The sequence below is a fragment of the Manis javanica genome, chromosome 5 (assembly GCF_040802235.1).
Source record: "Manis javanica isolate MJ-LG chromosome 5, MJ_LKY, whole genome shotgun sequence".
NCBI classification, from domain to species: domain Eukaryota; kingdom Metazoa; phylum Chordata; class Mammalia; order Pholidota; family Manidae; genus Manis; species Manis javanica.
The window spans coordinates 167,652,346-167,940,703 of record NC_133160.1 but is presented as its reverse complement, the minus strand read 5'-3'; the positions used below and the strand labels follow the sequence as shown (position 1 = coordinate 167,940,703).

Here is a 288,358-nt window from a genome sequence, read left to right as displayed (position 1 = left end):
CCGCCTGACCTGCTCCCTCCCAGGCGACAGGAAGTTCCCCGCCGCCATAGTCACCACCGTGGTCTCCGCGTTGGGCATGAAGATCTAACCCCAGGTGATAACGGAAACGCAGAGCTCCGTTTAAACGTGGAGTTGCCCCTCCCCCGGCTTGGGCCGCCCGCACGGGCCCCTGCGCAGGGAAGGAGGCTCCTCATCCTCTCCTTCTCTCTCACTGACTCCCCGGCCTGCTGCGCCTCTTCACCCGACGGGAGCTGAAGTGCAGAGAGGGAAGGAGCGGGCGGGGAGATTTCCAGGGAGCTGCCGTCTTCTCACAGCTTCCTCTGGGGAGAGGCAGGCTCTGGGTCCAGCAGCAGGGGACACAGAGCCAGCCCTCCGGCTGATCCTTCGGGTGCCCCTTCACCAGGTCTGGGGTATTTGAAAGGTAACACTCCCTAGTCCCCAGCCCTCGAAGCCAGCAGCTCTCTCCAGTTTCTACTCTCTTGACCCTCTTAATGTCCTCACCTTGGGTTAAGGGTCCAGGAGTCACGCCACCATTGCTGAATATTTCTTTTGGAGATAATGTACCATGAGGGGCTCTTTCACAGATTCTACTGCATATGATAAACTGTCTTGGCACCTCAGATGTGACAGAGGGTCATGGGTGCCTACCACAGTGCTCAGCACAAACAAAAAATATTTTTGAATGAATGAATGAGAAATATAAATGTCCTTTCAGCCTAACATTTTCTTTCTGTCAATTAATTCATTGGTATTGACACAGCATGCTTTCATTTGTGATTTGGGTTAGGAGAGACAAGGCACTATAATACCATATAGCTGGGCCACGGGAGGACTAGGGATAGATAAGAGAGGAAGGGGGAACAGTGTGTGAAGGAAGAGGGAACAGCGTGAACTTAGGTTCAGAGTATTAGTGAATAAATGAATGAAACCAAAATAAGAGGAACATAATAATGACCAAAAGAGCCCCCTTTACAGTTAAATACATATTGAACCATTATCTTGGGCCAGGCCTTGTTCTAAATTCTTCACAAATGAGAAATTGAGGCAGACAGTTAAAATAACTGGTCCAAAATATTGCAAATAACCTGCATACCCATCAACAGGGGACTGAGGACAAATTGTAGTGTAGCTCACAATGGCAACTGAGGATGGGACAACCATAACCAGAAGGTGGAAATTCATGAGCTGGTATCTCAACCGTCCCCAGGATGGAGAGTTCAGTGGGAAAAGCAAGTTGAGAGCAGCAGGGGAAGGGGAGAAAGCACAGGTGCACATATGCTTGTGTGCGCATAATGCATCTCAGGAAGGATATACAGAAAACTGGTAATGGGGGTGCCTGTTGGGAAAGAACAGGAGGCTGGGAGGGAGGTGCCAAGAAAGTTCTCACTGCATGTTTGTTTAGACTTTTGGGATTTTAGTTCATTGGCTGTATTACCTACTTCCACTGAAATTTTTAGGTGAAAGAGGAATAAAATTGTAAAAGTCCTTCCCCTGTCTCTGGGGGTGAGGAGCAGAGCTGGGCGTCAGGCACAGGTGGGCAGGCCCTTCAGCCTTCCATTCCCATTCATTTCTGAAGCAATCAAGGCTGGTAGAGCCTGGCTGGGAAGGAGGGTGTCAGCTGCCTTGACAGATCCTAAAGAGACTGTCAGGTCACCACCCTCATTTGTCACTTAGTCATCTGACCTGACTGCACAGATACCTCTGGAGAGCATGCCGGAGAGATGGTCACAACAGGAGGGTGGCTACCCCTCCTGCTGCAGCAGCGAGCTGCCAAAGAATGCCCCCTGCTCTTCCCAAAGCCGCAGTACTGGTAACGCACTTGTGCCTCCTCCTTGGAGGGCTCCTGGGATCAACCTCACTTCCCCGAGGAGAACACTGGGTTCCAGCAGCTGAAGGAACTTGCTCCGGGGCACACAGCTGTTCAAGGGCCAGAGTTGGGGCCATGACCTGCTGTGGGATGACTTGTATCCCCCCAAATTCATATCCCAATGCCCAGGCCCTTCAGAGACGTTCCCCTAACCTCCCACGCCCCTGCTGTACACTTCCACAGCATCATGTACCTGCCCAGTACATCCTCAGCAGTCAGGATAGGCCAGGCTCTGCTGCAGTAACAAGCCCAAATGCCAGTAGTTGATCAAACATGGATTTCTCTCTCGTGCGGCATGTGCACTGAGGAATGGCAGAAGGGTGGGGGTAGGGCTAATTCACCACGGCCACTCTGGGACCCAGGCCCACAGGAAGCAGCATCTCGACAGCACTCCCGCATTCGCCAAAGCAGAGGGAAGGGAATGTGGTGGAGGGGTGCTGGTTTTTAAAGCTGTCTTGCATCACTGAGACACATGATTCCCGTGCTTGCATTTCATTGGCCAAAGCAAATCATGGCCATGTCAAACTTCAAAGGGGACAGGAAATGCAGTCCTGCCCTGTGTCTGATGGGACAGGGGACAGACTCTAGAGAATATGACTAGCAACCGCCACAGGGGCATGTACCTCAGCTGGGAATTTACATGATTTCTGGAACTGAGTTGGCAGCTGGCTCTCTCGCAAACCACAGATCCTGGGAAGAAGGTCCTGTATGGTTGTGCTCATGATTGCATCCCAGATGCCTTGCACATAGTAGGTACTCAATAAAGATTTACTGAGTACATTATTGAAAAGTGACTGTTCCAAAGACACCCTGTGATACAATCTGGTTTTGAACCCACATCTATTGAACATATATAATTTATATACCATTACACTGATGTTTGAATTGTATTAACTATAGCTTGAATTTAATGCCCTCTTTTGAATTGTTAAATTTTGTTTGTTTTTGATTTTGAAAGGGTTAAGGTAGGAATAATGTGATTAATTCATGTCTCAGTGGGAATTCATTCAGAGTTTTTTTTGTTTCTCTCAAAACCTGGCTGAGCTTTACCTTAGAAACTGTATCTGGGGCCCAGGATACAGGTGGACTTGGCTTTAATGACTTGAGAATGAAGAACAGTGGGGAGGCAGGACTTATCCAGGAACCTTTCCCGCCTGGTAACATTTTGAGACAAGATGACAATCTTTGACCATTTCCCAGTTTTGCCCACACTGGACTCTGGCTGTACGAAATGACACAACTCCAATCGGACGACACCGATTCCTTCCTTAGAAGGTGCAGCTCTAAGAAACAAAGACGTGGGACTGCAAGATCCCACGCAACATGAGTGCACAAATAAGACAAGGAATCCGCACAGGTATAACTTTCCCTGTGCTTAACTGTGGTCAGAAGTGATTTTGCCAAGAGTAAAAATGCCTGGGTACCAAACCCCTGTACTCTGGTTACCTGCACGCAACCCTGGGATCCTCAGGGTCCTGTGCAATGGGGTACCAAAGCGCCCTCTTGTGTAGAACCTGAGAATTACAGAAAATCCTGACCAAACACACCCCTTAGTCTCACAAAGGAAATTCTGTTTTGCAAAATGTTTCTTAACACCTTTTCTTTGATTGTCAACCACAAGTATATCAAACTCAGGGTGGGAGTGTGGAAAGAGTGAGAAACATTGCTATAAAGTGAGCTATGGGGGTGAGACTAGAAGCTACTCTGATATTTTCAGTAATTGCAAACTTTCCTCAGTGCCAGCTCGAGTTGCACAGTGGAAGAGAAAGGCTCTCCGGCTTTTAAGGAAAAAGGTAGACAGACTTGGAAAGTAGTCCCAAGGAGGGGCAGGGCTGGGGGTGGGAGTGTTAATTCGGCACAGACATTTTTGCTTGGAGAATCTAAAGAATTCAGAAGAGAATGTTTTCCCTGAGGAATAAGCGTAATTTAAAGTGATCTGTGATTTCGTCTCACATCTTGGTTTCAAAAGCCTGACTGAGTGGAGCAGTCAGGTAGGACATTTAAATTTTAGCCTGGGGATTTTCTGCCCTATGAAGATAAATTTCTGCAGACTTTACTACTTACGGCTCAGAAGCACGAATATTACAGCAAGGGGTTTTTAACCTCAAAGGCAAGGCACCCCTGGCACTTTTACTGGCTTCATTCCTGTGGCCCATTAGAATGTAAATACGCCCCCAGGAAGCCGCGCATACCCCCAAGCCAGAGGGAGCCCCTCTCCTGCCAAAATGGTCTGTCAATGAGGTTCCAGCTCAAAATGCCCAGGAAATTCTGATCAAGTCAGTGCTCCTTCCCAAGGGGAGGGAGCCCAGACACTCGGAAAGACCTAAGATGGCAGAGAGGATCCTGGCCCTGAAGAATCCGTAACTACCAGTTAAACTTATGTAAGAATTTAAGAACAGGAAAAGACAGAGAAGCGGAAATTTAAATAAAGAAAGAATCGGACATAGGAGAGTGAAATCGAGGAAATGAAGAGACCACTGTGAACTTACGACCACAATACCTAAGTGTGTTCCCCAAATTGCCTTTCTTCCGCATGAGGCCACCGTTCAGGATGTCCCATATGTGAGGGCAGCTGTGACATGGGGCCCCTGTGGAAGGCTCAAAACTTATCTCTGGGAAAGAAGTTTGCTTCCCTGTATGAAAGGTGGTTGTGAGAATCCTTGGAAGGGTTGGCTGAAGGCCTTTCTGGAAAGTTCTGGAAATGTTCTGTTGAGGCAGTTTGTCCCCAATGGGATCAGGGAAGATAGAGGGTTTGAGAAGGTAAGCATTGTCCTGTCCCGATTCTCCTCTTCTTTTCTCCAAATGCCATTTGAAAAGAGAAAATTCATATCAACTGCATTTTAAAAGCCTGACTACAGAGGGTACTTAGAAAGGGAGCAATAGGAGGTGGTTAATAGCGTTTCTAAGATAAATACGTCCTGTTTCCAATCTCCCTGGTGCTGGAGGCTCGGTGGGCCTGCTGCTCAAGGCCCCAAGACCCTGTCTTGGGATGGGAGGTGGCGCGTAAGTGTCCCCCCCACCCCCCACAGCTGCACACCCAGGGGCTGTGCACACACACAGGCAGTATTCCCCGGGCTGAATCCTTTCCTGCAAGGTGGTATTTTTGGCTTGGTCCTGAGCTAAATCTTATGAAAGGGCTTCTCTCTTCTGTGCCCATTGGACTGACGCTGAAATTTGCCTCAAAGTAAACAACCGGAGAAGTGGTGGCACTCTGGGAGGGTGACAGGGACACCCCCAAAGTGTGGGGGGATCCAGGCCCCTGCCTCGGAATGAATGCTCGAAGGCAGATGAAAATCCAGCTGATGGAAAACCGGTCTTTGAAATCGCCTGCTTTTTCAAATATAAACATCAACTCTATGACAGTAATTCTTTTTGTTTCTTTTTTGATTTTAGCTGAAAAACTACTTTAAAAAAATCTAATTTGTTAAGCCAACTTGGGGGCCTACGGTGACCACTGACCCCATTTTAGATACCAATTAGGCCTAATTCTAAAATGCTTTCTTTTCTTGTTGCTTTTTTCATCTATTTGAGAGAACCCCTCTTCCTGTGTCTTAGAGTGATTTCTAGGGAGTTGATAGAGATGTAAACACTATGAAATTTTTCTTCATAGAAATGCCCCTATACAATATGCCTCATTTACATTTACATTAAAACACACGAGACACAACCCGTCCCCCTCCAGCCCCCCAGATCTCCCTTACGTGCTCCAGGACAAAGTGGGAACACAACACGATGTAAAATTAGCTTTAAATCGTTGGAAATACCTCCTAATTTTCTTAGCTCCAGGCCCAAGATGCTATCTGCGAGGGGAGCTATTTCAGAGCTTAGGAACACCTCTTCTGCAAAACCTCCTAAAAACCATCCCAGGATCACAGGTAGCTGCCTCACCGGCCCACCAGCTTGTAAAGAACCAAAGGAGGCTGCACCTCTGTGAAACTGAAACTCCACATTAACAGTTGTATTTTCATTACAGGGTGAAAACAGGCAGTGAGAAAAGGGAGGGAGTTTAATCTCCACTGTAAAGATTCGATGTAGAAATTTCACAAAGACTGGAGGCCAAAGGCAGGGAGCTGGGGAATGACTTAGAGACTAAGTCAGATGTTACCTTTCAGGTATTTACCACAGTCAAGTTAGTTCACACATACATCACCTCACATGGCCTGTGTGTTTGTGGGGGGGAAGGCTGAGAACACTTAAGATCTACTCTCCTGCCAAGTTTCAAATATACTGTATAGTAATGTTAACTGTAGTCACCATCCTGTACATCAGAGCTCCAGAAATTATTCAGAACTGGAAGTTTGTACCTTTTGACCAGCATCTCTCCATTTTCCACACCCCCAACCCTTCCCTGGCAACCACCATTTTAGTCTCTGCTTCTGTGAGTTAGACCTTTTTTTCTGAGAGTCCACCTAAAAGTTATCCCATACGGTATTTGTCTTTCTCTGTCTGACCTCACTTAGCATCGTGCCCTCCAGTTTCATCCATATTGTTGTAAATGGCAGAAGCTCCTTTTTTATGACTGAACAATAATTCATTTCTATGTATGTACATAATCACATTTTCATCCATTCATCCATCAGGGACATTTGGGTTGTTTCTATATCTTGGCTACTCTAAGTAACGCTGCAGTGAATGTGAGAGTGCAGATAACTGATTCTCATTGATTTCAGTTTTTTCAGATATTAAGTAGAAGTGGGATTGCTGAATCACATTGAGGCAGGTTAGAATAGGGAACACAGGGACTCAGGGTTCAAATTAGAAGGTAAGGGATAACAGGATGATTAAAAAGCACAAAGTAACAGGACGCTCAGGGTGCAGAACAACAGAATTGCTTGCAGACAGAAATATGACAAAAGTAAAAGTCTTCTTTCTGGTCTGCATACCAAGTCAGTTTTCCTTTTAAGAGGAAGCATTTTCTCTTTCCCTCACCAGGCATGTGCTACTCAGCCTATTAGGCAAATTACCCCCGGCTGCATTCATGAATATTCACCCTGTAGTTAGACCCTGTTTAAAAACCCAAACCTCGCCACCCTAGGGCTGCTCACCTCCGCCCAGACTCCCTCCTAGAATGCGTCCTTTCGCTTTAATGAACTCCTGTTTCTTTCTTGTACCTGCTCAACCTGCTTCTAAATTCTTTCTCACCCAGAATTAGGAGCCGTCTCCAGGGCTGAGGTCTCACCTAGCAGGCAGGGGGACCTCCCCAGATTGGATTTCCCAACAATATGGTAGGGTTTTTTTTTGAGGTGACTCCACACTGTTTTCTGTAGTGGCTGCACCAGTTTACATCCCCATCAACAGTGCACGGAAATCCTGACATGTGCCACAGCAGGAGTGAACCTTGAAGACCCTGTGCCACGTGAATTAAGCCAGACAAAAGGACAAACACTATGATTCCACTTACAGGAGGTATCTAGCGCAGTCAGAGTCCTAGGGACAGAAAGTAGAAAGGTGATTGCCAGGATTTCGGGAGGAGGGAGTGGGAGTCACTGTTCAATGGACACAGAGGTTCAGAAGATAATAAAGTTCTAGGTGGTGGCAATGGTTGCACAACAAAGTGAATGCACTTAATTACAGTAGTAACTTCTTTGTTACATGTATTTTACCAATATTAGAAAATAAAAATAAAAAGATTTGTGGCCTCTGACCCCCTGTATAACTACTTAGAGCAATCGATCCTTAGGAAATACATCACAATGCAGGCAAAAACTTATGCACAGCTAATCACCCAATTGCTTGCTGTCAACAACCTAAATGTAAAACAAAATCAAGGACTAATTAAGAAATGATAGAATAACCACATACTAATTATTATGTATCCATTAAAAATGAGATTTACAAAATCATTTTAAAGAAATGGATAACGTGGGATCACTCATATTGTAAAAACAACGTAAAACTGTATATTAATGATCTCATACAGATAAAAATAGCTGGATATACTGTTATAAAGAAATAAGTCAAAATAGCACCTCTAAGTCGTGGGATGATGGGTAGGAGCTTTTTGGCTTTTTATGTTTTCACGTTCTATCCAAATTCCCTGCAGTATGCATGTGTTCCTTTGATGATGGTAGGTAGGGGTAGGTAACTGGGCGGGAGCAAGAAGTACTGGGAATCTGCTGTCTCCTTCAGCAAGTCATTGCCAAATGTATTTGGTGGCGAGGGAACTTGTTCTAAATTGGCATTAGGATTGTAGAGGCAGAGAAATACATTAGCAGCAACCAGAAAGGAGGCCTCCAAAAGTCCACATGGTGAGTGGGAGCTCGCAAGTGTTCGGTAAGATGGGCTTGGGCATGAAGAAAGGGTGGGCGTGGTGGGCACAGGGCTCCTGGCAGGTGCTGTGCAAGCTCTTAGGCAGTCTTGAGAGCAGGGTTACCCCTACTGATTCCTTTACGTGGCCAACAGGCCAGGCTGGGTATTTGAGGAGAGCCAAGGAAAACGCTCAGAGGGGAGGTGGAGCCGACTAAGAGCTTTTCTGGACTGAAAATGCCGTTGGCATAACCAGCAGCACCTTTTACGCTGTTAGAGGTTAAGATGGAGGGCAGTTCCAGGAGTTTTTAAAATGCGAGGACCAGACAAACGTTCTGGCCCTGAAAGCTGCCTGTGAGCTTAGTAATATCACACGTTATTTCAGCAAATATTTATTGAGTGCCTACGACGTTGGCACTGTTCTAAGCTCTGCAGACATACTATGAACAAAACAGACACACCCCTGCTCTCGTGGAGGCTACGTTCTTCTAATGGGAACAAACAACAACAAACGTGGCCAAAGGGAATAGTTCATTCCCTGTATGCCGGGCGCCGTCCCCACGTTGGCAATAAGGAAACTCGGATGTCTGTCTGCTCCTGCTCCAGCTCCACGACGCCTCTCCACCTGCCAGGAAGGCCCTTCCTGGAGTCAAAGAGCAGCGTGCAAATGATAAAGAGCCCAGGCTGCTTCTGGTGTCCAGACAGCCCACTCTGTCTCGAGAGTGTACTTTTTGCTTTAACCCAATAAATTCCTTGCTGCTTTTTCTGGGAAGAAAGAGAAAGAGAAAGGCAGGGAGGAACGGAAGAAAGAATGAAGGAAGGGAGGGAGGGATGGACGGGGGAAGGAAGAGCTGAATATTTGGGATATTGCCCCAGCCTAATCCTGTGCAGGCACACAGGACACTTGTCCTGAATAAATCAGTGTCTTGAATGGTAAATGCACGAATGAATGCATCAGTCAATCAAAGTAGACGGATGAGAGTTCTAGAAGGAAAACTGCCAGGAAAGAGGGGCTTGCCAGTATGCAGACCTACTGTGTGCCGGGCACTCCTTTCCATGTGAGATCCCACCCCCTATCCCTGAAAACTGAGTCATGGTGAAAGGTTACCTGCTTTGCTCACTGTCCCACATCCCTACATAGGGAGCTAGGGCCAATATCCAGGTACCTCTGCCCCTTTAGCTCCCATTCTGGTGTCCCTGTGACACTTCTGAGCTGCTAAATTCTCTAAAACACCCCCACGTAACTGAAGCCTGGAGACTCCCCCAGGAATCCAGACATGTTTGCAGCCAGGGTGGTTAACGGTGGTGCCTCAGACTGGCCTTTTGTGCATCTTTATCTGACAAGACAGAGGTGCCTTCTAATTGGATTTGTTTATGAATGCTCTACCCAGGCCTACAAATTGCTGTCAATAAATTTGGGGCCTGACACAGTGCTGGGGGCTGAGTAGGTTTAAATACATAAACACGACCTCAGGTCCACTGAAGGGGGCTGGAAGGTAACGGGGTCCCCAGCAGACTACCCCCATCCCCCTGCCACTCCCTACCCCCACCTCAAGGTGCCTCCCCCACACCTCCTGGTCCAGTTGACAGCAGGTATTTATGCTCAAGGACCTGGAGTTGCTGGCTGTTCGGCTTCTAATGACCCTAATGGCTAGTGAGCCAATACCGCTTGGAGGAGACCATAAATTCAGCCTGGAATTCGCAGGATAAACATCTTCAGGATTTATTCCCATAGCCGCTACCATGAGCATGGGTTTCAGAGTTATCAGAAGGCCCAGAGGAAATGGTTCTGCACATTGTTCCTGGAGCCAGTGTGCTGGGCGCAGCCCGCACGCCCTGCTCAAAGCCCCCCAGACGGAAAGGCTCCCTCCAGAGAGCAGATGAAACCCCGCCCTGGGAGGGCAGACGCTCCAGAGGGCTGGATGCTGAAGGCCCCCATGCGCTCTCCCGGCCACGCTGTCCCTGGCAAGCTGTGACTTTGCCAGCTTCCGCTTTGGGGCTTAGCTCCAGCCACCACTCAGCGCCCGGCAAGAGACGTGGGGCTCAGAAGCTAGAGATGAGCTTAGCAGCCAGGGGGATACAGCCCAGGTTTCCTCCCCTCTCTGAGTCAAAGGTCCTCAGTTGTAAGATGGCAGTTCGATGATGGGAAATCAGCCCCTCTTGTCTGGTGCTTGGATTAATCTGCCCAGGGCGCCATCACAAAATACCAGACTGGGGGCTCAAGCAACAGGCACTAATTTTCTCACAGTGTGAAGGCTGGAAAGTCCAAGATCAAGGTGTGGGCAGGGCTGGCTGCTCCTGAGGCCTCTCTCCTCGGCTCGCAGATGCTGACTGCGCCCCGTGTCCTCACATGGGCTCCCCTCTGTGGGTGTCTGTGTGCAAATCTCTTACAAGGACCCCGGTCAGATTGGATCAGGGCCCACCCTAATAACCTCATTTTACCTTAATCACCTCTTGAAAAGCCCTGTCTCCAAATACAGCCACATTCAGGGTCCTGGGGATTGGAGGTCCATATGGACTTGGGGACACCCTTCAGCCCTGAACAAGTTCACTGCCTGGACTCGTCTGCTGTCTCTGGGGCCTCCCGCTCACCTTCCTGAGCAGCTGCACCCACCAGATGCTCTAAAAGACACATTTCCCAGGAAAAGAAAAGAGACCTTGTGTTGCCGAACACCTGCTGGGTGTCAGGCGCTGCTCCTCCATGCTTGTGTGCGTGCCTTTGGGTGGAGCCCAGGGTGCTAAGGGATAGTTTTTCCCATGTGTTCTGTTTCCCACTGGAAGTGGAGAGTGGAAACTCCATCCTGGGGTGGGGGCTTGGTTTCTGTGGGTCTTTGAGCTCCTGGAATCTGGAAAGATGGACTTTGTATAAACTCACTTATTCATCCTAGGTATACAAACTGATTTTCTGCTATGGCCAGGTATTGTTTTGGGCAAACAATATATAAAAACCTCTGTCCTGGTGGAGATCACACTCTGGTGGAGGGAGATAGACAATCAATAGACATAAGCAGTGAATTATACAATATGTCAGGGGGAGCGGGTGCTCTGAGGAAAATAGAGTGGGTGAAGGAGGTTGGCACTGCCTTCCAAGGGGCAGGGGGAGGCATCCTTCAACGTAGGGCAGATGACAGCTGAGCAAGGACTTGAAGGAGGGGAGGAAGTTAGCCATGCAGATACTCATAGGAAGAGTATTCCTGGCACAGGGAACAGCCAGGGCAAAGACCCTGTGGCCAGGGCATGCCTGGTGTGATCCAGGCAACCGCAAGGCCAGTGTGGTTGGATGGAGTCAGCAGAGGGGAGTCATAGGAGAAGGGGTCAGGGAGGTAACCCTCTGTCAGCCCATCAGGTCCAGCTCTGCAGGCCTTTGTCTCTTCCCTCAGAGGGGGTGGGGTGGGGAGGATAACAGGACTGTGTCATCCCCCTGCTGCTCTCTGCTATGGCCTCCAGAGCCTGAGAAGGACAGCGTTCCCCTCAAAGACACGCTCCCCAAACCCTGCCCTACCGCCAGCACCTCCTGCCAGCCCATCCCCTGCACGCAGAGAAGGGGTCTCCGCACAAGGGCCCAGCAGGACTGGAGGGCAGCCCTCCCCACAGGCTGTTGCCACACCCCTAGCAGGAACCAGCACACAGCCCACCAGATTTTGACTTTTAGAAGAAAGTGGGTCCTTGGTGGGAGGAAAAGCTCCCAGGAACTGGCAGACTTTCTGTGTCTGGACTTTAGTCCCTGGACAAACATGCTCCCGGCACAGCGCTTCAGACAAAACCACAGACCCCGCTGTGTGGCTCACAGCAGCACTTGAGCGAGTGGCCGTTACGGCTGAATCGTGCTCCTCCACCCCGCCAAATTCATATGTTGAAGTCTTAACTTTCAGCATCGAACATGACTATATTTGAAGAGAGGCTGTTTAAAAAGGTTTTAAGGCTAAATGAGGTCCTGGGGATGGATGGGCCCTTAGCCAGCATGACTAGGATTTTGTTACAGCTGCCCTCACGCACCCATACAGGGGCTAATTTTTTTTTTTTACATTTCTTTTTTCTTATTAAAGTATCACTGATAGTCAGTCTTATGTTGATTTCAAGTACACAACACAGTGGTTCAACATTTTCCTGTATTGTCAAGTCCAGTGCAGTCACCACCCATCAGTAAGATGTTACAGAATCATTAACTGTATTCTCTGGGCTGTATTACTATCCCCGTCACCAACCTGTATTGTGATTGTGAATTATCATGCACAGGGGCTCATTTTTAAAAATGAGGTGGTTGCTAGTAGAAATCCAGATTTCCATTTTCTTTTTAAAAATTGGAAGCTGCGGCCTCCCCAGGTTCACAGTCCCTCCTGGCTGAAGCTGGTAGCAGCTGTCCACTTAGGACAGGCCATCACCCCCACCTGGCAGCACTCAGTCACCCTTATTTTTGGTCCTTGTCAATACATGCGTCTGCAACCCTTTAATACAAGACTGCTGATCCCGGCGGCAACCTTTGGGACAGAGATTTTATTAAACATTGAGGCCCAGGGCTGTTCGTGCAGTAAGATATGAGGCTTAATGCCACTATTTCCTGCCTATCCAAGAGCATTATCATTGATAACAATTCCTCTTATCATTGCTATTAACTGACACTTGCTATATGCCCACCTGGGTTAAGTACTTTGTACAGGTTATTTCATCTCAATATCAAAACAATCCAATGAAGGCTTAATATTATCCCTATTTTACAGATGACAAAACTGAGGCCCAGGCCCAGTAAGTGACTTTGCTGGAGTCACACTGCTAGGAAGTGGCAAACAGTCACTCAAGGCCATGTTTGACTTTCCCACCATGATCCCAATTGCAAAGAAGAGGTGCCTTCAATGCAAGGAAGTGGCCCAGGGTGGGCAAAGGAGTCCTGAGGCAGAAGTCAGGACCCCGACTTCAGGGAGGCCCCGCCTCTGAGTTCATGTAGATGCCTGCTAGGCTGGCCATCCTGCGTGGCCTTGGGGCTTCCCTTTACATGTTAATTGGTAGGATCAGACACCACCAGGTGTTTCCAAAAGGAAATTCATTTCCAAAGAGAAAAGCTTACTAAGGAAGAAGATGTTGTTCCTAGAAACAAGCAAACTGCACCAACAGGAAAAACTAACATTAAAAAAACATCAGGGAATGTTCAGGTCCTTGACGTTGGGCGTCCATCCGCTGCACAGGCGAGGCTCCTGCCTTCCTTCAGATCTCACCAACTAGCCTTTATGCTTGCAAATACCTGCAGACTCTGGCTGAAGAGGTGGGACAGGGCAGAAAGTCAGAGCCTGGGTACGGCCCAGGGTGCCCTCTTTGAGCCTCAGCTTCCTTGTCTGCAAAAGGGAGCTAGCGACTCAAGCCTCACACTGTTCTGAGAAGATCCCCCGATTCTGCAATCTCTGAGGCCCATTTGAGGTGAGATGCTGGGCTCCCTCAGAGAGCCAGAGGGTGGGGCCACTGGATAGACTGGACGGCAGTCAAATGTCCCCATGGGTGACCAGGTGCAAGACCCAGGACCTACTGCTGGTGGAGGGGCAGGGTTCCCAGGAGGAATCCAGAGGGCCTTCCACCCCTAAGAGAGAGGGTCACTTTGTGGCTTGGCAGGACCAGCTGTCCCATGCTCATCCTAACCCGGCATAAGCTGTACCCCAGCTGCTTCCTGAAGCCCCTTGAACCTGCCACTGCAAGTCACACCTCTTCCCCTCCCCCATGACAATAATGATGAGAACCGCTGGTCTTCATTGTACACTTGTCAGCCTGAACCCCATTTTACAGATCAGGACACTGAGGCAAGAGTAAGTGACATGCCCAAGGTCACCCAGCTGGCTGGGGACAGGGCCAGGATTTGAGCCCATTCTGCCTCTAGTGCCTGCACTCCTGGGGCAATGGCTCTGGAGCTGTCTTCTGCCTCGTCTGCCTGTCAGCTCAAGTTCGAGCCACCTCTTCTCAGAAGTCTCTCTTGGCTGCCTCTAACCATAGCAAAATTTGAATCCACCCTTTTTGTGCCATTTTTGTAGCCCCCATCTGTGGGGGTACCTGATTGCTAACCACCTGCCAGCAAGGTCCAAGATGACTGTTACCCCCATTTAATTGTGGGGACCTGATGCTCAGAACATTGAAGTAACTTGAGCAAGGCCGCGGTGCTAATCAATGCTGAGGCAGGATTTGAACTCAGGTCCACCTGACTCCAAACCCTCAGTTTTCTACTGTTACGCTGCCTGCCTCTCAAATGTATCAGCTGTCTTGTCACACTGAATGCAGTGCAGCCATCGCAGAGCTGCCTCTGGGACAGGGACAGGACACATGCCTGACACCTCCCTGCAGCCAGCAGCCAGCTGCCAGCTTACGGATCTGGGGCCAGATGCCAATGGCAAGGGTGCTAACTGGGAAGATGCTGAGTGACATTCATATGGCTAGTCCCGCTTCATTTATTCACTCATTCATTCATTCCATCAACATATGTTTTTTGAGCACCTGCAATAAGCCAGGCGTGGTTGTAGGCACCAGGACAACAGCAAAGAACAAAGTGGAAACGTTTCTGCCCCTGTGAAGCTTGTACTCTACTGGGCAGAGTCTGACAACCAAAAATGAGGTGGCCACGTTGGCTGGATGGAGGCGAGTTCTGTGCAGGGCAAGAGCCACAGGGGCACGCTCACTGTGTCCTATCAGGGGGCTGGGAAGGCCTTCTGCTCGGGGTGGTCAAGGAAAGTGAGAAATAGGGGATGGGAATGCGGGGCCAAGAGCACAAGTCCTGGAGACTGAGTGAAGGAAGCTGGTCAGGACGGCGCGGATGCCGGCTCCTGCAGGCTGGAGGAGGCGCAGAGCCGGCCCCCAGCCACGGTCATCTGTGTGAGGACAGGGAATGCCGCAGGGATCAAGTCTGAAAATGCAGAGCCAAGACCACGTGAGGCAGGCTTTGCCCCCCAGGGACATTTGGGGTCCTTGGGGGACTGGCTGGAGCACCTTCTGAGGCTCAGGTGTGGGACAGCATACCTGGTGCCCCCACCTGTCTGACCCCGGGACTTTCGGGGGAGGGAAAGCATACCCACGATAAACATTCCTTGGAAAGCATGTTGGAACCATGGAAAAGCCATTGTCCGCAGCAGCTGCTTTCCTGCTAGAAGGAAGGCGTGGCCTCAAACCTTTGAGATGAGGTCTTGGGAAAACAGACCCAGTGGGCAGTACGTGCGCCTCCCTGCTTTCCTGAGCCCCTGCCCTTGGAGGTGAAAAGCAGCCCGTGTGACCCTGGGCAAGTGCCTCACCGCCCCAAGGCTTAACCTGACAGCACTTCCTCCACTGAGTTTTGTGAGGATTAAGTGACTCAGCTAGTGGGAAATGGTCTGGTAAACCCTAAGTGCTGAACAAATATGAGTCACAGTCATGCCCCTTAACAATGGCTTAAGATATTAACTTTCCCCAAACGTATTTGCATGTCAACTGGGGCCTTGTGGAAAAGCAAAACCTAGCCAAAACAGTGTCTTGAAGGATAAAATACTGACCCCCAAAGGCAATAATAATGGTGAATAATAAAAACATCAAAAACAACAGAAGTAACCCTTCCTTTACCACTCCATCTCTGCCTGGACTGTGTACAAATATTATCTCTATCAGCAGTGACCTTGTGGGGTGGGCATTAGCATCTTCATTTTATAGATGGGGAAACCAAGCATCAGAGAGGTTAAGGAACCAGCCCAAAGACACACAGCAGGCAAAGATGCCACTGGGGGGATATTTAGTCATTTATTTAGGAAGTATCTGCTTACTGCTTTCTCTGTCCTGTTCTCTGAGGTTTCGAGGGGACTGAGCCCACTGCTGTAGTGAAGTAGAGTCCGTGACTGTAGGGACGCAGAAGGTGTTGAGGGAGCAGGCTTAAGCCCATAGGAAAGGAAAGCTCCCTGGAGGAGGCAGCACCTACCCTGGGCTTTGAAAGTGGGTGATTCGGAAGGAGAGGTGGAAGGGCATTCTAGAGCAAGGGAATGGCTTGCCGGCCAGGGGGAAGTGGCAGCCTGGGTGCCCCGACACATGCCATCCTCTGCCCTCAAGCAAACCCGTGGCTGGTGCTGGGCAGTGAGGGGGTCCCCATGGAAAACTGGGCTTACCTCTCCCGGTCCTGCTTTGACTGTGGATGGAAAAACGAGCGCTGGACGCGGGGGCCCCCTCCCCCGAGCAATGAGACCTCAGGAAAAATAGTTCTGAGCCTCACTCTCCCCGAGAGGGCATTGGTTTCGGACAGTGATTTTCAAAGTGTGGTGGTCCCCATGGCATCAGCTTCAGCGTCACCTGGGAGCTCATCAGAAACACAAATCCCAGGTCTCCCCTGTGGAATCAGAAACTCTGAGGGTGGGCGGGGCCCAGCAACCTTCGACAAAGCCCAGGGGATCTGCGCTGGCCTGGCCAGGGAGCAGGCAGTGAGGAATGCAGAGCCCCGGGCCCAGCCTACTGAATGAATCCCAGCCCGCGCTGCACCGGCGCCCCAGGGGGTCGCGTGCTCATTAACATTTGAAAAGCGCAATCGCAGGGCCCGAGGACACCCGGATTCGGAGTGACACCACCTCGCAGCTGTGAAACGCCATCAGGCGCTCTTGGGAAAATCACCCAACCTTTTATTTCTCTTTCTGCGAACACTCCAGGCCGGAGGGAAGCCCGTGGGGCTCAATTAGGGCTGTGAGTTCTTTTGATCCTTTCCCACATCCCGATAAGAACGCGGGGCCAAGGGGCGAGGGGCGCAGGCCTCTCGCAATAAGGGGACAGTGCTCCCCACCGGGAGGCAGGAAACAGAACCGCACTCCTCTGGCAGCGCCGCCAAGGAATGCCCCCTCCCGGAGCCTCTGGAATCGGGAAGAAATTCCGTGCGAATTCCACGGCCATCCCAAGCCAGCGCGAAAAACGCAAGAGCGGCCGGCTGCGGCGCGCCCGGCTCAGAATCGAGTTCAAAACAATTACCAGCCAACATGTGTTTCCTATGAACGGTGCAAGTGTTAAAACGGATTTAATTTTCTTTTGTAAATAGAGAGGCCCATCCAGCCCGGCCGGGCTATCTCCCTGGGAGAGATGAAAGCGCTTCCTCCGCCAGCAGCCGCTGCCCGCCGCGGCGTGGGGGGCGGCGATCTGGACCCCATGCGTCCCTCTCCTGCAGTGCAAAGTCATCTTTCCCATGTGGGACCGCTTGGACCCCGTGGGGTCTTTTCTCGAAGCCTTATTTTTAGTTATCTAAAATGGTACTCCTTTTCTTTCCTATTTTTCTCTTATACGTATTAGTGATTCATAAACAGTAAAATTAGTCTGCTAGGAGCTCGTGGAGGCATTCATCCTGCTGGCGCCTGCTTTCCTGGGTTAGTAGTTGAAATAAATCATGGCTGTCACAATGGAATTCAGGCCTAAAAATCACCTGTAGGAATCCCGACCCCCCTCGTACTCACCCTCCCAGGCTCCCAGAGCATCGGGATCAAAGCTATCTTCCCCACTCCAGCCGAGGGGTAAAGGACTAAGTCAGGAGGAGGAGGCGCGGGAGGAGAACCCCAGAAGTTATATCAAACCAGGAAATTAATGTCTCTGCTCTATTGTTGAAGCTGGAAGCACAGAAGTATGAGGCCAATTTATGATATTAGTGTTTCTAAAGCGAAATATGATTAACCACTTCATTATGTAAAGTTATGTTTCCACTTAACCTCCTTGCGCTGGCATCCAGAACTCCTTTTTCTTTTTTTTTTAACTGCAAATTTAATAAATTCCAACATGCCCAAACTTCCTGACTTCCACTGTCCACCGCTGGTATCTTTGGAAACTTCAATGGTGGGAGATAACTCGCACAGTCTGCTGTGCCTACCTCCGCCGCCCATGCCATAATCCAGGATCAGGCAAATAAGCTTTCATCTTCCCAGCACTTAAGTTAATTACATGGAGGCCGGTGGAGGCCCCCGAGCCGGTTCTGCGCGCAGCCCTCCCGAAGCCAAACATCATAGGATCCAGATGCAAAACCCTTGGCAGCTTAAGCCCAACAAATTTCCTTTGTCAAGAAATGCAAACAGCCAAACATTGCAGTGCAGGGCTACTTCAGGGAGTTGGCCTCCTTCTGTGGTGCTAGGTCTACAGGGCAGAGGCCAGAAGCACAGACTAGAAACCATTAAAAAGCGAGAGTGGTCAGGGCCTCGCTGGTTCCCAGGCATATGATGGGTTGCTCTGTTTAATCTGGGATGGAAATGGCTCGTTATCTCCTTTAATCCAACTGGAGGTGTTGTGCTGACCTGGGAGTTCATCCCAGGGGTGGCAATGCCTGGGAACGCACGGGTCGCTCCCGTCCTGCCGACTCCCCACTGAAGACTTTCTTCCATGGCTGACTTCTGCACCCATCTTCTTTCTCCGGCTCCTTCCAATCAGTCTCAGTCTAAAGAGTCCCCTTTCTTGGACTTCTCCTGTCCCTGGTTCTCTGTCCCTACTGGGCACCATACATCCCGTCCTTCACCAATGGGATCTTTATTGTCAGGCAACCTTCCCCCCTGGCTTCCTGTCCCATGTTCCAACAGAGCAACATCTGTGGCTCTCTATCCCTGCTCCTCTGCAGGAGGCTTGGACTGGGTGAGTGGATCTGTCGGTTCTGGGGGTCGGCCAGAGGAAGCCCACTGGGCGGCACAAGTAAGACGTCCACCAACACTAGCTCTTAAGCCACAAGGTGGTATTTTGATGTTGGTGTGTGCAAAGCTCAGGTGGAGAGCAGAGGGTAAGCCTGATTAGCTTCCTGCTGCGGGGTTCATTGTGTTCCCCCAAAGATATGCTCAAATTCTTACCCTAGTACCTGTGAATGTGACCTTATTTATTACTTGGGAATGGGGTCTTTGCAGACAAAATCGAGGTGAGTGAGAGCATGCTGCATGAGGGTGGGCTCTAGCTGAGTGACCCACATCCTTGGGTGAAGAGAGAAATTTAGACACAGAGACATGCAGAGAAGCCCAGGTGAAGATGGAGGTGGGAATGGGAGTGATGCAGCCTGGCTTGCCTGAGGGTTTCAGCCCCAGGGAAGTTCGCTGCGGAGTCAGTGAGACCAAGAAATGACAATGGAAAGTTCTCGGGATAAAAGGGTTTATACCCAGCTTTATTCTCCCAGTGGCAGGTCAAACATTAGAATCACACCTGCATCCAGCAATCTGCAGACCCCTAACCCACCTCCTCTCTGCCTCCTCCCAGAGTGCGGGGCGGAGCTCTTTATACAGTGACTGAGTCACTAATAGCTCATTGCCCACGGGTGTGGGAGCAGTAGCCCAGCAGCAGGCCAACTACATCATCAAGCAGGTTAGGGTCAGGTGAGGATCCTGGCCATGGGAACTTCCATTCTCCCCCACACAGCCACAAGGCAGGAGCTCCAAGGGTTGTCAGAAGCCCCCCAGAGCTGGAAGAGGTAGGAAGGATCCTCCCCTGGAGCCTACAGAGGGAACACAGCCCTGCTGACACCTTGATTGCAGACTTCCAGCCCCCAGAACTGTAGAGAATGGATGTCTGCTGTTTTAAGCCCCTTATTTGTGATCCTTTGCTACAACAGCCCCAGGAAATGATACCTCCTGAAACCTCAGCACTGACCACCTGTCTGTTTCCCGCTGGCCTCTGAGCACCATGAGGGGGTGTGGCATGGCATCTTCTGGCTGTGCCTGTTCTTGCTGGCACCCTGCAGGGCCTCTGGTGGGAGCAGTGAAGCCTGCAGATGCTCAGTTTGAAGGACAGGCCACAGCTATGGCCATGGCCACCCTGCTGCCTTTCAGATGTCCCTGCCACCCACCCGGGTCCCATTCTCTGTGCCTGGGCTGCAGCTCCCTGAACAGGGTCTGGTTCTGCCCCACCAGCCTCCAGCTCTTTGTCCAGACTCTTCCCCCTCCCCGCACCCTGGCCCTATTCAGGCCGGGCCAACTATCAGCTTTCAAGAGCCCCCTCAAGGTTCCCTTCTTCACAGCTCCCAGAGAGCTTTCAAGACCCCTTTCCAGCCTGGCTGGGGCCGCTCCATGTGTCCCCACAGACCCTCACATAGAGCCTGTCACACTACTGCCATTGTCCATGTGTAGGACTCCCTAACAACCCCACCTGAACACACCCATCACAAGCCACCCACTGCCGTGCACACAGCTCTGCAGGCCATGAAGCTCAGGATGCATGTTGAATGAATAAACAACTAATAAATAAATGGGTGGATCCCAGTGTCCCCCTCAAACAGATACTCCCCTCAAAGATCACAGCCCTACATAGGGACCAAAACAGGAAGGAAAACCCAGCAAAGTAGGCTGACCCTAAAAGCGCAATGATACATGAGAAGAACCCTCTGAGTTCCCTAAGAGGGTCCCTTTAGGCCAGACCTGAGCCCTGCTATTTGAGCCCATGCTTTTCACGTGTACACAGAGGAAAAGCATATTCTGTCTAGTCAGAGACTGTTTCCTCCCTCTGCGGGTTTCCCACCCCACCACACCATCCTGTGTTCTGACTGTTCACCTTCTCCTGAGGCAATATCATTGCTGGCGGGGAACAGAGATATAATTAATTCCCTGAAGTCAATTAGTTTGGGAGGATCGGGAGACCCACTGCAGAGCGCAGTGACATTGATGCCAGGAGCAGAGCTCCAGGTGCAGGTCAGCGTTTCATTTACTGAACCATATCTCCAAGCCCTGAACCTAGGAAGAACCTTTCTAGAAAGTTTAGAGGGACAACCGAGTATTCCGCCCATGACCGTAACCCACCAGGAGAGCCAGAGCAGGTGTGGTCCTTCTGTGTAAGTCTCACTTTCGTACTGAGCTTCTTGCCGAGCCTCAGACATGCTGCTTTCTGCTGTTTCCTCTGCCTGAAATGCTGTCTCCTGCCCACCTTGGCCCTCCCCCTCCTCCTACAGGTCTCAGCTTAAATGTCACCCCCTTGGGGAGGTCTGTGATCCCATGCCAGCTCAGGCCCTTCCACAGGGTCCCTAGAACCCAGCACAGTACCTGGCACAGGGGTTCTCAGTATCTGGAAAAGGGAAGGGCTGTCTCCCCAGCACCCCCATGTTAGTGAAGGGCATAAACCAAGGGCACCCAACAATTTGGGTTTAGCAGCTCCAACAGAGATCCCACTTAAAATGGGTACTCACTTCTCTGTTATCAGGGTTCTAAGCTCCCGCTAACTTCTTACTCTGCCTGAACAAGAAACTTCTGCCTCCTGGTCCAAGATCATACCTTTAGCACTTGCCCTCACACCCACACTCCAGCCAGTGAGCAGAAAGGGAACAGAGGAAGGTAGGCTCCTGCCCTTAAGGGCATGCCCGGGAAGTCGTACACATCACTTCTGCTGGTGTCTCATTGGGCATAACTTGAGACCTGGCTGCAAGAGATTCAGGGAAATTAGTCATTGTCTGGACTATCGTTTGCCCAGCTAGAAACTCAATTACTATAGAAGAAGGTCAGAATGGATACTAGGAGACAGTGGGCCAATTTTGCCTGCCCCTAGAATCATCCTGAGTAATTCTCACTCTCCTCTCCTCCACATTTCTCCAGCCTATCGCCACATCCTTGCCCTTTGACTTTTAAATCCCAAATGTATTTTGCTCTGCGCACACGTACCGACTACTGTGGCCTCAGATCAGGCCACCTTCATCCCTCAACAGGAACGCCGGTGGTCTCCTCCCCTCTCCAGTCCTGCCACCCTCACCGTGGTCACACCTGTCTCCCCAATCTATCCTCCACATCTGAGTGTCTGTCTGGTACAACCCCGCAGGGGCAATCTAGAAATATCTCTCAAAAATGCAAATTCGTAATGCATTTGACCCAGCAATTCTGTATCTTGGAATTTATCCTACCACTGTCTTAGTCCCCTTGGACCACTGTAACAAAATACCTGAACTGGGTGGCTTCTATACAACAAATACCACTCCCCGTCCTACAGGCTGGAAGTTCAAGATCAGGGGGCCAGCATGATCAGGCTCTGGGGAAGGGCCTCTTCTGGGCTGCAGACACAACTGCTCACGGTGTCCTCACTTGGAAGAAGGGAGCTAGGCAGCTCTGTGGGGTCTCTCTTAGAAGGCACTAAGCCCAGTCCTGAGGGCTCCACCTCATGAGCTAATCACTGAATTCCATCACATTAGGGAGTTACGATTTCAACTTCTAAATTTGGGTGTGGGGGGGCCAATTAAGGCCGTGGCAACCATATTGCTTGTGAATTTATCTCCCTATGTTGCTGTGTGCCAGCCAAATGCTGTTCCACTTTACGCACAATGTTACTCAGTGTAGTGCTGATTATAAAGAGATTGATGAAAGCAACCCATGACCACCAACATGGGATTGTGAATAAATCATGTACTCCCATACACTGACACCCCACTCTGCTACTTAAAAAAAGTGGGGTGGAAGCACATGAAAGGATCTTCAAGATACAGTGTTAGAAAGATTAATGCCAGAGGGTTGGGGGCAGGAGAGAATGGGGGTGAGTACTAATGAATATGGGGTTTCTTTTTGGGGTAATGGCAGTCTTTTACAATTAGATCATGGTGTTGGTTATACAATATACTAAAAAACCCAGGGAACTGCATGCTCACAGAGGGCGAATTTTTCACTCTTAAATGAAAAGAGCCACGTGCTGACCAGTGCCAGAGTATTTAGTGTGAAGAAGGAAAATAACTCTTTATTCATGGTTGTTTTCATACATTCCAACTCTGAAAGCCTAACCAAAATCCCATTTGAGACATGAATAGGGGGTGGGGCCAAGACTTTGGACTTAGACTTTGGAGTTGATGCAGAAACAGGTCAAAGCTTTGGGGCCATCAGGTGGAATGAGTGTCACTTGCATGAGAGAAGGGCACGGATTTGGGGGGGCCGGGGTGGAATGAATGCTGCAGACCGAATGTGTCTCTCCACCGGCAGAGCCTGAAGCAGCCCGGCCCCCAGGGTGATGGTGTTAGGGGGTGGGGCCTTTGGGGGGGATCATCTCAGAGGGTAGGGCCCTCACGAATGGGATCATTCCTCAGAGGCTCCAATAACCCCTGCCCCAGTGAGAAGTCCTGTGTCTGTACCCAAGAGAGGGCCCTCACCATGCTGGCACCTGATCTGGGACTTCCAGCCTCCAGAACTGTGAGCAATACATGTCTGTTGTTTATAAGCTGCCCAGTGAATGGCATTCTGTTATAGCGGCCCTCGTGGCCTCGGATAAGGAGTGGATGCATGAAGGTACAGGGGTCCTGGGGTGTGGGGTGCGAGGGGCTGCTCAGTTAGTGAAAAGCCAGCACTGCGCATTTATCATATGTGCCCCCTTCACTGTGTATTTCATAAAAGGTTTTCTAAAAATAATACAGCCCTGCATGCATGATGTGCTTACAGTCACCAAAGCATAAGCTGGACAGGAGAAGGCCAGGTGGGGAAGGGAAAATGCATCTTACTGGGTTGGAAGCCATGGGTGCAGCGCTTTCTTTTCAATGTCCTTTAACGTCTCTGATTTCCCCTTCCCTTCTCCGGTATTTAAGAAGGAGGCTGGCTGGAAGCATGGGGGACCATGAGGAACCAGCCACTTCGTTTCCCTCAGCGAGACGGGCAAAGGGGGCAGATGTGCGCCGGGCACGTGAAGGTCGGCGGTCCCTGTGTGTAAGCTACCGCTTCTTGTCCACAGCCTTGGACGATGTCGTTAGGCCCACTTCACAGGGGAGCCGGCAGGTTCCGACCCAGGGCTGCGGCTCCCCCGTCAGTGTGTGCTCTGCTCACCGAGATCTGGCTCATTTCAACCAACTCAGCCCAGCTCATGTTCCTCCATTCTGCGGAAAGTCTGAAGAGAAGAGGATGGGCCCTCTGGGGGTCACACAGCCCACTCATCGGCCAACACCCACTCAGAGGACACAGAGCCAGGACCCTTCATTTGTTCCTCACCCAATAGCAGATGCTTTTTGGGCTTGTATTCTAGCTGGGGCTGCAAGATTAGATCGTGCAGACAGGGTTCTGCCCTTGGAAGGCTGCCATTCTAGAGGAGAGGGGTGAAGCGTGCCCCCGTGAGCAAGCAGAGCCTGAAGCAGGTGAGACGGGGGGAGCGCTCTGACAGACATGGAGCAGGACTGGGGGCGGTGGGGCAGGGCTGCGTCCATGTCGGGTGGCCGGGGCAGACTCCTCTACAGCCAGGCCTTGGGGCGGGGCACCACTTCAGGGAGCAGCATGGGGCTCCGGGAGTGCCCATCCCGGGCAGGTGGAAGAGCACAAGAGAAGACCCTGAGGCGAGGGTGGGTCTGGCATGTTTGAGGGGGAAGCCAAGGTGGCCAGAGCAGAGTGTTGGAGATGGGCTGCAGGGAGGCACACTGGGTTCTGGAGGCCGGAAGTGCAGACTCACAGGTCAGCAGGTGCACTCCCTGTGAAGGCGCATAGGCAGGACCCACCCAGGCCTCTCCCTTAGCTTCGGGTGGCTTCCCACAGTTCCCGGCATGCTTTGGCCTGTGGCTGCTTCCTTCCAATCTCTCTCCCGCCCACATGTGGCCTTTGTCCCCTTCTTTTCTACAGATACTTTTCACTGGCTTTGGGGCCCACCTGCATTAATTACCCAAGCTGATCTCATCATGAAAGCCTTAATTACTGCCGCACAGGCCCTTTTTTTACAAATACGGCCACATTCACAGGTTCTGGATGGTTCTATCTTTTGGGGACCACCACTCAACACACTACTTGGGGCCAGGGTGGCCACAGGGAAATCAGCGAAGGGGCCACGCTGTCATTCAGGGAGCAGTGATAGTGGCCTGGCCCGGACAGGGGACGCAGAGTGCGGCGGGCTTCAGAGGAGTCAGGAGGCAGAGCTCCAAGGACCTAAAGAGTGACAGCTGCGGGCAGTGGGGAGGAGGGAGAAGTGAGGGGTGACTGTCGGGTTCTGGCTTCAACAGCTGAGTGCATCATGAGAAAAAATCATTTCATCCAATTCCACAGCACAAAACTTACCCTCCTCCCCAGATCCAATTACCTCTGTTCCAGAAAGGAGCAAGCCCCGTCTCTTCAAAGCCCGCTATGTTTCCCCACAGACATTTTTTAAGGCTGCAGAGCTCCAGGAAACACAAGAAGACCTTCATGTGATTGCAAAGTAATTGCTTTCCAACTATAAAAGTAATTAAGAAAGGGCACCAATTTCCCTAAGTGTAATGTAATTAAATCCACTGGCTTGGAAAATCATTTGTGATAAACTAACACAGCGAAGGATCAGACCCTGAGGAATTAGGAAAACATCTGAAGTGAGGGACAGAGTGTTCCTGGGCCTTTCCCTAGAGGGGTGGCCGCAGTAGGCTCAGAGCAGGACTGGCAAGGAGGCGCGGGTGGAGGATGGGGAAAGCCAGCTGCCCGGCTGGCGGGGCCCTGCTAAGGCAGAGCCAGGGGCATTACCAGAGGAGGGTTGGGCTGAGGGTGGGAGCCAGGGACCTGGTGGGGTGGGGTAGATGCATCACCCCAGGAGGTCCAAGCAGCGCCAACTTTGGTCACAAAGGTGCTGAGGAAGCAGGATGGAAGTCGGGCCCAAGGTAAGAAGCTGGGTCACCAACATGCATGATGTGCTTACAGTCACCAAAGCATAAGCTGGACAGGAGAAGGCCAGGTAGGGAAGGGAAAATGCATCTTACTGGGTTGGAAGCCATGGGTGCAGCGCTTTCTTTTCAATGTCCTTTAACGTCTCTGATTTCCCTGGTGAAACCAGGGTTGGGTTGAGCCAAGGAATTCCAGACAGGTTAGGCTGAGCGGCTCAAGACTAAGACTTTGGCCGAATGGCAGGAGTTAAAGGTCTCTTCTTACATGGTTCTTGCTGCAGGTACAGTCTGATGGCTTAAGAGAGCCAGGAGGGGGCCAAATAGATTCCGAGGACACACTGAAATCAGCACTCCTTTTTGGCAGAGTGTGGTAGAGACATTCGAAAGAAATTCAAGTCAGGTACACAGCCCTGGTTCCAATCCTGACTCCCCTATGTTGTTATCCTGAGCAGTTTGCTAGGCACTCTGAGACTGTTTCCTCTCCCATAAGAGGATAATCGTGCCTACCAAGTGCATTGAGGAAAGGACATCTGCAATGTGCCTTAGAAACTGTCAGGGCCCACACAGATGTCCCCTGGATTACCAGAAAGGGCCGTCCCTCCCCCTCCCTGCAACCTTCCTCAGCTGGGACTTCCTCTTCTGCACCAGATCGGCCCCCCAGGGGCCCTAACTCTCTGGCCCTCAGTTTCCTCAAATACAAGAAGAAAAAATTAAAGTTCCTCCTTCACTTGTGAGGCTCTAAAAAGCTAAGGCATGCAAAACGGTTAAGACAGAGGCTGGCACGGAGGCCTGCGGGCCTGCACCAGTGTTAGCCTGTGATTGGGATGCTAGCAATTTAGAGAATAACCAGCAGAAAGAAGAAACAAACATCACCCCTGAACACTCCCATCTAGCAGTCGCTATCGCTGACAGTTGGAAAGTAACCTTTTCGGCTTTTTAAAAGTTCACAAACTTCTTTTTTTCCCTTTATTTTCAGGAACTGATCGTATTGTGCAGAGTGTTTTGGGGACTTATTTTTGTCACATAATTATATGTCATGAGTAACTCTTTATGTGTCTTATATCACACTTTCTTGCACATCATTATTTGAAGGGCTACCAAATTATCCGTGGTACTAGCACACCATGTGCCATCAGTTTGCTATTCCGTGGACCACTGGAAAAGCTGGTCTGCATACATCCTTTGTGACCAAGTCCCAGCCCCCAAATCTGGCCCAGGCTCACTGGGCTCCTGTTCTTCCTACAGATCTCCACGAAAGTAAAATCCGTTCGGAGCACATCACTCATTCACTCAAAGACCGTCGGTGGCTCCCCAGTGCTTAACAATTGAAAGTGGATCTTCTCTCCCTGGCATGCAAAGCTCTTCACAATATGTTGTCCCAGCTCTGCTTAGCTCCTAATCTCCCTGTCATACTCCACACACCACCTCAAGGACCCTCCCCACTCCGGCTGTTCCCAGTACCTCTAAGGAACTGCTTCCTCATCCCCACAGGTCCTACCCATCTGCCAAAACCCCACCCAAGCTGATTCACTTCCGCCAAGCCTCATCAGCTACCCATTGTATCGCTCTGGGTCAGAGTCAGCTGGGGGGAAACAAGACTCAATGTAACAGTGACCTAAACAAGAGCAGCTCACTTTCTCGTGCCTAAAAGGTGACCTGAGGCAGACGACCCGGGCACTAGAGTGTAGCTCTGCGGCCCTCTGCGGTCGTCTTGCTCACAGGCTGCTTCTGCCATTCCTCTGCCACTCCTGGGGTGCACTCATCCTCATGGCCTGAACAGTTGCTAGAGCTCCAGACGTCGTGTCCACAATCCTGCCAAAAAGTTTTCATAGGAGATGGGAAGGGAAGTACATGCTCTCTCTTTTGGGAGGCTTTCTCGAAGTGCCATACAAGACTTCTCTTTGCATCCCTGTAGCCAGAACTTGTTCACCTAGACTCAAACGAGGCTGGTGAATGAGGCAATGTGTCCGCCATGAAGAAAGGAGGGAGACTGAACACGGAGACAGCCTGGCCTCCCACAGCGGACGGGACGGCTCCTGGCCCCTGGCTCACAGGGCATCTCATGAGCGTCTCCCAGGACACCAAGCTCTGACTCCAGGAGGCCGCAGGGTATGACGAAAGACGCAGGCTTTGGGATCAAACAGACCTGGGTTTAGGGCCCGGCTAGTCACTTTCTAGCTGGATGATTTAGGAAAGTCACTTAAACCTTCTCAATCTCTGTGTCTTTAAGAAAAAAAGTAGGTGTGAGAAGGTGGTAGAATAGTCTTGTGTATAAAGCACCCAGGAAAGTGGCCTCTAGGAGCCTGCTAAATAATTATTGGCCGTTCTTCACCTCTCATGTTCCTTGTCATCTATCTGCATCCACATATTCTATCCTCCACAAACCTGGGGAGGGTTTCAAGCCCAGGCAATGGTAAGGCTATTATTGCTTTTTGTTGCATTCAACTGAATCCAGTTGGCCTGTCCTTTCTCCTGGGTTTGCTCTGACCCTGCCTTGGTGAGGGAACTCACAGCCATTGGGCTACTGGGCATGAAACTAACTCAGCAGGTTTGGGGTGGGGCCTGGAAACCTACATTTTTCATCTCCCCAGGGTTGAGAATCACTGGCCCAGAAATAAAGTCCCTTCCACCTTTGACTCTATAAGCTCTTAACACAGTGCCAAGCATGCAGCAGGTGCTCAATAAACGTTAGCTCTTATTACCATGGTCGTTGAATTTGCTGCAGCTACTCTTACTGAGCAGCAACCCTGAAACAGAGCAGCGTAAACCACCATTTCACTATACTCACGGTTCTGGGGGTCAAGAATCTGGGTAGGTTTGTCTCTCTTCCCCACATCTGGCTCTTAGCTAGGAGACTTGAATGGATGGGGGCTCGGGGGCTGGCATCTGTCAATGCTGCCTGTCACCAGAGTTGGTCAGGACACATGTGGCTCTCCCTGTGGGCTGGATTGGGCTTCCTGACAGCATGGTGGCTGGATCCCAAGGGACAGTGACCTCAGAGAGCAAGGCAGATGCACATGGCATTTCAGTATCTAATGAGTCTAGCTAGCCTGGAAAGTCACATAGTGTCACTTCCACCATAGTCAGAAGCCTGGCCGGGTTCAAAGGGGACACAGACCCTGCCATTCAGTGGGAGGAGTGTTAAAGTCACATTATCTGAAGGACATGTGGAATGGGAGATGCTGTTGCAGCCAAGTTTACCTAATACTATCTGCCACAACATTACAAGTGGCCCCAGCTCACTCCGTGGTGGGGTGCAGATTTTCTGCTCCGTCCTGCGTCCCACGGCTGAGTTAGAGCCAGCCCTCCTACAGACACTTCTGCAGCCCCACAAGGCATTCGGTCAGGGCCAGGCACGAGGGGCAGGACCAGCGATGTGGCCAGGCTGTCTCTTTTTAAGGGGTCACGGGCCTTTTAAACCTCGCTTCCCGGATGGCCATCCTCCGAACTTACCCACGGCGGTCTGAGCCTCTTTGAGAGCCCTTTTCGATTTTTCCCCAGTGAAATATTTGATTGGTGATCTGGCTGGAAAGACCCACAGGAGAGACTTGCAATATCTCCCTTCCCAAACTTCCCAGTCCTCAAGGAAAGGCCATGTTTGGTTTGAAAACAGACTGGTTTTATCACCAACCAGAGCCCTGGATGAAATCTTTCCCCCTAAAGCTGAGTAAACAGCTCTGGGCTACACTCACACCCTGCTCTCAGCTCTTGAAACCCACTGGGTTTATCTGGGTCCTGCCTTCCCCACTGGGCCTGCCACACACCCTCCTCCGCGAGGCATCCCGGAGCCCCAGAAGGGCCCGTGGGCTGGGAGCCGTTGCTCCATCTCCTTATAGGAGCAAGAGGAGGCTGGACTCATGTCTCCTCCTACTGTGGGCCTCAGTCCCCTCCTCTGCACAGTGTGGGTGGCCTCGCTGGCACCTGCAGACGGCGCCAGGGTAGAATGGAGCTGTTGTAACAGAAGGTGTGGCACAGTAGGTGCTCAGGGAGTCCTGGCCTGATCTGAAGGGAATATGGCAGAGGGAGGTCCAGAGTCAGGCTTGGTTCAAAAGCCATGTTGCCACCATTACTGCTTAGTGCTGGGGAGCCACAGGCAAGGTCATTAACTTCTCTGAGGCTCAGCTTTTCAGCTTGTAACCTTGTGATGGTAAAATGGCTACAAAGGTTAATACAGTGCTTGCACTGTGGCTGATGCAGAGCCACTTAGTAATAATAACAAATGGACACCATTTACTATCAATTCGATATATTTCTAGGCAAGAAAAAGTCTTACAATTCATTTATTTCCAACATTTCACATATATACGATGAAGCGCCTCAATGTGTCTGTAGATAGAATTCTATAAATTTTTTTAGTTCATTTGTTTTTTAACTAAAATTTCAAGATCATTGTAAATTCACATGCAGTTGTAAAAAAATAACATAGAGATGCCTTCTACACTTCTGCGCCATGACATTGTACAAAACTGTAATATTGCAACCAGGATACTGACATTGATAGAATCCACCAATCCTACTCAGATTTTCCAGTTTTATTTTGTACTCATGTGGGGGGTGTTTGTGTGTATGTTAAGTTCTGTACAATTTTATCACCTGTGTAGATTTGCGTATCCACCTCAGTCAAAATAATACCACAAAACCCCTTGTATGGAAATGCTATTATTTTAAAGCTAGAAATGCCTCTTGTTTGATGTTCTGAGTCAACATAGCGTGTGGATTCTGAGGGGCCAGTGATCTACCACCTGGTTCAAATTCATAGCTCGGTGACCTTGGGCAGGGCCTCATTAGTCCCAATTTCCTGATCTGTAAAATGGAAAAACAGCAGCTCCCAGAATTCAGTGAAGCATTCCATAAATGCACGCTGTTAGGAGAGCTTCCAGAAGTTGGTGGGGCAGAAGCTGAGGCCCCAGAGGCAAAGACGCCTGCCCAAGATTGCATACGACGCTGGAGGCACAGCCCGGCCGGGAGCCCAGGTGGACAGACTACAGCAATATTCTTTGATGGACCCTCATTGAGACAGCAAGCCTGCATTGCCCCTAGATACACCAGATCCTTTCTGTGGCTCACCACGTGGGCAGGCAGTGTACCCTGTGGTCAAGAGTCCAGGCTCTGGAGGCCGCCTGCTTGGGTAAGTATCCCAGCTGTTGGCATCTGACTGCGACAAGTGGCCAAAGTTCTCCCGTGCCTCAGTTGCCCCATCTGCAAAGTGGGAACGGCCTGTGGGCTGTGGTAAGGATCCAGTGATGTAATCCATGTAAAGCGGTCAACATACTTAGAGCCAGGAAGTGTGTGGTGGTTGTTCTTGTTAAGCTGGTTGCTATTACTTGTTAGTGGCATCATCTTAAACCAATTTTTGAAATTACAATTATTGTAGGGGACCCTCTGGGCTAGGATGATAAGGGGAGGGAACATGGGGAGTCACAGAACTGTGTCAGCAGATTGTGGAATGGTACCATGGAACCCGGGTACATTCTCTTAGAGCCCAAATAAACACTCAAAACACAAGAAGGCCCAACCAGCCGATCCTCACGTGCTCTGGGAAAATGCAGCCTCCCGGCTCTCCCAGCAGAATGTCCTGTTTGCAGCTGGATTAACTCTTGAACACCTCAAACTTCTGATCTGTACTTGGAGGCTGCTGTTAAAACGTCATTTCCCAACAAGCACAGGTTACAGTCTTTTCTCTCTCTCTCTCTCTCTGTTTTTTTTTTTTCTTTCCCCCAAGATCAAAGAAGGCATTTGGGCCTTTAAGATAACATTCATTTGGAGAGAGATGGTAATATATAAGATTAATGAAAATTAACATAATCCCTCTGAATAGAAGAGGGCTTTTGTTCAATCGTTTGTCCTGCTGTTAATTATAGTTAGGTGGTGATAAATGCTTTAAATCAAGCGATGCCATGAAAACCATTTAAATGATTTTCACCTAATTAGGTCCCCTGCCTTGTTCTGGGGTCCGTCTGGGCTGGCCCCCACCTTTGGATATGTAAAGTACCAGAGGGATCCAGGACCCCTGCGCTCCAGAAGGAATCTTTCCTGCCATCCACCCGCTCTGACCCACCCTGGTGGGCCCATGGTTGCAATTTATTTTTTCTGAGTGGCTTTGCAGATCTGAGATCAAAAGGAAATTTATCAGTTTCTGTCTGGCTTCAGCCTATTCCAGACCGCCTTTATGACCAGACCATATCGGCCTTAAAGTTGAGAAGGTCCCGGCAGAGAGGGGGAAGAGAGGAGGCCCCGGAGAACTGTCACTGTCAGATCAGGGAGTGGAAATAGCTGCGTGGCACCCAGCCGGCCTAGGAGGGGGCGGCAGTGGCAGGACAGGAGTGCAGGTCTGTGCAACCCAAAGCCCCAGAAGTCACAGATTCGTAAAGGCCCCCCCACTCTGCTACCCCTGCTGAAGTCGAATTATCATCTGTGCCTCTTAAAGAAACTGGTGAAAGGCAAATGGGAAGCTCTGCAGAGGAAGGGGTGGGTGGGTATGGAAAGGGATAGTGAAACCTGCCAGAGAACCAGGATCTTTAACTGCAGGCATGCCTGCACGGAGGACTCTTGCCCCCATAGTACAAATTTGGACTCAAATGACCTCCTCCTCCTGGGAGCCTCCCGGATTGAAATCCAACTCATTCTCACTTGGGGGGATTGTGTATGTTCAGTCGCCACCCCCCGTTCTTGCCAGGAAATACAGATATTAGAAGATAATTCATTTGGAGGCAAATCACCTTGGCCCGGGCCTGGCCCTCAGCAGCCAAGTGGCACCCGGTAAGCCACTCAAACTTTCTGAGCTTTCTCAGCTTGCTTTCCTTGTTGGCAGGTCTGTGAGATGCTGTGATAAGCTGCTGCACCCTAGCATGCTGACACGATGCGAATCTCTGATCCCTGGATGGACCCCAGTCGGGACCCCGGATGTCCACCACACCTGTACCTTTCTGTTTCCAGTAAGTCAAAAAACCCCAAAGACTACCACTCCTGCTGGATTTGAACCTCTTGTTCCCTGATCCCCGGAAGCCAGGAGATATAAACAGGAATATGAAACAAAAATTCCTTCAATGGGCACCTCTTCTAGCTTAAAAAAAAAAAAGCCAGTTCACATCTGAAGTCGGAATCGTGGTCAGAGCTTTCTGCTTCCTCTCATCCTGAACAATTCTCCCATTTACAGCGTAGAGGGCCTTTCAAGCCCCTGAAGTCGCAATTACGTGGACATTTTGGGAATATGTCTGTTAATGATTTGTGATGCTAATGACTTATTTTGAATTAACTACTGTTTTAAAGGGCAGTTTGGTCTCCCAATAAGGGGCAGACCCCGAATGCCACAGCCTCTGCCTTTGTGCTAAATGAAATTTTTAGAGGTTCCAGATGATGCCTGGCACTGGACAGAGTAGCCAGCCAAAGAGGTCAACTCGCTGGGACAGGTTCCCTGGGTGAGCCCCTGTGTCACTGCAGCAGGAAGTGGGGCCCTCCAGAGCCAGGCATTTCAGAAATGCTTTTGAGACAACAGGGCGAGCTGGCCTCAGGGGACTTTCTGCAGGAGCCAGATGGAGAGTGGGTCCCAAAGTCCAGGTCGCATCACCCCTGCTCCTCCAAAACCTCTCTCTGCACCCCCACACACTCCCTGCTGCAAAGGGGAGCTCATGACATGCCCAAAAGGCCCTTCATCATTCTCCTCACCTCTCCCCTTTCTTTTATTGTGGTAAAATATACATAACCCAAAATGTATCGCTTTATTATTAAGCGGCATTAAGTACATTCACACTGTTATGCAGCCAGTGCCACCATCCATCTCCAGAACTCTTCATCTTGGGCTAACCTGAAGCTCTGTGCCCATTAAATAACAGCTCTCCAAGCCGCCGTGCCCAGCCCCAGCCCCAGCCCCCACCACTCTACTTTCTGTCTCTATGAAAGAAACAACTCTCGGGACCGCACGTAAGTGGAATCATACAGTGTCTGTCCTGTCGTGACTGGCTAAATTCACTCAGCACAGTGTCTTCAAGGTTCATCTGCACTGTAGCAGGTGCCAAGGCATCTTTCCTTTTTTAAGGCTGAATAATATTCCATTGTGTACATGGACCATGCTCTGTTTATCCATTCATCCAGCCACAGACACCTGGGCAGCTCCCACCTTTTCACTGTTCTGAATAATGCTGCCATGAACATGGGTGTATAGATACCTGTTCAAGTCCCTGCTTTCAATTCTTTGGCATATACCCAGAAATGGAACTGCTGGGGCATAGAGTAATTCTGTTTTTAACTTTCTGAGGAACTACCAGACTCCTCTCTATAACAGCTGTGCCATTTTACATTCCTACCAGCAGTGCACAGGGTCCAGCTTCTCCACATTCTCCATGACACCTGTCATTTGACTTTTTCATAACATCCATCCTGGCAGGTGTGAGATGCTATCTCATTGTGGTTTTGATTTGCGTTTCCCTGATCACGGATGTTGAGCATCTTTCACGTGCTTATGACCATTCATTTACCTTTTCACTCTATTGGTAGATTTCAATTTTTATGTAGTTCAATTTATCTGTTTTTTCTTTTGTTGCCTATACTTGTTAACCATTCTTGCCTTTAAGTCTTTACCTGTTCCCTCCACCTACAGTGTTTTTCCTTCATCTCTTTGCTGGGATAATTCCTATTAACTGTCAAGTCTCAATTTAAATGCCATCTCCTCTAGGAAGACTTCTCTGAGACTCCCAGACTGGGATAGGTGAGGTGTCCTTCCTCTTGTGTCCTAGAGATGAGGGCCTTCCTTCGATCACAGTACCTATCCAATTATTTTATAATTGTCTGCTGACATATGTGTCCCTCCACCAACACACACATATGCCACTGGACTTCAAGTTCCTTCAAGGCAAGGGATTATATTTTCTAGGTCAGAACCCAGGTGCACTGCTCACCATATGGAAGGCTCCTAGTCGATATTTGTTGATGGAAATAAGCTAATTTCGTGGTGCCAAATATTTTTCATTACAAAAACCCTTTATATAAAGAATTTCACAAACCCTCACCTGATACAAATTATATTTCCGTATTTATGTTAATTGAGACTATCCATGACAAAAACTGAGGTTTTATAAGCATGTTTCTTCTTAGCCTCAATAGTCTCAACAGTCATTCCAGCTATGCCGTTGCTAGTTTTCCACGGAAAGTCTAAGATACAGTCTCCTCCCCCGCTTCTGGGATTCATGCCCACAGATCGGGAACAACCACCTCTGTTGTTACTGGGAAAATTAAGTGTCTAAAGGGAAAAGAGAACTGCCTCAGTGAGTCCCATATTAATATGCTTGATAACTACAAAATCTTGCTCTGTTCTTACCAAAATCCGTCTACCTTTGTTCAACTCTGGTCCAGAAACAGAATTTAGGAAATACGCTGGCTGAGCCATAAACAAGGCCGTGGGTCCACTACCCATGTTTCCTTTCCAGACACATCCTGGTCCACATTTCCCTCTTCCCTTGCAGCTGGAATGGAGACCACAGGACTGAGTGATGGGCAGAGGGAACATAGGCTGCTCTTAGCCCTGGGCCTTAAAAAGCATCCTGGGTGGAACCTCCTACACTGTTGGTGGGAATGTAAATTGGTGCACCCACTGTGGAAAGCAGTATGGAGGTTCCTCAAAAAACTAAAAACAGAAATACCATTTGACCCAGTAATTCCATTCCTAGGAATTTACCCAAAGAAAACAAAATCCCTGATTTGAAAAGATATACACACCACTATGTTCATTGCTGCACTGTTTACAGTAGCCAAGATATGGAAGCAACCTAAGTGTCCACCATAGATGAATGGATAAAGAAGATCCATATACACAGTGGAATATTATTCAGACATAAAAAGAAAATAAATCTTACCATTTGCAACAACATGGATGGATCTGGAGGGTATAATGCTCAGTGGAATAAGCCAGGAGGAAAAAGACAAATACCATCTGATTTCACTTATTTGTGGAATATAAAAACAAAGCAAAACAGAAGGAACAAAACAGCAGTAGACTCATAGACACTGAGAAGCGATTAGTGGTTACCAAGGGGGAGTGAGGCACATAAAGGGGCAATCCCAATGTAAGCTGGTCACAGGGACGGTAGTAGAGCACGGAGAATATAAGAAAGAACATCTTTCTATGTTGATAGATAGTAACCGCACTAGAGGGCATGAGAATTTAATAATAAGGGTAACTGCTGAGCCACTGTGTTGTACATTTGAAACCAGTATAAAATTGTCTATCAATGATACTTTAATTTAAAAAAAGAACATCCTGGGTGATTCCCTACCTTCTCCTCTTTCATAGGTGACGTTGGCAGCCACGGGCTTAAGATAACGATGCCCCGAGACGGAAGAAGCCTCAATCCCCAGTCACCAGTGGCAGGGGAGTGCTGGAGCGTGACACCGACTAGCAGTACCCTGTCACCTCAAGCCCCTGAGATTTCCACTTACTCTGTCCCCTCAGCACTACCCAGCCTCTCCTGAGATGTGGCTGCTCTGCAAATGAGGACTGTCTGGCTAGGAAGGTGTCTCGTGTGCTGCAGGTTTCAGACTCCCAGCCCAGTGCTCTTTGCAGCACTCGGCCCCTCTCACCTTCATCCAATTTATTTAATGGATCACAGAGATGAGTGACATCTTGCCTGTCCCCAGGTGCTTTACAGTCTAATGGGAAAGGCTAACAAGCAAAGCAAAGGTTCAGGCAGGGCACACAGGTGAGCCGGACGTCAGCATCACAGCCACAAGGGTCACAAAGCGGGGGGTTTGCAGGACCCATTCCTGCATAAATCATGGTGACAAACCAGGAGAAAAAGCTAAAACAAAAAAACGTGGGTTCTGGAGTTGGACAAGTCTGGGTTTAGTAGTTCCTTTCTCGGCACCCGAACAAGTCCCTTCAACTGCCTGGGCCTCAGTTTCCTCCATCATAGAGCAAGAAACCGGTAACTTCCAAAAATAGTAAATAATAACTCCATGGGGTGGACGAGTTGAATGAAATGTGGAGCACCCACACGGTGGGCACAGAGCAAACAGTGACGCCTCTGCCACTATTATTAGAAAGCCTTGTAAGTTCTGAAGTTCTGTCTGTGGTTGTCTTAGTCCCTTTGAGCTGCTATAACAACAAACTGTATCTGGGTAGCTTATAAACAATAAACATTTATTTCTCACAGTTCCAGAGGCAGGGAAGTCCAAGATCAAGGCTCTGGCAGACTCACTGTCTGGTGAGGAACCACTTCCTGGTTCACTGAAGGCTGCCTTCCTCTGTGTCCTCACACGGTGGAAGGGGGCTCTCTACCTCATACCCACTGTACCTATTTCTGTCACATTTATCACCAGCTCACACATTATATGTTGTGGTGGGCTGGGTTTCCTTTCTGCTTCCCCGTCCTCCTGTTGCAGTATAAGCACCTTTCAGACAGAGCTTTCTGGTCTGTTATATTTGCTGCTATTTCTCTAATATCTAGAGCAGTGCCTAACATGTGGTAGACATGCAGTAAATATTTTTTGAGTGAACCAATGGATAAAAATGGAATCGACTCTCACCAATAGACCATTGGAGAAAGACGTGTCATCAGGTAGATTCTGAGTTGCTTTCCCTGGGAGGCAATGAGACAGAAAGGCTTTGAGCTGACGGAGATCTAGCCTGTGTCTGAAAAAGAACCCGGGCACAAGGACTCCAGGGGGGCACAGGGATTCAAGGGCAGGAATCCAGCCCAACACCCAGCACTTCCAAATGCTGAGGCAGGAAGTGAAATTCAAATAAGATGCAATCATGAGGCAGATGTAGCCGACCGCGTCTGCAAGGCCAAGATCCCCTAGCCCAGACTCCAGCCACCTTCTGTTGAGCCATTCGGGGCGAATATCCCTGACCTATTCATGCAGAACAAATCTGTCTCCTAAACAAACACCAATCAGCAAAAACAGCCCAAATTTAAATACGCTGACCTGGACATAAACTTAAATAAGCTCTTGTGTTCAGCCGTGGAGGGAAGGCTCTCTGCACTCTGTTTCTTTCCAGGGGCAGGAGTGGAGGAGGCCTAGGAAGGTCCTGCCTTGCCAGATGCTCTTCCAAGACCTCTGTCCACAGCCAGAACTTCCAGCTGAGGGACCTGGTGTGCTCACCACTCAGGAAGCCCGGACCTCCCCCCTGGGGAGCAGCCCAGACTGAACCAGAGTGTGTATGCCTGCTTCAGCCCTTCTCCCTCTCAGGTACCTCCAGGACAGGTCCTGAGTGCGGGCCTTGGGGAAAGTGCTCCCGGGGGAGTTGGGGCCAGGTGGGGGTATGGTGGGGTGTGAGGAGAAGGCAGGCTCAGGAATGAGGAGTCAGGGACTGGGGGTGCCTTCAGGAACCCATGGCACCCCATGCAGGCCTCTCAATATAATGACAGCAACAGCGACCACTCTGTATGTGTCACCATTGCATACATTTTCTTACTTAATCCTGGTACTGTAGATTCTGTTATTACTTCCACTTTTCATGTATATGAGGAAACTGAGGCTAAAGCAACTTGTACAAGGCACTAGATCCAGTAAGTGGCTGCAAGGAGGTTCTGACCCAGGCCATCTACCTCGACAGCTTGTCTGTCAACCATCCGTGGGATGCTGCCTGCTGGCACAGCTCCAGCTCCAGGTGGCACGGACCTACCGGGATTCCCAGGGAATGGCACTTTCAGTGTTAAGCCTGGCTGTCCCAGGTGAGCTGAGATGGCAGCTCGTTGTGACAGGCTGAGTAACGGCCCTTGCGCCCACCGTAACCATGTCCGTGTTCTAATCCCCAGAACTTAGGCATGGCAAAAGGGACTTTGCAGATGTGGTTAAAGGTCTTGAGATGGGGAAATTATATCCTGGTTGTCTGGTGGGCCCAGTGTGCTCACAAGAGTCCTTGTAATTGAGAAGCAAGGTTAGTCAGAAAAAGGAGATATACCAACAGAGGCGGAGGTTGGAGTGATGCCGTGGCTGGCTTTGAAGGGGGAAGGACCAGGAGCCCAGGAACACGGGTCCTTCTGGAAGCTGGAAAAGGCCAGGAATGGACCCTCCCCTTGAGCCTCCAGGAGGAACCAGCCCTGCCATCATTTTAACCCAGGGACACCCACACAGGACTCTTGACCGCATAAGATAAATTCGTGCCTCGATACAACAGCAGTAGGAAACTAAGACAGCCATCCTAGCTGCCTCCAGGCACTGACCTCGCCGCTCTACTGTGTTTTCTTTTCCGAGGAGAAGGAACAAATGTTTGTGCAGCACGTATGGCGTCAGGCCCTGAAAGAGCCCTCATTCCCTCTCTCATGCATTGTCTCGTGAGTCCCTCTGGACAACAGGCAGGGAACGTGTTACTATTGTGGATCTCTGTTTACGGATGAAGAAACTAGGCAAAACCAATGAAGCGGGTTGCAAAGCAACACATCTCTGAATTGGACGGGCTGCCCAGTTCCCTACACCGGCCTGGCCCCAGGCCAAGCTCCAGAATTTCACCCCGAGCCCCACCCTAGAATTTGGGGTCCTGCTATTTATGGACCAGTCCTATTCATTCATTCATTCATTCATTCAGCCATCCACCCATCCATTCATTCATTCAGCAACATTGAGGAGCAACTTCCTGGTGCCAGAACAGCTCCAGACACTGAGGATTCAGAGATGAGTGTGACACAGACTTTGCCCACACGAAGCTCACAGTCTAAGAGGCCGTCATGCGGAAAATGCACGCCAGGGGATTTGCAAGATGAGGCACGGGGGTGTAAGCAAATGCATAGGGATTTCTACTTCTCTGATTTATTCTTCTCTAATATATTCTCCAGCAGGAGTTGGGAAATGGAGCTATGCTATGTCTGAGACGTGGATTGATACTGTGTCTGGTGATTCCATGTGAGTGCCCGCCAGGAAGAGGGCCAGCTCACGCATCAGGGTGTGGGGGTTCACAGTGGTGCCTCTCCTCCACTAGCCTGTTCAGTGTGATTATCTGCACCCTCTAAGATGCATTTGCAACTCCGTATTATCTCACTAGTTAAGCAAACGCTCACCTGGACACACAGCTGAACAAAATTCCTGCCAAGGAACCACAGATTAAAGATAGTACTAAACGTGCAGGCCCTGAGAAAGCAAGGAAACAGCAGACTTGACACTTCTCTTCCAAGTACGAGCTCTCTGTCATCTCTAGGTAAGAACCCCGACATTTGGTCAGAGGCAACAGGAGAGAGACAGAAGTCATGAAGAAAATGAGCTAAATATGGGTTCACACCTGCTGTCGTTAAAACAAACTTCCCTTAGTGATAACATAGAGTGTCTGGAGGTATTAGCTACAGATTACATGAAGTAAGATAGCTTTTCTAAAAAGTACCCAAGAAAGTATTAATAATTTTTGGTTCAGTACTATCAATGAATAAAATAAAAATATATTTTTAAAAAACTTTGTTTAATCATCCATTTTGAAATTTCTATTTTTACATATGGTTTATGGCATTCATAATATATTTTTGATTGTTATACATTATAATTTATAAATATATATAGAGTGTGCATGCTATATGATTAGGAGTGCTTTTTGTATGGGTTAAATAATTTAAAAAAAGATACAACCGTGACAGAGGGTGAAAGACAGGTCACCAGGAAGTTGATGAAATGTTACAGGTGCCAGTTTAGCAACCCCACTGCCTACTGTGTTTGCTTCTTTACTAAGAGAAGCCTGATTTTTCTTTCTAGGAGTCAAGGTGCCTGCTGCATTTCCCAGGCTCCTTTGCAGTCAGACGTCACCACTGGACACACCTCTAGCCAGTGGCAGGCGTTCTGTTACCTATCACAGTGTGAAAAACCAGCCCCCAGACCCAGTGACTTAGCACAGTCACCGCGATCTGTTTCCTATATGACTGAATGCAGGCAGGTCTCTTCTCTGCTCCACAGCGGTGTCAGCAGGGGCATATGTGGCTGGCAAGTCGGTGCTGGCTGTGGACTAGAATCTGCAAGCCGGGGACTTCGGTTCCCTTCCGTGTGGGCTTCCTCACAGCGTGGTGGCTGGGTTCAAAGAGAGGATTCCAAGAATGGAAATGGAAGCTGCCACTTCCTCAAAGCCTCCACCCGGAACCTAGCTCAGCACCATTTCTGCTGTGCCCCGTTGCTCAGGCAGACACCGAGACTTCTCACATGCCAGGCAAGAAGACAGACCCTGCTCCTCAATAGGAGGCGTGGCAGAGGATTCCTGGCCATCCTTACCTTACACGTCCACACAGCTCGCTCGGGATTCCTAGGAAAGCTTCACATCCTTCTCTACTGTCGCTTCTTTCTTCCTGCTTTTCCTGGAGCTCAAATGGGAGACTCAGGGTGGAAGGCCCATGCTGTAACCGGGAAGGAAGCGTGTTAATAATGGCCACGCACTAGAGGTGGCAGAGCAGAAAGGCCGAGGGAGTCAGGGCCCCCGGGAGCTCCGCCGAGCTGCTGCGTCAGCCAGGACTGCCCATTTCTGGATTCCTTGTGATGTGAAAACCCAAACTGCTCCTGGGTTAAGCCCTGCTAGTGACACATCTGTCACAGACAGCCAGACGCAGTCCCTAACTCAGGGCTCAGAGCTCAAAGTGCACAGAGGTGCACAGGAGAGTGACGTGTGTGCCGAGTACTGGGGGGTGAGGACCGTGGCAGGGGCTTTGCCACAGCAAAGGCACAGGGAGGCACTCTCTAGTCTCCCTGTGTGGCCTCCACCTGCTGGGACCCCTCGCTCCTCGGCCCCCTGAGACGGAGAGCCTGCACTCTGGCCCACAAAAGGAACCATCTCTTTCTCCCACTCGGCGCCCCTCCACCAGTGCCGCTCCCCAGCCCCGCTTCTCACCTGTGGCCGCTTGAGTGGAATATGCACCAGATAAGGAGCCACTAGGGAAAGGGACAGAACAGGAACTAGGTACCTTCTAGGTATCCGACCCCAGGCTCTGTGCTTCTTGGTTGTTATCATCTTAATATTAACTCTCTCTATCACCCTGAGATAAGGACACATGTCCCCACTGCAGGGGGAACTGAGGCTCAGAGAGGTCAGCTACACAATGAAGGTTACAAAGCTAGTAAGGGAGGTAGCTTGGAAGTCATGCCTGCCTAGTCGCATCAAAGTTGTGTGTTCAGTCTAGGGCCTCAATCTGCATTCAGAAGTCTTGAAGTCATCTCTCCCCGCCCAGACACCCACCCACTATGTGGCTTAAATAATTCATTTCTCCTCCTTGAACGTCAGTCTACCCACCCCTAAAATAAGAGGGTCCTGAGGGCTGAATAGGAGTTCTAAAGGAGGCTTCTATTTCTAATATCCTTTGATCTTATGCAACTTCGGAAAACATCAAGGTTTATAAAAACAAAACATCATCAAGCAAGCTTGTAATAAAATTCCTAAGCAATATGTAGGTGGAAAAGGGCTGTAAATCCACAGGATGTCAATTCCAAGTTGAATGCAATTTACGAGAATATGGTTCAAATATCACAAGGTCAAAATAATTTTGAGCTTTCCAGTATTTACAAACATGCCCCACTTCATAAACCTTTCCAATCCATGCTGCACAATATATACAGGACTATTTTGAAATGACTCTATTTAATTTGATGTGGCTTTAAGTGAGGTCTGTTAGAAATGTGCTACTAATTTTGGACTTTGTGTTTAGGGGAAAATGCGATTGAAGCTTAATCCAATTTTCTAACACCCGAAAACAGCTACAAGGAAATAGACAGGCATGAAGGAACAATGGCGGGGTCTGCCTCAGAAAAGGCTTCACTGGCCACTAACTTGCTCTGCGGGAATGCCCCCGACCAATAAAATGTTAGCCCTCTAGGCATGCAGGAAAGTCAGGCTGGGAAGATAGTTCATATGCAGCGGGGAAAGCCCGTTGAACGCGCACAGCTGCACCTTGAGAAACTTTCTGTAGGATATTTCTTCTCTAACGAGCTCACGGGGGTTTTTCAATATATAGTCACCTGGTCTCAGACATAGATGACCGATGATAACAACATTGTTGAGTAGCTCTCAATGCAAATACTTTGGGTCACTAACTAACTGCTGTTCCCCATTTCCTCTAAATGGGCCAAGGCCCTGCCCCAACACTCCTCTAAAAACATCCAAGTAGGTGTGAGAGACACACAGTGGTCTCATTCTCCTCATTATTGATTAATTAAGAGGTAAGTATGTGCGGCACTGTTTTCCAGGAAAGGTTAGAGCTGTCTGTATCCCATCCCATGTGCCCTTCTGACTTCATGACGTCGACATTCCTCTCATTGACAGGCAGCCGTCTAGGTTCCATCCCTTTGAATTCGGATGGAGTTATGTCTATGGCAGAAGAATCCTACATGACTTCTGAGGCTAGGTCATGAAAGGTAATACAGTTTCCACCTGGTTCTCTTGAGATGCTTGTTCTTGGAGCACAACCTCCATATTGTGAGGAAGCCCTAGTCATCCACATGTGGAGAACCGAGGTCCTGGGCCCACAGCACAACTGAGATGCCAGCCAAGAGCCAGCACCCGCTTGCCAGCCGTGTGAATGAGCCACCTTCAAACTGGTTCCTGTAGCTCCCTGCAGAGCAGCCCCAGCTTGTACATGCACACGGTCAAGTTGTCCTTGCCAAGCCCTTCCCAATGTGCAGATTTGTAAGCAAAATAAAAGATTGTTGTAGTTATTAGGTACTTAATTTTGAGATGATCTTTTATGCAGCTGCAGGTACCCGGAACAATGTGTGCTCTGTTCTGGCAAACAAAACAAAAGAGGAAAACTGATAGAGGTCATCTGGGAAAGATTTCTTTACTCTTCAAGAAATACACAGGGAAGAACTGTCCTTTCTCTGCCTCTGGACATGGGTATGTGAGGATCTGATGTCTGGAGCTGCAGCAGGCATCTTGCAACTGTGAGGGGAGCTACTGAAATCTTGAGAACAGATGGCAAAGAGAAGACGAGAGAACCCAGTCTGTGTTGCCATTGTTGATCCCCGGGACAGCCGTATCTCCAGACTTTGTTTCACATGGCATGATAAGTTAATTATTGATTAAACCAGTTGAGATGGGGCGTTCTTTTACTTGTAGCCAAATATACCCTGATTCATACAGTACATATTTTACATCATTCTATTCATCTATGACAACAAAACCGAAAGATAAGCATCAATGCCATCTACTTTTGGCTGCAGAAACATGCTTAGTGAAGTTAAGTAACTTCCCCAAGGTCATTTACCAAAACGGGGGTGAACAGAATTCGTACCTAGGTTTGTCTGGCTCCATAGTCCCTGCCTCCACACTCCCCCATATCTCTGTCACTGTCTAGTGGAACAAGTGTTGACCTGGGAGTTAGGGTTCCAGGGTCAAATTCAACATCTTCACTAATTTTTCCAAAGGACTTTGAGAAACCGCCTCACCTCTCTGAGCTCCTGTTCCCTCATCTGTAAGATTTACAGGGCTATGGAGAAGATCAAGGGTGACTGTAACATGAACAATACTTGGATATATGACACAGATATCTTTTTCATCCCTTCTACCTTACTGTCAATCTTGATCCCTGTTAGCCATTCTCATTTAGGGCCCCTGGGAAGAGGGGGACAAGAATGCCACCTTGGAATGAACAGGGCTTGACCTAGGGAAGTCCTTACCAGACAGAAAGAAGAAGAAAATAAAATCCGTCTGGCTTTCTAAGAGGAAGGAGAAGGAGGTAGGACACAGAAATGACCTTGAGGCAGAAATGTCCAAATGATTACAGAGGAACTGGAGAGCTTCAGGCCCATGACCTGCTTGCCCAGGCAGAGCCAGAGGAGGCCGCACGCCTCCAGGGGAGGCTGCACATGGCATGCGGTGGGGCGTCTGACATGGGGGTCAAGGGCAATAGGGAGGCAGACGGGGGAAATGTCTGGGTACAGGATGCTAAGGAAGCGTGGCTCTTTCTCCATGATCAACAGAGCACACAGAGGTTCCCAAATGCCCTGGCAAGGGGACAAGAGGATGAGGACACCAGCAGAGGCCCAAGTCAGAAGGAAGAAGCCGCAGAATGCAGGGAATTTGTGTCAGAGGCAGACAGCCAAGACCATTTGCTCTGAGTGTCTGGAAGGTGCTCCAGAAGGCCAGCTGGGCGCAGCCCCTCATTCGATCCCACCCAGGAGCCCAGGGACCAGAGCAGACCACAGTGGGTACGCCACCCCAGGGCTGGGAAGGTCGGGGTTCAGCCCAAAGACCTGCCCATGTGGGTCACAGAAGCCTCCCCTGGCCCTTGCGGATGCCAGGAGAGAAGGAGAGGCTGTAAAAGTCCGAGCACTTACCTGAAGGAGACTCTGTCCCCACTAAGAACACTTGGAATGGTGGGAGAGACTGAGATACCATGACTCTCAAACTGCAGGTCCCTCTCCCTTTTCCACTCCTACCTAGAAGCACAGGTTAGGTCAGCCTTAGAAAATACAGAAGCTATGTTTTCTTTACCTCTGTGAGGGGCGGGGTATACATCTGCCATCCCACGCTACTGGATGTTACTATTTTTTTTATCTCACTGTCTCTGTTCTATTAAAAAGTCCTTTCCCTAAAAGGGTGCCTCCTGTGAAAATCTATTTTCAAATGGAGGAGAAGCTTACAAACTGAATGTTCTCCAAGGCCAGCGGAGACTCATGGGTATTTTAAGCAGGGAAATGGCAGAATAGAGTGTGGCTTAGGAAAATCTGGAGGCGACAAGGGGATGGGACAAAACTGAGGCCCAGAGCCTAGGACGTGAAATGGTCCAGAAGAAAGATGGCAAGGATTCAGGACCAGGCATCATTGAGCCTTGCAGAAAACAGTGAAGGCAGGCAAGATTCAAGACATATTCAAACAGCAAGTCTTTCCTCTGTCACTTAGCACCTGCCCTTGGGCAGGAACCATATATATACTCTCTGAACCTCAGTCTCTTCTTCTGTCAAAAGGGGATAGTAATATCTATCCAGCAGAGACGTTAGGAGCATTAAATGAGATCACAGCTAAGGCACACAGCATGATATTTCTACTGCTACAACTGCTATTTCCCCCTCCTATGTAAACACTCAGTTGCAAACAGTGGTAGAGATGTCTAAGAGAGGCACACCTGTCTGTACTACCGTTAGGAAAACAAATAAAAAATTAACTTTGAAGTGGCAAGCTGAGATCTGCAAAGCAAAAAAGAATTTCATTACAAGTTTATAAAGACACTGCACAAGGGTCCTTTGCCAAACACATCCAGACGTCATGAGAACAACATGCCTCTGAGGGATTAGTGACACCCATCATCACTGAACTACAGCATTCTCTTCTTCCACTCACCATGAGGATTCAGGCAGGTGCCTAACATCTCAGGGCCTTGGCTTCCCCTCCTGGAAGGGGAATAAACATCCCTGACATGGGGTCCTGTGAAGCTGATAACGCAGCATGGGGAAGAGGAGAGATCCCAGGTGTGTGATCGCCTTATGACCTTGGCAGATAATCATCTGAAGCCTCAGTTTCCTCATCTGTGAAGTGGCTGCAATTCTCCCTGTCCCACACAAAGTTCATTCCTTCTTCCAGGTCTCAAGAATGGAGCTGGACTCTGCAGGGTGTCAGGCTTAGCACTAGGTACTAGGAGTGCCCCAGAGCACAGCAGACATGGCAGCTGCTGTCATGGTACTTAAAGACTCTGCCCAAGGTCACCCATGAGAACAGCGCAGCCTCCTCAGTACAGAGTCTAGTTAGCACCACGAACAAGCTGAGTGACCTTCAGCAGCTCTCAGAAGCTTTCCATGACTCAATTTCTCATCTATACAATGCGGATGATACTAGTTCATCCGACTGTTCTAAGAACTCACTGCAGTAAAATGCAGAAGGCTCTTTGAGCAGTTATCTATGTGTCCTGTCTCTCAGTCTTATTTTTTAGTGGCACGGTCTATACAAACTGGTTCCAGTCTCCTTCCCAATCTCATTTGCTAATATTTCCCTACCATGGACAGTCAGGCAAAATCTAACTACACGGAGCTCTTCCCAGTCACTCTGCCAACACGTTGACTTCAGACTTTAAGCCACCAGAAACTATGAGGGAATAAATGTGTGCGGTTTAAGCCCCCAGGCCATGGTGCTATGTTATGGCAGCCCTAGCAGACCGATACAAACACACACGTAGAATTTTTTAAATTATTTTTGATGCCATTGCATCATTCACATTACAGGCCAACTTGGAAGTTTTCGTTTGTTGGTTTTTGTTTTTGATTAACACTGCATCAAGGACAGCACTCCAGATGCTTAGAAATTTAAATTTTAAAAGCTTAGTGTTTCCAAAAGATATGTACCATGAACTTATTCAACCTTTCTAATCCTGAAGGACTTTTAGATTGCCTCCAGGTCTTTGCCACCACAAACATGTGACAGTAAACATCCTGTTCCTGTGGCTTTACACTCTAGGGCTTTTGTTTCTTCAGGATAGATTCCCAGAAGTGGGATTGCAGGATCAAAGGGAATGTATGTTTCTAGATGCTAATAAATACTTAGAGATTGTATTCCCAAGAGGCTCTGGCAATTCACAAGGACCTAAATGTTAACTCCTGGTCCAGCGAAACAAAATACAGTATCAGAAAAGGCGTCCCTTCCCTTTGGTATTCACCGAAGTCAGCCCCGGGTCAGGAGAGGAGCCCTCTTCCCTGGAGGCTTTGCAGGTGGCATGGAAGCAACCAGACGGGTCTGAGCCTTGGCTGACTGCCCATGGGCATGTCCGTCAACCTTGCAGAGCCTAGCTCCTCAGCCACAAAAGGACCCAAACCCAGCCCAACTCACTTTGCACGCATCTGACTGGAGCAGACCCCGAAGGGCCATGTCACATGTTGGGACAATCATCCCATCCCCTGAGCTGCTCTGGAGGGCTGTGGAGAGGTACCCTCGGCACGCATCAGGCCACCTGGCTGTGTGTGGGCCGGGCCCCATCTGTGCTTCCTCGCCCCTGGCCCGGTGTGCCCTGCCCTTCCCCCAGGCTGAGGCCCTTCCCAGGTCCCATTCGCCTTTCCCTTCTCCCTCTCCCTTCCCACCCACACCTCACTGCATCCTTCCCAAGCCTGGTCTGTCATACTGGGCGTCGGTCTCTATTTATAAACAAAACTGCTCTCCCCCACGTACAAAATTGGAGATTCTGCCTCTTCAGTTCAGTAAAATAATCACAATAATGGCTAATAGGTGTTGAATGCTAGCCAGGTGCCAAGCACCATGCTAAGCACTTGAGTTTGACGTGTATTTTTCATGTACTCTTCATAATAACAATTAATATCCCATTTTACAGGGCTCAGCAACTGGCTTGGGCTCCTTACCTTCTTCCAGCCTCGGTTAATCTCCGGTGAATTTCGCAAGACCCAGGTTGCACCACGTCCCTGGAGAAGAACCAGGACTCACCTTGGTCCACAGGAGGAAGCCCAAAGTTGCAGGCAACTAGGGGTCCACTCTGTCCATCCCAGGCAGTTCTTCTCTGTCCCACAAGTTCCAAACAGAATCGGTTTGCTGTGGGTTCAGCCACATCAGGAGCAGACACAGAGTTAAGTCAGTGCCTGCCCCCCAGGGAGTCCAGCCAGAGGGCAAACAGCGAACCACATGTGGTTGGCAAGCCAGGAACAGTCAGGGAATATTTCCGAGGAAGTGAGGTTTAAGAGACGAGGTAGCAGGCATGCTGTTCCTGGAAGAAGGTACGGAAAGAGCAAAGGCCCGGAGATCTTCAGGAGAGGCCCTCGTCTGAGTGGGAGCCTGGGACCTGGGAGAATTGCTGAGCCCCAAAGTTCTGAGAACTGTGCTCTGATTCCTTGTCCCAGACACCTTCCTCTCTTGGAGTCCAGAATTAGAATTACGGTCACGGTGGCGTCTGACATCTATCCAGACCAATTCGTTATCATTAGGAAATGAATCTCTAATGAATTTCTGCCACCATTAAGTCTGATTTACAGTAATGGTAATTACCCTTGGAAGCATATGCTGTAGCCTTTTAATTAATAATCCCTGCTTATCAGCAAACCTAATGATCATGGGACAAAAATGGAAGAAAGCCTCCCAACTCCAGGCCTGGCTTCCCCATTGTACCTTTGGGGAAAGGAGAAGGGTCAGGTCCCTGTAAAGCGTCCAGGCACCATGTTGCCCGCCTGTGAGGGCATGAGCATCCCAACCCTCTGGCTGAAATGCCAGAGCCATCCAGACAGTTGTGCTCAGATCCCAAGGCCAGCAGGTCTCCAGTCGGGGTCCTGCCTAGACTTCAGTAAATCTGAACACTGACCTCTGCTTGAAACACTGCAGTGGTGCACATGTGCACCCAGGACAGCACGCCAGCTCTCTGCACACCTACTCACCCTCAAACCTCCCCCAGTCCTTCCTCCTACACAGCTGGCACCCCTGCCCACCTTTTTCCTCTTCTCCCAGATACCTCACATACTCCTGTGCAACCTATGCCTCTTTTTGAAATGGCCATCCCTCCTTCCTTCTGTGGCCCTGCACACATCTACAGCCCTTCTCCCATGCCTCTGTGACAACCTAAGCAGTTTGAACCAAAAGGATCCATCTGTGTATCTGGGGAGGCAGGGGACAGGTCAGCAAGTAACTTGAACCTGACATGAGAAGGAACCACTATCAATACATGTAAGGCACAGAGAGGACAGATGGGGAGAGCCAAGCAGAGCCCCTAAGAGGAGGGGATGCCTGAGCTGGGTATTGAAGAGTGAATTTTATGATATTAATGTTATTCCCACCATTTTTTAAGGATTCATCAGGTGCTGGACTCTTTCCTTACAGTATCTCACATAAATGTCACATTGATGCTGAAAGGTCAGTATCATTACCCCCATTTTACAGATGAGAAGATCAAGGTCCAGAGACATTAATTCAGCCTGAGGTCATGCAGAGCCTATGAGTAGCAGAGCGGGATCCACCTCCTGAGTGTCTGTCCCAGGTGCACACCTGCAACAGTACCATGTTTAAAGGGGTATAATGGTGTCCTTCAGTCCGAAGCAGGACAGTGTGACACTGCCTTCATCTCACTGTGGCTCACACATGCACAGATCACATCAGCAGGCTAACTAGGGCCCACTACTGAGCCAGAAGCAACCAGTGGGTGTGCATCTCCACCCATCCCAGGGGCTGTTAGATTCAACATCTTGGCACACTTTGTGTTAGTTTGCCCAGACTGTCATAAGAAAGTTTAACCATCACAGACTGGGGGTCTTAAATGTCAGACCTTTATTTGTCACAGTTCTGGAGGCTAGAAGGCTGACATCAGGGTCCCAGCAGGGTTCGGTTTTTGGTGAAGACCCTTTTCCTGGCTTGCAGACAGCCTCCTTCTCTCTGGGTCCTCACATGGCAGAGAGAGGAAGCAAGCTGTCTGGTGCCCCTTCCAATTAGGGCACTAATCCCATCATGGGGGCCCCACCCTCACAACCTCATCCACACCTAATTACCTCCGCAGAGCTCCATTTTAAATAGCATCACAGTAGGGGTTACAGCTCCAACACATGATTTTGAGGGGGATACAATTCCGTCCTCAACACACCTGAAGCCTGGGAATGGTGTGCCTGGGAAAACCCCATTAATTGAAAAATGATGGATCCAGATAATGGAGCCATTTGCTGGTTCGACTCCTGGCTCAACCCTTTCCAGGGTCAAGATAGTTAGGATGGTCCTTGTGCCTGAGAGTTTTCCTATCTGAAAGTAGAACATCAATAGTACCTACTTGGTAGTCCAGGAAGATGAAATGAAGTGACACATGTGAAAGTGTTTGGTGCATAAGAAGCATCCAGAAGTGCTGGTTGTTCCTGTTATTACATCAGCAGGAATACCTGCTCTCAGCAAAAAGCTGGTAAGACTCAAACCTTTGGGGCTAAAAGATGAAATGGCTACACATTATATCTTCATGAGAGAGAAAAACAGCAGGTTGAATGGAATTTTGAGACACTATCTGATATTTTTTTCCCTTTATATTCCCTTTTTCTCCCCAATTCCAAAATGGACAGCCAGGTGACATGTCTGAAGACTAATAGGCACATTTGGGTGCCATTCTTCCCCTTACTGCCCTGATTCCAGCCTTCCTGCACGTGCTGGACCATCTCCAAGTTCCTCAAGGCAGCGTGCACACTGCTTCTCAAGCTGACCCCTGCCTGCCCACTTCTCTGGATTCATCCCTCATGTTCTCCAGCTCATGGTGGGGCTCTGGCAACACCCGACTCGGCACATACTCTTGTCTGTACTCCCTGTGCTGCTTCTAGGCTTGGGGGCTCTCTCCCTCACCCCCTTCCTCCTCCATCGGGCCCTGCTCCAATCCCTTGGAAGGACGCCCTTTCAACATGCCTTCTCTGGCCCTCAGACTGTGTGTGGAGGTGCCCTCCTGCGGGCCTTCGCAGCCCCTATGCCAGCCCCAGAGCGCTGAGCTCACACCACTGTGCTGGAACTCTCCGATGAGGTTGCCCAGGACAGTAAGGGGAACATGACTCAGGAACCCAACTGCCTGATGTGACCCCGACTTTCTTGTTGTTGGCTGCATGATGGGGGCCAAATTACTGGGACTTCTCTGCGCCTCTGGTGTCCCATCTGTAAACAGGCAACCATTTATAGGACTGTATGGGGATATAAGGCACTTAGAACAATGTCCAACATGTGCCAGGTCAAGCGCTCATTATTATTTATGAAACTGACCCCCCACTAATGTCTCTATAACCCACTGCCCAGCACAGTGATTGAGACTTAGTAAGCACTCAATAAATATTTGTAGAGCTGAATTATCCCCCAAAATGGAAACACAGCTTGGCTCCCAAAGAAGGCAATCACTCATATTACATATTAGGCGATTTTTCCAGAGTGCATCGTGCCAAATACTGTACATTCTTGATTATGGGGTGGGGGCAGTGATATTCATTAAAGGGTAGCTCAGTTTCATTAGAAATCTTTACTTTTTGGAATTTTATAACTCGGCCACAAAAATTCACTCCAGGCAAAACATTAACTTTCGTCTGGAAGTAAATGGGTTTATTTTATAAATTTTTATGCATTTTCCACACATAAACAAATGGCCAGATAAACCATTCTTTAATGGAAGGACTGCAAGAGGAAAACTTGATATTCTGGGATATAAGACACAAAGACTCCAAAAGACTGGGGTGGGGGTGGGGGGAAGGGAGGTTTGCCTGGCCAGGACACACACCTCGCTGGGCATTTAGGGACAGGCTTTTCTCTGAGTCTTTTCAAAGGTCCTGTGCATCTTGATCACCCCCACTGGGAGGGCTGCAGCAGGCCAGAGGCTGTCCCAAGTGTCTTATGTGTATTAGCTAGTTCCCCAAATTGCTCTTCTCTTGAAGGATGGGTCTACTGGGCTGAATAAGCATCTCCCAAGGCTTATGTCCACGCGGAACCTCAGATAATGACCTTTTTTGGAAATAGGGCTGTGGTAGATGCGATCAAGGTAAAATGAGGCCGTTTTAGATTGGGGTAGGCCCTAAATCCAGAGACTGGTGTCTTATAAGAGAAAGGAGAGGGAGATTTGGACGCTGGGACACACAAGAGGGCAGAAGGCCACGTGATGAACTGAGGCAGAAATCAGAGTGACACAAAGCCAAGGAACACCAAGGACTCCGACACCGCCCGGAGCTGAAAGAGTCAGAGGGTTCTTTCCCGCAGAGGAGCCTTCAGAGGGAGCGCAGCCCTGGCGACCCCTTGATTTTGGACTTTTATTGTCCAGCCTGTGAGACAATAAATGTCTGTTGTTTTAAGACTCCAGGTAGATGGTAATTTCAGCCCCAGGACACTAATACAATGGGGAACCTCAGGCAAATGGAGGTAGGTAACTCACCTGGTTTGCTCACAGACTAGGTAGAGCCCATATTTAAATACAGGCAGTGGGCTTCAGGGTCAGAGGCATGCCCACCTCCTCCTGGCCCATCAGTAGATTTAACATAAGCAAACATTTGAGCTGCTCAACAGTAAATAACAGCTTTCTGATGCCTTCTTCTGTTAGTACTTTCCCAAGTTCCCCCAGTAAACAAGCACCCCCTCCACCAAAAAAAAAAATACTTTTAGTTTCAGGGCTTTTAATTCATAATCCAGGGTTCTGTCTAGTCTCCTAAAAACTACGTCTCTTTCGTTTCTACAATTCCATTATGGGGTCTGATTAGAGTAACATAGATTCTCACATATTTAATATCTAGGAAGGAAAGTCACAAGAAAAAGCAATTTAATACAGATTGGTACAAGCTGCACCTCTACCCTTCACTCTCAGCTAGGTAAGTGAAAAAGCAGCTTCAAGGTGGAATGTATAGCACACATCATTCTCAGAAAACATAAACACAAACATACAGACAAATAAGCAGCAGAGCGTGTGCATCCCACAGGGGGCACGAATGGGGACGCATTGACACAATGTAATCAGGGTAAGCTATGAAGAATTAAGGGTTATTTTTGCCACTTTATACTTTCACTTACTGTCTGAATTGTTTTGAATGAATATGTACTTATTTTGTAACTAGAAAAAAAAATAACAGAACTATATCCAGGGAGGGAAGGGAAGCCTGCTTACCCCTGTGTACTGTGTGTGACTTTTCCTTCTGCAGGTTGGGTGCCAGAACCCCCCCAGGGCTGAGGGTTTCACCCAGCAGCGCCCCAGTGGAAGACAAGCTTCCCTCAGAGCTCCAGCGGCCCAGACGGGATCAGATTTCAACCCCCCTCTGGCTCCTGCGGCCATCTCGCGCCAGCAGGCCTTTCCTATCTAAAATGCAAATAAGTCCCCAAAGTTAATCGGAACCTCCTGCCCTGGATAAGCAACCGGGAAGTGAACAAATAAAAAAGGGCCTACAAGAATCCAGCGGGGACTGAGCATTTACAGTTAGGGGCACAGACCTGTGGGAGGGGATTCTTGCCAAACTGCCTGAGTGTTCCAGAAAGAGAAACAGGGCTAGGCAATTGCCTTTGAGAGACAGAAAGGCCCAGAAAGTGGGTGCTTATTCAAGACAGAGGCTGTGTTGGTTTCCTGTGGCTGCCATGACAAATTACCACAGACCTGGGGGCTCAAAACAGCAGGCATTTACTCTCTCACAGTTCAGGAGTCCAGAAGAGGAAAACCGAGGTGTCCTCAGAGCACTGCTCCTTCCAGAAACCCCAGGGGAGGCATCTTCCTGCCTCCTGCAGCCGCTGGCGGCTCCTGGCCTTCTGGGCTTGGGGCTGAATGGCTCCTATCTCTGCCTGTATCTTGCATGGCCATCTTCTCCCTATATATCCCTGTGTCCTCTTCTTAAAAGGACTGTCACGGGATTTAGGGCCTGCCCTAATCCAGAACGACTCTGTCGTAACTTAATTACCTCTGCCAAGATTTTATTTACAAATAAGGTCACATTCTTAGGTTCTGGGAGGACATGAATTTGTTGAGTACACGATTCAAATCAGTCCACAGACATGCCCAAGCTTCTGGGACCGTGGCTATTCTCAGCGAGCAGCGAGGTTGTCCATCCTGAGTCCCACGCCCTAATGGTATCTGGCATATGCCACAACCGCCTCTCTGAGCAACTGTCACCCCCTCAGCAGTAGATAGCCATTTATTGGGCACAGCCAGAGGACAGCCCCGTGGTGTGAAGGTTAGACATCTCCATACTCATTCACTCATGGTGATGGGTGATGCTATGTGTCAACTTGACTGGGCCCCGGGGTCCAGATATCTGTGTTTGCAAGAGTGTTTCCCCATGAGATTCACACTCAGATCAGTAGTCTGAGGAAAGACGCTCGCCCTGCCCAATGTGGGTGGGCCTCATCCAGGCCACTGAGGGCCTGAACAGAATCAAAGGCTGGTAAGAAAGAATTCTCTCTGCCTGTCCTCAGGCGGGGCCATTGGTCCCCTCCTGCCTTTGGACTTGGACTCAGGAACTCACACCATCAGCTCTCCTGCCTCTCGAGCCTTCAGATGCAGACGGGACCTACCCCACTGGCTCTCCTGGTCTGGACCCCTCAGCCCCCACAGTTGTGAGCCAGGCCATGTCGGTTGTATTTCTCTGGAGAACCGTGACTAGTACATGCCACCAGGAGGGAGACAGCCACAGACCATCGTCAGAGAACAAAGGCAAAAATAGAATTTAAAAGAAAAAGAGGAGGCAGAGAAAAGAACTATAGAAAATCTGGACACAGTGATTCTTATTTCCATATTTTGGAGGTAAATTGATCAGTTGCCTTCTAACCAAGAAGTCCAGCCCAGCAACCTGGGCCTAAGTAGACAGACTAAGTGTCCATAGAAAACCATGTTAGCCATGTTGGATTCTCCCGAAAACCTTGGAAGCTTGGCTATGAAGCACACAGGGCCTCCTGTTCTTGCACCTCCACCTCCGCTGGGCAAGAGAACAGCATTCCTCTGACACACGTTTCTCAGCCGCTGTTCCATGATGGCCCAGGAGCCTGGGTGCCATGGCAGGCAGCGCAGCTCCGGCCTCAGGCACCTACCTTCTCATGTCCTGATGACTAGCACATCAGTCGCCAGAGAACTTCAGTCTTGTCCCAAGTCAGGCAGTGTTAGGCGGCAAAGGAGACCTCAGCTGTCATCCCTGACATTCTCCTTGCCTTCCCCACTTCCTGTGAGGTGCATGGCAGAAATGGCCTGGCTCTTGGCCCTAGTCTGAGAGAAGCAGCCCTAGACGGAGTCCTGCATGCACAGGTGACCAACTCGTCCCAGCTGGGAATTCCTGGTTTTAGCACTGAAGGCCTGGTGCCTCAGGAGAGCTGTCAGTCCAAGCAGGCAGGATGCCAGTTACAGAAGGAACGGTTGAATCAGGACTGGGGAGGATGAGAAGACGAACTCCATTCAGGCCCAGCCATGGTCTCAAGTGGCCCCCACAGGCTGCTTCTGGAGCTGGGGCTGTCCTTGCAGGCTGACCTGCAGGGCCTGGACACCCTTGCCTTGATCAGTCATATGTGAGCCTCCCTGGGAAGGGCTGTGACCTTAGGTGAGGTGGCCCTCTTCTCTGAAGGGGTTGACTGTGTGCTGACATCTGCTGGGCAACAGGCCTTCGTGGGGAAAGGGGTCTGGGCACACTGCATCCACGCTGCTCTCACAGGCTGTGGCTTGTGGGCAGGTTATCCAACCTCTCTGAGCCCAGTTTCTTCAAATGAGCAAGATTTTGCCCATCTCAAAAGGATGTGGGGAGGAGAAATCTGAAAGACATAACAGAAGTGACTTTAGCATAATAAAGCCTCACCAGTGGGGTCACATCTGCCCGGCTTTAGGACCTGAAAGGAAGGTGCCAATGAGCCTGCTGGTGCCACCTCTCAAAGCGACGGTAATAATGCGATGATGGTAATAGCTGATCATCATGGGGCCCTCAGGTTCCATACCTGGCACTATTCTAAGCGTTTTATACATAGTAGCTCATTTAATCCTCAGAACGACCCTGGGAAGCAAATCTGTTATTATCTCCATTTCACAGAGAAGGAAACTGAGGTACAGAGACACTCAAAAATTGTTGACATCTGCCAGAGTAAGAGGGAAAGGGGTGCCACTTCCACTGAGGGTTTCTCTTCCTTTCAAGTGATAGAATTTAGGCTAGAGCACCTTTGACTTAGAAGAATGAAAGTCAGGCAGCATCCAGAATATAGAAAGAGCAACTCAATAACAAAAAGATAAACTTGGAGAGACATTTCTCCAAGGAAGATATACAAGTGGCTAATAAAAATATGCATGTCATTAGTCATCAAGGAAATGCAAATCAAAACCGCAGTGAGATACCACTTCATACCCGCTAAGATGGCTTAGATTTTCTTAAAATGCCAAATGGCAAGTGCATTCCTACAGAAAAATTGGAACTCTCACGTACTGCTGAAGGGAATGAGAAATGGGACAGCTGCTGTGTAAAACAGTTTGGCAATTCCTCAAAAGTTAAATATTGAATCACTATAGACCCAGCAATTCCACTCCTAGGTATATACCCAAAAGAGCTGAAAACAGGTATTCAAACAAAAACTTATACATGCATATTTACAGCAGGAATATTCACAAGAGCCAAACAATGGAAACAACCCAAGTTTCTTCGAACAAACAAATATATAAATGAAATGTGCTCTGTCCATACACTGGAATATTAGTCAAAAAGGAATAAAGCACTTGTACACTGTAAAATACGGATGACTCGGGAACTCATAATGCTGGGTGAAGCCAGACACAAAAGGTCACATATTGTGTGATTCTTTTTATATGAAATGTCCAGAATAGGTAAATCCATAGAGATAGCAAACAGACTGGCTGTTTTCAGGCACAGGAAGAGGGGCAATGGAGAAGGACTGCCTAATGGGTATGGGGTTTTCTTTGGGGGTGATGAAATATTTTGCAACTAGGTAGAGGCTGTAGTTGCACAATGCTGTGAATGTGCTGCCTACCACAGAACTATACATTTTTAAATTGCTAATTTTGTGTTAAGTGAATTTTACCTTAATTAAAAAATGGCCACAGATGCAACTTGAGCTCTGATTCCCAGCACCCCCACAGGGTTGGGAAACCAGGAGTTAAACTATGAGGGAGCTAAACCAAAGCCTCTTGGCCAGGGCCCATGCACAGGTGTCCAGGCTGTGCACTGCATGACAGGGATGACTCAGGACACTGAAATGTACCCTACAGTCTGTCCCCAAGCCACAAGGTCTGGGGTAAAGCTGCCTTGGCTCAGAACAGTCTCCCTTTGCTGATTCAAGGCGAAGTACCCTCTGACCTGTAGTAGCCCCTTATAGCCACCCAACCTTCCCCAGCTGCACCTCACCAGCAGCCCATTGGAAAGAGGCCACATAACCTCCAGCAGTGAACAGCCTGTGTCCTGGGCCCTTTAACCTCTTCCACCTCCCAGTCTCCCATATCTCCAACAGCTGTTCCACGCCTCCCCTCCCACCCAAGCCTCCCTCTGCCCTTTGGATCTGACAAATGGCCTTGCCCTCTTTAGTGAGGTCCTCGGCTTCCCTCCTGTCTCACCCTGTGCACCTGCCCCTCAGCCTTCACGAGGCCCCTGCCCCCGGCAGGGTGGGGGGCACCACATCCCGACCTCACTCAGCTCTCTGCATGTTCCCACTGCAGCACAGGCACATGGCTGCTCTAGTGCAACTCTCAGGCCATCCCAGCAAAGGCAGGGTGGTTCGAGTTTGTGGTTTAAAAGCAGGTTGGGGCCTGGTCTCAATGCAAACTCTCTGATTGAGAGGCTTGGCCCCTGAGAGAAGTATACAATATAATAAGGGCCCCCAAAGGCAAGTCCAAGCTATGTCAGGCCCAGAAGTCCCATGGACTACTATGATATGAAGCTGGTTTTCTAAACCCTTTTGAAACCATAAAACTGGAAATGGTGATGGAAATAGAACCCAAGATGGAAGCACCCATCTTCCAAGGCCCTCTCGACAGGCCAGTGATGGAGACCTAGCTGCACCCTTTACTGCACCCCGTCTCAGCATGAAGCAGGCAGAGCGGTAGTTGCCCTCTTTCCCTAGCACCCTAGTTAGGGTTTCCATCTGCAGAGGGGGGAATGAGACAGGGACTATGGGCTTAGACAGAGTGGGGTGAGGACCTCCAGAAAAAACAAAACAAGAGAATCCATTGTGGGATTTGCTCTGGCCTGCTGGGGGGCCAGTTTATTTTTGTGACTTTACCCAGGTGCTGCTTTCCTTCCTCAGGCCCTAGTCAAGTGATTTGCCACCTGGGCAATGTAGCAAGCAAGCCCAAAACAATGTAGTAAAAGGATTCCATCTTGAAAATAAGATTGCATTTTGAAGCCCAGTTAGTTAAACAGATAATAACTCAGCCCACTTTGGGAGCAGGGCAGGCAGCCTTGGGTGATATGCTCCCAGAGCAGGAGGCTGCTACCCTGGGAGGAAATTGGAGCAGTGAATTTCTTGTAAATGGCCCAGAAGACTGATGGGAGGCTTGGTGTTTCTTCAAGGATAAATGTTTTGGGACCACTTGGCAGGTGTGCATCCCTAGCCCTTTGTCTCTCAATCGCCTATGAAACCCCTAGACAACGCACCACCCTGGGGCTCTCTTGTCCCCTCCTGGCATGAACCAGGAGCTCTATCCTCTCACTTTATCTCTAAATAAAACCTCTGCTTTGCTCTCCTAAAAGAAAAAATAAAAAAAGTGGGCTGGGGACCCAGAGGAGCCTGCACAGTTAGAGACAAATGAGCAACACTGAGGTGGCTTTTCCATTTTGCATGATGAGTTCCTCGGTCAGAGCACGATTTGACGGTGGTCTCCTCCCCCACAGGCCCTCACGGCTTACGACATGGTTGTCATTTGCCGCTGCTGGACCTGCGACTCCCGAACACCAGGGGCGTACACACATGATCAGTGAGGGGTCTTCTACTGCCAAGGTGTATGCGTCACTTCAATTTCTTGAGTGCCTACTTTGTGCCATTCATTTGTCAAACATTTATTGAACAGCTGTCTTGGTGCTGGGGATGGTGGGAGGGTAAAGGTTACTGCAGGGTCTTCTAATTCCCTGGGCAGAGGTGAGCACAGAGAGATACAGGATTTTGCAGCCTAGCATGATAGACCCCTAAAGAGTTCCTGATTAATTAGGTAAATAGCTCCATTGGACTTCTGAGTTAAGCTACCCAAGCCAGTGCTTGAATTCCAAACACACCAACTTTAGGGTAACAGCTTTGTTGCGATACACTGAACAAACCACACAGTTCACCACTTTAAAGTGTACAATCCCGTGGTTTTTAGTGTATTCAGTGAATATCACCACTGTCGGTTTTTATCATAAAAACTTAGGACATTTGTATCATCCCTAAGAAGGAGCCTGTATATTTTTAGCTAATCACCTTTAATCTCCCAACCCCATTCCCCCAGCCCTAGGTGACCACTAATCTACTTTCCATATTTAAAGATTTACCTATTCTAAAAAGTCCATATTAATGGAATCGTACAACATGTGATCCTTTGTTATTTGCGTCTTTCACTCAGCATGATGTTTTCAGGGCGCATCCATGTTGTAGCATGCATGTACAGTACTCACTCTTTTTAGGGTTGCATAGCAGTCCCTTGTATAGATATACCACACTTGTTTGTCCCTCCATCAGTTGGTGGGTATTTGATATGTTTCCACCTTTTGCTATTGTGTATAATTCTGCTATGAATGTCCATGTACAAGTCTGTGTATAAACACACATTTTTTGGTACATACCTCAGACTGGCCTTGTTGGGTCCTATGGTAATTCTACTGTTAACTTTTTGAGCTTCTAGACTGTTTTCCAAAGTGGCTCCATATTTTTCATTCCCAGCAGCAATGTATGAGCATTCCAGTTTCTCCACATCGTTCCCAACCCTTGTTAAAATCTTTCTTTTTGGTTCTAGCCACCCTTGTGGGTGGAAAACGGTGCACCATTTGAAACTACCTTCTACTGAGTGCTTAGAAAGCACTAGTCACCATGACAAGAATTTTCCATGCACCACATGGTTTTTTCCTTTTATCAGTTCTGTGAAGCAAGTACTTTTCTCCTCTTTTACTGGGAATACTGAGGCTTGGAGAGTGAACTACCTTTCCATAATCACTCAGCTCAAGCTATTCCAATCACTGTAGCCAATCTGCAGCCAAGTTGCCAGCTGTAAGATGGGTATCATAAAGAACAACAGCCACTCCAGTGTGATGTGACAGTGGGATCCAATAAGCACAAGCACCTAGGAAGCATTCACTCCCTCACATGTGCATTCACAAGCATTTCTCGAGCATCTGTGAAGAGGCAGGCACTGTGCTGGGCACTGTGATAAACTGGCACTGTATCCCTCGAAGTGCAGTCTGCACACCAGTAGTACTGGCATCGTCTGAGTGCTTGTTAGACATGCATCCAGACCTGGAACAGAACTGTGTTTTTACCAAATCCCCAGGCAACTCATTTGCACAGCTAAGTTTGCGGAGCGCTGCATGAGAGCAGCGGTTCTCAACACAGGTAGCCCATTAAAATCACTTGAGAAACTTTTAAAACTAGAGATGCCAGTCCCTCATCCCCCACACCCAGCTCTCAGATTCTGATTCAATTGATTGCAAACCACTCTTCCCACCGCAGGAATCCACCTGTGCGGCCAGGGTCAGGAGCTGTGCACTCCTACTGGCCATGCGAGGCTCCAGCTCTCCCAGAGCTGTCTGTCCAGTGGCCGGTCAGCTTTGAACTTGGAAAAGAGGGAATTAGAAGGCAGTCTTTTGTTTCAAGGATGTTGGGATGCCATATTAGGCTATGTTCTGCAGAGGGACCTGTAAGGGTAAGCATTCACCCCTATATGGGCCACAACTCATCCAGGTTCCTGAAGAAAAAGCATGTTTCTCCATCAAAACCTGTGACTTGAGTAGGAATGCCTGAAGAAGGGAAGAAGACATCCTTTCTCTTTGGTCTAAAGTCTAGGAGAGTAGAGGGTGCCCACGAGAGCTACATGCTGGTACACAGTCCGTTAAGCATACATATGCCTTAACCCAGGAGCCCTCACCAGGCTGAGACTCCGGAGAAATTCTCACTCAGAACTAAAGGGACAAGGGATTCTCTGAAGCATCATTTGAGGTGGGATTGGAGGTGATCTGAGTATCCATCCATCACTGAGAGAATGAGTGAGCAATAGGTTACAGAAATCCATCTTGGAGTACATGGGTACTAAATGACCCAAATGAGATACAGAGCCAAATCTTTAGTCCAGTAACATTGATGAAAACTCAAAATCCATGAACAGACAGAAAACAACACTACATAACTTCCAAATATGTATAAAAGTACAAGGATACCCATTGTGATGGACTGGACGTTTGTGGACCTCCAAAATTCATAGGTTGAAGCCATAACTTCCAGTGTGATAGTATTTGGAAGGTGATTTGGGAGGTGATTAAGATTAGACAAGGTCATGAGGGTGGGGATTAGTGTCCTCATAAGAGGATAAAGAGACACCAAAGCTCTGTCTCTCTCTGCCCTGTGAGGGCGCAGCAAGAAGGCAGCCATCTACGAGCCAGGAATAGGGTCCTCACAAGAAACCGAAACTGCTGGCACATTGATCTTGGACTTCCCAACCTCCAGAACCGTGAGAAATGATTGTCTGTTGTTTAAGGCACCCGGTCTATGACATTTTTAAATAGTGGCCCAAGCAGACTAAGACATCCACCAGGCATTTTTAAATGATTGCCTTTGGTGCTCATGGTGGAGGGGTGTAAAGGAGAACATGCAAGTGTGAGATGGAGATAAAAAGAGAATAAATAAATAACACAAGAAAGTAGCCTCACATAGAACAATGATGAAAGTGTACCATGAATCAAAAGTAGGATTGATTACATTCTCCACTCCTGAGGATTAAAGATAAAACTGGAACAGGAGCGGTAAGTTGGGGCTTGATCTGTGGCTGTGGGAGAAGCCAAAAAGGAAAGGTCCCTAAAAGCCTTTCTTCATAGGGATCCGCATGGGTCAGGAGAGTGCCACAAATCCTGGAGAACAAGTTGGCATTCATGGTGGCCAGCTTCCATGACGGCCACAGTGATCCACGCCTCCCAGTATCCAAGCCCCAGGGAGTCCTCTCTGATACTGAATACGGCCTGGCCTTTGGTGACCAATAGAATATTACGGAAATGGAAATGCATGCCTCCTGAGGTGATGTAGAAGGCATTCCAGCTCCTGCAATGACCACTCACTCTAGGGAAAGCCAGCTGCCATGCCACGAGGATGCACAAAAAGCCCTGTGCAGAGGCCCCACTGGCAGAAGAGCTGAGACCTCCAACCAATAGCCAGAAAGAACTTGCCAGCCATGCGAGTGAGCCACCTTGGGGCTAGATCCTACAGCCTCACCTGAGCCTTCAGATGAAGCAGCCCCCGCTGGTATGTGAATGCGACCACCAGCGTGCACCATGAGAAATCTCAAGTGAGGACCGTCCATTGGAGTGTCCTGAATGCCTGACCATGGAAACCCTGAGTACAATAAATGCTTGTTTCTGCCATTACATCTTGATGTAATATGTTACACAGCAATACATAACTCATACAGCTCTGTCAGTTCAGCCCTGTTAAGCCGAGGGGCTTAATTTCCTTGGTCTCATTATGTTTATTCCCCTTATATTTTTCCTTTGTATACATCCATGTATTAAGAAAGCTTTTTCTCATCCCAATTGGGCTTTAGGAAAACCAAAGAGAAGGGATATGTTCATTCTCAGGCCAGAGGCTTACAGGAAAACAGGCCCTCCTGAGATGCCCCAGAGGAGGGGGTAATAAGAATTCTGGAGAAAACAAAACTCAGACAAGGACCATCTGGCCAGCTGCCCCATCCCACCAGGAAATTCTCAGTGCTAACCCAGGAGGCTCTAGGTTTATTTCACTAAGGGAGGTACCATTGCCTTCCTGGTAGCTTTAGGTTTAGAGTAACAGTAGAAACCACAGACGGGATCAACTAACTCCAGGAAGACAGCGGTTCCAGGGAGCAGCAGCGGAGCCGAGCCCAGGGAAACAGCAGCAGTCAAGGAATTGCCTTTGGAAGGGGAGCCAAAGAAGGGGACACGGGAGGCCAGGAGGTGGGAGCAGAGCCAGGGCTCCAAAGAGCTCAGAGTCAAAGGGAGGAGAGTTTAAAGGGGGAACATCGTGTGACGAGCCGACAGGAGAAAAGGAACTTAATTACTTAAAGAAAATGAAAGTGTGGAGAAGAAGACAAGCCCTGAAGGGGTCCACAAGGATGAGTAGACCCTTTGCTGGCCCAATAGCTATGATCCTAGCCCATCATCCTTCTCAGCTCCTCTTCCGGACCCATGCTCCCCAGACGGTAGCCACAACCCGTCCCACAAACACCTATTACCTTACAAGAAGGCAGGCATTTCCCCATTTCTGGTTCTCGTTTGGACAAGGCTCATCTCTAGAAATTGTTGAATACATGGTTTTAGCAGAAAGACAGGTTCTGTATGCAGCCCGCATTTTCCCAATTGATGTTTCCTTTTGTTGCTGTGTGCTCTGTCTCTTTGTGAACACGGAGATCTCACTGCGTGTCCCCAAAAGAGGGGTGGCACAGCAATGGGACCGAAATGTCCCGGAGGAAATGCACAGTCGTCTTCAGTGAGTAGAGGACAATGGCGAGGTGTCTTCTTACATAATTGAGGAGACAATGTCTTTTATACTCAGTCTGGTTCACTTTTCACACTAAATTAATCTTAATAAGCATCTGCTTTGAGTAAAGGAAGTTTTGTGATAATTCAACCGTGACCTCTGTAAAAGTCCAAATGATTTCACTTTAGTCCCTCAGCCCCGAGTGTTCTATTGAATTGGTCGTCTTTATTTCATGATCATCAGCATGTTAACATGAGCTGATTAATCCCATCAACCTAACTACACAGATCGGACGCAGCCCAGGGCTCTGACATCATTAGCTTTGGGATGCGAGCGCACAGGATTGCAGACTAGAGCCAGTCAGCTGGTCCCACAGGCCATTTGATCCAGTCTCCTTGTTTCTGAGAATTAAAAGCAGATTCTCCCTCCGGCTTATTCTCCGGCTCCAAGACCCAGGTAAAATGTCTCCGCATGGACATCACTGGGAACACACATTACAGGGGCCCACTGAGCCTGCATGCCCTGTGTGAGCGCTTGTGGCCAGGCCACCGGACGCTCAGTCAGGACTTAAGACCCACCACCCAGGGGCCGTAATGACCAGCAGGACCTCTGTGAGCATCTCTTCATCTTCCTCAGTTATTTCTGAGCACGCTTCCTTGTGGACCGGATCATACATTTTCTCCAGAGCGGGAGCCCCTAACTAGCAACCTGCACATTTGTGCCCCTGCCAGCCTGCCCCTCTGTTAGCTTCTGCATCCCAGTGGTCTTTTAGGAAACTTTTCTTCCCATGTGTGTGTGATAAAAGTCAGTTTAGGAAAACTGCCTTCTCTTAAGCCCAGTGGCTCTCCAAGTGTGATTCTGGGACAAGCAGAATCAACCTCACCTCAGAATTCGCAAGAGATGCCAGTCTCAGGCCTCTCCCCAAACCTGAGGAATGACAAAGTGTTGGACGAGAACCTCGCAAGCAGGGGCTCCGTGAGCCCTGGTGGCTGTTCTGAGGGATGCCATTTTCAGAGGGGGCACGGGAGCCAAATGACTCAGCCAGACCCAAAGCCCATGGTTTACAGTAGGGTTGCCCTCGGTGCCGTTCTATCTGTGGGGTTTGATGAGCCCCATGCACAGAGGACAGTGTATCCACCATTACAGTGTCAGACAGAACTGCCCTGCAGGCCCTCTGTGCTCCACCTGGTCTTCCCTCCATTTGTGTTGGTTAAAGCCCCTCGTTTGTGGCCATTCGTTAGGCAGCACAGGACCCTCATGCACCACCTCCTCCCCACCTGGACGTCACTGCCAAACAGAGGGATGCAACCCAGCACAGTGCGGGCACCAGCCGCTCCCTCCGCGCTGGCAGGAAGCTCCCTCCAGTTGCTCCTTTGCTGGGCCCCCAACGGGCACCCTGACTCTGTCCTTCCAGAACCCGCTCTCGGCTTTTCAGTGGCTTCCCGGAGGGTGCCCTTCTGCCGAGGCAAGCCGGAGCTGGGGCCCACTGCTCTGCGCCACAGCGCCCTGATGCCCGTCCTCCCCAAGGGCAGGTGTGAAGAGCTATAGGGGTGATGCTGGCCCTCACGCTGAATTCAGAGCCTAAAGGGTTAAGATAAAACGATTTTGGTGGAATTCCAGGATAGAGTTTAGAACAGTACCCCCACAAAGCCGACAACTTTCCGATGGGGAGGAGCCCATCTCTAACGGGTGGGTAACTGAGGAAGCTTCCTGAACCTTCGGGTCTGGGGCTGAGAACGCACCAAGCCCCATCTAAGAATGTTATTTACTTCATCCTCTCAGAAACCCTCTAAAGTGGACGTGAGCATGGTTCCCTTTACAGACAATGGAGCTAAGGCACAGAGAGGTTGGGGGACTTGCCACAGGCACACAGCTCTCTTACCCATGGAGCTGCACAGGCTGCCATGCCGTCAGAGGGCTGGTGGTGTTTCCGGCTGGGTCGCTTGTGGCTGGGCACCTTTGTGAGCCCGCTTTCTCTCCCATAAAGTGGGGGTCACACTACCCACATGACAGGGTGGGAGTGGCGAGGAAATGCTGTTGTACAAGGAAAAGACCCCCAACCAATGGTTATCCCTCCATAAGGACAAACCAAGTGGATGAGAAAACCACAGCCCCAAGGAGACAAATGACATGCCAACGCCAGCTGGCTGGCGGGCAGCAAGGTCAGAAACATTCTCAGCCCAGCCCGGAAGGTTCAGGAAGCTTTTACAGCAACTTTAACCGCCAGTTAGAGGTCGGCACCTCCCCACGGAATGTTGTTAACTCGGCGGCAGTATTGTTTTAAACTCTATTCTGGAAACTGAAACACTTTTTTCAAAAGCATTTTAGGGAACATTTCACTTTCATTTATTATTTTAAATTATAACTTGGATATGAAGACATGAGCTAATCTGTCCTTCCTTTCTTTTGGGATCTGAGGCTGGAAAACTCGTGTGAGATGCAGAGATGCCATCCAGTTTTTCCAAGTTTCCCGTGCACACACACTCTCACACCCGTCTCGCAAAAATGAGGTTGGGATTCGGGGTAGGAAAATCAGAAGGCCAAGCAAATCAGGCCTCCCCAGTGTGATCCCATCTCCCAGCCTCAGCCCCACTACTGGGCAGCCTTTCAGAACGCTGTGGGCCCACTGTGCACACATGGCTTAGATTTCTCTTTCTCAGCCTGGCGCAGAGATTTAAACACAAATATCCTGTGAGAGGAAATGAATCCATGCCGACTCCCCGACTCAGAGATTGCTCCCTTTTCTCTGATTTTAGCAGGGAATGAAGGAGGGAAAGAGGCCTGCCTGGATGTTGGGCAGGGGGCAATGAGTTTGGAGGCAGGAGACCGGGCCTCTAGCCACACGCGTCCTGTGTGATGGTGAACAAATCACTTCCCCTCTCTGGGCTTCGGTTTTTACATTAGGGAAAGAACTGTGCGTTGTACGAGAACAGATTCTAGTTGGAACGTTTACACTTACTGGGCTCCATACGATAATGGCTGAGCAGTTCCTGTGAGAGGCCCGGAAGCCACAGACATGAGGAGACACATCCTGCGGAGGAGAGGCTCATCACTGGAAGTCGGGGGTCCCACCTTCAGTCTCAGTTTTGTCACAAGCCTTAATTTGGGATAACCCCGCCGTTCGGGCTGAAGGGTCTCTCTCAGCTTCAGATGTTGCAGTTCTGACTCCTAGAGCCTCAGAATGTGATTGTATTTGGAGATGGGCCGTTAAGGAGATAATGAAGGCTAATTGGAGTAACTGGACTCACAAGAGGGAGACTCTGATCCGATAGGACTGGCATCCTGACAGGACGAGGAGGCACCAGAGAACCTGCTCCCACTCCGCACACACGCGTGAGGCACAGAGGGAAAGCGGCCGTCTGCAGCCGGCAAGAGAGGCCTCACCAGAAACCGCCTTCCATGGCATCTTGATTTCAGATTTCCAGGCTTCCAGACTGTGAGAAAATAAATGCCTGTTGTTTAAGCCCCTTGGTGCACGGTATTTTGTTCTGGCAGCCCTGGCAGACTAATAGAGCTTCCCGTCTCGGGCTGCCTCGGTTCCTCAGATGAGGTCGCTGGGTCTGCCTGTGTGTCTCTAGGACCCCTTAGGAAACTTTAGAAAGCACATATGCCGGTAGACACCACCTTTGCGTGCAATTTCAGGAGCCTCCCCTATGCGCTAAAGAACATACGGTTTGAAACAAAAGTAACAATGTATTTGGGGAACTAAAATATATGTGGAACTAAACACCATGACAATGTAGCCCAAAAGGCAGAAGGCGATAAATGGGCTTCGAGTGTTTTTAGGCCTTTGCCTTATCTAGGAAATGGCAACTCCCAAATACAGTGTAATAAGTCAGAGGCAAGTGTTCTTTTCCTGGGGCAATCAGCACAGGAATGACAACCAGAATGTATGACTGACAATTAGCAGAGCAGGAAGAACAGAATACGTTTCAAAAAGTTTCTATTACAGATGACTGGTTAGCCAGACACGGCTAAGATTCCTCAAGGGAGGAACAACCTAAGACAGGCACAGTCGCAGGGGGGCCATCAGGTGAGGAATTGGGGATCAACAGAGGTGAGGCTTAGAACCTCACCCCCCCTGTTTTGAGAGAAATCTTCTGCATCCGTGGATGTTTTATTGCCCTTGTCTAGCTTGGATTAGCACATAGTCTACAGGCACACAGCTGATCATCTACAATTGCTCTCTTACAACACTAAACTATGTTTTCTACCTTTATCTTGCATCTACCTACCACCTCAGCAGTTTATTAAAAATAAAAATAATAATAATAATAAAGGGAGAAATGTGGGATCCACATATAAATCAAGTATAAAAATCAAACAAATATTCATATTTGATCTGATTGTTTATAGTTCATAATGCATGATCAGAACCGAAAGTTTCTGTGATGACTGCCCTTGCACTGTTCACCATGTAAGAATTTATTCACTATGTAAGAATTCGTTCACCATGTAAGAACTTGTTCGTTATGCTTCAGAAGATTGGAGACTGACGAGATGTAGGCTTGAGATGGATTAATGATTGTGCATTGAACATTGACCCCCCTATACAGAATTTTATTGTTGTTAACAACCATTTGATCAATAAATATGAGAGATGCCCTCTCAAAAAAAAAAAAAAAGTTTCTATTACTCCAAAACTTGTCGGATGTCTAAAAAGGCGAAACTCAATTACCTTAATTATAAGAAGTCTGAAAACCTGAAATTAGAAGAATAGGAAAAACAGATGTGACTATATATTAACATATAGTTCATAACAATATAATCATTACTATTATATTGACTTGACATTCGGTGTAAAGTATTAACAATTTACTATATTGTCTTTACATAGAGTTTAAAAGACAATATATTCCTTAAGGCAAAATTTATTACCAGAGACATCTCACGGCATGAAAAAACCAGTTTAATAAACATAGTATCAAAATTTGTCATTGCCTGTTTTAAGGTTTCTTTTCTCTTAGTAGTTGGGTTTCAGAGTGTTCTGCTAATTCAGAGTCAAATGTGGCTACAATCAAGGTGCCCTGGCCCTGGTGTGTTTAGGATTAAGTTATTGATACCTTTTTTTTTGAATTGTTGGGATATTCCAATAATGAGCCCTTAGTGCTTTATACATGAATAATAGTTTAATCTGGAAAGGACTGGATGAAAGTTTTAATGTAAGGGCACAATAGATATGGTAAGGGCAATGTAAATTTAGGCAGGTGATGGCAGGGCAATCTTAAAATAAATTAATGACATCTACACCCCAATGGCCAGCCCATTAGCCCACTGGGGACACAGCATCAAATCGCTGCCACAGCTCTAAGCTAGCATTTGGCACTCTTGAACAGCACTCTAATGAACAACCTAAAGAAAGCTGACTTAAAATTAGCTGTAGATTCATCCTCCCATAGTTTCAGCTGGCAAAGGGCATGATTTGAGAGAAAGGAGACTTTAACAGGGGTCAATAATTCAGTCACTAGTTAAGAAGCTCTACACAAAAGTAGTTTCAGTGTAATCTCTGATTTCTGCTTCACTATAATTAATATTCCTTGTTTTAATGGAGGTTATATATTGAGGTGTATAACATATTAGCTTCAGTTGTACACATAATGATATAATATATGTATGTATTGTGAAATGATCACCACATTAAGTCTAGTCGACATCTGTCAGCATACATAGTTACAAAATATTTTTTCTTGCAATGAGAACGTGAAAGATTTAGTGTCTTAGCTACTTTCAAATATACAATACAGTATTATTAACTACAGACATCATACTGTATATACATCCCCAGGACTTATTTATTTTAATCTTTTGATTGCCCTTCATATATTTTGCCACCCCCCCACCCCCACCCCACTGCCTCTGGCAGCCACCAATCTGTTCTCTGTACCTATGGTTTGGTTTGTTTTTCTTTTAAGATCCCACATATAAGTGACATCATAGTTTTCTCTATTGGACTTACTTCACTCAGCAAAATGCCCTCAAGGTCATCCCATATTGTCACAAATGGCAGGATTTCATTCTTTATGGCTGAATTTTATTTCACTGTATATGTGTGTGGATATATATATATATATATATATATACCACTTCTTTATCCATCCATTCATGGATGGACACTTAGGTTGTTTCCATGTCTTGGCTATTGTAAATAATGCTGCAGTGAACATGTGAGTGAATGTATATTTTCAAGTTTAAAGAAAAATAAGTGTTTTTGTTTTATTTGCATAAGTACTAAGAAGTGGGATTTCTAGATCTCTTGGTAGTTCTAGTTTCAGTTTTCTGAGGAACCTCCATGCCGTTTTCCATAGTAGCTGCACCAATTTGCATTCCCACCAGCAGTGCAGAAGGGTTCTCTTTCTCCACACCCTTGCCAACAACTGTCATTTAAAAAATTATAAATTTGCACATAGCTAACGCCATAGCCTCAAAATAATACAAAAAAAAAAACTGAGAGATTTTAGCACCTCTCTCAGTTACTGGAAGAAAATGCAGACAAAAATTCAGCAAAGCTATAGAAGACTTGAACAACGTGATGAACAAATAAGAGTCAACGAATATATAAAGCACTGTAACTAACAACTTCTGGGTATTTAGTCTTTTCAAAAGCATGTGGAATGTTTATAGAAATAAACCACACATTGTGCAATAAAGCCTCAACAAATTTGAAAGGATTATCATCATACATACATATTCTCTGATTACAATGAAATTAAGCTAGACATCAATAAAGCATAACTAGGAAATCCCTAAATGTTTGGAAATTTTAAGATATTTTGAGTTAAATAATAATGAAAACAAATGACTTGTTAAAACCCTGTAGGATGCAGCTACCGCCCTGTGTGGTGATGCTTGGTTCTGGCTCGTGCGCAGTGGTTATATCCACACAACGGAACACAGCACAGCAGGAAGCAAGACCTGCTCTACACAGTTACCTAGATGAGTTCCACAGCCATGGTGGTGAGTGAAGGAAGCCGGATCCAAAGGAGAACACACTGTATGTTTTCATTTATGTACAATTTTAAAACCAAAAAAACTCATCTATGGTGACAAATGTCCAAAGAGTGGTTCCCTTTTGTGGGGGATAATGACTGGAAACAGGTACAAGGGACACTTGCGAGCATCAGTCATGCTCTGTTAGCTCAATCAGAGCCATGGTTCCCAGGGGTTAGTCATTGTCTTGTAAAAATTCCTAGAGCCGTGCACTTAAGCTGTACGAAAATTGCTGGATTTGTGTATTACTTTCACCGAGTTTGCACACATGCACACACACACAAAATGGAAACTTGGTTCCAAGGAAGGTAGGGTTTAAAAAGACAGATCTGGAGTCAGAAAGACTGAGTTTGAATCCTGGCTCAGCCATTTACAACCTGTGTCCTTAGACTACATAGCCTCTCTCTACTCAGTTTCCTCATCTGTAACACGGGAGTAATTTTGGTAACCTAAACCCAAGGTTGTTTTGAGGACTCATGAGTTGATCCATGCAAAGTATTTACAAAAGTATTTGAGTAAGATCTCAAAAATGTTGCTATCTTTTTTGTTGGTGTTATTACCTTTGCAACCAATTTGGAGGGTCATACAAAGTTGGGATTAAATGCAAGGACCGTACATTCTTGGGCATTTGTACCAGAAAACATGAAAACTTCCATTCACACACAAGCCTCTGCACACAAATGTTCATAGCACTTTATTCATAATGGACAGAATCTGGAAACCAGAACATCCTTCAGGGGATGGATGAATAGCTCAACAAACTGTGGTACCTCCATACCATGTAATCCCATTCAGCAGTGAAAAGGAATGAACCACTGTTACACTCAACAATTTGGGTGAATCTCAAGGGAATTAAGCTGAGTGAAAAAAAGCCAACCCCCAAAGCATATAAATGTAAGCTTCCATTTATAGAATGTTCTTGAAATGACAAAATTACAGTGATGGAGATCAGATTTAGTGTTTGCAGGGTTTAGGGATGAGGTGAGAGGAGAACAGGCGCGATTATATAGGGCGACATGGGGGTCCTTGCGTTGACGGTGACGGAGCTGTTCTTCATCTTGACTGCGGTGCTAAAGGCGCAGACCTACAAATATGCTAATAGTGTACTGATATGTATATGTATGTGCATATGCCACACACACAGGTACAAGTAAAACTGAGGAAGTTTGAGTAAGATTGGTGGATTGTATCAATACCAAAATTCTCATAGTGATATTACACAACAGCTGGGGTAAAAAGATCATGAGCTCTCTCTCTGTATTCTTTCTTATAAGTGCACATGAATCTCTGATGTCAGCCAAGATTTGATGTCCTGACTGCATCACTGACCAGCGGGGTGACTTTGGGCAGATAGACTCCCTAAAGCCTCAGTTTCCCCATCCACTAAATGGAGATAGCCATAGTTCCTACTGCCTGCGGTTGTGGTATGGATGGAGTCACTGAACATAGTGTCCCAATAATACAAATCTTCAACGAATGCCACCTTGAGGAATATTATCATTGTTACAAATGAGAAGTGTGGGTCTAACAGATGAAGTGGTTTGCCCAGTTGCCCCGAAATGAACCAGGATTCCAGTCTCTGAAGCTGGGTTCTATTTGGTCAGAGGGGAGAGGATCAAAGTGGGAAATCTGGGGGTGGATACACTGGTTTTCTCCCTCTGACATTGTGTCGTGTGTGTTGGGGGAGGGGAGAATTAGGGACTGGGAGGAGGTGCATCAGGAGACAAAGGAAGAAGGGGTCAGAGAGCAGGCACCGAAAAATTGCTAGGAAAATCAAAGGGCCGCTGGGAAACAATAGTTTAGGAGGCTATTGTGCCCTTGCTCAAATCCTCTGGCTACGACTGAATGGACTCCCCAGCCATGTCCTCCTCTCCCACCAGGGTGCATGCTGGGGTCAGCTGGGTTCAAGGATGTGACAGCTGCTCTGGACAGCAAAAAGCATGGCACAAGTGTTTGTCGATGATGATGGTGACGATGACAATTTTTGTAACTGTTGGTTGAGAGGAGCCCTGGGGATCAGCCGCTCCCACCGGCTCAGATCTGGGCAGCTCATCTGACGCTCTCCTAGGCCTGCTGCCAGGGCTCGAGGTCCGGCCCTTCTGAGTAAGAAGTGAGCTCAGAAGCCCCCTAGGTCTTTGCTACTCCAAGTTGGTCTGAAGACTGTCAGGAGCAACAGCTGCACCTGGGAACTCGTTAGATATGCAGCCTCTCTGGCGTAGATCTCCCGAATCAGACTGCCTGTTAACAGTACCCCTGGATGGTACGCTTCCGAAGCACTGCTCTGGCCCAACCCTCTGACTTTCTGCCAAGGAAACAAAGGCACAGAGAGGATGAGGGGCTGCACCGAGTCACAAAGCAGTTGGGCAGCAGAGCTGGAACCAGAACTTGGGCACTAGGGCTCCCACGCAGCTGCCCTCAGCCAGGGCCTTGGTTACAACGGGCAGAGGTGGAATGGGGATGAGCTCCTAAGGAGGAGAGCTCGCCGTCTTCTCTCCTGAGGGGTGTCCTGGTGGGAGAACAATGCCCCTCGCTGACCTCATTCAGCTTGTGGTTTGGGTACAGGTAAGAAGAAACTCCATCCAGCTTACAGACATAAAAAATCGTTCCTCTCCCAGGGAAGGCTGCACAAATACACCACAGCAGCTGGGTTGTTTTCAAGATGACTGCTTCCTCTCAGACCTCCTTGTGCCTCAGTTTCCTCATCTGGAAAAGGCACTCTTCTTTGGCAGCCATGCACTGAGCACCTGCTATGCACCAGGCCTGGGGCCAGGCCCTCGGTAAACAGTCACACATGCCTACAGCCTGGTGGTCGTACATGTCACACAACACAAGAAGGCCATGCAGTGTCTGCTAAGGATTTGAGGATAAGAGGGGGGTAGGGGGCCTACACCCAGAAAAAAATGCAGAGAATCACTAGCCACCACTGTTGGAAACCATTTGCCAAAACCAACCTTGGAGTCTTCCTTTCTCATAATGGTCACTCAGATGAAACCAAGCGGCTTTTTCCATGAGCCCATATCAGTTGGAGAACAGTAGCGCTGACAGGGACACCAGATTAGAAGTCTCCTGGTCCATCTTCATTTTCCACAAGGGGAAACTGAGACCCAGAGAGAGCCAGAGACCTCCGTGGGGACACGCAGCTTTAGTTGTAGCACCAGGACTCTCCACCCCTTCTCTGGTACACTTGCTGTCTCAGATCTTCTCCCCGTTCCATATAAAGTCACAGTTCAACGGATATTGACAAGGGTCCTCCCTCTACCAGGTGTAGGAGGATGAGCAACATGGTTACAGTCAGACCTTGCTCTGGGGAAGCTCACAGCTTAGCAGGGGCTTAGCCAAAGGAGGTTCTCCTGACTTAAATCCACAGCACTAGCAGGACGGGAGGATGGAAGGCAGCCCGCCAGTGTGGGGCCCAAGCTGTGGTAGATGGAGCTGCCCTAAGGGCTGGGTACCCTAGGCCAAGTGCTGGGACTCACAGGCTGCTAGGAGGCCTTTCCAAAAAAAATGTTGGAGACTCTGGAAAAGTAATTTTTGGCTCCACCGTGAGAAAAGCAAACTGCAAAGTCAAAACTAATAAATATTTAATTAAATATCTACAGAAGGTAGCACCATGTCAACATCATTAAATTGCTAAATTAACGATTCCTAAGAATTTCATTGCATGTGAAAATGATTTAGATTTTCTCACTTTGCAAGAATTTCCCAGTATGCCAAATCAGTTCTAAGAAATAGCAGCCATTGAAAATAAGGACCTTTTAGCCAAGTAAAAGCAAAATTAAAGTTATTAAAAAAAATTTTGTCATAAAAAAGGCTATATGTTGCTCTTCTTAAGAGTTTGTTCCAGAGGTACCCAAGGTCCGACAAGTTAACCTTGGTACCTTAACTCGGTCAGAGCTGGTGTCAGGCTAGCCTGCCAGAAATCTTTGGACAAGTCATTTAGCAACTTCAGCATCAGGTCTTCCCCATCTCAACTATTAAGGGGAGTCTGTAACCCCAACCGCGGAAGCTGTTGAGATCCAAAAGCCTCAAGTGCCAGGCATAGAGAGGAGTATCAGCTGTGGACATTAGAAAGCACCTCATTCTGCTGGGACGCAAATTAAGAGGGTGCAAAAAACCTCAATATCCAAGATAAATAATACTTTAATGCTGTATATTTTAAAAGCAAAAGAAATGCCAAAAAAAAAAAGGTAAATGAGTAAAATATAAAAGCGTGATCTGTTGGGGTCTCTGGAGCTGGCCAACCTGGCAGCACCGCTCCCCTCTCTGATCTGGTGCCGCAGGCCTCGGTTTTTGTACGGGCAGAACAGCGCTAGGCACCCCACCCGCCTGGTACTCGTGGGCACGGAGGTGGGTTAAGAGAAGCTGAAGGATTCAGAGGAGCGCCTCGCACTCGGCCGGTCTGAGGCTCTGCTGCTGCCTGCAAAGGAAGCACGCTGTGCTCCCTGGGAACGTCGCACCGCGGGGAACCCAAGGTCACGCTGCCCCAAACAAGCTTCCGCAGGGCCGGGGCGCGGCACGGGCGCGCTCGTGCTGCAGCGGGGCCGGCGAGGCTCTCCGCGGTCCGCAGGCCGAGGTCGGCCGCCCCGCCGCGCTCCCGGCTCCGCCTTTGTCCGGCTCCGCGCCGCCCCGCGGCCCCGTGCGCTTTGTGCGCTCCGCGGTGTCTGGGGCGGCGCGGACCCTTGATCCCGCGGCCCAGCGAGCTCATTAGGTGCGGCCGCACTTCAAAGCGGGCGCGACCGCGCAGCGCGGGCCGAGCGCACGGCCCAGACGGCCCGAGAGGGCGCGCCAAACGCCCCCGCCCGCCGCGGCCGGACACCGGGGGGCGCGGGCGCCGGCCCGCGGCTGGTACCGCCCCTGGGCCTGGGGACGCCTTCCCCAGGGGGGCCACGGGTGAAACGCTTTCTGGCTGCTTCAGCCCCGCCGAACGCGTAGTTGTCTTCACTTTCTTCTTTTCGGAAATAAAATAGCTTCCACCCCTTTGGCTATTTCTGGGACAAAAGGAGCCATTGAGGTTGACCTGGACGATTACAAGATGGGAGTAAATCACTGCCCCGTTTGTGGGGGCCTGGCTGTCGGGGGCGCGCACAGGTTCAGGGGTGTGTGTGTGTGTGTGTGTGTGTGTGTGTGTGTGTGTGGTGTGTGTGGTGTCGGGGGCGCGCACAGGTTCAGGGGTGTGTGTGTGTGTGTGTGTGTGTGTGAGTGTGTGGTGTGTGTGGTGTGTGTGTGTGTGTGGTGTGTGTGTGTGTGTGTGTTAGGTATTGTGGAGTGGGGGAGGGGTTGCGTCGGGCATGTGGTGTTCTTAAATGGAGATGGTGGAAGGGAAAGACATGGGGCCCAAGCCTGCACTTTTCCGACCGCACTGACCTTCTCCAGCCTCCTTGACCTTTCACATCAGCGCACCTGCTACTCCCTTTCCTTAGAATGCTCTTCCTTCCATTTTCTACCCAATGAGCTTCTACTCTCCCTAGATGCTCAACTCTCCGGACCTCTCCTAACGTCCTCAGCCCTTTTCTTGCTTTAGCCCAGGAGCTCTGGAGCCAGACTTGCGTGCTTTCAATCCTGGCTGGACCACAGACCTCGCCCCTGAGCAAGGCAGAAGGAGGCTTGGTAGTGGCCAGGCAGTGTCTTGGACCAGGTTTCCCTGAGGCTAACCTTGAGATGAGGGTTAGTGGGCTATGGATTCATCAAGAAAGCACTCCCAGGGTAAGGAAGTGGGAAGCTGGACAGGGCCAGGAAGAGGGCAGGCGAGGACAGTCTCAGCCTGACCCTGCAGGGAGCTCCTCTGAGTCTGTCCTGCCTGGAGGCAGAAAGGTGAGCTCTCCGCTCCTACCAGGCTTTGGCCACTGGGCAGAGAGGAGAGGCAGGACTGGTGAGGACATACACTTCCAGCAACTGTCATGGCTGTCCTGCTGAAGTGGTTCCAGCAGTCCTGGGTGTCCCCTGAAGAAGGCTGCAGGTCTTTAGGAGCTGAGCGCACAGAAGCTGGGGCATGGGCATTCAGACCCAGCAAAGGGCATTCGAGGTGTCTGGTGGTGTCTGGATGACTCCGGGCCAAGCACGGAGAACAGCAGCGCATAAAGGCTATGCCATGGCATGGCCTGACTGCTCTTGTTCTTTTTGTGTGTCTGCCTCACCAAGGAAACGACTAGCTCTTTATTCCTCTAGCACCCACACATAGTAGGTGCCCAATAAAGACTGTTGATTGTCAGATAAATGATGCTAGGCAGTAGTGAGGACGGCCGGAGGGCAGTCTGTGCTTCGGCGTTCAGTTCTGGAGTAAACTGCCTGGGTGAGACTCTTGTTCTACTGAGTGACCTTGGGACAGTTTTGTGACTTCTTTGAGCCTCAGTTTCCTTGTATGGAAAGAAGATAATACAATAGTACAGGCCCACAGTCTTCTGTTCAAACCCCTTAGGGTAGATGTGTTTCAGAATTCTCAATTTTTCTGAGTTCAGAAAGATAACACACACACATGTACCTCTTACTATGTAAACCCAGCACCCTGTAGTCAGCCAAGTACTATAAGGTTTCTGCAAAGAATCACGTGACTAGTTACATTAAGTAGGACAAACGAGTGACCATAAAAAGCCTCACATTAGTTCTGCTCAGATTTAATAAATAAATTTAAACAAATTTAGGCCAGGTTACTTATTGCAGATGATGGTTTGTTGTTGATAACATAGTTATGGCTATGTTGTCAGTTTGATTTAATATCTTTATCATTATTGCTATTTGCATCATCATTATCATTGGAAAGAAAAACTAGCAGGGACTTGAGTACCATATTCCACAGTCTTAACCCCATCAGTCTTATAAATTCCAATAATGTTCACTGACCATCTACCATGCATCAGGTCCTGTTATCAGCACCACAGATGATAACTTCTTGGTTATTTATTGAGATTACCCCCCTAGACTGTAAGCTCTTTGAGGGCGAGAACCATATCTTGTTTTTCATTTTGCATCCTTAGTACTTAGCACAGAGCCTTACAATGGCAGGAGCTCAATAAACATCTGATAAATAAAGAAATGAATGAATGACATCTCAGGGAGTTTGAGCTCCCAACCTAGCAGGGGAGGCAGATCATATATTAAATAATTAAAAATAAATAGCTAAGTGTGAAAATAGTAGCAGAGAGAAAAATGATCAAATAAACTTGAGGTCAAGTTTAACAGTCAAAGAAAATTTCACAGAGTGAAATTCAGGGATTAATTGAACCCTGGGAAAGCATTCCAAGGAGAAGGGATGGCATGTGCAAAAGCAAAGAGGTGTGAAAGAACCAGGCAAGTTCTGGGAACGGGGTCCTTTAGGCTCCAACATCAAATACAACTCTAGGAAAGCAAATGATAATGTAATGATTTCTGGGGAGACCAAAAAAATGGGTGGTTTTCATTTACTGCTCAAATTTTACTGTAGCCTTTGAGAAAGGCAGAGCTGCAGACTGAAAATAGCTGCCACCTTCCAAAGGGAGGGGCCTGGCTACCCCTGGACAAGTCTGAGACATGCCTCTCCTTTTCAGCTGATCAGTGTGCCACACACTGTTCCAGGTGGTACAGGTATGGAGAATGTTGGTCTACCCCATCCCAAAGCCTTGCAGCCATGTAGGGATACCAGACCATTCATCACCAAGGCAATGTGGTGCTACCAATGACAGACATGAACCTCAGGGGTGGGACAGTCCCTGCACCCTGTGGACCTCAGCAGAAAGAACACTGCACTCAAGTCCTAGCTCCTACTTGGACAGGCACCCCACCTCTAAGCATCTGTTTCCTTCAGCATTTATCCACTCACAATAATTACTGAGCATCTCCTCCAGGCTGGCCTTTATTTCTAGGCACTGGGGACATACAGTAATGAATGAAACATAGATCCTTGCCCTTGTGAACCTGAGTTCTAGTGAAAGAAGAAAATAAACATCATAAATAAAGAATATAATGTGCAAAAAGCAATACATTTAGGATAGCTATTATAAAAAAGAAAGAAAGAAACAGAAAATAACAAGTGTTGGTGAAACTATATGGAATATTTGGAACATTTATATGCAGGTGGTAGGAATGTAAAATGGTGCAGCCACTGTGGAAGACAGTCTGGCAGTTCCTCAAAAAGTTAAACAGAATTGACATATGATCCAGCGATTTTGTTTCTGGGTGTATACCCTAAAGAATTCAAGTGTGTACTGAAACAGACATTGCATACATGTTCATGGCAGCATTATTCACAATAGCCAAAAGATGTAAGTAAACCAAATATCTGTAAACATGAATGGATAAACAAAGTGTGGTATATGCATATGATAGAATATTATTCAGCCTTAAAAAGAAAGGAAGGAAATTCTGACATATACTACAACATCTATGAAACTTGACAGCATAAAGCTAAGAGAAATAAGTCAGTCAAAAGAGGACAAAACTGTGCTTCCACTTGTATGAGGTCCCTAGAATAGTTGAGTTCACAGAGACAGGAAGTAGAATGGTGATTGCCAAGGGTTGGGGCAAGGGCTGGGGGATATTTGGTGTTTAATGGGCACAGTATCCATTTTGCAAGATGAAGAGAAAGATGGTGGCAATGGCTGCAGAACAATGTGAATGTACTTGATGCCGCTGAACTTAAACCTAAACATATCTAAAATGGTAAATTTTATGTTATATATACTTTACCAGAATTTTTTTAAGCAATGCATGCTATAGGGAAGAAAAAGAGTACAATAAGTTGAATCCGGGAGTTGGGTAGTGAAGGTGAGTGTGCAATTATAAACAATGTGGTCAGGGGAGGTCTTTTTGGAAAGGTGGCATTTGAGGAGTTCAGGGTCTCTCAGGAAATGTCCTGCCTCAGTACCCCTGTTGTGGTCAAACATGGCTGGAGAGCAGGGTGGTCTGGGCATAATGAAGTAATGAACTTCAGAACACAGCTGTTGGGTCATTGTCACTTACCCTCCTGTACTTAAAGATCTGTGAGGCCCATTCTCAAGGCTGCTACACGTTCCTTAAAATCCAGTAAGGGGTGGCCCAGTGTGGGGTATGGGAACCTGAGGAGGGTGCCACGTAGGAGGGCTTCCCAGTGTGCATGCTGGAGCTCTGGCTGAACAAGGAAAGCCAGAGGGCAGCTCAGCACGGAGTGTCAGATCCATTCTGACCCCGTAGAGCTGTCGGAGTCTGAGCAGGGTGAGGAAGGGGTCCATGGAGGGTGTCAGACCCTTGGTGGAGTAAGAAAATCATCCTTGTAGGGATGGAGTAGCCATAATGGAGAGGGAGGATTATTTACATGTATAGGGATTGATCAGATAAGTAATACATTAAAGATAAAGGGAGACAAACTTCTCCCTATTGGAGAATCAAGTTACAAATATGGAAAGAGAGGAATCTGGGAAATCTCTGTGGGTTGGATAGTAATTGGAGTTGTTGATGGGAACTCATGGTTTCCAATAACTTCATATATATAGAAATAAGTATACAGTAAAATATTGTGTGTATATAAGTGTTTGCACCAAGGTATGTATATACACATATACATTCCTTAGTTGTGTCTACTAAGAGAGCTTCAGAGCAATGATATTCCAAGAGCACTAAACACACATAGCACCCAGATTTTGGCTTCTACATGCCATTTTCAACAAAAAGGCACCAGGGACCCTAAGAGAAAGGGGTGAGCCCAGGGCTGAGGAGGGGATGAGCCAGAAACACCTAGCAACCCAGAAATTAAGTGCTCATAGAATGACGGGGACATGTCAGAAGAACAGAGAAGCCGTATTTGGCTATATCTAGAATAATTCAAACATAAATAAATCGTGATAGCAATGAATTATAGCACATAGAATGAAATAGGAAACCAGGAGTCCGTATGCTATACAAACTGAATAAATCAAAAGTTTGATGAGGAACAAAATATTTACATAAAATATTTATCAATGACAAAAATCATTGTACTTTTTACTTCTTGACATTTTAATACAGGTGCCCTGGCTTGTTTGTTTCCTCCCTAGAATGTAACCTTTCTGTGGACAGACACCCTGTTTTATTGTTCCTTCTTCCCCAGGGCCAAGAAAGGTCCTGGCATGGTGCCCTGGGCAGTGGGGAACACTAGGTGAACTCCCTACATGGTGTTGGTCATAGTTAATACTCAGTAAGTGGAAAGATTTTTAAAAGAATCACTGACCCAGTTATGAAAATGTTTGCCCATGTCCAGGAACTAGAGGTTCCTAGAGCTGAAGGATTAGGAAAGAAAGAACACACCGCGTCTGCCTGAAGCTGGCGAGGCAAGGCGCTGATGATTGAGGCTGGACTCCAAGCACCCCCTGTCTGCATGTGGTCCTGGTCCCCTTGGTGTTTTGTACCTAGGAGACTCCCAGGTCCTGAGAACTGAGTTTCTCCTGCTGGCTCCAGCTCAGCCTTTGCTTCAGATGCCCTTCTCATCTGAACGGACTTTTCTCACCTGGCCAGAGCGGCCGATCCCGTTGGAGTATGCTCCAGTCCACAGGCGGCTGGCCCACTGCTGAGAAACACAAAGCAATCTTGAAATACAACTTTTCCAGTTTTGATGTTGCTCATTTGTCAATGTATACTGCAAGCAAGATTCCACCTGCTCCAATCCAATCCCTTCTTTGGCATCTAATTACCTTTAGAAAATGAACGTCAATATCAACAAGATGCTTTTTCCCAGCCCCAGAGCAAAGGAAACGCTTGACATCCTTTTAGCCCTTAAGGATGGATAGGGTGAGGAGCGCATAAAATAAGTACCCAGCACACTTCTTTATAATCTTTGTGTCTGGGGAGGAAACATAGCTCTCTTTTGCCAGGTTGGGACAAGTTATTGTTAATTTGTCCAACAAATATTTATTGGGCACTTTCTCCATGGCAGGCAGAACTCTGGATACTTGGGGCATCCGTGGGCACAACAGGCATGGATCCTGACATTGATATCTTTGCACAGGTGGTGCACTGGGTACACCTTTCTTCTCAGACTTCAAGATTCAGTTCAAACCCACCTCATCTGGAAAGGTTTCCCATGTGCCCAGGGATAGTTAATTATTGCTTTCTTTGTGCTGTCATAACACTTTGCTCATATCTGATGTATAGTATTTTGTTACCTTCTTTTTCTAAATAGACTTTATTTGGGGGGCAGTTTTAAGTTTGCAGTAAAATCAAAAAGAAAGTGCAGAGTTCCCATATGCCCCCTCAGTCCCCTCCCACTTTCCCCTATTATTAGCATCTTACATTAATGTGGTGCTATTGGTCAAACGACAAGTCGATGTAGATACATTATTATTCACTAAAGTCCATAATTTACCTTAGGGTTCACTCTTGCTGTTGTACATTCTGTGGGTTTGGACAGATGTACAATGACATGTGTGTGCCGTTATACCACTATCGTACCGAGCAGTTTCACTGCCCTGAAAATCCCCTGTGCTCCACCTAGTCATCCTTCCCTCCCACATCCGGCAACCAGTGACCATTTTACTGTCCCCATAGTTTTGCCTTTTCCAGAATGTCATATGATTGGAATCACAGTCTGTGGCTTTTTCAATTGGCTTTTCACTTAGTAACTGTGCGTTTAAAGTTCCTCCCTGTTTTTCACATCTTTAGTAGCTCACTCTTTTTAGCACTGAATGATATTCCATTGTCTGGATGTCCCACAGTTTATTTATCCATTCACATACTGAAGGACATCTTGGTTACTTCCAACTTTTAGCCATTATGAATAAAGCTGCTATAAACATCCACGTACAGGTTTTTGTGTGGACATGAGTTTTCAACTCCTTTGAATAAATGCCAAGCATGATGGCTGGATTATAAAGTAAAAGTATGTTTATTTTGTAAGAACTCACCCGACAGTCTTCCTAAATGGCTGTACCATTTTGCATCCCCACCAGCAATGAACAAGAGTTCCATTTTACTCCTTTTTATTTTATCTCTTAATTTCTGTGTTTCCCACCACCATGCACCCCTCAGACTGGGAACTACCTGAGCCCATTGGCCATGCCCTATTTATCACTGTGCCTTTAGTACTTGCCCCTGGAATGTTCCTTGAATTAATTCTTTGTTGAACTTAAATGTTTTAATTACAAGGGCAATCCCTAAAAATACTAGCACATAGCTCTGCATGCTACTTCGGCAGTGGGGAGGGAACTTAAAGATGCGCAATGTTGTAATCCATGGGAGACCCAATCTTCCATATTCTGTTGATATTTATTATCTACAGCATGTTAAGATCAAGTTTAAGCAGTGTTCAGAACTAGAGTCTGATCATAGCTTTCAAGTAATTTATCCTTTATGGGTTTTTTTTTTATTTGATAACTTTAGGTCTTTATTATTTTGCTAATAAGCTATTCAATAATCGACCACCGTGACAGTGATAATCACACAAATCACCTCTCACCTGGATACCACAACAGTTTTGTAGCATGTTGCAGTGCAAGGGAACCTTTTGAAATCCAAGTCTGCTCCTGTTATACTCCCACACTGGCTGAAACCCCACCAGTGTCCTTCCACTGCGCCAGAATAAAGCCCAAACCAGTGTCAGATGAGGCCCTCCCGTGGTCTGACTTTTTCAAGTCTCTGAGGATGACGCTCAGCTTGTTCCAACCTCAGGACCTTTGTAAATGTTGCTCCCACCCACTCTCACCTCCGGGCATGTAGGAATACAGAGATGAGCAGGAGAAACCCCCAGTCCTCCAGGAGCTCGTCCGGTCTAGTGGGGAAGATAGACAACTGAAGAGATAAGGATAAAAAAGATGAATAAGCCTTAGCAGAAGATGTGCTGAGGACCATGGGTGTTGGAGGACAACTCCTAACCCAGCTTTGAAGGGGGGAGGTGTGATAGATTAGATCCTTGTGCAGCAAATATTCACTTTTCCTTTACTTTCTGTGGGAGGAATAATCTTCCTTGTCAAACTTGGCCTTGGGACTTGCTCTGGCCAGTGGCATGTGAGCAGTCACAAGGCAAGTGGAAGCTTTCATTGTGCTGTTGCAGTCTGGTCTCATGCTCTCCCGGCCCTCCATGAGGAGGACATTCCCCTAGGAAGCTGCTGCTCCCTCAACGGGGGCCCTGCACTGAACCACGTAAGCAGACCTGAGCCACAGCCGGGGCCAGAGCCACCTCAGCTGACCTGCAGGCCTGTGCGTAGGGAATAAGTGTTCATTTATATGCAAGGGTTTGTATTAGTTATGGTTCTCCAGAAAAACAGAATAAATAAGATATATGCAGATACATATATAAAAAGATTCATTATAGGAACTGGCTCACATAATTATGGAGGTTGACAATCTCACCGTTTACCATCTGCAAGCTGGAGAACCAGGAAGACCAATGGAGCAATTCAGTGTGAGTCCAAACGAAGGCCTGACCACCTGGGAGCTGCTAGCATAGGCCCCAAAGTTCAAAGGCCTGAGAATCAGGAGCTCTGGTGTCCAAGGGGCAGGAAAAGATGGATGTCTTCGCTCAAAAAGAGAGTGGAAATCCAATGTTCCTTTGCCTTTTTGTTCTATTCAGGCCTTCAATGAACAGGATGCTGTCTACCCACACTGTGGAAGGCAGACCTTTACTCAGTCAGCTGAACCCAGTGGTAACTTCTGCCAGAGATGCCCTCACAGACACTCCCACAAATCGTGTTTCCGCAGCTCTCTAGGCATTCCTTAGCCTGGTTAGAGTGCCGCATAAAACTAACCGCCACGAGGTTGTTTGTTACACGGCATGATCAGCAAAAGTGACTAGACCAGGAACCTTCCTGGGGAATGACGATGGTAGGGTGTTCCAGTCGAAGAGGGAGGCAGTGGGACGAGGAGGTTGTGAGGAAACCTCATTGAGTGCAGGAAACTGCAAGGATGTTGAACAATATTCGTAACTGGCATAGGCCACACACTAATTCACCACAAATGAAAATATATGGACGGAAAGGCAGACTCGAGCTGGTCATGATCACAGAGGTATCACTGTTAGTTCCAACCCACTCTACGTCTTCCTGGCAAGGCCCCACTGCTGGCATGCCCGCCATGGGGATCCTGTCCCTTGGCTTTTGCAGCTGGGGAGTAGCCACGTGATCCAATCCTAGCCCTTAAGACCTGTACACACATCTTCTCCTGAGTTTCTGGGAAAGCTTTTTCTTTCCTGACAAAAGAGGTCAGATGAGGTTAATACAGTGTTTCCCCCATCCCCAGCCTTGGACAAGGACGTGATTGCTGGAAGTAAAGCAGCTCCTTTGTATCCAAGAAGAAATGGCCACAAAACTTCAGAAACATTGGCCCCAACATTTTGAGCTACTAAATCAATGCCTGTGACTACCTTCCACTAGACATCTTACTATGTGAGGAAAATAACCGCTCTCTGTTTTAGCTACTGTAGGAAGGGTTTGTGTTAGGCATTGGGTTCTGTATTCATTAGCTTTCCTAACTTATACAATAGCTGTAAGCTCTGTAAGCCTGACATGTTAAGCATATTATAACCACTATGCCAGTTAATCTTTGTAGTAATCCTGTGAGAAAGTGGTATTATTGCCACATTAGAACTGTTTCCAAGGGCCGGATCTGCCAAAGCTCTGCTACTCCAGGTCTCCCCAGACTCCTCAGTATAAACCCCAGTCTATTTGCACTCACCCCAACATGGTAAGTTGAAGTTTTACTCCACCTGGGTATGGTCTGAGCAAGAAATCACCATGAGAAACAGACCCTTTCCCATAACAAGGGGAAAAGTTGTGAATTGAGGCTGGAGAAAGATCTGAAGATCTTGGGGTTCTGGGGTCTCCCCAACATTTCTGAGCTGGACAACTAGGATGAACAGAATGCATGTTGAGGATTTTCTGAGCATTTCTAGATCCTGGTGGGTAGCCAGCTTCCTTCTCTAGAAGCTCTAACAGAGGAGAGGGTGGGTGGAGCACGGAATGATCTCTTTGTCAGTTAGCTGGATGGTGCAATTTGAAACAAACCCCCTCACACTCCTGATACCACTGGCTGCTCTTTGGTTTTCATTTGTGTTAAGGAGCAAACACCTGGTGTGGTTAGGAGGGTGAACACCATCTATCATACCCTCCCTAGTGCGGGTTACCTGGCTTTCATTTTCTTGGTAATACCTAGGCAAAAGTTCTCAAAGAACAAAAGTTTTATTAGGGGATGTTGAGAAAATGTTGCAGAATGAATACATTTGTATATGAATGAGCTGCATTCATGGGGGAATATTCAGAAACCTATGGGTGGGCTCCTCAGAGCTGTAACAAGGCGTATACACGCGAACACACACACACACACACACACACACACACACACTTTAACAGGAGACGCAAGGCTTTTGAGGTGTTCTTAGGTAACAGAAACAAGATTCAAGAGTTCAAGGAGCTAAAGCAAAGGGACTAATGTAGTAAGACTGAGTTTAATAAGGGCAGGTGTTGAATGTTGAACATTTGTCCAAAAGTGCCCCACACAGGGATGCCGTGGGGGAGGCACCACTTAATGGCAGCGCATGCAACAGCCACGCACCAGTGGCCACCAGCTCCCATGAGCCAGGAGTGGAACCTGACTGCCAAAGACATTAATGGGCAACTTTAACACAAGCCCAGTTTCCAGAACAGGAGACCTGAGAGGTGCAGGATTCAGACCACACCTGAATTCTGAGTCTCAGTTCTGAGAACAAACATGGGCAAATGGTAACCGAAGGAAAACCCCCCATGATAAGAGGGACAGGGGCAAGGCAGGGCAGAAGAGATGGCCACAAAGAAGCAAGAAGGCTGGGAGCAGCAATGCCTATTCACCTTCGTATGCCCAGTGCCAGGTCCAGAACCAGGGACACGCCTGAGGCTTTGGACATACTTGCTGAAGGAACAAATCAGAGCATCCCTAGATAGAAAGATGACGGTTCCCCATCCATGGGAGTATTTATGTACAAAATAGCCACTTGCTGGAGTTTTTCTAGGCAAGATCCAAATATCTAATGAGGGTTTGGGAATAGATGCTAAGTTCCAAGTCCGGAGAATTTTATTCCATAAGTCTGGATATTAAAGCCAACATGCCTGCCTCTCAGACATTTAGTTCTCTTTTGTGGGTGTTTCCAGAACAGAAGGGAGGGAGGAGGAAAGAAGAAAGGAAAAGGCCAGTGCCGGGGACGCCAGTTCCCTGGAGCTGTCTCCCCGCCGCCCCTGTGCACCGTGTCATTCCCTGCGGCACATGTTCACTGTCTCTGGGTGTAGCAGCCTCTCTTCCCTGAGGCCCGGGTCCAGCTTGAGGCTTTTTGTACCAGCTTGTCCCTGACACTAACACTGTACTTGTTGAACAGTATCTGCTAATAAACCCTCATCTAATGAACAAACAAATGAATGAATCCTGCATTCCTTAGGTTTTTCTTTTAGGGATGTGTTTTCAACACTGCCACATATTTCATCTACTATTCTTAGGTACAGTTTGTGTATATTACTCCACTGGAGGAAAAAGAAGGCAGACAGGGGATGGGGGACAGACATTCTCGAGAGGTTAAAAACTGCCCTTTGTGGGTTTCAGAAATGTCTGGGATATTATGCCTGGAGCTGAAACATCAGGTTGCATTTACTTTTTCTTCTCTATAAACAGCTATAGGTTTACAAAAAACAAACGACAAACAGCAAACCCCCTTGTTACTGTTTTAGTGATGAAATCATATGAGCTTGTGTCTCTGCAGGCCTGGGTTTTGGTACTCTTTCTTTCACTGGCCTTGGTTGGCCTCCAAGGTTTAGAAAAATTACACATTGATTTTGTACCTTCTGTACGGGTTTTTAATGAGCACAAGGCCCCTAAATACTTGAAGAAATTTCAATGAGGGCAGGGCTCTCCTCTTTCCTAGTGTAGTGCCGGCCTCTACAGCAGGGTCTGACACAGAGCAGATGTACCGTAAATACTCAGAGAATGAGTAAAGTGCTTGCTGTCCACTGCAAGGACAGATATCACATAGTCAGTGTGTTAATAAGCCTCCTGGCCCATCTACCATTACAGCAATGGTTAAGTATGATTCTGATCTTGCAGAACAAGAAATAAGATAAAGGAACTGGTCAACAGTGGTAACTGAGTGAGTCAGAATTCAAAACCAGCAGTGTCCGACTACAAAGCCTGTGCTTTCTCTGAGTCACCAGTGGTTCAGGGACAGTGGCCTTTGGAATGAGTGAAGCTCATCTTGGGTCTCACCTGCCACCTGTCCGATCCCTTCTTCCCCTAGTTGTTCTTGGGTCCAGATCTCTGGCTACCTTTTCCCAATGCTTTTGAAGACAAGATAGGATATAATATTAAATGGGCGAATAGAGAGTTAGCTAAATGGTAGATGCATGAGGGACTGTGAAACCAATGGGTAGAGAGCTAGTTGCATACGGACGTAGGCTCCTTCTCCTGTCTGTCCCCACAGGATCAGCCTGACAGTTTCAATCTGGCAACACATCCTAACAAAACAGATTGGCCTGGAACTCTTCCCTGCCAATTCTGCCCCCACGGCCTGCCCCACCCAGGGTGATAGATGCCCGGAGGCCTTGAAAGTGGAACATACTTTGCACTACAGCTCTGCCCAGTCCTCATTAATTCAGGAAGATGATACTTTGGCCAGAGGAAAGATCAACTGTGTGCAAAAACTCCTTAATTATGGGTTTCCTTGGGCTGTCTGCTCCCTTAATAAATTTGCAAACCACTTTATGTAAATGATATTCTTTGAAGGGGGTTATTGCATTTTCCTGCTCTGTGAGCTGGAGCAGAGATGGGGCAGAGGTGAATGCAGAGGACTATTTTAGCTACATTTGCCTTGTCACTATAAACCGAATTCCTCCCAGGGTTGCTTAATATACATGTGAGCTCTGGGGATGCTGATGGGGCAGTAAGCCAGACGTTTGATGGGCGGGCAACAGAAAATGGAGAGGCAGAACTCTTGGCACTGGCAGTGACTCCAAGGGCAGGAAGCGAAAACTAAGCCTGGAGACGCCTGGGGTGGAACTGGATGGCCTATGAAAGAGGACGTGTGGGTGAGAGCCGGTGGAATGGAGAAAAGGAGAGGATGTTGCTCCAGCAGGCAAGGCAGAGCTGAACTGGTAGCCCAGTGGGAAGGGCTAGCCAGGCCAGGAGCCTGAGTTCCTGCAGCTCCTCTACGTTGCCAGATATTTCCAGCATGACTGCTCTCTCTGTGGAGGCATTTCAGAGACTGGAGCTGGGCTGCCTGGGTTCCACTCCTGCTCCGCTACTTCCTAGCTGTGTGACCTTAGGCAAACGTAAACCATTCTGTACCTTGATTTTTCCTATCTATAAAATAGAAATGATAAAATTACCTACTTCGTAGGATTGTGTGAGTTGTTGTCAATGAAGCACGTAAAACAGTGCTTGTAAGTAAGCTAGTACGAGCTACGTAAAGATTTGCTGTCATCGTCCTCATCTTCTATTCACGGCAACTAGTCCCCCAAGCCAGAAATTTCAGTTTATCTACTTGTGGGGAATGGATGTTCCACTCCACTCCCACCCTCCATTTCCTGGAACTCACACTCTCAAAGGCTAAGACTAAAAAGGGATCACAACCCCAATGGAGGAGGAGGGAGACGTCAGGCGGTAGTAGCAGAGCTTCCCCTTGAAGTGTGAATGGCAGGTCTGACTGTCACTTCCACAGTCCATCCTGTGGGGCAGAGTGTACCTCCCTGTGGTCCCCACATGAGCAGCAGAAGTGAAGAATAATGACAACTCAAGCAAGGGTGGCACCCCAGGGGACCTTCAGGGCTTCAGTAGATCAAGTTGTCAGAGAGGGAAGGACAGAAAGCAGGGCTGATGGGAGGAGGTTTCTGTGGACCAGAAGGGTGGCCACGGGCATAGAGGGCTCAGGTCCCGCTCAGGCCCCAGGCCTGGGATCATGTCCAGTAAGGCAGCTGCCTCTACCTTCCCGCACTTTGTCAGCCCTGTGTGGGTAAGAACTAAGTGAAGCAGCACTTGCACATTTTTCTGGACTCCATGTGGTATTTTCCAGATAAAAGTATGTCTGTTCAGTCATGGACACCATGATTCCTTCCTTCTACAACACGGGAGAGAGCCCTGGACTGGGTGATCACCACAGGGTCCTGTGGGTCCACCGGGAGGCATTCAACAAGTGAAAATCTTTGGTGACAATTAAGGATTTCATAAATTAAATTAATGGTTATATAATAAATTAGGTATTTCCAACAAACCACTTTGGGGTGTATAGGGGCATATTTAGTAACTGCTGAATGATTGACATACAGATTCTTTGCTAAAAACTTCTTTCAAGTTATAGCCACTCAAGTTGAAACCTATTTTAAAACACAGACCTAACCCATCACAGGCTACCTTGACGGGGGGAGGGGTCGGACTTTTCATGTTCAAGTTTGAACTTAAAGCTGTAATTTGCCTGCCTTTTTAATGAACAATTATTAAAACCAGTGGCCGGCTTACAGCCTTCCTAAATTATCAAGGAGAAACTTGGCTTTCCTGGGAGGTTTGGGAAGAACTCCATCAGTGTGGCCAAGTCTTGGTTATTGATGACTTCTGGAATCCTGCTGTGCTGGCCCGCCTTATGCCTACAAAGCAAAGGAAGGTGAGGACAAGTAATAATGGAGACCTAAAAATATATCAACAAGAGTAAATGTGTTGTGAGGAAATTCCAAGCTTTATTAAATGCACTTTTGGTGAAAGAAGCTCTACAGAGAATTTCTTAATAAATTTCGAAGAGAGGAGGTGCTTGATTGCTGGAATAGCCTACATAAGCAATTGTGGTATTTGTGGAATGTCTTACTGCAGATTGTCAGAGGTAATCATTCCTCTAATATCACAGTTGTTTCTTCTGATACACCCAGGTCCACAACAATGATCTGGGGCTGGCTGAGACTCATGTCCCTGTGTTAGAGATTCCGTTAGTGCCATGGGCATCCCAGTGAGGGAAGAGCTTAGGGTGTAGCCATCACTACAAGCAGCCAATGCTTCCCACATGTCCATGGCTAGAAGAGACACTTTCCTGACATTAAACACCGTGGTTACTCATTCCAGAGTCCACAACACCCACCTCCAGGAAATTCTTCTTCATGTTTAGCCTAAATCCCTCATGCTTCAGTGTAAGCTCATTTCCTCTCATTCTGTCCAAAGCAGAAATAGGGAACAGCTGCTCTCCATACACTTGAGGACCTTTTTTTCATCCATCCTCTAACTAAGCCTTCTTTTCTCCAGAATAAATACTCCAACCCTCAAAACATTCTCTGAGACCGACCCAAACCACGGTGGCCAATTACCTGCTAAGTGCTTCCTTTAATGCCAACACTGAGCCAAGGTACAGTCTCGGCTTTCATTCTTGAATAGCACACACTCCCTGGGCGAAGTAGAATCCCAAAAGTAGACCCAGGCTCCTCCCAATAATTGAAAGAAGGCTCCTCACCACCTACCGCTATCCCAGAATCCTCAACACCCTCAAGGCCACAATGGCTACATGTTTATTACCAGTCCTGCGCCAGATGCCATGTTACACATCTTATACAGATCATCTCATTTAACATAACAACTGCATTGGACAGATATTTCTATCTTTAATTCATAGATGAAGAAATATCCTCTGAAGATCTCATTACTAATAAGTGACTTGGATTTGAACCTGGGATTTGAACCCAAGCCTTGGCCACAGTGCCAGGCTAAGAGCCAGTTCCTGCTCTGTAGAGTCCCATCAAGACAGGAATGACTGAAAGGGCCAGAAAGGACCACAAGAACACCTTTTTTGCAACTCTGCTTGAGGACTGACACCCCTTTCTAATTCATGGTGATCTTTTCCTGTCCCTGGAGAGTGGCCAGTGGTACATAAAACTTTAAAAAATTTTATTCTTCAGAGATATCATTTAAATACAACAAACTCCATTATTGCACTTAGTATGTTTAATTGAAATTATCTATGTACACACTTGTCTGCCCCATTAATCTCCCACCTGTTCCAAAGTGAGGACTCTAGCCTTGTTTTTATATTTTCAGCATCTAGCACAGTGCCACTTATCAAGTAAGCACTCAGAATGTGTCTGGAATAAACGGACTGGATCGATGAATGCAGGCATAGCGCACAGACAAAACACACACGAATCCACACTTACTACCCAAATTCAAAAGCACTTACAGATACATATGATCCCTTTCTCTAAATGCCCATCTCCTACTGCCATCCCTACCCTCACTGCAGACCTGGTTTGTGGGCATTAAACAGTTGGGAGATAAAGAATCTCATCTTATTTGTCCTACTAACTCAATGTGTGATCTTGGATAAGTCACTTGTTTTCTCATCTGAAATATAAGGGGAATTGGACTTGAGTTTTGAGGCCCTTGAAGTCCTAGATTTCCATAATTCTGTGGCTATCAACCTACCTGAACCAGAGTTATCTAAATAATCACAAAAAAATGCCACTTCATGCTAGAGAAACACAGTCATAATAACCTAAGCAAAACCAAATGCCCTTCAATATCCTGTTGTGAGCTATAAAATGTCCCCTAAAATCACATTTTCCCCTTGAAACAGGATGTAGGAAAAATATTTTCCTATTAAATCCTTTTAAAGTGCAAGGGAAAGCATTTATTCTGTGATTTGCTGTCCAACTTAATAAAAGTAGAGGATTCAGCCATCTTAATTACAGAAGATACCGTCAGAAAAGCAAATGCAGTAGAAATTCAGGTTGGACACCGAGATGCCCTGCCAACAAAACGATGCACACATTTTTCTGGAAGGAGTTTCCAAGTGTGTATTGAGCAGTTTATTTCTGCCATTATGTCGGGGAAACCAGTAAATGAGTTTTTATGAGGTGATTTATGAAACTCCTGTGGTGGATGAAGTGAGTGCTGGGAAGAAGCGGCACCAACTTCCAAACCTGAGGGGCTTTCGGGAGACAGAGGTCTTGAACGCCGATAACTGCTGAGTACTGCTGCAAATCGAGTCCTCTGAGATGGGTTAAGCAAAGTGGGGTACAAAGGGCCAGAGATTTGGGGGAATATGGCCTTGTGTTTTGAATATCTGAAAGCCTCCTGCTAGAGTGAATTCATTAAGGGCAGTGCCTCTGTTTTCCTTATTTCTGTAGACTCTTGGAGAATTACAAGAAGCCTAGAAACACTGAGAAATGGAGGACAGGATCTCTCTATTCATGTGGGAAAACACAGGGGGCATCTGCTCAGCTTATCATCATCCCACCTTTCTGTGGGGCTACCCCCTGGGGAGGCAGAATAACAGCTCAGCAAAGGTGTCTAATCCTAATCCCTGGAATACGTGAATATGTCATATTACACGGCAAGGGGGATGGAGGTTGCAAATGGAATTAAGGTTGGTTATCAGCTGGCTTTCCGTTAGGGATATTACCCCGAGCTACTCGGGGAGCCCAGGGTGATCAGAAAGGTCTTTAAAGGTGGGGGGGGGAGAAGAGTCGGTGTCAGAGCGATAGACTGTAAGACAGACTGAACCCGTATTACTGTCTCTGAAGACGGAAGAAGTAGCTGCAAGCCAGGGAATGAGGGCAGCTTCTAGAAGCTGGACAACGCAAAGAAATGGATTCTGCTCTAGAACATTCAGGCAGGAATACAGCCCTGTCCGACACCTTAGCCCAGATTTTAGCCCAGGGAGACCCACTTTGGAATTTTGACCTCTAGAACTGTGAGACAGCAAACTTGTGTCGTTTTTAGGCACTAAGTTTGTGGTAATTCATTACAGCAGCCACAGTAAAGTAAAATGCTCCCAAAGCCTCCAGCCAAGAGAGTGTATCCTGACAGCCATGCTTGAGCAGTATGACTCTGGGTGCTGAGCTGTAAGTGATTGGCCAAGGGTAAATGTCTGTCCCGAGCTGGGCCAGTTTTTATCTGCATGCTCAGAATGTGGGCTTGGGAGTGACAACCCTGTAATTAGAAGCATAACACATAAGCTCAGGAGGAAGGTCCCATGTTTGACCATGTGAACTGAGAAGCAGAGAAAGCTGGTTTGCAGAGATAATTATATGCAGGAAGAGAGAGGCAGAGAAAGATAGAGAGGGATCTGGTAGCATTCTAGTTTCTAGCTCCTCTCTGCACTGAAGTACAAGTCTGCAGAACGAACTGTGTCAGGGGTCTGTGTATGCCTCCCACTGACATTTGCAAAAGACTCAATGTTCTCAGCTCAGAAAATTGGATAAATCAGCTCTAACCAATTATATAATGCATATAGGTGGCTGTTCCCTAACAACCAGATGACTAACCCTGGCATGGGAAGATGTAAAGGGTATTTAGTGAGAAATCCCTACTCCTAGAATCAGGAGCCATTAATAGGTGTTCCTTCATTTTTTTTCAGATGAGGCTCAGAGAGGTGAAGTAAGTTGCCCAAAGTCACACAGCTAGGGAGTAGGGAATTCAAATTCGAGTTTTTCAGTTTCCAAATCTTATGAATTTTTGTTTGTTCTTTTGGTTTTCCTGTTACTCGTCTTCTGCTAATTGCTTCCTGGACCTCTATTTTTAACTAGAAAGAGTTCAGAAATCTGATAAATGTCCCTTAAGTACTCTACAAAAATGTCTTGGTCATTAAAACACTCACAGCTACCCACTGCCCAGAAAGGACAACAATGAATGTGTGATATACTTAAGGCTGGTGCAGGCTTTATAGTGTCCAGAGGCTATAGGTCAGATATGAAAGAATTCCAAAGCAGTAACTTCCCATTCTCTCTTCTGAAGCCTTTACTCACTGGTGTCCACGTCTGTGCGGCTCCTGGGGAGTGCACACTGGCAGACACTGGATGCTCAGGGTCCTTGGGCCTCTATCGCTGCCTGATACGCAAGCTTGCAACTCCCACCCCAGACTGTGACTCTGAGCTTCAATAATCTTTGGGGAGCTGAGGACCATCTAGTACAGAGTAAAGGGGTGCAAATAGGGATGTCCTAACTGACAACTGAGGGTGGTCTTAACTCAGAGAGATTGCTGCCTTCAAAGTCAGACTCTTGGGTTGTGCAGAACCATGTGTACATCTCATTCTACCCTCTTGCCTGCAGGGCTCAGTACTCACAGCGATTTGTTTGTAGCAGGAGATCAGTCTCCTGGTGGTGGAGGGGTTCGGAAGGCAGTGGGAGTTCCCAAAACAATTGCTGATGGTGGGAAAGACCACAGACTGAGAACCAGTTAATCCTTGTATCTCACCACATACACACACACTTGCACACACACAAGCACATGCTCATGGGCACAGAGACATACTTATGTGCGCTCGCGTGCACGCACACACACACACACACACACACACACTTTGTCTTTTTATATGAAAATCAAGAAAAGGACCTGTTGTCAGATAATTTTCCGAATAAGGCAAGCTCCTTGTAGCAATCATCTGAGCTTTGACTGGTGGACGTACAAACCACAGACAATGCCCTACTATCTTTGCTCTTTGCAACCCTAGCTCTTGAAATGTTGTCACACTGACCGGAAGTGACAAAGGAGAGTCTTTGACAGCCTGAAATCTGCTTTATCCCTGTGCAGATGTCAAGTGGCCCCTTTTCTCTTGCCATAGGCTCCTCCTTTGGGAGTGACTTGCTTCCAAACTACTGCGTTCGGGTGGAATCTGGTCGTTCATTGACCTCCACAGCTGATTTGGCTGATTCCCCAAGTCACGTGCCTTCCCAGACTGAGGAGGACCATTGGGCACGGACGTTCTAGGTGCTCTGAGCTGCTGCTGGGTCTGGTAGACCCTCTGCACAAGCTCCCTCTCGCTTTCTGCATTTAATGGCTCCTTAACAGAGATGTTGGAAACAAAAGAGCTGAGTGTGTCTACCTTTTCGGAGTCATATGTTGAGAATGAAACATATACCCCAAATCAATGGCCCCGTGGCAATTTAGTGAGAGGAGCCATTTTGGGGTCCTTTTTGGCCAACTTGAGCTCACTCTGGCCTCCAGCCTTCCATGTGGGACGGGAGGCTCTGCAACTGTTATCCTCCAAGGATGGACGATGGTAGGAGATGAAAGAAGAGACACTAACACAATGCAGGCAGTTGCAAGACTTGATTAGAATCCAAAAAGATACAGATAAAGATGTAGATTCAAGGCAGCTGCCAGTGGTTTGCCTGGCGGGAACGTCTAAACAGTGACTGAGGACCAGGAGGATCAGACCAAAGGAGAAGGGCCCAGAAAACGGGTGGGTGATGAAGGAAGGCCGACAGGAGAAAGCAGTCATGCTGGGTATTAGTTCCCTGTGGCTGCAGTAACAAATTACCATAAACTTTGTGGCTTGGAATTTATTTCTTACACTTCTAGAGGCAGAAGTCCAAAATCAAGGTGGTGACAGGGCTGTGGCTCCTTCAGAAGCTCTAGGGGCAAATCCTTCCTGGCTTCCTCCAGCTTCAGAGGGCTGCCAACGTTCCTGGGCTCAGGACCATATCCAAGCTCTGCCTCTGTCTTCACATGGCCTTCTCTTTTCTGTGTGTCTCTTACAAAGCCACTTACCATCAGATTTACGGCCAATCTAGATAACTGAGGATAATTTCCTCACCTCAAGAACCGTAACTTAATTACACATACAGAGATCCTTTTTCTGAATTATGTAACATTCAGGGGTTCTGGGAATCAGGATGCGCACCTACCTTTGGGGGCCAACATTTAGTTCATTACAAGATGGAAGAACTTAGAAAGGAGGATGAAACAGGCCAGTTGGGCAGAACAAGGGGCTCAGAACAGCCTCGAGTCACGTAAGAATGAAGAATATGGCCAGCCCTCTTTTACATGCTTTTGTGGGTGGGTGGACGGATAACAGCACATGGGAGGGCTGGGCCATGACAGTGTCCTTTGTTTGTCTCTTGCCTTCGCCCCGCTTTTCTGCACATCTGTTACAAAGCTAAGCTCTTGGGAGAGGTTCTGCGAGACATCTTCTTTATTTTTTTCATAAAGTTTCATTTGATTGTGGTAAGAACATGTAACGTGAGACCTACCCTCTTAATATATACAGTACAGCATTGTTGAGTACAGACATGATGTTATACAGCAAATCTATACAAATTATTCATCTTGCATAACTGAAACTTCATACCCATTTGTCTTGCCAATGGGTTTCTGCCCCGGGCAAGTTCACTATGGATTCGATGTGACCAAAGAAATGACAACAGAGTATTCTTGAGGTGAAAGGGTTATACCCAACTTTATTCCCATGGTGCCAGGTCAATCACTAGAATCCCATCCACTCAGAGCGAGTCTGTGTACAGCAAACTGGTCTCTGCCTCTGGGCCTCTCTACCCGCACAGCCGTCTCAGTCTCTGTCCTTGGCGCTGTCACCACTACAGCCTCTGCTTTGCTCTCCTGCAGCCTTGCAGCCATGCCACCGTTTTGTGTGGAGCACTGGGCAGAGCTCTTTATATAGAGTCAATAACAATGTATTGCCCACATGTGTAGTGAGCTAGCTGACGAGAGCCAGGTGAGAATCCTGGCCACAGAAACCTTCACTTTATGCACACCATTAACTAGCAATTCCCCATTCTCCTGCCTTCTAGCCCCCAGCAACTGCTATGCTCCTCTCTCCTTTTATAAGTTTGATCATTTTAGATATTTCATGTAGGTGTGGTCATGCAGTATTTTTTCTTCTGTAAATGGCTTAATTCACTCAGCACAATGTCTTCAAGGTTCATCCATGATGTTGCATATGGCGGGTTTTCCTCCCTTTTTTTTTCTTTTGGAGAGCAAAGTACAGGCTTTTACTTAGAAATAAAATGAGAGAATAGAGCTCCTGGCTCATGCCAGGAGGGGACAAGAGAGCCCCCTCCTTTTTTTAAGGCGGCTTCCATGTCGGGGCTATTGTAAATATTGCAGCTATGAAAGTGAAAGTGCAGATCTCTTTTTGAAATTCTGATTTCAATTCTTTTTGGATCGATATCCAGAAGTAGGGTTGCTGGATCATGTGGTAATTCTATTTTTAATTTTTTGAGGAACCTCCGTACCGTTTCCTTTAGTGGTTGCACCAATCTATATCCCACACCTAGAATCATGGTCCTTTCTAGAGCCCCTGAGGAAAAAAAAATTCTTTCAATGAATTTCTTTAAGTCTACTTGCAAATGTGGAAATGTATGTTCTCCAAGCCTTCTCTTGCGGTGTGGATTCTACCAGGGTGTGGCCAGTCCTCCATGGTTTCAGTCACTGTAACCTTCCTAACCAGGTCTTTTCCACTGGTTAAATCTAGGTGTAATTTAGCAGTTCCTTTCTCTCTGTCCTTTACTTACTGAGAGATAACACTATTATGATGGAGAGTGAAAAATGCATCCAACAGTCTTGTTTGGGCAGATACCTGGATATGGGATGTATCATCCAGGATGGGTAATCATAACAACTGCAAATCTCCATGGACAACAAGGGCAGAGGTTTCCTTGTCGCTGCCAGCATGCATCCTTGGTTGGCTGTGCTCCATGCCATCTTTCAGGGACACAGGCTGATGAAACACTGGAATATTCTGGGTTGTCAGAGCAGAGGGAAAAGAGAGCACAGTGAACGGCCTGACATCTCTTAAATTTGCAACACATGTCACTTCTCATGGCTAAAGAGAATCACCTGGAAAAGTTGGTTATCAACAGGTCAGGGAAATATCATCCTCCCCTAGGAAGGGGCCATGCAGATAAGTGAACAATGAAGACTTCCACAGACCATCTCCAGCTACCAAATTATTGTGGCAAGTCCATGATTCTACAGACCCAGAAAACTCTGGTTTTCCCATACTGTGGTGCAAGGATTCACACTTCAGGTATTGGGTACCCTCCATACAGCAAATGCCTTACTTTGCAGGTAGAGGGGCTATAAAACCAACCTCCCTAAAGGTGGCAACAGCGACATCTCAGTGGCTAACAGAAGTCTACTATTTCTCACTCATGGTGCATGTTTGTCAGGGTTGAGCATCTGAATGTGCAGTGCGTCTCTTTTTGATGGAGGCTGTAATTAATGACTCCTATAAGAATCCACAAATAATTGTGTCTACATCTGTCTTCATTGTGCACAAGGTGCTGTTATAGGGAGCTGTATTCAGGGATTTCAATATGCCTTGCTGTTTTTCAAGAGAAGACTGCCTTGCCTATTGAGACATTATTTATGAAACCTAATTTATATACTATATCAAACTGGGAAGTTTGTGGTATAGTCCCACGACATTCTGTTCTTCCTTTTAATCCACATCTTCTCTCGGTTTATGGAGTTTCAGATAGTTATTAGTCGCTTGTCAAGTGAAGTCACCTTGCTCGTTGAGGTTAAAAGAGCCAAATAAAAATAAAAGTGAAATCTCATAACCCACAGTCAGTGGGAAGTCCAGCAGCCTCAAAGAGCTCTGTGACTGTCCTCGGAATTTCACGCGTTCATGGTCACTGTGGTTTTAGAACCTGATGGTCTGAGCTCACTTGGGTCTCATCTCCACAATTTTCTTCTTCGCTCTTGCAGATACAAACTTAGAACTTTGTCCCTGTTTCTTTATACACAGAAAACCAAATTCCACGCTACTCACTCAGGCATTGCTCATGGAAGGTTTGGTGCAGCTCAGCTGCTTCCCACTCAAACACCCATCCCCCACAACTACTTTCTCTTTCCTGGCTTCCCCCCCCCTTCTGGTTTCTCCCCTCTTTTCCCTAATTTAATCCCCTTCACTTTATTATACAGAACGATTTAACTCTCTTTCCTTCTACTCTGCCTCAGGCCTACCTTTGCATAGCCAAAGATTCATTAATATCTCCATAAAACAAAGGGCCATTTGTGCAAGACAGAATCACTGGCAGAGATTTTGTAATTTCTTTCTTATTTTCTCTCTTAACTCGGTGGGCAGAAGAAAGCTGTATGGAAATTTTGTTTTCCTCATACAGGAAGGCTGGAGTCATTACAGGTGGGTTTTAGATAACATTTTCTCTCCTTCTTCAGGTACATATGAACTTTCTTGACATCTATTTCTGTTAAACTTGTTTTTTGAACACAAACTTTTTGTCTCAGAATTCCTTTACACTCTTAAAAAAATTATTGAGAGCCCTAAATAACTTTGGTTTGTGTGGGTTTTATCTATCAGTATTTACCATATTAGAAATTAAAACAAAAATTTTAATGTTCATTTTAAAACAAAAATAAATCCACTACATATTAAGATAAATGGCACGTTTGTTTAAAAATACATTTCCAACAGAAAAAAATTAGTGAGAATGGCATTATTTTACATGTTTGAAAATCCCTTCAAAGTCTGGTTTACTAGAAGACAGCTGTTCTGCATTTAGTGTTTTGCAATATTATGGGTCACAGAGTCCCTGGAAAACTCAACTGTAAACAACTCAAGAGTGAAAAGGCAATTACATCCTCGTATTATGAAAAGTATTTTATCTTGCAGACCAGGCTGACAACCAGTTTCAATACATATTCTAGTTGGACATCCTCTATAAAAAGAGAAGCGATGAAATCAATGTGATCCTGAATTAAATCTGAACCTTGAACCAAAATGTAGAAAGAACTCATTGGCTAACTTGCATCAACTTCAGTAACTATGACTTGTTATGCGGAGGGGTGAGAAGGCGGGGTAATCTAATGATCAGGTGAATGGGCCGAGGTCGTTTGTGGACTTGTCTAGATGACCTTTGTGCAGACATCAGCCTTGGGGACTTTGCCCCTCTTACTTTTCATTTGAGGCAGAGTGGATGTAAACCCACCTAGAAAGGTTACCATCTTCCACCTCCCCCTTTCTGCCTCTCACATCTTACCAACTGCATACTCTAACCGACTTAGGGTATATTTAAAAACTATACATTAAGGATGAACAGAAACTGGTAACAGCCTTCTGTCCTTGAATCCATCTGATAAATTCCTAGTCATCTTTCAAATCTGCCTTAATAGAGTGATACTTTCTCTGTAGAACACTTTCCGCCATAAACAGTAACAAGAATGATAACATTGGTGTAACCATTAACATTGGTAACTTTATTGGTCACAAGGAGCCAAGCAACGCCAAAACAACTTCCAAGTGCTCTCTCAGTTGTCACAGTAACACTTCCAGGAAGGTGCCGGCGTAATTTTAGCAGCAGATGGCTTAAGGCTGAAAAAGGAGAGCCCCTGGCCTCTGTGCTTTTGCACACCTGCTTTGCCCTAGCAATTACCGCACCCGGATGGCTACCGGCCACGTGCTTCGGTCCGCACCAGCTGAGTCCTTGAGGTCAAAGGTCAGGCTGGTCGCTTCCCAGGCCCGCGCCACCCGCTCTGAGGGGCCCACTCAACGCGAGAACCGCGAGAAGGGAGCGAGCTTTAGGGTTTCCCAATCCTCTGGCTCCCAGGGACTCAGGGCTCCGGGACCTCTCCGCGCGGCCAAGCCCGCCGAGGTTCACTGGGAGGAGAAAGGGGCGCGGTGTGCGCGCGGCCGGGTGCGAGGCGCCGCGAGAAACCGCCTCGCGAGCGGGCAGAGGTTGGAACCTTCTCTTGCCTCGGTAGCCTAGCGGAGGGCGGAACCTTTCTTCTCGTGTAGCAGTTGGCGGGCGGACGCGTGCGGTACCGGAACGGTCCTCCAGCCGCTGGGCATGCGCCGCGGTCGCGGGCTGCTGACGTGGGCCGGCTCGGTGGGAGGCCGTGGTTGCGGGTCGCTATGGCGGTGGATATCACGCTGCTGTTCAGGGCCAGCGTCAAGACAGTGAAGACGCGCAACAAAGCTCTGGGAGTGGCAGTGGGCAGCGGGGTTGATGGCAGCCGCGACGAACTGTTCCGCCGGAGCCCCCGGCCCAAAGGCGACTTCTCCAGCCGGGCGCGCGAAGTGGTGAGCTGGTTGCTATGGAAACAGCGGGCTAGAGACGGGGGCGGACCTGCAACGTGGACCCTAGACCCGAAACCAGACCCTGTCCCGTGTATGAAGGAATAGCTTGGGGGAAATGGTCTGAATGGGGGGCAGGAGAGTTGGTCCCAGAGAGCCAGCAGCTGTCTTGGGAAAGGAACAGCTTTATTTCGATGAATTGGGACGTATATTGGGGAACTTGGAAATTTCTGCCGTAAAGTTCATGGCTGCTTTGTAAGTCGCCGTCACTGCAGACTTGGACACCGGGAAACTTCCCTACAGTTATTTGCTTTTCTGTCGCAGCACTGACCGCAGTGTTTTTTTGTCTCTTCTGTTTACTTATCTCGCCCCCTCCCCCTTGCGTAGAGATCAGTGATCTTACTCGGCCGACCTCTCCCTTCGGTAGGTTAGGGCTCAGGCTAAGCATCAGCACGTATTGAGATTTGTTTAGGATAATCTTTCACAAACACTCTGTTATACTCATCTGAACTACTTTCTGTTCCCTGAATACAGCCAGCTTTCCTTCAGGAGAGCAGGACCTTGTCCATAAGGGCAGGAACTGTATTGGTTTCACTTCAGAATCCCCAAAGCCCTACTCCTATCGTTGCTTAGTAAACGTTGAATAAATGAAATGAACAAATGGTTGTCTATCTTTCCCAGGACACAGGAAGCTCTGTAGGGGAGAGATAATGTTTGCCTTGTTCGGTTTTGTGTCATCGGCACCAGGGGTGGATCTAATTTTGTGGCGCTTGAAGCTTATACAGTTTTGTCTGTCTTCTTTAAGAAATAAAAAAATAAAAACACAAAATCTCAAAAGAAGGTTCAGAGCTTTGGAAGGTGCAAGTGAGAGGCCTTGAAGCTTAAAATTCATTAATTTTGTAGTGAATCTACTTCTGTTTGGCATGCAGCCCAGTGCCTGGTACTTTGCAGACACTCATTTTTTAGTGAATATATGCGTGTGTGTAAATTAATGAATGGCAGTTTGCAGAGGATAATCAAGCATCAGGAGGAGGCTTGGAGCAGATGAATACGTTTAGTCCATCAATAATCGTTTATTAAGCACCTACCTTCTGACCAGCACTGTGTTAGAATAATGCAACTTAAAAGTAGTGGGGGAGACAACAGTAACAGAACAAGTGCCTTACAGCCTCTTAGATGTTGTGTAGGACACAAAGGAGAATGTTTTTCCTGAGAACATTCTTCCTGAGAGCCAAGAGAGGCTTTATAGAGGCAACAATGCTTGCAGCAAATCTTGAAAGAGTAGTAGTTGGTTCCAGCGCAAACAGGGTGGAGAAGGGCACCTGAGCCTACAAGAAGAATATGCACAAAGGTGTGGAGACAGGTAACTTTTATGGTCACTTTACTTCAGTTTATAGATACTGAGTGCATGTCTACCCATTAAATTATAAATTAATTGGACAGTAGTGATGTTTCTGATATTTCTTGAGGAACGTAATTATATTACCTCAAGTACTGCAGATCGTGATGAATAGGCTCCTTTGTAATATTAATAAAGTTGGTTTGATAAGCATTTGAGTGTGACTGGAGGAAAATTGGACTGGAGTGGCAGGCAAGGGAAGATCTTGGAGGCTCCGTGTATTCCTGTGCAGAGTTTGAGCTTTGCTCTGTAGGCAGTTAGATGTTATGTTGTGGAGAGAGCACTAGAGAAGGAGCCAGGAGACCAGGTCATTGTCTTAACCCTGCAACTCTTAGCCATGTGATGTTATTAAGCAAGTTTTATGGCCTTAGTTTATTACTGATACGTGGTTCCTTCCTCCCCCTCCCCCTCAAATAGCAGAAGGCTTTTAAAAAAACTACATTAATACCCTGTATAGCAAAGGTTAAAGGAAGAGTTTCTTAGGTGGAAATGAGAGGAAGGGAAACTAGGACATTCTCCTTCTCCTCCCCAGTCTGGCCTGGAGGTTTCTTCTGTGCAATTGTAGTAGGAAGATCATAGTTTTGGTTTGGGGAGGGCCCTTCCTAACTCTGAAATCACTGATTTACTAGTACTGGGCTAATTAGGGTCCTACTCAGGAATAAAGGATGTGGTAGTGGTAGAGACAAGAAGCATAATTGGGATGGCAAGCGTTGTGGACAGCCTGTGATCACTTAGACCTCAGGCGTCTCCTCAAATGGTGAGAATGTGGTTTAGACCTTTGAGTTAATGGGTCTCCGGGACAATAACAGGACCTGGGGTGTTGAGTTCCCTGTCACTGATAAGTAAACAGAGTTGTTTGAGGAGAACTTTGTGCATTTGTCAGAGGATGAAACTGCATGTCATGGGAAGTTCCAGTTCTGATATTTAATGATGTGAGTAGGTTAGGCTTGGATAGTCTATTAAGTAGGGACATCAGCTGTGTCGTTCAGGGCCACTGCTCCTCCTGACATAGGGAAAGCATATATTCTTTTGAGGAATTTTTATTTTATGTTGCAGTTGCTTCGTGTATTATATCCTCTTCTTGCAGCCATTTCTCTCTTTCGTGAAACATTTAACTTGTGTAAGATCTAGTGAGAGGTGTCCTGTGCTCTTTCCACAGTCAAATGTGTCAAAAGTCTGGCTGTTAATTTTGTTTGGTGTGGATTCCTTATATATCCTAATTTGGTCAATACTAGGAGCACATATTCTGGTTGGAGTTTAGCCTGGTTGTCAGATCTACGGATACGTAACAAATTATAGGAGAGCCTTCCGTTGAACACCTTCCTGGAAGCATTTGCTGTGCATTTTACCTAGTTCTTCCTGTTCCTAATTTTGGACAAAACATATTTCTGATGCGTATTTCCATCTCACCGAATTGTTGTAGACGTTATGAAGTTTAATAAAACTGTGTTGAAACTAGGTATTTTATTTTCCCCATAGGCTGGTTTCTTCTATATCATTCCTTTAAGTATTTAACTTTTTATGCTCAATTTTTCTGAGTTTATATACACTCAGGGCATGTCTACCTGTTAAATTATAAACAAATTAGATACTAATGACAATTCAGATTTTGGGGAGGAATGTATGATATTTGAAAAACTCCAAACAATGATGAATATGCCACTTTGCAGTGGGAGTTTGATTAGTTAACTCATTTAGACTGTGGAACTAATGGGAACCTTGAAAGTGGAAAGAGAACTGGAACTTGAATTTGGAAGACTTGGATTAATCTGCGTTTTGCTACTTAGGAGTGGGTGACTTGGGCAAGCCCTCTTATCTTATTCTCATTTAACATTTCCATAAAATGGGCATGGTAATACTCTACTTAACTCATAAGCAAACTGTGATCTTATAAGACTATATATATCATAATGAACCATACTGATAATTATTGTTCCTCTTCATCCCTGCCCCCATCCCATGTCTAAAGGCCATTTAGACATATTTTCATCAGTGGCTCCAAGCAATATTACCTAAACCACTTAGCTTTCTTGTACTTTCATTTCTTGCTTGCAAAGGGGAACCAAGTAAGTGTGTAAAGGAATCAGTGAAAATCCTGTGCAGGTACTAATAGCATCGATAGTGGAGACAACAGCATTCTTCTGTCAAGGTGAAACTCTGTCAGCGATGGCAATTGTGTGGCAGGTATGCAGCTGTTCCTTCCCTTCCTCCCTGTGACCAGGGAGCTCAGTGCTAATTTCCTGTGTAACTCAGAATCCTTTGTAGCATTGTACCTCAGGCAGCCAGTTTTTGGGTCCAACAGTCAAGTTGAAATCTGCTTGATGTCCTATCCAGTGCGTCTTAAAAACAGAATCTGTGTGCCCAGAGCACATAGACTTTTTTCTTTAAGTACTTCAAAGGATCTTGAATGTTTGCTGTTTAGGCTTCTTATTTTCAGTTGGGAAAACTAATACTCTGGAAAATGAAATGACTTGCCTAGAGTGATAATTTCTAAGGTTGTAAGACAGAGCCAGAGGTAGAAACCAGGTTCTTTGACCCAGTTTAATGCTATTTATTTCCCCCACTACATCCTTCTACTTTAAATTTCCACTTCAGAATTTTAAATTTTAAACCAAAAATTCTTTGGCTTTAAATGGCAGTGAGTTTCTTCTTGGTTAGTACTGTATTCATAACTGGATACTGAATGGGATTTAGAGCAGAAAGACCTGAATTTGAATGCCTCTTACTTATTGTATGAACTTGGGTAAGCTATTTAACCTCAGTTTCCTCACTTCTAAAATAGAGTGAGTAATATAGTAAACCAAATTTTAAAATATATCAAAAGGATCATTCATCATGACCTAGTAGGATTTATTCAAGGCATGCAAGTATGTTCAGTATCCACAAATCAATCAATGTGATAGTCCTCATTAACAAAAGAAAGGATAAAAACCATATCTTAATAGATGCTGAAAAAGCATGTGACAAAATTCAATATCCATTCATGCTAAAAACTCTCAACAAAGTGGGTACAAAGGAAACATACCTCAGTATAATAAAGGCCATATATGACAAACCCACAGCTAACATCATGCTCTGTAGTGAAAAGCTGAAGGCTTTTCCTCTAATATCAGGAACGTGGCAAGGATGCCCACTCTCACCACTTTTACTCAATACAGCACTGGAAATACTAGACACAGCAATCAGACAAGAAAAAGAAATAAAAAACATCCAAATTGGTAAGGAAGAAGTAAAACTATTTGCATTTGACATGATACTATATATAGAAAACCCTAAAGACTACATCAAAAAACTATTAGAACTAATAAATGAATTCAGTAAAGTTGCAGGACACAAAATCAGTATGTAGAAATCTGTTGCATTTCTATATACTAAAATTAACTAGCAGAAAGAGAAGTCAGGAAAACAATTCCTTTTACAACTTCATCAAAAAAAAATATGTAGGAATAAATCTAGCCAAAAAGATGAAAACCTATACTCTGAAAATTATAAGACATTGATGAAATAGTAGAAGATACATATAAATGGAAATATACCCCATGCTAATAGATAGGAAGAGTTAATATCATCAGAATGGCCTTACTGCCCAAAGCAGTATACAGATTCAGTGCAATCCCTGTGAAAATACCAATGGTATTTTTCACTGAACTAGAACAAGTAATCCTAAAATTTATATGGAACCACAAAAGACCCTGAATAGCCAAATCAATCTTGGGAAAGAAGATCAAAACTGGGGGTATCATACTTCCTGTATTACAAAGCTACCATGAATAAACAGTATGGTACTGGCACAAGAATAGATACATGGATCAATGGAACAAAATAGCCCAGAAATAAACCCATGCCTGTATGGTCAATTAATATATGACAGTGGAGGCAAGAATATACAATGGGGAAAAGACAGTCTCTTTGATAAATGGTGTCAGGAAAACTGGAAAGCTAAATGTAAAAGAATGAAACTGGATCATTGTCTTATACAGAAAATAAACTAAAAAGGGATTAAAGACATAAGTGTAAGGTATGAAACCACAAAAATCTTAGAAGAAAACATAGGTAGGAATCTCTTGAACAGCGAGTTATTTTTCTGGATACATCTCCCCTGGCAAGGGAACCAAAAGCAAAGATAAACAAGTGGCACTACATCAAACCAAAAAGCTTCTACACAGCAAAGGAAATCATCAACAAAATAAAAAGGCATCCTACTGTATTGGAGAATATGTCTGCAAGTGATACATCTGATAAGGGGCTAATATCCGTAATATATAACTCACACAACTCAACACCCAAAAACCAAATAAAGAATGGACAAAGAACCTGTATAGACACTTGCCAGAGAAGACACACAGATGGCCAACAGGCACATGAGAAGATGCTCACCATCACTGACCATCAGGGACGTGCAAATCAAAACCACAATGAGATGCCACCTCACACCAGTCAGAATGAATTCTAGCCAAAAGACAAGAAATAACAAGTGTTGGTGAGGATGTGGAAACCCTCCTACATTGTTGGTGGGAATGTAAATTGGTCCAGCCACTGTGGAAAGCAGTATGGAGGTTCCTCAAAAATAGGAATACCATACAACCCAGAAATTCCACTTCTAGGAATTTACCTGAAGAAAACAAAATTAATGGTTCCAAAAGGTATATGCACCCCTATGTTTATTGTTGCAGTATTTACAATAGCCAAGATATGAAAGCAACATAAGTGCCCATCAAAACTGTTACACCACATGAAGGGGGATAAATCATATTCCTGGCAGAGGGCAACAGCAGGGGGACTGGGGTGCAGAGGCAAGGCCAGGGTGCTGGAGCCGTTTCTGGAGGAGGCCTGGGTGAGTGGCAGGGAGAGGCTGTGCAGGATTGGGTTAGAGCAGGTGGTTGGCCAGATGTGGCCTGCTGCCTGGTTTTGTAAATGAGGCTTTATTGAAATGCAATCACATTCATTTGTTTACATCCAGGCTATGGATGCTTTTGTACTGTAGTGGCAGAGCTGTATACTGCAAAGGCCTGCAAGGCCTAAGATATTAAATATGAAATTCACTTTACAGAGAACATTTTCCAGCCCTTGGATGGGAGCATTGTTGACAGTGCTAAAGAGTTTGGACTTGATGCTCTGAGCTACACAGGCAGAGGCATGAAAGGATCATATTTGTGTTTTAAAATAATCAGCTATATTGAAGATGGGTTTGGAGTGTAACAAGACTGACACAGAAGAGCTGGTTAGGAGGCTTTTGCAGTAATTCAGATGACAGCTGATGAGCTAGTGACAGTAGGATTGGGTAGGAGCAAGTAGATGAAAAACAATTAGGAGTAGACTGAACGAACTTCAGTGCGGCGGGGGAGAGGTGGAATGATTCCCGTCTTTCTGGTTGGAAAGTTAATCATACAAATATCACAATTATGTTCTTTTCAAAGTTAGGACAGAATGTGTTACTCATGCCTTCTTTCTGAGTTCTGAATAGTAGAGAAGAAGGGAGCCAAGGAGGCCTGTGGAATTGGAGTTTTATTAGGGTGGCAAGTAGTGGATGGCTTCCCAGTGGTAAGCTCGCAAACCTGGATTGGGGAGCATAGCTGGAACCTAGTGGGATCCTCGAACTTTGTGGTATTTAGGTCTTAGAGGCAACTAAGGCTACGGAATAGATATTAGTACCCTATTAGTACAAAATAGATATTAGGCCCAGCTAACTGCATGGAGATTGAGATCTGCCTCACAAATCCAGCAAACACCAGGTTGGGCCTTATTTTGGTGAGAAATACACAGCAGGTCAACCTCACCAGACTGCAGATGGGCATAGAGACTCAGTGGGACTCATTTAGACACAAGACCTTATGCAGTTAGGGTCTCAGTTGTGCTTCCTGTACGCTTGAAGAAACTCATCATGGTAGTGACTGTATCACATAGAGAAGCATGGTCTTCAGGGATAGTTGATTTCCTCCTTTATTCCAAGGAAAGTCTAGAATGGGTCAAAGAGTTCACCCTTTAGTTTCTAGTTGGCAGGTCACCCAACAGTTCAGTGTACCACCTACTAGGATGGGGCTGCTGAACTGGGTCCCCTTAGGGGTGACATTTTTAATGAATTATTCTTGTGCAGGGTCTGGCTTTGTCTTGCAGGCTTCAGAACCAGATTTTCCAACATTGAGGTAGAACCACCCATCAAGACAGATATAACTAAGCTCACATCAACTTGTTTAAAGTCAGTTTGTTCATTTACTTTGAGTGTTGTAACTAATATTCCCCAAGAGGATACAGATTTTGTAAAATCACTCATTTTTAGGCTTCTGCTATAGGTCAGTTAAGGACTTTCATCTCTCTCTTTTTGGGAGGATAGAAATATAACATTATTAAGTGATTTTGCAATATTGCTGATATTATGAATGTTATAAGTCTAGAAATCATACAAACTTGATGTTTGAGTTTTCTTGCTACGTGGAAACCAACATGGGCTCCCTCTGGTGGGCGAAGTATCAGTGAAATCTACAATGGTTAATTATGGCTTGTATTGTGAAAAACTTACTGAGTTTAAAACATATTTGGCTTACAATTGACTTAAAAAGAGTCCCCTTCAGGACCTCTCTAAAAGAAAGTGAATAAACCAGAGGAATGAAAGCATGATGTATTGAGTGAAGTCATATAACTCAGATATGAAAATTTTGCAGCACACTTGTAATTTAAACTCAGTAGTACTTTCTTCTTCCTGACTTTCAGGTTCTCAAAATCTGTAAATAATAGAGTTTGCCATCTCCTATGTGTAGTATTCATTAAAATAGTCACTAAAAAGTAATACTCATTTAAAAGAATAAAGAAGAAAGTGAAGTTCAACTGGATTTTGAATTCAGACTTTCTTATTGCATACAAGAAAATCACCCACAAATGTTGCATTCATATCTTCGCTCTGTTTGTCATTCTAAAAAATAATAAATGATAATGGTAACTACCACTTGTTGAGCACCTACTCCACCTGGCACTATGCTAAAAGCTTTATAATTTAGTTGACTATCCTTCCAAGTTAAGTTCCTTTATTCATGAAGAAACTGAGGTTCAGAAGGTCAAATGACCTGCCCAGGATGATGTAGCAGTGATGAGTGAGCGCTCGTTGAAGGATTGCCTGCTGCTTCTCTAGGCTCTTGAATGCACAGCTGTGCATGTGTCCTGGGACTTTGGAGTTACCCTCCCCTTGCATTCCACAGGTCAGATCTCTGACGATTTTCTCCTTGGTGTGTTGTCATATCACCTTCTGTCTTTACGGGCATGTTTTGGTACATAAATCATACATACTTGAAAGTGCCTGACTTTTAGGGGAAATAAAGCTGCCTCCATGCCAAATGTTCTTTTTTTTTTTTTTTTTTTCATAAACAATTATTAGTGACCATACATTTCTGATAGGTAGTGTTGAGGTATGCTTTTGGGGAAAAGGGAAAAAGGTTTGTGGTTTTAATAAAATCATTGAGAAGAAAGGAGACTCAATTTATACATTTTAGATATTTTATAATTCCCTCCCTATCTGGGACACTAGTTTGTTAGTTTATTTGTTCATTCAACAGCCAGTCCCGTGGAGAAGTCCAGAGCTGAGATGACTTTTCAGAATTGTCCAGGTGGGGCAAGGGGTCAAGCCTTTAAAGCCACTGCAGTGGACATCTCTCAGATGTGGGCTTTTTCCAGGGAAGCTCCGGAATGTTGGGTGAGGCTGTTTCCTAATGCTGAGGGCAAGTCCTTGAGGAAGACTCCGCTGTGAGCCATCAGTTGGGAGTCCTCCTGAAAGCTGGGGGCTTGAGGGCCTCCATCCTGAAGGCGCAGTTCTGCCGCTACCTTTTAGGGTTGTAAGGATCGAGTGAGATACTCTCTGTAAAGCTGCTAGCATTGTATCTGGCTGGTACATTATAGGTACTCATTAAATGGCAACTACCTTATTGCCAGCTTCTATTGACTATCTGCCTATGAGGCAGGAGCACGTTTAGATTGCTCTTTGGGCTGGGAAGGTGAGTGAGACTTTCATCTGGCCGTCAGTATGCTTGCAGTCTAGAAGGGGCCATTCATTCATTCAGTAAATATTCATTGATTATATACTATAGGTTGTGCACTGTTCTTTGCCCTGGGGATAGAGAATAGATAAGACAGACAAAATCTCTGTTTTCATGGAGCTTGTATTCTAGTGAGAAACATACAGTAAACAGATACATAAAAATAAGTGATAAGTAAACTCCTAAATAGAAGGCATGCTCAGAAGTAATTATAGAAATCTTCAAAAGAGGAATTGTGATAACTCAGAGGGCAGAGAGATTACTTCTGGGTGAGGTTGAGGGGAGACTTCATGGAGGAGGTGACATTAAGGTGGCCTCAGATTTCCCACATGTGGGAATGAAGAGCAGAGTAGCAGGGCAGGAGCCCATGACAAAGGTTTCCCATGTGGGACAGCCCAGGATGGGAAGGCGGTGTTTCCCTGGGAGGAGTGTGAGGCACGGGTAACAGGGATGTGTTGGGTGTGGCCCTGGGCCCTTGAGGGTTCACTCTGCTCTTGCCCCAGGAGGCTGATTTTTAGGGAGTGCGCGTTTGGGTTTCCTTGTCCTCTGACTTGTGGTTGGGCTCAGGCAGTGGGAGGGTCCAGAGAAAGATTGGAGGGCTGGAAAAAAGAGGGGTTGATTTAGGAACTGGGTACAGGCTTTGTATCCGCAGTCCTGACTCAGGTCAGCTGTCTGCCCCACCAGCCTTAGAATTTTTTTCCCGTGTGTGTCAAATATCCTCTGGGGTAGGATGGGTTAGCCAGTAGGCTGGTACCAGCCAGTAACAGACAGGGTTACATTGCAGCCCTACTTGGGTGATCCTGAAAGACTGTGACAAAGAGAATTCCTCCCATGGGCAGAGCTTTGGTCAGTTCATCTCTGCCTTTTTATTTAAGGCAGTTTTTATAAGAAATACTGTACTTTTCTCTCCCTTTCTACCTCCACATTGCAATAGGGCAAATCAAGAATTTTAGGCTCATACAAATTTTCTCGTAATGATGTGGCACTTCATACTTTTCTTCCAAATACGACCTGAAAGGTTAGAGTTAGTAAGTGGCTCCTGTAGCATTTTGACTATACATCTGAGCTGGAGTAGAATCTGTAACCCATTATCAGCCTCTGAATCTGGCCACTGCCTTGTCCTTCTGTTTTTGTTTCAGTCGGAATGTGTGTTTTTATTCTGTCAATGGACAGTTTACATACCTAACGTACCCACTGTTTAAAGGGAATTACATAATGATAATCGATGTGAAAGGGACTAGTTAAATACTTCAGCTTCGAGGGATTCCATTAAAGTAATAAGGAAATTACCTTTAATTTTAAATGGTAGATTTTTTAATGATATTGCTATTAAGCATGTATTACAGACATTCAACCCATTTTTGCAAATCAATTCCCAAAGCACAATTCATCTTTATACAGGTGGAAGAGAAATAATCTTGAAAAATATGTAGTTTGATGTCATCTTAACAGTGGAGGAAAGCTTACTTTTCCAAAGAATAGAATGTGATGGTTGATTGGAAACTTTTGGAGTTACAGGCTTTTAGCTCTACCTCTTGAAATAAGAAAATATGTATAAATGGGTCCTCCGATGAAGATGTGGTGGGTACTTATAGCCCTAATTGGCTCCAGACATAGAGCCTGTGATTTGTAAGCAAGCAGTGACAAAAGGGAGTTATATCAAAATTAAATTAAGGGTAGGAAGGAAAAAAAAGAAATATCAAGGAGAGATGGGGAGTTTTCTGAAAGTTTCTAAATACCTATCTGTGGATAAGTGGAAAATCTGTGACTGTATCTCAGTTATGTCAAAGGATGAAATCTGGAAACATTTCAGTCCTAAAAAAGGCCCCTCTTTTTAAAAATCGTTTTTATGTTCCTTACTTGGTACAGTTCAGTTAGTACAGGCATATTTGCTTCTATACTTTTCCATGACTCAACTGGCAGTAAAAATCAGTATCTCCCGTGATACACACAAGGTGATATTTTGGGAGGACTGGTTTTTCTGTTTCTGTTTTGCCCTTTTGTAGGTCTTCCAGCTTGTGTGAATACAGTTCTAGGAGTTAGAGCCCCCCAGACGCTTAGCCACACAGGCACTATTTTTGCAGCGTCTCAGTCAGTTTCCCTATTCCTGGCCTCTCCCCTCCAGCTAATTCTCACTCCCAAGAGGACAGGGACTGCGTTCCAGTCACATCATAGCACAGAGCACAGTGCAGAATCCAACAGGTCTTTGTGAAATGAATTAAATGAATAAATGCCTTGCATGTGCCCTCTTTCTCCTCCATCGCACTGCCCCATGTGAGTTCAGACCCTCCCTATCTTGAGCCTGAGCTGATGGAACCGCACTGCCCCCCAGTCTCCCTTGCGCTGTCACTGTGCTCCTTTGCTCAGAGGCATTCCATGCTGCTCATTCCCTGTGCGACAGTTTCTCAGTTACTTGGCTGATGTTCAAGGACTTAATAAAGTAGCACTACCCACTTCTCCATTTTTCCATCCTGTACTTCCCGGGATCAGCCTGCCAGCTTTAACTGAGCTGCCCTGTTTATATACAGCCTCCTCTGTTTCTTGCTTCCTTGTCTGGCTCCTGGTCTCTCCCTTGCCTAGACGGCCTGCTTCTCCTTCACATGCTCAGATTCTCCCCGTCTTGAAAGGCGCATTCTATCCTGTGCTGTCTCCTCCTGAGTCTGAAGCATTTGCTCCTGTACTCATTAAGTTAGGAACCCCAGGGGGCTGTGATAAGCCACGCATTATTGTTTTGTGTTGTTATTTAATGCTTGCATAAGTGGCCTGACTTTCCAAGTACCATTGTGGTGTTTCCCAAACTATCTTGTGTATTTCTGGGCATCAGGGATAGCAGGACTGTGTTTCCCTCAGTGGCTCTTCTAGTGGGGCTGCAGCCTTTAGGCAGGACACGAGTCACCATACCTTAATCAGTTTGTCTTCCCAGTGCCTAGCACCACACCAGGCCTGTAGTAGGGATTCAGTATGTGTGATGTGAATACATGGACGGAAGGCATTCTCAAATATTTGTTTACTAGTTTGACCCCAACCTGAAATAATCAACACGCATGGTTTTCCATCTGTTAAAAGCCACAAAAATCCCATTTTTCATTTAGGTTTTTCTGGTCATTAGCAGTTCCCCCTCAAGCAGTTCTTCCTTTTCTTGCTCCAGCTTCATACTGAAGCATAAATCGGTTTCCTCTCATTCTTTTCCCTGTGAAATTGGAGAACAGCTGTTTAGTCACCTCCTTATAAATAACCCTTCAACAAGTTAAATTGCCTCTAGGACTTGCTTTCTCCAGATTAAATTATCCCAAAGCCCTTCCTTTTTCCTCATAAAGGCCTTTTCAAAAAGAAGCCTTTGCTGTGTTTTTTTAATTTCTTTTGCTAGCTCTTTATAAAACTTTATTATTTGATAAATATACCACAGGATACTTACCACAAGCCCAGGCTTGACTTACTGTGTCTGGAATGGGGGGCATCTCAGATCTTCTACTCATGTCTGAGGCACTGGTGCCTTCCCCTCTGCCTGTCAGACTTGACTTGCTGGCCACTCACACCCTCTCCTTGTTCTCCTTCCTCTGTGCATTTCTTCAAATATGTGACTTGATTTTCTTCCCACAAACATGAACTTGCTGTATCAGGAGTCTTACGGCTACAAGTTACAGAGCCCAGTGCAAACTAGCTTCAATGATCATGGGAATCTACTGATTTATATCACTGAGAAGTCTAGTGGTATGACTTAGCCTCCAGCATGCCGGACTCCGTAGACAAACAGTGTCACCAAAAGCCTGGGTTTCCTCGCGCCCTTTGCTCGGCTTTTCATGGTGTTCGCGCCCTCCTTTGGTGGCCCCACGCGCTTGCTTCATGGTAGCTTCCAAGTTGCAGCACTTGCAGACCTTACTTGCCCGCACTGCCGCATCCAGGGGAAGAGGGGGGCTTTTTCTAGGCCGCACCCACTGGCATCTTGGAATCGAGTCATATGCCTATCCTTAAACCTGCTCCGTGAGTCCAGGGGGCGAGGATATACTGCTCAGCCCCGTCTGCTTGGGACCCAGCTCTGCAGCTGGGGCAGTGTCTCTTCCACCCAGTACGCATCGCTGAGAACAGGGGAAGAGTGGCTTCCAAAGGAAATATGATGGGCTATTTCCAGGAGGAGGAGAACAGTGGATGTGGGTGGCCCACCAAAAATGTACTTTGCACTCAGAATTGTGCCCCTTTACTCTGCCTTAGAGTGTGAATATTGCTTTGAACTGAGCGTGTCTCAATGTGTCATTCACTTACTCATGCACTAATTATTGAGCATCAAGTATATGCCAGGCATGCAACTAGGTATTGGGTGTACAAACATGAGACAATCCCTGATTTGAAGAAATTCATACTCTAGTGAAAAGAGACTATGGGCAAACATTTAAGTATGTTGTAATAAGTGCTGTTATCAAAGTATATGTGGACAGAGGTAGAAGTGAAAAAGTCTTCACTCGGGAGGGACCAAAGGGGAGGGCTTCACAGGAAAGGTGAGTTTTCAGCTGAGCTTTGAAGGGTGAAATGTATTTCCCTAGAAGGGGAAGGGAAGGACATTATCCCAAGGACCATGGTCAACCGTAAGGGGACGGACATGATCAGATACAGACTTTGGAAAGATGCTGCTGGCCGTTGACAGATTCAGCGAAGGTGAGAAGGGCCAGCAGCAAGGAGGGAGCCTGGCTGAGCTGTCACAGTGATCAAGTCTAGTCAAGACACAGTGAAGGCCTATATCTAGCTGGTGACCACTGGGACAGAGGACAGATTCAAGATTTACCTGACAGGATTTGGGACTTGTTAGATGTAGGAGATGACAATAGTTTCAGATGACTGAGGTTTCGATTGTAGGGCACTGGGTGAGTGGTCAAGACGAGTTCAGTTTTGTAGTATTTGAGGTGACTCCTGAACCCCCAAGGGCACAGGGTTTTCAGGCAATTATGAATACAGAAATGGACCTCAGGAAAGATTTCTGAGCAGCGATGTAGATGGGGCGACATTGGAGTGTGGGTGGAAATTGTAGCCTTGAGGAGGAGTGAGGTTGCCCAAGGGGAATTTCATGTGAGAAGGGGGCCTCAGTCATTCCTGGGAATGGCAACTTTGGAGAAGATAAAGGGTCAGGAAAGGGAGCTGTGGAGAAGTTAAACGTATGGGTCCCTCCAAATAATAGACCTTATCTCACCTTGATAAAGGCCATGTCACCTGGGATGGTTTGTGACATGGGGGTTAAGAATATGGACTCTGGGCTCTGCTACCTCCAGGCAGGTGGTGACTTGTGAGCAAATTACTTAACCTCATTTCCTGATCTATATTATGGGAATAAAGTAGTACTTAATTTTGGAGGATTAAATGCGTAAAGCACTTTGAAGATGTTTGGCACATAGGAAGTGCTATAAAGTATTCGATAAACAAACATGGAAACCGGAAAACACATGTGCGCGTCCTGCATCTGCTGCTTTCTCTTTCTGAGCTCATGTACTACTGGCCAGCTGACCTGAGATTTAAACTTAGTTTATTTGGACTTGAGTAACTTACTCTCCTGAAAACTGGTGGTTCCAAGGCACAGTGCAAGCATCTTTACTTCTTGAAAGGTTTCCAGATTACGTATTAGATTTTTTTTTTTCTACTGGCTGTTAACTTTACCTCTGACAGTGGTGTAGCTTTGTTTCTTCCATACCTCACATATTTTTAAATTGTTCCTAATACTTGATAACATATAGCTTTCCCTTATTTTATTTTTTTTTTTAATTCCCTCCTCAGAATCATTCCTAAATTCTGGAATGCTCTGTTAGTTGCTCCCCCGATTTTCAGTCAGTTTCTGGCACATCACTTTTAGTCAGGCTACTCTTCCGATCCATCTGTAGGAACTGGCAGTATGTCCAGCTCCTCTCCGGGGTGGTCAGGAATGTGACTTGCTGTCTTTTATTCTTCCTCTTCCATTTTCCCAAGTCAGTGTCTTGAACCACTGGTTAGCTGTGTGTGCCCACAATAACCTGAGCAGGCATAAAGCTCAAATCTGATTTAAAGGGGCATCGTACAGAGTCTGGTGCTCCATTAAAGTTGTTCAGACTCTCGGTTAAAATGAGAACAGTATTCCGGGTGCGCGTCTTGCTGAATCTCTAACGCTCGTTGAACCAGACATCGTGTGTGTTCATTTTTAAATAATGGGGTGGGTCACTTTGTTATTTATTACGAACACAAACACCGATGCTAACAAGTGGCATGTGAAAGGAAAGCAGGCAATAGTGATGAAAACCATTTAATGATTAGTGAGGAAACAAATATTGTTTAATGAAAATAAAAACCATGTCTAACGGGCCTAATGCTGACTTTTGGGAGTATAACCATGTTGCGGTCTGGTGTGTACCCTCTGTCCTGTGCGGTAGATACTGTTTGAAATTGCTTGGGAACTGGAGCTTGCAATTGTGAGCCTGGAATGTCCTGCAGATAATTAAGTTGTGGTCAGGCTTTGGAAAAATAAAAAGTTCTCGAACTATGATTTTATAAACATGCTACAATAACATTTCTTTATATTTAACAGTTTCTTATAGAAAACTGATACTCTCATGAGGCATTGATTAAAGGTAAAACATCAAGAAAGAAAAAATATTAAATTAAAACTTCACTTAGGATGTTGACAGTTGGCTTGTAATATTAAACAGATGTGTATGTTCCTGGGGATATTCTTCTCTCTGAACTGAATTGCTAAGTTATACTTTTTTCTTAATGACAACTACAAATTTTTGATCAGTTAATAATTTTAAATGCCCTTTCTACAATCTTCTGTATTCTAACTTCATCTGTAGTTTGAGCCCTCTCAATGATATAATGATTGGTGAAATTTTTGCTGCCTCATCTTAAGTCTTTCATTTTCTTACTTTCTTCTCTCCCCCACCCCCTAAAGCTTAACTGGGCTCTTCTGATTTCATGATGCATTCTTGGAGATTGATTCCTTGAAATAATTTTAGGATCATTGGTTGGAATTCTACCTTTTCAGATTCATGTCTGTACTTTACTTCCACATAAGTTTCACATTGGTATTTGAGTGCACAAGTTGACCTACATAGTGGTATTGTGTTTGTGTGGTCAATTGTAAAGGCTTCATGATCCATCTGTGTGGCCAGCCACGCAGATCGGCCTGTACCCCCATGCTGTAGGGCCGAAGTACGTCAGTGTGGGGACCTAAAGGAAACCAGGCTGTGGAGTGAAAGGAGATTCAGTAAATCTTTTTGTTTAAGGACTTTGCCATATTAGGCAAATCACATCGAGTCCAGTAAGGGTAGTGAGGAGAGGTGGGAGGCTAGGGCAGAGGGGTGGATTGGGTAGTGGGTAGGCTTGGTAAACAGAGGAGTCAGGGTGAATTCTCTAGGATGAGGGGAATGTGTTTTACATCTTTAAAGATTCTTCATGGCTATTTGCAAGACTAGGTAAATTTGTTGTGTTTGGGCTGATAAAATTCTATAAATTCTGAAGATCATTTTAATTGTCAGTCTTTGACATGTAGACATCTTAACATTTTCTGAAAGATGTGTTTTCCTAGGCAGGACTGTGATTAACCTGGAAGAACAGTTTAGTTGGTTGGGGTAGATTTATTTATCTTGGAGCTGTGTGTTGTTTGTACAGTCTTCTTTTTGGAATCAGTGTTTTTTCTCTGCAGATTCCATTTGGGAAGCTCTGATTTGGGGCCCAAGTATATGGGGGGCATTTCCAGTAAACTCAAAGGCTTGCTAGACTGTCTGAATACATGTAACAACATATTTTATCATGTGGAACTTTACTTAAGCTTAAGAATAATGAATTCCTTTTTAATAGTACATTATTTAAATAGTGCGGTTCTTTATATCTAATAGTATAAATAGTTTTTAAGTGTCCTATTAAAATTTATCCTATTAAAATTACATAGAAGCAAAAATAATTTTTTCATTTAAAAAGTACAATTTATATGAAAGGATTTGACATGTATACATTTCTGGTGAACAAACAAAGTTTTTGCTAGCTCTTTTATTCTTATCATTTTGTATTTTGTGTGTGAGGAGGGAGAGCAAATTTCTTGTGTACGATGTCTTAGCAGAGTTAATCAAATCACTGCCATATTCTCCTAGAAATTTGAAATGCTAATTAATGGTACACTTTTGGAAAGAGTTTGGTACTTTGAGCTATGTGCAAAAATACTGTATAAATTTAGCATAATTTGTTACTTTAGAAAGAACCATTCATTTTCATGTAAAATGTATCTGTGAAGGTTACTGTCAGTTCCCTACATGCAGGGCTTCATATCATTTCATTCTAATTCTCTTCCACTGTCTTGCTATAAAGGAGTGTTGTGAATATTTTAAATAGTTCTCTCTAACTAGAATTAATAATAACCGATTTAAGTAGAAAATGCTGTTCCATTTTACCATCATTACTGCATCATAATATAGCTCTGTAAATGATATTCTTTCATAGATATTTTGGCTGGGCTCACCGATCCTAATTTCAGTATTATGCCTGATTTAGCAATAAGCTGCTGTGATCAGCTCCAGTGAATTGTATTAGGCAGGCTTTATTTTCCGTAGTAGTGTGGTACTGCAGTTTTCTCCCACCCTCAAGTCAGAGAAGCATGGTTTAGTGTTTTCAGTTTTAATGTTTAATAATTCTACCTTGGGAAAAAGGAAAGTGGGAAGCTTTTCAGAGTGGATGATGATTAAAGAATTTGCCGTTGAACTGCTTACAGTGTTTGGATCTTCTCAGCAGTTTTACAGATAATGAATTTGGTTCTTTCAGGGAGAAGGGAGTACATTGTCCCTGTTTGCAGCGTGTTCTCTGTATTAACTATCAGTTACTGATTGGGAAGGGAAGAAAGATACGTATTGGTCCCTAGTGGTCTGACATGGTAAATGCATCTCCTGAAAATCTCATTTGATTAGAAATAAAAATGTTAATAATTTTAAGTAGGTTGCCTTGGCTTATTTAAAGTATTATTTGAGGTACAACTGAAGTTCTTTATCTTCTTGATCTCTTACTGAAAATAAATGAACTATCAAAACTTAGGTACTAGTTATTTAGCACCTGTATTTCAAGCCACTTAGGAAATCGAGGAAAATTCTGTACATGCTTGTTTAAGTGCTAAGCAGATTGAGAAAAATCTGTCAGAAGTTTTCTCTTTCTCATCTCTTTGTTAGCTTTAGCATGCTTGACTTTCATGAAAATAATGTGTTTGTTACTGTGGTCACACCGTGATTTAGCTTTGGCTTATGTATGATATTTTATTGTCCCTGTCCTGGAAAATTATAGCAGTTTTTATGAGGAGTGGTTTGTGGGTTCACACAGCCCACTTGGAGTGCCATTTACTATAATTCTCTTCTAAAAGGACCATAAAAAATCATGTAAATTATTTAAAAAGGGAAAGGTCTTTTTTGAGAAAGGCTAAGAAAAAATCTTTCCGGGCTTTGTTTCCTAGAGTCAGTTTCACGATTTTAAGCTTGCAATGTATTTAAAGCATTAATTAAAAAAATAAATAAAGTGCACTTGTATGTGAGGAATGATAGTTGTGAGCTAGAGCTAGGCTAAAACCAGGTGTTGATGCAAACCATGTATCAAATTCATTATATTATAATCTTTGAAAGTAGGCTTTCTGTGACTTTGGAAATGAAATTAAGGAAACAAGGAAGAGGGGAAGAGAGGAAAGACTGAATTAACTTACAGCATTTATATCTTTAAAAAAAACCTTTATATTCTCTTAAGTGGTTGTTTGTTCATAATTGACTTTGAGGCACAATTTTTGGTAATCACTCTTGTGAAACTCACATTTAAATTCACAAATAGATTTACCCAAAGAAACTTCCCTTCTTGGCAAGTTTTACCATTTCTGTTGGCTTGTTGCCCTCAGTTTATATACACCCTTATGAGGAAAGGATAAAACAAGCACTGTAACTAGGCTAAAGTTCTGTCATGGCTTTTTGTACGGATGCCTTATTCTGATATTATCTTGATTTTGTTATAAGTTCTATGGAAAGCATGGACAGAAACTGTTAATTTTCTACAGCATTTACATGGTACTCTGAGCTTCTTGTCACTTAAATGCAGATATATCTTATGTTTAGCAAATTGTTGCAAGAAAGTCCATGTATATGTATACATGAAATATAAAACAGAGACAGTTGTTCATTTTGCATGAAGATATACCAAATATATAATAGTTTAATTTTAAAAGCTAGTTCCTTGTACATGTGAGATTATTATATTTGTAACAATATTTTATAGGAACACTTACAAGGGAATCATGATGACTGTGTTCATGGAAACAGCAATGTAAACATTTATCTATGTGTAATTTTCTCTTTTCAAATTAGCATGTTTTTAAAAATACAATATTATCTGTGTGGTTTAGGAACACCTTGGTTCTGTGACAGGAGGAGGTTATGAGTAGAGCGTATTTATGCATCTTGTAGAGTGTCAGTAAATTTGCTAAATTTTCTTGAACATGGCAGTAAATCTTTGTCTAAGTATAAATATTCCTACTTACATGCATACCTTCATGAAAAATATCAGCTTAGGTTTAATGTCAGCTTACATGACTGTAAATTCTGCCTTTCCTAATGTGTTCAAACACACAAAATCAACTTCCTAAGACATACAAAAACTTTCTGGAATTACTCCTTATTCTACACTGTCTTCTTAAATTTTTCTGGTATTGGGGTGTTTGTGTTCTATCAGGATCACAGAGCAGCTAACCGAAGTGAATTTGGGGAATAGAAAATGATGCAATAATTGGAAAGGAGATTTAAAAAAAAGTGGAGTCTCAAGTCTTGCTGTGACGTTATGATAAGTGGGAATGAGATGAAGAATGTATGATGAGCTTGGCTACTGCTGGTACAGAAAATCCCGTGGAATTCTGCAGCTCTTTTCCAGGGATTGTGTGATAGACTTGGGGGCTTATACCAAGTCTTTAGCCTGAGAATCAAACCCAGTTTCTGTGGTTAAATATTCTAAGCAAAAAATATTTTTGTGTGGCATTTTAACCAAACATGTTGAGTTTGCCACATCTCTTCATAATTAAAAGTTTAGGTCTAGCTCCACTGATTAAATTTTTTAAATATGAGATGTTTGGAAATAAAGTAGTCACTACATGGAAGGGACCAAATTCCGAATTCTTCAAGTTAGATATTCTACTATGAATTTAGAATACATTGCTATATGCTGACAGCATTATTATTTTAAGTGATACAGAATGCTATGTCTAGCATTTTCTTTTTTCGATTAGGACATAGTTTTTCTTTTTTGTGTTAGCATAGACAGTATGCTTCCTATTAATTTATAGTTATTAAATAAAAATGCATAGGATTTGAATCAAGTTTGTGTTACCATGCTTTATAAATTATTCAGTTGCAAGAAATCTAAACTTACTTTGCTAACAACTTTCATCCAAAATGTTGATGTTTCCTTGTTTTTCTTTTTCAGTAGAATTGGTTAAAAGATATTTTTCATGAACTTTAGATGTTGCTAAATCATTTGTTATTAAATAGCTAAGTTTTTTTTCTTAGGTGAAAATCTTTGTCAATATGACCAATTCCTATCGGAAATGGGGCACAAATTTTTCATTTTTTTCCCTCAAAATTACAACTTCAGAAAATATCTAAGAGATGTAGCAATTAACCTACATGCACATTTATAATACTAGAAAATGGGCAGCTAGTTACATTCAAAGACAGGATCTGATAGGCCCAAATTGCTTAAAACATCACAGTTATTGAAGATATACCCCAGGGAATTTGAGAAACCATTTAACAGATGAAAGTACATTTTGAAAAGTCTGACCTTACAGGCAATCATAAAATGAATCAAAACAGTGCTTTTTTCCCCCTGAAATGTACAGAGCCCATCTGTGTCTAATCCAGTAATTATAGACTGTGTTCAATTACCTTTTCAAACTTGGAGCAGACTGGAGACTAGGCAGTGAACAAACGTAAGGTTTTGTCTAGACCTCAATTGACCACAGTCTAAAACTTGAATTTATATCTAATTTTATTTTTTGTTTGGTTTGATAGTTCTTAAAGGATTCATTTTGGCTACTTGGTGTTTTACCTTCTTAGATTTGAGATTCTGCCTTTTCTCATCACCAAAGCTTTCGTATCAGTGATAGTTTGGGCTCTAATCCAATGTTTGTTTTCTGAACACTTACTTTTGTCAGCAAATCAATAATTTGCACTGAGGAGAAGACTGCATGGGGGTGGAGGAGGGGATTATACCCTGAGTAGTATTTTTTCTAAGTAGCTTTTAAGATGTTGCTCCTGAATAACTCTTTTTTTATGTGCTAGAAAAAAGTAATTAATTTTCTTCTGAAACTTAGGAAACTATAGATAAGGTAATTTTCAGTTGCTTTGTACACTTAATGTTTATAAAAATACGTGTAGACTACTCAAACAAGTCTGTCTTTTATCAAGTATGTCTCACAGTTTTTTTTTCTTTACACATTTTTATGGCATTTGCTCAATAGGCTGGCATCCATTGTAAGACACAGAGTATAGTATTCAAAATCCACTTCAAACCATTTCTCTTCATAAGTCCATTTATGATTTGATGAATCTTTGAGAATTACCATGAACTGGCATGAAAAAAATAAAATATATTTAAAAATATATATTAATTTTATCTAGCAACCTTGGCAATTCAAGTTTTTCTTGAAACACGAAGCAAACAGAAGACCACAGGTTTTAGAATGCGTATGCAATAGTCAGAGCGCCCTCCCCATCCCCCAGCATTTAGTATTCAAGTCATTCACATTCCAATTAGCATTGGAAACAAATGTTTTGAGGTATTTATTGGATGTAATCATAGCCTATTAGACCATGAATTTTTATACTAACTGTACCACTATTCTTACTATGCTGTATTTATTATTTTTTTAGAGTTGTGTTCATTTTAGGTCTCATCATCCTTGGGAAGTTTTAAGGATTCTTCATGGGGGAGAGATGTTTTATTTGGTTGCATGAATATACTTTCCAGAGAATAACATGGACAAAATGAAAGTTAAAGAAGATCACAGATACCTTATGCTTAAAAGTTTCCGTGAGACATTTGCTCAGGAACACTAGGACAATATGATATCTCTGCCTCATTCCTGAACCCTTGCTTCTTAGGATCTTAACAGAGAAGGTGAAAGATTAATCTTCCTAAGAAACTGAGAGATTCATTGGGTTCTCTGTCTTTCATTCCCTCATCAAATCCACTTAAGATTCTTTTTCCACCCAGTGTCAGTGGCCAGCACTTCCTCCTAGTCCCTGCTTTCTTTACCTAAGGTGTGACACGACCCCTAGGCTACCTCCTTCGTGGCACTGCGCTGGTTTGGGTTTTTATATGTGTTTATAAGCCTGTTTATGCCGCTCCCACTGGACTGTGAGCTCCTTCATACCAAAGGCTGGATGTGTGTTATGTTCTCCAGTTGTATTCCAGCATCAAACACAACGCCTGGCACGTGGTGGGAACTTGCTCCCTGTTGCCTGATGGAAGGCACTGTCTGCCGTACTTTCGTCCCATTCTCCCTGGCTCACCATAACCATATTCTTTTCCCAGATCATCCAAGCCCCTCCTGACCCAGTGCTAGTCTTTCTCTCCCTTTCCTCTTGTGCCCTTTCATCGTACAGCTCTTACTGCCCTCACCAAATGACTCTAGCCGTGGTGGTACCATGCCCTGAGTACCCTCCACCATTTCCCTTTCAGCCAGCCAGTTACTCTTCTTTTTAAAAAAATGGCCCTCTTCTTGGAAACCTTACTGCTCCAAGCTGCACCTTCTTTCTTATGTATTTGTACGTGCTCAGTATTCACACTTAATTGAACATAGCCTTGGAGAAGTTATGCTTTTTTCACAGTTGAGGACATTGTTTTCTGATCTGTTGATATAGATCAGTATAGTCTTCTGGGCTGTGTTGCTTGGGGTTTCACAGGAGATCTGAGTATATGAGTAATAGCTAGTATTTCTTTAAAGTGTTCCAGTTTGTCACCTTCACTTGGTTCTCACACTCCTTTCAGAAAGGTCTCCCTGTTGGGGAGAGAAGAGGGGGAGACATGAGCTTTCGAGAACCTCAGTTGACTTGACTGAGTCATAATCCTCAAAGGGCAGAATTCAGATCAGCCTTTTGTCACTAAACCCCGTGTTCTTTCTGGTACAGCAAGATTCTTTGTGAATATTTTCTAAGTTTATTTTTATATACATTCTGGATGCATAGCAAATTGTATTGGTTTGTTCTTTGGTTGAAACAGGGCAGCCTGTGGCTGTGGCTGTTATAAGCTTATTGAACTATCCTGCAACTGTTGACTGTCAGTTTTCCTCACTTTTGCTTCTGAGGTACACTGTCCATCTTCTGTTCAATTTTCATCCTAAAGCAAGCACATGGTCATGATGGAAATGCAAAAAGCATTTGTTGAATGAGTATAATGAGTCAAGTGAAAGAAATGAAAGAAATGTAATCAAAGTATAAATTCTGGTATAGATAATATATTAATTTTATTTTCAGAGCGCTCTCCTAAAACACTGCAAAAATAGTTGGGAGGAAAGTAATGCCTGCCTTTGATGAGTGCATAATCTAAAAGAAAACAATGGGCTACCATGAAGGTAATGCGGCGAGCATGGTAGGTTAGAACAGAGATGCTGCAGTCCAGTCTGCCCAGGTTTCAAGCCCCTATCTTTGGCACTTTCCAGCTGTGCAACCAGGCATGTTACTTTACCTCTGTGTGTATTAGTTTCTCATCTGTGAAATGGCAATTATAACAGTACCTGCCTCATAGGGTTGTTAATATATAGACTTACTATCTGGCTCTTAGTAAATGCTCAATAAATACTAATGCTTATTAACATGGACCACATAAGGTCACCGAGCCATAAAGATAGGCATCCATAAATAAAGATAAATGTTCTTGACTTTGTATAACAACAACAGTAAAAGTAACAGAAAACACTAAGAAGTTGCTGAGGTCATTTGGGTGGCTAAAGCTGAGTGAGGTCAGCGTGAGGATGCTTAGTGGAGGAGGTGAGTCCTGAACACTGAGACTGGGAGAAGAGCAACGGTGCCTTCACGCAGGAGTGCATCCACCCAAAGAAAACTCATCCCTTTCCTGCATACTCTGCCTCGTGGATGTGTATGAATCCCACAGGTCAGGTGTAGAGGAAAAAGGTGCTAAGAAGAGCTCCTTTAGTCAGGAGCTAGGATTTTCTTGGGTGCACCTTCAGACAGTAAAGGATAGAAATTGGAATATCATGGATCCCAAGGAAGAGAGGATTTGGTTAAGTAACTGGTTAAGTATCATGCAACAGAGAAAAGACCAGGAGGTTTGACCAGATTAATTGCTTATCATGTAGAGAGAATAGCTTCAGTGAAGAGTTGAAAGGCCAGGTCCTAAGCAATTAAGATGAAATAAATGGATGTATTAAAAGTGGGGACAAAGTGGATCATCCATTCAGGGTTCTTAATATTGAAAGGTAGGAGTGAAGGATCCTTAAAAGTTAATAGAAATCACATCTAAATAACACTTCAGCTCTCTCTTTTTTGTCATCACCAAATTGTGCTGAAAGAACATTTTTATTTCTCACCCTAAATATTCAAAAATGAGAACAAGAAATAGAATGAATTTTATTCATGAAGTCAGCTTTCCATTGAAGCTGTGTACTCTCTGTTGCTGGGTTTGACAAATTGCTCAACTTCTGATAATGTTCATGTAACTGTTCTCCGCCTCTGCAGTGAGAAGATTGAGAAACACTTCTCTGATGGTGTATGTACAAGTTTTCCTGACTCATAGAGAAGCCTTGCAGAAATAGGCCCTCAGTAAACAGTTATTGAACACTTTCAGGATATTGCTTGATACAGTGAAGTCATGATGTACATACAGTTCCTGGCCTCATGGGTTTTGAAGTCTGAGGACTGATCACTGTCTTCTTTAGGCTGCATTCTCCCTTTTGGAAGAAGGGGAAATCTTGGCAGTTCTTCCTTCATTATTGACTCTTACCTATTTATATGGTTTTCTCTCAGGTCCTCAATGTCTTTGTCACATCCCTGTCTGCACATTGAAATGAAAAGAAATCATGGCATTTATAAAATCAGTGATTGGATATCAATCTTTTATAAGAAAAGGTAGAGGTTATGGTTGTGTGATCCAAGCCAGGCAGTGTTATTGCTGCATGAGGAGACATCCCAGACCTCCTGCTTTGTGGTGAAGATGTGCATACAGGGGTACTTTTCCCCCATCAGATTAAGAATCTCATTGGTTATCTCTTTTTGTGGGGTGTCTGAAAAAATACAGGAGTGTGATTTTTACTAACCTTGGAATTTTAGAGATTTTTAAGGTGCCACGTTTAAGTAATCCACTGATGAACTTTGAAAATATTACTAACTCTATGTATTCCTCATTGAGGAAGATAGTCCCTAAAACTATAACTAGAACACAGTAAGATCCCAGAACCGAGCAGGGGGCTGTGACCATTACATTGACTCCCAGGAAGCTGACTGGGATGGCTGTGCAGGTCGAAACCCCCGTACTTTCCTTTACTGCCTCGAACCTTTTTCTCTGCCCCTCTTTTGTTTCTGATTGGCTCTTGGCCTGGTAAGAGGTGTGCTTCTACTGGGGTAAGGTGGCTGAGCCTACTTCTTTGGAGATTACAGATGATTGGGAAATCCCTTCAGAGCTCAGGCTTGCCTAAGGCAAAATTGAGATTTGAGATCCACTCTGGGTCCCACCATTTTTCTGATCTCCACTCTCAAGGTATAGGTTCCTCCTTAATTAATATAGAACACAATTTCTGGGATTTGCTAATGAGAGAACCAAGGAAGGATTTCCTGTCTCCTCTCTCCCCTTAGTCTTTGGAAAATCTTAACATTTTTTTTAACTTAGATTATTTCCTTTGTTAAATTCTGAATTGAATGCATTCATGTCTTTTTGATGTGTATATTATCACATTCCTGGATTTTATTCTTGAACCCAGTTGGAAAGTTTTAAGGCAAACATTTGGTTTTCTGTTATCCCACAAATTGGGCAATGGTTGTTCAATTATAATCTTCCCTTGACTTAGGCGGAGTCACATGTTAAAAGTCTATTTTGTTAGTAGCCCACGAAGCATACCAGTTGTCAGTCCTTTGTTCTGTTTGACTGCGGGCAGTAATATTACAGTAATAGTAATATTCCTAAATTCATGGGTTACTTAAATGTGTCATTTAGAAGTTCTCTTTGAAATACATCAGTGACAAACAGCCAGGCATAGAATAGGTATTATCTACTTGGCTTGCCCACTGATCCAAAAATTAGTAATGGTCTCCTGGTAGACTCAGATTCTCCCCAGAGACCTGACTCACAAACATGTCTCAAACATAGAAAAGCAAGTCCAGTTCAGTATTATGAAGACCTCTCAATGTCCTACTAGTTGCTGTGTGTTATTCTTACTCAGTATTAAATGGTTGTGGTAGATGGCTAGTACTTTTTGTCCCCAAACCAACCTTCTTTCAACAATAGCCCCTTCCTCCGTTTAGGAACTGACCCCATCTCTGACTTCAAATGCTCTCAACAGGAGCTGCTATGTTCCCAGGTAACATCTTCCACCCTCCAGGTCACAGACCAGGGGGCGGTACCAGACTCAAATCAAGCCTATCAGAATCCCTCCCTAGGATTTTTTAAAAATTGGAATTAGGGAAAAGAGTCAATCTTTGTTCAGAGGCCTGGATTTTAAACATATCCGAGGAGCTGTTAGTGGCCATGTCCCCAGTGCTGAGCTGCAACAAAAGAATTAAAGCTAAAATGCAGAGTAAAAAGGGATGAGAACTCAAAGGAGTTCTCTTTAAATATCTGCTTTCGGTTGTTCCCAGGGCCCAGCAGCATCTCTGCCTTCCCCATGTTTGATCATAAAGCCGTTGGTTCTCCACTGGGGGCAGCTTTGCCTCCCGGGGCTGTTGGCAATATCCGGAGACGTTCTTGGTTGTCAGAGCTAGGGGGCTGCTCCTGGCATCTAGAGGGCAGAGGCCGAGGCGTGGCCACACATCCTGCATTATACAGGACAGCTCCCCCAGAGCAAGGAGCACCTGGCTCAAAATGTCAGTGCAGCCTAAGTTAATAAATGCTGAATTTTGACCCTTCTTTCGATTATGTTGGATAAACCTTAGTCTCCATTTAGTACCTCTCCCCTCTCCCCATTTAGTGAAAGCTAAATGGAATGAGTTTCTGTTCAAGAGAACCTTAACTAACCTAGGAGTATACAGGAACTAATTGTGAGTGTTGTTTGGTTACTGGTAACACATTTCAGTCCCATATTTAAGATACCTCAGTACATAGCCAACCTAACAAGCAGACATCCCATCACCCAGGTTTAGAAGGACCAGTAATTCACCTACCACACAGGTTTGAATGGATATTTGTAGGCTCTCTTGAATACCTAAACAACATATATTCCAAACTTTAAATTTTTAAAGCAAAGCCCATTCATAAATTGTCATTAGGATTGCATCAAAAGTATGCTGTCCTACCTAAGATTTCTTTTGAGATCTACATACAACTCATATATCAGTGAGGAAATATATCCCTTTTTAGGAATAACTGATGAAAATCAAATGTTCAACTATGTGGAACAACATATAACCCTGTGTTATAATGGCTTTGATCGAGCGACTCTGGTAAAAGGAACTCCCAGTATCTACATTAACATGGCTGGGCAAGCAAAATTCTTCTTTGAAACTATCAGAAAGCATGGTACCTCTGATTCATCTCCCAACTCATACTCACTGATTTCTCGATGAACAAATTGATAAAAAGAATGTTAGTGATGAATGTTAGTTAGATGAGGATCTGAAACACCGAGCATGATCCTGCAGTTAATCACATAGATTAAGAATCAGATTTAATATTACCCATATTTTACACTAAATCTTTTTGCTTTTTCACTTTCTTTGTCTGATTATTTAAAAACACCCACGACTGGGGATTATCTCTGTTTCTTCACCCCTGCTTCTGCATTGGTCTGGTTACCTGGGCTTCAACTGCAGGGTATCTGGGAGGCTAAGTTTCATATCCCCCACTCCCAACCCTTGGACAGTTGACACACAGGCACTCATTTGTTCAAAGAATGATGGATGGTGATCTTATCCAGTCCCACAGCTCTATTATCTGAGTTCCAGTACTTCTCTTTCAAACTCTATACATCTGACTACCCACCTGACCTCCCCGCCTGGCGGTCGGGTAGGCGCTGGGCCTCCTTGCCTTTCCTCACACGTGCTAAGTCTGCTCCCATTTTAGGGCCTTCATCCTCCTTCGCTCTGCTTGGAATGCTCGCCTCCAGACATCTGGCTGGCTGACTCCTCCCCCCTCCTTCAAACATGCCCTTACATCCTCTTCTCAATGAGGCCATGCTGGACACCTTATTTAAAATTATGATTACTTCCCCACACTCCACCTTACATGTTTCCCTTCCCTAACTCTTCTTTTTTCCAATAACAACCCCCCCATCTAACATAATTAGCAGACTTATTACAGTATATTTTTTAGACCATATTATTTATTTAATCTGTCTAGATTATAAGGAGAGCCATGACCATTCAAACTGGGATTTTTTGACTCCCAAGTTCAATTCCGTTTTGTTACAGATGCTCCTTCTTGCTGACTGCTGAATGATCCTGACATGTTGAGATCCGCTACCCCTGGTCTTCTGAAGTTTTGGGCTCAGTCTTTGCTTCAAAGTAATAAACTCCATATATGTAATCTACATAATTAAAGTGATGTTTCTTTGTGTTTTTGACTGCAATACAAAAAAAACCTAGATTCTCATCACATTTGGAATCTATATTTGGCATGATCTAAAGTAAAATACAGGCTACATAGCAGAAATAGGAGGCAAGAAGGGGCCGTCCGAAGAGATAGGATGTTTTCTTCCAGAGCAGCTTAAATAGGTAATATGGACAGGCTCACATGACAGACTATTAAGACCATGAACAGACAAAAACCAAAAGCAGCAGTGGTTTGGGCTGTGTGCCCCAAGCTGAAAGTCCTAGAAGCGGACACTTTTCACTTATGCGTTTCTATGGCCCGTGCTCTAATGGGAGTGTCAGCTGGGATCCATTTATTTAATGATGATTCCTAATTCCTCTAAGCAGTTATGGGAGGCCTGCTAGTGTTTAAATGAAAAAAAAAAACACCCTATATTTGGATTCAAAATACCTTATATGTCTGTGTTAAGATGGCCAACACCATTTGTTTTGAGATCAGCTATCTAGCACAGTGGCTGATAGGTGATAAGCATGCAGTAAGTACAGAATGCTTATTTTCCAGGCTGGAGCATAACGTGCTAGGAGAGAGTCAGTGTGTGCCTTTTTAGGTAGGTTCTTTTTTTCTTAATTGTAATTTCACTTTAAAATTAATATACAGTAAAATTGATGTTTCTACTGTATAGGTCTATGAATTTTCACATATATAATATAAAATGAACGTAAATTATGATAATATATAATAAAATATTGACACACATTATATATACTATTGTATGTTATATATCATATATGATATGTATGTATTTTTTCTCTTTTGGTATAGCCATTTTATAGTTAGAATACAGAACAGCTTCATCACCCCCAGGTGTCCGTCCTGTTATCCCTTTGTAGCCACACTTTATCCCCCTGCTCTGTCTTCTGACTGATCAGCAGGCTTTTTTTTTCCTGAGAGATAATAAATATATAAAAAATAAACCTGATTAGGTCACTTCCCTGATTAAAGTATTTTCTTCCAGTTCTTCAGAAAAAGAATCTCTAATACAGATTGTAAAGCATGACCCAGCTTGGTTCCGTGAATACGTCATGCTCTTCTCTGCCTCATACCCTATTTTGAAAAAACTAGGCAACCTCTCATACATATGTATACTTACATTTATATTTATACATGTATGTCAAGCTGATATCTGTAATTTTTCATCTTAAGTATAAATAGTTACAAAGGATATAATTTTCAGTGTACTATAAATCCTGACATTTTAAAGTGAAACTTTTTATCACACTTTTAAATGTATCCCATGGAATCTAAACACTATATTTGATACATTGATTGTTTTGAAAAAAAATCCCTGAGGACACGTTTTTATGGTCATAAATTTTACAACCTTTTTATCCTTGAACTCATATTTCCATTTCACTTCCCCCACATATTATCTATCTCCACTTAACGCTTGAAAATCTTTTCTTGATTGTTCTATTGTATGTCTGTGCAACAAATATAGGTATGCAAGTTGAAATTTAATTTTAAAATAATTTCCAGTGGTGATTTCTTTGTTCAGTTATTGCATCGACTTGTTCTGTGTTGAGTTACCTGTGCAGTTATTATTAGTGTAAATGGATTAAGGCAAAAAATACATTATTTTATTGAAAAAGTCTTTTAAGGCAATGGATTTTTTTTCCTAACTAGGTCATGTACAGATGGACAAATACCACTTTTTTCTAGAATGTGACAGTGTTCAATATTAACTTCATTCTTAGTTTTCATTCCTTATGCTCTAAGAGGTAAGAAACCTCGTTTATGTAAAGAAGTGGACAAGAACGGAAGTTTTGTGATAGTATTGCCATTCCACTCATTTCTTTGAACTTCCTCTGAGTTACATGTCATCAAAACTTCAAAATGACATAGTTAACAACTCAGATCCTCCATTAATTTTGTTGAGTGAAAAGATTGGGAACTGCCTGAGCTTGGGAAAGGGTTTGTCGTCCTGTTGTTACAGTCATTCCTCAGCTTGCTCAGGGTTCTGAGCGTCTGTCTCTCTGTTAGATGTTTTTAGGTCCAGGACAGCCCACCATGGTGGGATTCAGGTTTGGTGAGAACTATGTGTTTTGTTCATGAAGTGGAGAGGGTTTGTGAGGGGCATGTGGACAAGAAGAACCAGTAGGGTACAGGTCACAGCCGATTCTCAGGCACATCCACTTCAGGAAAGAATATAGTAGAGGCAAGTTGAGGGTCTAGAAGTCGATTTCCTTAAAATTATGTGTCCTAGGGTCATGGCAGCAGCCTGTCCCCTGCCTCCAGGCTGCCTAGCTCCACCACATGGACGTGAGCAAAGTGAGGGCACAGCTGTGTTTGTCAGCCACAGTTTCCTCAACTCATGGCATCTAGTGAGAACTCACTGAATATTTTTTCACTGATCCAGGGAAAAACTTTTAATGTAAAATTTTACTCTGAATCTATTAACCTTTTCAGTTCCTTTGAAAAGATGTAAAAGGGAAAATATTTTTATTTCTGAATAGTACTGTCTGCTATGGAGTTAATTTTTAATTTTCAAGAATAAAAATGTTCTTTCACAAGTCAAGTTTTGATTCAGTAGCTGTCTTGCTAACTTAATAAAAATGCCACTTTACCTAAATTGTTTTTTTCTCTTTTTTCCCACTTACATTGTTTTAGGTAACTTTTCTATTTTTTAAGTAACAAGATTCTGCTCGAATTCTCTGCTAAATAATGTTTTAGGTATTTTTGGTATTTTTTATCCTAATGTAATTTTCACAAGATTTTAAAAAATAGAGTTGCTATTTGATTTATTTTTGCCTACAGTGGCTTTGAACTATCTGGCAAATACTTTGAGGGCTATTATACCTATAGGGTAATAGAGGTCTATGTGCATGTTTCGGATAAATATGTTACATTGCTGTTCAGAAATTCGAACTGCAGATTGGCAGCTTTAGCTTGCTGGTAATGTGCAGATTCTTACTGCTTAGTAGTATCCTGGAGGTTTCTGTTTTCTGCAGAAAATCTAATACAGATTTTCGATTGCCTCTTAAAATGCTACACTTCTCCAGGAAACCTTATCTTCGATATTGCATCTGGTTTTCTGTGAAGTCATAATTTTGAATCAGAACTTCCAGCTGTTGCATCTAGTTTTATGGAGCCTGAATTGAGAATTAAGAAGTAGGTTATGTATTTAAATACCAGAAGTGAATGTTATCTTTCCTCTTATAGAACAGTATGGCAATTGTATTTAAGAATTTCTAATTTGTAGAATTATTGTTCATAATTTGCTCCAAGAGAAACAAGATTGAATAACAACTGAAAAGCTTAAAGTGAATAGGTTACATTTTATTCTTCTGTCAGTGTCCTGTGACCCTACACACATGATGTCTGCATAATGACAGATAAGAATCATAAAATGTTAGAACTCCAAAGAGCCTTAAAGATCATTTAGTTCAACTCTCCTCATTTTCCAGATGAGGAAACTGAAGTCTTATTTTGCCCTGTATATAGAAATTGATGGCTAACTTGAGGCAGAGGAATTGGATTGAATGGCGTTAGGATAATCGTGTTGTTTACTGTTTTAAAATGCAGTCACTCTGAACAGGTAGACAAAGGAAGGGGAGTGCTGGCAGGACTGCTGGTGGATTGCTGCCATGTGCCTGGGACAGGGTTGTCCTGTGAGGCAAACAGGTCCTTTCCTGTCTGAGAAACAGTTGGGCAACACATGTTAAGATTTTTAAATGTTTCTAGCTTTTTACCTTGCAATTCTTTTAAGAATTTATCTTAAGGACTTACAAAATCAGAACTGTATACTAAAGGTTTAGTATACAAAAGTAGTCTTCTGTGGCTCAGTCAAAAGATGTTCATCACAGCATAGTTTATCCTTGTGAAAAATAAGAAGAAACAACCTAGATGTTCAACAATAGAGAAAAAAAATCATATTATGGTAAATTTAAACAAATGTTATGTAGTCATTAAAGTAATGTTTTAGGAGAGTTTTTAAGTACATGGAGAAGTGCTCATTATGGTGTCAATTAAAATAAATAGGATATAGAATTGTACATATAATATGGTTTCAATTATATAAAGGACATGTGTGCATAAAATGGATAATAATACATGAAAGCAGCAAGTTATTTATAGGTGAAGATATGGATTGGTTTTATTTTCTTCTTTATATTTTACATATTTCCTAAACTCTCCATGAAGAGCAGAAAATAAGGTTATAAAAAAGAAATTTTAAATGTAGTTGAAGAGGCAAATTTTTTGTAATATCAAGTGACGGAGAGCCTCTTTAATACCCCATTGAGGATAAGATCATAAATAGAAGCATATTCTGATGTTTGTGCTCCAGTAAGTCACACACAGCTGCCCACCTTCACCCCCATGTTGCAGATCCTAATGGTGGAGACAGTGACCCATCTGGACTGTGGGCAGTGGAGTGAAATCCTTGAGTAATTACTATTTTAGTAAGCAGTCATTTTATTTGGAAAAAAACTAATTTGAAAAGCCATTTCCCCCTATTGAACGAACATTCCTTTATTCTTTCATTTAGCGAACATTTTGAATGCCTTCTAGTTAGCTCTGGCTTGCAGGTAATGTTCTGCTACTAGTGATTCTTTGGCCGGTGATTGTTGCAATTTTCATAAATCTGCTTGCCAAAGTATTCTGTTTTATAGCTGACTTGATGCAGTTTCTGTTCTCACCTGGTTCAGGTTTAATAATTAAATTGGGTTATTAAATAATGAATATTTGTGTAGACACCAGTCACAGGAATACCTAAACCTGAAAATATAACTTTAATCAGTGCAGGGCTTGGTGGGATACACATTGCCGTGGCTTTACAGTACGTGGTCAGGCAGCTGTGCAAAATTCAATGCTGTTTTTCTAAAAGGTAAGCTTTGCCAGAGCATGGTATGGTTTTCTTTGCTTTCAAAATTCTTTGAAAATCTGTGAATATTTTGAAGTCCTCAATTCCACTTTATAATTTCAAATTAATAGCTTCTTACTACTATAATTTCATACATTTTATACTACCCCCTAGGAAAAAAAAGTATTTACTTACTTCAAATTTCTTATATTGATTTCAGTTGGTTTCATTCCACATTACAATTATAGCTTTCCATTCCACAAGGTATGACTTAAGAGTTGTGTTTCAAATTTGAAATGGGCTGTGCATTAATAAAGCTACTGTTTTTAATTTAAAAGAAAAGATCTTTCAAGGAAAGTTTGTTAGGCGCCAGGATAAATTTTTTGAAATGTTTATTTTATGTGAATTCATGATAGCCTCAAATTGTTGTCCCCTTGCTAAAAAGTGACACCGTTTTTGTTCATTTGCCTGTTGGCCTCCCTGTGTGTTTTGTGTCATATGTTATAACCAAAAATTCTAGCACTGGAATATGCTGTCTAGATGTGCTTTCTGTCTTCTTGCAAAAATAATCCTAAGCCTCATGAAACAGATGATACCTGTCTTATTCTTAAAGGCTTGCAGAGAGGAAAATTCCTGTCTTCCCAGTGTTCAGCATTTCATTCTCCACATCATCTCCTTTTTTTCCGATATGAAACCTAGATCTTTTTTTAAAACTTTAACTGCTTTGCTATTTGCCTAATGTTTTGGACTACTAACTTATGCCTTCAAGTATACAAACTAATTGTTCTTACTGTACTTTCTGAATGTCCTGACTGCCTATGTTACATGAGGTGATTGTTTTATCCTGACAATAGTGTCATGTCCCAGTGAGTTGGTATCACAGAACTGTTTTCCTTGGAGAGATTATGAAGTCTTTGATTTTGGTTTGGACCAATGATATAAATAGTCCAAACACCTGTAGTTATTTTTATTTAGCAATTCAATAAATATATGGAGACTGGGCCTGTGTGCCAGTCATTGTGCTGAGCATTGACAATACAAGAAAAAATGGGTGAGATTAAATGTTTCAAAGTACACAAGTCTAGTATGGAGACCTTGCTGATATATTGGCAGTAATATTACCATTATTTGGTATTTATTATCAGTATTTGGCTTATTAGCCAGTATTATTTTGCAAAGAAATAGAAGGGTCACTTCAAATCAACTTGCTTTTTTTTTTTTAACTGAGGGTGGTTCCCTCCAGAGACAAATGATTCTAAAAAGAAAAAAATACTTCCAAATCTAGGGAAGACATATATAAATGAGTTGTAAATTTATGGTGACAAACAGTATGCACTGAAGTTCCATAAAACAAGAATTAAGTTTGGTCTTCCCCATTAATATTGTTAATAAAGTCTTTCATGACTTCTTTTAGTAAGTAGAAAACATGTTTGTCCACTTCAAATAATTTGGTAATCATGCTTCTCTTTGAGGCATACCATGTAGCTTCAGATGTAAACACCGAATATGCTGTCTCTGGCTATAGCATATTGTGTCTATATTCTTGTGTCTTAGAAGATAATCTTAGTTGAACTCAGTGGGCAGAATAGAAATTTTGTTTTAGACATAGTAGATGTGTCTCAGGGTTACATGACAAAGTGATTCTGAGGACCAGTGAACACATGTTTTAATTGGCAGATCTTATAATTCTAGCCTGATAGGAGTATAGACAGTAGTTAAGAGCAAATATTCTGGAACCAGCTTAACTGGGTTTTAATCCAGTTATGCTACCTATTTGCTGAGTGACATTAGGCATAGTATTTAACCTTCCTGTGCCTCAGTTTCCTTATGTGTACCACAGGATTAATAATACTATTTATCTCAGAAGTTTTTAATGAGGATTAAGTGAGTTAATATTTGTAGCACAGGGTGAAACTGCCTGGTGCATAGTGTTATGTGAGTGCTAGTGTTATGAGTGATTAGATGTTATCTGTTGATGTTTTAGGTATTAATCACAGAATAATAAAGCAGTAATTTATAGTTTCAGGGCCCAGTCAGTCAATGGTGATTAAGTTAAATGGTAACTTAGTTTTTTCTAGTTTTTCTCAGTTTTTTCCCCCTAGTTTTTCTCTACTATGGTACATTATAGACATCTTAGAAATTGGAAGTCTGTACTCTTTATTGGCATATTGTCCAGTTATCCTGGGAATTCAGCCTGAGCCTCTGAGAGCTAAATCAGAGGTCCCACCATCCTAAGCCCACACCAGTGAGGCCGTCTTGTATAGTACTGGGGTACTGATGGGGGCAGTCCTGTCATCTTAATGGCTTCCTTGGTTCCGTGGAACCCGAGTGGGAGCCTCAGTGGTCATCTTCTCACGCGGCTGTGATCTTCCACTCCCACAGCCAATCTGGGCCCTAGATCTGGGATGGCAAGCTCAACCACAGTCCTCAGAAATTGCACTGGTTGAAACACTGGTTTTATGGAATTCATTTCTGTGTAAAAGATGAAGAAGGCACTCCTCCCATTGGCTAGGCTCTCTGTTAAGTCCTCTCAGACACAGTCTAATTTGTCTTGGCTATGAAGGAATCTTCTCCCTACAGTCATTACTGCTTCCCACCCCTTCATCTAGCCCTTTCAAGCATCTGTTCTTTGTGTACCCTAAGTGTTTAAGGCTTACAGAGCTTGAGTCTCCTGCATGACACCATGGTTTAATGTGGCTGGCGGTAGGGTTTTTCTCCCCCGTAAACCCATGGCACAATAGTTGTTCAGATGGAAAGGGTTAAAGATAAAATGCCAGTCTTTCTACCCACAGTTGTGGAGGCAGTATGATGTGAGGCTGAAAATGACACCCCAAAGCTACTGATTTTAAATAGCACATTATCCCAGGCCTCAGTGCTTCGTCCCTAGGACAAAGGCTTGGGCTAGCTGGGGTGGTGGTGTGGAAGTGAGCTATGGATCGGAGGCAGGGGGCTTCAGTGGCAGGGGCAGCAGTGAGGAAGCCCAAGGCTGATGGGGTGAGCAGAAGGGGCTGGATTTCGGAGCCATGCAAGATGGAGAATATGTAGGACTGGTTGACAGGCTGGTTGGAGTAGTTGAGTAGGAGGCAGTGATCAACTGTGGAGCCTCATCCTGAGAAGACAATGCTGTTCTCGTGCGTGACTCATAGCTCACAGTAGCTTACACAGGAACTGCAGCCACAGGATCTCCCTGGGCTGTGTGCTGAGATGGGAAATCAGCAGGGCGCGAGAGGCTGAAGCCTGTTTGGACATGGTTTCGTTTTGCTCCCTTGGCCTCTGTTTTCCTGACTTCACTACTGGAGTTGCTGTTGAAATCACTTTTCATCTCACTTAATGGCAGCCTTGGGCAGTCCCTCTGATTCAGTTTCTCCATTTTTAAATTGAAGCTGTGACATAATTTGCTTTACCTTTCTCTTGGGAATGTAAGGAGTAAATGAAAAAATAGAAATCTTATTTTTGAAAGTATATATAACAAAAGATCTTGATGAAGGTACACTCACTTAAAGAATGTAATTCAGCTAGAGGATAAATAGAATTCACATAATCTGATAATTATAGATGTTCCATTTACTGTCCCAGTGTTTCAGACGTGAACACTTTTTAGAGCTCATAGTGTATATGTTGACAGCACCACTGTGTTGTCTTTACTTTGAACTCTCATATCCATTTTAACTCACTCTATTTCTTTGTACTAGTGTACTGTGATATCCTCCTTAAAAAAAAAAAAAAAACACCAAACCCGAATTTGTTTCAGTTTAATCAACAACTTCTTGTACCTAATAATGGATTTTATTATATTTTTCCTGTTTAAAAATTCAGATACAGGGGTGGGGAGAGCTGGACCTGGTCAGGCATAAGGTTACCGTTTGTTTTTTATATTTAAGCGTGTATTTAAATAAGAAAGAGAAAGAAGGAAGGAAAGCTGTCATATTCCGTCACCACTGTCTGTAAGAGAGCATTTAAACACTGTTGGCCTACAGAAATTCCTTCACTGGGCATTCAAGGCCTTCCAGCGTTAGGGAGTACTTGTTATACACCAGCCACTTTTTCTGAGCCCTTTGCAGAAAATAACCCATTTTAGCCTCACATGCCCTGTGAGGTGTGTACTGTTGTTTCCCCGTTTTACAAGTGAGGAAACTGAGGCAAAGAAAGACTGAGTAATTTAGGAACAACGACACAACTAGTGTCAGAGCCTGTATGAGATCCAGGCAGTGTGCCTCTGAAGTCCACTTTCCTGTGTCCCCGCCATCCGTGGTTCTCAGAGCTGCTTGTATGTTAGCATCATCTGGGGAGCTTATGGAGAGGTCCAGGGGAGAGGGAAATAGATTTTTCCCCAGTCTACTGGACACCAATCAAATCTTCCCTTTTCTCCTGTTACCAAGGTCCAAGGTCACTCTCTCCCTATTTTCCTAGTCCACCATGCCCTTTCCTTCCCCTGATTTTATGACGTATGCAGGGGTTTTAAAGGCCTTTCACAGTTAAGGGCAGCAGCTGTATGGCTTAGCCCTGTAAGGTAGAGCCCGTGCAGATAGGTACATGCTTCCTACCTGTGTATATCCAGCCCAGCACCCAGCACAGTGCTTACAGATGCGTGGCGCCTGTTATTTTCTCGGGGTAGGTTCAGCGTATTGCTGAACCTTTGCCTCAGAGGAGATCCCATGATACATGGGAAGAGTATGGATAGTTAACTGGACTGATCTAATTTTACCAGCTCTAGCGTATCTGAACCTCAGTTTCTTACTCGTAAAGTGGAAATAGTGATGATATTAGAGGGTCGTTAGGAAAAATACATGAGATAGGTAAAAATACAGAGCATGCTCTATCATGTGTATAGTAATCAGAAATAAATGTTAAACCTTTTCCCTTGTAAATTAAACACAGTTGCCCGTAAAACTTGGATATGTTCCCTGAAGTTATACTATTCAGTTTTCAGTCAAATGCAAAAAGTCATGGCATTTCCGGAGCTCAAATAGACAGACCCCAGAGGCCAGGGGCTGCAATCCCGTAATTTCATAAGGAAGGAAGCAAGGTGACTTGGCCAAGAGCACACTAAGCTCAGACGTGGTCTTTGTGTGGAATGCTCATTCTATGATGGGGCACAAATAGGTGGTTAGTAAACGCATTCTAACTGCTTGATGGTTACTGCCTTCTGCTTCACAGCATTACGTACCACCGCCGTCTTCTCTAGTGCGTGTTATGTAACCCTTTGCATGACTTGGCAGGCTGGGAATATCTGAACCCAGTGTAAGGCTTTGCCTGTTCAATAAAATCTTGACAGAGGCTGCCGTGGGATAGAGGGTTAAAGAGGTACAGAAAAAGAGACTGTGTTTGTTGGTTTTTCTTGCATGAGAGGCAGAAGAGCTAAAAACATGCAGTAAGTGGGTGAAAGCCCATGAATCTCTCTTTCCAGTTCTGGTGTTTTCCTTGAAAATGGGGTTCTTGTATCTTCCAGAAGTTCTTGCATATGTAAGGTTAAAAGCAGAGGAGAAATAAAGGTATTCCAACTACACTTCTAATAGAACATTGATAATTTTGTTTTCACTGAACATACTATAAGAGCTTCAAAATGGCATTATGCTTTGAGATTACTTTTAAACTAAACATTATTTTCTGTTGATGCTTTAGAATAGTTTTAGATTCCTACCATTGTTGGTTACTGTAACTTGAATTAAAAATGAAAAACAATTCATTGACACATTTAATTTGGAGACTAATTGCTAGGGAAGTGTGCAGCCTGCAATGAAGATAGTAAAATGTATCCTTTTTTAATATGTGAATCAGAATTCTTGATTCCTGTGTGTTCCGCCCCCCTCCCCTCACCCCCACCACCCCTGCGAAAACAAATTCTTTTCCTATAGAGGAATAGTTCTTAGAACTACCGAGGCGAAAACACTGTGTTGTCAAATATAGTGGACTATCTATTTTTATCATTTACATTTCCTCTTTTTCTATCCCACTTTGCAACTTCGTTCATATACCAAGATGTCTTGATTCTCTTAAATGCTTGGGAAATTTTACCTTTGTAGGACTGTGCAGTTAGCTATGGGCAGTGTAGTGAAGAAATGCCTGTGTCCTTTCCAAAAAGTTGAGGTTGCTTAGAGAAGATGATAAAAGTTTAGCGTTGTTAGCTGCATCTAAACTCATGTGGAGAAACACCTATTTCAGCCCTCTTCCAAGACTTCAGTTGTCTGAAAGTAGAAACATTTGTAGTTTGAACTTGGTGTTTACCATATACTGTATGAGCTCTTAACAAATATTTAATCCTTTTTTTTTTTGCCATGATCGTCAGTGTCTTTGTTTCCTGATACTATACTAAGTTCTTAACCTTTCTTGTTTTTAAGTCATTTTCCAGAAAAGTCCAAATGGGCAAGTTTTTAAAAACCCAGTGGACCCAACAGAATGTGGCTTAACTTAAAATTATTCATCATGCACCAAAAAAGCTGAAACAGTAAAACTTAAATTTCATGAAAGTTAATCAAATTTGGTAGTACACAGATGTCATCAAAACCTGAATTTCATAAGCCTCGAAGACTTTGACGTTCTAAAACTGTTCGAGGAGTTTGTTTTTACCATCCCACAAATGCACACATTGTTGCAGACCCCTCAGGAAGAGAGCGGACAGAGGGGCACTGCAGACTCCCTCGGGCGTCTCCAGCGGGTTTCTAAATCTGAAATAAACTTCTCAGTCATATGGTGATAAGCAGAATTTGGAATATGTCTCTCTTTTAGTTCATGTGAAATAGAAAGTGATTAGTCATCACAGGAATGAAATATGAGTTATGATGTGTTGATGGATCTTCATATCAAGGCAGGATGAATGATATTTACAGTTTCCTAATGAAAACAAAATGAGTTCTGCTGGGAGTGATTCTCCCAATTGTTGAATTCTTTGCTCTTTCTTTCTCTGCTCACACTTCGATAATCTACAAGTACTGTTTGGATACTGTGTTTCACTTTCTTTTCTTGCTAAAAGTTTTCAGTGATATATTCCCTGAGCAAATCCTTCCCAACCAAGTTTAATTTTCTATGGACACAAATTCAAGTCAATTAAACAAATGTTTGATTAATTTATCACACAGAGTGCTACCTTGAGTTAAAACAATTCCACTTTGTGGAGAGGTCTTTTTGTTCAAAAGAGAGTCCTTCTTTCTAAGAGTGGAGCTCTGATTTTAATTAAATAAAGAACATTTTATGCAATTTTTTTCTGAAGCTTGAGATTAATTTCTATGGTTACTAGGGATATAAATCTCTAGATTGCTTTAAAACAAAGATTTTTGTTCAGAGAGGGTTGACAGCTCTCTTTAAGAGAAGCTATTACTTAATTTCACTTTCCTAAGTTTAAACGCATAAAAATATTTGTAATGATACCCCAAAGGCATCATAAAAATGTAAAATAATTATACTCTAAAATATCTAAAATTACAGGAAATAGACCTCATTTTAAAAAATGAACTGGGATTCATAGCTGGGGAACTGGGGTGTGACATACTTCAAAACCAGAATCTCTTGTTAGGAGCCTTTTTTTGTAATGGTAAAAAAAATCTTTTCGGTTGCCAATCAGACAAACTTAAAAATATGTTCATTCTGTTAGTAAATATTTCTTTATAGTTTCATTACCTTTAACATGTGTTACTGTATTATGTGTAGAGATGTTAGCTCCCCTTTGAGAGACAAATTTCTGTCTCTAGGATTAAATGGCATCTGCTTGACTTACAGATTAACTGTATCACAGTTAGTCTTTAGATTGCTTTTAACGATTATTTTAGAAAGCACATAGCCTAGTTTTCTAAGCAGCTTGAATACGGGCAGCATAAAGAGTTGCCAGTGTTTTACTTACCCAAAGTATACTTCCTTTTCAGTAGATAATGTTAACTGGTAAATTGTTCCCAGGTTAAAAGGTTTGTCAAGTTTTAATAAATGTAGTGCAAAATCTGTAGTAGAGACGCTTAAAGGAAAAAAACCCAACTTTTTAGGTAAATGAACTGATACCTTCTTTCCTACTTTAGTAATGTAGTATATGTTCTATGCCACTTTCATTTACCAAAGATTTAAGTGGGCTTTATATAGTAAAACTTCCTTATTTTATTAGGAAAAGTGAAATTAGGTTTTTAAAATATTAAGACAAGTTTTGAAAGAAATGGCATTTTGTATGTAATTATGAGTGCTGTTGAGACTAGATATGCTTGTAGTTTAAAACATGCCCAATCCAGGAATGCTTTGCATTAAATGAATTTATATTTTGGGAGCAAAATGGAGAGAAAGAAAACACTTTCCCTCCTTTTTTTTTAAGAGACAAGAAAATTAAGTTGGATGCCCATACTGAAAGTGCTATAAGCTGACTGGGCAACAAAAGTAAACACTGATTATTACCAATGTACATGGGGACTGATTTACTTTTATCTTTCAAAGGGAACATTTCCCACAGTTTCTGTGGGTTTTTATATAAGTTGGGAAAACCTTGGAAGTTTGTGTGAAAGTATAAATAAGTTTGGGAAAGTCATGATTAGAGTTTGATAATAAACATGCAAAAGCAGATTCGGAAAGTCTATTAAAGTCAGATGTAACATTTAATAATGTTTTCTCCAAAAATTCATTTTCAGAGAGAATGTTGGTTTATTTGGATCTGGAACAAAGACTTCAGCTATAATTGAAAAAAAGGGTTAAATATGAATTCTTCAACATGGACAAACTTTTGTCTTTTTAGAAAATAATTTAGTGATTGTTATAGGAATCCCTGAAATGCCCCTTTATGGGCACAGAAATTACATATGTATTTATAGATTCCATTTAAAAAACAAAATACATGCTTAGTTGCCAGGAAAGCTTAAACTGTGTTTTACAAAATAAGCATTAAATATTAGCATATAAGGAAATTCTTTATTTTTAAGAAGGAAAAAATTTTAGTTGTTTAAATTATTTAAATATACCACAATGTAGAGTATAAATAAAAATAAAATTTGAAAATCTTAAATTCAGTTGAATTCTTATTATGATATTAACCTCGCAATTGCAAATTGGCATTTTATTTTTAGTTGCTTATACTCCAATTCTTGGAGAAATTTGTCCATTTTTTACTGTCCATTTAGTAATGATACTAAAGTTCAGAAAGGTATCACTTTGCCAGTTGTTTATTACATACAGGCACTTTTGAAGTAGTAGTCATGGCAACATTTGACCCGTTACTTACTATTACAGTATAGAATTTTTGAAGGATTTCTCTTGTAAAGTTTTACTTCACTTTCTTGGATACAGTTCTGTATGTATCCTTTAAAAGTATGTGTGTATATGTTTGGTGGGGGGCAGTTAATGTTAATATTTTGGTGACAATTTTATTGCTTACAAATTGACACATGATTTTAATTGAAATTCATTGCTCTGATAAGAATGGAAATTTTTATATGCATGATATTTCAAATGCTTTACCTAACAATCTCAAAAACTATTAAAAAGTTTTTAAATGTATATACTAGTTTTGCTTTTAAACCTTTCAAACTGAGTTCTGAATACAAAATTCAAATATAGGAATTAAACATTTTCCTGTCTAAATAAATTAGTAAATCTTAAAATTAAAAGTAGGAAGAACAAATACCATTTGATTCTCAAAATCAAGATCTGTATGCTACAGCTCATTGTCTAACCATTATTTTTCTAGCTCTTTTTATACATGTTTTTCTCTAGTAAATATTTTAGAAACTAATTATTTTATGCTATTCTGAGCACTTAAGAATTTTTATCAGGCTAGTCCTTGTTTTATAAAACTTAGCAGTTAGCAGTTTGCTGCAGTTTTTTTAAATCCTAGAAACCACTGAATTTTCTTTTCTTTCTATTTTTTTCAAGCAAAGAGGATGTTAGAATGTTTTATCTGAAATATTTTTTTTGTTTGTTTGTTTGTGTGTACAGAAGTACTTTAAGTTTCATGCCTTATTTACTCCAAAGAAGACCATAACAAGGGAAAGGAATCTCTATTTTTTGGAGGACAGGGAATAATGAAACAAGGTCTGTGCTTTTGTTAGGAGCTTGAGCATTTGTATTATTGGGTGAAGCCGGCATGCTCTGCATTTTATTCCCATTCACTCAGTCGAAAGATGAATTTGGAGGCAAGGCTATGTATCTTGTTACCAAGTCCTTTATCTCAGAGCCTCGTGATAAAATGCACATTGATTCCTTTGCTTTTGTTTTTACTAAGAGAGAGAAAAAAATTTAATAGAGCAAAGCACTTACACTTTTGGGGTTTATTATCAAGCAGTGTTTTCTGCTTGAATGTAAGTGATGGGCACCTGTCAAAGCGGTATGGAAGTTGAATGCACGTTCTTTCCTTGTACCGTCCACAGTTGATTTCGCTCTTCTCTTTGCTGATGTGAAGCAGAAACTGGACAAGGTAACAGTTTTGATGATGAGATTAGAGGTAGCCAGGCTGACTGTCTCCTGGCTTTTAGAGAACCGTACAAGCTCAGGGCCACCCCCTCCCCTTGTTTAGATATTACTTGCTCTTTTGAGTTTCAGATTACAGGAGCAATTGATCTGCATGACCTGTCTTAAGAACTTTAACTTTGCAGTGGAAACTTAAACCAAATGTATATCCTCAAGAGACAGACAAATCATCTTAAAGCAGGCTGTTGTCATTTTGATGTACTGTACTGTTTGCTGAGGAACAGTGTGGTAGAGAGCAACACCTAGTGGATGGGAACTATACTTGCGGGGATGGGAAGACGACTTAGAGAACGAATCTATTTTGATGTAACTCTTGCCCTTGACTTGCAAATGAGTGAGGTTTTGTGTTCTTGCAGTCACAGTTTCTACCCAGGGCGAGAACCCCAGGAGAATGAGGTCGAGAGCACTTGTGATATGTCAAGTTTATCTCTGGTTTTCCCTCTTTTGTAGGTGTAGGTATCAGTCCTTTTGTAGGTGTAGGTTATCAGTCCTTGCCATCTTCACAAACATTTTCTCCTTACAGTTGATACTGTAATTAAAATTTAAGGATTATTTTTTTAAATGTCCATAGGGCAGCATTCAGTTTCGGGGATTTCGTGTTTTTGAATGTCTGTGTTTAACCTTAGTAATAAGAGACTCCCCAGTTTGTTGCCAGGAACTGTACCTATTGCTAATCTGCTCACCTGAGAGAGGAGGAACTGCTGCTGCTGACCAGCTGTGCACCGTGAGTTGCTGGCAGCTTATTATAGACAGTTTCTGCCTTTGGTGTATACTAAAATGTTTGCAACAACGATGTGGAAAAATTCCATATGAAAAAAAAAACTTTAATCATAACCACCAGTTTTTGCTGTGGCTGTTTCCTAATGTTGATTTTAGAATGACATATTCTTGATAAAATGTATCACTTACTCAACAGACATTTGTTGAACTAGGAAACTTGCCAGGCTTTGGGAATCCACAGTGAGCATGACACAGTTCTTTTTGCACATATAATTTTTAAAAGTCTTTTAATTCTTCACCACAAAAGGGAGTGAACATATTCCTGGGATGTGGAATGTATTACGGTGGAGTATAAATTTATTTGCTTAGTATTTTCTGCCATGATTGGAAGAATTTAGAAGACATTTAGCAAATGCTTTTGGAGGAGCTGATAAATACAATTTATGGCTTTGTTTTAATGAGTTCGGTGTGTGGGAAGTTGTAGAAGGCTGCATGATAACTTGTCCTCTGATTTGGTTCTTCAGCTCAAGTTTTTTCCTGGAAGAGCCCAAGTTTGGAGATAAAAAGTGAAGACTTTAAGAGCCCAGGCTCTAGAGTCTATTTTGGAGTAGCATCCTTGGCTTTTTGGTTCACTAACTATATCACCTAGGTAAGTTACTTAACGGCTCTGTACCTCCGTTTCCCTATTTGTTATGAGAACTAAATGAGATAATCTATGCCACGGGCTTAGTGCAGTGCCTGGCACTTAGTAAACACTATTTATGCTGCTGCAGACAGCGATGACAGTGACAAGCTAGGATTCCCTCCCTTCTCTCCCCTTTTCTGTGTGTTGTAAGGCAGACATGTGAGTGGATCACAGTGCTCGCAGACTCTCCCTCACACCTGCAGGCCCCAGGACGCCTGCTGCCCCCAGCGTCCCGCAGCGTGACTGGTTAGTGTTACAGCACAGACAGGTCCTGCAGACCGAGGACCCGAGCTGTCTTCAGTGCTGCCGAGCAAGTGCTTCCTTACACACATGAAGGTTACCTAATGGTTGTGCCCTCCTGTGCTTGTGTGTTTGTTTGTTGAACCATACTTTGTGATCAGAGGTTCTTAACCTGAGCTCCAGTGAGCCAAGAGCACTTGAAGCTCAAAATGGTAGACAAAATTTTGTACCCTTGGGAATGTTGATTTTTATTAAGGGAAGAGATCATAGACACAGCTTTTATCAGTGTCAAAGGTGTCTGTGCCCCAATACAAGGTCGAGAACTGTAATTTAGATGTCCATGGTTCTTTCTGGAAGGCTACTCTTAGAAGTTAAAAATATAACCTCCTCCTAGAAAATGAATACAAATTTGAATTTTATACTGTTTATTTCATTAAGGTACATGTATTTTAAGGATAGAATTGAGATTTTTAATTTGAGGAACTCAAATTGAAATGGAATGTTTCTTCCCTTTACCCTTCTCATCAAAGTTCTGAATAATAATAAGAGCCAGGAGAAGTTAGGAGTACAGGCCCTGGAGGAGACGCTTGAGCCAGTTACTGAGCCCCTGCCGTCTGAGATATGCCGTCTATGATACAGCTGTGTGAGAGTTAAATGAGGTCTTCTGGATAAGCTTTGAGAGCCTTTCTTGGCGTTAAGTACTACGGAGGTGTTTGCTGTTATCACGGCTGTTGCTTATTTATCCAACTACATCTGTAATTTGCAGAAATTAGTTGCCTGTTTCAAATTGCCTTGTTTGTCTGTTTTACATCCATGTTGTTGTAGTGAACAATTGTATTTCTGATTGCTTATGCTCAGACTTTCCAAGGTTCCATAGCTGAATTGTCCTGAGTCAGAAAACATTATTAAATGATGATCCTAAATGCATAGATCCTTAGAATCATGCTTGAAACTTTGGGAAGCATAAAAGAAGTAAAAAGAAACCAGCCAGGTGTGGTTATAAGGAACTTTCAAGTTAATTGAACACCAACAAGTTACCTTGGTTTTTCTGACTCTGAAGGACCTTCTCATCTAACCTTTGTAGTGTGCAGATGAGGGAGGAATCAAGGCCCAGAGCAGTGACTGTGAGGTCCTTAAACTGGCTCGGGGTCCCAGTGTGCCTCGCCAGAAGCAGGGTCCCCCGCTGCCTGGAGCTGACCACCACCACAGCTTTCCCTCAGGAACACTTTGTGTTTTCCCAAAGAGCAGAATGGATAGGGGCTGCCTGCGGAGTGCGGTGCAGTCGGTGGCTCCAGAAAAAGTGTGTGTGAGCACGATTCTGTTCTTTGGAGGAGAATACCAGCGCTGAGAAAAAGGAGGGCATCTCATGCGAAGCAAAGGTATGTGGAAGAGCACTGGGGTGCAGTGGGTAGGCCTCCCCTGGAGGTGCATCCACAGAAACTGGAGGTCAGCTGGGTGCTTGGCGGGAAAGAGACGCCCCTTTCAGCGTGCCTGTTGTCCACTCTGCCCAGTGTGCCGCAGGCTGTGGGTGAGCTGGGGCTGGGACTGGCTGTGCCCCACACTGGTTTTGTTCCCTTGGGACCTCTTCTGTGAAGAGGATCATACCTCACTGCCTGTGATTCTGGCATCTAAGAAAAAGTACTTTTGCTCTCTTCATGCCTCCTGAACCCAAGAGCCACTTCCTCTGACACTCAGCTGATGAAAGAGCAATCTGCTCTGGCTCCGGGGAGGCTTTGAGCCATTTTGAACTTATGGCAGGAGTGGATGCTGGAATCCAGTGGCCTTCGTAAGTGTCATGTGGATTATGTGTGGTTTTCACCTTAGGCAGTACAGTTAGGCTTGACCTGAAGTGCGTGCGGCTTTGCTGCGGAGGCGCGAGAGTCAGCAAGACAGCAGTTTAGCTCTTTTTAGGAGCTGCCTGTGCCAGGTGAGCTGTCCCTTGGCTGCCTTTGTGAAAGGCTTTTCCAGATGCCCCACCATCATGGATTTGGGCTTGGATGGAGTTGTCTCCACCACTCCATGCTGCTCTTTGCTCTGTGCCCTTACCTGCCTTTGCACCTGACTTTGGTTCATGTTGGGGGGCCACCCATTACCATTGAGGAGACTCTGCAGCCAGACTCTCTGGGACCACGTTTTGTTATGTCACTGACTCACAGTGTTTAACCTCTCTCTGGGCCTCAATTTCCTTCTCTTTCATAGGGGTAATACCAGTACCTCCCTCAGAGGGCTGTGGGGAGGGTTAAGTAAGTTAATACATACATATAAAGTTCCTAGAAGAGTCCTGGTGTATAGTAAGCACTCAATAAATGTCAGCTACTATTATTTCCACCACCTGTCCCCCAATTATGCTGGATTTGTGCCAATTCAGGCTGCTTTTCTTCCTCTGACTACAGTTTTTCTCTTTGCTCCTCAGTGTTGTGTTTTGTGAATGACCTTGTAGGTCATAGTCCAGGTCTCCACACCTGTCCTTCTATCCACTGCCCCATGGCAGTCCACAGTCCACACTGACCTTGCCTCAAGAGTGAGACCCAAACAGTGGAAACCATAGAATGATTGAGTACCAGCTTTGTGCCAGATACAGTGTCTGACTTTTTACAGGCATCACTTTCATGGGACAACTTGTAGTCTCTTCCAATGTTACTGTCTCATGTTTAGACATCAGAGGTTAAGGCAGGAGGACGTCTTGCACAAGGCCATGTCACTGGTGACAGAGCTGGGATATGTATGACTCTGTGGTCCATGCCTGAATTACCAAGACTGGGAGAAATGCCACACACATGCATGCTCTGCACACACTGTCCACACAGTCCACACCCACTGTCTGCACACAGCCTCCAGGGCAGGTAGGGTTTGATTGGATCTGAAAAGACATGTGATGCCCTGTCAGGTCCTTGGGTTAGAACTTCCTGTGCTGTTGCCTTTCCTCCCGTCCTCTCATCTGTTTTATTATCTCCTTTCTTAATGTGCCCGGCTCATGCTGGGGCTTACGTACTTGTCAAGGTAACAAACAAAAGAGGTTTCCACACACACTGAAGAGAAAGTACTGATGATTAACTGGCATAGGTTCCAGAAGCACGAGCCATGCCCTCCCCCAGCCTCCCCGTGCACTTTTGGATGGGGTTACTAGGTAGGCAGGTGAGAAGATCTGATTTCGGAAGGCAGTTAGCAAAGTCTCCCCTGGTATTTTTGTGGAGGAAAACTTTTTTAAATGGACTGAATATTTGGACTATTTGGGCATCTGTGACTGGTTGAGCTGGTTGTCTCCAAGGAGGGGTTTTTGACTAGATGCTTCTTTTTCAGCCCTGTTTTCATCCTATTTTTTTTTAATTGATGATTTTTAGTTGCAATGTCTTTAGTGGCAGAATGATCAGAGTGGCAAATGACAAGAAGCCAGGGGAAAGCTATAAATACAGGGAAGCCGGAGCTTAGCAGCAGCAGTCAAAAAAACTAAATTTTAGTTGATGTTAAGTCAACTTGAGTGACGTAAAAGTGAGCATGCTCTTAGGTGGCATTAGTAGAAGCCTAGAAGCTAGAACAAGGAAGGCGACGGTTCTGCTTTCGTCTGCATTTCCTGCTGACACGCAGGGTATTGAGTCCGTTTTGAGAACAACATTTGATGGTTGAGGCCCAAAAACTGTAGCATTCAGAGGACAGCGAAGAATACTTGAGGGAACTGAGAATGTATGGCTTAGAAAAGACAGGAGACTCGGGTGGGGAGAACACAGCAGAGTGTTCTGAACCCAGTTCAGGGTGAACAAGAACTTTGTACTGTTTGAAGTAGAGCGGATGACCTGCAAGGGGCAGCAGGTGTCCTCCCTACCATGCAGACGCAGCAGGGAAGTGGCCTCTGGGACCTTGATAGCCTTGAGAATCCTGGAGGGCAGATATTGACTTGCTTTCTCCCCTTTCTCATCCAGCATGTGCTGGGCAGACAGCAAGGTGGATGTTGCTTTGGAAATGGGGATGTGCTGGCGATGCCAAATAAAGGCAGTGTGGGGAGCTAGAAGAACGGGATTCAGTGTGTAATTAGATTAAGGGTGATCTTGCAGACAATGAGGTGAAGAGAAAGTTGGGGCTGGACGGAGTGAGGAGGAGAAAGTTGAAAACAGGAGAGGCCTTTGCTTCTTTCTGAGGTCAGAGGTCTTAGACCTGTTTTAAATTGAAAGTTGCACTGAGCTTCATGGGTCATTAAGCACTGTATGGTACTGTTCAACTTTTGAAATAAGTCCTAAGTCTTTTCATTATGTCATTAACACTAAGAATCTTAAGATTTTTTTAATTTCTAGATTTCTTTAAAAAGGGTAGGGGCTTGATGTTAGAAAGGAGCAATACTTTTCAGGTTGCTATTCAAAAATTATACCACCAAATTCCCCCCACCTGGTGTTAATTGTCCTTGTCCCGTCTGTTTAACCGTCTTACTGTCTGCTCATCAAGACTGTGAAGCCAGCATTGGAGAGTGGAACTAGAAACGTCAGCCTCTCTCTTTCATGCACACATTTTCCTCTCTCTTTCTAAAAACATACGTTGCATTGTGAACACTGCCGTCCAGGAAGGTTGCCATTGGTCCATCACAAAAACCCAGGGCAGGTTATGTAGCTGCTGATTGCAGTTTTCCTTAGCTGAATGCAGCCTTATGTCTTTCTTCTAGTGAGGTTTCCAGACTGACAGAATAGAGCACTTTATATATTCAGCTAGCAGTCATGTTCTTTAATGCATATAACATATATACTTCCAACTGCTGTGTGTATGACATTCAACTGTTCGTACATTCAAAGCACTTACGGCGCGGCTCACGGAGGGCTTTGTGCAGAGAAAGTGGTGACATGAACCCAGAGAGCCTGTTTTAGTACCTGCTTGTGCCCAGCACACGGAGGAGAAATTTGGCCCATGAGAAAGAAGACATTCAGGTAGAGAGAACAGCAGGTGCCGAAATGCAGAGGCAGAGACGAGGAGGCCTGAGCGGACAGGTTCTGCGGGTCTGGAATATGGGCGCGGGCAGCGCGAAGGAGACGCTGCTCGGGGCTGCCGGTTCCTTTGGCAGGCCTTTAACGGGTTGAATGGACAGTGGACAGGCTTGGCTGACCAACTTAATTTGTGGGGCGAAAGGCAACGAAGAGTCTAAAATGACCGTGAGGTCGTCTTACTTGGGGAGTCAGGAGAGAGCGCCCCTGTGTCTTTGGGGGCATAGGGACAGGAGGGTGGAGTGCGAGTGGTCGGATGACTAACACTTTGGTGCGTGTTGCTTTTGAGCCGCCAGTGGGACACGCGTAGACAGTTGGGGGCACACTTCTGGAATACAGGAGGGAGGAGGGGCCGGGTGGATATTTTCTGCAGAGAATATATAAACTATGGATGGGAATGAGTGGGTTTAGTGAAGAGTTGTGGAGGACTGGACTTCAGTAAGTTTCAGAGGTTAGCAGAGGCAGAGGAGGCAATGAGTGGAGGTGAAAAAGAGCTGTCTGGGGGTTAAGAAGAGAACAGAATTGCGGGTGTGGGGTGTCCTGGAAGCCAGGGAAGGATAGTGCTACAGGAGGGACCCAGGGAAAGCATCCGGGTGTGTGAGGACCGGACAAGACTGGCCAGAGCTCCCACTACAGCCAGCAGCACTCCAGTGCCCTGCATCATCGAAGGGTGGCATTGTGCCATAGAATTAGAAATTAGGGGGGGAGTGCCATGGTCGGGGTGGGGGCCAGCCCCTGGTGCTTGCTTCCTAAACAGCTGCTGAAAGGAAGGGAAGCAGGAAAGGAATAGTTTGTGTTTGGGACCCCTCAGTGGGCTCGCTGCTGTGACCCAGCGCTCCACTGGATTGTCAGCGGCATTGCTAGGCTCTTCTGTGGAGGGCCAGTGGGCAGCTTCTCATGCACAGGGAATGGACTCAGGCAACCCCCACTGCCTCAGGGTCGATGTGCTCCAGAGGTGCCAGGGTTCTGAACTTTTAGCTGCAGTTGCTATTAACGCATTTTTCAATTATGACTGAGAGGAGTGGACGCAGAATTTAGTTCTTGGGCCTCCAAATTAAACTTGGGAACATGATCCTGGTGAAAAACCCTTTTAGCTTATCAGTACTTGGCAAACGTTTATACAGCAGGGGTTGTTCTGGCTGTGCCTTTGGCTGCCTGCTAAACTGAACAGCAAGCTGTGTCCACTGATTGAATGAAAAAAATAATGATTTTGTGTTACCGGGAACTCTTTACAATATGCCAGAGGGACCTACTGGAGTCTCTTTAATCTTGAACAATAGTTGTTTCTTGCAGAGGCAAATTATGCAAATCGGTACTTAGTGTTTCATAATCAATCAGGTCTTTGTTGGAAGTGTTGTGGGTGCCAGCCGAACAGAATTCCTATCATCCTGGGGGGGGTGGGGAGCGGCTTGCAAGTCCAACCTCTGCTGTGATCAGCAAAGGACACTTGTGACTGCTTTGAACTCTCACCACAGTTAAAATGCCATCATTCTTTGAGAAGAATCCCACCGTTTTGTACCAGGGTTTTTGTTTTACAGTTTATCTTGCTTTAGGTAATTGACAAAACACCCGCGAAAGAGCAACTAGCAGGGCTGTTCTGTGGGTGACACATAAAAACAAAGCTGGGCCTGTTGCCTGGGATGGCAGATGGCAGCCATGCTCTGGAGCTCTCTTTGGGTCAAACCTGCCCAGAATGCAGTATTTTAAAACGCTGGACTCACGCAAGTGCACATGTATATTTTAAAACAATGTCATCTCAGCCTCAGCCTGTTCAGAACAATTAACCTTTAATAATCCTTTCATTCTAGATCAAAAACAGAACCAGAGAATTTTTTAAAGCCCTTGGGATACAATTGGGATGTTTTTGAGAGAGTTCCTGTTACTACTCCAGCTTAATACTTGTATTGCCATCTAGTGGGTGGTGTGAAGTATGGAGCATACCATGTTTAGAGTTTCACCCTCCTATTAATTATTGAAAGGGATACAAAATTAGGTTCGGAGCATTAAATCATTATTGGGGGACCTCGATGGGCTAGAACAAGATGGTAACATCTCTAGAGATGTACTTGCAAGAGGGTCTCTAAGCGGCCTGAAGATGGCAGAAAAGACATAGGAGGTGTATCACCAGAGCATTCTGCTGGGCAGGAGGAAGGCAGAGGGCTGGGTGGGGAGGTGGGGAGGGCCTTGAACCCGGAGCAGTCTACTGGAGGGCCTCGGGCTTGAGGAATGGGCCTTGCAGGTAATGAGGAATCAGTGTACACTTTTAGTCGGAGAAGCATGTGAGAAGATGTTCCTTTTTGTTTAAAAATATGTTTTGTCTAACTGCAAAGATTATATGTACTAATTGTAGAAATCTTTTAAAATACGTAGGTTATAAAGAAGAAAACCAAGTCTCCAAATCTTACCACCCAGACAACCGTCAGTATTTCGACGAGCAGTCTTCTGTCCTTTCTGTGTATGTGTACAGCCTCAGGTGTGTTTCACGTACTTTACGTAAACGGGTCACACAGTACATGTTCTGGGCCGTCTTGGGTTTTTCCCCCCACTCAGCCATGTGCTTGTGGGATAACCATCCAAGTCGGTGTCCCTGAGGTTAAGTCCATGCCAGCAGCTCAGATTCACCTGTACAGCCTCACAGGCTCTCACAGGCGCACACGTTTCTGTTTGGTGTCTCCTAGTAAACCTTTCTGTGTAATGACAGGTAATGTGAGATCCTTTTTCCTTGTCAACTGCATCTAATATAAGGACCACACTGGTACTGTTTTATAGTCAATTTTCTTTTTTGGTAGGGTGGAGAATTTCAATATCTTGATCATTTTGAAAATTAGCCGTATTAAAATATAGCCACTTAAAAGTGAACATGATTCATCTTCAGAGAAAGAAAGAGACAGGTCCGATGAATACCTGTGGTCTTACAATGCAGTTTAAATAGCGTATGTGGTTAAGTATCACATCCAAAGAAGCCAGAGCCTGGCCAGTCCTGGAGCGAGGCTGCGAGCTGAGTGCCCTCCAGCCGTGCCTTTAACCTGGACCAGTCATTTCAGCACTCGGTACTTTGGATCTCAAATGTTCCGTCCGCTTTTCCTCAGAGGCCTGCCGTTCTCAGCTGGGACAGCAGGGTCATCTTCATGGTAGACTTGTAGGGACTGATAGCACACAGGACTTGGTTTGAATCACAGTCTCCCATTTATTTTGAACTATTTATGCAGAACGTGTGTCTTTGCATCTATAAAATGGGATTATAATAGAACCTGTCCCAGAGGATTGGTAGAAATAATAATGAGTACACAGCACTTAGATTGGTACTTGCCGCATAGTATGCACTCAATAAAAATTGGCCATTACTTTGTGCTACTATGATTTAAAAAAATAATTTTTACCACCCTCCCTTTGTAGTGATGCCTAGGGAGATTAAGCAACTTGCTCAAAATTTCAGTTGGCAAAGGTTGAGAGTTCAGGGAGCTAAAAAAGAACGCCCCTTTCTTCTCAGCCCGATTTTGGAACCTCCTGAAAGAGAAATAAAGCAGTTAGAACATGAAAAAGCACATGGAGAACCAGGCTTTAGATCTGTAGCCAAACATGGGTGGAGCAGAGGCCAGAATATACCTTCTCTGCTGGCGGGCTGATCTGAAAAGAGGAGAGGGAAAGACAGAGCCAAGATGCTCATTCCCTTCTCCAGATTTTAAGCCAATTCAGTTGTTCCTCTTCCCTCTGAGAAGAGTGAGTGGGACGTTGAGAGAGGACAGGAATGTTGGTCCAGCAGAAGCCCCTCTACACGAAGCCCAAGGACTGGGAGTCACGGTCCCCTTCAGCAGTGAGTGGAGAAGCAGGAGTTAGACGCCCGCAGTCTCGGCTGGCTCCCTGGATTCCTACCATCTCTCTCTTGTCTGCCCTGCTCCACCCAGACCCACAGAGTCGGCTTCTCTGCCCAGGCCCATCCCAGGCCGAGAGTGGATGCAGGTGAGCACAAATGGGGGGAAGAAAACCAGTCCTAGAAGTTGCCTTCATTACTCGTTTCAAACATGTTTTGAGGTGGTTTGGTGATTGATTCTCAGCATGAATGGGTCCCCATGATTCTACCAGTCTTCCGACCATCCTGTTTGCTTGCTCATACTTGTGGGCCTTCCTCTCGATATCCCTATGGTTTTGCCAATTCCACGCCTCTCGTGTTACAAAACGGGAGGCAGGCGCAGCAGCCAGCCTCATAGGAGATGACTTGAGCCAGTGAAAACGTTCTTTTTAGACAGACATGTATCCTTACTAAGTGACTTTAAAAATTAGCGTTATATGTGCAAACATCCAAGAAACTTTTCTTGCAGATCCTTCTGTATTCACTGTAGTTAAAAACATTTTTAAAATCAAATATACCAATACTCTCACATGAAACCCAGCTTATATTACTGCAATATAATGAGTCATAAGAAATACATATTTGGTCATTCATAAGAGCAAATATATATTTCCCAGGTATATTTGGACATCATGCACAGGGTCTTAAAGGTAAAACAGGTGTTTTGTCATGTTAATGAGAGACCTTTGGACCCCCCCCACCTAAGGGCAGGGGCTGGAGGCTGAATCTGCCAATGGCCAATAATTCAGTCAGTCATGACTATGCAATGAAGTCCTCACAAAACCCCTGAGAAGAGCTTTTCTCCCTCTGCTCTACCTACTCTCCATAGTTGGATCCTGCTTCTTAGTCAGAGAGAGCTGCTGTGCTTGGGGAGCCAGAACGCCCCTGCGTGCCACCAACTCAGGTCCAAGCTCCGCAAGGATAGAAGCTCCTTTATTTGAAGCCTTGCCCTGTGCCTCTCTGCATGTGGCTTTTAATTTGTATCCTTTACGGTATCCTTTATTACACTAGTAACCCTAAGTGTTTTCCTGAGCTCTGTGAGCCGCTCTAGCAAATTACTCGAACCTAAGTGGGAGGTCGTGGGAACCTCCAATCTGTAGCCAGTAGATCAGAAGCTCAGGGAACTGCCTGGGGCTTGGGACTGGCATCTGGAGTCGGGGGTGGAGGGCAGTCCTGTAGGACGGAGCCCTTAGCCTGGGAATCTGGTGCTGTCTCCAGGCAGATAGCATCAGAATCGAGTTGTGTTCTCGGAAACCCTGCTCATGTTTGAGAATTGCTTGGTGTTAGTATGTGCGGGAAGACCCCCTCCCACATACTTACACACATTGGAATTGGGTCCGAGAACCCGAATGGAGTAATATACTACTATTACTGCTGTGTATAATATTGTTACTGTTATATGTATATGTAGGTAAAAAAGACACCATAGCATTTGTTGTTAGACAAGTGGGAATCACAGTTACTGTGAAGAAAAAAACATCAGACTTAATTAAGCTAAATATTAATAGTTTTATTAGTCTTCTGGCAGTATAAATAGATTAAATAGACTTTGCCTTTGAGTCATATAGGCTTGCGATCAATCTCAGTTCTGCCAACTTAAAGGCCTTGTGACCTGGTGTGGGCCTCAGTTTCCATGTTTATTAAATGGGCCTAGGGGCAGTGTCTGAGTCATCCTATTGTTATGTGGGGAGGAAGTGACACACAGGTCCAGCCAGCCATTTAGGCATTGCCTGGCACACATGGCTGGTGCCCAGTAAGGGCAGTTGCTATTGTGTAAAATCAAGGATGCAGCACATTGTTGAACACAGGATACAGGAAAACAACAGCTTACCCACCTTGTAAAAACTATATGGAAAACTACAGTGGTGACCTGCCAAGAATCTGTGCTGAAATTTGGGGGTTCAGGACTCAAGTCTGATACTTAGAATGCAGGGTTCCATCCAGGCTCCCCCCAGTGTCCCTGAGCAAGTTACTCAGCCTCTCTCTGGCAGTGTGCTCATCTTTCTCATCTGTAAAACAGGAGTGTAAAACAGAGGCAGCTGGAAGAATTAGGCGAGCCGATGCCTGCGGGGCTCTTGGAGGACTGCCTGGCACACAGTAAACGCCCAATGACAGTTTCTCTGCTTTTTACTGTTTAAAAGTGGCATTGATCCTGTTAAATGGAACTTTAAGCAAAGATTGCAAGTACTTAAAAATAAAGTAGCTCAAGACTGTGGGTGGGATTTAGTTGTTGGTTCAAGTGTGGATTTTTTACTAGTTTGGCAGCAGAAAATCAGTACCTCAAAGAAGTGACTAAAAATGTTAAGAAAGTGCTAAAAGGGAGATTTTTTAAGAAGAACATTTTATTGCTAAAATAGAGTGGCATAAGGAGCCCTTATGTTCACACATACCCGGCTTCAACTCTGATCAGCTTGTGACTGATCCTGTTTCACCTGACACTCCCTTGCCCCCATATTATTTTGAAGCAAATCCCAGGCATCGCTTCATTTTCTTTGTAAATTTTTCAGTATATCTCTCTAAAAGAAAGGGATTTTTAAAAACCAATCATGGTACATAATACTATTAGCACACCTAAAAAAACCATTGTAACTCCTTAATATCATTACATATTAAGTGGGAGAATTTTTTAAAGCAGTGAAATAACAGTTCACAGCAAGCATGAAGATGACTGTACTTATAGTGAACTTAGAACACACCCACATATTCCTTAGTCTAACAGTACTGAGGGAGCCCATGCTAGTTCAGTGTACCGAGGGGTTCTCGTTCCAGCTCTGTTGGTAGGCTTTGGTTTCTTTCCACCAAGAAAAATACCTATGTGCAGAGGATTGCTATCAGAATTAAATGAAATAACCCACTTAAAATGACGGGTACAGAGAAGAAAATGAATATTCCTTTCTTCCTTTTCTCATTTAGCTTCAGTTCCGTTATTTAACACTACAGTTTATGTTAGACTTGAAGGGCTCTCCTGTCCTTTGTCTATAGCCATCCTACGGGGCAGTGGGGCAGTGCAGCCATAGCTCACTGGCCTAAGAGCTCCTCCACGCTGGGCCATCAATCAGATGGAAGGTTATGGACTTGGTGAGAACACACCATCTCTTGTGAACTCATGTTAGGTTGCATGTTCTCCTTGGATCTTGCATGCTGATGCTGCATCTCTGATTGTACCTCACTGCCTTCCTAGGAGAGTAATTTGCCCAGATAGCCAGTATGTCCCTCTTCTTCTGTCCACAGTTACCTAGGTGCAGCCTTGTGATATCTTTGATGCTTTATGATCCAGCTTATGCATCAGGAGGCATCAGATCGCGAGGCCTTTCTCTGTTGGCTTCCGACCCCCTTCCCCTTTCTCACATTTAGGCACTACTGGAGAAATGAGTAGGACAAAGATCCCGGCCTCAAGGAGCTTGATTGAAGTCTAGTAGGGGTCACAGATAAACACTTCTAATGTAATGTGGAAAGTGCTGACGGTATCTGTAAAACACTAAGAACAGTGTTAGGGAAGGCTTCATGGAGGAGGTGACATTTAAGTGGACCTGGAAGGATGAGCATGGGGTTGGAATAAAGAAGGTTGTTCTAGGTAGAGGAAGAGCAGTCTCAAGGGCACAGAGCTGTGAAAATGGTGTGTCCCTCATCTGCCCAAGCCTGTGATGTGCTCCACAACATGGTTCAGCCTCCAAAGTTTTTCCCATCTTTAGTCCTTGCATCCTGTCACCCATCTGGTTCCACAGAGACTCTTTCAGTGACCCCTTCCTTCCTCCCAGGACCCTCTCCCTTCTCTGACTCTCCATGTCACTCAGTGATATCAAAACTGTAAGAACATGACACTAGAGCTAGCTAAAGATGGGGGTGGAGAGTGACAAGGGAGTGGGCAGCTGGATCTAACCCATGGAGTAGATTCCTTTGGACCTTTTAAAACTTAAAAAAAAGCTGTTACAGATATAAAAGCTCTGAGCAGGTATATTATGGATAGATTGTGTCCCTCCAAATGGCATATGTTGAAACCCAAATTCCCACTGGGGTGGTATTTGGAGATGGGGCCTTTGGAGGAGAATAGGTCATGAGGGTGGAGCCATCGTGAATGGGACTAGTGCCTTTATAAGAAGAGACACCAGAGCAAGGCTCTCACTTCCACGTGTGAGGATTCAGCAAGAGCACAACTGTCTACAAAGCAGGAACGGGACCCTGGCCGGACCCCGAATCTGCTGTACCTTGGTCCAGGGCTTGACAGCCTCCAGAGCTGTGAGAAATACAAGTGTTTGTTATTTGGGCCTCTCAGTTTATGGTGTTGATAAATACCATAACAAATTACCACAAGCTTAGTGGCTTAAAACAACAAACATTTATTATCTCATAGTTTTGTGGGTCTGAAGTCCAAATTGGGACCCCCTAGGTTAAAATCAAGGGGTCGGCAGGGCTGTGTTCTTTTCTGGGGAGGCCCTAAGGAGGACTGCATTTCTGGTTTATGGAGGCTGCCCCCATTCCTTGGCTCCCTTCCTCCATCCACACAGCCAGCAGCGTTGGATGGAGTCCTCCCATTGCGACATGCTCGCTCTCTCCTCAGCCTCCTCCTCCCATCTAAGGACCCTGGTGACTACATAGGGCCCATCTACCTGGGTAATCCAGGGTCATCTCCCTGTTTGAAGGTCAGCTGACGAACAACCTTCATTCCGTCTGCTACATTAATTCCTCTTTGCAATGTCACATATCCACAGGTTCCAGGGATTAGGACTTGGACATCTTTTAGGGGAGGAGGGTTGCATATTCTGCCTACAACAGGTATAGTCCTTTAGGGATTACTTGGTACCCACTATGTATTCAACCTTTAGTAAAAGTGTTTAAGATTCTGCTCTGTTCCAGGAACTGTACCTGACAGCCTCTGGGGAAAGAGAGAGGCCCCCCCTTACCTCTAGGAGCCTGCAGTCCTGCGAAGGGAAATCCACCTATAACTAGACATTGTGGCCATCATGCAGGGATCATGTGTGACATTATGTCGGTGCATGGGGTCTGGCTGTGCCTGGCAGTACAGAGTGGGTGTAGGGAGGAACACGGCATCTTGAAAGATGGGGAGAAGTTTGCGATGGAGAGAAGTGCACAGGGCATTCAAGAAAAGGGAGGACCATTGGGTGTGAAGCCTGGGACTTAGAGCCTGGAGGCTGAGGCAGAGTTTGACGGGGTCTGAGATCACATGGGACTTTCGGCGCTGATGGTGCCTGGCCTTGAGTGTTTATGTGATTCTGGACTCGCCCCCATTGGTTAGGCCCTGAGGTTACTATACATTGGCTGACCTGTAGCAAATCAGCGGGCAGAGCTGCTTCCTTTGGCTGGAGTGTATTTTGAAACCAGAATTCACCGCAGCCAAATGTACTTCATCTGTCCCCCTGCCTTGCTTCACCAATTTATTTTTTATTTATTTATTTTTTTAAAAAATGAAGACAGTTTAATGTAGAGCAAAAAACACTTCAATGAATCAAAAGTACATGTGATGGTCATGGGTTGTCAGTGATTTGTGAACTAAGAGCAGCAACAAAATTTTTTTTTTCCATTTGTGCAGTTGTATACTTGTGTCAGACCCTGGAATGTGACAATACTGCTAAAACAAAGGTGAAAACAGATGAAAGTACTACAAACTAGGACTGCAATAGAGATGCCAGACACAGATTTGTTAACTAATGTCCATTTTTGAGAGGCCTTTTTCCTGAAGAGTGATATTATATTTCTAATAAAATTTTTTCCTTTACATTTTTTTTTTTGAGAGGGCATATCATATTTATTGATCAAGTGGTTGTTAACAACAAAATTCTGTATAGGGGGGTCAATGCTCAATGCACAGTCATTAATCCATCTCAAGCCTAGTTCTCGTCAGTCTCCAATCTTCTGAAGCATAACGAACAAGTTCTTACATGGTGAACAAGTTCTTACATAGTGTCCAATAAGTTCTTACATGGTGAACAGTACAAGGGCAGTCATCACAGAAACTTTCGGTTCTGATCACGCATTATGAACTATAAACAATCAGGTCAAGTATGAATATTCGTTTGATTTTTATACTTGATTTATATGTGGATCCCACATTTCTCCCTTTATTATTATTATTTTTTTTATTTTTAATAAACTGCTGAAGTGGTAGGTAGATGCAAGATAAAGGTAGAAAACATAGTTTAATGTTATAAGAGAGCAATTGTAGATGATCAGGTGTGTGCCTGTAGACTATGTGCTAATCCGAGCTAGACAAGGGCAATAAAACATCCATGGATGCAGAAGCTTTCTCTCAACACAGGGGGGGGGGAGGTTCTAAGCTTCACCACTGTTGTTCCCCAATTTCTCACCTGATGGCCCCCCTGCGACTGTGCCTGTCTTAGGTTGTTCCTCCCTTGAGGAATCTTACCCGTCTCTGGCTAACCAGTCATCTTCCGGGGCCATACAGGGAAATGTAAAGTTAAGTGAGAGAGAAGCCATATTGTTTGAAAAGGTTAGCTGTTTACTTCTTTGCAGATTTATGCCCTGTGGCTTCTATGCCCAGCACTTGTCTCGAGGTATCTTTACCACCTGGAGGAATTATGATACTTGGTAAATTCAATATGAGGCACGAATTCTATTTAAGGGTTGTAATTAGGAAGGAAGAAGAAAAGCTATAGACGTAGCATATGGAAGAAAACATGGGAGGATTGATTATTTCTTTGACATATCTTCTTGTAGAGTACCTTAAGCATGTATAGGTTTTAAACTACTAACTAACTTGTGCACACATATTAACATAATAGGAATACGGTGACATAAACAAAGCAAATCTATAATTACCAGCCATCTCCAGTGAAGCCAAGAAAACGATTTAGGCACCCTAGGCATTTGTGAAAATTAGTCTATGATATGATGGATATTGTCCAACTGTACTTGAACAGTCTGAGAGAAATCAGACAAATTAAAGCAACCCATTTCTGGGATCTGTTCACATCCCATATGTTCTTTTAACCATAGATAGTCTATAGTTGTAGGATTTTGGAGCACTACAACTTGCACCCCTCCCAACTCCTGGTTGAGTTCCAACAGTACAGATCCGGTCAAATTCGTTGTCTCACTGTATGCACATGCCAGCCTAGACATCTCCCTCCTCATTCCTATGGCAAGTCCAGGAGACGGTGGGGTGGACGCAGCCACAACCGCAGCATCACCCGGATCCCTGTGGAGGCTTTTTGATGGTCATCCCCCGGCAAGAGTCCTCCAGAGAGTGCTGATGCCGGAAGCTCCTCCTCATATCGTATCTTAGTTCATTTTTTGGGTAGCCAAGCTAGGCCTTGATCTTCTGCATAGAAACAAACAGACCCTTTGCTCACACTTTGACATGCCCTCTATACCACTGTGTAAAACTCACTGGAGGTCAGCACACAGGAGCTGCTTTTTTTTTTTTTTTTTTTTTATTAAGAGAAAGGAATAATATCAGAAAAGAGTACCTCCATAGCTGATCATCTGACACCCTTTAAGTTATCAACATTAAGGATATTTAAAGCATGTGTTAATCTTTGATTTACCAATTGTTTTATCCTATCAAGGAGTAATCCCTCTTTTCTTTCTTTCTTTCTTTCTTTTTTTTTTTAATCTTTAATCTACACTTACATGAAGAATACTATGTTTACTATGCTCTCCCATATATCAGGTTCCCCCTAAAAATCACCTTACGGTCACTGTCCATCAGCATAGCAAAATGTAGAATCACTACTTGTCCTCTCTGTGTTGTAGAGCCCTCCCTCCCCTTTCTCCCTCCCCCCCCCATGCATGCTAATCTTAATACCCCCCTTCTTCTCCCCCCTTACCCCCCCTGCCCACCCATCCTCCCCCATTCCTTTCCCTTTGGTACCTGTTAGTCCATTTTTGGGTTCTGTAATTCTGCTGCTGTTTTGTTCCTTCAGTTTTTCCTTTGTTCTTATACTCCTCAGATGAGTGAAATCATTTGGTATTTCTCTTTCTCCACTTGGCTTATTTCACTGAGCATAATACTCTCCAGCTCCATCCATGTTGCTGCAGATGGTAGGATTTTTCCTCTTCTTATGGCTGAGTAGTATTCCATTGTGTATATGTACCACATCTTCTTTATCCATTCATCTACCGATGGACATTTAGGTTGCTTCCAATTCTTGGCTATTGTAAATAGTGCTGTGATAAACATAGGGGTGCATTTGTCTTTCTCAAACTTGATTGCTGCGTTCTTAGGGTAAATTCCTAGGAGTGGAATTCCTGGGTCAAATGGTAAGTCTGTTTTGAGCATTTTGATGAACCTCCATACTGCTTTCCACAATGGTTGAACTAATTTACATTCCCAACAGCGGTGTAGGAGGGTTCCCCTTTCTCCACAGCCTCGCCAACATTTGTTGTTGTTTGTCTTTTGGATGGCAGCTATCCTTACTGGTGTGAGGTGATGCCTCATTGTAGTTTTAATTTGCATTTCTCTGATAATTAGCGTTGTGGAGCATCTTTTCATGTGTCTGTTGGCCATCTGTATTTCTTTTTTAGAGAACTGTTCAGTTCATCTGCCCATTTTTTAATTGGGTTATTTGTTTTTTGTTTGTTGAGGCGTGTGAGCTCTTTATATATTCTGGATGTCAAGCCTTTATAGGATCTGTCATTTTCAAATATATTCTCCCATACTGTAGGGTTCCTTTTAGTTCTATTGATGGTGTCTTTTGCTGTACAGAAGCTTTTCAGCTTAATGTAGTCCCACTTGCTCATTTTTGCTGTTGTTTTCCTTGCCCGGGGAGATATGTTCAAGAAGAGGCCACTCATGTTTATGTCTAAGAGGTTTTTGCCTATGTTTTTTTCCAAGAGTTTAATGGTTTCATGACTTACATTCAGGTCTTTGATCCATTTTGAGTTTACCTTTGTATATGGGGTTAGACAAAGGTCGTTTCATTCTCCTACATGTAGCTGTCCAGTTTTGCCAGCACCATCTGTTGAAGAGACTGTCATTTTGCCATTGTATGTCCATGGCTCCTTTATCAAATGTTAATTGACCATATATGTTTGGGTTAATTTCTGGAGTCTCTAATCTGTTCCACTGGTCTGTGGCTCTGTTCTTGTCTTGATTACTATGGCTTTGTAGTAGAGCTTGAAGTTGGGGAGTGAGATCCCCCCTACTTTATTCTTCTTTCTCAGGACTGCTTTGGCTATTCGGGGTCTTTGGTGTTTCCATATGAATTTTTGAATTATTTGTTCCAATTCATTGAAGAATGTTGCTGGTAATTTGATAGGGATTGCATCAAATCTGTATATTGCTTTGGGCAGGATGGCCATTTTGACGATATTAATTCTTCCTAGCTATGAGCAGGGGATGGGTTTCCATTTGTTAGTGTCCCCTTTAATTTCTCTTAAGAGTGATTTGTAGTTTTCAGAGTATAAGTCTTTCACTTCTTTGGTTAGGTTTATTCCTAGGTATTTTATTCTTTTTGATGCAATGGTGAATGGAATTGTTTTCCTGATTTCTCTTTCTATTGATTCATTGTTAGTGTATAGGAAAGCTACAGATTTCTGTGTGTTAATTTTGTATCCTGCAACTTTGCTGTATTCCGATATCAGTTCTAGTAGTTTTGGAGTGGAGTCTTTAGGGTTTTTTATGTACAGTATCATATCATCTGCAAATAGTGACAGTTTAACTTCTTCTTTACCAATCTGGATTCCTTGTATTTCTTTGTTTTGTCTGATTGCCATGGCTAGGACCTCCAGTACTATGTTAAATAACAGTGGGGAGAGTGGGCATCCCTGTCTGGTTCCCGATCTCAGAGGAAATGCTTTCAGCTTCTCGCTGTTCAGTATAATGCTGGCTGTGGGTTTATCATATACGGCCTTTATTATGTTGAGGTACTTGCCCTCTATTCCCATTTTGCTGAGAGTTTTTATCATGAATGGATGTTGAATTTTGTCAAATGCTTTTTCAGCATCTATGGAGATGATCATGTGGTTTTTGTCTTTCTTTTTGTTGATGTGGTGGATGATGTTGATGGATTTTCGAATGTTGTACCATCCTTGCATCCCTGGGATGAATCCCACTTGGTCATGGTGTACGTACGACCTTTTTTTTGATGTGTTTTTGAATTCGGTTTGCTAATATTTTGTTGAGTATTTTTGCATCTACATTCATCAGGGATATTGGTCTGTAATTTTCTTTTTTGGTGGGGTCTTTGCCTGGTTTTGGTATTAGAGTGATGTTGGCTTCATAGAACGAGTTTGGGAGTATTCCCTCCTCTTCTATTTTTTGGAGCACTTTAAGGAGAATGGGTATTATGTCTTCTCTGTGTGTCTGATAAAATTCCGAGGTAAATCCGTCCGGCCCCGGGGTTTTGTTCTTGGATAGTTTTTTGATTACCGTTTCAATTTCTTTGCTCGTAATTGGTTTGTTTAACTTTTGTGTTTCTTCCTTGGTCAGTCTTGGGAGGTTGTATTTTTCTAGAAAGTTGTCCATTTCTTCTAGGTTTTCCAGCTTGTTGGCATATAGGTTTTCATAGTAGTCTTTAATAATTATTTGTATTTCTGTGGGGTCTGTCGTGATTTTTCCATTCTCATTTCTGATTATGTTGATTTGTGTTGATTCTCTTTTTCTCTTAATAAGTTGGGCTAGAGGCTTATCTATTTTGTTTATTTTCTCAAAGAACCAGCTCTTGGTTTCGTTGATTTTTGCTATTGTTTTATTCTTCTCAATTTTGTTTATTTCTTCTCTGATCTTTATTATGTCCCTCCTTCTGCTGACTTTAGGCCTCATTTGTTCTTCTTTTTCCAGTTTCGATAGTTGTGATGTTAGACTATTCATTTGGGATTGTTCTTCCTTCTTCAGGTGTGCCTGGATCGCTATATACTTTCCTCTTAAGACTGCTTTCGCTGCATCCCACAGAAGTTGGGGCTTTGTGTTGTTGTTGTCATTTGTTTCTATATATTCCTTGATCTCTATTTTGATTTGTTCATTGATCCATTGATTATTTAGAAGCATGTTGTTAAGCCTCCGTGTGTTTGTGAGCCTTTTTGTTTTCTTTGTAGAATTTATTTCTAGTTTTATACCTTTGTGGTCTGAAAAATTGGTTGGTAGAATTTCAGTATTTTGGAATTTACTGAGGCTCTTTTCGTGAGCTAGTATGTGGTCTATTCTGGAGAATGTTCCATGTGCACTTGAGAAGAATGTATAGCCTGTTGCTTTTGGATGTAGAGTTCTATAGATGTCTGTTAGGTCCATCTGTTCTAGTGTGTTGTTCAATGCCTGTGTGTCCCTACTTATTTTCTGCCCGGTGGATCTATCCTTTGGGGTGAGTGGTGTGTTGAAGTCTTCTACAATGAATGCATTGCATTCTATTTCCCTCTTTAGTTCTGTTAGTATTTGCTTCACATATGCTGGTGCTCCTGTATTGGGTGCATATATATTTAGAATGGATATATCCTCTTGTTGGACTGAGCCCTTTATCATTATGTAGTGTCCTTCTTTATTTCTTGTTACTTTCTTTGTTTTGAAGTCTATTTTGTCTGATATTAGTACTGCAACCCCTGCTTTCTTCTCACTGTTGTTTGCCTGAAATACGTTTTTCCATCCTTTGACTTTTAGTCTGTGCTTGTCTTTGGGTTTGAGGTGAGTCTCTTGTAAGCAGCATATCGATGGGTCTTGCTTTTGTATCCATTCTATTACTCTGTGTCTTTTGATTGGTGCATTAAGTCCATTTACATTTCAGGTGACTATTGAGAGATATGTACTTATTGCCATTGCAGGCTTTAGATTCGTGGTTACCAAAGGTTCAAGGTTAGCTTCTTTAGTATCTTACTGCCTAACTTAGCTCGCTTATTGAGCTGTTATATACACTGTCTAGAGATTCTTTTCTTCTCTCCCTTCTTATTCCTCCTCCTCCATTCTTCATATGTTGTGTGTTTTGTTCTGTGCTCTTTTTAGGAGTGCTCCCATCTAGAGCAGTCCCTGTAGGATGCCCTGTAGAGGTGGTTTGTGGGAAGCAAATTCCCTCAGCTTTTGCATGTCTGGGAATTGTTTAATCCTGCCATCATATTTAAATGATAGTCGTGCTGGATACAGTATCCTTGGTTCAAGGCCCTTCTGTTTCATTGCATTAAGTATATCATGCCATTCTCTTCTGGCCTGTAGGGTTTCTGTCGAGAAGTCTGATGATAGCCTGATGGGTTTTCCTTTATAGTTGACCTTTTTCTCTCTAGCTGCCTTTAAAATTCTTTCCTTGTCCTTGATCCTTGCCATTTTAATTATTATGTGTCTTGGTGTTGTCCTCCTTGGATCCTTTCTGTTGGGGGTTCTGTGTATTTCTGTGGTCTGTTTGATTATTTCCTCCCCCAGTTTGGGGAAGTTTTCAGCAATTATTTCTTCAAAGAGACTTTCTGTCCCTTTTCCTCTTTCTTCTTCTGGTACCCCTATAATACGAATATTATTCCTTTTGGATTGGTCACATAGTTCTCTTAGTGTTGTTTCGTTCCTGGAGATCCTTTTATCTCTCTCTATGTCAGCTTCTATACGTTCCTGTTCTCTGGCTTCTATTCCTTCAATGGCCTCTTGCATCTTATCCATTCTGCTTATAAATCCTTCCAGGGATTGTTTCACTTCTGTGATCTCCTTCCTGACATCTGTGATCTCCCTCCAGACTTCATCCCATTGCTCTTGCATTTTTCTCTGCATCTCATCCCATTGCTCTTGCATTTTTCTCTGCATCTCTGTCAGCATGTTCATGATTTTTATTTTGATTCTTTTTCAGGAGGACTGGTTAGGTCTGTCTCCTTCTCAGGTGTTGTCTCTGTGATCTTTGCCTGTAGTTTTGCCTTTTCATGGTGATATAGTTTGCAGACCTGGTACGAGTGACGGCTGGAAGAGCTTCCCTTCTTGTTGGTTTGTGGCCTTCCTCTCCTGGGAGAATAGCGACCTCTAGTGGCTTGTGCTTGGCAGCTGCGTGCAGACAGGGCCTCTGCTACCTGCCTGGTTGCTATGGAGTTTATCTCCGCTGTAGCTGTGGAGGTGGCCTGGCTGGGGCTGCTTGTCCAAAATGGTGGAGCCCCGTTGGAGGGGGAGTGGCCAGGAGGCTATTTATCTCCGTAAGGGGCCTCTGTGCTCCCTGTTGCCCAGGGGGTTAGAGTGCCCAGAGATCCCCAGATTCCCTGTCTCTGGGCTAAGTGTCCTGTCCTGCCCCTTTAAGACTTCCAAAAAGCACTCTCCAAACCAAAGCAACAGCAGCAACAACGAAAGAGGAAAAAAAAAAAAAAAAAGGAAAAAACACGTGGTTTTCTTTGTCCTCAGGCACTGGTCTCAGGCACCCGCTCACTGGTCTTGCTGCCCTGTTTCCCAAGTATTGGGGTCCCTGTCCCTTTAAGGCTTCCAAAAAGCACTCGCCAAAAAAAAAAGGGAAAAACGCGCGATATTCTTTGTCCTCAGGCTCCGGTCTCAGGCACCCGCTCACCGGTCTTGCTGCCCTGTTTCCCTAGTATTGGGGTCCCTGTCCCTTTAAGACTTCCAAAAAGCACTCACCAAAAAAGGAAAAAAAAACCGCTCCGGTTTCTTTCCACCCACCGGGAGCCGGGGGGAGGGGCGCTCGGGTCCCGCTGGGCCGGGGCTTGTATCTTACCCCCTTCACAAGGCGCTGGGTTCTCACAGGTGTGGATGTGGTCTGGATGTTGTCCTGTGTCCTCTCGTCTCTATTTTAGGAAGAGTTGTCTTTATTATATTTTCATAATTCTATGTGGTTTTGGAAGGAGAGTTCCACTGCTCTACTCACGCCGCCGTCCTGGCTCCGCCCCACCAATTTATTTTTATCTGGCTCTCTTAGACAGGTGTTGGGTAAGGGGATGGAAATCGTGGGAAATCTTAGAAGAGGACAGTAGCTTGATGAAATCTTATATGTAATGCAATAAACATCTTGTTTGCGCATCTCAAACTTCTCCCCCAACAGTCTTAAAAGTCAGATTTTATGATGCAGCTGAAGTGGGAAATAGGCATCAGATGGCGAGGAAGGCAGCTGTGGTATACTGGAAAACAATTCAAATTTGAACTTGAACGTGTCCTGAGGTTGACCCTGAACTCTGCTGTACATTAAGTGTGTTATGCTGGACAAGTCACTTAGCTTCTGTGAGTCTCATTTTCCCAAACTGGTCAAAGAGAGCTGTGATATCAGGGCCCATGACAGGGCTGTTGGGCAGAGAACAAAGGTCATGTGGGTGAAAATGCCTCATGGGCCCTGAGAGATCGGACATTCTCAGCCGCTGTTTGTACCTGGTAAATAAACTATTAATGTGCCCATATGTGTTTTTTCCTTTGATTCCTGCTCTTACAGTGCCTGAGGGTACTTTCCTGAACCCTATTTATTATTAGTCTAGACTCTGGGAAATTTAACTGAACCCCTGCTGACCTATCTCCAGACAAATGCTGAATGTTTCCTTTGTGATAAGTAGCATTTTTGTATTTAGACATGTATTCATTCCACAAGTACCTGCTGGCCACCACCTTCTGTACTCATGCTGTGCTCAGAAAAGTGTGGGAAGCTGTGCAGCCCTCTCCTTGCACGGCTCATAATCCCACTGACAGAGAAGCGTACGTGTAAAAGTCAGGCCAGAGGACATGGCCGTGTGTAACTCAGTGCCCAGCAGTGGTTCACAGATGTACTTTTAAGTACAGAGCAAGGTGAAAATTAGCCTGAGTTGGCCTTGACAGAAAAACTTTCATGGAAAAGATGAAAGTGCAGCAGACCCTTCAGGGCTGGAACTATGTATGTTTGGATTAAGTAAAAAGGGCATTAGGAGGAAACTCCTGTGAATAGCGGTCAAAGGACAGAGCAAGCCACCAGTTTAGTTAATCACTGTCCTCCTGGAAGCACTTTCTTCTCTTTGTCAATCACGATTCTACATTTCTTCCTATATCTCTCTTTTTAAAAAAATATAATTAAATTATTTTTTTTAGTCTCTAGCCCCATGCACAGTATCTGACATGTGGTAGGTTAGGTTTTTATTATAGGAGAAATCAGCCATCACAAATACAGTCCTTTGTCCTTTGTGTCCCTTTAGTTTGCTCATGGAAGTAGGCTACAGCAAGATGGAATCTGTTGTGTAGGGATTAATCGTTTCCCCTGAATCTTTTCTTGAACCCTGCTGCTGTACACGGGCCCTATTTAAAAACTCCTCAAGTCCAGCCTTAGGCTACAGAACACTTGGAAGGAGAACTGTTTGTCTATTAAATTGTAGATCTAGAACACATATGGAAAGGAATTGGCTTTTTTTGAGCATGTGCTGTGTAGTTACTGGACATGCATTATCTCGTTTATTCTCAAGGCTCCTTAGAGATCATTTCTTCATAATGTCATAGATCACAACAATTACAACAAGATGGAATCATCAATAAGAGACCAAGACAAGAGAGTCTAAAACTAAAGTTATTCTATTTGTAGTTTCAAAATCTTTCTACAACCTGCATTCCATTCTCTGTTAATTTAAAATTTATTACATGTGAGTATAACATATCTGTCTATATAAACTATTTGCTTTCTTTTTATTTTAGATTTCGCACATTGGCAAACTGAGAGATTTTCTTCTGGAACACAGGAAAGATTATATTAATGCTTACAGGTTAGTGCATATTTTTATCATGATTTTGATAACCAAGTTCTTTTTCATACCTATATTCCTTTTAACCTTTCTGTCCACCTATTTTACTTAATAACTCAGAATTGTAATGGAGATCGGTTTGGCAGTGGTATTCACAGAGCCAAAAGGAGCTCCCATACCCAGAGTAGCCTCTGTCATCCCCATGTCCTCAAAGTCACCCTACCCACACAGCATATCTTCCATTCTGATACAAATATGTGTTTGATACAAACATGATACAACATTTCTATATGTACATTGTGAAACTTGCAGACATGAATGAGACACTGTTTCTCCAGTAAATATTTATTGAACATATGAAGGGATTTTATGTCATACAGTAATGCCATTTAGAGAGACAGAGCTCTCTAGGGAGGGTTTTGGTTAGGATGATTTTTAAAAAGAGAAAAAAGTTTTATAGTGCCTTCCAAAAGTTTCTGAAATAGACTGTAGTACCCAACAGACACAGGAACCTCGCAATGCAGATAACCTGTCTCCTGCTCTTCCCTGACCTCCGCCTGCACCTGGCTTCACTATCGCATGTCTACCATAAGCCTCGGCTTCAAGTATCCCATGTAAGTTAGTGAAAGAGTTGGACTGAACATATGAAATGCCTTCATTAGAAGCATCTTTTTGGGATTTTATCTGTATAAAGCAAGTGTTTGTTCTTCAGAAGCCTTCTCACAAAGTATAAAATAGATGATATGTGAGATGAATTTTAAATAATCCCTGACACTATGTCTCCCTGAACAACATAGCAACTTTATGCTTTGAAGTGTATTTTGTTTGTATAATTTTGGAGTGTACTAAAATCATGCTAATGCATACTACCAAGACTTATTTTAAGTTCTCAGTTAAAATAGTTGGTTAACACTAGGTGGCAGTGTAAATTTCATTTCTAAAAGTGTATGTGTATCAAATACTAATTTTGTAGTCCCTAAAAATAGAAGCTGCAGCAACTTTGGAAAACTTACCCAAAACCTGTCAGTGTCCAGCTTCTTTTTTTAGTGTCTGACAATTTAGGTTAAAAAATAGTTTAGAGGTCTTTCATGGAAATCCATTAACGTCCCTTAGCCTTGAAAAGGCATCCAGCGAGGAGAATGCTTTGAATGTTGGGTTAGTTCAAGCCATCCCCCACCCCCACCCCCACCCCAATAGCCATGTAAACCTGAGAAAGTCTTTGAATCTGTGAAACAAATGTCTTCCTCTAAAGCCGGGGTTTGCAACCATCTAGCCTGCTGCCTGTTTCTATACAGTCTGTAAGCTCAGAACAGCTTTTACATTTTCAAATGGCTGAGCGGGGGGCATAATTATAATAATATTTTACCATCTATATTATAGTGAAAATTATATGAAATCTAAATTTCAGTATCCATAAACAAAGTTTGTTGCAACACCACTGTGTGCATTCATTTACATATTATCCGTGGTTGCTTTTGTGCTACAGTGTAGAGTTGAGAGGCTGTGACAAGCTAAATGGCCTAAAGTCTAACACATTTACTCTCTGGCCCTTTTCAGAAACACCCTGCTCTAACAGTGGAGGTGATCAACACCGGCCAGCGAGTTGGGAAATTCAACAAGACAATATAATCAAAATGCAGTGCAAAAAGGAAAAGCAATAGATTTGCAGAAAGGTTGTGTATAAGGGTGCTTATTCAGTCACTTTGCAATAGTTTTGAACCTCTGAGCCCTCTCCTCTGACGCTGCTGAGTATAGCGGGCTGGTGACTTAAGCCTGCTCATTTCCCAGCAGCCATGGCAGCAAATGAGGGCCAGCATCCCAGGGGCAAATCTGCTCTGCCACTTAGAGTGTGTGGCTTGAGCATCAGAGAATGGTAGTTCCGGGGCCTTTCTTAGTCTTGAGCAATGCCACACCCCTTATGGAGACTCAGTCGTTTACTCATCTTCCCAGTTGCAGCTGTTCACTACCCACTAATGCAGAGTTCCACTCCTGCTCCTGTTTTGGTCCCTTTGAAAGAGCACGGGCTTTGGGGTCAGTCACACCTAAGTTCCAGTCCCAATTCTGCCAACTATTAATCCTGTGAGTGTTTGCAGCTCACTTCACATTTTTGGGCTTGTTTTCCTTTTTTAAAAAATGTGGATAATGTTCTAAGGAGGATTAAATGAGATGTGGGAGAGTTCTTGGCACTAGTGAAGGGTAATTGAATTGGAACACCCTTTGAGCTATGATGCTGCTGAGGGAGTGGTCAGTCATAAAAAGAAAACACCTCTATTTCCTGCCAGAGGGTGGTAGGAGGGAGGGAGAGGAAGAGAGAGATGGGATGCAGGAGTCAGGCCAACATGAGGGAGATACACGTCACGAGCTTCATCGCTGATGAAATCATGGGTAGTAGGCAACGCTTAGGTCTGTGAGTGGGTGGCCTATTGAAGGCTCCTGAATCAGACAGACTCACTCAGCCTTTAGTGCCACTGGAGAGTTGCAGACCCTGAATCAGAGAGCTGGGGCAGGTCCCTTATAGCGAACGAGAGAGAGAACAGAGCTGTCTGTAAGCAGGCAGACCCCAGAGACAGGGTGGCGAGAGGAAGGATCTGTGGCTAGGTGCGTGTTTCTGTTCCTGTCTGTGCCCAGGTCCTTCTCCCAGGTTACCAATCAGAGATGTCCCTCCTCTGCCCATGGAGGGGGTATAGGAGGAGGCCGAGGAAGCTATGGCGTCACACCAGGGGCGTTGTTCTGTAGACCAGGGAATAAGCATCCTCTCAACACCCTTACCTTTCTCCAGATGGGGAAGGGCCACCTTGTCTCCTCCTGTCAAGTCCTCCTTCCCAGAGGTGGCGGACTGTTGAAAGCCTTTCTCTTCGACTACTTCTACCACCCAGTGCAATGTGCTGGCCTTGGCCTGCTCCTTGGAACATTTTGGATGGAGTAGATGGTGGAACTGAGAGAAATATTGCCTTCAAACCCATAAGGCTATGTTAGTTTGACATAATTAGGAGGCTGTAATTTTTTCCATAATGTAGAGCTCAGACTTTATTGACCCATTTATTTTTTTTTAATAATGACATTTTGCTAGAATAGAACAGCATGTAGCCTTTGTAGCCTCTGGCTGGATCTCTTGAATGATTTTAATTAAAAATAATTTCTCCATTTCTGGTAGATGTGCCTTTTCTACAGTATCCTGGCAACCAAACAGTACCACTTGGGGGAGAAACTCTATGGTTTCTGTTGTTACTAATCGGATAACCACACTGTCCATTTTCCTAAAAGGTTAATGTACACTGACTGTATCCTAAAGGAACATCACCTTTTAATTGGGTAATCACTTTTGTCAAATTAACCTTTAGACCTTTTCAATGTCACTGAGCTGAATTTCTGTTAAATCAAAATATAGAGTAGGAAGATGTTAATCTAATGTTCTTTGAATTAGTTATTTATAGGTCTGCTCTGTCCGCAGGGTACATATTCAATCAGAAGTAAGTACCTTTCTTGTGTTTCTGTCTCTGACCCCTTAGCCTCGACATCTGGTGAGACAGTTTCTCCTAAGGATGAGCACGAGGCTCATGGCCCCTTGGCTCACCACCCTCACTCCCCCCACCCACCCCCCGCATTGATCTACCTCAGCTGGCGTGCATTCTGTGTGGTCACCATGTTCAGCCAAACCATCTAAGAAAACAAGATGCCAGGGAGTGCTGCGATAGGGAAATGGTTCCCTCTTGCTCCTCAGATTCATCCAGGGGAGGATTAGCTGTTCCTCAGGAGCCCAGTGGCCTACTTCTCTCCTTCCAACTCTCCCCCAGGAAATGTGGAAGTTGGGGTTGGGGAGTGGGAAGGTTGCCACACCGAGGAAGTGCAGGGGACTGATGTACTGATGTTTGGGACTGAGAAGACCCCAATGCTTTCTCCTCCCTTTTCTCTCTGGGAGGGACCTGTCACCTGGCTGGATGGGTCCCCTGCCTTAAGTTTTCCAGGGAAAGCTTTGGATGCCTGCAGGTCTTGGGGGTGGGGGTAAAGTGGGTCGGGGTGGGACCTATTAAGGAGCACAGTTGTAGCTGTCTGTCAAGCCTGTTCTCTAGGTCATCCTCAGGCCTTGAATCCGGTATTTCAAAAAGTTATTTGATTATTGACTTACTGATTTATCAGCCTGGTAAGTCCTAGGCATTGCTGTTAATGATGGGGATACACCAGTGAACAGACAAAAGTCCTTGACTTTGTGGAACTTAAATTTTTTCCAGGGGGAGCACAGACAAGAAACAAAGTAAGTAAAATACATAGAATGTTAGAGCAAGGTAAGTGCTTTCAGGGGGAGGGAAGAAGGGGGAAAGTAGTTAGAAAATGTTAGGGGGACACAAGTTTATAAGCGTAGGTTAGGGAAGGCCTCAGTAAGAGGGGGACACTGAGTTAGCACTTTAAAGAAATAAGAATCAGTTATATAGATACCTGGGGAAAGAACATTCCTGTAAGAAAAGAGCCAGCAAGTGTAAAGGTCCTGATGTAGGGGTGTGTCTGGAATGTCCAAGGAACGGCAAGGAGGCTAGTGTGGCGGGGCAGGAGGTACTGGGGGATGGCTGAAGATGAGCTCGGAGAGAGAGCAAGAACCAGATCTTTCGGGCACCTTAGGGATCTGTAGCTCCCGGTTTTTACTGTAGGTGGGAAGCCGGTGAAGGTCTCAGAGGGGGATTGGTCGGGTCTGACTCACTGTGTAAGAGGGTCAGTATGGCCAGTGTGTTAGAGTGGGCTCAGCAGGGACGGGGCAGAGGCAGCAGGCGGGCCAGGTGGCTACAGGCCAGGTGAGGGGCCAGAGGGGCAGCTGTGGGCGTGATAGCAAGAGGTCAGCTGCTGGAAATATTTTGAGGGTAGAACCAGTAAGATTTGTGATGGGTTAGATGTGAGATGGGAGCGAAAAAGGAGTCAGGATGACTCAGGTGCGGGGCCTGAGCTGCCCGGAGGAATGGCCCTGCGGCTGGTGCCAGTGGGGGAGGCTGTAGCAGGACTGTGCGCAGGGGGCAGGCAGGAGGTCAGCCTCGGGCTTCACGCGGGTCAAACATCTGGAGATGCTGAGCAGGCATTTGACATTTATGTCTCAGGTTCAAGGAGAGGTCCGAGCTAAAGATAGGAGTTTAGGACCTGTCAGCGTAAAGGTGCTGTTCACACCAGAACAGCCACTAGACTAGACAAACTCACCCAGGGAGCAGTGTGGGCAGCAAAGAGATTCAGACACTGGGCCACGAACTGGGTCCTTAAATGGTCAGCAGGGGTGGGGGTGGCTGAACGACAGTGTCAACAAAGAGCCTGAAAAATGAGCAGTCAATGAGGTAGGAGGAAAACAGGGAAGTGTGGTGTCATGGTGGCCAGAGGAAGAAAACCAGCCAAGGAGAGGAGCCATCTGCCGCGTCCGAGCCAGTGCAGGGGCCATGGCAGCCGTGGGAGCGAGGACAGCTGTGGAGTGATGAGGGTACAGGCCGCTGAGACGGGGTTCGAGAAAAGTGGTCAGGAAAATGGAGACCTCGGGGGTAAACTTCTTAGAGAAGTTTTGCTGAAGAGAGAGGAAAAATTGGACAATGGCTGGAAGGAGACATGGCGCTAAGAGGTTTTTTGTTGTTTTTTTTTTAAGTTGGGAGAAATAATACCATGTTTGTATGTGGCTAGGAAAGATCCAGTCAACAGGAAAAAATCCGTATATTAGTAACTAACACGTGCAGTGTTCACTGTGTGCACACACATGAATTCTTTTAAGGTTGAAGGTGCAGGGGAGAGAAAAGAGAATTGGTGGGGCCAGCCTCACGTCCAGGCGGAGGGGCAGAGCCCGGAAGTGGACGCTTCACCCAGAGCAGCCGGAGAGAAGGCAGGGCCCATGGGCCCCGCGGAAGGGAGGCGAGGAGGGAAGAAACAGGAAGCGGAGTCATTACTGACACTGGAGCTGGGGTGGGGTGTTGGAGAGGTTTGAGGAGCGTGGGGAGGACGTGGGACAGCCGTCCGGGAGAGTGGGAGCACACGCCGCAAGGACACTGTGCACACTTGGCAGGCAGCAGGAGGGCGCCATTGAGAGGGTGACCATGAGAGGGCCAGCGTGTGGTCTGCCGGCTAAATAGGGAGCCGGTCATCGGTGGTTCTGTAGGCCCACTGGTCTCTCCCATCTCAGCTCCAACTCCACGCAGGTCTTGTCTCATTGCTTCCCACTCACTCCTAGCATCCTTCCAGAACCCAGCTTTGTAGCCACAATGACTCTTCCCTTTCCCCCTGAGAGATGGTAGAACTTCTCCTTTAGTTTCCCCAGATTTCATTACTCAAGGGTTGTAAGATCATTTGCCCTGGTTTCCTTTTTTCAAAACAAAGTGTCACTCATGGACCATTTGGTCTCAAGAACATTACTTCTGTCCTTTTATATTGCATTATAAGGACAAGTGTTAGCAGCAGTTTCTTTCTTTCTTAAATATTTTGAGTTCGTTCTTACCTTCTTTCTGTTTTTTTGTTTGTTTGTTTGTTTCTGTTACTGTATCTTGTTCACCCAGACCCCAGATCTTGGGGTCTGTTGATGCTCTGCTTCCAGCATTGTTCTGTTCCTGACAGTTGTAATCTCCATCCTTTGCCTTTTCCTGGTCCCCTGCTACCACCCAGGCTCTGCCATTGTCCCTTTCTTAAAGTTCCATTAAATAGAAACTTACTAGCACCTACCTGTTCCATGGTGCTGGGGATACAAAGATGATAAGCAGGGCTCTCTGCCTCATTTGGATAACCTATTGTCTGATATTCCTCCTCCGTTCCACCTACTGTGGTATTGCCACATTTATCTTCCCCAGGCTGAGCCCTTCCACTGGCTAAAGCTCCTTCCACTAGCACTGAAGGCCCCCCAAGAACCCATGGCTTCTACCTGTGCTGTGTTCCAGCCAAACGGAGTGCTGGCTCTTCTCCAGACAGGCTCCCTCTCTCCTGACTCCATTCTGTTACTGGGAGCGTCTGCACTGGCCTCCCAACAGCTGCAGCCTGCCTTTTAGGATTTAGTGCACGGTTCCCCTTCATCCTGATCAGCTAGTAGGAAATAAGCAGCCCCTTTTCTGAACTCCCCTGCCTTTTTTGGCGTGAGGGGTGCCCTGCGTGGTGGTAAAGACCATAGACTCGGGCAGGAATGCCTTGGTTCAAATCCCAACTCTGTGAAGTATTCGCTCCGTGACTTGGGCAAGTTGCTGAACCTCTCTGTGCCTCAGTTGCTTCATGTATAGAATGGAAGTTACTGTAGTACCCACTCATAGAATTTTAAGAATTAAGTGGGTAAGTATACGTGGAACACTTAGAACAGTGAATGGTGTTAACACATGGAAGCGTTCTGTAGCTGTTAGTCTTTGTTTATGATACATAAGCACATATGGTTAACCTTTGAACAGCTCGAGTTTGAGCTGCATGGACCTACTTATATGTGGATTTTTTTCAATATATTGGAAAATAGTTTGGAGATTTGTGACAATTTGGAAAAACATTTTTTCTAGCTTACTTTATTATAAGAATACACTATATAAAAACATATAAACTATGTGTTAATTGACTATTATCAGTAAGGCTTCTAGTCAACAGTAGGCTATTAGTAGTTTGGGGGGGAGTCAAAATATATATGTGGATTTTCAACTACATGGGGGCTTTGTGCCCTTAAGCCCCACATTGTTCAAGGCTCAGCTATACATGTTACATGTTACATATTGTGATATAGTTTATTAAGAACAGGGTCTATATTTTGTTTATGTTTGTAGCACAAACATTAACAGCTCAATTTCAGGAAGTATTTTTGGCATATACTAGGGGCAAGGTATATACTTGCCATATTTAATATTTATAGCAAAGTAAGAGTGTAGTCTTTAGCTTGTGTCCACCCTGTGTCAGTGACCTTGGGAACAGAGTGTAAAATAACTTGTTACCCTCTCTTCTGCTCTATCCTCAGGAAGTATCTAATTGCATGATAAATTAATAGGTAGGCAGAATGTCAGTGGTATTTTGTATGAACTTGCCCTTATCATACCAATAAACTAAATGGTTTAAAAAAGCATATTCCTTTAAATTTCTGAGCCCAGAATAAACTTAATACCTAGTTTTCCCTCCTTTCTCCCTGAAGTAAATTGACTAATCCAAACCTATAACTATCATAGTCTCCTTTCATTCAATCAAATATTTAGATAAATTAAGCTCTGTAATAAAATTATTCTGTGCAGCATAAAGGAAATAAAGCTTGACAAATTTACATATGTATGTCCTATGAGAAAATATATTCTTGGAATTTATTTGCCAGATAATTAACCTTTTCAAAGAAGTAATAATTTTGTTATTGTGATACTTAATTTGGGGTGACATCACTAGCAAGGCTTTGTTACTGTTGATAAATATGTTTCAAATGCTTATATATCCAGTGCTGTCCTTAAAATGTCACAGAAAATAAGAATTTGGCCCCTCTTTCAGGTTGCTCCGTCTTCTCATCTGTCATGTCCTAAGCTTTGCATCCCTGTGTGGCCCGATACGTTAACCTCTGCCTTTGCCATCTGTGCTCTGGGTCCTAGGCCTCCCCTCATTTACCCCCACATGCAGTTAGGGCAAAGCACCTACTACATCCCTGTCAGATCTGGGCTGTCTCCTCTCCCCTCCAGCATGGCCTTGGCTCATGGGCTCTTCATCTCTTCCTAGACTCTGAACTGTGGTCGAGGACCTCAGGGGTCTCTCTGCCTGCCTGCAGGCCAGCCCCCACAGGGGACCCCGTGCAGAATGCAGATTCCTCTGAAATTTTTTAGCGGCTATCGCCAGATTCGTTACTGCAAAAACTTGTTTCTAATTGATAGTGGAATTTTTGTATTCTGTATGATCATTGTATTTTTTTTATTGAAGTATCATTGATACACAGTCTTGGTTTCAAATTTAAACATATTCAACAGTTACCCATATTATTAAATCCTCACCCCATCTGGTATGGTTATTATCTATCAACATAGAAAGATGTCACAGAATCATTGACTGTATTCTCCATGCTGTACTACCATCCCTGTGACTAACGTACATCGTGATAGCGAATTATTGTGCCCCTTTATCTCCTTCCCCACCGCCCACCTGAACCCCACCCCTTGGTAACCACTAGTTACTTCTCAGTGTCTATGAGTCTACTGCTGTTTTGTTCCTTCTGTTTTGCTTTGTTTTTATATTCCACAAATAAGTGAAATTATATGGTATTTGTCTTTCTCTGCCTGGCTTGTTTCACTGAGCATGATACCCTCTAGGCCCATCCATGTTGTTGCAAATAGTTTCCTTTTTATGGCTGAATAATATTCCATTGTGTATATGTACCACATCTTCTTTATCCATTCATCTACTGATGGACACTTAGGTTGCTTCCATATGATCATTGTATTTTAGGGAAACCTATTGATACTAGAGAAACTGCCATTGCTGATTGATTTCACTACCCATTTTACATAAATGTGTAATATCATAATACCATCTTCATTCCTTTGAAAAATAGTGCAGACATAAGCCATACACATCCAGTATAGACACTCCATGTGCATGTGGTATGCCACTCCTTGAAGTAACTCAGGGGCCCCAGAGGCTCGCAGCTGTGACGTGCAGTTTGTGGGGACCGCCCAGTTTACTCCTGTGGCCCCTTCACTCTCAGATATGTCCTGGTATAGATCCTGCATTATGCGGTCTTTCCAGCCATGACCTGCACGCTGGGGATTTGTAGCAGGTCCTTTCCCATGGTTCTCTGTGCAGTCTTCCTCTCTGCATGACTGGCACCTCCCCTGCACAAACTGCCCAGCTGCAGACCAGTGCCACCCACAGCGGTTTCTCATGCTCCCTGCTTCTGTGCCAGTCTCCCCTGTGGTGCAGTGTGCCCTGTGGGGCCCCCAATGAGCCTTCCTCAGCTCATCCCCAGCCCCTATCAGAGGCTGGACATATAGGGGGCTGGTAAATAAGTGCATGAGTGAATGAGTTGCAAGGATTAATATGTAAATAAGATACACATAAGGCACTAAGAAGAGTGTCTGGCACATACTAAGTGCTCTGCTACAGTTAGCACACCTACTGTGTGCAGACACCATTTGAGATGCTGGGGAAAGAAAGATGAATGGGACAGAGTCCCTGCTTTCATGAAGCTTGCGTTCTGGGAGGAGAGAGAGACAGCTATTTCAGGAGCGGTAAGTGCTGTAAAGGGAAGTAAGGCCAGGTAAGGAATAGTGTAGAGTGGCAATGTGGTTCGGAGAGCCCCAGCACCCTCGCGTCACAGGGCAGAGTGTAGAAGGGTGGCTTGCAGCCCAGAGACAATAACTTAATAGGTAACTGAGTAGGTGGCACGGAACTCAGGACGGCGGGTGCTGGGGGCCAGCCCAGGGAAGCCGGCTCAGATCAGGCCATCTGGGCAGAGATCGGAGGAAGGGAAAATGCGGACCTCCGTGGGGAGAGCAAGGAGGCCAGCGTGGCTGGAGTGCAGTGGACAGGACGAGTGACAGGAAGTAGGTCAAAGGTGGGGATGGGGGCAGCTGAGCTTTGTATTTATTCTCAGTGAGGCCGGGTGGCTGGTGGGGCTGGTGGGTGGAAGCCGAAGAATCTGAGTCCATACATTCTCCAAGGTCCCTTTTCACTCGACATTTTGTAATTCTAAATTGCAGCTGTTAATGTCCAGAGTGTTCACTTAGGCTATTTAGCAGCACTGTTAATAATAACATTGCCTCACCTGCCCAGATCTTACAAAGATGAGCAGATAACATAACTAATACTTGGGCTTCCAGCTGCTGTATCACTGAAAGTGAGCTCCCTTACTAGCTCAGTAAGTTTAGAGTTTTGAAACTTAACATCACGAGAAATGAAATGTGTCTAAAAGTTATTTTATTGAGTTTTGAGGACTGCTTGTTAACATGGAAAAAATGTCAGCTTGCAACAGCTTGTCACATATATCTCAAGAGCCTCCAAAGAGCGCCCCACATCCTTCTCCGTGCGGCACCCAGGATGTTCTTATGTAAATCAGATTCTGTCATTGTGTCGTATAGAAGCCTTCAGTGGCCGTCCTGTTGTTCTCAAAGCCAGAGCCCACGTTCCCAATAAGGCATCACGTGCTGCAGCCCAGCACCTCCCCACGCTGGCCTCGCCCTCTCGCGGGACTGGCCTGCTCTGTGTTGGTCTCCTCGGGAAGCCTTTTCTACCGGAGGGCCCCCTATGTGTCGGTCCCACTGTCGGGAGCCTCTGCCACCTCTTCGCCTGGCCTGATCCTCCTCATCCCTCAAGCCTCAGCCTGAACGGCACTGCAGCACCCCATCCAGACTACATGATGCGGTCGCTTCTGCTTCCCTGTAGTTTTGTCCTCTTGCCCCACCCCTCTCTGTCTTTTTAGCCATATCATGTCTGAATATGGGAGGATGACAGACACAGAACGGGACCAGATAGACCAGGATGCTCAGACATTCATGAGGACCTGCTCAGAAGCAATTCAGCACCTAAGAGCACAAGGTGAGGTGACAGATGCGTACAGACAGCCACGGCGCTATGAAGTGCTCACGAGATTCATATGGCACAGCCAGTTAAAGTTCCCTCTTGTGTTCTTATTTAGATCTAGGTTTTGAGACTTTAAGACATCTTTTTCTGGTTAATATTTTAATCTGAGCCATTAAAAGCAGCATAAAGCTCATGATTCAAGGTAAACAAATGGAAGGAGAGTGGTAGAAAGGACCTCTTGAAACAGAAACAAATTCACTAAGGGGCCAGGATCAAAGAAGACAAATTGTGAGTGCATGCTGGCGTGCCTGTGTTCTGTGTGGCACTTAGTGGGGCAGTGGTTGCCGGCGTGTGGATAGGAGGGAGGGTAATCCAAGCCCGGTACTTGTAGTTATAAAGTATTCTTTAGTATCAAACTCTCATGGTTAAGAGGAAAGCTCTGAAACCACGGCTGCTTATGTACACATCCAAGCTTCACAATGTTCTAGTCACAGGGCCTTGGGCAACCACTTAATTGCCCTGGGCCTCAGTTTCTTCATCTATAGAATGGAGATAATTGTAGAACCTATCTCTGAGGGTTGGTTAGTCTGAGAACTGATTAAATTCTTCAGCATGCTTAGAACCACAGTTGGTGCTAGGGTTATTAATGTTACCCCACCTTCACTGATGTTTCATTCTTATTGAGGCACTGAGGTGGCATCCCGCGTCATGTATTTCCCTTGATTCTTTTTTTATTTGCTTAGGCAGACACAGATTACATTAAATAGTGTAGTGTTCAAAGTGGCCAGATGCTCTGTGCTTTTCACGTAGACTTATTTGGGAATCTTCTGTTAGAACCCTAGGGGACCAGTTGGAGAATCTGATAAAAACTGCAAACATTCTTGCCAGAAAAATATACATATACACAAAATTTTGTGTATAATTTCATGGATCTGCTGACTCTCTCATGTGAATCTCAAGTTAAGCAGTCCTATAATAAAACATAAATCAAGCTCCCTACCCTTAAGGACCTACTCATTCATTGAAATAACCTAGGAAATAAATGAACGTTAATAAAACCAGCAGTAAGTACCCAATCATGTGACCTTGGGCTGCTTGTGAACACTGAACTTTAGTTCCTTTGTGTGCAAAGTAAATGTAATCATAATTGCCTTTTGGATTGTTTGCATTATGAGCAGTATGTAAAGTCCTAGCAGAGAGTCTGCACATAGTAGGCACTCAGTCTCAATAAATGGGAGCTGTCCCCCCACAACAAATGGCACAGACTCTAAGATGTGATTGTTCACCAAAGAAAGGCACCCTGTGGCTAGGAGAGTCCAGGAAGGATTCCTGGAGAAGGAAGTTTTGACTTAGTGTCCGAGGACCCCTCAGAGCGTGAATGACTGAGTGGTGAGGAACGTAGTATCCCGTGCTGAGCAACAGCCCAGACAGGCGTGGGGGAGGAGTGTGTGTGTGTGTGGCTGGGGTTTGATTTAAACATGTGACCTGAAGGTCTGCTTGAGCATTGGACACTGTTAGTACAAACGGGGTTAGCACTTGAGAGGGGGCCACGTTGAACGTGAGCCCTAGTTCTGTGATAAACCATAAATGATTTGACTGTAGTTTTCCTACAGGTTTTACCTTTTACAGAGCATGATAAATCTTACTCTCTTAAAAATGTAATGTCACTTGACACAAGACTTATAGCTGTATTTTTTTTGATATCGTTAATGTACAATTACTTGAACAACGTTATGGTTACTAGACTCCCTGTATTATCAAGTCCCTCCCACATACTCCCTTACAGTCACTGTCTATCAGCGTAGTAAGATGCTATAGAATCATTACTTGTCTTCTCTGTATATACTGCCTTTCCCGTGTTCCCCCCACTACATTATGTGTGCTAATCGTAATGCCCCGTTTTCCCCCTTATCCCTCCCTTCCCAATAGCTGTATTTTTAAAAATACTTTCAATAAAGAAACTGTTCTAAGGAAGCTGATGAATTGTTCTTCAAAGTAATTGAATATAAAGACCTGAATACTGTCCTTTCCTGTTACAGCCCACAAGGAGATACATTCCCAGCAAGTGAAGGAGCACAGGAGTGCTGTTTTGGACTTCATTGAAGATTATTTAAAAAGTATTTCATTTTATCTTAAAGGTCAAATGTAGCATTTCACAATAGGTGTGATGCAAAATTTCGCTTTGCTAGCTGAAGACTACAGTGTATCATTATATTTAATGATAACTTTACCTGGAAGCAGTTTTAAATGGTCTCTGTTCTGGTATTTTCCCTTGCAACAGGAGTATGTAAACTTTACTCAGAACAAAGAGCCATCCGAGTTAAACGAGTGGTGGACAAGAAAAGATTGTAAGTATTGTCTCCATTGGTATCCTTAATTAGTAATAGTGATAATGGTAGCAACTGACGTTCACAGAGCACTTAACACCTTACGATGTACAGCGCTTGAATTTCCTCCCAAAATACTGTAGCTCGTCCTTTGGAGCACCTACTGTGTGCTAGGCACTGTGCCAGAATGTTATTAGCTTACAGCCATCCCGTGAGGCAGCGACTGTTACTATCCTCATTTTGTAGACAGGGTGGCTGGGGCCTGGGAAGTTACGTAACTCCCAAGGTCCCACTGTTTGAGCCCAGGCTGTTGGTCCAAAGTTTAGGCTCTTGCCTGTCTTGTCTCAGTAACCTTATGAGGCTGGCTCAGTTTTAGCCATTTTACCTCGGTCTCCTTGACCCCCATGCCCCTCCTTCCTGCCTCTGAGAGTGTTTTCCTGAGGGAGGAGCTGGAACATAGCAACCAGTGTTTCCATGAGGTCTTCCTCGGGGCACCCATGACGTGCCCCTCCCTCCCAACAGTGCATCACTTGATGCCAGGGTCTCGTGAGTGCACACCCTGCTACAGCCCCAGCCCCTATGTGTTGCAGGTGCTATTAATGAACCCCCTTTTGCAGGTGAGGACAAGAAGACTCAGCAGGTTAAATGATTTGCCCAAGGCCACACACTCAGGAACAGCAAACCAGACCTCAGTATTTCCCCAGCACCTGCCTGTCCCCCTCTGTCCCCCTGTAGGGTTGCATGCCAGCTTCTAGAGTGCATGAACTGCATCCTCAAAGCCACTTCCCTTGCACATCTTCCCAGCCCGGCTGAGACTGGATTCATGAGCAAGGAGTGCTGGGTCCAAGCTCCAGCTCCTGACCACTTCTAAAGTGGCCTTGCAAACATTTTAGGTTGTTCTTTCAGAAGGTAGCAGGATATTCTGTTTGGGGACAAGTTTTCCTAATTTTTACTGTGTTGGGGTCCCCAATCCCATCTTACGGTCAGGTGAGTCACTAGGAGGACTCACAGGACTCAGCGCGCAGTTCTCCCCACAGCTACTTGTTACAGCCAAAGGCTGCAGAGCAGCCAAGGGAAAAGGTACAGGGCCGTGTGCAGAGGACTCGCGAGCGGGCCTCCGGAGGTCTCCGCAGTGCAGTCACACAGGGTGCGAGGAGTGAGAGCTCGCAGAAAGGGTGTGCACCACAGACGCCCATTGGAGGCCCACTGACCAGGGATTTTATTGGGAACTGGTCACATAGGCACCTTCTAGCGGTACACGCCAGAATTACCAACTCTCAGAAGGAAAATGGGTGTTCAGCATGAACCACCACACTGCTTGCACAGCAGTTCAAGTACAGTGGGCGCTCTTAGTGAAGTGGTGGGGACCCTCCTAAAGCCCAAGTTCCCAGACACCAGCCAAGGACTAAGCTTGCAAACAGGACTTTCTCAGTCCTAGGCCTGCTGTGTTCACTCTTTTTTACACATTTGTGAAATAGATTTGAATTTGTAAATGTCAACAAACAGAAACATCTATGAAGGATAGTAAGTAGTCAGGTTTTCTGTCAGCAGATAGTGTTTATTACACAGAACACTGTGAGAATAGCCAGAGAGAAGCAAGAGATAAAGTCTTTGCCCTCAGGAGCTTAGAGTCAGGCTGGGTTGCTATATAGGCATGAAAAATTAGCCCCTTTAATCAGTATATGTCATAATGAGTGAGACCAGTAGCAAGTTCAGAGAGGGAAACGGTACTCTCAACAAGCATGGCGTAGTACCTGAGAGCTCAGACTGCAGCCAGACGACCTGTGTTGAAATCCTGGCTCTGCCATCTATAAACTGTGTGACTTTGGAAAGACTACTGGACTTCTCTGTGCCTTGGTTTCCTCACTTGTAAAATGGAAAAATCCCTAATACCTACCTTGTTGGATTATTGTAAGAATAAAACGAGTTGATAGGTGAAATACTTGCAGTGAGCAGTTAATATTTGTTTAACTTCGACTATTACCTACTCGTAAACATTTACCATGTGTCAGGCAGTATGTTTCATTCCGTCCTCACAACCACTCTATTAATAAATAATAGTATTCTGATTTATAGAGGAAACTGAGGCTCAGAGAATTTGGTTACTTGTCCAACGTCACATAGCTGAACTAAGATTTGAATGTTGGGACAACCAGGGCAGATTTCTCAAACTATAGGCTTTGTGTTAGATATTGGGAGAAAAGATCACGGCTAAGTAACTGGAAAGAAGGACAGCAGTCCGGGCCTGGGGAAGTGGGGGGGCAACATTTGCCAAGAGCAAGTTCTGGAAGAAAGGTAGGGTTCTGAAGATGTGTGACTTCCCACTGCAATGGGGTGGTGGTCCCTGGTCCCCCACCCACTGGCAGGAGAGACGCCAGTTCCTGCTTCCTTGTCCTGGGCGGACCCTGACGCCTGAGACGTAACAGGCACTCCAGCCGAGTCAGAGGAGGCTTTGCTGCTTCCTCCTCAGTTTCTGGTTCTCAGCAGAGGCTTTAACAAATTAAGATCAGCCAGACGGGAGTTGTTCTCATTTAGACAGTAAAGTCCAGCCTTGTCTCCTGCCAAATAGCTGCCCTGTGCCAATTACTTTGAGCGAAAGACCTCGAGGGAAATAACTGTGTGACCCTACACCGTGCAGACCAGCCTTCCCTTCTCGTTCTCTCCTCACCTTGCTCCAGAAGGTGTCTGCCTAAAACACACATAAAATTTTATCACTACCTTGCTTGTCACATCTGAAAAAGGCTTCACTTCCTAGCATGGCATTCAAGGTCCATGACAATTGACCACAGCCTTTGTGCTTAGTCAGATCCTGCCACAAAGTCCGTGTTTAATTACTGGCTCTTGAATGGGGCCTGATCACTCATTCCTGGCTCCTCAGGTCTGCACAGGGAGAGCTTATAAAGTGGGAAGGCTGTGGGCCAGCTTTGGACACAACATTGGCACAAGTGGCCTTGTCATCCCCAAAGGGTTTGAAACTTACCCATTTTTCTCCTGCCCACATTAAAGCACTAATATTTTGGTTATGACTAAAGCTGAAATAGCCATCAGATGCCCTCCTGGGTATATACCCCTAATTTAAAACTATGTGAATTAATCAGAAACAGTTCCCCTTCCCAGGAAGCTGTCAGGTTGTGTATCACTGGCTTCCTTTTTCTTGAGGAAGAGGATGAAGGGGGCAACCTGGAAATCAGAACGAGCCTCTGATGCTCTTGTCTCCTGCCTCAGAGGACTGCGTTCGTGGAGGCCTAATAAACTGTGTGTAGGTCCAGAAATAGATCAGACTTAAAAGTGTCAGACCTTTCTCTCCAAAGAGCTATTTTTTTATCTGGTTGTGGGTCGTCTGATCCTGCATCTGATGGTGGCTAGCCTTGCTTTAAAGTTTGCTGGGTTCTGGCCCGTCATTGAGCACCTCACTTTCACCTGCACAGCATTGTTCTTAGAGTGGAAACTGAGGGCTATTTTTTTCTGTCACGGAGATTTTAAAAGGATGAAACATACTGTCTGAAAGAGGATGGTTCCTTTTAACATTGGGAAGGTTGTGAGATGACAGATAGGAAGACTAGACCACCTGTCAGCACCTTGTGAATTATCAGTATAACCTGAGGTTGATCACCAGAATATCAGTGCACCCTACTATTCTATAGGATAGTTGGGGATTTCCTAAAATATTCTGAGGAGCTCCTGGTGACCTACGTGAGTGTTACTCTGAAAACAGTTTCCATGGTCAAACAAGTCTGAGAAACACGTAGTGTATAGGGCTCTTGGGCTCTAAGTGCCACTGTGCCGTGATTACACCCACCTAAGGGGGTGCCTTCCAATCTTGACACATCTGGCAGGCACACTTTAGAAAACATTGCCTGGTCCAGTCCCATGGCCAGTATATGACCTTGAGTTATCTGTTATATACTCCCTTAAGTTGGTACAAAAAGCCAAAATTTTGCTGCATTCCATTTTTCTTCCTCCTCTTTTTAAAAAAAGCATTGGTGCTCTTAAAACACAAACTCTCCCCATATTTATTTGGTGCTTGTGTTATTGTTTATGACTCAGTCCTTTCATCCCAGCTGGACTGGAGACTTGGCGAGGGCAGAACTGTGCTGTTTCCCTCTTTGTATCCAAAGCCCCTAACTCAATATCCCACAGAAAGTAAGAGCTCAGTGAGTTCTGACAGTGACTGCAAATGATGATGATGACGATGAAGCTAAAGGAAAACAAGAAGTGATATTAGGTCTATCGCAGTGATTTTGTCCATTAAAAAAAAATTTCACCTTATATATATAATGAAAGGATTCCTGCCTGTCTAGTTAATTAGCATATCTATCACCTCACATATTTATATTTTGTGTGTATCTTCTGTGTGAATAGAACATTTAAATGCTATTCTCAGCAAATTTTGATTATTGAATAGTGTTTACAACTATAGTCACCATGTTTTACATTAGATCCCGAGAACATACTCATCTTATAGCCAGAAGTGTATATAGCTTCTAACCAGCCTCTCCGCATTTCCCCCACCTGGACTTTGTCTTATTTACTGCTTAGAATGGGGGATCAGCAGCTGTGGCCTGTGGGCCAGGTCTAGCCTTTGCCTGTTCTGTACAGTCCTCAAGATGAGCATGGTTTATTTTAAAAGTTTGTAAAAAAAAAAAAAAAAACAGAAAAAGAATATGAAATTAAGACCGTATATGGTCTACAAAGTCTGTATTTGCTGTTTCATCCTTGAGAGAAAAAGTATGCTGACCCCTGGATTAGAACAGGCTCTCTGTGGGTGAAGGACCACCTTGTTACTGTTTGTTCTTTGCAGCCCGTCATATTCCACTGCACAGATCAAGTTCATGGCTTATGCTGCAGGTGACCCGCCGCAGTGGTTTGGGAACTCCGCAGCTGGTCTGTGCCCTGTCCAGTGAGCTGGGCCGCTGATTAAATGGCAGTGTCAGATTGCTGTAAATACTTCTGAATGCGTGCTCTTCACTTTGAACACGTCTCACAGCAGACCAGCGATAGTTCACAGTCTGCTGCTGGACTGTGGGCCACACTTTGAGTAGCACTGGCCTGAAAATCACCTGGTACAGAGTAGATGCCCAGTGAACACCTGTATGAGTCGGAAGATGGCTGACTCAGGACAGTGCGAGGGAGTCCTGCTCGGTGGGCACATGCAGTACCTGTGCCAGCGCGCAGCCCCAAGTCTGAGAGCCGCTTTGGAAGTGATGGTACTGTCATATTATATACCAAGTACATCTTCCTACCTAGAACCTTTGTTGGGCATGAGAGGAGCATCAGAGGTCTACTTGACTCCGGATTGTTAATCGCTTTTCTTTAATATTTGTTTAGGGCTTAATTTAAGGTTTGCAGAGAACATGTGCAACTTTTTGTTTATTTGTTTGAATGTTATGTCCCTTGGGATCTATCTGGAGTGGCAATTTGCCTGAAACTAAGAGAAATATTTTCTTCAACTTGGGGTTTTAGTATCAATAAAAGGTCTGTTGAAGAATGAATGAATTTACACTTTTAACAGGGGACTATGTCCATTTGTTAATACAGTTACAAAAACTTCAGTTCTGTATCAGGAAATAGGTTACAGCATCCTCTCTCTTCTTTGGAGCAGGGTCTCTCTACATTTTTTCTTGTTTCAAAACTGAGAAATCTGTTTCCCTATTTTGTACCTCCTCCTGTTCTTCTTAAATTTAATCCCATGATTTTTCAAATAAGCGTCCTGGAAACAGTTGTTGGCCAGGTGGAAATTGTTTTGATTGCAGTTATGAAATGCTCAGCTTTTAGTTAGAGAAATCAATTTAAATAAATCATGGAGTATAAACTGGTCTGATGACTTAAGAATTGCTTTTTTCAAATTGCCTTCAACTAGTTAATTTGCAATTTCCCTGAGGATTACGGTAGACATTCTCTGTATAATTAGATCTGTTCTTATCACTTAAGAAAAGCATGCAACTTTGTCTAAGTTTGCTGCATTGCAGACTTAGAAATGGCCACCCCATGGCCCAGCAGCTTTGCTTCTAGGCTCCCTATGCCTAGACGTTCCTTTCTGCCCTTCTGTGCGGGGCAAATCTTACTCTTCAAGAGCTTACCTGCGTGACACCTACCCTGTGAAGCCCCCAGTAATTGCTGCACTCTGAATTAGTAGTAGTAAGGATTTGTCAAGTACTTGTATTTTACATGGTACTGTTTTGTCCACTGTTTGTTTAGTCTTTGCAAAACTTTGAGTGATAATATTATTGGAAGGATACTGGAAGCCAGGCCTTTCATTGTCAAAGAAATGAAAGGGAGAAAGCCAGAAAAACCCTGTTTTGTAGGATTGGAATGAAAAATACTGCTGATCACTTTACCGATAGGGAAGCTGAGGCCCTGTGCTTAGAAGGTGAGCCAGGAGAGTAGCTACTGTGTACCAGCCTCTCTGCTACGTTCTTTCTCATGAGTGAGCCCTTTCCATTTTTATAAGAACTCTTTTAGAAAGGTGCTGTTTTGTCCATTTTGCCGATGAAAAAGACTCAGAGAGGATTTAAAAAAAACCTGTCGTACTGCAGGTAAGTGGCAGGCTGTAATTCAAGCCCACTTCTGTCTCCAAACGGCATTTCTTTTTTTATTATTATTAAGTATTACTGATATACACTCTTATGAAGGTTTCACTTGAAAAAACAATGTGGTTACTACATTCACCCATATTATCAAGTCCCCCCCACACCCCAGTGCAGTCACTGCCCATCAGTGAAGTAAGATGCCACAGAGTCACTATTTGCCTTCTCTGTGCTCCACTGTCTTCCCCATGATCCCCCCCATACCACATGTGTCAATCATAATAACCCTCAATCCCCTTCTCCCTCCCTCCCCACCCACCCTCCCCCACCCCTCTCCTTTGGTAACCGCTAGTCCCTTCTTGGAGTCTGTGAGTCTGCTGCTGTTTTGTTCCTTCAGTTTTGCTTTGTTGTTATACTCCACAAATGAGGGAAATCTTTTGATACTTGTCTTTCTCTGCCTGGCTTACTTCACTGAGCATAATATACTCCGACTCCATCCATGTTGTTGCAAATGGTAGGATTTGTTTCTTTCCTATGGCTGAATAGTATTCCATTGTGTGTGTATATGTACCACATCTTTATCCATTCATCTACTGATGGACACTTAGGTTGCTTCCATAACTTGGCTACTGTAAATAGTACTGCAGTAAACATACAGGTGCATATGTCTTTTTGAATCTGAGAAACTATATTCTTTGGGTAAATTCCTAGGAGTGGAATTCCCAGGTCAAATGGTATTTCTGTTTTTAGTTTTTTGAGGAACCTCCATACTGCTTTCCACAATGGTTGAACTAGCTTACATTCCCACCAGCAGTGCAGGAGGGTTCCCCTTTCTCCACATCCTTTCCAGCATGTGTTACTCTTAGACTTTTCGATATTGGCCATCCTAATTGGTGTGAGGTGATATCTCGTTGTGGTTTTAATTTGCATTTCCCTGGTAAGTTAGTGATGTGGAGCATCTTTTCATGTGCCTGTTGACCGTCTGAATTTCTTCTTTGGAGAATTGTCTCTTCATATCCTCCAGCCATTTTTTTGATCGGGTTTTTATTTGCTTTTTGGGTGTTGAGGCATATTAGTTCTTTGTATGTTTTGGATGTTAACCCCTTGTAGGATATGTCACGTACAAATATATCCTCCCATACTGTAGGATGCCTTTTTGTTCTGCTGATAGTGTCCTTTGCTGTACAGAAGCTTTTTAGTTTCATGTAGTCCTATCTGTTCATTTTTGCTTTTGTTTTCCTTGCTTGAGGAGATGCGTTCAGAAAAAATTGCTCATGTTTATATTCACGAGATTTTTGCCTATGTTGTCTTCTACGAGTTTTATGGTTTCATGACTTACATTTAGGTCTTTGATCCATTTGGAGTTTACTATTGTGTATGGGGATAGACAATAATCCAGTTTCATTCTCTTCCATGTAGCTGTCCAGCTTTGCCAGCATCAGTTGTTGAAGAGGCTGTTATTTACCCACTGTATGTCCATGGCTCCGTTATCATATATTAATTGACCACATATGGTTGGGTTTATATCTGGGCTCTCTAGTCTGTTCTGTTGGTCTGTGTTTCTGTTCTTGTGCCAGTACCAAATTGTCTTGATTACTGTGGCTTTGTAGTAGAGCTTGAAGTCGGGGAGCGTAATATCCCTAGCTTTATTCTTCCTTCTCAGGATTGCTTTGGCTATTCAGGGTCTTTTGTGGTTCCATATGAATTTCAGAACTATTTTCTCTAGTTTATTGAAGAATGCTGTTGGTATTTTGATAGGAATTGCATTGAATCTGTAGATTGCTTTAGTCAGGATGGCCATTTGACAATATTAATACTTCCTATCCATGAGCATGGGATGTATTTCCATTTATTGGTATCTTCTTTAATTTCTCTTATGAGTGTCTTATAGTTTTCAAAGTATAGGTGTTTCACTTCCTTCATTAGGTTTATTCCTAGGTATTTTATTCTTTTTGACGCAATTGTGAATGGAATTGTTTTCCTGATTTCTCTTTCTGCTAGTTCATCATTAGTGTATAGAAATGCAACAGATTTCTGTGTATTAATTTTGTATCCCGCAACTTTGCTGAGTACAGATATTAGATCTAGTAGTTTTAGAATGGATTCTTTAGGGTTTTTTTATGTACAATATCATGTCATCTGCAAACAGATGACTTCTTCTTACCAATCTGGATGCCTTTTATTTCTTTGTGTTGTCTGATTGTGTGGTGAAGACCTCCAGAACTATGTTGAATAAAATTGGAGAGAGTGGTTATCCTTGTCTTGTTCCTAGTCGTAAAGGAAAGGCTTTCAGCTTCTCACTGGAAAGTATGATGTTGGCTGTGGGTTTGTCATATATGGCCTTTCTTATGTTGAAGTACTTGCCCTCTATACCCATTTTGTTGAGAGTTTTATCATCAATCGATGTTGAATTTTGTCGAATGCTTTTTCAGTGTCTATGGAAATAATCATGTGGTTTTTGTCCTTTTTGTTGACGTGGTGGATGATGTTGATGGATTTTCTAATATTGTACCATCTTTGCATCCCTGGAATAAATCCATCTTGATCATGATGGATGATCTTTTTGATGTATTTTTGAATTTGGTTTGCTAATATTTTGTTGAGTATTTCTGCATCTATGTTCATCAGAGATATTGTAATATAATTTTCTTTTCTTGTGGTGTCTTTGCCTGATTTTGGTATTAGGGTGATGCTGGTCTTATAGAATGAGTTTGGAAGTATTCCCTCCTCTTCTACTTTTTGGAAAACTTTAAGGAGAATGGGTATTAGGTCTTCACTAAATGTTTGATAAAATTCAGTGGTGAAGCCATCTGGTCCAGGGGTTTTGTTCTTAAATATTTTTTTGATTACCAATTCAGTTTTGTTGCTACTGATTGGTCTGTTCATATTTTCTGTTTCTTTCTGGGTCAGCCTTGGAAGGTTGTATTTTTCTAGAAGGTTGTCCATTTCTTCTAGGTTATCCAGTTTGTTACCATATAATTTTTCATTAGTATTCTCTAATAATACTTTGTATTTCAATGGTTTCCATAGTGATTTTTCCTTTCTCATTTTTTATTCTGTTTATGTGTGTAGACTCTCTTTTTTTCTTAATAAATCTGGCTAGGGGTTTATCTATTTTGTTTATTTTCTCGAAGAACCAGCTCCTGCTGTCATTGATTCTTTCTATTGTTTTATTCTTCTCAATTTTATTTATTCCTGCTCTAATCTTTATTGTGTCCCTCCTTCTACTGACCTGACCTTGGGCCTCATTTGTTCTTTTTCTAGTTTCATTAGTTGTGAGTTTAAACTGTTCATATAGGATTGTTCTCCTTTACTGAGGTAGGCCTGTATTGCAATATACTTTCCTCTTAGCATGGCCTTTGCTTCATCCCACAGATTTTGTGGTGTTGAATTATTGTTGTCATTAGTCTCCATATATTGCTTGATCTCTGTTTTTATTTGGTCATTGATCCGTTGGTTATTTAGGAGCATGTTGTTAAGCCTCCATGTGTTTGTGGGATTTTTTGTTTTCTTTGCATAATTTATTTCTAGTTTCATACCTTTGTGGTCTGAGAAACTGGTTGGTACAATTTCAATCTTTTTGAATTTACTGACATTCTTTTTGTGGCCTAGTATATGATCTATTCTTGAAATGTTCCATGTGCACTTGTGAAGAATGTGTATCCTGCTGCTTTTGGGTGGAGAGTTCTATAGATGTCTTTTAGGTCCATCTGTTCTAATGTGTTATTCAGTGCTTCTGTCTCCTTACTTATTTTCTGTCTGATTGATCTGTCCTTTGGAGTGAGTTGAGTGTTGAAGTCTAGAATGAATGCATTGCATTCTATTTCCCCTTTTAATTCTGTTAGTATTTGTTTCACATATGTAGGTGCTCCTGTGTTGGGTGCATAGATATTTATAATGGTTATATCCTCTTGTTGGATTGACCCCTTTATCATTATGTAATGTCCTTCTTTGTATCTTGTGATTTTCTTTGTTTTAAAGTCTATTTTGTCTGATACAAGTGCTGCAACACCTGCTTTTTTTCTCCCTATTAGTTGCATGAAATATCTTTTTCCATCCCTTCACTTTTATTATGTGTGTGTCTTTGGGTTTGAAGTGAGTCTCTTGTAGGCAGCATGTAGTTGGGTCTTGTTTTTTTATCCATTCAGTGACTCTGTGTCTTTTGATTGGTGCATTCAGGCCATTTACATTTAAGGTGATTATCAATAGGTATCTACTTATTGCCATTGCAGGCTTTAGATTGGTGGTTACCAAAGGTTCAAGGGTAACTTCCTTACTATCTAAGAGTCTAACTTAGCTCACTTAGTATACTAGTACAAACACAATCTAAAGGTTCTTTTCTGTTTCTCCTCCTTTTTCTTCCTCCTCCATTCTTTATATATTAGGTATCACATTCTGTATTCTTTGTCTATCCCTTGATTGGCTTTGGGGATAGTTATTTAATTTTGCATTTGCATAGTAATTAACTGTTCTACTTTCTTTACTGTGGTTTTATTACTTCTGGTGACAGCTGTTTAACCTTAGGAACACTTCCATGTATAGCAGTCCTTCCAAAATACACTGTAGAGATGGTTTGTGGGAGGTAGATTCTCTCAGCTTTTACTTACTTGAAAATTATTTAATCCCTCCTTCAAATTTAAATAATAGTCTTGCCTGATAGAATATTCTTGGTTTGAGGCCCTTCTGCTTCATTGCATTAAATACATCATGCCACTCCCTTCTGGCCTGTAAGGTTTCTGCTGAGAAATCTGATGATAGCCTGATGGATTTTCCTTTGTATGTGATCTTTTTTCTCTCTCTAGCTGCTTTTAATCATCTGTCCTTATGCTTGATCTTTGCCATTTTAATTATTATATGTCTTGATGTTGTCCTCCTTGGGTCCCTTGTGTTGGGAGATCTGTGTACTTCCATGACCTGAAAGACCATCTCCCTTCCCAGATTTGGGAACTTTTCAGCAATTACCTCCTCAAAGACACTTTCTATCCCTTTTTCTCTCTCTTCTTCTTCTGGTACCCCTATAATGCGAATATTGTTCTGTTTGGATTGGTCACACAGTTCTCTCAGTATTCTTTCATTCCTAGAGATCCTTTTTTTCTCTCTGTGCCTCAGCTTCTTTGTATTCCTCTCATTTCTATTTCATTTATCGTCTCCTCCACCATATCTAATCTGCTTTTAAAACCCTCCATTGTGTTCCTCAACGATTGGATCTCTGTCCTAAATTCGTTCCTGAGTTCTTGAATATTTTTCTGTATATCCAGGAGAATGTTTATGGTTTTTATTTTGAAATCCCTTTCAGGAAGATTGATTAGTTCTGTCTCACTCAAACCTTTTTCTGGTGTTGTTGAGATTTTGCTTTGAACCAGGTTCCTTTGATGTTTCATATTTGTATGTGGCCCCCTCTAGTGGCCAGAAGGTCTACTCTGTGGAGCTGTTCAGCCCCTGGAGCGATGTTGTGGGTGGTCACAGGGGAGTGGTGCTGTTGCCTGGGGGGAGGAAAGAGCTGTTTCTTGCTTCTCGGCTGCTATGCCTATCTCCACTGCCAGAACCAGTATGCTGAACACACAGGTGTAGGCCTCTATGCTTTGCCCTTGTAGCTGCTGTAGGTGTGGTTTCCCTCCAGCTGGCCTGATGCCAGGGCAGGGTTTGCCAATTTGCAAGCCAGGTGCAGGCTGGCCGGGAGGAAGGTGCAGCATGCTGCGTTTCACGGCATGGGGCCTTGGAGCTGTGTAGCCAGCCAGGGGGATGGAGCGCCTGAAGATCTCGAAAGCTCCCAACATGCTGGGCAGAGTGCACCCAGACATATTTGTCTACCTGTCCTTTCTCCTGAGCAGTAAGCTCTGCACAATCCTTGCCCCTTTAGCAGCCCTCTCGCTTTTAGGAATTCTCTCAGACTGCCCACCAGATCAGCCGGATATGGATCCCTGTTTTCCACAAGCAGCTGGAATCTCAGTCTCTCCAGGTATTTTGCCTGTCTTAGCTTTTCAACCCCACTAATCATCAGAGCACCATGCAATGTAGGTTCATGCTCCCAGAGCAGATCTCCAGGGCTGGGTGTTGAACAGTCCCAGGCCTCCACTCCCTCCCCTGTCCATTTCTCTTCCTCCTGCTGGTGAGCTGGGGTGAGGAAGGGTTTGGGTTCTGCCTGGTCATAGCCTTGGTATGTTACCCTGTTCTGTGAGGTCTGTTCTTTTCTCCAGGTGTATGCAGTCTGGTGCAGCCTTCTTTCCTATTGCTCTTTTGGGATTAGTTATATTAATTATGTTTTCCTATTACATGTGGTTTTAAGAGGAGGTCTCTGTCTCACCTCTTATGGCACCATCTTTAATCCTCTGCCCAAACTGCATTTCTAAATGTATCTTTCTCAGGCAGTTAGTGCCAGTCTCTGACTGCCATGGGATTTGTGGAATTACTAGAGTAACTTGTCAGCCAGGATGGCTGAGGAGGATGTCAGGTCAGTCCAACTGAGCTACATGGCTGAGGAGAAGCAGCTCACCACACAGGCAACTGTGACTACCACCCCCCAGAATGACCCCCCTGCTGATCTGGGTTCATGGCATCCTTAATTCCTCCCCTGTAGCATCAGTCTAGATCTGCACTAGTTGGACCAGGACCCTTGTATCAATTACAGCACTGTGGCCCCTTCTCTGAATTTTTTGAATTATTGATGGATTATTGTAGCTGTTTTTTTCTCTTCCTCCATTGGTCTTATCTTGTCAGAATAAAAAATGTATAGTGCTTTAGGATTTCATGAGAAATGTTCTTTACCAAACTGCCCTGCCGTTTCTCCATGCACAGTAATAATGGGAGCAACAAGCAGCTGTAGTTAGAGTAGCGGTGCTCTTCTGTGTGCCAGAGACAGTGCTAAGAATTTACATATAGACAGCTAGGAAGATACTCTGACAGTCATATTTTACAAATGAAAAAACAGGCTAGGAGATGTTAAGTCACTTATCATTTACATGGAAATTCGGGCAGATGGATGGCTTTCTCATTTCAGGGTAGTTTAAAAATTAGGTAAAAATTAATAGCCCTACAATGGCCCCTAAATGTTGATGTGGAAGGAAGAGTCGCACATCTTTTTACTCTAAGTCAAGAGCTAGAAATGATTATGTTTAGTGAAGAAGGCATATCAAAAGCTGAGAGGGGCTGAAAGCTAGGCCTCTTGCACCAAACAGTTAGTCAAGTTGTGACTGCAAAGGAAAAGTCCTTAAAAGAAATTAAAAGTACTACTGCAGTGAGCACAAGAACAATAAGGAAGTAAAACAGCCTTCTTACTGATACAGAGAAAGTTTGAGTGGCTGGATAGAAGATCAAACCAGCCACAACATTCCCTTAAGTCAAAGCCTAATTCAGAGCAAGGTCCTGCTCGTCAGTTCTGTGAAGGCTGAGAGGGGTGAGGAAGCTGCCAAAGAAAAGCTGGAAGCAAGTAGAGGTTGGTTCATGAGATTTAAGGAAAGAAGCCATCTCTAGAACATAAACATGGCAAAGCGAGGCAGCAGGTGCTGATGGAGACACCGCAGCAAGTTACCCAGAAGATCCAGCTCAGATAGTGAGTGAGGGTGGTTACACCAAACTACAGATTTTCACTATAGACAAAACAGCCTTCTATTGGAAAAAGGTGCCATCTGGGACTTTCAGAACTAGAGAGAAGGCAGTGCCTGGCTCCATAGCTTCAAAAGACAGGCTGATTCTCTTGCAGGGACTAATGCAGCTGGTGACGTAAAGTTGAAGCCAGTGCTCGTTTACCAGTCAGAAAATCCTAGGGCCCTCAAGAATCATGCCAGATCTACTCTGCCTGTGCTCTAGAAATGGAACAACAAAGCCTGAATGACAGCACATCTCTGTACAACATGACGTACTGAATATTTTAAGCCCACCGTTGAGAACTACTGCACAGAAAGAAGATTCCTTTCAAAATATTACTGCTCATTGACAATGCACCTGGTCACCCAAGATGGAGATGCATAATGAGATTAATGTGTTATCATGCCTCCTACTACAACATCCACTCTGCAGCCCACAGGTCTAGGAGGCATTTCAGCTTTCAAATCTCACTCTTTAAGAACTGTATTTCCTAAGGCTATATAGCTGCCATAGATAGTTGTTCCTCTGACAGACTTGGGCAAAGTAAATTGAAACCCTTCTGGGAAAGAGTCACCAGTCTAGATGCCATTAAGAACATTCATCACTGATGGGGAGGGGTCAGAATAACCACTTGAACAGGAGTTTGGAAGAAATGGATTCCAGCCCTCATGGATGACTTTGAGGGGTTCAAGACTTCAGTGAGGAGGTAAGTGCAGGTGTGGTGGAAACAGCAAGAGAACGAGAAATATAACTGGAGCCTGAAGATGTGACTGAATTGCTGCATCTCATGGTAACACTTTAATGGATGAGGAGTTGCTTCTTATGGGTGAGCCAAGAAAGTGGTTTCTTGAGATGGAATCAGCTCCTGGTGAAGATGCTGTGAAGATTGTGGAAATGACAACAAAGGAATTTAGAATATTCCATGGACTTAGTTGATAAAGTAGTGGCAGTGTTTGAGAGGATCAACTCCAATTTTGAAAGAATTCAGTGGGTAAAATGCTATCAAACAGCATCTCGTGCTACAGAGAAATCATTGGTGAAAGGAAGAGTCAGTGTGGCAAACTTCACTGTTGCCTGATTCTAAGACATCGCTGCAGCCACCCCGGCCTACCGCAGCCAGCACCCTGAGCCAGCAGCGGGCGCCAGCAGCCTCAAGCAGGAACTTCCACCAGCAAAAGGATTATCACTTGCTTAGAGCGCAGATGACGGTTAGTACTTTTTAGCAATGAAGTGTTTTAGAATTAAGGTATGTACATTGGTTTTCTCTTTTTTGATAGAATGCTATTACACACTTAACTACAGTATAGTGTAAACATAACTTTTATTTGCACTTGGAAACCAAAAAATTCACTTGACTAGCTTTATGGCAATATGCACTTTATTGTGGTAACCTGGAACCAAGCCCGCAGAATCTCCAGGGTCCACCTGTGTCTGCTTCTGGACTCTTTATTCAGTATCATTGATCAGATTGTCCTCACTCCAGCACCTCACTGTCTTGACTACTGTGGCTTTGTAGGAAGTCTTGAAGTCTGCTAGTTTAAGTCCTCTGAATTTGTTTTTTCAATATTTGCTATTTTAGATCCTTTGTGTATTTCCATGTAAGTTTTAGAATCACCCTGTCAGTCTCTTCAGAAAACCTGCTGGGATTTTCATAGGGATTACATCAAACCTGTAGGTAAATTTAGGGAGAATGGACATCTTAGTATCTAGCTGCAAACATGGTATGTCTTTCCATTTATTTATTTCTATCTTTAACTTAAAATTTTTTTTCTCAGCAATATTTTGTCATTATCAGTGTAGAGGCCTTGCTTATCTTTTGTTAGATTTATTCCTAGGTTTTTTGATGCTCTTATAAGTGGTATTGTTTTACTTTGTTTTTCAATTTCTTGCTAATATATAGAAATACAGTTGGCTTTTGTATATTGATATTGTCCTGCAACCTTATACATTCACAATAGTAGTTCTACTGGTTTTTATAAACTCATGTACTTTTCTGCATAAACCATCATACCATATGTGAATAACAGTAGTTTTACTTTTTAATCTTTATGCCTCTTCTTTCTTTTTCTGGCTTTGCTACACTACCTAGGACACAGGCCTGCAGTACCATGTTGAACAGAAGCAGTTAGAATGGACACCATAGCCTTGTTCCTGATTGGGGCAAGGATTTAATGCCTCACCACTAAGTGTGATGTTAGCTGTAGGTCTTCTGTAGCTGCTCTTTACCAGGCTTAAGTAATGTCCTTCTCTGCTGGGGATTCCCAAGGGTACCCTTAGGTTCAGTGATTTGCGAGAAGGATTCATGAAACTCAGAACAGCCGTTATACTCATGGTTATGGTATATTACAGTGAAGGAGACTGATTAAAATCAGCAAAGGGAAAAGGTACAGAAGGCAAAGTCCAGGAGAAACCAGATGTAAGCTTCCAGTTACATGGCTCAAACAGGACAGACAGCACTGAAGTCTCTCAGCAGTGGGCATGTGTGATGTGTGATGTGTGACAGCACATACAGTGTATCGCCAGCCAGCATAGCTCACCGAAGCCTTGGTGTCCAGAATTTTCGGTGGGGGTCCATCACACATGCACAGAGTGCCCAAGTAGCTAACCTTAGTCTCCAGTCCCTCCAGAGGTCAAGCTCATAGCTTGGTCCGAGGCTCCCATCGTCAGTCACACCCTTTGCATGAACTATCTGGTGCGGTCCAAGGCCCTAGGTATACAAAAATACTCTTTATCAGGGAGGTTATTCCGAGAGCTTAGAAGTTATCTCCCAGGAACTGGTCCAGGGCCAGTGTTTTTGTAACATGCAGATTTGGAACAACCTCAACTTGCTTGGTCAACTCTGCCCTGCATACCCTCTAGTCCTAGTTCACTGCAAGTTTTTATCATGAAAGGAACTTGAATTCTTCAAATGCTTTTTCTGCATGTAATGAGATGATCACATGTTGTTCTTTTCCAGTAATGTGGTACATTACACTGATGGCTTTTTCAGTGTTAAACCTCCTAATACAACAGGAGGTTTGTATTCCTGGGATAAACCTCACTCAGTCATGATGCATTGTTGTCTTTATATATTGTTAAATTCAGTTTACTTAGATTTTGTTAAGGATGTTTGCATGTATGTTCGTGAACGGCATTAGCTCAAGTTTCCTTTCTTGTAATATCTTTGTTAATTTTCCATGTCAGGGTAATGCTGGCCTCCCAAAATGTCTGTAGGTTCTTTCTCCTCTGTTGTCGTCAGACCTACTTACAGCCTTACCTTACTCATCTTAGGGAAAGACATGTACTCCTTCACTGTAAAGCATAATGTTAGCTGTAGGGTTTTCTTAGGTGTCTTTTATCAGACTGAGGAGGTTCCCTCATACATACTTCTCTTCCCCTTGCTGGATTTGCTCCTCAGCAGGGTGTAAAGGTGTCTTCATTCATTTGTGCTGCTCCGCTGTACTCCGGAGTTTGTTCAGCCAGGTCTGCACTGATGGACATGTGGATGATTTCCAGGCTTTTACTGTATTAAATTGAATTACAAAATTGCTACAGTAAACAGCCTTTTCCAAAGCTTTTCATATTATTGCTATATCTTTGGGATAGATTCACAGAAGTAAGACTGTTGGGTTAGACAACAAATACATATGTGATTATTATCAATTCCCCTCCACAGGAGCGAACACCACTTGGCATTCATGCCATCAGTGTATGGGAGCGCCTGCTTCTCCACGGCCTGACCGGCCCACTGGGCCTTCAGACTTGTGATTTTTTGTCAGTCACATTAGCTGAGAACTAGTGTCTTACTTTAGTTTTTAATATGTTGTTATGAGTAAGACTGGGCATCTTTTCATATATTTAACAGCCATTTGCTTTTGTTTTTCTGTGAACTGTCTTGCCTCCTGTACCATAGCGTTGTCGACTTTGCCCCTTTTTTTACACAGGTGTTTGTTTTTAAGTGGAGTTTCCTTTTTAGAGCAGTTTTAGGTTCAGGGCAAAACTGAGCAGACAGTCCCGGCCGTCCCCACACATCCCTGCACCCACTCCCACAGTCTCCCCCACTGTCAGCGTCCTCTCCGCTGTGGTGATTTTTACCATGTAAAACATACATTTATTAAGTCATTTGTAGTCAGATTTATCAATTTACCTCTTATTGCTTCTCTCATAGTGCATTTTCCATTCCTTGGTTACAGAAGAATTCACCCACATTTTTTCTCATGTGTATGGTTCGCTTTTCACTTCTGTATCTCTGATGCAGTTGGAATTTACTTTGGTGTGCAGATTAAGGAAAAGAAACACTTCAATCCTTTTTCCATGTAACTACTTACTGATCCAGCCGCACGTAGTTAAACCTATATATATACGGAAAGAGCCATATGCATTTGAGTCTCTTTTGAATTTGTTATTGTTTCATAATGTATAATCTTTTCATGCCCTATGATCACACTTTCTCTAGGGTTTTTCTGACCATATTGTAAACATTTTCAAACATGGCAGAAGTGACTTTTACAGTGAACACCTGTATTACATTTTTTTTCCATATTATTTTACCATTTACTCTTTACTATACTTCTTTCACATATCTGTCCTTCTTACATTCATTTAGCTCTGTTATTTTTTTATATATGTCCAAGTAAATTGCATCAGCACACTGCTCTTTAGATGCTTCAGTGTGTCTGTCATTAACTAGAATTCAATATTTATTTATATTTATAATAAATTTCACAATTGACTTGTCTGACTTGAAGATGGGGAAGGGGACCCTGTGATATTTTTATTGGGAGCACATTACATTTATAAATTACTTAGAACTAACATCTATGTGACATTTCTTTTTTCTATCCAAGAACATGATATATCTTTCCATTTGTTAAGGTATGTTTGTATCTTTCAGGAACATCGTTAAGTTTTTCCCACATGGGCTTTGGGCTTTTCGTGTTATGTGTACACTGCAGTTGTCATTATTGTTAGTTTTTTTACCTTTGGCTTGTTTTATGTTGGCTGCTGCAAATGGTGTCTTTTCATTGTGGCTTCAAACTGTAAGCCAGGCACTATTTGTGAACATTTAAGCCATTATTTTTTGTTACTATAAGCTGTGCTATAATGAATATTCTTGAAACGACATCTTTGTGCATAATTTGTGATACTTAGAATAACAGATTTATTTCCCAAAGATGGTTGCACCCAAACACATCCCATCCTTTGGGGTCTCACTTAAAACGAGATTTTGTCACTGCTCTGTTGCAAGGGAGATGTGAGGCTTGTTTTCCCTCCCCTTGGACCTGAGTGGACCGTTGCACCTGCCTGGGCAGTGGGATATGGCAGAAAGGACAGTATGTGACTTCTGAGGCCGTGGCCGCAGTGTCTGAGACTGCTTGCTCTGGGGGAAGCCAGCCGCGGTGCCGGTAACACACTGCCCTGGGAATAGGAAACGGGGCCCCCGCTGGCACCAACTCGAGGGCACGTGAGCGGACCTCCTTGGAAGCGGTTCTCAGCCCTGGTCCAGCCTTCAGGTGATGCAGCCCCGGCTGAGCCAGCTGCACCCTCGTGAGACACCCTGAGGCAGACCCGCCCAGCCAGGCTGCTCCCAAATACCCGACCCCAGAGACACAGATGTTGTTTTTGAGGTGATTTGTTGCTCAGCCATAGGAACACTTAGGAAGATTGATGGTACAGTTACGTTAAAAAAATTTTTTTATTAATGTTGTAGAGGAGCATTTTATAAACAGCCTTAGAACACTGGCCTTTTGGGAAAAAAATCCATGAAAATGGTCTCTGCAGTTAGGTGTTTTGGAAAAGCCAAGCTTTTTGGAAATTCAAAATGTATGTTAGTGTGTTAAAGGCTCTGAAAAGTTTCAAGTAAAATACCCATCTAGCTTTGACCCAGCCTTCTCAGATGCACCGGACCGACGGGGTCCCTTCCTGGAGAACATGGTGGGTAGAAACCACTCTGACGAGCCGTTGTTAAGAGTATAGCTCGGAAATAAGTTCCCTGAGGTTACATGCCAGCCCAGCAACTGGGCAAGTTCCCTAACTTCCGTACACTTCGCTTTCCATCTTTGTAAAAAGGTCATTAATGATTAAGCAGCTATTATTACTTTATAGGTATGCATATCATTAAATTTGTCCTTATGAAATTTGTCTGTTGGCTTAGAAAAATGCCCAATACAAGATAAGCCCTTGGTAAGTGTTAGCTGGATTAGTAATATTGCCCTCCTATATATGTACGTTGTTCCTTTATTTATAGCTTCTCTATAAATGAAAGTAATTTATAGTGATGTGGAATTTATCATAGGTCCTTTTAGCAGTCTTCCTATCATTTTCGTCGAGCTATGTGGATTCCGGTAAAGCTGTTACAAGGCTCACTGTTTGGTACCCAAATGTTTTTTCTCTTGTTAGCCATTTACTGGCAATTGTAAGCCATCCATCATTCAACCTGCATCTACTAAACACTGAATGCGAGGCACTCATCTAGGACATAAGCCTACACAGCGGACATGACTCACGGAGCAGGGGCCCCTGCCCCCGAGCATGCCCCTCCAGTGGAGCCAGATGACAGGCAGGGGAACTAACAAAGTCATTCCAGGCCAGGGGTGGTGCAGCGTCACAGGAGTGCTCCGGCAGAGGAGGCCTCGGAGTAAGCAAGATGGAGCCTCACCCTGAAGGTGGAAATAACATTGCCGTGGAAGGAACTCTGAGGCAGAGGGCCAAGTGCAAAAGCCTTGGTTTCTGAGACGAGTTGGTTCCATCCAGTGGCTCTTGAAGATTTGTGCTTTAGTGTGTGTGTGTGTGTGTGTGTTTAGCAGCACTTTTGCATTGGTGTGAAATGAGCAGCTTGTTGAACTTGGAACAGTCAGCCTTTACTGCTCACGTGTTGTGTTTGGAGTCAGTGTGCAGGTTCTTCCCATCAGCACCTGCTGCCTTCTCCCCCGGGGTGCTTTGGTGGGGGGCGCATGGGCCTCTGAAGGCTGCAGCACTGGTACTTTGCACTGAGCACCCCACCTGAGGTGTAGTGGGACGGCTGTTGGGCACAGAGGCAGGAGATCTGCTCAGGAGAAAGCAGAACGTGCGTGTCGAGGTCTTGTGTGACCCCTCCTGCTGTCAAAATGGAATCCTGTTGTGTAAATAAATCATATGATTGCTCATTATTATTTTTTTTAGGTCTAAGCTGGAACCAGAACCATATGCAAAGACAAAAGAATCCATGTCTTCTGAGAAAGTTTCACAGAATCCTTCAGAAGACATTGAAGAAAAAGCTGTCACTGAAGAATATCCAGGTATGAATTAAAATCAAAATCTTGTGTCTCTTCCTTATGACATGTTGGCAAAAATACAAAGCAGAAAAAGAAAGAACAGTCTTAGACATTTTGTGGCATTTGTATCTGCATAAAGCAAATATGGAGTGGCAGCCTGTTTTCTGTCGCAGTCAAACCTTAATGACAGCTGCTGGGGCAGGGGTGGGATTTCTGTCACCTGGGCACCGGCAGGCTCCATGAGAAACGACCTGAGTGGCTCTGCACCAGACGGCTGGGGAGTGGACCGCATCTGGAGAAAATACCAGATCTCTTGCATGTCAGTCTCAGGAAAGGTGGGGTGTTGCTTCCCCTGCGCCCATGCTGTGCCCTTTCCCTGGGATCTCAGTGTGCCGGCAGTGCCGACCCTGGGTGCACCTGCCCAGCTTGCCTCGGGTGGAGCATGTGATCTCACCAGCCTTCAACCGCGAGTCTAGCCAACAGGACAAAATGCAAGTCTGGGTGTATCCGCTTCCTGTCTTTGTGATGGGATCCTAGGTGGCCCACGACTTAGAACAGCCCCTGACACCCTGTGGGTGCTGATAAACACAGTGCCTCCCAGGAGTCCTCCTCACCTCCCCTTCTGTGTTATCTCCTTCACTGCGCGTCTCCCACACTCAGGCACTGTCCTGCATCAGCAGCCCTCGGGGATGGCTCTGTAAAAGAGGAAGGCTTCAAGAGTCTGGGAAACGTGTCCAAGTCAGAAGCTCCTAAATGGGGGACCCAAGATTTCTATGTGGCTCTGTGCTGCCTCTCCATTTAACTTCCTCCGTAAATTTCACAAGCGAAGGAACCCAGAATGCACTGTGGCTCTGGGAGCCTGACGGATGCCGGGGGCTCTTTCTGTAGCTGGAAGCAGCGTCCGTGGGAGTGCAGGAGTCTCACGGTTCACAGGCCCCTTCGTGGTGCTGGGCACGTGCTGGGGGGTGAGTAGATCAACTCTCACTGCCCTTGAGGTATTATTATCAGCGTTTTCCGTGTGAGGAAACAGAGCTTTGAAGAGATTATATGATCTGTTCAAAGTCAAAATGCAAGAAAGGGGTGGCCCCGCCCCCCAGGTTGGTCCCCCGTCACAGGGCCTGAGCCGCCCTCTCTGGCGGCCGCCTCGATCCCCTGGGCCAGAGGCCTTGCACACCTCCTTCTCCACTTGCCCCAAACAAGGGAAACCCCAGCTTCACGGGAAGTAATGCGGCTCTGCTTTTTCTAAGGTGATACGGGGGGTATCGTACCTGCCTTCACTCATGCCAGACACAGCATAGTCACTCCTCACTCCCCTCTTCCTCCCTTCCTCCCTCAAAACACTGTTAGGGCCGATGAGAGTAGGGAGCCGCCATGCAGATTCTCGAGGTCCAGCTGAGAGTCAGCCTCCTGTGAGATGAGTCTGCCCCCCTGGGCCCCAGGCCCACACTGAGTGTTGCTGTGCCGGGCACTGTGCTGGATGCTGGGGACACGGTAGTGGGTAGGAAACAGGCATGTCTGCTCTAGCCCAGTGAGAAACAGATATTAGTGGAAGGCTTCTGCAGAGGGGTAGACAGGAGTGCTCATGGTGCTATGAGAGGGGCACCTTGGTAACCCAGACATGGCCAGTCGGAGAGGCTGGAGACCTTGGCACTACAGTAAAGCCCAGAGGTCATGAGGAATGAGCCATGTGGCTCCCCGGGGAGCAGTGTCACAGGCAGAGGAGACAAAAGTGCAGAGGTGTGAGGCAGGAGCATGCCTGGAGACTGGAGAGCAAAGGGGCAGGAGGCGAGGAGGTGCCAGGGCAGCCCGGCCGTGGGGGGCCTTGCAGGCCACGGGAGGACGGGGGCTTCTCTGCCAAGTGAGGTGGCCGGCCACAAGGAGGTCAGCACGAAGGACTGTCCCTCCTGACTCTCTTGAGTGGGGCCCCCCTGGTTGCTCTGCTGAAATGAATCATGGGGATCAAGGAGACAGGGACAGTTAGGAGGCTGCTAAAGTCGCCCAGAAACAAGGTCAAGGTGGACCGAGCATGGTAGCAGGGTGGGGGGTAAAGTGGGGGGATTCGGGGTGTATTTTGAAAGTTGAGCCACAGAATTTGCTTCCTGGATGTGGGGCCTGAGAAAACCAGTCAAGGAAGGCCACCTGGTTTTGGCAGGAAGGAGGTTGCTGACCCTTTCTGAGATGCAGAGACTGTGGTGAGGCCGGCGGCAGCTGGTTAGACCAGGAACTCAGTGTGGGCGGCCTGCAGAGATGCTGAGTAGGGCATTGGGTTTGAGTCTAGAGGTCAGGGGTGTGTCTGTAGATAGCATCAATCCCATGACACAGGCTGGGATCCCCAGGAAATGAGGGTGGACAGAAGGGGGATCACGGACTAGGCCCTCCCAGCCGTTGCATCTCCCCTGCTTTCCCTGCCTCCCCAGCATGCCTGTCACCACGCTTCTGTGTGTTCTACTCATTGATACACTTTGGGGTCTGCCTCCCCTACTAAAATATAACTTCCGTGAGGATAGGAATTTTTGTATTTTGTTCACTGCTCTCACGGGTACCCAGAACAATGCCTGGCACATACGAGGTGCCCAGTAAATCTTTGTTAAAAAGAATGAATGAATGAGGAAAGCCTGTCTGGAACACTGATTGCTTTTAGTTGCTGTGGAAGTGTTTCCTGATTCAAGAGGAACCAGATGTTGAAGTCAGTACTTGCGTGTGCTTTCCCGCTGAGCACACCAGGCTCCTGAACGCGAGACTCCCCATCCTAGCTCCCGACCAGCGTGGGGCAAACAGAGGGTGTGAGGGAGACTGTCTCTTTGGAGGCAGTCAAGATCCCCGTTCCAGTGCTGACGAGGACTTCAGAGCCCTGTTTCTGCCCTTTTTAAAATGGGGGTGATGACACACCTACTTTTTAAGGGTGGGGAAGGAGACATTGTCAGCATTAGCGTTGCCTTCGCCTTCTGTCTTGCATCTTGGGACCCCTGCCCTGTCCTGTCTGGGCCTAGGGCGCCTTTTTGAGATGCCCCATGGCCAGTCCACTCTTGCTCCCAGCGCTGCACCCTGGCGCCCACTCCACCAGACCTCTTCCCTTCCTGGTCATTTCACGGTCACCTGTTACTTGATTACCGAAGATCCCAAAGGGTGGCACAGTCTTACCTGGTACTAACTGAAAATGTACAAATTCCTGCACATGTAACAGATTTTTTTGAAATTTGTTTTATTTGTCTGTCCCAACAAGCACTAATATATCCTGCCTTTATTTCCTGTTCATGGACATGTGCCATCCCTTCCCTCTGGGTATAAGGGAAGACAGAACTTGGTTGCAGCGTATACTTTGGACTTGGGAGCCAGACTAACCTGGTTTCACAGCCTTCCTCCATCCTGTGATATGACCTTGGACATGTCATTGGAATTCTGAGCCTCTCCTGTCCTGTGGCATGTCATGTGGCTCGGCAGTGTCTGGTGTGTGCAGTGGCGCTCTACAAGCGGCACGTCTTCTGTTAGATTGCAGAGCCAGCTGTGAGGAGGTCCACTGCTTGACACTGAAGACCGGGCAGTGTTCTTCAAGTTTAGTGCTAAAGGTCAATTACTAGGTTGGCTTAGATAGCCAGGGCAGTTAGGAAACAAAAGAAAATAAAAATCCAGATTAGAAAGGAAGTTTTTTTTTTGTTGTTCTGTTTGCAAATGCCTGGTATCATAAACAGAAAATTGTAAGGAATCCACCAAGAAAAAGTAGTAAATGAGTTCAGCAAGGTTGCAGGATACAAAATCAGCATATGAAAATCAATTTCGCTTCTGTATATTTTCAGTGAGAATCTGAAAATGAAATTTAAAAAGCAACAATTCCTTTATGCTATATCAAAAGGAATAAACTAAATCTAAATCCCAGCTGACTTCTTTGTAGAAATCGACAAATTGATTCTAAAATCCATAAGGAAGTGCAGGGAATGCAGGCCAGCAAAAAGAACAAAGTGGGAGGACGTACCCTTCCTGGTTTGGCACTTACCACAAAGCCAACAGTGATCACACAGGGAGGGACTGGTGCAGGGGTGAACATATGCGTCAGTGGGATAGGACTGAGAGCCCAGAAATAAATGCAGGTGTCTGTAGTCAGTGGCTCTTCACCTAGGGTGCAAAACCATTCAGTGAGGCACGAATGGGCCCTTCAACAAATGGAACTGGAAAAACTGGAGATCCAGATGCAAAAACATGAAGCTGCACACTTAACCTCACACAATATACAAAAACTAGCTCAAAATAGACCGAAGGCCCAAATGCAGCTAAAAACTCGTAAAAGGAAACAGGGCTAAATCTTCCTAACCTCACTTTGACAAAAGATTAACAAGGATATGACACCAAAAGCACTCGCCACAGAAGGTAAAGTCTGATAAATTGGCCTTCATCAAAATTAAAAGCTGTTATGCTTCAAAGGTCAAAAAAAAAAAAGATAAATAGACAACCCACAGAATGGGAGAAAATATTTGCAAGCTATATATTTAATAAGGGATCTGTATCCAGATTACAGAAACTACTCTTACAGCTCAATAACAAATAACCCAATTTAAAAATGGGCACAGTATCGGAATAGAAATTTCTCCAAGGAAGATATACAGATGGCCAGTAAGGACATGAAAAGATGCTCAACATCGTTAGTAATCAAGGAAATGCAAATCAAAACCACAGTGAGGTACCACACCCACCGAGTGGCTGTAATGGAAAGGCAGGTAATAACTGGGTGAGGATGTGGGGAAAGCAGAAACCTCTGACAGGTAACAGTTCTCCAGTTGAAAAACAAGCTTGGCACATTTCAACACCTTTGCACACACATGTACACACAATGCTCTCCCACAGGAAGGAGGCAGAGGTCTGATCATACAGGACCTTAGAGGCTGGGATCAAGGCCTGGAGGTTTTTAAGCTCTGTGGCAATTTCTGGTTCACATTTTAAAGGCTCTCCAGTGTTGTGTGGAGCTGGAGTTGAGTAAAGAGAAAGTGGAGGCAGGTGGCTTGTTCGCATTCTCTTGCAGCCCAGACACAAGAGGACCGTGGCTGGCGTCGGAGGCCACGGTGGAGATGGAGATGGAGAAACATGCCCAAACTCCTGTCACAGGTTAGAACTGGAGATCAGATTGTAGGTAGGATGTGAGATCTGAGCGACAGAGAGCAATTGAAGATGCTTTCCAGGCTGGGGTCTGAGCAGCTGGGTGGACTGAGGTGGGGAAGGTCAGTTTGGCACCAAGGCCAGGAGGAGTGGGCTGGGAACAGAATCAGCATTCTGGTGTACACATCATAGGTCTGCCTACTGGATTTTCAGGTGGACACAGTCCATTGTTGGAGTGAGCCTAGAGCTCAGGGACGGCTTCAGGGCTGGAGGCGTTTGGGAGTCCTGGGAAACCAGCAGTGCAGTCACGGGCCTGCACCTCAGAAGAATTAATGTGTGTGGGGAGGGGACGCCTACACTGGCCCATGGTGCTGCCCTGTGTTCTAGGGCCTTGGGCCTTTGACCTTTCAGTGCTGCTGGGTAATCGCGATCCCTCACCCAGCTGCTGACCCCGGCGGGTGTATATCTGTCCTTCCCTCCCTGCCCTTTGGGAGACAGTTTTTTCCAACCATGGACATTTTACTAAATGCATCTGCAGTTTGCAGATGGGTTTTTTAAACCTGGGCTGCTGTCCTTTTGCTTATCTTTTCTTTCCAGTTTTTTCATTTCCCTCTTGAAACATGAGATGTAACTTAGACAAAAAATAGTTTAGTTTCGTGTAGGACCAGGCAATGTAGGTCTAGGCAGAGGCTGCTTCTTGCTTGTCATACTCCTGGGTTTTTTTTTTAAGGCACTGATTTTACTTCCACATTAGTCAGCAGTGTCAGGCACCTCTGCGGGCACAGCTGACCTTTGTCCATGTCTGACGGAGGCCTTTTTCTTCCACATCCCCACTCAGCCAGAGTGAGCTGGGTCTTCCCGTGTCCAGTTGACATGGTTTCCCTGGTGTTAGGATGGGTATGGTGTTCTTGTGAATGCTTCTCAGGCTTGCTCTCAAATGAGCCATGGCTGCTGCCTCAGGGATGCGATTCTAGCCCAAGAAACTGAGTGGTGCCCTAGAGAGGGCATGGGGGGAGGTCAGAGTTCACTCAGGGGCTGGGGGACCTCGGGAGGACATGGCCCTGAGCAGTGAGTCCGGACCTGACGAAATGGAAGCTTAGAACGTTCTAGGCAGAGGAACAGCACGAATAAATACTGGAGAGAGGAATGCAGTGTAGTCAGTAAAGGAAGCCTGTGGGTTTGCAGTGCATGGAAAGGGGAGGTGGCGGGATGAAGGTTGGGAGGGTGCGTGGGGCCTGACCACGCTGAGTGCTTTGAATGCCGGGCCAGGGAGTCTGGACTGGAGTCTCTTGGCACTGGGCTGCTGGAGGTCCGGGCAGGGCACTGGCATGGGGAGCACCGTGCTTCAGGCTGCTGCTCACAGCAGCAGGCCAGCGTGGCTCCGGCTCCGGCTCCAGCCGGCTGCAGAGGCGAGCGTGTTACAGTGCGTGAGTCCTTTTCGCAGCCTGCCGCCCTAGCTCAGAGCTCACTCAGGCTTGGTTCTGATGGGAACGATTTTCTTTGTTTCTAATTTTGGTTTTCTTACCCTTAAAAAACATAAAAGTAAAAGCTTGACATGGATGCCATAATGATGTCAAGGGGAAGACGGAGGGCTCTGGGTGTGGATGGGTGGCTGAAAAGGGCAGTTTCCTACTTGAAGACATCATCTCAGAAAAACACCTACTCGGTTTCTAAAGATGCTTTCAGCCTGTCTTCTATAAATATGCCTTTTGTATGTAAATTATGTATATCTCATTTTTATATGAATATGTCTTTTATAATAAATACAATGGTAGTCCTGGCAAAAACAGCCATTTTTTAAAAACTTGTACAAAGCTATGGATAGCATGGAGTTATTTTGTGATGACGTGTCCCAGATAGTGACCACGTCTCATCACATGATCTGCCTAATCTTTTTTCTCTGAAGTGTGCTATCATTATCTTCTTTTCCCTTTTCACTATCAAAGCAAGAGCTCTGGACTTTTGTCCATTTCATGGGGCTGAGATCAGCTTTGGGAAATTTACTGAGATTGGGGAAGAACAGAAAAAGAAGCCGTATTTGCCTTTGACTTCTTGGCTACCTAGTGACAAGCCCAGAGGCACCGCTGAGACCCCAGACACCCCATTACAGCCTCCACCAAGGAGCAACCCCTTCCATCTCTTCCCTGGCTGAATTCCAATAAAACCATGCCCGGGTTCCCTCCACCTCACCACACACACAGTTCTAAACACTGTAGAAGAATCATGTCATGCCTGAATGTCAGCCAACACGTAACTGAATATGGACAAAGCTGTAAGATTCTGTTCCATCTCATGAGTTTAATACGCCTGCATCCTAAGCCAGCCTATTCTAAATGAGTACTTTGCCTTCTTTTTTTTTTTCTTAACAGAAAAGATACCATCTGAAATACAGCCTGAACTGGGAACCTGGGGAGATGGCAAAGGTGAAGACGAATTATCCCCAGAAGAGATACAAACGGTAATGCTATTCTCTGCCTGATTGTGTGTTTTTAACTAGTTTTAGTAAGAGTATTCATTGAGTAGTAGGTCATCCTAAATGCCCTTGCCTTGATTTTTATACCAAGTTTTAAAAATCATGAATAAATATTTTAGATACAACTTTTCCACTTAATTTCCTAATTGGTATATGCTTTTTATATGTTTTAACTTTGCAGCAGCATAATTAAAGAAGAAACTGCCTGAGAATAATTTTACTATTATTAGATGTCTTTTGAGCAACAATAAAAGTCTTTTAGATTAAGTGGATCTCTTGTAATTGCTGCTCTGGTGCTTTTTAATTGTTGGAATTGCTGGTGTTTTGGTGATGTGAGGAAAGCGTGGCAATGACTGGCAACTGAAAAGAGTAACACTTCAGCTGCTCAGAGCACCTCCTGTGAGTTGCCTGTCCTCAGGTTGCCAGTTGTGGGTTATCATCTCTGGGTGAGTTTCAAAAGGAAACTGATAGGCTTGGCAAGATCCCCTGCCCGCTCGTTCACAGCAGCACTGGGTACAGCTCATCTGGACATTGGCGTGACAGAGCCAAGTGGAATACTCCACCTGTGGTTGGAACAGATGCTTCCTGGCACTGCCCTGGCGTGACACCGTGTCTGCCTGGAGAGACTGGTCCCCACAGAGCAGCTTCCCAGTGGCCATGCCTGACAGATGACGACACCTTGGTTTGTGCTGCTGTTTACAGCAGGCAGGACTTTTGAGTGTGTTTTTTCCATGATGCTCTTACTAGTCATGCTAAGAGGTAGGGCGGCATTACCATCTCCCTTTGACTTTGGCAAAAAGCAGTGAAGTGTCTTACCCAGCGTCCTAGTTAATAGTGGTAGAGCTTATTAATGACCAGTTGGTAGAGGCCCAGCCCTGGTCTCCTGATCAAGAAGATGAGAAATAGAGCATCAAGCCAGAGCTCTGCGGGATAAGAAAGGGACAGGTCCCCTCCTGGCCTTGAGGCTCTCCCACTGAGGCTTCTGTCTTCCAAGCGCTTTCTCTTTTTACTGTCTTCGCATCTTGTCTCTAATGTTGTGTCCCAGCGTAGCCACCCCCGGCCATTCTGTCCCCTTACCCCACTTCATTCTCTCATCCCTCCCCTAGAATATAAGCCAGCGCCAGGAGAGCGGGGACTTGACTGCTTTCACTGCCTTATTCCCAGAGCCGAGAACAGCGAACGGATGAGCGACTTTAGTGATACCGTAAGAGCTACAGGTCGTTCTAAATGGCAAAGCAGGATCATCAGTCAGAACTACTAGAATATTTGGATTTTGAGCTACTACTGTTATTATTTATACTTACGAATGCCTTCCATTGCCAAGTCTTTGACATAGTTGTCTTGTTTAATTTCCGTAACAGTCCAGTGAAGTAAGAATTATCCCCCTTGTAGGGCTGAAGAAAGCAAGGCACAAAATCTCCAAAGACCTCCAGAGTCACAGGGCAGTAGGGCAGCCGGGCTGTGCCCTGAGCCCTGAGCCCTGGCTCCGCACCCTGAACCTTTTCTCTGTACCACAGCTCACATGCGTCAGGTGAGATCTGGTGGTCTGGGTGAGTGTAGCCTGCCCAGGAGCCATGTGGCACACTGACATGGACAGCCTGGCAGAGTCAGCCAGCTATTGGGGGCCCACTGAGTGGTATCACAGGTGAAGGTCTGCAGGCTGGGCCCTGCAAGGGTGGCCAGTGCACATGTCTGCGCCTGACGGGCAGTGACCTGCTCAGAGTCCTCTTGCTCACCACACTTCCTGTTTCTTCTCCAGCCTAAATAAAGGACTGAGACACCTGTGGTCACCTCAGAGTAGGACTGGTGACCGAGGGAGCTGTTCCCAGAGGGTCGTGCATCATGGTGCCAAACCCACAGCAGGTGCCTATAGATGAGCTACCTCCGCCTTTCCCCTTGAGAGGGGCAGGCTGTACAAGGAGGCAGGACTGGTGTCCCCTGCACAGAGGAAGAGACCAGACAGTGGTCAGGCTGTGGGTCCCAGCTGACCAGGGAAGAACTGTGGGGTGCATGCTACACTCATGGCAGGATTGAGAGCCATGCACGGTGGCAGCTGCAGGTCAGTGACTTTCATACTGTTGTAGACCCAGGACACTTTCACAAACATATCCACCCAGATGAGTAGTTTCCTCTTTAAAATTGTCGCCGTAGGGGCAGGAAACTGATTCCAGTGGTGGTACCATTACCCGTGACTTTCCTAGGACTTAGGGGCGCTCCTTCGGAGCCTTGGGTACTTCCTCTGGAATAATAAGCTGGGCTGTCTTTGTCCCTTGAGGACAGAAATCATTCTGAGCTAAGGAGGTAACTCAGACACCGTAACGTAGCCTGCCTTCCTCTCCAGCTTCCCTCATGTTCCAGAAGGCACCCTCCAACTTTGAGTACATGCTTAGTGCCCCAGACCCAGGAGGGTGGGACCTGGAAGCCTCACGGTGCAGAGGGTGGCTGGAGAGAGACCACAGCGTGGACTGCAGTCAGCAGCCACCACTGCCCAGGCCAGGTGAGAGGGGACAGGGCCTTGGCAGGGAGAGCAGTGAAGGCGACGTGAGAAGGTATCAGGGCAGTCAGCTGGACTGGTGTTGCATGGAGGGCAGTTGGGTTGTGAGAAAGTGCCAGAAGGGGAGCGAGCCTGGAGCTTTCTAATGGAAAACACAAGGCTGGCAGTCCGAAGGGAGGGCGCACAGAGAGCAGGGGGGCTGGGGCAGGGCGGGCCCTGAATGGCGCTGTGGACAGGAAGAGTTTGAGGTGCCTGGGGTAGATGTCTGATGGGTGGGGGCTTGAGGCTCAAGGGAACATGGGGGGCATCCTAGAGCTGGCCTTTGAAACCGTGTGTACAGGGAGAGGAGAGGGAGGCGAAGGGCGCTGCCCCCCAGCTGTGCCAGCCGAGGCATGCTGCGGAGCCGACAAATGGACATGAAGTGTCGGGATCACACTCCCTTCCTACAGCCAAGTATGGCAGACATTTCTTAAAATTGCAATTTCTTCAATTTTTACAAAATAATTTCATTAATGAAAATGATGAGTTGTGTTCCCCCACTGTGACCACGTATCTCTGCAGGAGGTAAAAATGTGTGTAGCACTGTCCCTTCATTGAGAAAGAATATGTTTGCACTCAAGCAGAATTTACCTTCTGTCTCGGGTTTATTTGTTTGCTTTAGTGACACTGTACCACTCCTCATAAAGGAAGGAGCTAGAACAGTACCAGTTGTTCACCCGGGGATCCTGCCTTTCTCCTGTAGGCGGTGGGGAGCGGCAGACGCGTGACTGAGACGCCTCCAGGTGCCTGGGGTGGACCAGAGGAAGGCAGGCAGCAAGGGTGTCCATGGTAGCTGGCGCCCGTCCCGGTGACAGGCGGTGAAGGAGCGTGGGCATACGGCCTGGACAGAGTTGGTCGTGCACCCTCTATTTCACTTACTGCCCATGTGATTTGGGGCAAGGACAGTCGCCTCGCTGAGCTTCTGTTCCCCAGCCCCAGAGCTGCGGTGGTGTCTGTAAGCGCAGGCCACTTGGCAGCCGCTCAGCAGGCACTGCACTCAGAAGCTGCCACTTGCCTGCACGCTGCCGCCCCCTGCATGTGTTCAGAACACGATTCAGCTGGTGCGCATGAAAATGCATGTCACCTCAGAAGGCTCTTCTTTCCATGACTGTTGCCCGTGCTTCTGTTTCATGGTACTGCCCTGCCGGAAGCCTTGACCGAACCACGCCAGGGAGCGCCCCTAGTGTGCACGGTGTCAGCTCTCAGCACCCTCAGAGCCAGCAGGGCCCCCCAGTGTTCTTCTGGTACTGCAGGTGTATCGCGCAGGAGGCTGTAATGTTCAGCACTTAGGCTACTTAACGTTCAGGTCACTTCCTTCTTAGTTGGGAATAATAGCTGTATACTACATCTTACAGTCTGACTAACCCAAATCTTACTTAAAAGTCTCAACCCTGAAAATGAAGAGAAAGAAAAATACTAAATAGGAAAGTGTTGTAGCAAATTGTGGTCACAATTCATAATCACTTTTTCAGAATTTTTCCTTAGGGTAAAATAATGAATTTAAGCTCTATAATAGCAATTTAATTCATTATTCCACCCATAGGAGCAGCTGTTATGTGCTCCAGAATGGTTGCAGAGTATTATGATTTCCACAATAAATTTCCGTTTATAACTCATGATACAGTTATATTAATGCCTTTGAGCTAATATAAGCATATGTTTAGTGGTCAGGCTGAGTGAACCAGACTTTTCTGATGTCACATAGAGAAAATACCTCCTTTTCTAAGCCCACATTCATTTTCCTTGCCTCAAGTGAGCCACCTGGCACTTACTGATGTGTCCCTTAGGATAATTTTTAAAGACATGAATGTGACTTCTGTTCTAAAATTCGCATGAAAGGTGCTGTCCCTAGCTGCTGTCCCTCACGTGAGGCCCCAGAAGCACCAGGCGGCTGGCTAACAGGGCTCTTGGTCTGTGGCCAAGCTCAACTCAGCCATTGGGGACACAAAAATTGTTGGTAGAATCTGAGCACTACATTGGTGAGAGCTGGGGTCCAGACTGGGGGTCAGGGGGCTCCAGGTTCTCAGGGACCGAGGTGAGGGTCACAGAGCGCCCGGTGGAGGTGTTCGGCCTAGATGAAGCACCTCTGGCAGAGCCTAGCAAGGCCCGGGCAGCGGCCAGGGGCAGACCGCCTCCAGACCCAGCGCCTGGGGGCCCCAGCTCGCCAGGAGTGCGTAGTCTTCCGCTCCGTTAGCCCCTCTTGGCTCTGCAGTGCAGGTGGCTTCTGGCTGCATTTTATACTCAGAGGCCTTTGAGGAGTGATTTTCTTCTTAAAACTATAGTAAAAAGGATTAGATTAGAAAAGAATTTCTGTAACTGTGTATTCAGGGTGGATTGTATCCTTTAAATCAGATTTTAAACCCTTTTGGGGGGCTTCATTTGAAAGTCTAACTGACTTAATGAATGAAATTCAGCTCAATAATATTGCCTAACCCACATGTAACAAATACCACATGCCAAGTGCTGGTCTGAACACTTAGGTGTTTGTTAATTTATGCCACCTATGCGGTAGGGAGTATGGCTGGCCTGTTTTACAGAGGGTTCCCAAGTCCTAGACTCTTAAACACAGTGCCTACCACTGTGGTTGAGGGTCAGGGTGAGGTTGTAGGGCGTGGTCTGTGCCGAGGGAAAGCATTGTATTTTGGGGTGAGACCTACACAGTAGAGAATGGAGTGGGCCACGGAGGGTGCCCAGAGTGACAGGCTGGCTGCTGGCTGCATCTAGGTGCCCACGCTGCCCACCATCTAGGCCTCTCGTTACCCTTTGCAGGGACTCGCAGAGATAGATGAAGTATTTCTCAGACCACAGGCTTATTCCCCTGGGCCTATCAGTACCCGTGTCCTTGCTGCTGACTGTGGAGACCAGGCCTCATTCTGCACTGCATGTTGGAAGTCCCTGCCCGCATGGGGACCCCCAGCTGCTGCTGGCCTGCCAGTGAGCCCCATGGGCATTGTGTGTGCATTTCTCATGCCCAAGAGGGCAAAGGGCCAGGAGTCACAGCTGCCCTTAGAATCTGAAACCAGAGTGGTGGAAGGGGCCTTCATGACTTTGCATTTCCAGACAACTCTCAACTCCCAGAGATATTAAATATAAACATGGTGAGGGCTTACTATGTGCCATGCACTTTGGTAAGCAACTTAAATATATTAACACATCTTCGTCCTAACAACTCTGTTAATTACTATTATTATCCCCATTTTATTGACAAAAACAGAGGCACAGAGGAGTTAGGTTACCTGCCCAAGGGCATGCAGCGGAGGCGGTGAAGGAGCCATCCCTCTGCCCTGAGGTCAGGCAGGAAAGGGTAAGAGTCATCACACGTGCTCACAAAGAGAAGCTACAGGCCACCCAGAAGGCCAGTCACTGGTCCAGTGCCACCCGAGGAGTTCCCACGAGGGCACAGAATCGGGCTCCCCGAGGCCCCTGGCTTATCTGCTGCCTAGCCTGCTGCCTGGTATCCGGCTGCCTCCTGCCTTACTCCCAGATGAGAGGTGAGGCGTACAGGTCTGCCACTGAGAGCCCTGCAGAAACCGTCCCGAAGCCTGGTGCAGTGAATGCTGCGGGCCGCCCGGCTGTCCCCGAACCTCCCAGCCCCGCCGCCCCCCGGACGCGGTGGCTTCGCACTTGGCTGTGTGCACAGGCTCTGTTGTTTCGGACCGAGTCTCACTGTAACCGCATCCCCGAGTGGAGGGTGCTGCCTCTAAAGCTCCTGGCCTTCGGCAAATCTGTTTTCTCACTCGACCTGTATCGCCGCTTGATCCCGTGAGGTGTTTGTTCCATTGCCTCCTCCAGGGATTGGTTATTTCTTAGGCGGCATCAAGAACCCAGGAGCTGGAAGGAAACGAGGGCCAGAAGCTGACCCCGCTCCTGACCTGCTAACAGAAGTCCTGCAGGCAGGGGCCGTTCCTGGGAGACCTGAAAGGAGATTCAGTGCAAGGTCACATGACCTCCAGTTAGGTAGCAAACAGCAGGCTTTGTTCCCAGGGACCATTCTGATAGCCACCTAAAGCCCTAGTTAATTTTGCTTAGGAACACTAAAAGCATAAAAGGACTGTGCATTTAAAAGGGTAGCCATATTTTGTCATTAGAAAAATTCAAAGAAAATGCAACAAAAAAAAAAAACAGAAAAACCTGAGTAGTACTTGAAAGAATTAGTCAAAATAAATTAGCATCTACATGCTGAAGTAATTGTATTTTTCCTTACTGGACTCTTACGTAATTGTAGAATTGATAGTTAACAGAGCTGATAGGTTCAAACTTGAAAGTGAACTTTTTATCCTCTAAAATAGCCTTTTTGATGCATAAATGGAAGGGCCATCGCAGTACCGCGTCAGCAGCAGCGAAGCAGCCTGCCCTGGGGGAGGCAGCCCTGCAGGGGACTTCCCCAGCCCTCTACCCTGCTGGAAGCTTTGCCAACTCACCCATTTTCTAACCCAGTAGGTCTGGGGTGGGTGGAGGTCGGCGGCCAGGAACTGTTGCCCTGTTGAGTGTCAGACCCTGAGCTGGGTTTTGGGTCCAGGGAAGAAAGACAGCCCCACCCCAGGAGGGAAGACAGGCCCCTGAACTAATGTGAGAAATGTGATGGAGGGGAGCTTCTTGAGAAGACAGAGGGGATGATGGAAAGTGACATCTGCCCTGGTGTGTCTCATCACCAAGAAGGTGCCTCTGCTGGGTTTTGAGGGACCAGTTGGAGTTCCCCAGCCAGGGCCTAAGTCATCATAGGCTGAGAGCTGCAGAGGTGAGGCGGGGTCACAGGAGATGCCCACGCCCAGCATCACAGAGGGCGCTGCCCCTCAGACCTGATCCATAGGGTGAAGGGGCAGGGCTGCATGGAGCTGCGTGACACGGCTGGCATCCATCACTTTGACCAAGGAGAGCTGGAGATTATGAGGGCACAGCTTAGACCACGGGGAAGGAACAAATACAGCAAGTGTGCCAGGGCCTCTGGCAGAAGGGAGGGAGGGCGCCAGCATAGAGCCACGCTGAGAAGCCTGCGGGGGGCCCCAGAGGCAGATGACATTTCAGGAGGTCCTGCCCAGAGGAAGTGGCCCTGTCTCCAGTGAGTGGGGAGGAGCAGCGCAGGGGGAGGAGGTGCCCAGAGACCAGCACCTCCCTCCCCAGAGGGGGTGCAAGACCGGGCAGGGGCAGGAGACCTGGACGGAGTCTGCATGGGGAGAGCCCAGCTCAGCCCAGGGCACCCTTAGAAGTTCCCAAACAGGATGATCCTTGGTCCTCTGCGTTTGCTTCACTGGTCACGTGCCGACCAGGTCCTAGTCGGACTGCAAGCCTCGGAGAGCAGGAGCTGGCTGCCCTGTTTGCCACACGGTGCCAGGCACAGAATGCCTCAGGAAGTATTTGTGGACACGACTGCAGCCTTAATAGATGTGGAAAAATAGCATGTGTGGGGGCCTTTGAAAGTCAGGGTCAGTGCGATTCCCACCCTCAGGCAGCTCCTAGTGACACAGGGAGTTTGGGACATACACAGATTATTATAAGAAAATGGTCACTATGCTAAGAGATTTTAGATGATGGGAGACCAAGGTTAGAAAAACGAGAAACAACTCAGAGCTCCAGGGCCCAGGACAGTGTCCTGGAGAAGGTGGCCTGGGGCTGGGTTTCTGGGACATGTTGGGAGGAGATAGAGGACATCCCTGGCTACCTATGCAGTCTGGGAATGGAGCAGGCACGGGGAGACGGGTGGCTTGTGCGGGTGAGGCTGAGGATGTTCCCCACACTGGTGAAGCTTCAGGTGTGCCCTCCTGCTGGCCGGGACCCAGCTGGCAAGAATGGCTGGGAGAGCAGCTCTTTGCTCTGCAGACTTAACTCAGCTCCGAAGAGCTCCCGGTGTCAGGGTGGCGTCCTTACCCAGCCTCATCCCTGAGGCCTGGTCGCCAGCCCGAGCGCTGGGAGAGCAGCTCTGGCTCGTGGGGCTCTGTACTGTCACAGCAGATTGGCCAGGGCATGGCTCTGAGGTCAGACTGCCCTGCTCTCGGCCAAGGTGCCCAACCTCACTGCCCCATTTAAAAATGAGGGTCCCAGAGGCAGAAAGCAAACCACGGGAGCCTGGAGGGAGAGCAGGGCGGCAGGGTAACATGATGCCCGTGCCACCGCACTCTCATGGTGGGCGTCAGCGAAGGCAGGCTGGGAGTCAGGTGAGTGGGACGCAGCAGTCAAGCCGCAGGCAGCCCTGCTCTGTGGGTTTCATTCTCTGCCCGGGGCAGGGATGCGTTCACGCCGGTGCCCACAGTCTCGTAGCAGCGTCAGCTCCCACTATGCTGGGGGGAGGGACAGCGGTGATCAAAGATGGCTGTACGGACGCCTGGCTGGACGCTGCCTTTGGCTGTGTGGCTTTGGAGACTGAGTTCAGAGTTATGTATGTCATCTTTCATGTGTTTGTTTCCTCACAGTTTGAACAAGAAAATCAGCGCCTAATTGGGGAAATGAACAACCTGTTTGATGAAGTCAGGTATGTTATGCAGTTCCTTTTTGAGCTCATGGCCTGGTTCACAACTTTCCCAGGAACTAGGACCTTTACTGACTTTGTTGCCCGGTTATCTGTGGCCTGGGGCCAGATGCAGCCCCCCGAGCCATGTGGGGGTGTCAGGGAAGCTGCACCAATTCACTGCCTCCCTCCAACTTGTGAGAGGTGGCTCCTGCAGGCTGCTAAGGAGCTCCCAGGCGCTGCTGCTCCGAGACGGCCAGTTAGTGACTGCAAGTCACCCCACAGAGAACTAATAGCTCCATCTGGGGGCTTTTACGGTGACTCGATTCTAAGATGAACTGGGGCACCTGCTGAGAGCGGCTGACAAAGGGAAAGGTCCTCCTGCCAACCGCCCGCCAGGGTCTCGCTGCTCCCTCACCAAAGGGGCCGTTGACACCGCACAAGCTGGGCTGCCTGTGGAAGCACTCTGGGGCTTGGAGCATTCTGGAAAGAAGGCTGGCACTGGGCAGAGCACCGGGAGCCTTGGCGTCCTGTGGGCCCTTCCCTAGAGCAAAGGAATCCCTGTACCCACACCCACCAGCCCTGAAGACGAGTGTGGGCCTCCCTCTGGCGGCCGCCAGGGGTTCCGCGGCCTTCCGCCCTCAGAGGGGGGCCTCCTAGTCCTTCCCGATTCTTAGTATCACTGTCCCCGCCCATGTCCACCTCGCTTTTTCTCCCACGCCGGGCAGCTCTCTCTTCCTGCCAAGTCTCCTGGCCTTTCCCCAGGTGGTCTGGGAGGAGCCGTGGCCCCACACAGCAGGACCATCTCTGCTTCCTCCTGGGCTGAGTCGGCTGCTGCACGGCCCCTGGCCACCTCTCCTGCTGCTGTGCTGAACCGCGCGTTCAAGCAGAATCAGACTTTTTCCTTCCAGCTGGGACTGGGTTTGAGTGGGAAATACACTTTCCTTACCCTCCTGAGCAATGACAGTGATGGCCGTCAGCAGATTCTGAGGTTTTCTTGTTTCTGTGGGTACGAGGCTATGCACAGGCCTCACCATCAGAGGCCATTTTGCCTTTTGTGACTGTGGCGCCGCTGTGTGCTCCTGCCAGTCACGCAGAGCGGAAGGCAGGCGGGCACCGAGGGTCCGCTTTCCCGGTTGCGACCTCCAGCAGCACGGTAGGCCCCGAGCTGGGCGACCGTGACACAGACCCGGTGCAACCACTTCCCTCTGTCTTTCTCCTCTTCCCAAGCCTGACACGGTGTCCCCTCTCTGTCACTTAGAAGAAATGATTGCTCTAGAAATGTGTGACATTCCTGTTAAGATTACCAAGTACTAATTGTTAATATAGTAATTTTTTTTTTTATGAAGGCAAATTGAAGGGAAAGTGGTTGAAATTTCCAGACTCCAAGAGATATTCACAGAGAAGGTTTTACAACAGGTAAGGAAAAAAGAGTTAAGTTTGAGCTTAAAAGGGGGCTATACTGAGAACTCAGGACATTTCTTCTGAAGCTGCGTGATCTCTGCAGCCGTGTGCCCAGTGCCGTGGCTGCCGGCCAGGCAGTGCTCCCGGCGTTCCTTGGGTGAACGCCTCCCGTGGGCCTGGCCAGGCCAGGACTGAGTGGCCGCCCTGCATGGTGGAGTGCACAGAGGAGGGCGTCAGGTGCATCTGGGTTCTCGGTGACCCCCGCAGGCTTGTTTTAAGGCTCAGAGGTAACCCAAGGGGAACAACCGGCACAATGCCTGATGGGACATGGCTTTTCAATTAACAGTGTTCCTAGAGCTCTAGGAACAGTGTTTCTAGGAGCCTCGGCCCTCTGATGCCAGCTCAGATGGTGTCCTCACAGGAAACGTGATTGTTCCTTTAAGGGTTTTCATGGTATTTCTACCTTCCTACAGCTCTGAAAGTCTTTCAGCCAGTACCTGGCACGAGTGTTAGAGGCGTGACACATTCGCCCTTTTGTTTTCAGCATCCACAGACTGTGGAGGATTTGAAAAGACAGAATCATTTTTCTCCACTGTGCTAAACTTGGCTAGTTGGCTTAAAATACTCAACCCACAAAGCTCCCCCACTTGTCGCCTCACTGTCGGGAGCCCTCAGGCTGAAACAGTTTGGAAGTTCGGGTTTGGAAGCACGTTGAAGGAACTGTTCGGGGACATGTATGCCAAGCCTCGCTGAGAAGCCTGCGGGCCATCAGTTCAGCCACCCGACACACAACAGCGGAGCCCCAGGCTCCTGCTCGGAGCAGCTCAGCACGGGAAACTGGCTCAGAGGCCAGGTGGCAGGGGTCAGTCTGGCTCTTAATGGGGCCTCCCATCACGCATCACATGACCTGGCCTCCTTCCCTTGTGCCCAGTGGGGCAGATGTCACTCTCAGAGCTGAATAGCAAGTGCCTGACACACTCCAGGCTCCTGGTGGGCTCTCAGTACGTGGGGACTGTCACTTCTAGGTGTGGCTGTGACACGCCTGGGTTGTGTACTATTTCACTAGCACAGCGCAGCCACTGGCAAAGGAGACTACTGCGTGCAAGGCAATGCCATGAGGTTCTGGCTGGCCGAGGAGCAGTGACATCCGCCTTCTCCAGCCAATCGCTTATGCTCCTGCGCTCACCCTGGATACCGAGAAGTGCTGATTGCTGCTGACAACTGGGTTTTGGTTAGGAGGTTCGTTCTCAGTTGGGAAGCAGCTATTCCAGTTCTGGACATGTGCCTGAGTAGATGGAAAACCAGTGCCCACACCACTGCCCTGCCTCACTTCCCCAGCGTGCCACCTGGGGAGGGGTGCGCAGGAGCAGTGCCTGGCTTCCTGGGCATTTCCAAGACCTGAGAAAAGTTGGGTCTATCCTGTTGTTTTCATGCATGTGCCAAGTTGTTCGCATTGACTTACTTCACGGGAGCACAGCCAGTGTCAGTGAGCTCCCAGGGCGAGTTTCGAAAACATGATCACATAGCCAAGCCAGTCCCCGGCCCCGACCTTAGACTGTGTGACATCCTGGCTGGGAATCAGATGGCTAAAGGTTGCTTTTCTCTCTGCAGTACTCTTTCAGGTTTCTCTCAAAGCCCCCTCTGGGCTGCACTGCCCTCCCCGCCCCACATCCGCCCGCCTAGGAGGGAGCCCCCCACTCCTAGACCAGTCTGCATTGTTCATTGCCTGGAGTGGTTGGTGCTTATTAGCTAGATGTTCCATGTACAAGACCAGGATCACATCTTTCTTAAGTCTTCCATGTATTTGGACTAAACACTTTTTGCAAATATCTTGCACTCCGTTTTGATTTTTAAATTTTAGACTTTTTTTTCTTTTAGAGGTGTGGTGATAAAATGCAGAGCACTTTTTTGAAGCCAGCATACGTGTTTTAAAGCACATGCGTTTTGAAGCTAGCTTCTCTGGACTTTATAAATAACTGAGAGGCCGGAGGGAAAGCCCCTGGCATGCGGTGGCTGCCCTGTAGCCAGTGGCCCCCAGTGTTTGGCTCTTATTGCTGGCAAGTGGCTCAGGAGAGGCAGTGGCTGCAGATGGGAGGGGCATTGGCACTGGGGTCCAGTCTTAGTCCTGCCGCTTGGTTGCTGTATGACTTTGGGCAAGTTGTTCAACTTCTGAGCCTTACGTTTCCCTTTTATAAAATAGTGCTGCCTGCCTCTCAGGGTGCTCTGAGGGCTCATGGATTCATACGTGTGCAGCCTCTGGCCCTTAGTAGGTGGCAGCCCCTGTTACCGTGATGCACACGCGGGGAAGGAGGGGGTGGCTGTGTTCATCTGCACTCTTTCCCTCCGCAGGAAGCTGACATTGATAGCATTCACCAGTTAGTTGTGGGAGCAACTGAGAATATCAAGGAGGGCAATGAAGACATCAGAGAGGTGGGTACTGCCTAGGCCCTGGTCTCATCCGGTGAGGCACTGGCTTCGGCAGCGGCATTCACCTCACTGGGGGGCTGCCCGGGTGCCTTGCCGGGTGGAGCCCACGTCCAGCTGTGCACTGGACAGTCGCACTCCATCCCTGCCAAGCCCTTGGCCCCACTGTTACTGAGCAGTGACTCACTGCCTCTGAAGGAGCAATACGGGGTGAGTGGGGTCGCCATCAGCAAGGGGCAGGCCCAGCCCCAGAATCCAGGGCCGGCACCACTGGAAAAGTTGGTCGGGCCCCTCCCGAGGGCCGGAGCCCTGGTCGCTGTTCACGGAGGCCACTACAGTCGACTCTGTGTAGTGGACTTCCCTTCAGCGTGGTCCTTGAGTTTGGGTGGACATGGGACCATTCCTGGGCCACCTCTGCCATTGCCTGGCTGGGCCCCAAACCAGCAGGCGTGGTTTAACCCCGGACAGATGCGGGCCTCCCGGGGTGCTTCCGGGGTAATGGTGCCCGACCTCAAGTAAGGGCTGACCAGTGAGGGAAACACAACCCTCTTGTGGTGAATTCTAAACCCTCTTTCTGGCTTAATAATCAAGTCATCTACTCAAGGTAAGCTGAGGACCCAGCAGTAGAGTCCCGGCCGGCAGGGGGGGTGTGCAGACCCTGTGTGACACGCGCACCCGTGCTCCCCCAACCCCAGGCCATCAAGAACAACGCCGGCTTCCGAGTGTGGGTCCTCTTCTTCCTGGTGATGTGCTCCTTCTCCTTGCTGTTCCTCGACTGGTACGACAGCTAGGCTGCCCACCTCTCCTGGCAAGCGTGGGCTCCAGCACCGGGACGCGGCTGCCACTGGAATTTACTGCAGAGCCATGGGGTGGGGGGACTGACAAAAGGGGCACCCAGACCTGTGGTTTTAAGCCCAATTAGTGTCTGAAAAATAAAACACAAATGGAAGGTGGTCTGTGTAACAGTCCTGAGGCAGATGGCTGGGATGGGAGGGGCTGCGTGTGAACTGGGAGCTGCCCGTGCTGAGGGGGTCAGAGCCGGGCACCGACCTTCCCTCTGGCGGCTGCGACGCGTGCTGCCTAGCGATAACTTCTCACAACAAATGATCATTTCTTTGTTTCCTGTGGCTTCTTGTCTGCCTGAGCCGACTGATACTATCAGAGTCACTGTATTGTAGAAAAGAAAACTCACCTTCGCCCTTTTAATCTAACAAATGCAATTATAGCCACTTCACATTGGCCAGTGGGTCCAAGTATAGCAATTCAGTGGATGCCTGCCTGCTTCCTGTTGGGGGAGCAGTGTGGGGATGGACTCTGGGGTCATCAGCAAGGGGCCGCCCGGCCTGCTTCTCCCAGAACCCTTTCCTGGCGGGTGGGCAGGGGGCCCCAGGAATTTTTGTTAAGAGGAGAAACAGATGCTACTGCTCTTGGGCCTCTGCTGCTGACCCTGTGGGATGTGCAGGCAGGAACACCTACTCGTCACTGGAAGCATGAGACTTCTGTGGCCCTGTCTGTGCAGAAAGCATCCTGATGTCCGTGGGCCCCACCAGGGCACGGGTTGCCGATGGCTCTGCACTGCTCCTTGCACAATGCAGGTGCTCTACAGACAGTTCACCGGGCAGCCACAGGGATCCTTGTGTTCTTTATTTGCAGAGTGAAAATGTCAAAAGTTACATGTGAATGAGTTTACAGTCAATAAAGTACATGTCTACCAGAAAATACAGGTTGGGTGCCTAGGCACTGTGTTTACATGGGCTTGAGTTGGTTTCTGTATTTACCTGCACGGCAGTTTGGCACGCAGTTATTGCTCGGTTGCGTCCCAGCCTCCCAACAGCCATGTGACACACACCCACTATCTGATGTCAAGGTTTCCAAACACTCTTTATAATAAAATATAGCTTGTCTTGGAAGCACATTTCAGGAAACAGTAATGGAGTTGGCCATGACCATGCTTGTTTGCAGCAGATCGTACACTATTTGTCATTTTTTTTTGATCTACTGAAAACCAGTGAAACTTGACAAGTCCACCAGAAACAGCACATTGAAGGAACATGGAAGAAAATGTCTGAATGTTTTTCTATTTAATTGTCTTACACACTTAGTTTATCTAACTGGCAATTTTTTGAACACACTTTAATGTCAAGATTCAGGTTGAAACAATTTTCTTACAAGACTGTGAATTGAAATGTCATGATCAGATCGGCAGGTGCCATGCGAGCCCCCTCCCAGCCTTGCCTGCCTGCTGCTTACATCAGATGAGGTCTTTGCACAATATCAAAACTAAAGTAGCCCTGGCTTACCAGCAGTCACACCTTCACTTGTCCCGCCCAGTGAATGTTTTAAAAACTTGCCAATAGGGCTGTCAGTGCGAACTTTTTCATAATAGGAGTGAATAAAAGGGCCAGTGGGGTTTCTTTTCTATGCAACACATCACAGAGCAGTCGACTACCTACAGGGAGACGGAGTTCTGCAGCCTGTGGCCCAGGGTCTGCCTTTCCCAGAGTCCCCTCACCTCACATGCTTTCACAGTCTTAGGTGCACTAGAGCAACACCTGGCCTTCTCTACCTGGTGCCCTGCACACCAAGGTGCCAAGGCTGGGGAACCACGTGTCCTGTAGCACTTAGTGCTTCAGCATGAGCATGGGAAAGGAGAAGGCGCCTCTGCCTGCTGCCAGCACTCATTCCAGTGCATCTTGGCCCTCAGCACTGTTGCCGTCTGATGGGAGGAGGGAGCAAATGGGAGGTGGGGCTTGCTCTTAGCAAAGCAGGGATCACTCTAGGTATGGCTGTGGAATAAGGCTCGTAACAGCAAGGTGGTCTAAAAAAATCAATTCCACAAAATGCATTATTTGAAGTCCAACCCCCTTGCATATCCAGTGTGAATTTATTCTTTGACAACATCCAGTAAATCCCAGTAAGCAGCTAAATCAAGATTCCTTAACATGACAAGTGGCGTCACAGCTCTTTAAGCAATGCTGAGATGCACTGGGCTTTATGCCCATGGGTGGTCTGCAGCAAGTTTTATTTGCAAAGCAGTATTAGCCAATAGAAGCAAGTTGCACCATAAATGAGTAACCTCTAAATTATCAGTAATTAGATTTAATGAAATGTCCCTCAGAGTCCCTTTGTTACCTTCAAGTGATACACTGTAAGGACCTTGCCCATCTCACTAGGCTGCTTTCTCAGCGGCTTCGGTCTCCTGCTCTGACAGCTTCTCTTCCGACAGCACTGACATCCACGGCGATACGGAGCGCGTGATGCTCTGCTTGGCCAGGTTGTAGTGGTTGATGACCGTGTAAAACTTCTCCCGGGCATTGGAGTCTTGCTCTGCATAGTAGCTCTCCAAGCCTTCCGGAATGCACTGGGCGTTCTGAAAGACAAGGGACTGACTGTTGGCATGGGTGCATGGATGGAGGAGGGGGGCCAGAGCGTCTCCAGCTGACACCCAACTGTATCTGCAGAGCACCTCCCCTGGACTTGGACTGAGGAGCAAGAGTGGGCATGGGTCCTGCCCAGGGCCAGCCCCGTGACCACATGACCCTGTAACTCAGAACAGGACAGACATCTGTAGCAAGGCCATGACGGAGTGGCCCTTGGACTCTAAGAACATGAGGCCTGCCTGCTTCACTAATGATCTCACACTAGTTCTCATTATTTTAAAGCTACTAGAAAACTGAAGCTTTTGACATGTCCATCAAAACAGCATATTCAGTGAAGGAAGGGAAGTCAGAAAGGTTCCCATGAGCTAGGTCTTAGCAGGCCTCAGCCAGGTGGGGGGAAGGACAGCACAGAGGCAAAGGAGACAGGCCCTGGCCTGCAGGAATGCAAGCCCACAAGGAGCAGAGAGATGGGAGCAGCAAGGTGGAAACGAGGAGAGCAAGCAGGCGCCCAAGGGTCAGGTCCTGCACAAGCTGCAGGGTCCTATTGGGAGCTGTGAGTGTGACCAGACAGCAGCCGCAAGTCACCACGGCCCCCAGGTGGGCACACTGAGTAGGGGGCCCTAAGGCAGCTGTCCACTAAGGAAGAGGCTCTGTCACTGCTACCAAATACGAAACCCTGGGAAGCACGCGGATGGGGAGATCAGGCCATTGCTCTCAACAGCTTGTCAAGAGTCTAGGACTCCAAAAGGTTAAGATCCTGCACGCGAGGCTGCCTGCCCTAAGCACCCCCACCACAGCTGATGGTGAGCACACACCATCTCCGCACATCCCTCACCAAGCCCACAAGGAAAGTGGGGTTGTGGACTGTCTTCACCCCTTCTCCCAGACTTAAGTGGGCACCCAACTAAAGACTACATTTCCCAGCCCTCCTTGCAGCCAGGTGAGCCCAGGAGACTAACTACAGCCAATAGGAGGTGAGTGGATATAACAGGAATAGATTCTAGATGTGCTCTTAAAGGATACTGCTTGTCCTCCACTGTTCTCATGGCCGCTCAGCTGGGGGTGACCATAGAGGGCAACACCCTGAGGCTGGCAGGGCACCATGAGACAGAATCCCGGCTCCGGGATGTCCTCACAGAGCCTCACTGCCTTCCAGCTGCGACTTTACTGTGTGAGAGAAACTGCCCATCTCGTGGAAGCCACAGCCCTTGAAGCCCCACACGATCAAACACCACAGTCTCCCACCAGACAGTGAGACTACAGTTAAGATGGGTCCCGGCCCCGGCCACCTTCACAGTCACCAGGAAGCTTGAAACCCCAGGTCCTCAGCCCCACCCAAGGGTCTCAGCACACTTGTGCTGTGGCCATCTGTTTATAAACATCCGCAGGTGTTGCTGAGTTCAGCGTCCTAGCCATGGCCACCCTGCTGGCAAGGGCACAGTCGGGATGTGGAGCCTGAGCACCCCAACCAACTCCTGGGGCGCCACAAGGAACCCAGCCGCTCAAGGCGTTCGTCTACCTCCCCTGAGCAAGCAGTGTGGCGAACAGGACAGGAGTTGTGATGGCAGCATCTCTGCTAGGGTGGCTGCTGCACCGGGGACGTGGCACCAGGAGACAGCACACCAGCCCAGGAAGCACTGGGGACCCTCTGGGAGCCCCGGCCTTGCCCCAACCTGGGCTGCCCTCGGTCTCTGGAAGCTAAAGGCAGGTTAGCTCTGCCTTGTTTGCTGGGAGATTCCCTCCTCTGACCTCCTGCACCGACCAGCTGCCAAATGCCTTCCGTCTACCTTCTCTCACCATGAGGTGGGTCCCATTGGTCCTGTTTCAGAGGCAGGGCAGGTGAGACCCAGAGTGGTGAGGTTACCCTGCAGTCACACCAGGGAGTGTAAGACCCAAGCCCCAGCCTGGGCCTCCTGGGCAGAGGTGCCGCCCGAGAGTCTGCCGGCAGGTGACCCGCTGGGCTCGGAACAGCAGGAAACGTGGGCCCTGAGCTCCACTGCGGGGGCCGTGGGGTGGAACCATTCTTTTCCCCGACTGCTGGAAGCCTGAAACCCAGCCTGGCACAGGGGGCCTAGGCCACAGACCTCAGCTCCCCTGCCCTGGCACTCACTGCATTCCGGCCCCAGCCTTCAGGACCCTCGGGGGCCACGCTGCTCCCCCTACAGGGCTCAGGGGGCTGGGAGGCCTGCCCAGTGGGAGCCCGTGACCAGAACCGGGTGAACGCCACGCCCGAGACACCCCCTTTGGCACCAGGCCACAGCGTCACCCTCTGGACCTGGAGGCCTCCGCACTTGAGGTGGCCTGGCTGCCGCCTGTGCTCAGGAGCAGGGACACAGGGCTGAGCACGAGATTTACATAGAGAAAGGATGACACCCTGGTCACAGCACAGCTCCCACCACAGATTCAGAGGCTTGTTCTGTCTCTGAGTGAGGAAGCTCCCGCTCCCCACCTCACAGGGTACCAACCATGTGTCCGCAAAAGGCATCAGCGTGAGGCTAACAGCGGTGGCCAGGCAGGCTCTCCCTCAGGTGGGCTGCCTGCCATGAGGGGCCAGTCCTGGGCCAAGGCCAGAACCCCATGGGGCGCACGCCACACCTTGCTCACCCCTTGCCCCAAGCCATGGCCTCAGGGAACGTGAACTCGGCTGCTCAAAAACTAGGAGGTGGCAGGTCTGGCTCTTGGCAGAGGGAGGGTGGTGCCTGCTTATCATGGCTGATGATGGCTGTGCTGGTGTCGTCCCCACTTCAGGCCTGGCCCCCGAGCTACTGTCTCATGAGTGCTGGTCTGGGAGGACGTGAGTGGGGGGAGAAGGGGCAGTTCGGGGGCCCGGGGGAGCTGCGTGAGCACTGGGGCCTCGGAGAGGCTTATAAACAAGTGATCCTGGCGGCAAGTCCCCGTTCCTCAGGTCCCCAGGCAGGGCCTGTGTCCCTGTTCGGGTTCTGCAGCTGCTGTCTCTCCCCAGAGACGTGTGACTCACTGCCACCGGGCTGAAGATGGGAAATAATGAACGCATGCTTCCCCTCAGCCAGACACCACCCTGCCCCTGGAGAGGCGTCTCCTCACCAGCACACCAGACCCTGGAATGTAAGGACCAGAAGCAGCTGCCAGTCTCCGGGGAACACAAAGGGCTCTTTCTGGGGAGGGACTGCAGGGGACAGCCACCGCCTGCACCCGGCACGCCCTCATCTGGCGTCTCCGGGACACACTGGGGGCCTCGGGAGCTCCCGCTGCTCTGAGCTTTAGGGGCTGCAGAGTCATGCTTCCTGAGTTGCTGTGACATCTAAAGTCAGTGGATGGCAGCTCAGGAAAGAAGCCAGGATGTGTCCAGGGTCACACAGAGGACAGTAAAGATAAGGCTAGAAGGGGCACTGCCAAAGTGACACCCTCGTCTCGTCAGCGTCACGTCCCCAGCACACCGGGACACTGGGAAGCAGCGAGCCTGCAGAGGCCAACAGCCCTTCTGCCCGGGCAGGCCGGCACGCAGGTGGCTACCCTCCTCCCCAGCCTGCCCCTCACTCTATCCCCCCCCACCTGCCTCTGAGGGCCCCGAAAGGCCTTGTGAGGCGGCCAACACCTGCCAAGTGAGCTGCTTGGCTCCAGCCCGGGCCAGGGAGGGTCAGGCTGGCGCCTGCACAGGAACACTGTGAGGAGAGCGTGCCAGGGAGGCCACAGGGGGACCCAGGGGACAGCAGGTGCAGCCCGGGCAAGGCCAGGACACAGAGCTGCATATCGTCTGTCCGTGTACTTGCAGAGGTCACAGAACCTCTGTGCCAGAAAATGACAATGGTAACGGGACCAGTGAGGTAATGAGGAGACGTGCTCCCGACAGCCCCGATCCTGGTCGGCGCTGTGAAGGCCCTCCCACACTCAGCCCGTGTGACAGAGAGCACATTTGTGCACTGACATAGTCCCCAAGGACACCCAGATGTAGGAACATTGTGGGGTTTGGGGCAATCTAATCTCAAGTTTAAAACCATGATCCTCCTATGTAACTTCACAGTTTAAAAAAAAGCCAAAACCTGGCATCCTTCCCAGCCCACACCTGCCAGGAATCCCCTGGTGACACTCCTTCACTTGGGGCCACCTGGAAGCGCTGAGGGACGCTCACCACAGCCCCAGGCACAGGCACCTGCCTTGGGTCCCCGCCCCTCCCGGCGCACCACAACCTCTGTGGCACCTGTGCCCACCAGCCCTTCCCATGGCTCCCTCTGCCTGGGGCTCAACAAGACCCAGCCCAGCCAGTGTCCTCGTCCAAGGCCCAGAGCAGGTCCCCACCCCTGCGGCCACACAGACTCCTCCTCATTGAGATCCCAGCCCAGAGGAGCCCCACCACCCGTCCGGAAGAGGCAGCCCTAGGCGCTCACAGTCACCCTGTGTTCCTTCTCTGCCTGACGCTTCAGTGTGGCCAGATCGTCTGGATATCTGTCTGCTTGCTCACCCCTTGTCTCCTCCACTAGAATGTAAGCCCCAAGGGCAGGGACCTGACTCACTCTGTCCAGTGCTGCATGCCCAGCATCTAGCCAGAGGCACTTAACAGGTGCTGAGTGAGTGTATGAATGCAGACTGTGACCCTGGCCACGGCAAGCACCTCTGCACTCCATTCTCCTGTTAGTAAATGGGGATCTCATAGTATCTATCTCCTAGGGTTTCCGGGAGCACCTGGATAGCTTAGCAAAAAGTCCTTGTAAAGGGTTGGGGTCTACGTGTGATAACAGCACAGACATGCAGAAAGTGGGGGGACCTCAGGGCACATTCACACCTCCCTTTCCCGCTGCAGCTTTAATTTAGCCCAGAGCAGTCAAATCCAAACCAGCAGCTCTCAGCCCCCCTAACTATGTTCTCCAGGAAGACCCCACCCCACCCCCACCCTGTTAGCTGCCAATGGAAAATGCCAATGTCCCAAGAGGCACAGCTCTAGAACACTTTATGAGCAGACCCAAGTCCCCAGGGCTGCCAGGATCACCTGTAGAGCCTTTCTGACATACAGATAGCCTGCCCTCTCCTAGCCTCCACTGGGAGTCAGAACCAGGGTCGCATCTCCCTACCTGGGCCAGGACACCTGCAGAACTTGGCCTTCAGGATTTCAGCCTGCCCCTCCATGCAGGGAGCATCCCCAGCCCGGAGCCCATGAGCCAGGAAGGAAAGCCGGGGCCTCCTAGGAGGGCCGTTGGCCTCTATGTGGAAGCCGTCTCTCCAGGCAGGGACTTCCTGCGCCCCGCGGCTCCCAGCAGGGCCCTCCTGCGTCCACGCTGCTCCTCCCCCATAACGTCTCAGCCCTCTGAGTCCCCTAGATCTGGACCAGGCCCTCCCTCCTGTCCCTCGGCCACCTCCCAGACTCACTCAGTCTTCCAGGCTGACCTCACATGGGCCCCCGTCTCCATGCCTGGCACCCCCACCAGCCCAGGCCCTTGTTTCCACACGGGGAGCCTGCAGCAGCCTCCTGGGTCGCCTCCCCAAACCTCCAGCCTCCCCGGGCCACCAAGTGCCCAGCCCTGAGGGTAGGCCGCCCTTAAACCACAGGGTCTCTGGAGCCTCCTAGCGGACCGACACCCCTCTGCCTGGCCGTGCTTCCCCAGCCGCGCACCGCCGCAACGGCAGGGCCTCCTCCGCACCCTGCCCCCGCCCGGCCGCCCTTCCGGAAACCACAGCCCCTATATCCCTGCTTTGCTTTTGTTTCTCGGCACATAATGACGTGGACGGTCGGAGCTTCTCAGACGGCGACCTTGCCCTGACTGTGCAGGCTGGGTTCCAGCGCCCAGAACTCCAGCGGCAGCCAGCACATGGCAGGCACGAAACACCCTTGTGGGTGAAAAAGATGAGAGGTCGGAAGCCTTAAGAACAGCGACGAGGGCGGCGGCGGCGGCCCGGCTAGGCAGCGTGGACCCTCGCCTGCCTGCTGCCTCGGGCCCGGGCCGCGTCCCTCACTGGCAAAGCCAGCCGGCGATGGCTGGCAAACCACGCTGCTGGCGACGTGCTCAGCACCACGCCCACGGGGCTGCTTTCATTTCAGCGGCACCAGATCCTGGGAGGGGTGGCGTTTTCCGCGGCTCACCGGCCCAGGGGCTGAGCATGTGAGAAGCAGGAGGGGGTTCAGGCCGAGGTGCCTTCCTCCGGCACCGCCTTCTCCCCACACCGCCTGCCCCCTTTACTTCTCTTTATTTAATCCTATTGTCCTGTGTGTAGGCTTATAGGCCGCTTGTGGGCTTCTGGGACAGGCATTCCATCAGCAAAGCAAGCAGCCAGGGGTGCCACGGGAGCAGGCAGCTAGGGGCACACTCAGGAGGGCACCCCTGAGCCCTGCTCCCAGGCCTTGGTGGCCCCAGGCACGCCCTCCCGCTCTCTAGGCCTCAGAGTCCCCCTGCATGCCCTCCCTCTTTCGTATGGCGGTGGTCCCCCCTTGCTATTGGTCCCACAGTCGCCCTGAGCCAGGCTGCCTGCTGTGCTCAGTTCCCAGGAGCTTCCTCCCTACAGGGGGCACCATGCCATGGAACCTTCCGCAAGGACCGGACCCCTCTGCCAGCCTGGGCTGTGGAGTCCAGGGTGCCTGCTGCTCTGGGCCTGTCCCCGGCCGCTGCGCTTTCACGCAGGAGGAAAAAGTGCAGAGGCGTCCTGGGGTGGTGGGAGGGGCAGAGCTTTACCTTAAGCACGAAGCCATCGGGGCAGGCACGGTCGTACTTGTACACCTTGTAGACAACCAGGAAGACGACACAGGTGAGGAAGGCCAGGGCAAAGAGGACCAGCACAGAGACCTGCGGGCAGAGGCAAGACATCAGTTGGCTGGGAAGACCCGTGAGCGGCGCCACCAGCCAGGCATGCACAGCCAAGCCCCGGGGCACAGAAACACAAAGCCCAGGAGGCCTCTGGGGACGCGAGGTCAGCAGCATCCCCGCTCACTGGGCAACTTCCTGTACTCATTTCATTTCAACACACCCGTTGGTGACCTTTATTGTTAATTAGCTCTTTTTCAGTATTCCAGGCCTGCACAGAGCTCAGGTATGGATGTGATCTAGCCTCGTGGACACTTGAGCACATGACTGAGCTGTGGCTGTGGGCTGCCCTTCTGACTGCCCCTAGTCACTGAGGCGACATCATCAGCTGCCAGCTAATGAGCTGCTCCACAGATGCCCCCTGCGTCCTGGACACCAGCCCTGCCCTTGAGCTGGGAGCAGTTTCAAAGGAAAGACAGAACCTCCTGAGCCCCCATCACCTCCGCCCTGGACAGTGTCCTCGTGCTCCCTAGAGGGCGGCCTCCAGCACAAGAATTCGGCCTTAGCCGCTGTAGGCCGAGCTCCTGGCATGTGCCAGCCAGCACACAGTAGGCACTCAGCTAACACTGCCAGTGAATGCACGACAGAAGGGAAGGCGTGATGGTGGGAGATCCTGCCCCAGCTGGAGGACATGGGACACGGGGGACAAAATGACACTGGATCTGAGCCTCAAAGATGCTCACATGGCTGCTGGGCACTGCCCGGCAGAGGTAAGAGCAGCTCCTAAGGCTAAACAGACATGCACGGCCCCTCAGGCTCAGATAGGGGAGGCACAGGCCTTGCCCCCGACAGGTGGCCTCCCCACTCAGGTGAGCAGAGGGGCCGTGGGTGCCAACCCAGGCCCTGGGGTCCAAGTTTCACCTGCAGCTCTACAGCTCACCCGCTGGGTGGCCCTAGAAGCCCCCGAACCTTTCTGAGCCACAGTCCCCTCACCTGTGACATGAGACCAGGGTTCTCCACCTCCCAGCTGCTGTGAGGCTGGTACGTGCCCATAAAGAATCCTAATAACCACTGCACTGGGTGCCCACCCTGTCACTGTGCCCTGCCCCCACTGCCCAGGCTGTTAATCTCCAGGTGCAGAATTCTCCCAAGCCTGAGGCTGGGGACATTGGCCAGGCCATGTCAGCAGGGTGGCTAGGAACTGAAGGACATGACCCAGGAGGCCCTGTCACCTCGCTCCAGGCCAGCCCATCACACCCCCTGCTCCCCTTCTCCCTGCAAGGCCACCCTGGCCACCTGCCATGCCCCTCCAGCCATGAGTCCCCATCTCTAAACCCTACCACTCCCAGCTCACACCCACTACAGCCTGGAAGACACCCATCCCTCCCGCTTTGTGTACCCTGGCCCAGGAAATGGCCTCTGAGACCCCCAGGCAGGCAAGAAGTCTCAGCATCACTTCAGATTAGGCCCTTCATGTCCCCATCAATGTGTCTATCCCTCCACCCCCTTTGTCCTCCCTGTGACCCCTCGCCTGGACTGTCAGGGCCGTCACCCTCTCTCCTGGCCAGAGAAACTCCACTCTGGACAACCTCAGCCCAGAGCACCTCTGAGTTCCTGCGGTGGCTGCAGCACACAGCGAGGACACAGCCCCCTGGCCCTGGGCAGTCCAGGGAGACGGCAGAGGTAACTGGGTCTGGAGCTAGGTGACAAAGGCAGTCAAACCCACCAGGAAGGGGACGCGGCAGCCCCGGGAGCAGCCAGAGCACGTGCAGGGATTCCTGAGAAGAGCAGCAGCCCTGTGGTGCTCAGAGTCTCAGTTCAGCCCCTGCTGCCAGGGTTTCGTGGAGGCAGTCAGCAGCTCTGGGCCCAGGCTCCTGCCTGCAGGCGGCAGGGAGAGGACCCAGCTCCCAGGGCCGCTGGGATGCCTGAGGACTCAATGCAGTCCTGCTGAGGACAGCTCCAGGACATGGTGGGCACTGGGCATAAACTGTGTGCCCTTGTCACTGCGGCTGTCACCACTGTCATTCCCTCGCTCACCAGGTTGCACAGTTGGGAGATGCAAGGCTGGGCTCTCAACCTAGGCCACACAGTCTTCCCCATGCCCACTGCCTCCTAACCAAGGTTCCTTCCCCACACTCACCCCAGCTACTGCCCCACCCCCACCCCAAATCTGCCCTGCCTGGGACCCAGCCACCTGCTGACAGCCACTGGAGGTGGGAGGGCAGCTTCAGGGGCTCTCCACAGTCTAGAGCAGCATCCAGGGTGGTCCATGGAGTGAATGGTGTTCAGTATACCTGGCCTCCTTCATAAGCCTTTGTACTTTACCTCAGGCATTTGAAAACATCATTCCAAGAAGAGGTTATGGCATGCAACAGATTAAGAAACCTTGTTAGAATATGAGCTCCCTGACAAAATAGTAGCAAACTGAATTCAACAATACATTAAAAAGATCATATACCATGATCAACTGGGATTCACTCGAGGGATGCAAGAATGGTTTGACATCCACAACTCACTCAATGTGATACACATTAACAAAATGAAGGATAAAAATCCTATGATCATCTCAATACATGCAGAAAAAGCATTTGATAAGATTCAACATCCATTTATAAAAACTCTCAACACAGTATGTATAGAAGGAATAAACCTCAACATAATGAAGGTCATGTATGACAAACCCAAAGCTAACAACATACTTAATTGTGAAAAGCTAAAGGCTTTTCCTCAAAAGTCAGGAACAAGAAAAGTATGCCCACTCTTGCCACTTTGATTCAACACAGTATTGAAGTCCTAGCCAAAGCAATTAGGCAAGAAAAAGAAAGAAAAGACATCCAAATCAGAAAGAACTAAGACTTGTCATTATTTGCAGATGACATGATAATGTATAGGACATAATACTAAAGACTCCACCAAATAACTGTTAGAACTAATCAACAAATTCAGTACAGTTGCAAGATACAAAATCAATATACAGAAATCTGTTGCATTTCTATGCACCAGTAATGAGCTATCAGAAATAGAAATTGGGAAAACAATTCCATTTGCAATTGCATGAAAAAAAATCAAGTAATGGAATAAATTTAAGCAAGGAGGGAAAATATCTGTACTTCGGAAAACTGGTAAGACATTGATGAGTGAAGTGGGAAACAACACAAATAGATTGGAAAGATATTCTGTGTTCATGGATTAGAAGAATCAGTACTGTTATAATGCCCATACTACCCCAAAGCAATCTAGAGTTCAGTGCAATCCTATCAAAATTCCAACGGCATTTTTCACAGAACTAGAACAAACAATACTAACTCTGTAAAGCCTCACAAAAGACCCTAAATGGCCAAAGCAATCTTGATTAAAGAAGAACAAACCTGGAGGCATCATGCACCCTAATTTCAAACTATATCACAAAGCTCTATTAATCAGAACAGTATGGTATTGGCATAAAAACAGACATATAGATCAATGTGACAGAATAAGAGCCATATTTCTCTTCAATAAATGGTATTGGAAAAACAGCCACATGCAAAAGAGTGAAACTGGACCACGGTCTAATGCCATACACAAAAAGTCAACCCAAAATTGACTGAAGACTTGAACACAAGACCTGAAACCATAAAACTCTTAAAAGAAAACAGATGATAATCTCCTTGGTCTTGGAAATGATTTTTTGGATTTGACACCAAAAGACAGCACAAGCAAAGTAAGCAAGTGGGACCACATCAGATTTAAAAGCTTGTGCACAGCAAAGGACACCAACAAAATGACAAAGCAACCTGATGAACAGAAGGACATCTTTGCAAATCATGTATCTGCTAAGGGGCTAATATCCAAAATATATAAAGAACTCATACAACTCAACAGCAAAAAGCAGTCCAATTTTTTAAAAGTGGGCAGAAGATCTAAATAGACATTTTCTCAAAGAAGACATACAGATATACAGCCAATAGGCACATGAAAAGATGCTCCCATCACTAATCAGGGAAATGCAAACCAAATCCACAGTGAGATATGGATTGCCTATTAGAAAGGCTATAACCAAAAGGACTGGAAATAACTAGTGCTGGCGAGGATATGGAGGAAAGGAAACCCTTGTGCACTGTTGGGGGGAGTGAAAATTGGTGCAGCTGCTATGAAAAACAGTATGGAGATTCTTAAAAAAATAAAAACTGAATTACAGTATGACCCAGTTCTATTTCTGAGTGTGTACCCCAAAGAATTGAAAGCAGGGACTTTATATACAAGTATTTATATGCCCATGTTCATAGCAGCATTATGCACAATAACCAAGACATGGAAGCAACCTAAATGTCCATCAGTGGAGGAATGCATGTGGCACATACATACAGTGGCATACATTATTCAGCCATATAAAGAAGGAAATCTTGCCATTTACAACGCGGATGCACCTTGAGGGCATTGTGCTAAGTGAAGTAAGTCAGAAAAAGGCAAATACCATACTATCTCACATATATATGGAATCTAAAAAAACCAACCAAGCTCATGGATACTGAGAACAGATGGCGGTTCCCAGAGGCAGAGGATGGGGCTGGGCAAAATGGGTGAAGGGGATCAAAAGGTATGCACTTCAGTTTAAGAGCAGTCCCGGGGATGTAGGTACAGTTGACACTGCACTGCATATTTGAAAGCCGCTAAGAGAGTACATCTTCAAAGCTCTCCTCAGAAGAAAGACAGTTTAACTACAATGATGGATGTTAACTAGACTGACTGCGGTGGTCCTGTTGCAATATACACAAATACTGAATATGTTGCACATGTAAAACTAATATAATGCCATCTGCCAATTATACCTCAGTTAAAAAAAATAAAACATGATCTCAAGTCCTGGAGAGAGGTGACATCCTTAAGCCTGTCCCTTGAAACTGGAAGCCACATCAGGGTTTGGTTCACGGCACCCCATCTGTTTAGGTTTAAAAATAACTGCCAGCTCTCTCCACGGTGCTGTGGGGAACCACTTCCTGGGGCTCTCCTCCTGGAACCTGGCCTGGGCCTTTCATCCAGGACTCCCAGGCCTAATGGGCAAGGAGCTCACCGAACCGAGAAATGAGAACGCGACAGTTCTAGAATAGTCCCGGGAGAAAGGCAAAGGAATCAACCCACAGAGTCAGCAGGCGGCGGCTGGCAGAGCGTTTCCCGTGGCTATGGCCTTGCAGACCTCAGGCGCTCCTGGGCCCCGGCGTCTGCTCAGACCTGGGAAGTGCCCCACGTCAGAGGAAATGTGGGTTCGCAACTCACTATGTGGCACTGAGGTTTTATCATGGCCTGAGGGGAGAGCGGAGGGCCTTTCCAGAAAGATCCCCACTGACTCAGAACTGGATCCCAGCCCTGCCACCTGCCAACTATATGACTGAACATGTCACCTGCATATCTCATCTCTGAAGGGGGAACCGTGCCTCATAACCCTACATGTTTACCAGGATGCCAGAAATCTAGGGTTTGAGCATTTGGTCAGCCCTATGTGCCGGGCCCCTGCTATGGGTTGAATTGTGTGTCTCCCCCAACGCCACTCCCTGCACACCCGCCCCCCGCCCAAATTATGGAAGTCCTAACCCCTGGAATCTGTGAGTGTGACCTTATTCGGAAATAGGGTCTCTGTAGATGTGATTAAACTGAGGTCATTAGGGTGACCCTAATCCAGTATGACTGTGTCATTATAGAAAGGGGAAATTTGGATGGAGACACAAAGAGAACACCATGGGAAAATGGAGGATTGAAATGCAGCATTAGGAATGTCAAAGATTGCCAGAAACCCCCCAGAAACTAGGCAGAGGCAGGGAAGGATTCTCCCTTGCAGGGTTCGGAGGGAGCCTGGCCCTGCTGACACCTTGATCTTGGACTTCCAGCCTCCAGAACTGTGAGGAAATAAATTTCTGCTGCTGAAGCCAGCCAGCCAGTACACTTTGTTAGTGTGGCCCTAGCAAACGAATACCACCCCTAAACCAGAGCTCTCTTAGGGGGCTTAGTATACGGTCATGCCCCGAAGGGGCTTTCCGCTGTCATCCCTGCCCCCAACCCACTGTGCTGTCTTCCCTCTCCTCACCCTGCAAAGCCTGGCCAAGCCGTCCCCTGGAATGCTCTGGAACATCCCAGCCTCTCTGGACACCAAGGGCACAGGTGTACAGCTCATAACCCAGCATCTGCTGTTTCCTAAGTCAAGTGGAATGCAAGTGTCCATCTGGAGTTTCATGAACTTGCTCACCTCCCCCTCTGTGAGACAACTCGGATTATTCCGAACAAAGTGTGAAATGACTAAGGCATTCCCTCCAGGCCCTGGGGGTATCCTTTAGGCTTGCTCCACGTGGACATGCCCTGACCATTAGCATCTGGGAGAGCTTCGGACCACCAGGGAACCTCTTTCGCCTGACGTACTCCAGTCAAAAGACCAACTAGCCATTCATGGCCCAGCGTGTTAAGAACCCGGCATGCTCCGGTCCTGACTCTGAAAAGGACATCTGCCCTCTGCCCTTGGCTCCCTGTCAGCTGTGAAAGGGGGGCACCTGCCCAGCACCTGAGTGGAGGGGGATATCCAGGAGGCACAGGCCGGGCCCCCAGTGGGGAACGATATTTTGGCACCAGAGCAAGGAAGATGCTCAGAGACCATCAAATGCAGCACCCTCCTTTTTGGGTGACAGAGGCAGTCACTGAAGAGACAGCACCTTCCAGTGGGGCCAGCAGGTCACCCAGGGGGTTCTAAGAGTCCAGGGGTCCACACAAGAGCAGCAGCAGCTATTCACAGTGACGCAGTGACCCAGAGGAAGGGGCTCAACGTGGCTGTGTCAGAATCACAGGAGCCTCTAAGGAACCCAGGACCTGGACCCCACCCAGAGCAGTGCAGTCCAGTGCTGGGGGCGAATTCCCCAGACAGTCCCTGTGCACAGCTCATGCTGAGAACCCCAGGGATGAGCAGGGGGTCCCACTTCTGGGCGGAATTCCTGCAGCCTCGGGGCGACCAAGCTCCCGCCCCGCACTGGAGCAATCACACCAAAATGCCACTGTCAAACAGAGCCATCTGCACGCTGTGCCCACGGTAGGCAGTCTGAGTGAAGTGCACTCCAGCACAGCGCCTGCGAGGCAGTATTACTGCCTGCATCTTACAAATGGGAAAACTGCAGCCCTGACGTGTGGATGACTCGCCCAGGGCTAGCCAGCTGGGCTGCCTGAATAACATCCCCTGAAGATGTCCAAGTCCTCATCCTGGAAGTTGTATATGTCACTTTATATGGGAGAGGGGACTCTGTGATGTAATCAGGTCACTGGTGTAATCTGGATCATCCCCAGGGGCTCTGTGCAATCACAGGAACCCTCAGGGGCACGAGGCAGAGGCGGACCAGGCGGAGGAGCAGGTGGCACAGGCTGCAGGCTCTGCAGGTAGAGGATGGGGCGCGAGCCGAGGCATGCTGAGGACCTGGACTCTGGCAAGTGGAGAAGGCGAGGAGACAGACCCTCCCCGAGAGCCCCTGAGGGGTCCTGGCCGGGGGCCCGAGGAGCCGATTAGGACTCCTGTCTCCAGAACGGAGGGGACCAACATGCATGGCTAAAGGCACCCAGCTGGTGGCACCTGGTTATGCAGCCCCTGAACGTAAGCACCTTCCCCAGCCACCTCCCCAGGGAGCGAGCCCCCGGGGGCATCTGGAAGAGAGGAGGCACCTGCCAAGGCTCAGGAGACTCACAGGGCCACCCCAGGGCATCCACGTCAAAGACCACATAAACAGCTTGCGAGGCTCATCTGTCTGGGTTTGATGAAACAAATGATCACACACACACAGGATGTGGCCCCAGGCCAGCTGTGTCCGCTGCAGCCCCTGGCTGAGCGACAATGCCTGGCCCACTCCTGTCCCCACTGGGCTAGGGCTGCTGCCGGAGCCGGGGAGCCCCTGAGGGTTTCCTTGGAAGCAGGACCTTTCTTTCAGGGCCAGTGTCTCTATTAGACACACAAGGCCTAATGCTGGGGCCCAGGATGCTTTTAGTGACCCATGAAAATGGTTTGTAATTTATTGAAAGACCAGAAATTTTAAAATATACATATAGTAATGAATATATCCTAATGAACCTATCCTGGATTATGTTCAACTTCAAACTAAGACGGTCTTATGATGACTTTATTTTTTTTAAAGGAGGAGGGGCCCACAAAGGCAGAAGTGCCTCGGGCCCCAAGGCCCTGCCCTCTTCCGCCTACGGTGCCCCAGGGCAAGTGGATGCTCTCAGGATGTCTGCCAGCGGCCTTGGCGTGTCCTGGCTCCCGGTGTCAGCCCTGGGCTCTGCTGTGTAATGTTAACTCATCACAACTTAGGGTGAGAACTGGCACAGGAAAGGTGGGCACACAGGCAGAGCCCCCACTGTGCCCAGGAAGACTTCCAGGAGTGGGTATCCAGGCCTGAAGGAGGGGGGACTCATCCAGGAAGTGCAAATGGGGTGTTCTCAGAGGAAGAAGGTGCGCCAGAGCCCTGAGCCATCCAGGAAGGCGGTGTGTTCAGCCGGCATGCCTAGGGCACCATGTGTCCTGCAGGAGAGGTGACTTAGGTCCCCAAGAAGGGAGACCCAGACAGGTTCTGAGCAATGAAGGGTTCCAGGAGGCAGCTGTCCTTTTTTTTGACAGATCCAAATTTCTCAGTGTAGCTGCCTGGCCTGTGAGTAGATATTTGCTACCTGTTTACACGTATGTGTGTGTATGTGTTAGAGCAGATTCCACATGGTCCTAAATTCACACTGCTTTTGCACAGCTGTCATTAAAGCTCTAAAGCAGGGACAGTGGGATGAGACACAGCTACTATAAGGGATTTGTACTCAATGGCATGTGTCCTCCAGCTCTGTGCCCCACGGTGGCCCTGACCCCACTGCTGTGGGCAATAGGTTACGAGCAGTGGGGGTCTTGAACTTTCAAAATGCATAAAATACTACACATAGGGTTGCACAGAAAACCTGTGACAAACTATTATCAAAATATTGTAAAAATATAAATTTATGATATACTATATGTGTGCTTCTTTATTAATGCACCAAGCAACAAGACCTTACAAATACTGTGATTTCAAAGGAATGATGAGAGTAAACACTTCCCAAGATCTTGGCAAGAACTGCAGTGTGAGACGAAAAACACCTGTAACGATTTGTACTCGTGACAGTCACCAGTACTACTAACATGACTGATTTACTAGCTACAGTAAAAAGAGAAAGACCATGTACACTGCAAACTACAAACACTGCTGAAATCGGAGAAAACCCAAATAAATGGGAAGGCATCCTAAGGCTCATGTATTGGAAGACTCAATACTGCTAAGGTGAGAATACTTCCGAAACTGATTTACACATTCAGCACAATCCCTATCAAAATCCCAGCAGCCTTTTTTACAGAAAAGAAAATTGCAGTGGATTCCAAATATCCAAGCAATCCTGAAATAAAGAGTAAGTTGAAAGACTTACCCCTCCCAATTTCAAAACTTACTACAAAGCTACAGTAATCAAAACAGTATGGCGCTGGCATACAAATAGCCATATGTATCAAAGGAATAGAAGAAAGAGTCCAGAAATAAAACTTTACGTCCATGATTGATTCTTGATAAGGGAGCCAAGACCATTCACTGGGCAAGAACAGTCTCTGCAACAAAAGGTGTTCAGAAAACCTGTTATCTGCATACAAAAAAATTAAGTTGGACCCTTACTTCACACCATATACAAAAAATAATTCAAAATGGAATCAAGACCTAAATATAAAAGCTAAAGCTACAAAACTCTTAGAAGAAAACAGAGGTAAATTTTTATGATCTTGGATTTGGCAATGGTATCTTAGATATGAACCAAAAGCACAAGCAAGAAAAAATAAATTGTACTTCACCAAAATTTTTAAATGTTATGCATCAGAGCACACTAACAAGAAACTGAGAATGCCCAGAATGATTGAAAATATCTGCAAATGACATATCTAATAAGAATGTAGCATCCAGAATATATGCAGAACTCTTACACCTCAACAACAGAAAGGTAACAACACAATTAAAAGTGGGCAAGGACTTGAACAGATATCTTTCCAAAGAAGATACACAAATGGCCAATAAGCACAGGAAAATATGCTCAACATCATTAGCTGTAAGGGAAGTGCAAACCAAAACCACCACAGGATACCACTTCACGCCCCTAGGATCACTATAATGGAAAAACAGATAGTAACAAGTGTTGACAAAAATGTGGAAAAACTGGAAGCCTTGTACCTTGCTGGTGGGAATGTAAAATGCTGTAGCTGCTGCAGATAATAGCAGTTCTTCAACACATTAATCATTAAATTACCACATGAACCAGCAGTTCCACTCCTGGGTACACATACCCAGAAGAACTGAAAACTAGTGTTCAAACAATGTGCACATTCATGTTCACACTAGCCAAGAGGTGGAAAGCACCCAAATGTCCATCAATGGATGACTAGGTAAACAAAAGGCAGTCTATCCACACGATGGAATATTACTCTGTCATAAAAAGGAATGATGTATTGATACACACGACCTGGACGAACATTGAAAACATTTCCTGTGTGAAAGAAGCAATTGCAAAGGACCACATGTTGTATGATTCCATGTACATGAATGTCCAGGATAGGGAAATCCACAGACAGAAAGGAGAAAAGTGCTTGTGAGGGTTGGGAGAAGGGGAGGCAGGGAGTGACTGCTGGTGGGGAGGGGCCCTTTCCTGGGATAATGAACGTGCTCTGGGCCACAGCATGGTGATGGCGGGACAACACTGCAAATGGACTAAATGTCACTGAATCGAACACTTAAAAATGGTAAGTTTTGTGTCCTGTGTACTTTACTACAATAAAAAAAAAATGAGCCAGAGGAGGGAGATGGGCGGTAGGGCAGCACAGGCTGGGCAGGGCTCCTGGCCAGATAGTGAGCCCCAGAGGCAAGTGGGAGCAAGGGGGGTTTTCTGGAAAGAACATGCGGGAATGGGTAGCAAATAGGATATGGGCCTGGGGACGAACTTGGTCTGGAGTTCATAAGGAGGGGGTCATATGTCCTAGATGCTCAGGACGGTCCTGGCTGATGGTAACTGCCCCAGCACCCCAAGGGCAGTGCCCCCATCACTCTCAGGAATGTTCCAGTCTGGGCCACAATTGTAAGGCCACTCAATTTACAAGGCCTGGTCAGGGTACCAGTTCTCTAATGTCCATCAGGAGGTGGGAAGTGGTAATCACCCCCTTTAACAGACAGGCTGGAGCGGCATTTGAATCTGCTGTGTCCCACCTGCTCTTTCCGACCTGGGGCCTCCTCTCCTGCTGGGGGCCTCCCAGGGGGCACTGCCCAGCCGGGCTGCACTGGGGATGTCTGCGGCAGGGGGGCATCACCCCACAGATTCCACGCAGCAATAGTGGGCAAGACAGTGCTTGGTGGGCTTTTGGGTGTCAGATGGATGTGGGTCCAAATCCTACTTCCACCCCTCGTTGGCTAGCTGACCTTGAGACTCTTACTTAACCTCCTCTTAATTCCCCACCTGCAAAATGAGGACAGCAAGATTGACCTTCAAGACCATTCCTGAGGCAAAAAGAAAGAATGCCCAAGGAGCTTCGATCCCAAGCAGGCGCTGGGTCCACGGCTGCTGAGCTGCTGCGCTCCACACTGCCCCCGCGCCCTCAGGGGGAGGGGAAAGGAGATGTACTTTTCTGCTGAGTAATGCAGACAAAAAAAAATCACCTTGGAAAAACAGGATGAATCCTGACATCCTCCAGCATAAACAAACCTAATGTTTTAGGTAACCCACACCACGCAAAAGTGAACACAGACTCTGCCCTGGGTGGCTCACCCCACTTCTCGCCCAGTTCTGGCTCTGAAGCCCCAACTCTGCAGCTGGGCCAGAGAACTCAGGGCTCCGCGGGGCAGCCAAATCCTGCAAGGGGCTTAGCTGCACGTTGTGGGGGCGCCCATGTGTTCCTAGGATCTGGTGCCAGTGCGTGAAGGCCGAGGACATGATGGTGGTATTCATAAATATTTAACAAATGCACCTTGAAACACACCAGAGCATCACTGGAGAGTGTAGAAAACGGGTGCACAGGAAGCTCAAGGTCATCAAGGATGTGAGGAAAAGAGACAAACCACCCTCAGAAGCACGTGTGACAGGTTGCAAAGGGACGCCCCCACGGTGGCAGCGGCAGCCAACAGCGGGCACCATTCAGACAAACTTGGTCTCTCTTTCCAGGACACTCTCCCGGCTCCGGGCCGACCGAGCAAGAGGTTCATGTGCACGGCTAACCTTGGCATCTCATGAAGCCCCGGAGGCAGTGGGGTGTGTAGGAGGCAGTGGGGGGCGCAGGAGGGTCAGGTCTCCTGCACCAGGGCCACAAAGCATAAAGGGCTCGGGAGAGGCCTGAGGAGCCTTCAGCCTCCCTCCCAGGATGGGGGGCCCAGCCGCCCCGCCTCGCGGCTCTGCAGGGGACAGGAACACGCAATTAACATCTTATTTAGGTTTAGTTCATTTGAGAAACATCTCAGCCTGTGTTTATTCTCGGCATAAATACACCTCCAATTACCGAAACGCCCGCTTTCCTCACTGACACTGAGCTCAGAGGCGCAGACTTGGGGCCTCCGCTGGGTGAGTCACCCAGCGGTCCCGGTGAGGCGAGCCTGGCAAAACCCGCTCCCCGGCCAGCAGTTACCTAGCAACCAGCCTAGCAACCTCGCAGCCAAGAGATTCATCCCTGAGCGATAGTCATAAAGCAACATCCAAAAAGACATCTCGTCTCAAGAATGCCATCCAAACGTATATAAAGATGAGGCGCCAAGCAGCCAGCTCCTTGCTCCTGAACTACACAGATTAGAGGCAAAGGGGACACATTATTTACCTGCTGCTTCAACAGCTGAAAGGCCCAATTTCTTCCCTGCGATCTGCGCATGGAGACGAATGAACTGAGGAGACCCTGGGCTGGGGCCGTGCAGAAGCCGTGTGGTCACCGGCAGGAGGGGGAGGGGCTCTGTGCAAACCAAAGCTATGGTGACCCCCAAATGGGCTGCAGTGGGGGGCACATCCTCCTCCCCATCCTGCTGTCAGATGCACCTCAAGTACAAGCTTCTCCCCACAACCCTCAACCACACAACAGCCGCATTGTGTACGTGCATTCAGAGATGCCAGGAAGGTAACTGGGCAGTAAAAGGCCAGGAGAACACTCCAGAAGGGTGAGCGCCCTTAGCGTTTCCAAAAGGCACCAGCCCTCCTGAGCCTGCCCTGCCCGTGTGCTAGAACACAGCCCATCTGCAGAGAGTGGCCAACTCAGTGTACAACAGGGTCATCCGGGGGGCTTGTTACTATGCACATTCCCAGCGCCACGGGGCCCCCCGTGAAAACCCAATGTCAGGTGGCCCCACACCCGCTTGAAGGAACGCTGCTCAGGCAGACCCCACAGCAGGTGGGCAGGGGACTGGGTAGATCTCCTTCCCTGTGAGAAGAGCAAGAGGGACCCACATATGCAGGCCATTCAGCCGCTCAGCATCCAGCCATGGATCAAGCTGGCCAGGCTGCCGGCTTCAGATCCTGCTCGGCCAGTTGCCATGTGACCTTGGGTGGGTCACCTGCCTGTCAGGTGAGAATGGATGAGTGACACCTGGGAAGGGCTTACACCCACTCACGGCCTACAGGGGGCTCCACCAGGAGCTGCCACTGAACTTGCTTAAGAAGCAAGGGTCCCACAGGCAGACCCTGGAATCACTCACTGGTCGGCAGCATGGTGAGTCATCCCCGGCCCATCAAACTGTTCATGTGCACGTACCCAGCTCAGGAGTAGAGACGGCACTCGGGAGCGCCCGTCCTGACTGGCAGAGTGGCTCGTAGGCTATCTGCACTGCCCACCTGTAGAGAGTGGCCAACTCAGTATACAACAGGGTATTCTGAGTATACAACGAGCCCCTCACTGCTCACCTGCGTCCTGACTGATGCTGTCCCGGGTTGCCATGCTCTGGTTCCCTCCTCAGGTCAGGGTGCCCTTACTTCAACAGGCCACCCCTCTGAACACCTGGTCACAGGCCTCACGCTTGAAGTGAGCAGCCCGAGAGAGGGTGCTGAGGAGAGGGGTCCTGGCACCATGATGTGACGGAGAGACGTGGGAGAAACAACGCTCACACTGGCAGGACTCCGGGGCGGGTCTGCCACACATTTGAAGGCAGCTTGGAAGAGGGTGAACGTGTTCTGTGCAGCTCAGAGGGGCCAGGTTGAGGGCCACAGGGCAGCAGCCTCAGAGAAGAGTTTGGAATCAACAGAAAAAAGGATTCTTAGAAGCAGGTCAGCCCAATAGTACAATGGGTCGCTGGGGCAGAGAGCTCCCTGTGCAAACGTGTCCTGTCCAGGAGAAGCCACGTGACCACAGGTGTCCCAGTCAAGGAACTGCCCGACTTAAAGCGCTCTGCCTTGGTTTCCCCACTTTTAAAATGGAATAATAATGGTGCAACTTCAAGAAGCTTCAAGAGGATTAAGTGAGCGTGATGAGCCTACAGAGAGCCTGGGCAGGAGCGCACTCCGTGACCGCTGGGGACGCTCATGCCGCCTTACAAAGGGCGGTGGCCACATCAGGAGGGAGTCAATCCCCGGAGGCCTCCCAGGGGAGGTGCTATCATCTCATAGGAGCAGGCAGGACAGGCGGGGTGGGGGTGAGGGGGGCTGTGATGGGGTCAGCAGGGCCCTGGGGAGGTGTGTCCAGAGGGAGGGGTGGTGGAAAGGCACCGGCCGCTCCGGCAGGGAGACATGAGAGCTCCCCAGCCTCCTGGTGACCACCAGGCCCATCCGCCTGTCAGAGGGGCGGTGATGCCCCCAGCAGGGTGGTTGTGAATCTGAAGGAAGCCACAGGCGACAAGCCTGTTTATGTGTGAGCCTGAAGAAATGGGCTCATTGCAGCCCGCGATCTGCTGAGCACCTACTGCGTACATCACCCACTAGCCATCCCCAGGAGGTGGGGGCAGAGACGAGGCAGGGTTCTGCCTGCACGGCCTGCTCTGCTGGGACGGGCACAGTTCTTCTGAGCCTTCAGGTTCTGGGCAACGGGAGCCAGGTAACCACACAGAGGCTCAGCTGTGGCTGCCGAGAGCTCCGGCGGCCAATGTGCATCACTCACACCTTAAACAAGGGGCCTGGGGACCTGCACTGGGTGAGTGTGCAGGAAGAGCACAAATGACGGACACTGGAGGTGGCACACAGTGGACACTCAACAGATGAAGGGGTAGCCAGTCAAGTGCCCCAGTGTGCCCTGCTCTGTGGGAACCTCAAATGCCAAGGAGGGGGAAAAAGCTAAGGTCAAATCAGGGATGAGAAACCCAGATGGTGTCCAGACGTTGGAATGATGGATACTGTGAACTTGAAATTGAGGTCACGTCTTGAACCAGGGGGCAATCCTGGGGCACAAACCGGCTGAGTCACGCAAGTGGGAGCAGATGAGGCACGTGCCGGGGCAGCTGGCCACAGCAGAAGACAACCGCTGACCTCAGGTCTGTGTGGCCTGGTCCCAGCTGTGAACCTCACGGCACATAGGGACGACCAAGCCAGAGCCACCAGAGGATCCTCTCAGCCTGTACACCCTCCTTCCAGCACAGCAGAACCTCAGAGCTGCCTGCACCTCAGTGTCCCCATCTGCCAAGTGGGTTATGCTGGTAGCACCTGCCCCTCGGGACGGTTGCTGCGAGGATGAGATGAGCTGACCCGAGTAAACACCCCACAGACACAGAGACTGCAGCCCCCCTCCATCTGTAACCAAGGGCCGTGGTGAGCCAGAGCAGATGGCAGGCAGAGGTGCACTGGGAGCTGCAGGGTGTGTGGTGTGAGCATCTGCACCCCGGCACAAGCAAGCTGCTCACACAGCCATGTGGGGTGACCAAAGGGCCAGCCAGGCCAGGCAGAGGGCCCAAGTCACCCACTGGTCTCTGAAGTCACTCCTTTAAATCTGGGTGAGGGCGACTGTGTCATCATCTCTCATCTCCCAAAGAAACAGGTTTCCAAAAGATCAGTATCCTGACTTGTCCTCAACCAAAGCAGCCGGCTCCCCCTTAGAGGCTCCCTGACTGTGGGGAGGGCGCCATCCCCAGGCACGGCCCTTTCAGCCGCTGACTCCCCCGAGGAGAGCCATCCAGAGCAAGGCTGTGCGCAGAACACCCTGGCAGGCCCAGCCCCACCCCTCCCACCCCTTCAGGGCTAGTGAAGGACCGAGGCTGTGCACCAGGGCCCTGGGGCTGCGCCTCCTCTAGATGGTGGCCTGGCCATGAAAGGCTGTGACGCTCTCTACCTCACCTTCCCCATGCGCACACAGTTATCCTGACAGTACAGGGCTGGCAGTGGGGGGTCCTGAGGTGACCTAGCCCAGGGCTCAGAACTGTGTCCTGCACGTAATAACGGTGACAAATTATCCTGTTACTGTCTGCTTTCCGCCCAGAACTGAGAATGTTTATAATATTTGTCTCAAAGTTTAGGAGTGGGTTTTCCCCATTATTAAAACTAAGAAATGCACTATCATTTTAGAAGATGAAAAAAGAAGAAATTTTAAGAACCACAGGTTGGCTTTGCATGGCTGGGGGCGGCCCGCATAAGTAGTGTCTCCTGTTCCCATCACCCCACAGGCCAGCTGGGCAGACACCTCCTGGGGGCAAAGCAGTAAGCCCCCTCCAGGGCCACTCACCTTAAACCTCCCAGTGACGCCCTCTGTGACGCTGACGGTGAACTCGGCTATTTGGGGAGGACGCGCTTTGCTTTTCTTGCGGTCTGGTTCATACTCAGTTTTCGTTTTCACGACCACCTTGACCAAGAAGCAGAGAAGCAAAGGGTCAGTGGTGCCATGGGGTGCCTTCAGACACATCTGCCCAGAGGATGGGTGTGGACTCGCCTGTTCAAAGTCACCATTTCACCAGGAAGGGTTTTCAAAAAGAACACCACCACTTATTGGAAATCTCTGTGCCAGGCCTTGCAGAGAAATTACCCATCAATAATCGTGATAGCAGCCCCATGAGGGAAATAGGGTAACTTAGGGGCAGAGAAGTTAAGCTCTTTGACCAAAGGCCAAGTAGCTAATAGGTGTCAGAGCTAATAGCAGTCAGCATGACTCCTGACTCCTAACAGAGTGCTCCCTCCATGGCCCAGAGGCTTCATCAGCCCAGGAGGTGGGGAGGACACATCCCCCTTTTCGCTGGTCTTGGTAGGCTGTACGGGTAAAACAGGGCAAGATGTGAGTGCACACGTCTCACACATTTCCCTCTAGGAGTTGCAAGAACAGGCAGCCAGCCTTCAAGGAAATCAATCTTCATCTTTCTGTCTCCACGCCACCCCTCCACCCCCCACACCTCCCTGCAACAGCCCCCACAGGGGCTCCATGCTCCTCGCCCCCTCCACTCTCTCCTGTGAAGTGGGAAATGTTTTCCCAACCAGGAAACCCATCGTGCCTCTGCCCTGGTGCATAAGCAGCATTCAAGGACTGTCAGGTAAGACTGGCCCCGATGTTGCCACCAGCTATGTGACCACTGTCACTGTTGTACCTCTAGAACCTTGGCACTCGGCACATGCTCTCAGGACAGATTCCATTTACAACCCCAAGTGCATTACCTGCCCCTACAAGCCATGTCCCCAGGGACAGGTGACATCACCTTCCAGAACCCCAGCTGTGAGCCACACGTTCAGGCTAAGCAAGGGCCTGTGTGAGAGCTGTCCAGGCCCAGGCAGGGCGGAGCAGAGGCCTGCCAGAGGTGTCTGCATTCTGGAGGACTGTGCCTGCCAGCCAGGTGACCTCAGGCACCTACTGGAAACTCTCTGAGACTCAGTTTCCTCACTTGTGACCTCAGAAATCTTCTGGCCCAGACACTGGGCCCCGCGAGAATTCCTGTCTCTGGAGATTCCCTGACTGTTGCCTCCCTTTGTTTGAATGTGCCCAGGGTTGGGAGACTCATTACCTTTCAGCTACTCCTGGGTGGTCAGAATGGCGGCCAGAATTTCATACCCCCCCGAAATCCTCCTCCCTGTACAAGTTAACTGTGTGCCAGATGGTTGTGGAGTGGTTGTAGAACAGGCTGAGAGCAAAAGAGGCTAAAGCTGAGCGGAGGGGGGAGCACCTGATGGACGTGCTGCCTCCGACACCCCTGGCACAGACTGCCCGGCACCCTCGGGCTGCACAGGAGGGAGGGGAAGGTGGGGCAGTGAGGGCAGCCGTGCTAACTGGGCAAGTCTGCCACGCAGACATGGAGAAGGGAAAGGGAAAGAAGAAGGGGCAGCTGTCCCTCCAGCAAAGCCTCTCCTGGACCATCAGTGCTACAGAGTGGCTCCGGGTGGCCCTGGTGCACAGGTGTGACCCGCTGATCCTCTTTTCCTGAGCAGAAACACCTGCTGCCAGGCTGGCTCCTGCCTCCCACCTCTCTACCCAAAACGCAGACAACAGAGTTAGGGGGATCAAAACCACCCTGAGAGCTGAGTTTCTCAAAAGGTCTAGTGGGAAAAAAGGAATCTTCCAGAAGGGAAGAACCCACCACAGGAATATGCGTCCATCCCCATCCCTGACCAGTGGTCAGCAATCACCAACATGCCCGAATACAAGACAAAGCTCTGAGTCAGACCCTCCTCTTGAGGGACAGGAGACAACACTGTAGGCGGGCTTGGGGGAACAGAACGGGCATACCTGTGGCCGGGGCGGTTCGCACCAGCAGCAAGGCACTCAGACGGATGTGTGTTCATTATTTGAGGTTTGAGTTGTACAACACAATTGTCTAGACTTAAACAGCGTATTTACCTTTCCAAGTGTTTACTCCAGAAACTATTACCCTTAATGGGCACAAACTACTTGACTGGAAGCTGTATTCAAGACAAGAGCGGATTCTTTACATTGAAGGGGAAAAAAAACCACTACTTTGGGGACAGGATGATGAATGGCTGCCGCCGGTTACGCGAGCACCAAACAGCGGGCACCTACCCGAGAGCTCACAAAAGGAACAAAGAGAGGAAGGAGGCTCCAGGAGGAGCGCGCCCTGCAGCATCCACAGCCCGCCTGGGAGGGGAGGGCGGGGAGGGCCAGGCGGGGAATTCGGCACCCAGGGAGGGTCTCCCGGGCCGAGGACAGGGGCCTGCACGCCGCGGCGCGGCAAATCGGCCGATCTGCACCACCTGGGAGGGCACGAGGGGCGGCCGCGCCCTCGGCTCACCGGACCCAGGGCCCCGGGCACCCAAGGCAAGGGCGAGCAGGCTGCGGGTGGCAGTTGCGGGGCCAGGGGCCTCCCTCGGCCAAGGCTCCCCCGAAAAGCAGGCAGGGGGCCCCCAGGTCCCCCGATCCGGGGCCCGCCATCCTCCGCGGGCTTCCCCCCGCCGCCCGGCCCGCCCCGCTTCGCGTCCTCGGCGCACCCGCGCGTTTCCTTTGTTGCGGCCGCCGCCCGAGATTTGGGGGTGCGCACGCGGCGACGCCGGGGTGCGGGGGCCGCTCACCTTATCCGGGGGCGGGAACTGCAGCTGATTGACATCGAGGGGCGTCATCAGGGGGATGGTGTCGAAGCCATCCTCCAGCAGCGGCTGCTTGGTGCCCTTCTCCGCGAAATTGTTCCCCAACTTCACCATCGTGCCGGGAGACCCGAGGCTGGCGCCTGCGGAGGGAGGCCGGGCGGGGGTCACCGCGAGCAGGACCCACCCGCCGGCCGGGGCCCACGGGGCACCGGGGCCGGGCACTCACCGGCCGATCCCGCCGCACCCGCGCGCCGGGCGTCCGGACGCGCCCCCGACCCTCCCTCCCCGGCCGGCGCGCCGCCCAGACCCGGCTGCCCGGAGGACGGGCCCGGCCGGCGGCCACTCACCCACGCGCGTCCGGCAGGTCTGGGCTCCGAGCCTCCGCGGCGCGCGCTCCTGCTCGCAGCAATGGCGGAGGCGGCGCCGCGCGCGGGCCGGGGCGGGGGCGCCCGCGATTGGGCTCGCCGGCCGCTCCCCCTCCCGCCGCCGCCTCCCTTCCTGCCGCTCGCGGCTGAGCGCACCGGGGGTGGCGGCCGCGCCTCCCCTTGACGCAGCGCGCCCGGCCGCACAAAGGAGCGCCCCGGGGCCCCGCGCGCCCCAGCTGGGGGATGGGGGCGAGCCCCGGAGGGAGGCTGGGGCGGCGGGAGCGGGGCGCCGAAAGAGGGGTGCGGGCTGTGCCGCTCGGGGGCGGCGGCCGGGCGCGAGGCGGTTGGGAGCGAAAAGGAGGGAATCGTAGAAAGGGAGAGATCCCCGAAATCGGGGGCACCCCGCCGGCATCCACGCCCACCTGGGGTTCCTGAAGGATGGTGAGGGGTTTGGGGGTGGGGCTGCAGAGGGCGGGGGCGGGACCAGAGCGTTAGCTTAGTGCGTGGCTGGGTTGCGGTGGGGGCGACTGGAAGAGGGCCGGGAGATTTTCGGCAGGACTTGGGGGCAGAGCTCTCCAGAGCGGGGGACAGTGCCCGGGCTGGGGGGCGCCCGGGGCGACTAGAGCGAAGGTATTCAGGGCAGAGAGCTGGTCGAGCCGCAGTGGAGGGAGAGGGAAAGGTTTCTCTGGTCTGATGGAAGGGAAAGCAGGGGTCCCCTCACTGCAGCTGCAGCCTGGAGCATCTGGGGTGCAGAGGAGGCACGGCCTGGGGTGAAGGAGGGGAGGTCGAGCCCGACCTGCCTGCCGCTGAGAGGGCCGTCCACATCAGGGGCTCATTTTGCAGACTTGGAGGCAACCCTGGCTGCAGGACTCCTCAGTGGAAAATCGCAGGGATTGGGCGGCAAGACCAGGAGCCAGAGGAGGGCTGCCGCTGGAGAGCCCGTACGTCCCCGGGCCCATCTGGCCCGCTAGGGGCCTGGAGCGGGTGTCCCCCAAGTCTTAACTTTCACACCCTTTGCCTGGGTTCTGCCACAACATGGCTGATGGTTCAAGGCCAGGCCTCTTCCAGCAGCCAACTGACGACCCCAAGAACCTCCCCCACCCCCAGAGCCCCAGGGAATATACACTGAGAGCAGAAACAGTCACTGCCTGTGCTCTGGGCCCTGCTCCTGTTTAGTAATCTGCGCCTGTGTGCCCTGACCCCAAAATCCCCAGAAGAGCCCCTACTTACAGACAAGGTAACTGGATTCCTTGTTAATCCCCCCCAGGTCTTCAGCAGGGTCCAAGTCAGCCTTTGGCCACAGGGCAGCTTGGCAGTGCCCAGGATCCTGGCCGACACTAGCCCTGGCCAGCCTGGGAGGGCAGGTATCCTAGGTGCTGGCTTCTGCCGCAGGCCTCAGGCCTGGCCACCAGCATCCTTCGGGCAAAGGCCATTTGATCGAGGACTGATACGGTGATACGGCATCTCTGCCTGGGGTTTAGCTTTCTTATGTGGAACCCTGGGAGCCTCCTCCCTGGTGATCTGACACATCCTGCAGCAGATGAGGAAGAACAGTTAGCATCCACCCGGTGCCCGCCTGGGTCAGTTCCTGGCTGGACGAAGCTCACAGGACAGGAGATTCCCCAAGAGCTTTTGGGAGGGTGTGGCTTCATCCCCATCTCAGGCATCAGTGTTTCACAGACGCCATCACAGGCCACACACTGTGGTCAGAATCCCACTCAGGAAGCTTCGGGCCGCCTGTCCTGAGCCTCGTGTGGACCCCTCTCCCCCTCTGGGCTGTCAGCTGACAAGTCAGAGACAAGAAGCACCCACAGTTGCACAGACATGGTGGACAGTCCCGGAGCTAATGGCTTGCCTTTCGTGCTTTCCTGGGTTTAACTGGTGTTGGTCATAGGACTAGGCAGTGTCCCTCTGCGGGGGTTCCATGAGGGTACCTGGTTGGGCTGGGCCCTGGGAGGGGTGCATGCAATGCCAAAGTGCGAGCTGTGTGGCCGCCCGCCAGGAACTACAGGATGGGGCAGGGCCATGCAAGTCTCTGGGCCGAGCCCTGGGCCACCAGAGCGAAGGGGCCGGAGAGGAGACTGTGAGTGAAGTGCAGCCCACCAGGGAGGGCTGAGGGACAGGCGGGCCTGACAGCGAGTGCAGCAAGGAAGCATTACAGGGTGCCGAATGGAGCATGCACGGCAGCTAGCAGTGCCCTGTGGCCGCCACAGCAAAGTACCACACACGGGGTGACTGAAAAGAGGAATTGTTGTCCCCCAGATCTGGAGGCCAGAAGTCGGAAATCATGGTGCTGTCCGGGCCACTCCCAGCAGGGGCTGTGGGGGAGAGGCTGGGCCTTGCCCATTCAGCCCCTGGTGGCCTCCCGTGTGACCCGACTGTGGCCGCATCCCTCCAGCCCCTGCCCCCGCGGCCACACTGCCTGTCCTCTTTTCTGTGTGTCTCTCAAGAGGGCACTTCTCACTGGACTCAAGCCCACTCAGATCGTCCAGGATGAGGTCCTCCCCAACCTGAATTTAATTATGTCTTTGCTCATACAGTGATGCTCGAAGGGCCTGGGGCTTGTACGTCTAATGGGGGGGGCCACTCCCGGCACCAAGCCTACAAGGGTGCCGTGATTTGGGGAACTCGGGGTATTGCATATGGTTCTGGCGGGCAGGGTCTTGGCAAGACATTCAGTTGAGGAGGCCACAGTCACAGAAATGGGGACAGCGAAGCTGTGATAACGGTTGTGGGACCAACAGATACAAGGTAGGTCACAGTACACATAGGGAATCCCCAGGACTTGCTCTGCCCTCTTCCCTTCTAGCACCAGCCGTCTATAACCCCCTGGGCCTTACAGGTTTTTCCAAAAGACTTTGAGGAGTCCTCCTCGGGTTATTCAGGTTTCTGATCCCAGGGGACAGACCCACTGCTACTGGGACAGTTGCAGTGACACCCGCCCCCTCCACTGGGCAGGGCACCAGCTGCTGCTCCCACCATCAGGGCCCACTCATCACTTCCAAGTCCAAGCCTCTGAGTGACTTCCTTTGTCCCCTCGTCCCACTGGGTGAAGGCCAGGCAGGAGGCAGTGTGACACAATCTGTCCCACTTCCTTGCTGGGTGACTTTGGGTACATTGCTTAACTTCTCCACCTCAGTTTCCCTATCGATGAAATGGAGAGAGAAAATCATAGTAGTGTTGGGGGAATCAAAAGAACTAGAATATATGAAAAGGCAGTGCCTGCTTTGGCTGTCGCTGTGGCTTTGAGCTCTGACTTGGGGCTCCCGGGGTCTCCGTTCTGGGTAGCTCATGCCAGAACCAGGACCAAGGGGCAGCACCTCTCCTGCGTGTGGGGTTAGTGCTCTGGGGGACTAAGGAGATTCTGCCTCAGGGTCCTGATGAGACCCTCTCTCTAGCTCAGAGATCAGTGCCTCATCTGAGACCACAGGGTGCCTGGCAGAGTCGCGATAGGCTTCCCCATAACCAGCCCGTCCCCCGCCCACATGAGGGCTGCACGGGGCGGTGGCCCATGGGCACCCACGGCTCGCAGAGGGGCGGGGAACAGTGAAGGCTCTGCCCTTGTTTTCCCACAGCATGGCTGTGTCCATCCAGAGATGCTTCATACATGTGTCTTGTTTTTAGTTGAGAAACAATTCACATATGACAAATTTCACCATTTTAATGTGTATACTTCCTTTGGGTTTTTAGTATAGCTGCAAGGTTGTGCAGCCACCATTAACGCCAGAACATTGGTCGCCCCCCCCCCCAAAAGAAACCCCTCCCCCTTAACCCTCACTCCCTGTTCTCTCCTTCTCCAGCCTCTGCCACCACCAAACGACCTTCTTTGTTCATTTTTGGCATTACCAAGACACCTTATTTTAAAACTTTTTTCCCAACTTTATTGAGATATAACTGACATATAACAGAGTAAGCCTACGGTCGTACAACATAATAATTCCATATATATTGCAAAATGATTTCCACAATGGGGTTAGTTAACATATTCATCACCTCACAGAGTTGCCTGTTTTTGTGGGGTGAGAGAAATTTAATGTCTCCTTAATGTGCTTTCTGTGGAGTCACCTACTCTGTACGCATCCTCCTTTCTGGTAAGTTTCTCCGCCCTGCTTAATTCATGGAGTCAGTGGGTACCCTGATACGGACCAGGGAGAGGCCCTGGGCATCTGCATCCTTCTGCAGATGGATGAATCGGCCCCCCCGGGCAGGTCCTCCTGCCCACCTGGAACTCCGTATTCCAGCCGTGCCAACTCCGCCTTCCCAAACCACCTGCCTCCGGGCCTTGGCAAATGCTGTTCCGTCTGGGTGGCATGTGTCCCTCGTCCCCTTGTCCATTTGGCAAATTCATACTCATCCTTCAAAGCTCAGATCAAAGTTAGCTCCGCTTTGAAGCCTTACCTGGCCCTTCTTCTTGCTTCTCTGCCCCTGGTTTGGGGTATTTTCGCCTTTTCCTAGATGGTGAGCAAGTGTTGGCCGAACAACTTCATCTTTCATTTTCACATCCCCCATGCCTGGAACAGGGCCTGGCATACAGCAGGTACTGCGGAACTGTACGTGAACTTGAATAGGCATCTGCTCATTAACGTTCACAGTAGATGTAGACATTTAAATGTCACGTTTGTAAAGCCAAGTTCAAGTGTAGGAAGACCACCCAAGCTGAAGGCACAGTTGCCCAGACATCGCTGCGATGTTCTCCCTCCCAGATTTAACCCTGCTGCAAAACGTGCATTTCTGGAAAATTCTGAGTCTTATTTAAAAATACGTATTTGTAGACAAAACCAAATAGTTTTAGTAGCCCTTAGTTTTTTAATCACCTTTGCACTCCCCTCCACGGGGCATGTAATAAGTACTCAGTAAATGGTTAAGAAATAAATGAACAATATTTTTGTTTCTTTGTACTTGTAGAAACTGAGTAAATACTATTATTGGGCTCAAAGTCATCTACTGACCTGTTATGTATTTAAACAGATGTGTATGTGTGTTTTGGATTTGGGGAGATTTGGGGTTTTGTTTTTCTGCCTATATAGTCTTAAGGAACCACTCAACAATTCCTAATTTTCCTAACATGTTTCTAACATCAATCTTGTTTTGGCTGTGAGGCCCTTGACCTTGGGGGGTCATGAGCAAGAAAGAGATGGCCACAAGGGCTCTGCTGAGTGCCCCGCTCTAGACCCCGGTTTCCTCATCTACAAATCCACGGGAGTGATCACAAAGAGTTTCAGCTCCAATATTTGGAGTATACGAAAAGCTGATTTTAAAAATGCTCCCCAGGTGACTCCTACTTTTGGATTTGAGGTCAGACCATTGCAATTTGGGGTGAAGGATGGGCGGGGTCAGCAGAAGTGGGTTTTGCGGGCAGATCGTCATATCCAAGGTGCTGCCAGCCCGCCCGTTTCCCTCTCTCACCGCCCAGGCGGTTTTCAACTGTTCAGACCTGTCCAACCTTAAAATAAGGACATTAGAACAAGAAAATATTTAGGACAAGGAGCACCGTTGCTGTCTCGTCTGAAGGAACCTGAGAGGCTATCTGTGGCCCCAAGAAGCAGCAGGGAGGGCGCAGCCAGCAGGACTAACCGCGCCTGCAGAGCCGGGGGCAGCGGGAGACTCCAGGAGGGGCGCAAGCACGCGTCACCCTTGGTTTTTCTAAATTTGGTGGGTAGGGGATGGAAGTCTGAAGAAAAAGCTCCACAAAGTCTTGCTTGGGGAGGAAGTGCAGATCAAATGACAAATTACCCTAGGGTCAGGGGGTTCCAGAGTAATCCTCTAGGTCCACACCCCCATTTTATCATCAGGGACACTGAGGCCACTGAGGATTTGTCACCACCCGGCAGAGAAGTGGAGCCTGTCCCTGGGGCTTTCGGGCTGTCCCCTTGCCCCAGGGGGCCACGGCCAGGGAGCTCACAGACCAAGCTGACCTCCCTCCCCGCCCACTTCTCCTCCCAGGCACCCTCACTGCCCTGGATGGGCCCTTGACCTCCAGGCCCACTCCCACCGTCCCACCCACTCTGGGCCCAGCTCTGTCTGTATAGACCATGGCTCAACACACTCCACACCCTCCAGCCGATGGCTTGCTGCTCCCTGGCCCCCTCAGCCATCCTGTCCCCCAGAACAAGGTCACTACGGCTCCTCGGCAGACTGAGGTCCCCCAGAACCCAGCCACCTCCCCTAGTGCCCCTGCCGGCCCGGGAGCTGTCCCGGGCCCTGCTGTACTCTCAGGCTCCGGGCCCCGCACTTGGCCACACCTTAGTGAACAATCCCCATTGAGCCGCCTCGAGTGACCTCATTTCAGCCGGCCATCTGTGACCTCTTGGCATCTTGACAGATCAGTGTGAAGGGAGGACATTTTTGCTCCTGCCGGGGTCCCTGGAGCTCCAGGAAGGACTGATGAGGTCGCCTCCCTGACCTCATCCAGGCTGAACATTTCAGTGATAATGCTGATGGTGAAATTCTTTCTCTGCCGTTACCTTTTTCTATGAAGCTTCACAAAAATTCTCAAGTGGAAGGGGCAGGTATGCTCATACCCCCTTCACAGGTCAAGGAGCCACAGTAATCGGCTGGAGGCCAGTGTGAGTAACGGCTGCCACATAGCGCAGGCTGACCGCTGACCCGTGCTTGCTCGGCACTGTCTCTCACCCCCCTCGGCCACCTTCTGGGATGGGTTCTATTATTATTCCATTTTTCAGACGAGGCCACTGGGGCTTAGCTGATGCCTGGTTGTTAGGACTATGTGCAGAGATGTGATGGCAGAAGAAGGGAGAAACCCAGACACTCAGAGAACTTAGCGCGCAGGCTCCCGGCCGGACCCACAGCCGGGCCCTCGCTGCAGCCTGCCCTGCCCTGCTCTTCCCCCCTGACCTGACCACGGCTCTGCTCCAGGTCCCCTGCTTACCGCCAGGTTGCACTAGGCCCACAAACGGGAGGAGAAACACCAGACCACTGCCCCGGGCCTGCGTTTATGTGGCCGCCTTTCTCATTGGCAAGCAAGTCGCACTAGCAAGGCAGCCTTGGGCAAAGCCCTGACTCTCCTTGGCCTCGGTTTCCCCATCCATAAAGTGAGCGGTTGGGCTAGAACAGTAACCTAATTCCCTTCCAGTTTAAAAGCCACCCTCTCATTCAGTTCACTGTCACCATGACAACAATGGCCCAGGATGAACCAAAACCAAAATTATTGAGGGCACATTGAGGTCACGCAAGGTATCGCACACAACCTGGGGGAGAAATTACCACGGCCGCCCAATTTCATTCTGCTCCTCCCCGCCACATCCACGGGCATTCCAATGTTGCCCAGCTCCTGCTAAGCACCAGGTTTCCAGCACGAAGCAATAATTTGTATTAAATTATTTAGCTGGTAAATGATTATAAGAGCACTTTGCCAAAGTAAAGAACCACAGAAAGGCCAAATTCTAACAACAATAATACCACAGTACATTTGAATTAATTACTGCATTTTTTTAAAAGCCCACGGATGGATGAGTGCAATTCATTCCATGCTCTGGGGAACCAGGTCCCCAGGGGAGGGTCTAGAATTCCTAGGCTCCCCGGAGCGTGCTGGCGATCACACAGCACCGGACTGGACTGCATTGCAGGCGGCTCCGCGATGACCTAATGGGGCTTTTCTGTCCCGATGTGTCCATTGCCGCCACTGGGCTGGGGCTCGGGAAGTCTCAGCTCAAGTCCAGGCTCTGAGCTGACCAAGGGCTTCTGGCTTTGTTTTTTTTTAATCCATAATTTATAACTTTTTTCTCTGTTGGGCAGGCTTCCCTGTTTCTGCTGTCCAGCTGGGGAATGGGACCGAGTTCCTCATTAGCAGATTTTCGCAAAGAGTGAAATTTCACCTCCCGGTCTAATTTCCTCATTTTGGACGGCAGTTAATGCAAAGCATGTTGCTAAAGCAGGGAACGTTGTAAACACTCTTACGTCTTCTGGAAGAATCAGGTCAGCCTCATCACAGCGCTGGACCAGGGCAAAGGGTGGGGGGTCCTCCTATGCTGAGTGTCTCCAGGCTCCTGGGGTCGGTTAGTGCTTATTCTACATTTGGAACTGCCTCTGTGACCTCCAACAGCCAGGAGGCTGCCAGTGACATCCTCACCACTCACCCCATCACCTCTTTCCAACTGGCTATGAGCAGAGTCCAAACGGCCAAATTCATTAGAATGATATAAAAACAAAAGAGCGCAGAGGCTGTAGTGGGTTGCACAGCGTCCCCTAAAAGTTTGTGCCCACCTGGAACTTCAGATTATTTCGAAAAGGGTCTTTGCACATATAATCGGCTGAGGACCTTGGAGTGAAATCACCTAGGGTTTAGGGTGGTGCTAAATCCAGTGACTGGTGTCCTTATAGGACCAGAAGAGGACCCGGACACAGAGAGGAGAAGGTGGGTGATGACAGGCAGAGAGCAGAGTGGGGCTGCTGCAAGCCGAGCATCAGCGGGGATCGCCACCAGCCGCCCAAAACCAGGAGAGAGACGTGTACCCATTTGCCCCCGGGGCCTTCAGAGGGAGCACGGCCCTCTGACACCTTGATATTGAACTTCCAGCTTCCAGAACTGGGAGAGAATAAGTTCCTATTATTTTAAGTCCCATGCCCACCCCAGTTTGTGGCTCTTTGTTATGACAGCCCTAGGAAACTAGTACAGAAACTCTGCAGCCCAAATAGCTTCCCTAATGCTTTTATGCTTTTATCTTATTATGTTGATATTTTGACATCATGTGCATTTTTAAAACAGCCCCTTAGAGTTTTCAAAGCAATTCAGAGTATGAGTTTCCATGATTACGGCTCAGTAGAATGAAGGTATGTGGTACCTGCTTGGTGTGCTGGCTTTGCTGGGTCCTTGTTGTGGGAGCTTGTTCCTGCCTCGTCCAGAGCCGTGTGCAAGACGTGATGTTTCTCCCCCTTGAGTGGAGTGCCCGCGCCTCAGGTTGCATTTCAGAGCTGAGATGAATGGCGAGTGCACTAGTCCAAGGATGTGGCTCTCAAACTGGGGTCTCTGGACCAGCAGCACCCACCTCACCTGGGAACTTGTCAGACATGCATGTTTTCCGGCCCCACCTCAGACCTGCTGGATCAGAAACTCTGGCCTAACAAGCCCTCCAGGTGATTCCTATGCACAGTAAAGTTTCAGAATCATTGCTTCCAGGTTTGCAAATGAATTCTGCAGGCCAGGTGGAGCCCCAGATGTGTTTTGCTTATTTGCATATTTTAAAATGGCTTTTATTGAAGATACTGAAAAACTAGGAGATTTCACAAAACTTCTAGATTTCCTGCTTTCTTTTGGAAAATTGAGCTAGCAACAAAGACATTCCCAATGGCAAAGATCAGCTGCATGCACATCACGCCCACCCTGCCCATGCCCTGCCATCTAACCTGTTAGGTGCCTGTAGGCACTTGAGTTTGAGACCCTGATCCAATCCATCACCTCATCCTGCAGGTAGGGGACTGAGGGACAGGTGACATGAGCATGTTCCCAGGCCACACAATGGCACCACCATGTTTTCCAGGTGACCAGGCAGCTCAGACGCCTTTGCTGATACTTGGGGCAAATGCTAGAAGCTCATCAGCGGCACCTGGGAAAACTGCAACCCTGGGGAAGTCAGCCCTGGATTAGAAACCTGTGGTACCAGGACCACACAGGCAAAGGAAAGGTGGACTTGGGGCAAGGCTGCGGAGGAGAGGAGGGGGAGGGTCAGAGGATAGGGGTAACAGTAGCAGGAGCAAGTCAGCAGGCGTTGACAAGGAGGTGGGGAAACGGCATCTTTCATACATTGCTGATGGGAAAGTCAAACGGTGCAGCCACTGTGGAAAATAAAATGTTAGAGAATTAGCATATGATCCAGCAACTTCCGTCCTAGCACATGTTTACACAAAAATTAGCACATGAATGTTTATAACAGCCTGGATCCTGAAAGCCAAAAAGTGAAAACAACCTAAACGTTCTCCAGCTGATGAAGGATGAACAAGCGGGCCATCCACGCAATGGCATCACTCGGCCATAAAGAGGTGGGAAGGGCCGATGCACGCAACCAGGCGGACGAGCCTTGAAAACGTTCTGTGAAATCAAAGAAGCGAGTCACCAAAGAACACATACTGTATGAGTCCATTTATGTGAAATGTTCAGAATAGGTAAAACCATGCAGAAAGTAAACTAGTGGGATGGTGGGAGGCGGCTGCTAACAGACATGGGTTTTTTTTTTTTTTTTTTGGTAATGAAAATGTACTCCTCTGTGAACATATTTCTAAAAAGTAAATTGTATGCCTTTACAATGCAGAATTTTATGGTATATGAATTACATCTTTATGATAAAAAGGAGATGGTCAGGTTGTAAAAAATTTGGGGCATCATCAGTTGGGGACAGGACAGAATGATTCCGAGGCAAACCAATACTAATCGCTAACACTTTTCTAGCATTTATGTGGCAGGCACTGTATTTAGACTTTACATATATCGACTTCTTTAAATACTTTAAATATTGCAATACATGCTACTGTTGGGCCCTTTTACAGATGGTGAAACGGGCTATCCAAGGAGTGGGGGGACTGAGACTCACACCCAGGGAGCCACCTGCTCCACCACCATGTTCTCCAGCTTGTGGGGTGCCGTGGCTGTATGTGTGCACATGTGTGTGTGTGAGCATGTGTGTATGTGTGCGTACAAGCCCGTGTATGGTGTGAATGTGTGTGTGAGCTCATATGTGTGGGTGCACGCACACACACGCATTGTGTACTCACGTGTGCATGTGTGTATTGTGTGTGTGTGTGTCTTGCACACCACGGGAGTTGCGTAAGGGTCTATCAAGGAGGCTGTCCTTCCTGGCTGGCTGTAGTTTCCCAGGGTCAGATGGGGCTGGGTTGAGAGGCAGGCAGCATGGGCCTCAGGGCCCAGGGGTCAGAGAGGCCGGGTGAGGGGCAGAAGAAACCTCCTCACCATCAGGCCACGGCGCGGTTTCTCGGGGGAGGCCTCCGCGCCCCCCAGGCTGGGACTCCTCCCAGGGCAGGGCCGCCGGGGCGCATCTCCCGGGCCTCCGCAGCACAGTGCCAGAGCCTGAGATGCTCGCCCCACAGGCCGGAGGCTGGAAGCCCAAGGCCGAGGCACCAGGGGGCTGGTTCTTGAAGCCTCTCTCCTTGGCGCCTACACCGCCATCTTCTCTGCGCACTTCTGTGTCCAAATCACCTCTTTCATAAGGACACTGGCCATATTGGGTTAGGGCCACCCTAATGCCCTCATTTAATCTCATTACCTCTTTGAAGACCTTGTTTCCAAGTTCAGTCACATTATGAGGTACAGGGACTTAGGACTTAAATATAGGATTTTCAGAGGGAAACTTAATTTAGCCCATAACACTGAAGGTTATAAAGCACAGCTGGAAGCCCAGGTAAGGGAAGGCTGGTAAACATCGCTTGTTTTTTTTTTTCAAAGCTGCCCAGATTCTGTAAAGCCGTCCAAAGAACACACACGAGAAGGAAGTCAGGACAGGAGATGAGTCAGATAAGCTGCTGTTTCAGCCCCAGGCAGAGTGTAGTAGGGGCGGGAGGCAGAGACGGGGGGCTCCGCTGGACACTCCCTGTGACGGCCGTGCAGTGCCGGTGTTATAGGCTGAACGGTGCTTCTCCACAAGATGTGCTGAAGTCCTACCCCCTGGAACCTGTGAATGTGACCCTACTTGGATGCAGGGTCTCTGCAGATACAATCAGGGAAGGAGGAGGTCATTAGTGTGGCCCTAATCCAATATGACTGGTGTCCTTACAAGAAGAAGAGAGACGCCCTCAGGAGAAGGCCATGTGACAACATGGTGGGGCGGGGCAGCCATAAGCCAAGGGGCACCTGGGACCCACCACCAAGCAGAAGCTAGGAGGGGGCAGGAAGGTTCTGCCCGGAGTCTCAGAGGGCGCATGGACGTGGGGATGTCTTGACTCTGGACTTCTGCGCTCCAGAAATGGAAGAAAATAAATGGCCTTCTTCATAAGTCCCCACACAATCCTGCTAATTCTCTATAGGTACCACGATAAAATAGGGAGAGGCCCCATACCTTAGTCAAGGGGATGAGAATTCCCTCAAGTAAAGAGCACTTTCGCCACCCAAAGTGGAGTGGTGGGGTGGCGGGGTGGCGGGGTGGTGGGTTGGGGGTCCCAGCAGGTTTGCTGTTGTCCTAACTCCTGGAACCTGTGAGTGTGACCTTATTTGGCAAAAAGATCTTTGCAGATGTAATCAATTAAGGATCTCAAGATGAGATGATCCTGGATTTGGGGTGGGCCCAGATCCAATGACAAGAGTCCTTAGAGGAGAAGGCAGAGGAGACACAGCACAGAGCAAACGAAGACGGGGGCAGAGGCTGGAGCCACTCGCGAGGAACCGGAACCACGGCGAGCAGGAAGCGGGCAGGAGGGCCCCCTGGCCTCTGGAGGGCGCTGCCCCTGATCTCAGACTCCAAGTCCCCACAGCTGTGAGAGAATGCCCTTCTGCTGCTTAAGCCACCCGGATGGGGGTAATTCGTTACAACACCGCAGGAAGCTAATATAAAAAGCCCTTGAAATTCTCACAAAACGTGTCTCTGATTCACTGGCCCCACTGTGGTAGAACGTTAGTGCCACCAGGCACCTCCGAGGTGCCTGTGGAATTGGGGGTGGATGGATGGGCAGTGGTGTCCATCCCAACTTTACCTCTTGCTGACAGTGTGACCTTGGGCAGGGCAACCAAAATTTTCTCAGGTATAAAATGAGAACAATGATGTCTCCTTTATGACAGCATCACAGCGATGGGCATTGGTGCCCAGGGGACGTTGTGTGGCCTCTGGCCTGGCTGCTCACCTTCCCTGCCCCAGCGTGGCGCTTCTCATATTCATTGTCACCATCATTGGCCTGCATCTCTGCCCCAAGGCTGGCCTGTCGGACCACGGCTTTGTTATCTCTGTGTGTGGAAACCACTCAAGTGGTGTCTCCATTGACAAGGGAGCCTCGTGGGGCTTAGCAGAATTGCTCTAGATCACCAGGGCTGCCCAGGCTGCAGCTGGGTATAGCGCCCTCTGAACGGGCAGCCTGCTTGTCCTTACGTTGGGTTGTCTGATAGGTGCTGTTTCATTAGTGAAAACTGGATTCCAACTAGAAGATACACCCTGTGCTCCGAGTTTGTCATGGGTGAAATGATACCTCTTCAGCAGTAATTATCTATCTCTGGGGTTGTTAAGCATCTTGAAGGGGCTGGCAAGTGCCTCCCTGTGAACCCACTTGGGTAAGCTCCAGCGGCATCGCTCACGTTCCCTAACGAGCCGATGAGTTACTATAAATGCCTCCCTTCTTGACAGTGGATTTGTCCATTTTTCCTCACTCACTCAGAGTGCACTGGGGTGATTCCTGTTGTTTTTAAGTTTTATAGCCCCCAAATCTGCTTCCTTACTGTAGAATCCGTACCCTCCTTCCCACCCACAGGGCCGTGGCTGTAGATCAGGCCTCATCACCTCCCTGGTCCTGCCGTTGGCCATATCCCTCCAGGCTCCCTGACACTGGATCACCCCATCAAGGGCTGGCATGGGCCTGCAGGGAACCTCTGTGGACCTCGGTATCCTCCTCTGTAACTTGGAGACACTAACAGTCATCGCCTCATAAGATGTGGCAGAAAGCATGAGAGAGTCCAGATGAAGTGCCAGGACCCGTGACCGATGCTCGGCCGAGGCTGAGACTTGTGACCACCACTCAGAAAAAAGAAGGCCACCTCCAGGGGGCGTGGGGCTTTAGGGTTTGCACTGTGCCCATTATTTATCCTGGCAGTCCATCTGGGCTGTGAGCCCGGGAGGGCCACTCGAACAGCAGCAAGCCCCTGACTCAGGGACCAGGAGGGGGGGCTCTCAGCCCCATGGTGTCGTGGGGCACAGCTGAGGAGGGCTCCAGCCTGGAAGCCTGAGGTCTTTCCACATTTCTCTGGGGGAGAGACCAGCCAGCTCTTCTGAGAGGGAAACTGGATGTCTGTGATAGCCCTTGAAGAGCCGAGACTGCATCTACTCATCTCTGTGTTCCCGGTACCATGAGCTGTGCCTGGCATGTAAGAGGAGATGCTCATATTTATTAAACGAGTGAATGACCAAATGGATGAATGAATGAGTAAGGGCTATGAAGGGTGATCGAGTCATGTGTGGTGGACCGTGAAAGCTGAGGGGTGTGCTTGATAACCCTTACTTGAAGTCTGCTGAGTGCTAGGCACTGGGCCAAGCAGAGCTGGCCTTCACAGCGATCTCACCGCCAGGAATATTCATCCCGTTTTACAGATGAAAGACCTGCCTTTGGAGAGGTGAGGTGACCTGCCTTCCATCACAAGGCAAGTGAGCGGCTCAGCTGGGACTGAGGTCAGGCCTGTCCGGTCCCATCTCCCTTCCTAAACACCCCAGAGCGCCATGTGATGGGGCTCCTGAAGCTCTCTAATCAAGGTCCTGTTTTTCTATATAACTGCAGTCATCCAAGTCCTGCAAACATAAAAATGTATACTATTTCTACCAAAATTATAACTACCAATAATTTCTGGAAGTCCAGTATATTTCCTAGGGCCGGCCCAGCAAAGTACCACAGACAGTGGGGCTTCAACAACAGAAAGGCACTTTTTTTTCCCTCACAATTCTAGATGCTGGAAGTCTGCGATCTGGGCTGGAGTTCCTGAGGCCTCTCTCCTCGGTGTGTAGACGGCCACCTCCTCCCTGGTCCTCACGTGAACATCCCTCTGTGCGTGTCTGTGCCCTCATCTCTTACAGGACACCAGTCCGACTGGATCAGGGCCCACACTAAAGGTCACATTTTACCCTAATCACCTCTTTAAAGAGCCCATCTCCAAACAGAGCCACACTGAGGTGCTGAGGGTGAGGGCTGCGCATACGGGTTTGGGTGGGATGCAGTTCAGCCCATAACACCAAGTTCCCATGGCTTCAGGAAAATTATCTACTGCAGCCTGCAGATAGTTTTAAAAGTTGCCCATGGCGAGCATTAGTCCCAGTTTTTCCCTGTCCCCCATAAAGGGGTTTTACTCGCCCCAGTGACATGTGACTGGAAGTGACACGTGCCACTCCTGAGAAGGAACTTTAAGAGCTGCCTCATCAGGACAACTCTCTTTTCTCTCCCTCTAAGATCGGCACATCCTAGGGAGGAGCTGCTGCTCCTTAAACATTCTGGAGTGAAGAGGCCGCACAGCAGAACCCCAGTGACCTGCAGTGGACACAGCCAGGAGCATCGTTGCTCATGCTGCTGCGATTTTAGGGCTGCTTGTTATTGCAGCATAACTTGATTCCAGCGGACTCGATGCACTGCAGACATCACTGTATGGTTTTTAGAGAGCTCAGTGTAGTTCTCCACAGTGATGGACGGAAACCCTCACTACTCAGATGCCTGTTGTTAATTTTTATCTGCTGCAACGTCCATCTACCCATCTTTGACAGCATAACATTGCAATGGAATCTCCGTCACACAAGACTATTTCCCAGGCCCCAGTGCTGCCTGCGTCCCCAGCCTGTCTGCACCAGAGGCTGGCCAGTGGGGGCCTGCCTGTGGAATCAGACCCAGGCTGGAATCCCACCTTTGCCCTCCCACAAATGAGCAGATGATTGAACGAATTAGTTGGTGGATATATTAGTCAGCTTGGGCTGCTGTGGTGAAATACCACAAACTCGGGGGTGGGAGGCTTAAACAAACAGAAATTTATTTCTCACAGTTCTGAAGTACTAGGCCAGGATCTGGCAAGGTCAATTTCTGGAGGGGGCCCTCCTCCTGGACTGGGGACGGCTGCTTTCTCGCTGTGTCCTCACATGGTGGAGAGGGCGAGCAGGTTCTCTGGGGTGCCTTCCTCTTCTTGTAAGGGCTTGAGGCCTATCAGGTTAGGGCCCAGTCCTTATGACTCATTTAAACGTTATCATCTCTTACAGGTTCTCTCCAAATACCATCACATGAGGGGTGAGAGCTTCAACACATGAATACTGGGGGACACATATTCAGGCCATGACAGTTGGGTAGTCTGAATAACATCCTTCCAAATGCATCCATGTCCTGATCCCCAGAACCCCTGGACGTCACCTTATGTGGGAGGAGGGATTCTGCAGGTGTGATCAGATTATGAGTCAAGATGGGTGATCATCTTGGATCATCCATTTGTCCTCCTGTGACCACCGTGGTCCTTGGGAGAGGGAGGTGGCAGGATTCAGGGGCAGAGGAGAGGAGCACGTGACAGTGGGAGCTCGGTGGGATGCACCCTGAAGACAGAGGAAGGGGCTGTGCACCAGGGCGGTGAGGCAGCCTCCAGAAGGTGAAAGACTCAAGGGAACAGGCCCCCCTGGAGGCCCAGGAGGAAGCAGCTCTGCCGGCACGTTGACTTCAGCACCGTGAAGACTTCTGGCATCCAGAACTGTGAGAGAATAAATCCATATTTTTTAAGCCAGTGAGTTTGGGGCAGTTTGTTACAGCAGCCATAGGAAACTAATACAGCTGAATTGGGTTTGACTGTGACAGAAAAGCCCACATAACTGTGGCCAAAGGACAAGAGCTAGATAAAAAGTCTGGAGGTGGGTGGGCCAAGGCTGTGGGGGGCTCTGCTCCTTGAAGTTCCCAGCTCCACCTTCCGAGGTGGGGCCCTCATCCTCATGGCCCGAGAAGGCGGTATCCACGCACAGGTAGTAGGAGGGAAGAAGGGACAGAGAGGACAGAGGTAAGGGGTAAGCACAGCGTCCCATACAGAAAGTCCCCAGGAGAGCTGCCACGCGGCGCTTCTTCTCTCTCCCCTATTGCCAGAACTTACCCACGGGGCCGCATTAGCTACAAGGGAGGTGCCACAGTGGCATTTTTACTCTTAGCAGTCATGTGCCTGGAGGAAATTTTTATTACAACAGAAAATGGGGAGAATGGATATTGGGAAATAATCCACATTTCTGGGTGTTTAACCTGTGTGAGCCTATCTCAGTTAGGAATTGCTCGGCTTCAAGGAATAGAAATCCTGCCCTAGGGCTTAAGCAAGTAAGGCTTTTGTTTCTCCAGAAACAAGACGTGTTTTCTTGCTGGAGTAGTATAGTTGTTTTGAAGATGACCACACTTTGAGGGTTGGTTTCCATCCTGAGTCTTGGAGCTTCATGGACAGGAAAAGGCTGGTGTGTCTCTAAGCATCAATTTTGCATTCAAGGCAGGAGTAAAGATGAAGAGTACCTACTGCCAGTCTGTGTGTCCGTCCTCAAAAGGAAAACAAAAGCTATCTCACAGGCACTCCCAGAAGACTTGCATAAGGTGCTCATTGGCCAGCACCAGGTCTCATGGCCTCTCTAGCTGCAAGGGAGTCTGGAAAACAAAGTATTTAACTGTATAGCTTTCTATTAGATAGTAGATAAAAATTATTTAATAGTCTTTAAACACTAATTCCATTCCCAGAAATTCCTATACCAACAGTTATTATCAAGCTTGTGCACAGAGACCAGTATATACCCAAAGATGTTCATTACAGTGTTACTTACTGTGAAGAATCATAAACACCCTGCATGGTCCCAATTGATGAACCAATCATTCAGTATCTGGCACCAGACCTGCATTACTTCATCTGGAAAACAGAAGAAAATATGCTTTACTTTTTAGGACTATAGCGAAGATAGAGGTAAGAAATAGTACTCTCCTGGCACATAGCTGGTTCTTAGGCAATGGTAACATATCTGAACCTCTTACCTTTCCATCACCTGCCTTACCCTTCACCAACCAAATAACGGAGAATTAACCTATGTCAATGTTTCCAGTTGGTTTATCTTTTACATCTCAGTAGAGTGGAACTCCATCCTCCAACTCTAAGCTCTGGAGGGAGAGTTGCCCTTATGATTGGGTGGGGCAGTTGTACTTGGTTCAAATCTGTGTTAGATGATTTCCCACTCGACCACCCTGCAGACATGACCCTCAGCCCCACTTCTGTAAAATGGGGTAATAATGGTGACCTCCCAGGCGGTTGTGAGGTTTCACAGACACCACCCCCCACAGTGTCTACCACCCAGCAGACCTCAGACTAGTGCCAGATCCCCTACTCCTGACATCAGCTGTCAGAGGAAGCACACTTCCTCTTACCCAAAAGTGTCCTGACATCAGCAATGAGACACTGTAACATGCAAAGGGGCTCCAGTCCAGCTGGAAGATTCCCTGGTCTGAGCCAGTCAGGGCTCCTGGCTAAAAGGTGACCTAATTATTAATGAAGGCTCCAGAAATGAAAGCTAAGACATAATCTACCCCTGAATGGATTCAGAAGGAGCAGATAATGGGACAATAAAATTAATCTTGTAGAAAAACACAATTAGCTGTACCATTTATAAATCTCATCTCCTTCCACATGGGTGAAGCGGGTAGCAGCGAGGCCAGAGCCATCCATTCATTTCAATGGATGGATGCTGGGAGAATGTTTTCATTTCACATTCAAGGGTTATTGTTAGAGGTTTAAAAACAATCTTCAGAAGCCAAGATGACCCAGAGAACAAAATAAGCTTTGGCCCTCCTTTCTCCCTGTCCCAGTCCCTGCCTATTTCAAGTCACATCTGTGCTACCCAAGCTTCACTTACAGAGAACATTCCACAAAGCCTTCATGCCTGGCCTGGGGCCGAGTGAACAAGGCACCTGTTCTGGCCCCCAGAGCTCCCAGGCAGAGGGCAGACACGGAGCAGGCCCTGACATGCCTGAGACACAGACCAGCCTCAGCGGCATGTCCTGGAGCAAGTACTTCCCTGGTGAGCCTGTTTCCATACAATTAACACACAGCGAGTCATGCGCCCCCCTCCTTTGCATGGCTGGAGGAGGATTGGATACAAGGGCACAGAGCGCCCCAGCCCTCTGGGAGCTGGGCGGACTCCCACGGCAGGGTGGTGTGTTTGGGGCACATGCTGTGCACAGGAACTGTTAGGCGTGCAAAACCCGAGGGCCTCTTACTGGACCCTTGTGTGGACCCTCACTGTTCAGAGGCAGGAACTGGGGCTCTGAAGGGGAAACAACTCCATCCCAGGTGGAAAGTGACCAAGTCCAGGCCTAACCTCTGGCCTGTCTGGCCTTGAAGGCCAAGCTGTTTCCTGAATACTACTCTGTGGGGCGCTGTGAGCTGAAGTGTGGTCCCCCAGGTTCATATGCTGAAGACTACCTCCAGGCACCTCAGAATGACTATATTTGGAGGTGGGGTCTTTAAACAGGGGAGTAGGGGAGGGCCACGATCCAGTCGGACTGGTGTCCTTGTAAGAGAAGGAGACGAGGACACAGACCCGCGCGGAGGGGCGAGCACGTGAGGACGCAGCGAGGAGGCGGCCGTCTGCACGAGGAGCCGAGGTCGGAGAACCAGCCTGCTGGGACCTGTCTTGCACTTCTAATCCCCGGTGCTTGGAGGGAGCACGTTTCTGCTGTGCAGCCCAGTCTGTGGCGCTTCGTTATGGCGGCTGCGGGGAACTAACACCATCGGCAGATGGGCTTGCGTGGGTCTTGGGCTTGGAACAGATTAAGGTGGCGAGGGAGGCGGCAGCGCCCGCGGCCTTCATCCTCCCGGGGCAGTGCCATCCTGGAGCCAGTGCCAGGCGAGGGTGGCAAAGCTCCTCCACCACCACCTTCCTAACTGTGACTAAACGGTGGATTTCCTGTGGCCCCCGTTCAGTGGTGTTGCCGTGGACGTCAGTCCTGCCGCTTCAGCTGCCCTGATGACTCTGTATGTACCTAATTCCTTGCATTAAATTGCTCTCTGCTGAAAATAGCAGGAGGGATTTTTGTCCAGCACCTGAGTGAACACCGCTCCTCTCTCAGCCTCGGCTGCCAAGGCAGATGCTCAACCAATACCAGAAGTCATCACGGACTCCCTGAACTCTTACCATCTCCATCCGATCTGTCAGCAGACCTCATTACATCTCCCTCCAACACACCCTGGTCTGGCCGCCTCTCACTGTCTGCAGGGCACCCCTAACCTACCCACCATCATCTCTGCCACATAGCTGCCTGGTGCTCCCCCTGCTTCCACTTACCCCATGGTCCCTTCTCCAAATAACACCAGAGGGTTCTTTTATTCTGTGATATAAAGCATACTTTTGTTTATTTTTAAATTTCTATACAGAAAAAGTATCTTTTTAAAGGGGTACAGGTCTATGAGCTATGTGACCACCATCACCATCTTAATATGGAGAATAGTTCCAACTTCCCCCAAATTCTCTCTGACCCTTTGTAGTTAAATCCTCCATCTCTAAGCTCCTGGCAACCAGTTGTCTGTTCTCTGTCTCCATAGCTTTACCTTTTCCAAAGGTCGTAGAAATGGAATTATAGAGAAGCTTGGGCTTCCATAATAAAAATACCATAAACTTGGTGGTTAAAGCAATGTAAATGTATTTCCTCACAGTTCTGGAGGCTAGAGTCCAAGAACCAGGTCCCGGCCTGCTATGAACTGAATGCTGCATCCTCTCCAAATTCATCTGCTGAGAACTAATCCCCTGTGTGATGGTTATAGATGGGCTTTGGGAGGCTATGAGTCCTGAGGACATGAAGGGGACTCATGCCCTCATGAACGTGACCCAAGAAAGCTCCCCTGTCCTTCACCATGTGCCTTCTTTGAGTCAGGAAGTGGGCTCTTATCAGACACCGAATCCGCCAGCACCTTAATCTTGGATTTCATAGCCTCCAGAGCTGTAAGAAATAAATATCTGTTGTTTATAGCTGCCCAGTCTATGGTACTTTCTTACAGGCATCCAAAAAAACTAAGGCCTCTTTGGTTTCTGATGAAAGCCCTCTTCCTAGCTTACAGATGGCCACTTTCTCACTGCATCCTCATATAATAGAAAAAGAGAGGGGTGTCTCTTCTCATAAGGACACTAATCTTATCAGGTCAGGGCCCCACCCACATGACCTCACTTAACCTTAATCACCTCCTACAGATCCTGTTCCCTGATAGTCACACTAGGGTTTAGGGCTACAGTGAATCTGAGGAGGACAGAGTTCAGTGCATAGCAGGAGGTGTAGCTTTTGGTCACCTTGGCATAGATGTTAGATGGACCCATGTTGTTGAATGTATCAGTAGCCCAGTGCTTTTGACTGCTGAGCAGCATTTCATTGTATGGATGCATCACAGTTTTTTATCCACTTGCCTGTTGAAGGACATTTGGGTGGTTTCTAGGTTTTGGCAATTATGAATAGAGCGGCTATAACACTGACATATAGTATTTTGTGTGAATATGAGTTTTCATAGTTCCCTGGGATTCTTATCCAGGAGTGGGATTTCTGGGTCATTTGGCAAATGTAAGTTTAACTTTTAACTTTACAAGAAAAGGACAAACTATTTTCCAAAGTGGCTCTGCCATTTGCATTCCAACCAGCAACATCTATGAGCTCCACCTGCTCTGTGTCCTCACCAGCATTTGGTATTGTTGAGTTTTTGTGTAATTTTTTTTAGCCATTCAAAAAGGTTTCTACTGGTATCTCATTGTGGTTTTAATTTGTATTTATTTAATGACTAATTACTTTGAACATCTTTTTATGCATTTGCCATTCATTTATGTTCCTTGGTATAGTGTCCATTCAAGGTTTTGCCCATTTAAAAATTTAGTCCTTTGTTTTCTTATGGTTAACTCTTGAGAATTCCTTTATATTCTGGATACAAGTCCTTTGTCAGAGGTGTGATTTACAAATATTTTTCTCCCAGTCTGTGTTTTTATTTTACATTTTTTAAGTGTCTTTCAAAGAGCAAATGTTTCTAATTTTGATAAAGTTCAATTTACCAGTTTTTTCTTTTATTGATTGTGAATTTGATACCTAACAATTCATTGTTAAACCTAAAATCACAAAAATTTTCTCCTATGCTTTCTTCTAACCATTTTATGATTTTATATTTACATTTAGGCTTACAAATAATTGTGAGTTAATTCTTTTTGTATAACATGTGAGATATAGGTTGAGGTTCATTTCTTTGTATATGGATGTCCAATTTTCTGACAATTTGTTGAGAAGATTATTATCTCTCTCAATTGCCTTTGTACTTTTGTCAAAAATCAAGTATCTGATAAGAGACTTGTATTTAGAATATTTAAAGAACTCTTACAAGTCAATTATAAAAATGACAAATAACCCAATTAAAAATGGGGAAAAGATCTAAATAGAAATTTCTCCAAAGAAGATATACAAATGGCTAAAGAGCACATGAAAAAATACTCAACATCATTAGTCATCAGAGAAACACAAGTGAAAACTACAATGAGATATCACATCACACCCACTAGGGTGGCTGTAATAAAAAAACAGGCAATAACAAGTGTTGGTGCACAAGTGGGGACACTGGAACTCTCATTCACTGTTGGTGGGAATGGAAAATGGTGCAACCACATGGGAAATAGCCTTACTGTTCCTCAAGATGTTAGACAGAGTTACCAGAATGACCCAGCGATTCTCCTAGGTCTGTACCCAAGAGAACAGCAATATGTGTCCTCACAAAAACTTGCACTGAATCCTCATAGCAGCATTGTTCATAACAGCCAAAAACAACTCAAATGTCTACCAACTGATCAACTGATAAATCAAATATGGTATGTCCATGTAAGAGATAGAAAAGACTTGACATCTCTGCCTCTACGTCGTATTTGTCTCCTTTGCTGCCTCAACCTTTGGGCCAAAGGAAATAAAAAGGAAAAGGGCTCTGCTCAGCCTGCAGCCCTGCATGCAGACTGGTTGATCATCAAATGGAATTTTGCTCATAGTTTGAGATTTCTGCAAATAGCCTTCTCTGGGAGATGGGGAAATGTGTATGAAAATGACAATTGTCTTGTCAAAGAGTTTTAGGGACATCGTAGCCAGACCTAGATCGGTGAGAGTCCACTAACCGAGAACACAGAGCGTCTCAGCTCTGCTCGGGCCCTCGCTGGCGCCCGGATGTCTGCAGCCTTCAGTCACCCCCTAACCTGCTCCCCCTCCTGCTCCTCCTTCCCCAGCATGAAAGAAGCTAAGCTTGCAGGAACCCTGAGTGAAGACGGGGCTTTAGGACATTAGTCTGCCACCTTCTCAGCCTGCTGGCTTTCTGAATAAAGTCACTTTCCTTGTCCCAACACCTCATCTCTTGACTTATTGATATGTTATGTAGCAAGTGGCACAGCTTGGACTCAGGAACACCCACACAGTGGAGCATGATTCATGAGTAAGAAGGAACAGTGTACTGATGCATGTTTGAACCCGTGATGCTAAATGCAGGAAGCCAGTTGCAAAGGCCGCCTATTGCATGATTCCATTTATATGCAATGTCTAAAATAGGCAAATCTATAGGGATTTGTAGATTAATGCTTGCCTATGGCTTGACGGGGGATGGAGGACAGGATGATGGCTAATGTACAGAGTTCCTTTTGGGGCTGATGAAAATGTTCTAAAATTGATCATAGTGACAGTTGTACAACTTTGTGAATATACCAAAAAAACATTGAATTGTATGCTTTAAATGAGCGAATTGCATGGTGTGGAAATTATACCTCAATAAGGCTTTTACCAAAATCAAAAATCACTGGGCCATATATTTATGGATCTACTTCTGATCTCTGTTCTGTTCCACTGATCCAAGCATCTGTCCTTTCACTAATACCACAATATTTTGATCACTGCAACTTCTTTAAGGGTTTTGAAGTCAGGTAGTTGGCGCCCAGCTTTGTTCTCCTATGTCCAAGTTGGTTTTGGCTATTTTAGTTTCTTTGCCTTTCCATATTATACATTTTAAATCAGTTTGTTAATAACTACAAAAAATCCTGCTCAGATTAAGATTGGGATGCATTCTGGATGGAATTGACACTGTTGACCTTTCCAGTGAATATAGTATATTTCTCCATTTGTTTAGTCGTTGGTTTCTTTCACCAGCGCTCTATAGTTTTTACATACAGGTTATACACATATTTTGTTATATTAATGCCCAAGTATTTATTTTGAGTAATTATAAATGGTGCTGTTTTTAAAATCTTAGTTCCCAGAAGTTTATTTCTAGTATGTAGAAATATGATTGAGTTTTCAATATTAACCCTGTATCCTGTGGCCTTGTTAAATTTCCTTGTCATTTCTAGAAGCTTTTTGTACAGTCTTTGGTATTTGCTACTTAATTATGTCACCTGCAAATAGTGATAGTTTTACTTCCTGCTTCCCAATCTATATGCCCTTTATTTCTTTCTCCTGCCTTATTGCACTGGGCGAGGACTTCCGTTATGAGGTTGAATAGGATTGAGTGCTTAGGTCCTTGCCTTTTCCTCATTCTTAAGGGGGGAGAACATTCATTTTTGTACCATGAAGTGTGAGTTAGCTCTAGTTTTTTATAGATATCCTTTTTTTAAATTTTAGTTAAAGAAATTATATTCTAGTTTGCTGAGAGTATTTTGGTTTTGGGTTTTTCTATCATGAAGTGATTTTGTCAAATGCTTTTTCTCCGTCTATTGATGTGATCTTATAACTTCTATTCTTTAGTCTTTCACATGGTGAATTATAGTGCTCAGTTTTCCAATGATGAAGCAGCCCTGTATTCCTGGGAAAACCCCACTTGGTCATGATAAATAATTCTTTTTGTATATTGCTGGAATTTATTGGTTAATATTTTATTGATTTTTACATCTGTGTCCATGAGAGATCTTGGTCTGTGGTTTTCTTCCCTTGTAATGCTGTTTCCTGGTTTTGATGTTAGAGTAACGCCGATCTCATGAAATGAATTGGTGAGCTGGGAAGTGTACTCCTTCTGTTTTCTTAAAGAGTAACTATGTCATCTTTAAATGTCTGGCAAAATTAGCCAATAAAACCATATAGGCCTGGAATTTTCTTTGTTGGACATTTTAAACCTTGATTTTACTTAATAAATACAAGACTTTTCAGATGATCTAATTATTTGTATGTGAGTTTAGTAGTTTGTAGATTTCAAGGACTTGGCCCATTTCATCCATGTTGGAGAATTTATGAGACTAGAGTTGTTCATTTTATCCTGTCCGTGTTTGTAAGATTGTGCGATACCCTGTCTTTCATTCTGCATATTGATAATATGTGTTTTCTCTCTTTTCCAGGTCAGTCTGGCTGGAAGCTTCGCTCTCTCCTCCTCACCAGTGGTGGTCCCCTGTCCTATAGAACCAGGGATCCTCGAGCCAGAAGTGCTTTAGGAGGCCTCTGGTTATGCTCTTTCCCAGGTGAATGACTCCAGCTGCCTCAGTATGGGTGTCAGCAGGTGCCCGGCTCACTCGTGTCATTTTTCCTGCTCGTGGCCACTATGCTTGTTGAGGGCAGTAAGAGTTACTGCTTCCCAGCAGTGGTCACACAGCTAGCTGGGGGAAAGCCCTCATCTGTCACCCAGCAGCCACTCCCCTGGGCACCCCCCTCTGCCACGTTCTGGCTTCTGCCTGGGTCTGTCCCCTGGAGCTCCAGGCTCTCCCACATGCCCTCTCCTCTGTAATAATGTGCTCGGCAGTGCCAGCACCAGAGCTTGACTGCCTGACCAGAGCCCAGTTCTGCCCCAGGCCATTAGCTGTGTGACCTTGCAGAAGTTACGGAGATGCTCTGTACCTCAGTTTCCTCATCTACAAAACAGACCTGATAACAGTTTTTCCCTCTCAGGGGTGTTGTGGGGTTAAGTTGGCATCATCATGTGCCCCTGGTGAGACGATCAGTCGATGTTGGCTCCGGTTCTCATTCAGTCCACCCATTGGTGAGTGTGCCTCCCCGGTTCCTAGTGGGTCTCTGGCTTCCTTTCTCACCTCTTACCTTCAAGGTCATGTGCAGGTCCCAGCAGGCACATGCTTATTGTGATAGGTTTCTCCCACTGCGGGTCCAGAACTGGCCTGGGATTCAGAGGCTGTGAGCAAGGTGTGCTGCTCGGGGAGGGGGCAGCCAGGCAGCCCCCAGGGGGTTTAGTCCTGAGTTCTCTGGACAGAGAAAGCCTGCAGAGGGGCAGGGAGAGCATGCCAGAAGAAGCAGGCCACTGGAATGCCCAAGCAGGGCATGGCGGGGCATGCGGGAGGTGCTGAAGAGCTGCTGCTGCTGCTGAGCGAGCACAGGCCAAGCAGGGGGCCTGGAATGCCAGCTGTGGCCGAGTGGTGGCCCCAGAGGCATCCCTGGAGCCTGTGCATGTCTTTATACATGACAAAGGCACCCTGCAAACATTATTGCGGGTCCTGAGATGGGAGATTATCTAGATTATGTGGAGCACCCTAAAAGTCTTTACAAGCATCCTTTAAAGAGGGAGGCAGAGGGAGATTTGATCCAGAAGGTTATGTGACAATATGAAGCTATGACACGACGCTATACTCAGAGGATGGAGGAAGGGGCCACCAGCTAAGCAATGCAAGGAACGCAGCTCTGGAAGTTGGAAAAAGCCCTGAAATAATTCTCCGGAGCCTCTGGGGGGAGTGCGGCCCTGCTGACTGCCAGGGCCCCTGGGAACTGTGTTGGATTTCTGACCTCCAGAATTATAAGAAAATTAACTTTGGTCATTTTAAGTCAGCCACTTTGGGATAACTTGTTACAGCAGCCACAGGAAACTCCTACAGCAGGCTAAAGGGAGTTAAGCTTTCTCTCGGGGCCACAAACCCCAGTGAGGACTCTGAGCTGGGGTGTGACACAGTCAGGCACCTTAGGGAAATCATGACAGGATGCAGGTGGGTTCCCTTTGGTGGCTGAGCAGGTGCAGAAGGCTATGTATTCAGCAGGTGCATCTTGCCCCCTATGCCCTCTCCCCAGGGGAGCAACCTCTGCCCCTACCAGCACCTACCAAAGCCACCTTTTTCTCCCTGCCTCATTTCTTGGGGGTGTCCTCCTAGCCCCCAACAGGCCCATTTTCTTCCATATGAGCTCCTAGCCATCCCTAAGAGCTCAGTGGGAACGCCACCCCACCCCTGAAATAGGGCCCCAATGGCCCTTGTTCTCCTTGCCCAGAAGGGTCCCCCATGTTTGTGTGGGACTGGCTGCCTGCCAGGGGCTGGCCTCAGTGCTTGGCATGCATGGATCAGTAGGTTGACTCAAATGAAACTGCCAATATCCAATTATCTCTGCCTTGTGTAAATGACAATTTAATATGATTCAGCCTAAGTACTTTGGTTGATCCTTAGAATAATTGCAGACGTTAGGTGCTACTTCCAAGCGACAAAGCTGAAAGTTACAAGGTTCGGGAATTCACGCAAAGTCACAAAGCACTTACATTAGTCTTCTGAGGCCCCTGGAACAAATATCACAAACTGGGTGATTTAAAACAAGAGAAAAGTCTTCTGCCACAGTCTGGAGGCCAGAAGTCTGAGATCAGGGTGTCAGCACCACTACTTCGGGGTGGCTTCAGGACACACACAGGAAGCCTCCAGCCCCACACACGACTGTTGCCCTAACTGCAGGGAAGGCGCTTTGCAGCTGCTCGGAAGGCCGGCGACACAGCCACTCAACCTTCGGCAGTGGTGGCGAAAAGGGCTAATGGTCCACCTCACTGTGTCCCCACTGCACTGGCCTGATTTGGCAGAGCTCCGGGGGCCCGGGGAGGATCGGCAATGCTGCCTGTGGCCCAAGAATGGTCAGCCGTGACAGCAGGCCCTCCTGCCCAGGCACTCAAGCTGAGGAGCCCAGGCACCTGGAGTGTATCCACTGAGCAAGTGCCAAACCCGCTGTTTTACTAGTTGCAGCCTCCCTGGCCGTCTGTAATGGGTAGAGCCGTAGGGGGCAGTGACGGTCCTGGGGATGTCCTCCATCCACACCCAGCGCCCTGACCTGCAGCTGCAGGGAGCTCAGCCTCCAGGTGGCAACTGGGCCTCAGGGGCCGAGACACTCCAGCCTGGGGACTGCTGGAGAGGAAAGACTGCCCTCCCTGCTAGCACAGACCTGGGGGGCTCACACCACCTGCTGCAGATGGAGTAACTTATGGGAAGGAGGCAAGGAGGGAAGGGAAAGGAGGAAAGGTAGGCTCTGGAGCCAGCCTGGCTGGGCTCAGATCTGGGCTCTGCTATTTCTTAGCTCTGTGACCTTGAGCAGGTTAACCAACCTCTCTGTGCTATTTCCTGGTCTCTCAAATGGGGGTGATACCATAGTTATGCACTTCCTAAGGTGGTGGGGAGGATAAAATGGGTCATGAAGGAGCAAGAGCTTAGCATCCCACCCAGGGGATAATGAAAACTCAAGAAGTGTCAGCAGTCACCACTCCTCTGCCACTGCGGCCGGGAAAGCCCGTGACCATGTCCCACAGACCTAGGCCTAAAGAGGATAAGGGCGTTTGATGAGGAGCTGGGGGACCGTGTTCCCCAAGCACAATCACTGCACTATGGTGTCTGTTTTGGCAGCTCAGACCCAAATCTTTTTGTTCTTTTTGCAAACTCAGGCTCATAGCTTGTCCCACATAGTTGAAGTTCTCTGGTAAGTTCCTCTGTGTGCACCTGTGGGTAGGTGTGTGTGCTGAGAGGCCTGGCCTTGCCCTCCCAGGGCCCCCAGGGCTGCTGGTCCCTCTGTGAGCTCAGACAGATGATCCCAGGATGGGGAGGATCCCCTCCCTGAGCCGATCCTCAGGGTACCACCCAGACAGGAGGTCTGAGGTCCTCTATGTAACTTCTGATGCCCAAAGTTCTCGGCAGGTGCTGTGTAAGCCTCGCAGAGGGTGAGCACTTTCCTGAGGTCGCAAAGACGGCTCCACGCTCCCGGCTGCCCCAGCAGCTGCCTCCGTGCCCAGCCCCCACCACAGAGGGGACCTCTGATGGCAGCAGCGCCCATGGCTGCAGAGGTGCTCGTTTGTACATTCATTTGTTCATTCACTCAGTGGGCTCACCCCATGAGTCAGCCCCAGTGAGGGCTTCCAGACAGAATGGCCAGGCGCAGCCTTGTCCTCAGGGGGCTTTTGGTGGAGTCAGAGATGGGCAAGATCCCCAGGGTCTCCAGTGCCACGGTCTGAGGCCTTTTTTCTTCTTCGTGCCCCTCTCAGACCCTCAGGGATTCCCTAGAAGGCCATGGGGCACTTAAATGAGTCTGGACAACCTTGAAGCCCCCCTGCAGAAAGGAGCATATAATTGAATCTTGATGGCAAAGTAGGTGGGTCGAAACAGACACCTTGAAGGAGCCCTCATCAGGGCACCCAGCCAGCCAGCCAGTCCCACCCCACAGAGCCGAGGTTCGGGGAAACAGGGAGGAGCTGGTGGGGGGTGGCTGGAGAGGCCAGGCCAGGAGCCCCGGACCACCCTAGGTGATGAGAAGCCCCCAAAGACAGCAGACAGGTGGTGCTGAAATGATTCCAGCCAGCATTTGTTGACCTTGTATTTCTTGCTAAGGGCTGCTCTCTGCCAATTCAATTTTCACTCAAAGCCCTACGGAGTAGAAGGAAAAGTGGGGCAGCCACTGTGGGAAACAGTCTGGCCGGTCCTCAAAAAGCTGAACAGATTTATCATATGATCCAGCAATCTCACTTCCAGATATATATTCAAAGCCACTTCTGGCTGTACACTCAAAAGAACTGGAAACAGGGACTCAAACAGATATTTGTATATTCATGTCCACAGCAACATGAGTTACAATCACCAAGAGGGGGAAACAGTCCAGATGTCCAGGATGGATGAGCGGATAAACAAACTATATCTATCTGCACAATGGAGTATTATTCAGCCTGAAAAAGGAAGGAAATTTTGACATGCACTACGACATGAAAGAACCTTAAAGGCATTATCCTAAATGAAGTGAACTAGTCACAAATGGACAAATGCCGTACAGATCCACGTATATGAAATCCCCAGAGGAGACAAAATCATAGAGATGGAAAGTAGAATCGGGGTGGGGGAAGGGGACATGGGGAGTGAGTCTCAGTTTGGGAAGATGGAAATGTTCTGGAGATGGATGGTGGGGGTGGTGGCACAATAATATGAATGCACTTAATGCTACTGAACCGTGCACTTAAAAATGGTTAAAATGGTAAATATTTTGTCACATATATTCTACCACAGTAAAAAAAAATTAATGGTGTTAAAAAGAAAACCACAGAGCCCAAACAGAGTCACTTATGTTAAGGCCCCACATCAGCAAACCAAGATAATACCCACCCTAACTGCAATCTCAGCCTCCTCAGGAATGTAACCTTTAACCAGCCAAACTGGAGTTTCCTGGAGGTAATTCCCTGAGGAACTCCTTCCGTTTAAGGGCAATCTCACCTAAACAATGCATTTCTTGCTAATAAATTCCTCTTTATGCCCTCTCTCACCTTTAGAAACCTTTCCTTCTGTAGCTCAGTGGAGTTCCCTCTGCTTGCTGGATGGGATGCTGCCCGATTCATAAATCACTGAGTAAAGCTAATTAGAGCTTCACACTTACTTGGTTGAACTTTTTTTTTAATGATGGTAAAAATGGGAAACTTTATGTTATGTATATTTTGCCATAATAAAAAAATTAAGACATTAAAAAAATTTTTTTAAAGGAATAAAGTTCTGGTACATATTACCACATGGATGGATCTTGAAAACATAATGTTGAGTGAATGAAGCCAGACAGAAAAGGAAAAATCTGTGTGATTCCCTGTACATGAAGTATGCAAATAGGCAAGTTTATAGAGACAGAATTTAGATCAGTGGTTGTGGGGGCTGGTTGAGGGGGCAATGAGGGGTTATTGCTTAACGGGGACAGAGTTTCTGTTTGGAATGATGACAAAGTTTTAGAAACAGAAAGCAGTGATGGTTACACACCACTGTGAATGTACTTAATGTCACTGAATTTGTACACTTAAAATAGTTAAAATGCAAATTAGATGTTATATATTTTAAAAATGGTATTACCATTTTTGATTTGATAAATTGATCAAATTTTAAATTACTGAATTTTGAATTGATGATATCAAGTAATAAATTGATGTTATCAATTCAAAAAACTCAGTGGAGCAGAAGTGACCTTTAGCCCATTTAACAGGTGAGGGAGGGGAGGCCCAGAAGAGGGGTGAGGGAGTCAGAGCCCAGAACCCCGCAGGGTGTACCTGTCCTGGTCAGAGAGGTCTCTGCAGGTCCTAGGGGGAGCATGGGCCTGGGCAGGCGGTGGGGTGGAGGGACACATAAAAGGGCATGTGTGCAGAAGCCTCATGAGATTGGGGCCCCAGGCGCCCAGGCTAGAGCAGGGTAGGAGGGGGGTGTGAAGGATCTTGGCTCTCAGGAAAGGGGCCCGGTTTATGCTCAGGGAGAATGTCGGGGGGCTATCTACCCAGAGCAGGGCCAGGTATTGACATGTTTGTCCTCCATCTCATCAGATGGTCTGTTCTGAATCACAATGGCTCCGGGAGGGAGAGCCTGGTGGAATAATAGAGAAGATCTTCAAGAGAGCTCAGAATTAAAGGAAGGAGAAGCTTTATGTTATGTATAAAACGGGAAACTTTACGTTATGTATATTTTGCCATAATAAAAAAATTAAGACATTAAAAAAGATTTTTTAAAGGAATAAAGTTCTGGTGCATATTACCACATGGAT

At 46.9% G+C, this 288,358-nt stretch overlaps 2 protein-coding genes and 2 long non-coding RNA genes across 7 annotated transcripts in view; 1 reads left to right on the top strand and 3 right to left on the bottom strand.

The window, feature by feature from the left end:
- LOC140849670 (uncharacterized) overlaps window positions 1-1,048 on the bottom strand; it is a 24,347-nt gene extending 23,299 nt beyond the window's left edge. Inside the window, exon 1 of the long non-coding RNA XR_012131829.1 lies at window positions 1-1,048. This exon is cut by the window's left edge and continues 390 nt beyond it. This is a non-coding gene — a long non-coding RNA (uncharacterized lncRNA).
- A 99,870-nt stretch (window positions 1,049-100,918) lies between these two features.
- Window positions 100,919-228,039, top strand: STX18 (syntaxin 18). 4 transcript variants are annotated; one of them, XM_036991034.2, is made up of 12 exons: window positions 100,964-101,171; window positions 154,564-154,666; window positions 171,558-171,625; window positions 182,955-183,070; window positions 185,095-185,172; window positions 185,337-185,403; window positions 206,634-206,749; window positions 214,180-214,268; window positions 223,224-223,282; window positions 224,608-224,677; window positions 227,012-227,092; window positions 227,782-228,039. In XM_036991034.2, the coding sequence occupies exons 4-12, from the start codon at window positions 182,962-182,964 to the stop codon at window positions 227,875-227,877; spliced, it is 765 nt and encodes a 254-aa protein (XP_036846929.2). In that variant the 5' UTR covers window positions 100,964-101,171; window positions 154,564-154,666; window positions 171,558-171,625; window positions 182,955-182,961; the 3' UTR covers window positions 227,878-228,039. The 4 variants fall into 4 exon arrangements, with proteins under 4 accessions (XP_036846923.2, XP_036846937.1, XP_036846929.2 ...); XM_036991028.2 differs by lacking the exon at window positions 154,564-154,666 and having other exon boundaries at window positions 100,919-101,171; XM_036991040.2 differs by lacking the exons at window positions 100,964-101,171; window positions 154,564-154,666; window positions 171,558-171,625 and adding an exon at window positions 180,814-182,079.
- Window positions 228,040-228,711: 672 nt separating this feature from the next.
- NSG1 (neuronal vesicle trafficking associated 1) lies at window positions 228,712-257,114 on the bottom strand. The gene is made up of 5 exons (XM_036991022.2): window positions 256,961-257,114; window positions 256,599-256,753; window positions 253,822-253,938; window positions 237,105-237,215; window positions 228,712-230,456 (listed from the first exon to the last, which is right to left on the bottom strand). The coding sequence occupies exons 2-5, from the start codon at window positions 256,725-256,727 to the stop codon at window positions 230,256-230,258; spliced, it is 558 nt and encodes a 185-aa protein (XP_036846917.2). The 5' UTR covers window positions 256,728-256,753; window positions 256,961-257,114; the 3' UTR covers window positions 228,712-230,255.
- A 15,521-nt stretch (window positions 257,115-272,635) lies between these two features.
- LOC140849669 (uncharacterized) lies at window positions 272,636-274,856 on the bottom strand. The gene is made up of 3 exons (XR_012131828.1): window positions 274,643-274,856; window positions 274,438-274,520; window positions 272,636-274,264 (listed from the first exon to the last, which is right to left on the bottom strand). It is a non-coding gene; the product is annotated as an uncharacterized lncRNA (long non-coding RNA).
- Between the last annotated feature and the right edge of the window lie 13,502 nt (window positions 274,857-288,358).

Bases quoted from the DNA above. Each gene is read 5' to 3' on its own strand.
- STX18 (XM_036991028.2), top strand. From the start codon at position 101,004: ATGGCGGTGGATATCACGCTGCTGTTCAGGGCCAGCGTCAAGACAGTG. The intron at 214,269-223,223 runs GTAATGCTATTC...GTTTCCTCACAG, and splicing joins CCCCAGAAGAGATACAAACG to TTTGAACAAGAAAATCAGCG. The intron at 224,678-227,011 runs GTAAGGAAAAAA...TTCCCTCCGCAG, and splicing joins CAGAGAAGGTTTTACAACAG to GAAGCTGACATTGATAGCAT.
- NSG1 (XM_036991022.2), bottom strand. From the start codon at position 256,727: ATGGTGAAGTTGGGGAACAATTTCGCGGAGAAGGGCACCAAGCAGCCG. The intron at 253,939-256,598 runs GTGAGCGGCCCC...TTCTTGGTCAAG, and splicing joins AGTTCCCGCCCCCGGATAAG to GTGGTCGTGAAAACGAAAAC. The intron at 230,457-237,104 runs GTAAAGCTCTGC...CTTGTCTTTCAG, and splicing joins CCGATGGCTTCGTGCTTAAG to AACGCCCAGTGCATTCCGGA.